Here is a 278,435-nt window from a genome sequence, read left to right as displayed (position 1 = left end):
GCGAGAGCGCTGGGTAAAGGTCAACATAAAATTGATTTCCCTGATGCGCCAACAACACTCAGCAGAGCGCGTCACCCAGACGGCCGCGGGCACGTGACAAAATGCTCCGCATCCCAGGGCATCAGGGAAAACACATCAAAACCGCGACGAGACGCCCCATGATGCCTGTCAAAACGGCCGAGTGAGTCGGGAAACGCCAGGTGTTGGCGAGGACACGGACGAAGGCGAGCCTTGACAACAAAGGGTAGGCAGATAAGCAACTTGCAAATACAGCATTGGGCCAGGATTTCTCCACAGGGAAGGGACGGCGGCCACGGGCAAGCATGGGGCTGGTGGGCCGCTCCGCACTTGCCCGGCCCGAGAAGGAGACAGGACACCCAGCACCGGGCCCAGGTCTGTGCCCGGTCGCTCCGGGGCGGGTGCCCCAGAGGGAGTACAACTCCCGCAGAACGATGGTAAGAATGAGCAGTGGACACAGGACAGAGAAACGGGAGGAGACCAGAGCACGCACTGTTCGGACAAGGACCCCCCGTCCGGTCCCCTGCCTCATGAGAAATGCCAAGTAAAACCCAACCATGCTGTTCACGCACACCGGGCGGGAGCCGGCGAGCGAAAGCCCGGCCAGAGCGCGCACAGGCAGGGACATGAGCGGCTAGAGCCCCGGACGCGGCGGACAGCCGTGGGAGCTGCCACGGGCCCGGCCGCACTGGGTCCCACCCGCCAACGTGGGACGCTGTCCCGCGAGGTAGCGACTCCGCCCTGGGGTGCCCCCACAGTGGAACCGAGCCCCACGCCTCATGGGTCCCGTGCAGGGATGTCCCCAGGACACCGTGCACAGTGGCCCAAAGCAGACCCACGTGTGCGCCCACAGCAGATGGGACACCCGAGCGGAGGCGACCATCCCTTCGAGGGGGTGCTGCTGAGTGGTTAGAAGAAAAGGGCTCGGGGACACCATAAACACACGCAGAGTGGGGTCGGCGAACACGTGGCCTAGAACTCCACAGACATCAGCGTTCATCAGTGGGGGCACAGGTCAGGACAGCGGGTCTTTGAGGGGAGGGGATGCCGTTTGCAGAGGGGGTGTGGGCTCCGGGTTCGGTGTGGGGGCCGCTCGGCACCAGGCGCAAGCAGTGGGGGCTGTGCGGGGCTCCCTTTGCGGAGCGTCCTGGTCTGTGGGCTCGCGGGTTTCCCGTGGGGCTGGCACGCTCCACGGAAGCACAGTGGATTCAAAAGCAGATGCCGGGCGTGCGCTCCTCTGCTTCTGTCCTGAATCCCCGGGAAAACCCACGAGTCCATTCAGCAAGTTTGTGGGGCACCAGTTACGTCTCAGGGGCTCTTCAAGGTATGGGGAAGACAGGAGGATAGAAGGTTCGTGCTTTTACTGAGCTTCCCTGCGGGGCGGGGGGCGCGGGGAGGCCAAACGGCGAGAAAGGTGGGGGGGGGGTGAGCCAGGAAGGAAGGAAAGGGGCAGGCCGAGCGGGGTGAGCTGAGGAATGGCGACATTTCTGGAGTTAAGACCCTGCTGAAACCGTGTCACTTGAGCAAGGGTTGGAAGGAGGTGAGGACATCAAGGGACAGAGAGGGCAGAAGCCAAGGGCACGAGCTGGGCTGCGGGCGGGACGTCAGGAGGGAGCTGGAGACTTGGGAGCCAGAGGGGCAGTGAGAGAACCCAAGGTCCCAGAGGGGATCAGACGGGTCTGGTCTCACAGCCCCTGAGGACACGGGGTCTGTCGTGAGTGGGACGGGCTGCCCGGGAAACATGTAGGGCAGAAGACCGACAGACCAGCAAGCACACGAGGGTCCCGTGGTGACAACGGGCTGGGGAGGGACGAGGGAGGAGCTCCCGGACCCAGGCCTCACCGGGCGGGTGGAGCGCCCAGGGTGGAAGCCGGCAGACGCTGGGTGGAGCAGAGCACCGGGGGCCGCCCCAGGCTGGCAGACCCCGCTTCCAGGCACCCCACCCCGCCAGACTGCAGGAGCCCCGACGACCTTAGGGTAGTGCAGACAGCCCTGTAGGGACGGAGGGCCGGGCGGGAACACCAAGTCCTTAAGAGAATAATAAAAATTTTAAAATCATGCATTTGTTGCTTCGATGAAAAAAAATAATTTTAGTATACTAAATAATACAATTAGTCTAAAAATTAATTGGAAATTAGCAGTCTTAATCTGCTGGAAGGAGCCGGATCCTGGGCAGTAAACCAATGAGCCCTGACTGCAGGCCACAGGCCCCTCCCCGAAGTGCCGCTGAGAAGCCAGGCCCATGGGGACGGGGCGATGGGGGCTGCAGGTCTCCTCTCCCCTCGAGGTCCACTCATGGTCAGCATGAAAGAGCGGTGACCAGTTCCTAGGAATGCCAAGAAGCAGAACAGGCCAGAGCTCGGTTTCTAGCTATAGGGGCCACGGAGAGCGGAAGACACCACATTTAGAACGTGGTGCAGCCAGAGCCAGTGAGAGGCACAGGGAGAAAGTCACCAGTCGGCAGGAGTGGCACAACAGGAACCAGGAAGTGACCGTGTGGCCAGCATCTCACCTGACCCTGGGCAGGTGTATAAAGGGCTCCCGGCCCAGGAGGCCCCGCACCTGAGCACTGTCCTCCACACCTGCTCCTCTGACCTGATCCACCCTCAACCCACCAGAACCATGGGCTGCTGTGGCTGTTCCGGGGGCTGCGGCTCCGGCTGTGGGGGCTGTGGCTCCGGCTGTGGGGGCTGCGGCTCCAGCTGTGGGGGCTGCGGCTCCGGCTGTGGGGGCTGCGGCTCCGGCTGTGGGGGCTGCGGCTCCAGCTGTGGGGGCTGTGGCTCCGGCTGTGGGGGCTGTGGCTCCAGCTGCTGTGTGCCCGTCTGCTGCTGCAAGCCCCTGTGCTGCTGTGTGCCAGCCTGTTCCTGCTCCAGCTGTGGCTCCTGTGGGGGCTGCAAGGGGGGCTGTGGCTCCTGTGGGGGCTCCAAGGGGTGCTGTGGCTCATGTGGGGGCTCTAAGGGGGGCTGTGGCTCCTGTGGCTGCTCCCAGTCCAGCTGCTGTGTCCCCTGCTGCTCCCAGTCCAGCTGCTGTAAGCCCTGCTGCTCCCAGTCCAGCTGCTGTGTCCCCTGCTGCTCCCAGTCCAGCTGCTGCAAGCCCTGCTGTGCCCAGTCCAGCTGCTGCAAACCCTGCTGCTCCCAGTCCAGCTGCTGCGTCCCCATCTGCTGTCAGTGCAAAATCTGAGATATGAGCACAGGCTCAGAGGGGCTCCTGGCTTCTGAGCACGCGTGATGACTCAGCCCATAGCCCCAACACACCGTTCTGCGTCCATCCCCTTCAGGAATGACGCAGACTGAATCTTCAGGACCAGATATCCTGTTCCACGTTTCCCTAGGGAGAAGGGGGTCTCCCTCTGATCCATCCATGGACCAGATTTGACCAAAGAGAAATGTCCTCCTTGCCAACTTGACTTTGCTGTCTGCAGGCTCCTTGGTCACTGAGCCTCAGAAAACCCACCTCTCGTGCGCTGACTACGTCCCAGTGCTGTCCCAGCCAGGGCCCCTCCCCACCTCCTCCTGCTCAGCCCTCCTCCCCACCTTGGCTGGTGCTGGTCCCTGGAGCCGGGCTGCCCAGATCCAGCACCCACACTTCCCCCCCTCCCCGGGCATCTCCCCTGACACCAGTTCCTCCTGACACTGGGTCTGGTAAATCTGATCGTGAACTTTGTGACGCTTCCACATAAACCAATCCTCCAAGATCAGGCCTCATTCTTACAGCTGTGGTGCACCCGCTGGTGGAGACCAGGGCGCACTGGCTCGGTGCCTGGGGACACTTGTATTTAGTGCACAAGCTTCTCAGAGTTTATCCGGAGAAAGGACTGGATGCTCACAGATTTTGTGGATAAGGTTGGTTCACACAAAATCATCTAGAAGAGGATGGGATTAGGAACCACCTGAAATTGCAGGACGGATGCTCGTCTGCGTGATGTGGAGGACGCGGGGCGCATCCGGCGAGAAGGACCCCAGGCAGCCGGGGCAAATGCCTGTGCTTCTTTACAGCCTGGGGATGCGGTTTTCTTACTACGCAACGGAAAAAAAGCCGGGACACGAGACGTTACAGAGCTGTGCTCACGGCCGTGTGTGCCACACAGATGGATGATGATCATCTTTAATAATCTCATGTTTAATATTAAAAATTAATAAACTTTAACAAGTGCACGGGGCGGGGCCCACGAGCCTTCCTTGCGGTGAAGCGGCTTACGCAGGGACGAGCTCTGGGAGCTGGGAGCTCTGGGACAGGCCCTTCCACACTCAAAGCCACAGCAAAGCACAGAACAGCCACACAGCGCCCAGGTGCTGTTCTCCGACCCACATGGGGAAACAGCTGCGCCCGGCCGGTGCTGGGAACCACAGCGGACAGCAGGAGCCTGCGGTCCTCCGGTCCTCGGCAGAGGCCACACCCCGACATTCAGTTTCGGGTGGACCCTGCCCTTCTGAGCCCCTGTTGGCCTTGGCAACACCCAAGAAGAGTGAGGCTGCTTTTCAAGAGGGCCCTGAAAGCTCCTGTGAGACCCAATGCACTTTCCGCTCAAAGTTAGGAAACCATTAGAGGGGCTACAGCGGGTCAGGCCTAGTGCCCCGGGGCAGGTGACACAGAGATGGCAGAGCCAGTGCCCAGGAAGCCAGGGGGTGTCGGGGAGGCTCGCGAGGGGGACCGGTGTGCTCCCAGCAAGGCTGGACGCCCCTCTGGGCCGGGGCACGAGCTGGCATCACTCCCGGGCGACCACCGTCAGCCAAGTGAGTGTGTGAGGACGCGTGGCCGGCAGCGTGGCCTTTCCCGTGGCCGCGAGCCAGCAGCGCGGCTGTCCCCGCGGCCCCACACGGCGCCAGGATGGGAAGCGGGTCGCGTCTTCCCGCTGGCTCCGGGTCCTCCGCGCAGAGGGCCGGGGAGTCAACAGTAATTAGGACCCGCACGCGGGGGAGCCCCCGTAAGACATCCGAGAGGGACAAAGCTCATGGGTCACCAGGAGAGTCGGCCTCGCAGCCGCACTGCGTACCCGGGGGAGCCCTGGAGGCGCCGAGTCAGCGGCCGCCCCAGAGACACGCGGCGGGGCTGAGCCTGCGGGACCCGCGAGAGCGCGGCGGATCCCAGCGCCCCGGCGCCGTCCACCGCGTGTCCGCACACCTGCGGGGACCGCAGCACCGCTTCCTCCGGCCGCTCGGACGCTCCGCGTCTCTCTTCGCACCCGGATCTGGGCCGCACGCTGTTTCAGGGTCGGGTCAGCCTCGGGGCTCCAAGCTCTGCGGGGACCTGGCGAGGACTCCCGGCGCCTGGAGCCCCTCCCCCGCCATCCCCTTGCCCTGGACCGCAGCCCGCCACCTGCCTGCCGGGGTCCCGGCTACTCAGTCGCCTTCAGCGCGTCTCTAAAAACCACAGCGGCTGAGGACGCTTCTGAATCCTGTGCCCGTGACCTCTGGGGACGCTCGTCTCAGCCACACCTGGGGAGGTGCGGTCCTACCCAAGGCCCTAAGACCAGGGTAGCCATACTCCCACTACCTCTGGCAAATAAGTCAACTCCTCGTAACAAAATAAATGTGTTTCATTTAAAACAAACAAAAAAACAAAAAACAAAACAAAACAAAAAAACTTTTTTGCCAAATAAAAAAATCCATCTTAATACATATAAGGAATTTCCAGAGACCCCCTACCATCGCCCAATAGCCCAGCTATCTTGAAAAAGAACAAAGTTCAAGGACTCATACTTCTTGATTTTAAAACTTACTATGAAGTACAGTAATCAAAACAGTGTGACGCTGGCTTATACACCAGGGTCAGAGAACACGCGGCCCAGAAGTCGCCCTCCCTCACATGGCCCCGCCCCTGGTCTTCAACGGGAGTGCCAAGACCAGTCAGTCACGCAAATGGTTCTGGGATGACTGGGTGTCCACAGGTGGAGGACAGGAGAGAAGCTGGACCCCCACCCTCATACCATATATGAGAATTAACTCAAAATGGATCAAAGATTTAAATGTAAGAGCTAACACTATAAAATGCAGAGGAAAACATCTATGTAGTCAAAGCACACCACCAAGAGAGTGAAACGATAACCCACAAAAAGGAAGAAAATATTTGCGTATCATATATCAGATAAGGGCTTAATATCCAGAATATTTAAAGAACTCCTACAACCGAACAACAAAGAAACAACCTAATTAACAAATAGGTAAAAGATTGAACAGGCATGGTTCCAGAGAAGACACCGCTGACCCGTCAATGTCATTAAGTGTTTGAAAACCCTTAGCCATCACAGACATACAAATCAAAACCACAATGAGATGCCACCTACAGCTGCAATGCAGTGACAATTAAAAAAAAGAAAGAATTAGGACAAGCGTTAGGGAGGGATTCGGAGCCCTCGTGCACACTGGTAGGAGTAAAACGGGGCTGTCGCTGTGCAAACAGCAGGCAGTTCCTCTGGCTCTTACACGCAGAATTGCCGTCCGACTCAGCAATTCTGCTCCCCAGTGTTTCCCCAAAGGAAGCAAGGGCAGAGCACAGACACTTGACACCCAGAGTCATAGGGGCAGTGTGCGCAGCAGCCAAATGTGGAAACCACCAAAGAGCCCATCGACAGAAAACAGGTAACAAATGTGGTCTACCCACATGTGGAATGTTATTCATCCACAAACAAGAACAGGACCCTGAGCCCTGCTACAATGTGAGTGAGCCGGGAACATGACCCGCCGAGTGCGAGAAGTCGGTCACTAAAGGATGAACGCTGTCTGACTTAGTGCGTATGAAATAGCTAGAATGGGCAAATTCCTGGAGGTAGAAAGTAGATTAAAAGCTATCAAGGCTAGGGAGGGGGGAAATGGGGAGTTACTGCTTAATGGGGACAGAATTTTTCTCCGAAGTCATGAAAGAAATCCAGAAATGGGGGAGAGGTGATGATTCCAGAACATCGTTAACATACATAAAGCCACAGAATTGTAGGGGTAAAATGATTTTAAAATATTACTTTAAAACAACAATAAGTCAACCAGATATCTTATTTAGGTATTATGATTCCCCTGGTACTTTGGTGGGGACTGCATTAAAGGTAGATTGCTGTGGGTAGTATAGGCATTTAAACAAGCCCTATTAATATACCAGTGGCATTTCTCACAGAGCTGGAACAAGCAATCCTAAAATTTGTATGGAACCAGAAAAGCCCAAAATAGCCAAAGGAATGTTGAAAAAGAAAACCAAAGCTGGGGAGGAGTCAAGATGGCAGAGGAGTAGCAGGCTGGACGACGTCAGGTAGCTAGAGAGTTGTCAGACCATGGCGAACACCTACAGATCCACCAGGAGATCAAAGAGAAGAAGAGCAGCAACAGAAAATCCACCACTTTCTGAAAGGTAGCACCTGCGGAGAAGTGAATCCAAAGCGATGGGAAGACAGACCGAGGGGGGAGGGGCCGGCTCCTGGCAAGTGGCAGAGCAATGGAGCACAAAATCAGGACTTTTAAAAGTCTGCTCCACGGAGGGACATTGCTCCAGAGGCTAAGCCAGGGTGAAGCCCACGTGGGGTCAGCGTGGCCCCAGGTTCCATGAGGTCACAGAAGGATCGGGGGTGTCTGAGTGTCACAGAGCTCACAGGTATTAGAGCAGGGAAGCCAGCTACAGAGACGGAGCCAAGGAGTGAGCTCTCAGCTCAGGGTTACCTTGAACTATAATCCATGGCACAGGCCACTGCTCTGTGAGCGGAGACCCCACAAGATCCGGCGAGACCCCTGGAAGAGTGCAGGGGTCTGCGGGGTTTGGAAACTCCAGGCGGGTCTGTGTGCCAGAGACAGAGACGCTTGGTCACAGGCTGGGTGAACTCAGAGCGCAGCCGGAGGCCAGGGAGACGGGAGTGATTGAGCCTTTCTCTCCGAGGGCGCACTGAGTAGGGGGGCCCAGGCTCTTGGCTCCTCCAGGCTGGGGATTGGGCGGTTGCCATCTTCATTCCTGTCGTCTGGAGCTCTATGGAACGCATTCAGGGAACAAAAGCTCCCGAAAGCAAACCCGAGAAGATTAGTTAGCCCAACCCCTGGCAAGGGCCGTGCATTTCCGCTGCGGGCAAAGACACTTGAGCCACAGGCCCCTCCCCCAGAGGATCAGCAAGAAATCCAGCCATGACCAAGTTCACTGACCAAGGAGAACAGTGGAATTCCAGAGGAGGAGAAACCAAAGCATGGAATTCATGGCTTTCTCCCCATGATTCTTTAGTCTTGCAATTAATTAATTTCTTTATTTTTTTTTTCTTCTGCTACATTTTTTTAAACTTTTACCGTTTTCTCTTTTAACATTTTTTAACTGGTTTATCTTAACAATAGCTTTCATTTAAAAAATAATAATAATAATAATCTTTTTTGAACCTTCATTCTTATAGTTATATTTTATCTTTCATTGTATCTAACTTTACTTTTTGTATAAACATAGGGTTTTTTCTTCTAAAAAATTTGGGGTACAACTTCTTCTAATAGATCAGAAGAATTTAGATACCCTAAATCTAGCTCCAGGCTTGTTCTATCTCCAGCCCCAGCAAATTCTCTCCACTTTCTTTTCCTTTATTCTCCCAACCAACTCCTTATCAACTCATTTTTTAGAAAGTTTAAAAAAAATTTTTTTTCATCTTTATAGGCATATTCCATCCCTTCATTGTGTTTACCCTTATATATGTTTTTCATTCTTTAAAATTTTGGGAGTAGTTTCTTCTAAGAGACCAAAATACTCCCAAAATTAAGTGGGTGACCCTGTTCTAGTCACCAATATAATATATATATTTTTTCTTTTTTATATTTTTTCTTTATTTGTTTTCTTTTTAAATTTTTTTCTCTGAACTTCTTTTTATCCCCTTTCTCCCCTCCACAATTTGCGGTCTCTTCTGATTTGGTTAAAGCACATTTTCCTGGGGTCTTTGCCACCCTTTTAGTATTTCATTTGCTCCTTCACATATTCTTATCTGGACAAAATGACAAGACAGAAAAACTCACCACAAAAAAAAAAGGCAGTACCGAAGGCTAAGGACCTAATCAATACAGGCATTGGTAATATTTCAGATCTAGAGTTCAGAATGACGATTCTCAAGGTTCTAGATGGGCTCGGAAAAGGCATGGAAGATATTAGAGAAATCCTCTCCAGAGAGATAAAAGCCCTTTCTGGAGAAATAAAAGAACTAAACCCTAACCAAGTTGAAATCAAAAAAGCTATTAATGAGGTACAATCAAAAATGGAGGCTCTTACTGCTAGGATAAATGAGGCAGAAGAAAGGATTAGTGATATAGAAGACCAAATGACAGAGAATAAAGAAGCTGAGCAAAAGAGGGACAAACTACTGGACCACAAGGGAAGAATTTGAGAGGTAAGTGACAACATAAGACAAAACAACTTTAGAATAATTGGGATTCCAGAAGAAGAAGAAAGAGAGGGGAGCAGAAGGTATAGTGGAGAGAATTATTGTAGAGAATTTCCCTAATATGGCAAGGGGAACAAGCATCAAAATCTAGGAGGTGCAGAGAACCCCCCTCAAAATCAATAAGATTAGGTCCACACCCGGTCACCTCATAGTAAAATTTACAAGTCTTAACAACAAAGAGAAAATCCTGAAAGCAGCCCGGGAAAAGAAGTATGTAACATACAATGGTAAAAATATTAGATTGGCAGCAGACTTATCCACAGAGACTTGGCAGGCCAGAAAGAGCTGGCATGATATATTCGGAGCACTAAACGAGAAAAACATGCAGCCAAGAATACTATATCCAGCTAGGCTATCACTGAAAATAGAAGGAGAGATTTAAAAAAAAGTTTCCAGAGAAAACAAAAACTGAAAGAATTTGCAAACACCAAACCATCTGTACAGGAAATATTGAAAGGGGTCCTCTAAGCAAAGAGAGACCCTAAAAGTAGTAGATCAGAAAGGAAAGACAGGAGACAATATATAGTAACAGTCACCTTACAGGCAATACAATGGCACTAAATTCATATCTCTCAATAGTTACCCTGAATGTAAATGGGCTAAATGCCCCAATCAAAAGACACAGGGTATCCGAATGGATAAAAAAGCAAAACCTATTAATATGCTTCCTACAAGAAACTCATTTTAGACCCGAAGACACCTCTAGATTTGAAGTGAGGAAGTGGAAAACTATTTACCATGCTAATGGACAACAGAAGAAAGCTGGGGTGGCAATCCTTATATCAGATCAATTAGATTTTAAGCCAAACACTATAATAAGAGATGAGGAAGGACACTATATCATACTCAAGTGGTCTGTCCAATAAGAAGATCTAACAATTTTAAATATCTATACCCCTAACATGGGAGCAGGCAACTATACAAACCAATTAATAACAAAATCAAAGAAACACATTGGCAATGATACAATAATAGTAGGGGACTTTAACACTCCCCTCACTGAAATGGACAGATCATCCAAGCAAAAGATCAACAAGGAAATAAAGGCTTAAATGACACACTGGACCAGATGGACGTCACAGATATATTCAGAACATTCCATCCCAAAGCAACAGAATACACATTCTTCTTTAGGGCACATGGAGCATTCTCCAGAATAGATCACATCCTGGGTCATAAATCAGGTATCAACCAGTATCAAAAGATTGGGATCATTCCCTACATATTTTCAGACCACAATGCTCTGAAGCTAGAACTCAATCACAGGAGGAAATTTGGAAAGAGCCCAGATACATGGAGATTAAGCAGCATCCTTCTAAAGAATGAATGGGTCAACCAGGAAATTAAAGAAGAATTTTTAAAAATTTATGAAAACAAATGAAAATGAAAACATAACTGTTCAAAATCTTTGGGACACAGCAAAAGCAGTCCTGCAAGGAATGTGTATAGCAATAAAAGCCTTTCTCAAGAAACAAAAAAGGTCTCAAATACACAACCTAACCCTACACCTAAAGGAGCTGGAGAAAGAACAACAAAGAAAGCCTAAACCCAGCAGGAGAAGAGAAATAATAAAGATCAGAGCAGAAACCAGTGAAATTGAAACCAAAAGAACAGTAGAACAAATCAACAAAACTAGGAGTTGGTTCTTTGAAATAATTAATAAGATTGATAAACCCCTGGCCAGACTTACCAAAAAGAAGAGGGAAAGGACCCAAATAAGCAAAATCATGAATGAAAGAGAAGAGATCACAACCAACACCAAAGAAATACAAACAATTCTAATAACATACTATGAGCAACTCTACACCAACAAATTTGACAATCTGATAGAAATGGATGCATTCCTAGAAACCTATAAACTACCACAAGTGAACCAGGAAGAAATAGGAAACCTGAACAGATCTATAACCTGTAAGGAGATTGAAACAGTCATCAAAAATCTCCAAACAAACAAAAGCCCAGGGCAGATGGCTTCCCAGGGGAATTCTACCAAACATTTAAAGAAGAATTAATTCCTATTCTCCTGAAATGGTTCCAAAATATAGAAATGAAGGAAAACTTCCAAACTCATTCCATGAGGCCAGCATCACCTTGATCACAAAACCAGACAAGGATCCCATCAAAAAAGAGAATTACAGACCAATATCCTTGATGAACACAGATGCAAAAATTCTCACCAAAATACTAGCCAATAGGATCCAACAGTACATTAAAAGGATTATTCACCACAGCCAAGTGGGATTTATTCCAGGCATGCAAGGTTGGTTCAACATCTGCAAATCAATCAATGTGATACAACACATTAATAAAAGAAAGGACAAAACTCTTCACAGTGTAGGGATAAAGGGTACATACTTCAATACTCATCAAAACCATCTATGAAAAACCCACAGTGACTATCATTCTCAATGGGGAAAAACTGAAAGCTTTTCCCCTAAGGTCAGGAACACAGTGAGACTGTCCACTATCACCACTGCTATTCATCACAGTACTAGAAGTCCTAGCCTCAGCAATCAGACAACAAAAGGAAATTAAAGGCATCCAAATCGGCAAAGAAGAAGTCAAACTATCACTCTTTGCAGATGATATGATAGTATATGTGGAAAACCCAAAAGACTACACTCCAAAACTTCTAGAACTTGTACCTGAATTCAGTAAAGTGTCAGGATATAAAATCAATGCACAGAAATCAGTTGCATTTCTTTACATCAACAGCAAGACAGAGGAAAGAGAAATTAAGGAGTCAATCCCATTTTCAATTGCATCCAAAACCATAAGATACGTAGGGATAAAACTGACCACAGAGGTAAAGAATCTATACTCAGAAAACTATAAAGTACTCATGAAAGAAATTGAGGAAGACCCAAAGAAATGGAAAAATGTTCCATGCTCCTGGATTGGAAGAACAACTATTGTGAAAATGTCTATGCTACCTAAAGCAATCTACACATTTAATGCAATCCCTATCAAAATCCCATCCATATTTTTCAAAGAAATGGAACAAATAATCCTAAAATGTATATGGAACCAGAAAAGACCTCGAATAGCCAAAGAAATATTGAAAAAGAAAGCCAAAGTTGGTGGCATCACAGTTCCGGACTTCAAGCTCTATTACAAAGTTGTCATCATCAAGACAATATGGTACTGGCACAGAAACAGACACATAGGTCAATGGAACAGAATAGAGAGCTCAGGAATAGACTCTCAACTCTATGGTCAACTAATCTTCAACAAAGCAGGAAAGAATGTCCAATGGAAAAAAGACAGTCTCTTCAACAAATGGTGTAGAGGAAATTGGACAGCCAAATGCAGAAAAATGAAACTGGGCCATTTCCTTACACCACACACGAAAATAGACTCAAAATAGATGAAGGACTGCAATGTGAGAAAGGAATCCATCAAAATCCTTGAGGAGAACACAGGCAGCAACCTCTTTGACCTCAGCCACAACAACTTCCTAGGAACATTGCCAAAGGCAAGGAAGCAAGGGGAAAAGTGAACTATTGGGACTTTATCAAGATCAAAAGCTTTTGCACAGCAAAGGAAATGGTTAACAAAACCAAACGACAACTGACAGAATGGGAGAAGATATTTGCAAACAACATATCAGATAAAGGGCTAGTATCTAAAATCTATAAAGCGCTTATCAAACTCAACACCCAAAGAACAAATAATCCAATCATAAATGGGCAGAGGACATGAACAGACATTTCTGCAAAGAAGACATCCAGATGGCCAACAGACACACGAAAAAGTGCTCCACATCACTCAGCATCAGGGAAATACAAATCATAACTGCAGTGAGATGCCACCTCAAACCAGTCAGAATGGCTAAAATTAACAAGTCAGGAAATGACAGATGCTGGCAAGGATGCGGAGAAAGGGGAACCCTCCTACACTGTTGGTGGGAATGCAAGCTGGTGCAACCACTCTGAAAAACAGCATGGAGGTTCCTCAGAAAGTGGAAAATAGAGCTACCCTATGACCCAGCAATTGCACTATTAGTATTTACCCTAAAGATACAAATGTAGTGATCCAAAGGGCCATGTGCACCCAAATGTTTATAGCAGCAATGTCCACAATAGCCAAACTATGGAAAGAACCTAGATGCCCATCAACAGATGAATGGATAAAGAAGATGTGGTATATATATACAACAGAATACTATGCAGCCATCAAAAGAAATGAAATCTTGCCATTTGCAATGACGTGGATGGAACTAGAGGGTATTATGCCTAACAAAATAAGTCAACCGGAGAAAGACAACTATCATATGATCTCCCTAATATGAGGAAGTGGAGATGCAACATTGGGGGTTTGAGGGGTAGGAAAAGAATAAATGAAACAAGATGGGATCAGAAGGGAGACAAGCCATAAGAGACTCTTAATCTCACACACAAAAAAACTGATGGTTGCCAGGGGGAGGGATGTAAGGAGAGGGTCATGGGGTTATGGACATTGGGGAGGGTATGTGCTATGGTGTGTGCTGTGAAATGTGTAAACCTGGTGATTTACAGACCTGTATCCCTGGGGTTAATAATACATTATATGTTTATTTTTTTAAAAATCTTCAAAAAAAAGAAAAAGAAAACCAAAGCTGGTGGCATCACAATTCCAGACTTCAAGCTGTATTACAAAATTGTGATCACCAAGACAGTATGGTACGGCTCAAGAACAGACACATAGATCAATGGAACAGAGCAGAGAGCCCAGGAATGGACCCTCAACTCTATGGTCAACTAATCTTTGACAAAGCAGGAAAAATATCCTGTGAAAAAAAAGGCAGTATCTTTAACAAATGGTACTGGGAAAATTGGACAGCCACATGCAGAAGAATGAAACTGGACCACTTTCTTAGACCACACACAAAGATGAACTCAAAATGGATGAAAGACCTAAATGTGAGACAGGAATCCATCAAAATCCTAGAGGAGAACTCAGGCAGTAAACTCTTTGATATTGGCTGTAGCAAGTTCTTGCTAGACACATCTCTGAAGGCAAGAGAAACAAAAGCAAAAGTGAACTATTTGAACTTCAAGATAAAAAGCTTCTGTACAGGGTCTTCTGGGTGGCTCAATGGGTTAAGCCTCTGCCTTCAGCTCAGGTCATGATCCCAGGGTCCTGGGATCAAGCGAAACATTGGGGTCTCTTCTCGGTGGGGAGCCTGCTTGCCCTCTCTCTCTGCCTGCTTCTCTGCCTACTTGTGATGTCTCGCTCTGTGTGTGTGTCAAATAAATAAACAAAATCTTTTTTAAAAAGCTTTTGCACAACAAAGGAAACAGTCAACAAAACCAAAAGCCGTCTACAGAATGGGAGAAGATATTTGCAAATGACTTATCAGATAAAGGATTAGTATCAAAAATCTATAAAGAACTGATACAACTCAACACCCAAAGAACAAATAATCCAGTTAAGAAATGGGCAGAAGACATGAACAGTCATTTCTCCAAAGAAGACATCCACATGGATATAAACACATGAAAAAATGCTCAACGTCACTTGACCTCAGGAAAGTACAAATCAAACCACAGTGAGTTACCACCTCACACCAGTCAGAAGGCTAAAATTAACCAGGAAAAAAACAAGTGTTGGTGAAGATGCAGAGAAAGGGGAACCCCTTACACTGGGGTGGGAATGTGAACTGGGGTAGCCACTCTGGAAGACAGTATGGAGGTCACTCAGAAAGGACTGCATGGAGCACTAGGTATTATATGCAAACAATGAATCATGGAACGTGACATTGAAAACTAATGACGTACTGTATGGTGACTCACAGAATTTTTTTTAAGTCAAAAATAGAACAACCCTATGGCCCAGCAATTGCACTACTATGTATTTGCACAAAGGATACAAAAATATAGATTCAAAGGGGCAGCTGCACCCTAATGTTTATAGCAGCAATGTCTGCAATAGCAAAACTACAGTAAGAGCTCAGATGTCCATCGACAGACAAATGGGTAAAGAAGATGCAGTATATATACACACTATGGAATATTATGCAGCTGTGAAAAGGAATGATCTCATTCATATGTGGAATATAAGAAACAAAACAGATGAGCATAGGGGAAGGAAAAAAGGAGAGAGAGGCAGAGAAGGAAGACGACCATAAGATACTCTTAGAGAACAGACGTAGGGTGGAGGGAGGGAGGTGGGGGATGGGCTGGCTGGGGTTTGGGGATTAAGGAGGGCACCTGTTGTGATGAGGATTGGGTGCTGTGTGTAAGGTGAATCACTGAACTCTATTCCAGAAACCAGTGCTGCGCTATATGCTAACGAACTAGAATTTAAAAGAAAAAGAATTACAATTCTTCTAAGTCATCTCTATAGGAGGTGGTGGTGGGAATTGGGACAGCACCACCGGCACCTGCAAATAAGCCTGGCCTTCGTGAGCAGCCTGCCAGAGAGAAGCACAGACACCTAAGAACTGCAGATACTCCAGTCTCTGACAATTCAAGAAAAGCTAAGAATCCTAGAAATTAGTTTCTATTAATAACAGTGAAACGAAATGGGAAGAAGTTAAATTTAGAAACATGAAGAAGGATGTCAAAGCCAGTGGGAGGTCAGGGATGGCAGCCCTGGAGAAAAGGCACAAACAGGAAGTAGGAAGTCAGTATGTGATCAGCCTCATCTCTGGGCAGGTGTATAAAGGGCTCCCGGCCCAGATGTCTCCACACCTGAGCACTGTCCTCCGCACCTGCTCCTCTGACCTGATCCACCTTCAACCCACCAGAACCATGGGCTGCTGTGGCTGTTCCGGGGGCTGTGGCTCCGGCTGTGGGGGCTGTGGCTCCGGCTGTGGGGGCTGTGGCTCCGGCTGTGGGGGCTGTGGCTCCGGCTGCTGTGTGCCCGTCTGCTGCTGCAAGCCTGTGTGCTGCTGTGTGCCAGCCTGTTCCTGCTCCAGCTGTGGCTCCTGCGGGGGCTCCAAGGGGGGCTGTGGCTCCTGCGGGGGCTCCAAGGGGGGCTGTGGCTCCTGCGGGGGCTCCAAGGGGGGCTGTGGCTCCTGTGGGGGCTGCAAGGGGGGCTGTGGCTCCTGTGGGGGCTGCAAGGGGGGCTGTGGCTCCTGTGGGGGCTCCAAGGGGGGCTGTGGCTCCTGTGGGGGCTGCAACGGGGGCTGTGGCTCCTGTGGGGGCTGCAAGGGGGGCTGTGGCTCCTGTGGGGGCTCCAAGGGGGGCTGTGGCTCCTGTGGGGGTTGCAAGGGGGGCTGTGGCTCCTGTGGGGGCTCCAAGGGGGGCTGTGGCTCCTGTGGGGGCTCCAAGGGGGGCTGTGGCTCCTGTGGGGGCTGTGGTTCCTGTGGCTCCTGTAGCTGCTCCCAGTCCAGCTGCTGCAAACCTTGCTGCTGCCCTTCAGGCTGTGGGTCATCCTGCTGCCAGTCCTGCTGCTGTGTACCTGTTTGCTGCTCCCAGTCCAGCTGCTGTAAGCCCTGCTGCTCCCAGTCCAGCTGCTGTGTCCCCTGCTGCTCCCAGTCCAGCTGCTGCAAACCCTGCTGTTCCCAGTCCAGCTGCTGCAAACCCTGCTGCTCCCAGTCCAGCTGCTGCAAACCCTGCTGCTCCCAGTCCAGCTGCTGTGTCCCCATTTGCTGCCAGTGCAAGATCTGAGGCTCTGACCACAGACCCCAGGTACCTGCAATCTCAGTTCCCCTGGCCATGACCAGTGAGACATTCCATATTCCTGGAGCCCAAATCCCTGTCCATCTTCATCTGAAAAGGAGTGGCTGAGACTTTGGGCAAGAGTCCCAGCTCACCAGATGCTGTTCTCTTATCCATCCTGGAATCCCTCCCCACTCACCTTCCAGAAGACCCTTCCTCCTTGTCCACTGCATTTGTATCTCAGCTCCTTGGGATCTGAACCTCTAAACACCCACCACTCACCCCAGTGAATTTGGTTAAGAATAGGCTTGCGCTATGACCATCAGAGACCTACATCCCCTTCCAACCACCTGTCCTTTCCACCTGTAACACCTGAGCTGAGGCTGGTGTGGGACTCCTGGGAGGCAGTCTACCCCCCAGCTCTGGGGCTGCCTGGGACCCAAACCATCACTCCTCTTCCCTGAGCCTTCCTCCCCAGCCCTGTTCTGTGTCTACCAAGGTCTGCTCCAGACCCTGAAAAGCCCCTAAATAAATACATTGTCAAACCACAAGCCTTGGGCTCCCTGTGATTCCTTTCTTCCTTCTCCTGCAGTTGAAGAAAGTGCCCAAAACACTGGCATGAAAACCAGTGAAGTATATGATGTTACAAGTGTTTAGCTGGTAATGCCTATTCAAGATGCACATATTCCCAGAATATGTCCTTGGGTGCAGAGACTGAGCTCTCGGACCTGGACCACATCCACCGGCAGGTACTCTGGCCAAGGCACTCCCCCTACCCCATACCCCAGGCATCAGTTTCCTGGTGGCTCACACAGTTCAGCTACCTGTGGTCAACCTCCATCTGGAAGTAGATGGTCCCTTGAGGTGGTGTCAGAAGTCGAGAGCAGAGGTTATGCTGTGGCCCCATACCCACATCATCCACCTCACTTCATCTCAACACACAAGTATTTTATCATCTCACATCATCACAAGAAGGGTTAAAAACTTGAACTTGGAGCTTTAGGGGGGAGGACAAGATGGCAGCCGAGTAGGGGGTCTCGTTTCATCTGGTCCCTTGAATTTAGCTAGATATCTATCAAACCGTTCTGAACACACATGAATTCAACCTGAGATGTAAGATTTATCTGGATCTCCACAAGCAGAAAAATAACTTCAATAGATGAATGGATAAAGAAGATATGGTCCATATATACAATGGACTATTACTCAGCCATCACAAAGGATGAATACCCAACTTTTGCATCAACATGTGGGACTGGAGGGGATTATGCTGAGTGAAATAAGTCAGCAGAGAAAGACAATTATCATATGGTTTCAATTATTTGTGGAACATAAGGAATAGCACAGAGGACATTAGGAGAAGGAAGGAAAAAAATGAAGGGGGAGAATCAGAGGGGGAGATGAACCTTAAGAGACTAGGGACTCTGGGAATCAAACTGAGGGTTTCAAAGGGGAGGGGGATGAGGAGATGTGTTAGCCCAGTGATGGGTATTGAGAAGGGCATGGACTGCATGGAGCACTGGGTGTTATACGCAAACAATGAATCATGGAACACATCAAAAACTAATGATGTGCTATATGGTGAGTCATATAACTGAAACTTTGGGGGAAATAGAGGAAGATAAACCAAGGGGGGGGAGTGAGCTTCCATAAGCTGGCCATTAGAAAGTGATGTAACACTGGAGCAAATTTTCAGGACCCTTGGAAATCTTCTCTAGTGAGAGGCACCCCCAAGGGCACAAAGGATGAATAGGGCGGAATTCTAGGTGGATCATTGTGGTCTCGGGATTCCAGGAGACTCAGAAAGAATGGGCAAGCCTGAACCGACAGAGTTCTCAAGCAGTGGAGTGGGGAGACTGGTTATGGTCAGCAAGTCCAGAAGGAACTTTCAGCTCTGGACACCATAAACCATGTGCCAAGCCAGAAGGGAGACCACCCTCTGCCTGACCACCCTGAAAAGGACTAGGTGCGGGCTAACATCCTAGGGGAGATGTAGAACAGCTTGTGCCGATGACAGGGACAGCTGTCAGTGTGCTGTGGGGGCAGCACCCAGCATGATTAGGGAGCTGTGGAAGAGGGTGCACCATGAGCCCACTTCCACTAACAGTTGCAAAGTCACAAAGCACAGAGATGCTCATGGGTCTTCATGACTCCCTCAGGAGAGGTGTAGCAGACAAGAGCTACATGAGTCTGTGGAGTTTGGTACACACAGAGGTGGAGATGGTTTGACCTGGAGGATTTGTTGGTGGGGGAGGGAGACAGGGTGTACCATGAACTTGCGACTCTGGGCCAGAGATTCCTGCAAGGCCAGATGTGCTCTGACCCTCTAAAGAGATGTAGAATGATGCCAGGGAACAAAAGCCACACAGCTGACCAGCTCACATTAAGCCCGTCCCCCTGACAAGGGGAGGGGCAATGCCCCCAGGCAAAGATGCCTAGGAATCCGAGCAGCAGGCCCGGCCCCCAGAAGACAGACTAGAAGAAGAGGTGAACGATAAGCTTATTTCCCACAGGATTGTAAAACTCCAGCACCAGGGGAAAATAATATAGGGAGCTCCAAGTGTTCCCTTATGACTTGTCTATACCTTAGGCTAAAATGTTACATCCTTCTTTAGTTTCTTTTCTTATTTTTTCTTTCTTTTTCTTTGTTTTTACCCTGTTCCCATTTCAAATAGATTCTTACTTCCCAACCGATTTTATTTATTTTATTTATTTATTTGTGAGAGACAGAAAGAGCAAGAGTAAGGAGGAGAGCAGAGGGAAAGGGAGAAGCAGACTCCCCACTAAGCAGAGAGCCTGACACGGGGCTCAATCCCAGGACCTTGAGATCATGACATGAGCTGAAGGCAGCTGCTTAACTGATTGAGCCACCTGGGCACACCCCCAACCTATGTTTTTAAGTTGCTTCTTAACTTTTGGTTTTTTTCACATCTATGTTTTAAAGATTTATGCCCCATACTAGCCTGCTTTTCACTCTACTCAATTTATCTTAATAGATATAAGTTCTGATTTCTTTGCTGTTTGGGGATATAGTGCCTTCTACCACACAGACCAAAAATCAAACAAGAACAGGCAGATCGCCCTGTTTTGTCCACCCTGAGAAGTTATAATCTCTCTCCCCACCATCCCCATTTTTTCTTTTTATTGTTTTAGATCATCTTGGCTTTGCTTGTATACCTGTGGTAGCTTTTGACCACTTCATATTTTTTCTAAGGTGCATTTTGCTTGGGTCATGGTTGATATTTTGGATTCTGTCCATTCGCTCAACCATCCCTTGATAGAATGACTAGGAAGAAGAACTCCCAACAAAAAAAAAGAACCAGAGACAATGTACTCTGCCACAGAACTAATGGATATGGATATAAGCAAGATGTCATAGATGGAATTCAGGATAGTAATCATAAAGTCAATAGCTAGGCTTGAAAAAAAAGCATTAGTGACAATATAGAATCTCTAAGAGCAGAAATGAGATCCAATCAAACTGAACTTAAAAATGAGATACAGTCTAAACTGGATACTCCAACAGCCAGGGTATATGAGGTAGAATAACCAATCAGTGACCTAGAAGAAGAGCTGATAGAAAGGAAGTCGAGGAATATAGGAATAGGCAGCTAGTAGTCCATGAAAACAGACAGATCAATGATGCCATGAAACATTCCAATGTCAGAATTATTGGGATCTGAGGGAGCGGAGGGAGAGAGAGGACTAAAAGGCATATTTGAGCAAATCACAGCTGAGAACTTCCCCAGTCTGGGGAAGGAAACAAGCACTCATCCAAGAGGAAGAGAGGACCCCACCCAAAATCAATAAAAATAGATGAACACTCTGACATATAATAGTGAAGCTTGCAAATCTTAAAGCCAAGGAAGCTATCCTGAGAGAAGCTAGGTGAGAGAGATTCCTTATGTGTGGAGGGAGGAACATCAGAATAACATCAGACCTATCCACAGAGTCCTGGCAAGCCAGAAAGGGCTGGCAAGACATATTCAGGGTACTAAATGAGAAGAACATGCAAGAGGGATGGGACAGCTGGGTGATGGATATTGGGGAGGGTATGTGCTATGGTGAGTGCTGTGAATTGTGTGAGACTGATGAATCACAGACCTGTACCCTGAAATAATACATTATATGTTAATTAATTAATTAGTTAATTAATCTTTGAAATGCAGCTAAGAATACTTTATCCAGCAAGGCTGTCATTCAGAATGGATGGAGAGATAAAGAGCTTTCTGGACCAGCAGAAACTGAAAGAATATGTGACCACCAAGCCAGCCCTGCAAGAAATATTAAGGGGGATTCTGTAAAAGAAGAAAACCCCAAGAGTAATATGGACGAGAAATTGATAGAGACTACCTATAGGATCAGGGACTTTACAGGTAGTATGATGGCACTAAAATTGTATCTTTCAATAGTTACTCTCAATGCAAATGTATTAAATACTCCAATCAAAAGATACAGGGTTTCATATTGGATTTAAAAAGCAGGACCCATCCACATACTGTCTACAAGAGACTCATCTTGAACCTAAAGACATCTCCAGATTGAAAGTAAGGGCACAGAGAACAATTTACCATGCCAATAGACCTCAAAGGAAAGCTGAGGTAGCAATTCTCATATCATACAAATTAGATTTTAAACCAAAGACTGTAGTAAGAGATGTAGAGGGACACTATATCATTCTGAAAGGGTCTATCCAAAAAGAGATCTAATAATTGTAATTATCTATGCCCCCAACCTGGGCGCAGCTAACTACCTAAACCAACTAATAACCAAAATAAGGAATCATATTGATAATAGCACATTGATAATAGGAGACTTCAACACTCCCCTCACAGCAATGGACAGATCCCCTAAGCAGAAGATCAACAAACAAGAGCTTTGAAGGACACACTGGACCAAATGGACTTCATAGATACATACAGAACATTCCATCCTAAAACAACAGTCTTCTAATTCTTCTTGAGTGCCCACGGAAATTTCGCCAGAACAGATCACATACTGAATCATACATCTGGTCTCAACTGATACCAAAAGACTAAGATTATTCCCTGCATATTTTCAGACCACAATGCTTTGAAACTGGAACTCAACCACAAGAAAAATTTTGAAAGGAACACAAACACTTAGAGGTTAAAAAGCATCCTGCTAAAGAGTGAATGGGTCAACCAGGAAATTAGAGACGAACTTAAACAATTCATGCAAACCAATGAAAATGAAAACAAATCAGTTCAAAATCTATGGGATACTGCCAAGGCAGTCCTCAGAGGGAAGTATACAACCATCCAAGTCTCACTCAAAAAATTAGAAAAATCCCTAATGGCTAGTGATGATGAACATTTTTTCATGTGTCTGATAGCCAATTGTATGTCTTCATTGAAGAAGTGTCTGTTCATATCTTCTGCCCATTTTTTGATATGATTATCTGTTTTGTGTGTGTTGAGTTTGAGGAGTTCTTTATAGATCCTGGATATCAACCTTTTGTCTGTACTGTCATTTGCAAATATCTTCTCCCATTCCATGGGTTGCCTCTTTGTTTTTGACTGTTTCCTTTGCTGTGCAGAAGCTTTTGATTTTGATGAAGTCCCAAAAGTTTATTTTCGCTTTTGTTTCCTTTGTCTTTGGAGACATATCTTGAAAGAAGTTGCTGTGGCTTATATTGAAGAGATTACTGCCTATGTTCTCCTCTAGGATTCTGATGGATTCCTGTCTCACATTGAGGTCTTTTATCCATTTTGAGTTTATCTTTGTGTACAGTGTGAGAGAATGGTCAAGTTTCATTCTTCTACATATAGCTGTCCAGTTTTCCCAGCACCATTTATTGAAGAGACTGTCTTTTACCATGCTGTCTTGGTGATCACAGCTTTGTAGTAAAGCTTGAAATCAGGTAATGTGATGCCCCCAGTTTTATTTTTGTTTTTCAACATTTCCTTAGTGATTCGGTGTCTCTTCTGATTCCATACAAATTTTAGGATTATTTGCTCCAGCTCTTTGAAAAATACTGGTGGAATTTTGATCAGAATGGCATTAAAAGTATAGATTGCTCTAGGCAGTATAGACATTTTAACAATGTTTATTCTTCTGATCCAAGAGCATGGAATGGTCTTCCATCTATTTGTGTCTTCTTCAATTTCTTTCATGAGTGTTCTGTAGTTCCTCGAGTACTAGCCATCAGGGAGATTCAAATTAAAACCACCTTGAGATATCACCTTACACCAGTTAGAATGGCCAAAATTAGCAAGACAGGAAACAACATGTGTTGGAGGGGATGTGGAGAAAGGGGAACCCTCTTACACTGTTGATGGGAATGCAAGTTGGTGCAGCCACTTTGGAGAACAGTGTGGAGATTCCTCAAGAAATTAAAAATAGAGCTTCCCTATGACCCTGCAATTGCACTACTGGGTATTTACCCCCAAAGATACAGATGTAGTGAAAAGAAGGGCCATCTGTACCCCAATGTTTAGAGCAGCAATGGCCATGGTCGCCAAACTGTGGAAGGAACCAAGATGCTCTTCAACGGACAAATGGATAAAGAAGATGTGGTCCATATACACTATGGAGTATGATGCCTCCATCAGAAAGGATGAATACCCAACTTTTGTAGCAACATGGATGGGATTGGAAGAGATTATGCTGAGTGAAATAAGTCAAGCAGAGAGAGTCAATTATCATATGGTTTCACTTATTTGTGGAACATAACAAATAGCATGGAGGACAAGGGGAATTAGAGAAGAGAAGGGAGTTGGGGGAAATTGGAAGGGGAGGGGAACCATGAGAGACTATGGACTCTGAAAAACAATCTGAGGGGTTTGAAGTGGCGGGGGGTGGGAGGTTGGGGGAATCAGGTGGTGGGTATTAGAGAGGGCACGGATTGCATGGAGCACTGGGTGTGGTGCAAAAACAATGAATACTGTTATGCTGAAAATAAATTTTAAAAAATTAGAAAAATCCCATGCACAAGCTACCTCACATCTGAAGGACCTGGAGAAAGAACAGCAAATAAAGCCTTTAAAAAGCAGCAGAAAAGAAATTATAAAGATTAGAGCAGAAATCAATGAAATAGAATTAGAAGAATAGTAGAATAGATCAATGAAACTAGAAGCTGGTTCTTTGAAAAAATAAACCTCTGGCCAGAATTATCCAAAATAAAAGATAATTGACCCAAATTAATAAAATCTTGAATGAAAGTGGAGAAATCACAACTAATACCAAGGAAATAGAGACAATTATTATAACTTACTACCACATACCAAAGCTACATGCCAACAAACTAGGTAATCTGGATGGGACTGGAGGGGATTATGCTGACTGAAGTAAGTCAAGCAGAGAAAGACAATTATCATATGTTCTCACTCGTATGTGGAACGTAAGGAACATAAGGAACAGCACAGTGGACCATAGGGGAAGGGAGGGAAAACTGAATGGAAAGAAATTGGAGAGGGAGACAAACCATGAGAGATTCTGGACTCCAGGAACCAAACTGAGGGTTACAGAGAGGAGGGGGATGGGGTAACCGGGTGATGGGTACTAAGGAGGACATGTGTTGGGATGAGCCTGGGGGTTATATGCAACTAATGAATCGCTGAACACTACACTGAAAACTAATGATATACTATATGTTGGCTAATCAAACATAATAAAAAATAAATTAAAACATCAAAAAAATAAAGACTATGTCCTACGGAACAAATGCTGGCTATCCCAAGAAAACCACGGGTGAGGCTATTAGTGAAAACATTCTTTATAAGAGGAAGTATGCAAGAGCTTCCTAACAGTCCGGCAGGTGACTTGGTGATGTAAGAAAGCTTTGCATCCACAGGTGGACACCAGGCAGTGGCCCAGACTGCAATCGTCACGTCTGAGAAGGTAATTTTGTCACCAGGAAGGATCACGAGGGGCTCAGTCTCTCAGGCTTCTGAGAGCCTGGACCTGAGTGACACGCATGGAAGTGCAGCCCACTGCTCTGCGGCTCAGTGCTAGTGACCCAGCTCGGGAGCAGCGTGTTGCAGTAGTCTAGGCGCCCCTCTCCTGGGGCTCAGTGCATGTGCCCTTGTTTGCTTGCCAAGACGTTTTGTCTAGAACTACAGAGGAAGGCTTTGTCCCTGTGAGATGGTGACATATAACGCACCCAGAACTGATGAGCCAGGAAGGGACAGTGTATGGCTTTAAAGTATGGGGACAAAGATGAGAGAAAACATCCACGTGTAGAGGGCAATTCGGGCGGCAGAGACGGAGGGTGAACACGAGATTTTTGTACATCTTCCAGTACTATTTGCCTTTTTAAACTACATATTTATAATACTGATTTTAAATGTAGCTTAAGGTAACATATAAGGGGCACTGGGGGGGCTCCGTTGGTTAAGCATCCAACTCTTGGTTTTGGCTCGGGTCCTGATCCCAGGGTTGTGAGATCAAGCCCTGTATTGGCTTCTGGCTCCACTCAGAGTCTGCTTGGGATCCTTTCTCCCCTTCTGTCTCTGCCCTTCCCTGACTCATGCTCTCTCTCTCAAGTAAGTGAATATATCTTCCTTTTTTTTCTTTTTTCTTTTTGTTGTGTTATGTTAGTCACCACACAGTACATCATTAGTTTTTGGTGTTGTGTTCCATGATTCATTGTTTGCGTGTAGCACCCAGAGTGCCATGCAATCTGTGCCCTCCTTAATACCCACCGCTGGGCCAACCCATCCCCCACCCCCTCCCCTCTGACACCCTCATTTTATTTCCCAGAGTCCATAGTCTCTCATGGTTCACCTCCCCCTCCAATTTCCCCCCTTCATTTTTCCCTTTATTCTCCTAATGTTCTCCATGCTATTCCGTATGTTCCACATGTAAGTGGAACCTTATGATAATTGACTTTCTCTGCTTGACTTACTTCACTCAGCATAATCCCCTCCAGTCCCATCCATGTCGATGCAAATGGTGGGGATGCATCCTTTCTGATGGCTGAGGAATAGTCCATTGTATATATGGACTTAACTGACTGAGCCACCCAGGTTACCTTGAGCATCAACTCTTAATCTCAGCTCAGGTCCTGATCTCAGGGCTGTGAGCTCAAGCCCCACACTGGGCTCCACACTAAGAAACCCATCACCATATATCATGGATATCCCTCCTAGGAAGAAGACAGGTGTAAGTTTGGGTTTCACCATGCACGGGCATGCATGTAAATAACTTTTACACAAGTAGGATCATTCATCTTTTTGTATTCTCAACTGCCTCTTCGCCTGCCTGTTACGGCCAGCCTCCTCTGTCCCCAACAACGATTCCACTCCTCCCTGATGCACATACACAAAATACGTGTGAGCGATATTTCATACTGTTTCGGGAACCCGCCCTCCTGCCGTGTGGCAGGAGGAACAATTGGTCCAGGCTCTCAGGAAAACAGCATGGTGGTTCCTCAAAAAATTAAAAATAGAACTTCCATGTGATCCAGTCATTCCAGCCCTGGGTATTTATCCAAAGAAAACAAAAACACAAATTCAAACAGATACCTGCAGCCTCACATTCATGGAGGCATTACTGACCACAGCCAAGGTACGGAAGCGGCCCAAGTATCCATCCATGGATGAATGGATAAAGAAGACGTGGGGTGTGTACAGTGGACTATCTCTCGGCCATAAAAACAGAATGAAATCTTGCCACTTGCAACGACATGGGCAGAGCTAGAGGGTGTGCTACTGAGTGGAAACCTAACCCTAAGCCACATACTCAACTAAGCCACACAGCCCCTGAATCCAAGCCCTGAGCCTGACCCTCGCCCTACCCTTGCCCTCAATTTATCCCTCTAGGGAGGTCTCTGTACAGCCACTAACTGACACATCCCCTCCCTCAGGCCCTAACCCTAACCCTTGTTCTGGCCCTGACCTGACCCTCAATCCTAGGTCTGAGAGAGACAATGATTTGGTGTATATAGAGGACAGAATATTACTGAGCCACCAAAAAGAATGAAATCTTGCCATTTGCAATGATGTGGATGGAGCTAGAGAGTGTGATGCTGAGTGAAATTAGTCAGAGAAAAGCAAATACCATATGACTTCACTCATATGTGGAATTTAAGAAACAAAACAAATGAGCAGCAGGGAAACAAAAGAGACAAACCAGGAAACAGAGTCTTAAGTCTAAAAAACACACTGATGAGACCAGAGGTGGGTGGGAACGTGGGGGACAGGGGAAGCGGGTGATGGGGATGAGGGAGTGCCCTGTTGTCCTGTTGTGGTGAGCACCAGGTCATGGACAGAAGGGACATCACACACCTGAAACTAACATCGCACTGTGTGTCAACTATCCCTCAGCAGATGGGAAGAAATAAATAAAAATAAATACTTCGTACTGTTTTGTTACCAAAATGAGATCCCATTATGCTTGTTTCTCTATATCCACTTTTCTTACCAACAAATTCCTTGGGGAAATTTCTCCAATTCAACTGGTACAGCTAATCTAATGTTTCTAAAAGTATTATTATTGGTTTCAAATTTGGTTGGGGGGGGGTTGCCAATGTGTGTGTGTGTGTGTGTACCTATATATATATGCATATATATATATATATGGTCTGTTTCTTTTTTTTTCTTTTTTTTTCAATTTATTTATTTTCAGAAAAACATTATTCATTATTTTTTCACCACACCCAGTGCTCCATGCAAGCCGTGCCCTCTATAATACCCACTACCTGATTCCCCCAACCTCCCACCCCCCGCCACTTTAAACCCCTCAGATTGTTTTTCAGAGTCCATAGTCTCTCATGGTTCACCTCCCCTTCCAATTTACCCAAATTCCCTACTCCTCTCTAACGCCCCTTGTCCTCCATGCTATTTGTTATGCTCCACAAATAAGTGAAACCATATGATAATTGACTCTCTCTGCTTGACTTATTTCACTCAGCATAATCTCTTCCAGTCCCGTCCATGTTGCTACAAAAGTTGGGTATTCATCCTTTCTGATGGAGGCATAATACTCCATAGTGTATATGGACCACATCTTCCTTATCCATTCATCCGTTGAAGGGCATCTTGGTTCTTTCCATAGTTTGGCGACTGTGGCCATTGCTGCTCTACACATTGGGGTACAGATGGCCCTTCTTTTCACGACATCTGTGTCTTTGGGGTAAACACCCAGGAGTGCAATTGCAGGGTCATAGGGAAGCTCTATTTTTAATTTCTTGAGGAATCTCCACACTGTTCTCCAAAGAGGCTGCATCAACTTGCATTCCCACCAACAGTGTAAGAGGGTTCCCCTTTCTCCACATCCTCTCCAACACATGTTGTTTCCTGTTTTGTTAATTTTGGCCATTCTAACTGGTGTAAGGTGATATCTCAATGTGGTTTTAATTTGAATCTCCCTGAGGGCTAATGATGATGAGCATTTTACATGTGTCTGATAGCCATTTGTATGTCTTCATTGAAGAAGTGTCTGTTCATATCTTCTGCCCATTTTTTGATGTGTTTGTCTGTTTCGTGTAGGTTGAGTTTGAGGAGTTCATTATAGATCCTGGATATCAACCTTTTGTCTGTACTGTCATTTGCAAATATCTTCTCCCATTCCGTGGGTTGCCTCTTTGTTTTTTTGACTGTTTCCTTTGCTGTGCAGAAGCTTTTGATTTTGATGAAGTCCCAGAAGTTTATTTTCACTTTTGTTTCCTTTGCCTTTGGAGACGTATCTTGAAAGAAGTTGCTGTGGCTGATATCAAAGAGATTACTGCCTATGTTCTCCTCTAAGATTCTGATGGATTCCTGTCTCACGTTGAGGTCTTTTATCCATTTTGAGTTGATCTTTGTGTACGGTGTAAGAGAATGGTCGAGTTTCATTCTTCTACATATAGCTGTCCAGTTTTCCCAGCACCATTTATTGAAGAGACTGTCTTTTTTCCACTGTATATTTTTTCCTGTTTTGTCAAAGATTAATTGACCATAGAGTTGAGGGTCCATATCTGGGCTCTCTACTCTGTTCCACTGGTCTATGTGTCTGTTTTTATGCCAGTACCATGCTGTCTTGGTGATCACAGCTTTGTAATAAAGCTTGAAATCAGGTAAGGTGATGCCGTCAGCTTTATTTTTGTTTTTCAACATTTCCTTAGTGATTCGGGGTCTCTTCTGATTCCATACAAATTTTAGGATTATTTGCTCCAGCTCTTTGAAGAATTCCGGTGGAATTTTGATCAGAATGGCATTAAAAGTATAGATTGCTCTAGGCAGTATAGACATTTTAACAATGTTTATTCTTCCAATCCAAGAGCATGGAATGGTCTTCCATCTATTTGTGTCTTCTTCAATTTCTTTCATGAGTGTTCTGTAGTTCCTCAAGTACAGATCCTTTACCTCTTTAGTTGGGTTTATTCCCAGGTATCTTATGGTTCTTGGTGCTATAGTAAATGGAATCGATTCTCTAATTTCCCTTTCTGTATTCTCATTGTTAGTGTATAAGAAAGCCACTGATTTCTGCACATTGACTTTGTATCCTGCCACATTGCTGAATTGCTGTATGAGTTCTAGTAGTTTGGGGGTGGAGTCTTTTGGGTTTTCCATATAAAGAATCATGCCATCTGCGAAGAGAGAGAGTTTGACTTATTCATTACCAATTTGGATACCTTTTATTTCTCTCTGTTGTCTGATTGCTGTTGCTAGGACTTCTAATACTATGTTGAACAAGAGTGGTGAAAGTGGGCATCCTTGTCTTGTTCCTGATCTCAATGGGAATAAATAAATAAAATCTTTTAAATTAAAAAAAAAAGAGAGAACAGAGGGGAGGAGCAAGATGGTAGAGCAGAAAAAGATTTTTCTCTTTTTTTTCTTTCTTTTTTAAAGATTTTATTTATTTATTTGACAGACAGAGATCACAAGCAGGCAGAGAGGCAGGCAGAGAGAGAGGAGGAAGCAGGCTCCCCGCTGAGCAGACAGCCCGATGTGGGGCTCGATCCCAGGACCCTGAGATCATGACCTGAGCCGAAGGCAGAGGCTTTAACCCACTGAGCCACCCAGGTGCCCTGAGCAGAAGGAGATTTAATATCCTTGGGTCCCAGGAATTGAGCTAGGTAGTTATCAAACCATTCTGAACACCTACAAACACAACAGGAGATGGGAGAGAAGAAGAGCAGCAATTCTAGGAACAGAAAAGTGACCACTATCTGGAAGGTAAGATGGAGAAGTGAATCCAAGGCGACGGGAAGATAGACCCCAGAGGGGTGGGCCGGCTCCTAGCAAGTGGTGGAGTAGCAGAGCACAAAACCGGGACTTTTAGGAGTCTGCTCCACTGAGGGACGTCACTCCAGAGGCTAAGCGGGGGTGGAGCCCTGGCGAGGACAGTGTGGTCTCAGGACCCTAGAGTCACAAAAAGACCAGGGGTGTCTGAGTGTGGCGGAGCTCCCAGGAATCACAGCAGGGAAGCCAGCTGCAGAGACAGAGCCGAGGAGGGGGCTTTCAGCTCGGAGGTACCCTAAACCGAGATCCAAGGCACAGTCAGGTCACTGCTCTTTGAGCAGGGGCCCCAGAAGTGGCAGATCCAGGGAGACCCCCTCCTTTCTCCTCCGAGAGGAGCAGCGCAGGAGAGTGTGACAGGAATCCGCTGGGTTTGGAGACTCCAAACGGGGCGTGCACCAGAGACAGAAACGCTCGGTCACAGGCCAGCTGAGCTCCGAGCGAGCCCGGCCAGACACCAAGGAGATGGGAGCGATTGACTGCTTTTCTCCGAGGGCGCACTGAGGAGTGGGGCCTCAAGCTCTTGGCTCCTCCAGACCGGGGATTGGGCAGCCGCCATCCTCATTCCTGTCCTCCGGAACTCTAGGGAAAGTGCTCAGGGGACAAAAGCTCCTGAGAGCAAACCCGAGCAGATGACTTAGCCCAGCCCCTGGCAAGGGCGGTGCAATTCCGCCGTGGGCAATGACATCTGAGAATCACTGCAAGAGGCCCCTCCCCCAGAAGATCAGCAAGAACATCCCACCAAGGCCAACTTCACTATCAATGAGAACTGCAGAACTCCAGAGCTAGGGGAGCGCAACACATAGAATTCATGGCTTTTTCCTCATGATCCTTTAGTCTTTCAAAGTTAATTTTTTTATTTAATTTTTTTCTTATTCTACTTTTTAAATTTTTCCTCTTTCCTATTTTAACATTTTTTAACTTTTATCTTATCAATACTTTTTTTAAAAAATCCTTTTTAATTTTGATTGTTATAGTCATATTCTATCCTTCATTGTATTTAACCTTATTTTTTGTATACATACATGTTTTGCTTTCTTTAAAATTTTGGGATACAGTTTCTTCAACAGATCAAAATATACCCTAAATCCAGTGTATGACATTGTTCTAGTCTCCAGCCTGATCACATTCTTTCCTTTTTTTTCAACCAACTTCTTATCTTATCAATTTCTTTTTTAGAATCTTTTTTAAGTTTCATCTTTACAGTCATATTCTATCCCTTTGTCGTGTTTACCCTTATTTTTGTATATATGTCTTTATTTCTTTAAAATTTTGGGAGACAGTTTCTTCTAACAGACTGAAACACACCCAAAATCAAGTGTGTGGTCCTGTTCTATTCACCAGTCAAGAATAAAAAATATAGATATATAGATACATACATACATATCTATTTATATATATATATACACACCAATCCTGAAGAGACCCAAAACTGGGGGGGGAGAAAAAAGGAGGGAAAAAAGGAGAAAAAGTATATATATATATTTTCTTTCTTTCTTTCTTTCTTTCTTCTCCCCCAAGTCACAGGTCTCTTCCGATTTGGTTAGTGTATATTTTTCTGGGGTCGTTGCTACCCTTTTAGTATTTTGTACTCTCATTCATCTATTCTTATCTGGATAAAATGACAAGGTGGAAAAACTAACCTCCAAAACAAACAAACAAAGAACAAGAGGCAACACCAAAGGCTAGGGACCTAATCAATATGGACATTAGTAAAATGCCAGAACTACAGTTCAGAATGATGATTCTCAAGGTGCTACTGGGCTCAAAAAAAAGCATGGGAGATACTAGAGAACCCCTTCCTGGAGAAATAAAATTCCTTTCTGGAAAAATAAAAGAACTAAAATCTAACCAAGTTGAAATTAAAAAAGCTATTAATGAGGTGCAATAAAAAATGGAGGCTCTTACTGTTAGGATAAATGAGGCAGAAGAGAGAATTAGTGATATAGAAGACCAACTGATGGAGAATAAAGAAGCTGAGAAAAAGAGAGACAAACAACCACTGGACCACAAGGGGAGAATTTGAGAGATAAGTGATACCATAAGATGAAACAATATTAGAATAACTGAGATCCCAGAAGAAGAAGAAAGAGAGAGGGGGCAAAAAATGTATTGGAGCAAATTATAGCAGGGAATTTCCCTGATTTGGTGACAGGAACAAGCATCAAAATCCAGGAGGTGGCGCAACTGTGTAGCTCAGTTGGTTAAGCGGCTGCCTTTGGCTCAGATCATGATCCAGGGTCCTAGGATTGAGCCCCACATCAGGCTCCCTGTTTGGCAGAGAGCCAGCTTCTTCCTCTCCCTCTGCCTGCTGCTCTACCTACTTGTGCTCTCTCTATCCATCAAATAAATAAATAAAATCTTTTTTTTTTAATCCAGAAGGCATAAAGAACCCCCCTCAAAATTAAAAATAAAATATATATATATATAGGCCAATATCCCATCATCTAATAGTAAAACTTATGAGTTTCAGTGACAGAAAATCCTAAAAGCAGCTCGGGACAAGAAGTCTGTAACATACAATGGTAGAAATATTAGACTGACAGCCGACCTATCCACAGAGACCTGGCAGGCCAGAAAGGGCTGACATGATATATTCAGAGCACTAAATGCATCTAAGAATACTATATCCAGCTAGTCTGTCACTGAAAATAGAAGAGAGATAAAAAGCTTCCAGGACAAACAAAAACTAAAAGAATTTGCAAACACCAAACTAGCCCTACAGGAAACATTGAAAGGGGTTCTCTAAGCAAAGACAGAGCCTAAAAGTAATAGACCAGAAAGGAACAGAGACAATAAACAGTAACAATCACCTTACAGACAATACAATGGCACTAAATTCATATCTCTCGATAGTTACCCTGAATGTAAATGGGCTAAATGCCCCAATAAAAAGACACAGGGCATCAGAATGGATTAAAAAAACAAGACCCATTGATATGTTGTCTGTAAGAAACTGATTTTAGATCCAAAGACACTTCCAGATTTAAAATGAGGGGATGGAAAACAATTCACCATGCTAATGGACAGCACAAGAAAGCTGGGGTAGCCAACCTTATATCAGATAAATTAGATTTTAAGCCAAAGTCTATAATATCATACTTAAGGGATCTCTCCAACAAGAAATCTAACAATTTTACAGACTGAGGGTTTGGGGGAGGGGAGTTAGGTGAGCCTGGTGGTGGGTATGAAGTAGAGCATATATTTCATGGAGCACTGGGTGTGCTGCATAAACAATGAATCTTGGAACACTGAAAAAATTAAATTAAATTAAAAAGAAAAAAGAGAAATATCTATGCCCCTAACATGGGAGCAGCCAATTGTATAAACCAATTAATAACAAACACATCAAAAATAATACCTTAATAGTAGGGGACTTAAACACCCCTCCTCACTGAAATGGACAGATCATCTAAGCAAAAGATCAAGAAGGAAATACAGACCTCAAATGACACACTGGACTGGACGGACATCACAGATATATTCAGAACATTCCATATCAAAACAACAGATAGACTTTCTTCTCTAGTGCACATGGAGCATTCTCCAGAATAGATCATATCCTGGGTCACAAATCAGGTCTCAACTGGTACCAAAAGATTGGGATCATTCCCTACATATTTTCAGACAACACTGCTTTGAAACTAGAACTCAACCACAAGAGGAAAGCTGGAAAGAACTCGAATACATGGAGGCTAAAAAGCATCCTACTAAAGAATGAATGGGTCAACCAGGAAATTAAAGAAGAATTTTTAAAAATTTATGGAAACAAATGAAAATGAAAACATAACTGTTCAAAATCTTTGGGACACAGCAAAAGTAGTCCTGCAAGGAATGTATATAACAATACAAGCCTTTCTCAAGAAACAAGAAAGGTCTCAAATACATAACCTAACCCTACACCTAAAGGAGCTACAGAAAGAACAACAAAGAAAGCCTAAACCCAGCAGGAGAAGAGCAATAATAAAGATGAGACCAGAAATCAATGAAATTAAAACCAAAAGATCAGTAGAACAAATCAACAAAACTAGAAGCTGGTTCTTTGAAAGAATTAATAAGATTGATAAACCCCTGGCCCGACTTATCAAAAAGAAGAGAGAAAGGACCCAAATAAGTAAAATCATGAATGAAAGAGGAGAGATCACAACCAACACCAAAGAAATACAAACAATTGTAAGAACATACTATGAGGAACTCTACGCCAACAAATTTGACAATCTAGAAGAAATGGATGCATTCCTAGAAACATATAAACTACCACAACTGAACCAGGAAGAAATAGGAAACCTGAACAGATCTATAACCTGTAAGGAGATTGAAACAGTCATCAAAAATCTCCCAGCAAACAGGACCAGTTTCCCAGGGGAATTCTAGCAAACATTTAAAGAATTGATACCTATTCTCCTGAAATTGTTCCAAAATATAGAAATGAAGGAAAAACTTCCAAACCCATTTTATGAGGCCAGCATCACCTTGATCACAAAACTAGACAAGGATCCCATCAAAAAAGAGAATTACAGACCAATATCCTTGATGAACACAGATGCAAAAATTATCACCAAAATACTAGCCAATAGGATCCAACAGTACATTAAAAGGATTATTCACCACAACCAAGTGGGATTTATTCCAGGCATGCAAGGTTGGTTCAACATCTGCAAATCAATCAATGTGATACAACACATTAATAAAAGAAAGGACAAGAACCATATGATACTCTCAATAGATGCTGAAAAAGCATTTGACAAAGTATAGCATCCTTTCTTGATCAAAACTCTTCAGTGTAGGGATAAAGGGTACATACTTCAATATCATCAAAGCCATCTATGAAAAAGCCACAGTGACTATCATTCTCAATGGGGAAAAACTGAAAGCTTTTCCCCAAAGGTCAGGAACACAGTGGGACTGTCCACTATCACCACTGCTATTCATCACAGTACTAGAAGTCCTAGCCTCAGCAATCAGACAACAAAAGGAAATTAAAGGCATCCAAATCGGCAAAGAAGTCAAACTATCACTCTTTGCATATTATATGATAGTATATGTGGAAAACCCAAAAGACTACACTCCAAAACTTCTAGAACTTGTACCTGAATTCAGTAAAGTGTCAGGATATAAAATCAATGCACAGAAATCAGTTGCATTTCTTTACATCAACAACAAGACAGAAGAAAGAGAAATTAAGGAGTCAATCCCATTTACAATTGCACCCAAAACCATAAGATACCTAGGAATAAACCTATCCAAAGAGGTAAAGAATCTGTACTCAGAAAACTATAAAGTACTCATGAAAGAAATTGGAGAAGACCCAAAGAAATAGAAAAACCTTCATGGATTAGAAGAACAAGTATTGTGAAAATGTCTGTGATACCCAAAGCAATCTGCACATTTAATGCAATCCCTATCAAAATACCATCAATTTCTTTCAAAGAAAAGGAACAAATAATCCTAAAATTTATGTGGAACCAGAAAAGACCCCAAATAGACAGAGGAATGTTGAAAAAGAAAACCAAAGTTGGTGGCATCACAATTCCAGACTTAAGCTCTATTACAAAGCTGTCATCATCAAGACAGCATGGTACTGGCACAAAAACAGACACATAGATCAACGGAACAGAATAGAGAGCCCAGGAATGGACCCTCAACTCTATGGTCAACTAATCTTCAACAAAGCAGGAAAGAATGTCCAGTGGAAAAAAGACAGTCTCTTCAACAAAAGGTGTTGGGAAAATTGGACAGCCAAATGCAGAAAAATGAAACTGGACCATTTCCTTACACCACACACGAAAATAGACTCAAAATGGGTGAAAGACCTCAATGTGAGACAGGAATCCATCAAAACTCTTGAGGAGAACACAGGCAGCAACCTCTTTGACCTCAGCCACAGCAAGTGGGGAAGGCAAGGAAGCAAGGGGAAAAGTGAACTATTGGGACTTTATCAAGATCAAAAGCTTTTGCACAGCAAAGGAAACGGTTAACAAAACCAAAAGACAACTGACAGAATGGGAGAAGATATTTGCAAACAACATATCAGATAAAGGGCTAGTGTCCAAAATCTATAAAGTGCTTATCAAACTCAACACCCAAAGAACAAATCATCCAATCAAGAAATGGGCAGAAGACATGAACAGACATTTCTGCAAAGAAGACATCCAGATGGCCAACAGACACATGAAAAAGTGCTCCACATCACCCAGCATCAGGGAAATACAAATCATAACTGCAGTGAGATGCCACCTCACACCAGTCAGAATGGCTAAAATTAACAAGTCAGGAAATGACAGATGCTGGCGAGGATGCGGAGAAAGGGGAACCCTCCGACACTGTTGGTGGGAATGCAAGCTGGTGCAACCAGTCTGGAAAACAGCATGGAGGTTCCTCAAAAAGTCGAAAATAGAGCCACCCTATGACCCAGCAATTGCACTACTGGGTATTTACCCTAAAGATACAAATGTAGTGATCTGAAGGGGCACGTGCACCCGAATGTTTATAGCAACAATGCCCACAATAGCCAAACTATGGAAAGAACCTAGATGTCCATCAACAGATGAATGGATAAAGGAGATGTGGGGTGTGTGTGTGTGTGTGTGTGTGTGTATATATATATATATATATAATAGAATATTATGCAACCATCAGAAAATGAAATTTTGCCATTTGCAATGATGTGGATGGAACTAGAGGGTTTTATGCTGAGCGAAATAAGTCAATCAGAGAAAGACAATTATCATATGATCTCTCTGATATGAGGATTTGAGAGGCAGCGTGGGGCATTGTGGGGGGTAGGGAGGGAAAAAAATTGAAACAAGATGGGATTGGGAGGGAGACAAACCATAAGAGACTCTTAATCTCAGGAAACAAACTGAGTGTTGCTGGGGAGGAGGGGAGGGATGGGTAACGGGTGATGAACTCTGGGGAGGTCAGTGCAATGGTGCGTGCTGTGAAGTGTGTGAGACTGATGATTCACAGACCTGTACCTTGAAGCAACTAATACATTATATGCTAATTTAAAAAATATATATATATAAATAAAATGGAAAAAAAAAGGGAGAACAAAGTTGGGGGTTCACATTTCCTGATTTCAAAACCTGCCAGAAAGCCACGGTGGTGAAGACAGTGTGGCACTGGCTTAAGGACACACACACAGACCAATGGAATACAGTAGGGAGCCTCACGCACATGGCCAGGTTTTGACGAGGGAGTCAAGATCCCTGGGTAAAGAAGCGTCTCTTCAACGAATGGTGCTGGGCTGACTGCACAGTCACATATGAGGGGACGAGTCAGAGCTGTACATGACACCATACACAGAAGCTAATTCAAAATGGATCAACAAGCCCAAATTTAAGAGTCAAACTGTAACACCCTTGGAAGGCGACCTGGGTTAGATCTTCATGAACTTGGGTCTGGCAGTGGTATCTTGGGTCTGATGTCACAAGACAGGAACAAAAGGAAAAAACAGATAAATTGGACATCATCAAAATTTTAAGAGTTTATGCCTCAAAGGACATGGTCAAGACAGTGAAGATGGACCCTAAGGTGGGAGAAAATATCTACAGATCCCAGGACTGATAAGGCGCTAGTGTCCAAAATATATAAAGAACTCTTGCAAATCAAAAATACAAAGATAGGGGAGACTGGGTGGCTCAATGGGTTAAAGCCTCTGCCTTCAGCTCAGGTCATGATCTCAGGGTCCTGGGATCGAGTTCTGCATCGGGCTCTCTGCTCGGCAGGGAGCCTTCTTCCCCCTCTCTCTCTTTGCCTGCCTCTCTGCCTACTTGTGATCTCTGTCTGTCAAATAGTTGAATAAAACCTTAAAAAACAAAACAAAACAAAGCAACAGAACTAAAAAGCGGATAGCCAACAAGCACACGAAAATATTCTCAACATCATTAGCATCAGGCAAGTACAAATCCTCTCCAGAGAGAGTACCACTTTATGCCCACCAGGATGGCTCGATAGAAAATATGAGACACTAGCAAGCGTTGGAGAGGACGTGGGAAACATGGGACCCTCGTAACTGTTGCTGGGAGCATGAGTTGCTCAGCCACTGTGGAAGGCAGCCCAGCAGCTCCTCCAAGCTAAACGCAGAGTCCCACCGTCTGACCCAGAAGTCCACCCAAGAGAATGAAAACATATGTCCATGGGATGCCTGCACTCAAAAGCTCATGGCAGCATCTTCACAACAGCCAAATGTCCATCAGATGATGGTTGGATAAAAAATGTAGCTGACCCATAAAATGGATTATTATTAACAAATAGTATCTGATAAACAAATAGTATCTGATAAAAAGGAATGAAGTATGGCATAGGCTACAGCAAGAATAAAACTCCAGGGGTGCCTGAGTGGCTCAGTCGTTGAGCATCTGCCTTCAGTTCAGGTCATGATCTCAGGATCCTGAGATCGAGCCCCGCATCGGGCTTCTCACTCCTCAGGAAGCCTGCTTCTCCCTCTACCACTCCCCCTGCTTGGTGTTCCCTCTCTTGCTATGTCTCTCTCTTGTCAAATGAATAAATAAAATCTTTTTAAAAAAAAAGAATAAAACTCCACACGTTATGCTAAGTGGAAGAAGCCATTCGCAGAAGACTGCCTATTATAGCATTTTATTTTTATGTAATTTCCAAAATAGGCAAATACATAGAGACAGAAGGCAAATGAGTAGTTGTGTAAAGCTGGGGCCAGGGAGGATGAATTGGGGGGTTTTCTCATGAGGTGATGAACATTCTGTATGCTCCATGGTGGGTGTAGTTGTGGAAACACTGACCACCACCCAGTTGTGCACCTTCAGTGGGTCAGTGCTATGCTATGTCAGTTTTATGCCAACCAGCCATTACAAAAGAAGTCATCGGAGAGGTTGAAGGTCAGTGGAGAGGGTCCAGTGCCCCTGGATGGAGGGTCCTTGTGAGGTCAGGGCACAGAAGAGTTTAAGCTAGAAAGGGGGCAGAGTATTCGGGGGAGAGGTGCACTAGCTGAGCACAATATGGGGTTGGGCTCATTACGAGAAAAGTCAAGGAGACCACCAACCGAGGGGAGAGGAGGTCAAGAAACTGAGAAGACCCAGAAACTATTGGAGAGCATGGCCTGGAGCCAGTAGCCAAACTCACTGAGCAGTGGGGTCCTGGCGTCCTGTTAGCATGACCAACCAACCACGGCAAAGCTGCAGGGTTCTGGGTGGCATGAGGAGCACCCTAGGTCCAGAGCCAGTTCCCAAAGTTGGCAGTGGGGATTGTCATTTGCACTATTCAGTTCCTGTATAACCTTTTATATTTTTTGTCCAAAGATAAGTTCAATTCCAAAAGTGAGATATCAAAATCTCCTTCCATAATTCCATTTTTATTTGTCTCCCCCATACACTTGTAATCATTTGTGTTTAACAGTGTAGCAGCTCTGCTGTTCGGGACACACAGGTCCACCATTGCTTCAGCTTTTCCGTAGAGCTCACCTTCTAGCCTCAGCCTCTTTACCCTGTTCAGTGCTTTTAACCTTCAATGTCACCTTGCACACCTGCTGCCATGGGCTTGTCCGTTCTTCTCCTCTGTATCACTCACCTGATTTTCAGCAATTCTCCATCGCTCTGTTACATGGTTCTTGGAAACTTCATGTCACCGAGTTTTGACTTTCTCCACAAGTACCTGTCTTCATCAGAAGAAGGCAGCCCCCTCCTGAGGAGGCTGTCCTGCTACTCGGTGTCTGGACAGAGCATCCCTCAAGGATTTCTGCAGATGGGTGGGCTCCTGGGTGGTAGAACTGCTGTGTCCTCATCCTTTCTGTGTGGGAGTTTTCTACAATATTCCTCGGGGCCGTTTCTCCCAGCAATCCTCCCTGAGACTCAATGAGTCTTTTCAACTGCTGACTCGACTGCTAACGAGCTCTGGGGATTGTCTTTTATTGGACGCATCACTCCTGCCTCTGCCCTGGCCATCTGCCTGCCCCCTGACGACATTCCTATTGTTCTTGCATGCCATGTCCTGGGGGGGGTCTCACCCCTGCCTCTTGTCGCTTTGCTTTGTGCTCCTGTTTTGTGATGTGAGATTTTCCTTTCACGTAGTCTTCCAGAGCAATGATCTCAGCCCATGACTGTCCTTCAAGTCACCCACATCTGCATCTACATCTACAGCTTTTTGCTAAATTGTACTTCTTTTAGGCAGTTTTAAGTTCACAACAAAACTTAGAATAAGATGCAGCGGTCTCCCACAGACCCCTTGCCTCCCCACATGCATAGCCTCAGCCACCGTCGACGTCTCCACCAGACACAGCTTTGTTGAAGCTGATGAATCTGCACTGACATCATTGGGTGCAAAGTCCTTCATCTCCACCTTCACTCATGATGACTGAGTCCTTCATCTACAGTTCACTCATGATGTCATATGTTCTATGGGTTTTAACACCATATCATGGCATGTATCCACCAGCACAGTGTCACATGGAGGGGTGTCCCTGCCATAAAGCCCTCCCCACCCCACCTGTTAATCCCTCCCCCCACTCCAAACTGCACAACGGCTGATCCCTGTACCATCTCCCTAGTTCTGCCTTTTCCAGAATGTCGTAGAGCTGGGACCACACAGTCTGTGGCTGTCTCCTTTCACTTAGTAAGAGGGACTTAAGGTGTCTCCATGACTTTTCATGGCTTGATAGCTCATTGTTTAGCATTTTTAGCATATTTAATTTTAAAGAATATTCTAGTGTCTGGATGGACCACAGTTTATTTATCCATCACCTGCCGAAGGGCATCTTGGTTGCTTCCAAGTTTTGCCAATTATAAGTAAAGCTTCTATAAACATCTATATGCAGGGTTTTGAGTGCACATGAGCTTTTAGCTCCTTTGAGTTAATGTTAAGGAGCACAATTGCTAGATCGTCTGGGAAGTGTTTAGTTTTGCAAGAAACCACCGAACTGTCTTCCAGAGGGGCTGCACCATTCTGAACGCCCACCGTGGTTGGAGAGCGCTCCTGCTGCTCCCTGTCCTTGCCAACACTTGGTGTTACTTGTTTAGTTTTTCTAAATCGTGGTTTTTTTGGTTTAGTGACATGACATGGTTGCTTATGTAGAAAATCTCACATAATCAACAAGAAAATACAGAACTACTAAGTGATGGTAGCAAAGTTGCACGATACAAAGTTAACATAAAACATCAATTGCTCTTTCATATCCCAGCAAGGAGCATTTAGAATTTGACAGTAAAAACTCAATATCATTTACATTAGCATGAAAAAATGAAGTATTTAGGTAAAAACCTAATAATATATATACAATATATCCAAGGAATCTAAAAAACTCTAATGAAAGAGATCATCCCAACTTGATGTGCAGATTCAGCGTGAGCCCAATAAAGATCCCAGCCTGTGTCGGCAAACTGGTGCTGGAGACTCTAGCAAAAAGCAAAGGACCCAGAACAGCCAACACTAATAGAGGAAAACAGAGCCCGAAGACTGAGAGTGCTCAACTCAAGACCCACCACAGGCCACAGTAGTCGGGGTGACATGGCACTGTTGATAAAACAGACAGACACACGGAGCCATGAACAGAGAACCCGGAAACAGACGCACACAAAGGCAGTCAGTTGATGTGACAAAGGAGCAAAGGAAATTCAGGGGAGAAAGGACAGTCTTTCCAGAAAATGGTGCTGGGCCTCTTGGACATCTACATGCAAGAAAAGAAAAAAGAGAGGCTCCTGGTGGCTTAGTTGGCTAAGCACCTGCCTTTGACTCAGGTCATGATCCCAGAGTCCTGGGATCACATCCCAGGATCGGCTCCCAGCTCAGTGGGGGCCTGCTTCTCCCTGTACCCCTCCCCCTGCTTGTACTGTCTTTCAAGTAAATAAATAAAATCTTTAAAAGAAAAGAAAAAAGAAAGACTCTATATCCAGACCTTACACCCTTCACAAAAATAAACTCAAAATGGACCACAGACCTCAGCATAAGACACAAAACTATTAAAGTCCTAGAAGATAACAGAAAAGAAAATCTAGGTGATCTTGGGTTTGGTGACAACTTAGACACAACACCAAAAGGACAGCCTTCCAAAAAAATTTTAACAAAAAAATTTGTTAAGTTGTACTTCACAAACATTAAAGACATCTGCTCTATGAAAGACACTGAGAAAATGAAAACACAAGACACAGCCTGGCAGGGGGGAACACAAAACACATGTCAGGTACAGGACTTGCATCCAAAATATACAAAGAAATTTTGAAACTCAACAATAAGAAAACAAACAACTCAATCTAAAAATGGGCAAAAGAGCTGAACATACACTTCACCAAAGAAGACACAGAGACGGCACATAATCATATGAAAAGATGCTCTATGTTCTAGGTCATTCTGGAAATGCAAATTAAAACAACATTGAGATATCATCACACACCCCTGGGAATACAATAATGGTGCCACCTCTTTGGGCAATTTCTTACAAAACTAAATATACTCTTACCTTGTGATTCAGCAGTCACATTCCACGGTGAATTCCTTGGAGGTGAGAATATACATCCATACAAAAACCTCCATGTGGATATTTCTAGCAGCTTTATTTATAATTGTCAAAACTTGGAAACAGCCAAGATGGCCATCAGTAGGCGAATGGATAAATAAACTGTGGAAAGTCCAGACAAAGAAATATCATTCAACAGTAAAAAGAAATGAGCTATCAAGCCATGAAAAGTCATGGAGGCACTTTAAATGCATCTTACTAAGTGGGGGGAAAAGTCTGAAATGGCCACATACTACCTGATCCAAATGCTATGATGTTCTGGAAAAGGCAAAACAAAGGAACTGATAACAAGATCAGTGGTTGCCAAGGGTTGGTGGAGGGAGGGAAAGAGATGAACAGGCAGAGCATAGAGGATTTTAAGGCAGTGAAACTATTATTCTGTATGGTACCATCACAAAGAATATATGTCATTATGATTTTTCAAATCCATGGAATATGCAACAAGAGTGACCCTAAACTATGGACTTCAATTAACACTAGTGAATCCATATTGGTTCATAAGTTGCAACAAATGTACCACATGAGATGTACGAAATATGGAAAATTCAGGGGGTGGTGGGAAAGGAGGGTATATGGGAATCCCCTGTACTTTTCACTCATTTTTTCCTGTAAACCTGAAACTGCTAAAACTAAATTGTCTATTTATTTTTAACCTTCATGGGCATATCCTTGACTTGTCTGGACTAGTCTTCCTCTCTTGTTCACCTGACATTCATCCCACCAGAAACTGCATTTTACTGAGATCTGGTGCCCAGACTCCATGTCCCTCCAACTTGCTCACCCCCTTGTGTGATGCTTGTGTCCTGCTGCCCTGTGGGGCCCACTTCACCTGCTACAGCATCTGTAATGGCTGCATTCCCACAAGATGTGGAAGTTCAGACCTCCAGTGAGGCAACAGGTGGGATCCACTCTGTTCCCCAGTGCTCCCATGTCCTTCCAGAAGTAGAGGACTCATTTCATCTTTTTCTTAACTGTGCAGGAGCAGAGGCAGAGAACCCTCAGGAGGCAGACAGACACTAACTTGCACTGTGCTCCATGGCTTAATGTGGTCAGTCCTTGCCTAGGCCAGGGTCTCTGACTGTTCCCAACTTCTCATCAAGCTCAGCGGTTCAAGGAAAGCTGAGCCTCCTCTACCACCTCACCTGTGACCTCCCTGTCTGCTGCCCTTGAAAGACACGTGGCTGAGAATCAAGGTTGGCAACAGGGAAAAGATGCTACATAGGCAAGCTGCCATCACCCAAGAATGCCCTCTAAATTTTGCTCCTGGATGTAGATGCAAAAGTTATCAACAGAACACAACAATGTATCAAAATAAAAACACACTATGACCAAGCTGGGTTGCATCCCCACGCACACAAGGGTAGTTCAATACCAGGAACTCCAGTCAAAGCAGCAGATAGACGAAGAGCCACCTTCCCACTGACTAGGAAGACCTGAGATGAGAGCACAAGCCAGGCACAGATACAGCACACGGATGTGTCAAATCCACTATTCACTCAAGTAAAAGGCTAGCCTCATGAGGAATAAGGTGCATCACTTCAGAAATCATCACATAACTTGCTGATTTGGACGATCCCTTGTTAGTATCAGAATCAGAGGTAAAGGCTATAAAGAAAAGAGGACCATTGGAAGAGATCAGCACAGCACAGGTAATGGCACCTGGGCAGGAGGAGCCATAGGTCACTTGAGGCCAACAGAGAGTGCAGGTGACCAGTGCCTGGGCTCCTGGGGAAACAAAGACATCCTGGAGCTGAGGTTCTAATTATAGGGCTCAAAACAAAAGTGGAAGAAGACAAATTTAGGAAACAGAAAGTGGATGCTCACCTGAGCCAGTAGGAAGGCACTGACAAAGAGGAAAAATAGAGTTTGAAAACAGTATAAACAGTCACAAGGAAGTGACCTTGTGGCCTGTGAAGCCACTATACAGGTATATAAAGGGTCCTGGCCCAGAAGTCTCCACACCTGAGCACTGTCCTCTGCACCTGCTCCTCTGACCTGATCCACCCTCAACCCACCAGAACCATGGGCTGCTGTGGCTGTTCCGGGGGCTGTGGCTCCGGCTGTGGGGGCTGTGGCTCCGGCTGTGGGGGCTGCGGCTCCGGCTGTGGGGGCTGTGGCTCTGGCTGTGGGGGCTGTGGCTCCGGCTGCTGTGTGCCCGTCTGCTGCTGCAAGCCCGTGTGCTGCTGTGTGCCAGCCTGTTCCTGCTCCAGCTGTGGCTCCTGTGGGGGCTGCAAGGGGGGCTGTGGCTCCTGTGGGGGCTCCAAGGGGGGCTGTGGCTCCTGTGGGGGCTGCAAGGGGGGCTGTGGCTCCTGTGGGGGCTCCAAGGGGGGCTGTGGCTCCTGTGGGGGCTGCAAGGGGGGTTGTGGCTCCTGTGGGGGCTCCAAGGGGGGCTGTGGCTCCTGTGGGGGCTGCAAGGGGGGCTGTGGCTCCTGTGGCTGTTCCCAGTCCAGCTGCTGCAAACCCTGCTGCTCCCAGTCCAGCTGCTGCAAACCCTGCTGCTCCCAGTCCAGCTGCTGTGTCCCCTGCTGCTCCCAGTCCAGCTGCTGCAAACCCTGCTGCTCCCAGTCCAGCTGCTGCAAACCTTGCTGCTGCTCTTCAGGCTGTGGGTCATCCTGCTGCCAGTCCTGCTGCTGTGTCCCTGTTTGCTGCTCCCAGTCCAGCTGCTGTAAGCCCTGCTGCTCCCAGTCCAGCTGCTGTGTCCCCGTCTGTTGTCAGTGCAAGATCTAAAGCTCTGAACCCAAACCTTGGGTTTCTTTCTCAATATCTGGTGAAACCTATATTCTTGTGGTTTCCCTAAATCAGCTCCTTTCACGTGTCCTCTCCTGATGTATCCACAACCTTCTCCTATTTTTCATTCCTACACATACCTCCTTCCTTGACTCATCTCTACCTCTGAGATCTGTCTTCAACCTCATCACTCAGAAATATTTTCTGTAGATGCCTCTGCTTAGAAGCAGGTGCCAGCTGACGCTACAATCAGCCCTTCCGACTTGGGTGGGAGCTGGCTGAGATGCAAAGTCAGGTCCAGGTTTCTGAGTGACAATGGAGACTGCTTTAATCTGGCTTCTTAGCTGTAAGGATGCTGGATCCTACTGGGCCACTTTCTGCTCACCTGTAACTCTCCTCTCCCTACAAGAACTTCCTTCTTTCCTGTTACCTCTAACTCCACTTGTTTAAAACAATAACAATTGTATTTCCCTTTAATAAAATTTATCTTGTCTCTGTAAGCCAACTGTACACTTGGTGCAATTTTTTTCTTTTCAAACTTTTCCCCATATGGTGACAAGTTAGCAACATCCTTGTAAATGGGCTTTTGGATCCACCAACTCTGTTGGCACATTCACAAAGAACCGTCCATTGACTCCTATGTTCCCAATGGACACCAAACATCTTCACCCTCTCCGCTCCAAGGATAAGAGGGCTCAGCCCCAGCAAAGTGGGCGAGGGAGTCGGCCATGGGAGGTAGAGATGGGCAGCAGGTGCCGGGTGCTGACAACCATCTGAGCAGGGACTAGGCGTGTGCATCCATGTAAGTAAGAGATGGATGACCTTCCCTATCCCCTCACCACCCAGGTCCTATAGAGAATGCTGGTCCTTGGGAAGACCCCAGAACAGGCCAAGTTCAGGGAGAGGAAACATAAGCGTCAGGATGCACCTTCCACGTGAGCTACAGTCCACCTTCGATTCAAATACAAAATTAGGACTCTAGACTTCAAACTGGAGTTACCAGAAAGCTACGGCCCTGCTCACAGCACCATAAGACAACAATCTCCCCCAGGAGAGGCAAGATCAGCTTGGCACATGGGGGAACACAAGGTTGTTTCACACTGACATGCGTGTTGAGACTATCCTCGGAACAGGGAACACAGGCACTGTTTTAGAAACTATAACATTTCCAGGGAGGAGGGGACAAACGTTACATGAGGATGTTCCTCAGCCAAATAAACACTGCGTGAAAACACAGAGACACTGTGAGCAGCGAATCCCAATACAAAGTCCAGAAAAACCTAAATGGCTGCAGGTGATGGGCTGAAGAAATCCAGCATGCCCCTGAAGAAAGGATCCTTGAGATAAAAGAGATAAGATGTAAGAGAAAAAGACAAACTAATCCAGAAATAAAATATCAGACTTTTTCCAAGCATATTTGGGAGGCAAGGAGAGGGCAGAAAGCTGTGCCAGACATCTCGTCTCACCAGGGAAAGGGGTTATTGTTTGTTTTGTGACGTCAAAAGAAAATATGGCTTAAGGAATTGGGGTCAAAATCTTAGTAGGGGAATTTTAGAAAGGTGGACGCCCTGGGGGCTCATCTGTCTATTCCTACATCCCCACATAAAAACAGACCAGGCAGCTAGACAGGAAAACCAAAATTCCGTGGCTGAAATTTATAACAAGATCAGGTGAACTCCAAGGTACAAATTCTCAAGAGCCACAAGTTCCCTGTGGTATCAGCATCTCTGCAGGAGAAAGCAAAAGGAAGCAAAGGGACATGTGAGAGAGCTGAAGGCAGGACAGCCTCAGAAGAACCACAGGTCCTTGTCAGAAAGCATGGTGTGTGCCTGGAGTTTAGCATCTGAACATGGAGGGCTTTCCCCACTGTGAAGTGGAGTGGCTTTAGGGACCTTTAGTGAGTCCTTAGGGCAAGAGATGGACAACAGAAAGAAACACTACCCGACAGACCAACAAGTAGCCTGCCATTTCAAAACAAGCTAATAAACAATCAGAGGAACATAAACAAGACAAAGGAACAACATAAGACAGAACACAAAGTTTGGATGAGGGGAAACCCCTCATGGGAAAATGAGAGATAGAAGGAAAATCACTCCAGAAATCAAGACTAAAATGAAGGAAACACAGCAAACAAACAAAAAAAAAAAAACACATTTTAAGGTCAAAATGAATGAGATAAAAAGGATTCGAGAGAAAGTGATGACTATTGAACACAGGCAAAGAAGATCCCAAGTGTTAAGCGTGGTCCTTGGGGAGAAAGGAATCTGTGTGGGACAGTCACACGATGAAATCAACCTGAAAAGGCATGAGGAAGGAGAGGAGAGAAAGACTGGCAGGCTGAATCTATATTAAATACAAAATAAGAGGCAGGTTTAAAACCAAATGTGTCAGAAATTACACTAAGTAGAAATGGACAAAAATATGCTACCTTAAATACAAAGATTGCTGGACTAGATTTGCTTTTAATCTAATTTCATACCAATTCAAAAGCCACTTTTAACCAAAGTATAGAGAAAGTTTAAAAATTTAAAAATGGGGAAAGATATGCATGCAAACAAAGCTCTGTCAATAGCAGGCCAAACAGAAACAAAAGCCCCAAAGAGTTACTGGAGAAAACGAGTATCACTTCCATAAACTAAGAGTTCTCACCACTTAAAATTTGTGTGTACAGAACGAAACAGCCTAAAAAAAAGGAAGCAAAGCAGAATGGGACAAACTATGGAAAGAAGTGGACAAAACCATAATCAGAGCGGAAGACTCTGAGGTTCCTTCTCCGTATTTTATACACAAGCGACAAGAAACATGGGGCAGATGTGGGGGATCTGAGCCCCCAAGTTAACAAACTGACCCAATAGGATTCATGGCAAGTGTTGTGCCACCAACTATACAATTCCACTCTTCTAAGTGCACGTAGAGCAGTCACAAAAATGAACAAAGCCTTGCCATGAAGCCTCAGCATGCACGGTGAATTTTATAAGTCACAGTCACCAGCTAATGGGTCCTCCCTGTTTATTACTTACCTTTTCTCCTTCATCCTCAGCCCAACCCCACCACCCTCCACAGACACCTGTCCCCACACCCTTCTCTATCACCTTCTATAAATGTGTTTCCACATGTGGGCATACAGTCATGACAAGTCATATTTTCCCAGAATGTGTGTTTATTTTTATTCATGGGGGGTTTAAAGCCTGTTCTATTTCTCAGTATTTTTTTAAGCAAATCTGAGATTGATTTGTTTTACTACATAAAAATACAATAAATTATTTCTGGCCACTAAATGGTATTCCATTGTATACATAGACCATGTTGTGGGAGTTCAGTGCTCTTTTGGGAGCTCTTTGCTGAGACAATACACCGTAATTAATATCCTTCTTCCTTAGCATCTGTATGAGTGTTTCTCTGGATAGAATCTGCATGTCAAAGGTACGCATGTACTCCACTCACTAAATCCCACCAGGCTGTATGAGCATTCTTCTGGGGTACATACAGGGGGACAATCTACTTGTCATAAGGAAGAGATAATACCCCATATCAAAAATGCTGACAGAGTTCTCCCTCTCTTCAAAAACACAGTGGTATTTTGTTTTAATTTGGTTTCCTCTGGGGGCACCTGGCTGGCTCCATCAGTTAAGTGTCTGCTTTCAGCTCAGGTCATGAGCCCGCAGTCCTAGGATGGAGTTTGTGTTGGTCTCCCTGCTCAGCAGGGCATCCGCTTCTCCCTCTCCCTCTGCCATTCCCCCCACTTGTGCTCTCTGGCTCCGGTTCTCTGGCTCTCTCTCTCTCTCTCTGTGTCAAATAAATAAGTAAAACCCAAAATAATAATGACAACAAACTTGCTTTCCTCTGATGAAAATCAGGGTGACCGTCTCTTTGTGTTCTTATTGGCCACGTGTGAACGCTCACTTCCCAGTCTCTGTCCATTCCCTGGTGGTTTGTAGTTCCTAGTACAGTCTAGACATTAACCCCTTAGTGATTATAAGCATCAAGTGTCTTCCCCTGAAAGTCCAACCATCTTTTTATGTTGTTCCACAGTGACTGCCACTGAACACAAATGTATATAATTCTGATGCAGTTAAATCCACCATTTTCCTAACTATTACTTGTGCTCTGGGATCATATTTAAGAATTCCTTTCCTACCCTGAGCATAATAACCATAACCTCCAACAGATACTATCTCCTACACTTTGTATTTTCTCCTTCGCTTTTACACATACTTTAAGACCTTAAATCCATCTGTATTTTGGGGGGTGTGGCATTACCATCTAATTTTAATTTTCTTTTTTTTTAAGATTTTATTTATTTATTTGACAGACAGAGATCACAAGTAGGCAGAGAGGCAAGCAGAGAGAGAGAGAGTGGAGGAAACAGGCTTCCCGCTGAGCAGAACTCTGGGATCATGGCCTGAGCCAAAGGCAGAGGCTTTAACCCACTGAGCCAACCAGGTGCCCCTAATTTTAACTATGTGTATAGAGTGAACCACCTTCCCCATTCAATTTCCTCATTCAAAAGTAGAGTTCCCAAATACATGGGCCTTTTATGGGTTCTTGTTCTGTATCTTCATCTATTTATCTGTTCCTATGTTAGCAGCAAGCTTTTATTAGATAAGAATTTATTCTATATTTATTTTATATTTAATAATATCTGGCAGATATTTTGCTTATTATTCACAATTGCCTCACAGTTATTCATGAACTTTGCACATAAATTTTAGATCTGTGGGAGAAATTCCAAAATTAAATCCTGTGGAATTCCAACAAAAATCGCACGGAACACATGGACTAACACGGGAGAAATTAATGTTTTATAATGCTGCCTGTCTATCCATGAACATGGTATACTTTTCCATTTATCCAATTCTTTTTGGCTCAGAAGAAAGAAAAAGAGAGAGAGAGAGAGAGAGAGAAAGAAAGAAAGAAAGAGATAGAAAGAGGGGTGGGAAGGAAGGAAGAAAGAAAAAGATTTTTAGGGGCACCTGGGTGGCTCAGTGGGTTAAAGCCTCTGCCTTCAGCTCAGGACATGATCTCAGGGTCCTGGGATCAAGCCCCGCATTGGGCTCTCTGCTCAGCAGGGAGCCTGCTTCCTCCTCTCTCTCTGCCTGCCTCTCTGCCTACTTATGATCACTCTGTCAAATAAATAAATAAAATATTTAAAAAAAAGAAAAAGAAGAAGAAAAAAAATTTTACATTTTCCCCACAGAAGTCTCAGGCATTCTTTATCAATTAGTTCTTAGATATGTAACATTTTGTTCACACTTTAAATAACTTATTTCCCACTAGATTTTCTCATTACTTGTGGTGAATAAGAATATGAGATTAATTCACAATAGCACACTGTTTCCTCTGGCATGCACTGAAGTGGACAATGGTGAGTGTGGGTGGGGAACAGGGACTCCCACCCATGCTCAGGGTGAAGAGCAGCCCAGCGCAAGCCCCTCCACTCCAAAGTGCAAGAGGGCTTTTAGGCAAGAAAGTTGCATAAGCTGTCAAATTGCAAAAGAAAGGAAATAAAATGTCCAACAATGGGTAAAGAGATGATTCAATGGTTGTAGCTTCAGGAAGAAAATAGGTTAACTAGAGCCATACAAACCACCTAGAGAAATCTCTTTACTACAACCACTGCATTTTGCAAAAGCAGTTTTCAGGAGAAAAGTAGTGCGTTACCACTTACTATACTAAGTTTAAAGCCTGCAAAATAATGTTTAAAGAACACACGTAATATGTTTATTAAGCACATAAAGACCACATGGAACTAATACTTTCAAATTCAGGAACTCGTCTAGGGTGGGAGGGAAACAATACGGGAAGAGGCATGGAGAGGGATTCACCTATTTTCCTAATATTTTCATAACTCGGGCATTTTTACATGTTTTTTGATGTATTATTGCGTATACCCCTTGTACAGCTAAAATAAACCATTGTTGATCAAGTGAGACTCTGCAGTTAAAGGGAATGAGCTGAACCCTTGCAAGGGACGGGGAAGTCCCTCAAGTCTAGACATGGATTCTGTGAGGGGCTAGGTCCCAACGAGTAGCCAATAACAGCTAATGGCACATAGACTTTACACCAGAGGCTGATGTCTAGAGGAAAACAGGAAGGGAGATCCTAAACATAGCACAAACAAGAACCAGGAAGTGACCATGTGGCCAGCATCACACCTCACACTGGGGCAGGTGTATAAAGGGCTCCCGGCCCAGGAGGCCCCACACCTGAGCACTGTCCTCCGCACCTGCTCCTCTGACCTGATCCACCCTCAACCCACCAAAACCATGAGCTGCTGTGGCTGTTCCGGGGGCTGTGGCTCCGGCTGTGGGGGCTGTGGCTCCGGCTGTGGGGGCTGTGGCTCTGGCTGTGGGGGCTGTGGCTCCGGCTGCTGTGTGCCCGTCTGCTGCTGCAAGCCCGTGTGCTGCTGTGTGCCAGCCTGTTCCTGCTCCAGCTGTGGCTCCTGTGGGGGCTGCAAGGGGGGCTGTGGCTCCTGTGGGGGCTGCAAGGGTGGCTGTGGCTCCTGTGGGGGCTGCAAGGGGGGCTGTGGCTCCTGTGGGGGCTCCAAGGGGGGCTGTGGCTCCTGTGGGGGCTGCAAGGGGGGCTGTGGCTCCTGTGGGGGCTGCAAGGGGGGCTGTGGCTCCTGTGGGGGCTCCAAGGGGGGCTGTGGCTCCTGTGGGGGCTGCAAGGGGGGCTGTGGCTCCTGTGGGGCCTCCAAGGGAGGCTGTGGTTCCAGCTGTGGGGGCTGTGGCTCTGGCTGCTGTGTCCCCGTCTGCTGCTGCAAGCCCGTGTGCTGCTGTGTGCCAGCCTGTTCCTGCTCCAGCTGTGGCTCATGTGGGGGCTCCAAGGGGGGCTGTGGCTCCTGTGGCTCCTGTGGCTGCTCCCAGTCCAGCTGCTGTAAACCCTGCTGCTCCCAGTCCAGCTGCTGTGTCCCCTGCTGCTCCCAGTCCAGCTGCTGCAAACCCTGCTGTTCCCAGTCCAGCTGCTGCAAACCCTGCTGCTCCCAGTCCAGCTGTTGCAAACCCTGCTGCTCCCAGTCCAGCTGCTGCAAACCCTGCTGCTCCCAGTCCAGCTGCTGTGTCCCTGTTTGCTGCCAGTGCAAGATCTGATTTTCCATTTTCACAGGGACTCTTACCAAAGGCAGGGCCATCCCGGGTCAGAGTCATGGATTCCAGCACAGCCATATCTGCCTTTTCCCTGAACCCCTGATCCAGACTCTCCTCCAACCCAGTACTCTCTCATCCACCCTCCTCCCTTGCCCACTGTGAGCATTTCTCTTTGATTTCCTCCAAGGAAATACAGTGGACACTTGTATCCAAGAATGACTTCCAAGACTTCCCCTTTCCCAGAACCTGGAGCCCTTCCCCAGGCACCTGCAGAAGTGGCGCACCCCAAGCCCTGCCTGCCCAGCACCTTCTACAGCAAGAACGTCCAAGCAGGGGCAGCCGAGGCTTCCTCAGCTCTGCTCGGTCTGCAGGCTCCAATTTCTCAGCCATCTGTCTTTGAAGCATCTAATAAAGCCATTGTCCCCGAACCCCACCACTGTGTCAATGTGTGTATGTTTCCATCTCTCTGGTGGGAGGGACGTGAACTGGAATAATGTGTCTGCCAATGCTCAGTTCCTGGACCTGCTCACAGGCCCCTGTCCGAGGCTCTGAGTGCCCTTGGCAAATGTTGCTCTGCTCCCCATCTGCAAACACGCGGGGTGTTTCCTACAGCGGACTAGCTGAGAAGCCTTGCATCAATCATTCTTCCCAGAACCTATTCCACACCTGTAAAATAGGTTGCTGACAAAGCGCCTTCCTCATAGTTCAGGCCTGGTAAAGCAGCCATCTGAGATGGACTCCATCCTGATGGACAGCCGGCCTCCCCGGGCTCCATGCTGAGGAGGTAGGCATGGCCCTGTTGTCTTTCCTAAAGCAATCTTACCAAAATGAAATCACCTCCAACTGTCTCCCGTGTGGATCTGGCAGTGTGCTACACACCAAATGCTTGCAGCAGCCCCGGCCTACAGATGTAAAATGAAGCACAAAGAGACTACGTGCAGTAAGGAGCCCAGCACCATCATTGACGTTGGACCACTGACAGTTTTCGGGGGCTCCCTGTGGCCAGGCAGCCAACGAGAAAGCCACTGCCACTGGCAGGGATGTTCAAACCATTCAATCTCTAGCCTGTACGGGAGCCCTAAGCCTACACCCACCCCTAACATGAGAAAAACAAAAGCACATTCCTCTCTTCACTCGTCATTCCAAACCAGCTTCGGTGTCTGCCCTGCTCACCCAGAGTCTATGTAAGTAATAAACCTTTTCCTACCCTCTTGGTGTGTGCGTAGTGTCATGGGTCTCATATCTGCACCACTTTGGGGCAGAGACTTGATCCTTCCCCCATGAGGCAACCACAAGATAGTAACACCTTGTCCATACTTCAAATGTAGAGAGCTACAGAGCCAGGACTGAAAACCAAATAGTTTGTTTCCAAGTCCACCCTCCTAACCCCTCAACTATGAAGGTTTATGATGATGCATAAAAGGTTTCCACTTCCAGAGGGAATGTAGTATTTATGGAAGGTTGACAATCCCATTGCAGCAACTAGGAAAGGCCAAACTAGTTTCAAAACCCATAGAGTAAAAGACGCTAGCAAATTGTATGTTGTGTGTATTTTATCACAATTTGTAAAAAGTGGAACACATATATAATATTAGGGTACTGTAGAATCAGGGAGGACCAGAATAAAATAAGTCTCACAAGGGAAAGCTCTCTGAGATGAACTGAGGATCAACCACCACATGTTCTACCATTGGGGAATTAGCCACTTCCGGGCGTGGGCTGATCTTCAGATGTGATCCAGAAGGAGGGGCTCTACAGGGAGAAAGAAAACCCACAGAACTTGCCATCGCCACCAGGGCTGGTGTAGAAAATTGGGACATTTGCTAAATCCAGGGCTATGAGAGCCACAAAACTTTACCTGAGGCTTCTACAGGTGAAGTGAAATGTCCTGAACCTCACTGTACTTAGCACACAATGTCCTTCTAGAGAAAAACGTTTCTGCCTCAGACACAAGACACATGTCCCATAAGACAATTTCCAAATATTGAAGCTGACTGAGCAGAAAATTAAAGAGCTAAGTTGAAAATATTTGAGGAAAAGAACAGAGGTCCCCACAGCCTTGCAGCCCTGAGGAGATAGAGAGGACGCAGGCTCTTAACCAGACACCGGAAGAGCCACACCTAGCAGGCTCACAAGCACAGTGAGCCCAAACCCAGCCCAGTCTCTACTGGATTGGAGTGTTCGGCTTCTTGCCTTACCAGGATAAGAGAGGAAAGGCCAAGTGCCCCATTAGACGGTATCAACTAGATCCTCCCTAGCCCTCTTATACAAATATCCGGCACACACTCAAAAAGTTCTGGATAGAGGAAGTGGCAGGAAAATGTGACCGATAATGGAGAGGAAAATGAACAACAGAAGCAGGCCCACAGATAAACCATATACTGGAGTAAGCAAACATAAATTTAAAATAGCTATGATAAATATGTCAAACGAAATAAAGGAAAAGGTAAGCAAAATGGATGAAAAGATTATCTTTTTCAGCAAAGAATTAGAATATATTTTAAAACGTTAAATGGAAGAACATCCTTATACTGAAAAATGCAGTATCTGAACTACCTAAAACTAATGACTCATTGGATGGGTTGGACAACAGAAAACATGTTTAGAGAACACAAATATACACCAATGGGAAATATCCTGATTGAAGCAAAGAGAGAATAAACACAGAGAATAAAAAGAGTACAAAACATGAGACATAGGGAACCGCTTAAAACCTTCTTTGGACTCCCAGAAAGAGAGCAAGAAATAACAGAGAGAACATGATATAATATTTTCCCAGAATTGTTGAAACCATGAATCTACAGATCTAAGAAGTTTGGCAAACTCACGGCAGAATGAATAAATAGAAAACCACATGGAGGCATACCATGGGAAATCTTCCAAGCACCAAAGATCAAGAGAAAACTATTAGAGCAACAGGAGAAAAAGAACAGGTTATCTTTGGAGGAACAACCATAAGTGTGATGGCTGATTTTTAAAGATTTTTTTTTATTTATTTGACAGAGAGAGATCACAAGTAGGCAGAGAGGCAGGCAGAGAGAGTGGAAGGGAAGCAGGATCCCTGCTGAGCAGAGAGCCCGATGTGGGACTCGATCCCAGGACCCTGAGATCATGACCTGAGCTGAAGGCAGCGGCTTAACCCACTGAGCCACGCAGGCGCCCATGGCTGATTTTTAAATAGAAGTGATAGGAGCCAGAAGACATGGAATGGCAGAAAGAAAAAAATACTCGCCAACCTAGAATTTGACATCTAACGAAAATAATCTTCAAAATGCAACTGAAATAGAGTTGTTTTCAGATGAGAGACGTTATCACCAAAAGATCTATACCACAGGAAATAAGAGAGAAATTTCTTCAGGCTGGAGGAAAAGAACCCCCTAGTGAAGCATGGGACTTCAGGAATGAGCAGAGAGCGTTGGAAACTGCAAATATGTGGGTAAGTACAAAAGAAAATTACCTGCTTAAAACACCATATTAATGTCCTGTAAGATATTTAACATTTTTGGAAGTAAAATATAGGGGATAAATGGAATTAAACAGATACACGGTTCTTGCCTTGTTCAGAAGCCATAAGACTACGAATTGGTAGTTTATTATAATAAGTCAAGGACACGGGGGCACCTGGGTGGCTCAGTGGGTTAAAGCCTCTGCCTTCGGCTCAGGGCATGATCCCAAGGTCCTTGGATCGAGCCCCACATCAGGCTCTCTGCTCAGCAGGGAGCCTGCTCCCCCCACCCGCCTGCCTCTCTGCCTACTTGTGATCTCCGTCTGTCAAATAAATAAATAAAATCTTTAAAAAACATAAGTCAAGGGCACGAAATGTCATCTCTAGGATAACCACTAAAGACTAGTACAGGAATATAGAACTCAACGGACGGCTAATAGAGAAATTGAATGAATAAAGTCCAAAAGAAAGCAAAAAAGAAGCAAGAAAGGAACAAAGAAGAGGTGGAAGAAATGGATACTTAACCAGCTGCTAATAAACATGAGCAGAGTCCATGGTCAGAGGCTGAGGGACACCCAAGTAGGGCCATGAGTGTCGCTGGCTCTCCTACAGCACAGGACCCGCCAGAGCTCCCCGTCTCCAAGGAGAGAGCATAGCTGCACCCTTTCCTGACAGCCACAACCATCCCTGAGGGCAATGACCCCCACGAAGTCCTGAGGCACAGACCTACAGAGAGCAGGAGAGAGGAGCCAGCCAGCCCTCCGGGTCACAGGCCAGTGAACAGAGATGGTCTGCATGCCCAGGGACTGGCAAGGGTCATGCCCTCCCAGGTGTTGGCCACAAGCAGGCATCACCCACAATCCACTCTGCAGACTTGCGATTCGCATTTCTGCTTATTGCTCACAGTAGGGCCAACCCAGAGAGACAGGCTCAAGACTGATAAAATCCCACAGACGCCACGGGGGGAGCCGTCCCAAGCCTGAGCGCTGAGGCTGCTCGCGACGGGCCATGTCGGCCACAGACGGGCATCCCGAGGGCAAGCTGTTCACCTGACAACGACCAATGAGCCGTTAAGGAGCATTCCACCTTGTCAGCCCCAGAGGCCCTGAGCCCTGGGAGGTTGTGAAGATTTAGGGCCCAAAATGTCCTGGATAAAGATAGGTGTCCCCTGCCCCAAACCACGCAGTCTCCTTAGTGTTACGCAAACTGTGGACAGGAGCACGAATGCACCCCCAAGGGACCTAGCCATACCCTACCCCACGGTAGAGGCGGTGATTCAAAGAGCAGGTCCCCAGAGAGCAAATACATGAGGCACCCAGAAATGTGGGCCACGTGCAGAGCCATGGGAGGCCCCAAGGGGGCATCAGGCACCTTTCAAACCAAAAGGGCTGCCTCAAAGCAAGAGCCTCACGGAGGTCAGGCGCCCTCTGCCCGAGGAACTGAGAGCCAGTGTTTGCCCGAGAACAGATCCCTCTGTGGGCACCCCTACTCCCAGACTCATAGCCCTGTGTCCTCATTCGATGGTCTGCAGGGGAAGGGGATGGGCGTGGGGCTGAGGTCTCTCTGCCGCGGGGAGATGAAGGTCTCGTGGCTGGGCAAGTGTACGGTGGGCCAGGCGCTGCGGAGCTCCGTGTCAAATATGATGGCCAGGGGCCAGTGGTGGTGGAGGGAGCCTCCCGAGGACAGCTTTGTGGCCAGGGCCGGAGAACGGCTCATTCAGATTGGAAAACTAGAATATTCTCCTTAAAGTTGGTTAACAGAATGGTTACAGGACCCCGCTTGTTAACAACCCTCCCCCCAATGTCCGCTGGCCCCTCACCAGCCCCGGTCCCTCGCCTCGCTTCCAGACAGGGCCAGCCCAAGGCCTGACCTTCAGCAACGGGAGCCCCAGGAGACTGTACACGCTGCTCCAGCTTTCCTGGACCCACAAAGCTCCGGGCCCTCCCGTGGCCTCCTAAAAGAGCTGATTTAACACACAGTGCAAGTTCAGGGAAGTCAGTTCCCCGTGAAGTGAGCTCTCGTCTACGAGAAGAGAAAACAGGAGGATAAAGTGTTCTCCCTTCTTCCTCCATGAAGACTGCCCTGAGATGCGGTGTCTCCGCGAGGCCTCGCGGGGGATGGCCTGCGTAGACAAGCAACCCGCAGTAGACAACCCCCACCGCACTCTGGCCTCCTTTGTGTCAATCCTTCAACAGCCACAGCGGCACTAAGCTTTGCCTCTGGCTGCTTTGCAGGCAGCTCAGGCTGAGACTTCCACCGTCACCAGGGACATCTGACATTATGATGGAGGGACACGAGCCAATGCAACGTGACAAGGAAAAGAAAAGGGTGACGTCGGCCTCGGAAAGAAACAAGTGTGGGGCCCACCGATGTGTGACGGCCAACTTGGAAAGTCCACGTGAGTTGACAGGTAATCTGCTGGAACGAAATGAGGGAATTCAGGAAGGCTGGATCAGACCCACCGAGCAAGTGACAACGCATCGGGAATGAGGATTTCACCGACAGCAACAGAAATCACAAGGCAAGTAGGAGTGTATGTCACAGGACATTTAAAAGCCAAACCTGTGTGTGGATGAGAGGAGCCAATGGTGTTCTCCAAATTAAGCTATCAGTTCGATGCAGCTGCGGTCACAACGCCAAATGCTGACGAGGTCATTAACAAACGGAGCTTTCACAGCCCCCTGGCAGGCGATTACTGTATTCCCGCTGTGAGGGCAGTTCAGCAGCGTCCGGAAAGCTAAAGGCAAGCGTAGCCTGTAAGCCGATGACCGCACTTCTGGGCACACACCTCAGGGAGATCCGGCCCCAAAGCCCTGGGACAGAATCTCTCAAAGATTGATCTACGAACGGCAGTTGCTTGTGAGTCAAAGCTGCACCTGCCGTGGGACCCAGCGGCCACACGCCTGCGTGCTTACTCTGGAGACATGAAAACTTCTATCAGCACAAAACCTGCACAGGGATGTTTGTAACAGCTTTATTCATAATCTCCAAAAACTGAAAATACCCCCAGTGCCTGTCAGCATGTCCTGGGTACGCTCTGTTTCTAAATTCGCCACCATTTACTTCCCAGCAGTAAAAAGGACCGAGCGACGGACACACCCCACAACTTGGATGAGACCGAAGCCTCGGGGTGCCCGAAGTTTAGATGCGGCGCGACTCCGTCCCTCTGATGCTTCTCAGAAGGACGGAACAATATCGATGGGGACAGACCAGGGGCTGCCAAGGGGCAGGAGGGGGAGGAGGGTGTCCCCATAAAGAAATAGCATGAGGGATAGTCTTCGGGTGACAGAGCAGTCCTGTACCCTGATTATGAGGATGGGCTTGAATCTACGTAGGTGTCAAAACCCAAGAGTCAAGTTGGCTGACATGGTGAGAAACTGGAACCCTTGGGCCTTGTTGGTGGAAATTTAAAACAGAGCAGCTGCTGTGGGAGACGGTCGGATGGTTTCTGAGATGTTATACATGTACATCGCAGGATCTGGTCATTCCACATCTGGGTATATCCCCCAAAGAGTAGAAAGCAGAGCCTCATACAGATCCTGGTACACTGGGGCGCCTGGGGGCTCAATTGTTAAGCCTCTGCCTACGGCTCGGGTCACGATCTCAGGGTCCTGGGATCGAGCCCCGCGTCTGGCTCCCTGCCCAGTGGAGAGTCTGCTTCTCCCTCTCCCTCTCCCTGCCTCCCGCCCCTCTGCCCCTCTGCCCCCGCCCCCCGCGCCTGCTCTCCTCTCTCTCACTTGCTCTCGCTCTATCTCAAGTAAATAAACACAATCTCTAAAAAAAATACCGGTACACAGATTTTCACGGCGGCGTTATTCACAGTAGACAAAGGTGGACACAACCCAAAAAAGAGTCCGTGGACAGAGAAATGGATGCGCAAAATCTGGAATACTACTCCGCCTTAAAGAGGAAGGAGATTTCATTTTTTTTCTGACACCTGCGACGCCACGGACGAACCTGGAGGACGCGACACTCAGTGAAAGAAACCAGACACGAAGGACCAATCCTGCAGGATTCCACGCATGAATCCTGGAGGAGTCGAATTCATAGACTTAGAAAGTAGAATGGTGGGGGCCAGGGGCTGGGGCAGGGACAACGGGGTTGAGCATTTAACGGGGACAGAGTTTCAGTTTGGCAAGACGACGAAGTCTGGAAAGGGTTGCCGGCGATGCTTCCACCGGGTGTGAGGGCAGCTCGCCCCTGCGCCGTCCAGTTAAAAATGGCTAAAAGGCAACTTTTCTATTATGCGTATCTGATCACAATAAAAAAGTCAATGACTCAAGGTTACTACACAGTAATTTGAAAAATTAAATAAAATGACGCAAAAAAGGAAAAACCAGAAACTGAATGCGCATACAGATCCTCTGAATTTGTTAAAACACAGAGTCTGGCTTAGCAGGCTTGGGTGGGGCCGGGAGTCCAGGTTCCTAACACAGTCACGGGGGGTGCGGACACAAGCTGCTGGGAACGACCGTGACTTACACCGTGCCGGGGACGCTGACCAGAATGTTCGTAGCAACACTGCTGCGTGTCGAAAAACTTGCAAGCAAGCTACGTGTCCATCGGTAGAGGAAGGGCTAAGTGAGGGTCTGCTCATTCAGCGCCCACCCGGCCGGCAGCTCACGTGGATGGCGTAGGCTCGCCCGCATCAACCGGGATAAAGAGGCCGGAACGTGGGCGGAAAAAGTGAATCGAAGGACTGATGTTGTGCTGTGACACTTATCCACGAATATTGAAAATCACACAAGATCCGATCGTGGGCTGTGTGTGAGACCGTTCACTGATACAGACAGAGGCCAGAACACAGCCGGCACCCTGAACGTGGGCTCCGGACGGGCCAGGACAGACCTGGGGAGCCCCCAGGATGCGGACTGTTGTTTTTCTAACCTGAATCAAAACCGGAAAACTGCTGACATGCTCGGGTCCAGGAGCTAGATGTTTGTTACATCATCCTCCGTGTTTCTCAGGGCGTTTGGGCTTTTTTCTAGATCATGATTAAAACCCAGGAAAGAAAATCATCTTTAACATGTTATGAGAAACAGAGAAGGTGCTGCCCATTGTGCTGGTCGTTTAATAGCCAAAATATGGAGATAATCTGCCATATAACTCCAGAAAATTCCTTCAAATACCAATGGACATGCCTAAAATGCAACACCACACGGACACGTGTCACCTGGTGGTGGCAAAGCAGGTCCCTAGATCAACCCGAAAAGCACATCCTGCAGCTGAAGAAACGGGCGACCCTGTCTGCAGAGTTGGAAGTTCGAAGCGGGGACAGGCAGCGCTGACTGCTAGCCGGCTGGGAGGGGGTTAGGGAACTTCCCGGGGTGAGGGGGCCGTTGTAGCCCTCACGAGGGTGGTGGTAACAAGGGGGCACACAGTTGTCCAAGCCCACCTCCTTGGACAACGGCGATGGGCATTTTATTGTTAACAATGACGACTTAAAAAATAAAAAGTCAGGTCATGAGAAGAGCAAGGCCATGGATACGCGCTTAGCGGGAGCCTTCGGTGAGCATGAAAAAGCGGACCCCACTCGTCTTTTGGCGCGGAGAGAATGTGGTAAGGAAAGCACCCCTGGGCACCCTCCCCGAGGCTAGTCGGGCGCGGCCGGGCGGCAGAGGGCGCGCGCGGACCGGCCTTCCAGCTGCGCCCGCACCTGCCAGACTCCCGCACCCGCCGCGGGGGCGGACGCGACCCGCCCAGCTCCGGGTGCTGCTCCACAGCTGGGAGCGCGGACCCCGGGAGCCGCGATCACCCAGCGGGCAGCCGTACTTGGACCTGGCCCCCCATGACACGGGGGCCACTGGCTGGGGAGCTGGAGACCCCGTGAGGGGTTCCCTTCCACACACCACCGGGGACTCTGACCGCAGCCCTCCCCAAGTCGCCCCTGCCCCTCCACGTTGTGCCCCTCGGAGCAGGAGTCTCAGCGCCCTGGAGGAGAGCTAGGGGAAGGAATTTAGCCCTGGGACTGGGAAGAACCTAGGACAGAGCTAGTGGCCTTGGAAAACCACAGTACCTCCCTAACCCTGGCCCCCCCCGTTGGAAAACTCCAGGTTCTAAGTGCTCGTTCGCAGGAGAAGTGACAGGATCATAAAAGAATTATGGCCCAAACATGGCTCCCTGGACAGGCAGAGCCCCAGAAAGCTGCAGGCCACCCCACCCATTCACCTACTGTGGCTTCCAGAAGGAAGAGAGGAAACCATCGCCTGCCCCTCCATTTACTGCCATCTGCTGAGGCTCAGAGAGGAGCTGCCCAGGGCCCCGCCGGCCTTCTTTGGGGCAATGGGCACTCCCAGGCCACCTGCGGGCCCTGGCCCTCTCTGAGCTGAGCAGAAGAGGAACCCACTTGGACACCTTCCTCCTTTCCTGGGCTCATCCTGGGCCTGGACAGGGAGCAAGGCCAGCTCCTTCATCTAAAGACTGACAACCTCCCAACTTCTGTCAGTCCCAGGCCCTCTGGCTCTGTCTCTGCTCCCCAAAGGTCATGTGTGTTCCCTGCAGCCACCTGGCCCCATCTGAGGCGCAGCCTGAATCCTCCTGTCCGTTCCGAGGGCGCACCACTTTTCAGACAGGAGTGGGCCAAACGCAGCGAGGCCCCACTGCATGCCCCCACCCAGCACTGACCTGGACACGCAAATCTCGAGCTCAGGGTCTGCCCCGGCCAGGACCTCTCCTCCGCAGGGCCCTCTTCCTCCAGGCTCCAGCTAGGGACAGAGAAAGAGGAAGGACCTGAACCCAGCCCCAGCCCCAGCCCCCAAATAGCCCCTGGGTTCCCAGCACTTCCTTCCAGGACAGGCCTGTTTGTCTGTGACATTGGCTCTGTGCCAGGAACACCCCCCCACACGCACCCCATATACAAAGATCCTGACATTCTTCCAGCCAGCAAGGAAGGAGGCCCCAGGCATTTCCTAAACACCTCCTCTGCGAAGCTTGGAGGTCACAGGTGACAGTGCCTGCTCTCCAGAAATGAGGACCTTAAAGGGGCCCCCAGAACCCCAGCCAGTGCCCGCCTGCAGCCCAGTGCCCTCCCGCAGGCCCACACAGAGCTCTGGGATCCTGAGTGCTCCTTTTCTCCGACTCCTCATTCAACCAGGGATAGCTAAGAGTTGCCTCCCAGCTCCCTCCTTCCAAGGGAAGGGGCTGCACTCCCTGGGGGCCGAAGCCCTTCTCGGAGCCCCAAGGAGGCCCTGGGAGACCTGCCAAGGCCAGGGGACTCCAGGCTGGAAGAAAGATCACCCTCACTCACCATCAGGGGGCCTTAGAGGAGGGGGTTTAGAAACATCAGAGCTGTCTAGTCACCCCCCCCCAATAGTTACTTTCAAAGGTTCCCATCAGCTCATGGGCTGGGGTCTTTATCCTCTCTCTCAGAGCTAACCCCCTAGTGCCTGGCACAGGGCTGGCCCCAGAAGGCGCTCGGAGTAAGTACCTGGTGAATCAGTAGTAGTGCAGGAGGGCATCTCCTTTCCTGGCTCTGCTGGCTTCTGCTCCCTGGCCTCCTCCAAGTCTTTCCTGCCTGGGGGTTGGGGGGATGGGGGTGTCCCTCCTGCACCTTGGGTGCCTCCACAGCCTCCCCTCACTGCCTGCATGTCACCTCCTGGGGTGGCCTCCAGACCGCTCACCCCCTTGTGTCTGGCCCCTGTTTGTTTCCGGCCCAGCCCTGCTCAAGGTGTAATTACCTATGTTGTGCCGGCTCTGGACTCCCAGCGCCCGGTCCCCAGCGCACCGAGGTCGCCTGGGGGCAGCCCCTCACTGGGGGTGGGGAGAACACACACGGTCAGAGTGGACCCCGATGAGCGCTGGGTAGGGGCGGTTTTTCCCTGCAAGCGCCAGGGGCTGTAGGGGATCCGGCTCGGGGACCAGCTCGGGGACAGCGCTGCACTGGGGACTCCCTCACCAAAGGACAGATGTGTGACCCGACGCAAACCCCCTCGCCTCTGGGCTTCCAGTTTCCTGCCTAGCGACGCGGAAACTCAGCTTCCCACCCCAGGGGTCGTGGAAAGGGTCGGCGTGGGTGCTGCAGGGGAAGTGCCGGCCGGGCCTAGCGCCGCGCGGGCCCCCGAGGCTGGCGAGCGCTCCTCGGGGCCTGCAGGCCCCGCGCGAACAAAGGCTGGGGGCGCGGGAGGCGGCGCCAGCTCGGACCCGGCCGCCGCGGAGAGAAAGCCCTCGCGCCGGGACCCGTGCAGCCGGCCCCTCCTCGGACGTGAGCGCCGCGAGGCCCGGCTTCTCCCGGCGGCGGGGCCGGGCGCGAGGCCGGGAAGGCTTCCCGGAGGCGGGGGCCCCCGGCGGCACGGGAGGGACGCCGTGCGGTCCCTTTAAGAGCTGGTGCAGGGCGAGGGGCGGAGGGCAGAGGGCGGAGGGCGGCGGCCAGCCCGGCCCGCCGCCCCCCCGCGGCCGCCGCCTCTGATCCGCACCCGCGGCCCCGCTCCGGCTGACGTCACCTGCCCTCGAGCCGCGCGCGCTGATTGGCTGCAGGTGACGTCAGGGCCTTTTTCGCTCGGCATGACCTCATCCCCGCCGGCGGCCCCGCCCTCCGCCCCGGGCCTGTCACTCGCGGCCGAGCGCGGCGGCCGAGCCGGCTCCGCGCCCCCCGCCCGGACGCCGGAGCCCGAGCCGCGCCGGAGCCGCACCGGCCGCGCCCGCCGAGCCCGGGGTGGGATGCGCGCCGCGAGCGCGCGTGCCCGCCCGCAGTGCGCGCGCCCCGGCCCGAGCGAGCGCTCCCCGCGGCGGCGGCGGCGACGGCGGCGACGGCGACGCGGCCCGCGCGCTCCCCCGGCCCCTGCCCCGGCTGCGCGGGCCCCCGCCGGGCCCATGGGCGGCGCGGCCGAGCGGGCGCGCTGAGCGGGCGCGGGTCCCCGTGCGCCCCGGACGCGAGCGACGGCGAGGTGAGCGGGGGCGCCGAGCGGGGACGCGCGGGGCGCGGGCAGGGGCTCGGCCCGGGGGGCGCTGCGTCGGGAGCGCTGGGGCGGCTGCACCCGGCGGGCGCCCGGGAGGAGGAGGCGGCCGCGAGGTGAGCGACCCGGCTCCGGGGGGCGCCGCGGACCGGCGGGGGAAGCCCTTCGCGCGCCTCCCGCAGAGCCCGGTGGACCCCGGCCGGGGCCACGCGCCCCCCACCGCGCTTCGTCGCCTTTCTCCTCGAAATTCCTTATTTCGGGGGGGAGGGGCATGCGGTGAGGACCCAGGGCCTTGGCCCCTTGCGATCCAGCGTGGATCTGTATGGAACCCTGCGAGAGCCCCAGACCCAAGGATGTCCCCCACCTCGCCATGTTGGCCCCAAACTGGAGAAGGTCGTCCCTGCCCCCGCGGGTTGGGGATGCAGGCCTTGAGCAAAGGAGCAGAGGGTTTTAGCCTGCGGGTGGCCCAGGATAGGGCCCATTCCGCGTTTGGTGGGGAGGGACTGCAGATCCATATCCCCCGTGTGGCCGGGCCTCCGCGGGGGCCCCCACCTCAGGGTGCTCCGCGGGCCTCTGCAGAATAAAGACCATCCGGCCGCCGGCTGCAGAGGCAGCGGCGGGTGCTGGGGGAGGGGCTGGCACTGCCAGGCTGAGAGCAAGCAGGCTCCCTCAGCCTGTCCGCCCACCTTGGCGGGGAGGGGTACCTTACAGTGTGGCCTGGAGGCGATGAGGCTGCAGTGGGCCCAGCCCCCCCCCCGTCCCCCCCCTCCCCGGTCAGGTCACCCTCCTGGGACAATTTGCCTCCTGACTTCCTGCTGCAGAAATGTACGGGCTTCTGCAGGGTGGGGGTTGGGGGCCTGGGTGCTGCGGGGATTGCGGGGTGCAGGGGGAGCCCGTGCAGTGGAGGACGGAGGTGGTAGGGTCTAGTGTTGTGCTGCAGCTTGGGGCGGATGTCGGGGTGCTGCAGGCTGGGGGGGCAGTGATCTGCCGAGCCCCCTGCCCCTGGGGGTCTGAGTGGGGTCCGAGGGAGGGTCCGTGCACTCCCCACTACCTCCCTCAGACCTTGCTCCAAGGGCAGCTCGGGGAATGAGCCTAGCATCCCGCCCCAACCCTGCTCAGGGAGGACAGCCGTCCCAGGAATTCACTGCTCAGATGTTTAATGAGCCTCTGCCTGGTAGAGCAGCTCCCGTGGCCCTGAGCTGGGGGTTCATCCTGAAGCCTGACTGAATCCCGCGGCAGTAGGCCAAGGGCTCCAGGACAGTTGCTGGGCGGTTCTGGTCCCCTGCTGCCCTCAGCCCTCCCTCTGGAAGGCTCCTGTGCCCCAGAGGCTGCCCCCAGGAATGCTGGCCTCCATGCACACGGGTGCAGAAAGATGCCGGAAGTCACTCACCGCTCCAGAACCCTACTCAGCCTCCTCTCCTCTCCAGCAGAGGCTGACCTTGCGGCCCGGATGTTTCAAGTGGACAGAGGGCCCACAGGGGTGTGGAAGCCAGAGGCCATCCTGGCTGCATCTCCAGAGGGTGCGGCTTAGAGGGAGGGAGAGGAAGGAGCCAAAGCCACAGCCAGAGGGACATGGGTCAGACTCTGACCACCCAGCCTGCATGGGCTGTGTCCTCCTCTGCCTGGCCCACTCCAGGCAGTGACTGCTGGATGTCCCGGGAGAGCCCAGGTGCGTAACATGGGCGGACAGTGACCAGAAGTCCTGCAGATTGGTAGGGCTAGAACCACCCAGTCAGGAGCAGGAGAGACCTAGAAGTGTAGGGTCCTGAGCGTGCCCTCTGTAGGGATCACATGTGGACACCTCCTCCCACAGGCTCTGCCCAGACCCCTGTGAACCGAGGGGGCAGAGCCCCCCACCCTACTGTCTCCCAGGTCTGTGCCCTCCCCAGACCAAGTTGGCTCTGCTTGGCCTTGCCACATCACAGAGGGGATGGAGTAAAGGTCAGCTTGGACCCTTTTCCACTTAGCCCAGAGGAATGAGGGGGCCAGGATTAGAGCATTTGGGGGTCCCTGGTGAGAGCAGATGAGGGAAAAATGAGCTGACTTGGTGTGAGCCACCGATCAGTCTCTCTCCTGGCCTCTCTGTGCAGCTGTTTCTGCACCCACCAGTGCACTGGGTCACAGCGAGCTGGACATCTCAGCATTCTGGGGACCCCCATGGCCAGGTCCTCCCGATGGCCTGCCTGTGTATGCCAGGTACCATTCGGGCTGGAGACACCTCTCTGAGGGAGAGCCACTGTCCCCTATGGCTGACAGTCCTGACAGTAGTCTCCATAGGTAGTGAGCTCCCCGTCACTAGGTGCGGAGCAGGAGCTGTTGAGGAAGGCGCCGTCGGCAGGGAGTTTTCTGGTCACACATGTCCCTTGTTCAGAGATAAGAACGTGCCCCATGGAGGCCCAGGGAGCCCTCGGTGTGATGAGATCTTGGAGCTGCCCCTGGGGTGCGGGTGTCCCGGGGTTTGGGGGAGTTCAGCGTGCAGAAGGTGGGAGTGACTGCGCCCAGTGACCTCACGTGAACACACACGTCTGCGTGTGAGTGCTTGCACGAGGGGCCGGCCTGGAGGATGGGAGAGAGGTGAGCCAACAACGTGTGGACAGTGTGCCGAGGGTCCCGTCCTGGCACGCGGCACAGAAGCCAGGCTGTGCCGTGAATGTGGCCTTCCCGGACAAGGAGTGGCTGCCTGCCGCCTCCCGGCAGGGGGATGGGGGGGCAGGCAGGTGCGGAGGGGCCTCTGGCCTTCGAACCGGGAACTGCCCAGTCTCCTCAGTGACGAGCCCTGTGATGGGGGTGTCTGGGCTTGTGCCTCCCTCCCACCTCCATCCCACTGGCGCCCAGGCTCTGGAATAGCAGGACGTAGGTGCTGTGTCCCCTCAGTTCCCAAGAATGGGGTCTGGGCTGAGCCTGGAGTGGGTCCTTGAAATCAGAGAGGCCCAAGACCTTGCAGGGTCTGTGTCCTCTGTGCCCACCCTGCCTGCTCTAGCCGCATGCTTCAGCCTGAGACTGTGCTAAGCTCCCCCTAGCCCCGCTGGAGCTCTGGGCCCCGGATCCGGGCACCGCAAGTGAGGGTCCACCCCCAGGAGCTTTAGATTCACTCCCAGGAGGCCAGCTCCTTGCCAGATGGCCCCTGCAGGAAGTGCGCCTGGGCCAGACCTGGGCCCTTGGAGAAGGCATCCCCGAAGGCGGAGGTCGGGAGCCTGTGTGCGTGGGCACTCGGGGCAAGCAAGGAGGGGTGGGACCGGGTGGAGCAGAGTGGGGTGGGGCGTGCTGCAGGAATGTCACGCCTGGGCTTCGGGTCTCCTGGTGACGCCAGGCCCCAGCTACCGGGCACCTGCAGGCAGCCAGGAGTGGGCCGCGGGCCGCATCGCCAGCCGGCCGCGAGCCGGTGCCGCAGGAGCCGCGGTTGCCCGGCGCCGCTGGGGTCGCCATGGCAACGACGGAGGCGCTAACTTGCTAATGAGTCCCCCTCGGCTGCGAATAACAATACTAGAGCGGTTCGTGGGGCGCGCTGCAGAGCTCCTTGAGGGAGGTGGGGCTGAGACCAGGTACTGGGGGGGGGGCGTCAGCCCACCGTCCAGCCGGCTCCCGGCCCTCTACCACCGCCCCGCCCCTCCCCCACCGTCCTGCAGCCCCACAGCCCTGCTGGGCTCTTCCCCGCACTCCTCCTAGCCGGCCTCCCTCCTGTCCTGCAGAGGGAGCGGGCGCCTCTCCACACCCCAGCCCCTGTCCCAGCCAGTTCGGGATCCGAAGGCAGTGTTTGTGCCCCGTGACTGCAGGGAGGGCCACGGACCTCCCTTCAGCCCCTTCCTTGTCCCTGCCCTGAACTGCTGTCCGGCCTCTCACTTCAGGTGGGCGCCCCTCTGCGCTCACCTGGCTGATGGGAAACCTGCCCGCCCCTCTGCCCCCACGCATCTGCCCCAGGGACGGGGTGGGCCTCTGCGCTGGGCTCCTGGTCAGACATCCGGGCCGGAGGCTCACGCAGGGGGCCTGGAACGGGCGGCCCGCCTGCCACAGTCTTGAGGTGCAGAGGGCAACTCAGTAGCTTCTCAAAACACCTTGGACAGGAATAGAATTGGGGGCCCTCACCACACAGGCTGGGACCCCCACAGCAGACAAGGCCCCCTCAGCAGGGGAGGTCCCCCAGGCAGCTGCAGACTCCACAGACAGGCCCCCCCAGCTGGTGAAGAGCCCCCTCGGCATGTGGGGTACCCCTTTTGGCAGATGGGCCCTTTTGCTGTTGGCCTTGCTCGGTTTGGCCCTTGGGAGGGATAGCGGCCCCAGCTGCACCCCGGGCCTCACCCCACTGTGGAGGAGCCCGGGCACCTGCCCGGGGAGCCAGGCATCTATGAACGGGATCCCGGGGCCCTGCCTTCTGGCCGGGGCCATCCCGGCCACTTCCCATTGGGCCAGCTCCAGTGGCCCAGCCTAAGGCTGCCCATGGCCAGCAGGCATGGTCTACATCTGCCTGGCACCTAGTTCTCTGTGAAGCCCGCCATCCCCACCCCACCCCACCTGACGAGGGACAAGTGTCCTTGGGAGGCCTCACCTGCTGCAGCTGGAGGCTCGTCCTCTGACATCTGCCCCCAGCCTCTCCTGTGCCAGAGCTGGGTAGGGGTGCGGTGGAGGGAAGACCCCGCGTGAACGGCAGTGGTAGAGGCTGTGGGTCCTGACCAGTCCCCATGGGGTGACCTGAGGGTAACCCCTCCCCTTCCCCAAGTCTCCATCTGCCCATCTTTAAAGTCAAGTCAGCACCTTCACGCTGTGCATCCTGGTGGGCCAGGTGTCGAGGTGGGCCTAGGAAAGGCTGGTCCTAGCAGGTGGCAGGGCAGGTGGGGCGTGGGGTGGGGGTGGGAGGTGTGTGGCAGAGGCCAGAGTACCAAACCCGCAAGAGGGGTCTCAGCCCCAGGATCTGGGGTCCCTCGTACTTCCTCCACACAGCCCTCGGCCCGAGAGCCCTTACAGGCCATGCTGAGAGTCCCCGCACCCCAAGGGTCCTACATCTGGGTCACCTACTTTGCCTTTCATCCATACCACCCCATCCTGGGACCTACCAGCCCCTAGAAGGGTCCCTCTAAACCTCAGACCTTAAGTGTGCCCGACACAGCCCCTGTGCAGCCTGCTCCAGTCAGCGAGCGTGTGATGCGCTCCTGCAGGGAGACAGACTCTGGCCCCAGACCCTTTTTGCGGCAGGCGCTAGGGCTCAGGCTGCGGGACTGGGACAATGGCAGCCCTGGAGGAGCCCCACCTCCATGCCCAAGAACCCCCTGTCCCCCTCAGGAGCCCAGCAGCGTGTGTGGACGCAGCCCGGACCCCCCTCCTCGGGGTCCAGATGGTCCGCTCAGGGAGTGAGAGCGCTACACGCCGCCGGAGGGGCCCATGTGCTGGGGCAGGGAGCGGGTTCTGGACCCTGCCCAGCCCAGAGTTCTGGAGAAGACGTGTGGGCGGGGTAGGGGGGTGGGGGCATCCCAGCAATGGGATGACAGAAGCTTGAGGGCAGAATGAAGGGTTCCGGATCAAGTGAGTATCCGTGAACCCAAGGGCCGGGGGAGGGCTCCTCAGGCCCCTCCTCCCTGTCCAGCCCGTGCTTCCCTCTGGGGTCCCCCATCTGCCCTGCTGTGTCCCACTGGGAGGCTGTCGCCGTGCAGTGCCGGATGGGACCCTTGGGGCCCGCTTTCCCAGTCCGATGGCCTGCCTCACCCACCCGGCATGTTTGGGGCCTCGCCTTTCATGGAGCCAGAGGGGCTGCTGATTCACCGCAGGCGAGGTAGGGCCCCCTGGGTGCCTGTCAGCTGGGCCGTTCTGGTGCCCTTGGGTCCCAGCATAAGCCCTCCGGAGGTCAGCCCTGCCTGGGGTGCTGGCCGGGTGCCCACCATGGGGGCCCGCAGCCCCGCTCACCATCTGCCTCTCCCTGCAGGTCTGGCACCATGCCTGGGCCCTCTGCACTGTAGGCCACATCCCCGGCCTGCGGAGCAGCCCCTGGGCACTTCAGGGCTCACCCCTTCCCCACTGCCCCCTGCCCCACCATGGCAGGGGACCGACTCCCTCGGAAGGTGATGGATGCCAAGAAGCTGGCCAGCCTCCTGCGGGGCGGACCTGGGGGACCGCTGGTCATCGACAGCCGCTCGTTCGTGGAGTACAACAGCTGTCACGTGCTCAGCTCCGTGAACATCTGCTGCTCCAAGCTGGTGAAGCGGCGGCTGCAGCAGGGCAAGGTGACCATCGCCGAGCTCATCCAGCCGGCCGCGCGCGGCCAGGTACCAGCCCATGTGCCCCACGCCCTGTCCCTCCCCCACCCCACCCCCACTCAGGCTCCTGTCACTTCCAGGGGCCAGGCCAGAGCCCCTCAGCTGGGTACACAGGGGCCCTCTGCTGGCCGCACCCCGGGCTCCCGGTCCGAATGCTAGCTTGGGCCCGGCAGGCAGCTCCCACCCCCCGTGGACAAGCTTCCTCCTCCCCTCCCTCCTCCCCTCCCTGGGGAGGCCCTCTGCAGAGCCCATCTCCCCAGAGACGAGCCCCTCCCACCAGAGCCTGCTGACCCTATGTAGGTCCTCACTCAGCCCGGGAGTAGAGGTCTCCCCATGTAAGACTGGATGGTGTCCCTGGGGCCCAGGTCAGGGCTCAGAGGGGCAGTGGACCCAGAGGGCAGCTGGTCAGGCGCACACCGAGTTCTGTGAGAACCCAGAGGCAGATGGGGGAGGCCAGAGGCTTATGCTGAGCATCTCTGTGCCCAGCCCCCCAGTTCTTTCCCTGGAGTTCTGAGTGACCCAGAATTCGCTCTCCGTGCCCCTCCCCCATGAATGTCCCAGGTCACCTGCAGGGGACAATCCTGTCTCCATTAGCCAGGAGCATCAGGTCCAGCACTGGGAGGGACCATTGGCCCCTGACCTGGGAGGGCGAGGACACCTCCAGTCGGGGAGTGATGTGGCCAGCAGCCCCGAGCTGGGGAGGGGTCTGTCACAGGCCCTGCGCCAGCAGGGCTGGATGTGAGGGGACCCAGGTGGCACAGCCGCTTATGGGGAGTTCCCCCCACCCCCACCAAGGCCAGAGCGAGCTCCCTGCAGCCTCAGGGAGGGAACCCGGTGATTACTCACCCCCAGCGAGGACTCCCAGGCAGAGCGCAATCCCATTGGCTGCTGGTGACATCATCGACCCAGGGTTGGCGGCTCAGCTGGCTTAGGGCCTGAGTGTGCTTGGGGGGCAGGGCAGTAGCCACTGGGAGTAAAAGCGACTCAGCAGCTGGTCCCCAGGCTGGGCATTCAGGATGGGAAGAGGGCAGGGGAGCCCCAACGTCCAGCTGCCTCCTGGATGAAGAGGGGCTCTTACAGCAGCCCCCACATTTCCCAACGCTGGCTGGGGAATTGCCCACATCCAAAGACACGCCACCCTCAGAAGCACTGAAATGGCCTCCCAGTGACCCTGGGGATGGTTTTCCCTTGGCCTCAGCCACCCCAACGGCGTGTGTACCCTCATGTCACTATGGCCACCCATGTGTGCCCGAGGACCCGGTTACACCCACAGCATCTTATCCTAGGGGGCCTGGCCCACCGTGGGTGCCTGCAATGTCCGTCCTTAGCGGAGGTGCCTGTGTAAGAGGGCAGGCATGAGGAGGAGCATGCTCCTGTTCCTGCGGGCTCTGAGGGCCTGCCTGTGTCGCTGTGGGCACTCACACCTGTGCAGGTGTGAGCTGTGAGATGGGTGGGTGGCAGAGAGCCTGACCAGTAGCAGCAGGCAGCAGCGGGGGATGGGGGCATCAGGCAGGTGCCCAGCAGTGCCCTGACCTCTGCCCTTACGGCCTCCAGGTGGAGGCCACAGAGCCACAGGACGTGGTCGTCTATGACCAGAGCACACGGGATGCCAGCGTGCTGGCCGCGGACAGCTTCCTCTCCATCCTGCTCAGCAAGCTGGACGGCTGCTTCGACAGCGTGGCCATCCTCACGGGTGAGCTCCAGATAGCCCCGGAGCAGGGGCCTCTGGGCGCCCTCTCCTCACTGGGAGCTTAGCTTTGGGGGGGGGCATTGGGGGAGTCAGTCTCTGGATCCACCTCTGCTCTCTTCTCTGAGCCCAGAAACCAGCAGGTACTGGGGGCAGTGTCGGTGGGGGGGGAGCACTGTCTCAGTAACTAGAGCTCTCCCCGGCTCCGTTGTCCCCTCCCCTGGACCCGCACGCTTTAGCACCCCCCCCAGCGTGAGCCGACCCTGCCCATGTGAAGAGGTAGAAACCGGTAAATGCCATCTGTGGCAGGAGAGGAGGGAAGGGATCTAGGCCGAGATGAGTGTCTGACCCTCCAGCTGTCTGAGATGGGGGCATAGCCCCCGTCCTCTGCAAACCCCAATCTGACCAGAACTGGTCCCAGACAGGGAGTACCTCTGAACGCTGCAGCCAGCCCAGGATGCCCGGCCCCTGCTGGGGACCAGTAGAGGTCCCTGTGGGGCTTCCCAGACCCCAGATGCAGCCCAGGCATCCCGGAGGCTGGGAAGGCCCCCGTGTGCGCCCGTGTGCGCCCGTGTGCGCGCGCGCACACACACACACACACACACACACACACACAGGCTCCACCCTGGTTCTTAATGATTCCTTCCTCCCGTTGGCAGGGCCTGGGGCACTTCTGTAGACCCCACCTCCCAGACCCGACCCAGGTTCCAGGGATGGGTTGAGCTGGCCTGTCTTGGGCGGTGCACTCTCCCTGCCCGGGTCTGGGGCCTTTGGGGGCACTCCTGCCCCTGGCCTCTGCAGCCTGGGGCCGTGACCAGTTGGGGGAGGCTGGAGAGGGCTGAAGGGGGTGTCAGCAACCTCCCCTCGGCGGGACACCTCCGTACAGTCACCACGTCTGCCCTGAGCCGCCCCTTACCTGTGGGCATGCTGCGGGGTGGTCCGTGGGCATAGGGCTGGCCCTTTGGCACTGGTGCCCCGCGGGAGCATGGGACTTCACCACAGTCCACGGGAGGCTTACCGGTGGGTCCGTGTCGTGTGCGGGTGTATGTGCTGCCGTCAACACACGCGTCTGGGTCTACAGTCAGAGGGTGTCTGCATCTATGCGTGGCTCTGAGAGGCTGGTGATCTGTGCTTGCTTGTGCGATGGGACGTGGGGTTTGTGTGTGTGTGTGTGTGTGTGTGTGTGTGTGGACTCTCAGGACCAGAGGCCACAGAATTACAGACTGATTCCACCACTGAACCCTGGGCTCCATTTGAGGGCTGAGCATGGAGGGAGCACCGAGGCTCTGGGCTTCCTCAGGCGGTGTCCTGAGCAGAAAAGGAGCCCAGCTGGGCCCCCAGTGTGTGTGTGTGTGTGTGTGTGTGTGTGTGCGCGCGCACACGCCCGTGCTCTCTAGTCCGGAGTGGGAGCCACCAGGCCTTCTGGGAGTCTGAGAAACGGGACCCAGAGCAGCGCCCTCCCTGACCCCCAGGCTTCCCAGGAAAGCCCAGAACCTCGAGTGCTGTGTCCTCTGGAGGCTGTGGCTCCTCACCCCGCAGCCATAGGGCAGGTCTCGGACATGCCAGGAGGGCTCACCTGATACGGGCTGTGCCCCACTTGGTGCGGTCAACTCTCGGGGCTGCCACCTGCTCTTTGTTCCCTGCCGGCCCCTCCCTGCGACGGTAGAGTATTTGACCCCATTTCCCTGAGGGCCAAGCCAGACAGAAGTCCGACCCACCGCAGCAGGAGAAGGGCTCACAGCGCCACCGAGTCAGGAGTGAGACTCGGGGACAGCCTGAGAGCCTGGTCCGCAGCTCCCACCCCTAAGGCCAGCGCAAGGCCGCAGCCGGTGAGAACGGGAAGGCAAGGCTGAGTGGGAACCGGGGTGCTGCCCCGCCAGAAAGGGCGAGTGACTCTCCAGGGTCCGTAGCGCAGGGGGAGGGGGCTCCGCGGAGACCAGACGGGGCGGACCCCACACGCGGTGGGCGGGGCCGGGGCGCGCCTGGAGGACGTCGCGGCCGGGGACAGAGGGAGGCCTCTCGGGGACCGGGGAGGCTGGCGGCCGCGGAGGAGGGAGATGGGGCAGGGCGCGGGGTCCGGAACCGGCCGGGACCGCCGCCGCCCTCCCCAGGCCGCTCGGCGGTGACGTCCGGGAGGCGGGGACCGAAGGCGAACCTGGCCCTTTAAGCGGCGGGCGGCCGGGTGCGCGCTGCTGCGGAATGCGGGCTGCTGCGGTCGCGGCGCCGGCTCGGTGCGCCCCCGCGGTCCGACCCCGCGCGCGCCGCCCTCGGACCCTGGCCGGAGACCGCGGCGGGAGCGGCCCCTGCGCGGAGGGTGCGCGGAGCGTGCGCGGGGCCGGGGTGGTGGTGGTGCGGGCAGATGCGGGCCTTCCCGGGGCGCGGGGACCGCGGCGGCGGGGCGGGGGGCTGCGGGGCGTGCCGCCGACCTGTGGGCCGGAGAGCGCCTGGAGGGAGCGCCGCCGGGGCCAGGGCCGGCCCGGGGCCGGAGCGTTCGGTGCGGTCTGTGCGTCCTGGGCGCGAGCTCCTGTGCGAGTCCGCGGCTCCATTGTGCGGCGGCGCGAGCTGGGAAGCTGCGAGGTAGAGGGAGGTGGATGCCCCTCCTGAAGCAAGGTGCCCTTGGGGATGCCTGGGGGATGGGGGCGCCTCTCCCCCCGCCCCCGGCGAAGAGTGCCAGCACCTGAGGGTCCGGGCCTGCTGCCACTGATAACAGGGTGGACCTCTCCAGCAACCCGGAGCCCCGCGGGGGTGTCCTGACATCACTGGAGGGGCGGGGCCAAGGCTCTGCTGCCCTTGGCCCAGGTGGGGGGCTTGTCGGGGTCACCTCCCGTCTGCTAGGGTGGGGTGCTAGGGTGGGGGGCGTTGTCCTCCAGCAGGAACACCCAGGGGACCCCAGGCTCTGGCCGGTGAGCAAGAGCCCAGCCCCCACACCAGGGCAGCTTTCGCCTGTGCGTGGCCTGTCCGCTGTGCTCACAGTCAGCCACGTCTCCCTGTCCAGCCAGCGTGTTGCCGAGGTAGGGAGAGCTTCTCCTCCAAGGCAGCTGCCTCCACTCCCTCAGCCTGCAGGGCCCCCGCATCACCCTGCCCCCCACCAAAGGCAAGCCGTCATTGAGGGCACAAGGAACGCTCCTGGCACTCTGGTTGGGGGTTTGTACAAACTGGCTGTGGAGCTGGGCCAGGGGCGAAGGCTGAGGGCACCAGGCATCTCTGTCCCGGGAAATCAGCCAGGTGTCAGGCACCAGCTGTGTCTGCAAACGGGGAAAGAGCACTGGGGCTCACGTGGCCTGGGCCCCCGCCACACCCCAGTGCACTACAGTGGGCGTCTGTCCGCTTGAACTCTGTAGTGGATCAGTCCACGGAGGGCAGGGAATGTCCATAGGCCTCGTGTCCCCAAAAGTGTGGTTTGCCCCAGAGCGGCCGCCCAGGACTATCATCTCACCGTCCAGGAGCTGGCAGCCACCAGCTGCCTGGGTGCAGGCCGCTTAGCTCTCCATGTGTCTTCACAGCCACCGCCTCTGTCGAGACTCACAACTGTGCTATGTGGCAGGCTGGCTGTGGAAACCGGCCAGAGGTGTAGTGAGTCCCGCCCGTGGTCACTCACGGAGTCAGAGATATACCAGGGATTCCCGCTGGGGTCTTTGAGGCTGACAGATGGGCTCCTTCCACTGACCTGTGGCCCAGGACATGGTGGTGGCAGGGAAGGCAGGGGCACCTGCCAGCCACGTGTAGCACGCATGCCTGCTGCAGGTCCTGCTTGCTCCCTGTCCTCTGGTGCTGTCCTCTGGGCAGAAGAGAGCCCAAACTGGAGCACAGGTGCCCTGCAGGCTGTGCCAATTCCAGGAGGTGACGACATGCCCAGGGGCAGGAGGGCCCCCCTCCAAAGCCCTTGCCTCCTGGTCCTGGCACCTAGGCTTGGCCAGGGGCTCCCAGCCAACTAGCGTCAGGGAGGGATTGCATCAGCCCTGGGGGAGAGGCAGGAAGGCCCAGGCTGGCCCGTGGCCACCACAGGCACAGAAGAGCCACGCCCTCGATGGGGACCTTCCATGGAGTTGGAGCCGCCCCCCTCCCCAGTCCTGCACGTGCTGGGCCAGCCCGCAGCCTGGAGCCCGTGTTTATGGGCATCACAGCGGCGTCCTGGCAGGCGCAGCTCCTAATTAGTCCGGGGAGGAATGCGGGCATAGGGACAGGCTGTATATGCGCCCAGCATGCGCCTCAACTCTGTGAGCGCAGCCCTCCGGCACCCTGTGCTGACTCCTGGTGCTCAGGCCAGAGTCTCACCACCTGGCACTGCGTGGAGCAGGGGGTCCAGGCTGAGGCCAAGATGGAGGGACGGTCGGTGCCCGGGGCTCGCTCTCGCGCCCAGCCTGCCCGCCGCGTGACCCACATGTCCACTCCTCCTGCAGGGGGCTTCGCCACCTTCTCCTCCTGCTTCCCTGGCCTCTGTGAGGGCAAGCCAGCCGCCCTGCTGCCCATGAGCCTCTCCCAGCCCTGCCTGCCTGTGCCCAGCGTGGGCCTGACCCGCATCCTGCCTCACCTCTACTTGGGCTCGCAGAAAGATGTCCTGAACAAGGTGTGTACAAAGCTGGGCTTTGGCTGTCTGGAAGGGGGGAGGAGCCAGAGCGCATAAGCAGTTCCAGGGCTGGTTTGGGGAGGGGTGTGAGAAGGGAGCTGAAAGCCAGCGAGGGGTGGATGAGTGTCTCGTGGGGGAAGCCTGGGCTGGGACGCAAGAGGACTGGGGCCTGACCAGAGCCACGCCAGAGCCAGCCGGTGGAGGTGGAGAGGCAGCTCCCAGCCCCTTAGGCGGTGGAGCCCACATGCCAAACAGCTGATGTCACTGGCCCCCGGCAGCCCTGAAAGAATCCCGTGTTGTAAAATTGTGATGCGGGAAGAGGGAAAGGCGCCGCCCAGCAGCCATAACATTCCTGGGAGCCTACCTCAGGCGGCGGGTGGCGCTTGCGGGGACCAGCCTCCGGGCTCCCCCACCCCTCCCTCCAGCGCTGCTGGAGGCTCGGAACTCCAGGTGGAAGGGGGGAGGGGCTCCCACCTGCAGCGCACCCCCTCCTCCAGCCCGTCCTCCCGCCCCTCCAGGATCTGATGACCCAGAACGGAATAAGCTACGTCCTCAATGCCAGCAACTCCTGCCCCAAGCCGGACTTCATCTGCGAGAGCCGGTTCATGCGCATCCCTGTCAACGACAGCTACTGCGAGAAGCTGCTGCCCTGGCTGGACAAGTCCATCGAGTTCATCGGTGAGTGGGCTGGGGGAGGGGCGGGGCGCGGCGGCGGGGGGGGGGGCTCTGTGGAAGGGGGCAGCGCCAGGCATCTCCTGGAGGGGTGGGGGCTCAGTGACCGTCGGGGGGCCTGGGCCTGAGATGTGGGGCTGGGGTTGTGGGCGCTGGGGCCAGTAAGGTCCCCTGCTGGGGTTAGGGAAGGGCCCTGCACGCTGAGCTTTCACCTGCCCCCCCCCCCCGCCGGCCCTGCCTCCAGATAAAGCTAAGCTGTCCAGCTGCCAGGTCATCGTCCACTGTCTGGCTGGCATCTCCCGTTCCGCCACCATTGCCATCGCTTACATCATGAAGACCATGGGCATGTCCTCAGATGATGCCTACAGGTAGCCTCTCCTTTCTTTCTGGGCCCAGAAGTTTAAGGCTAGAGATGGCCCTTCCCGTGCCCCTCTCCACCCACTAGCAGCTGCAGGAGGCCCGAGCCCAGCTCCAGCAGTCCCGCATGGGTCTGCACATCAGCTGCGTGCCCAAGTGTGGGCAGGGGGCAGGGGGTGCGGGGAGCAGGGTGGCGGGGAGCAGGAGGGGCAGAAGGAGGGGAAGAGAGGAAGTAGGAGGAGGGGGTGGGGGGCAGGGAGAGCAAGGGGAGAGCTGGAGGAGGAGCAGGGAGCGGGGCAGAGGAGGGATGAGGGGCAGGCGGTGGAGCAGGGGGGGACAGGAAGGGTGGGGGCAGGGCAGGGGGACAAGGGGAGGGGACATGGGGAGCAGGAGAAAGGGGGAGGGGCAGGGAGTGCAGGAGGGGTGGGGGCAGGGCAGCGGGACGGGGGTGGGGGGGACATGGGGGGCAGGAGGAAAGGGGAGCAGGGGGCAGGGGGAGGCGGAGGGAGCCCCGTCTCAAAACAGCCCCCTTCCCCCAGGTTCGTGAAAGACCGGCGCCCATCCATTTCGCCCAACTTCAACTTCCTGGGCCAGCTGCTGGAGTACGAGCGCAGCCTGAAGCTGCTGGCCGCCCTGCAGGGAGACGGGGCGTCCCACCCCGGGACGCCCGAGCCCCTCCCGGGCCCCGCGGCCCCACTGCCTCCGCTGCCACCACCTACCTCAGAGAGCGCCGCCACCGGGAGCGCAGCGGCAGGTGCGGCCAGGGAGGGCGCACCGGGCGCCGGTGGGGAGCTGCCCGCGCCCGCCGCCGCCGCCACCACTGCTGCCGCCCCGGCCACCAGCGCGCTGCAGCAGGGCCTGCGCGGCCTGCACCTCTCCTCCGACCGCCTGCAGGACACCAACCGCCTGAAGCGCTCCTTCTCGCTGGACATCAAGTCGGCCTACGCCCCCAGCCGGCGGCCCGACGACCCCGGGCCCCCCGACCCCGGGGAGGCCCCCAAGGTGTGCAAGCTGGACAGCCCGTCGGGGGGCGCGCTGGGCCTGCCCTCCCCGGGCCCCGACAGCCCAGACGCGGCGTCGGAGACGCGCCCGCGCCTCCGCCGGCGGCCCCGGCCTCCCGCCGGCTCCCCAGCCCGCTCCCCGGCGCACGGCCTCGGCCTGAACTTCGGCGACGCCTCGCGGCAGACTCCGCGGCTCGGCCTCTCGGCGCTGTCGGCCCCGGGGCTGCCGGGCCCCAGCCAGCCGGTGGGCCCCGGGAGCTGGGCGCCGCCGCTCGACTCCCCCGGCACGCCGTCGCCCGACGGGCCCTGGTGCTTCAGCCCCGAGGGCGCGCAGGGCGCGGGCGGCCCACGGTTCGGCGCTTTCGGCCGTGCGGGCGCGCAGGGCTCAGGGGGCGGCGACCTGCGGCGGCGGGAGGCGGCAAGGGCCGAGGCCCGGGACGCGCGGACCGGCTGGCCGGATGAGCCGGCCCCGGAGACGCAGTTCAAGCGCCGAAGCTGTCAGATGGAGTTCGAGGAGGGCATGGTGGAGGGGCGCGCGCGCGGCGAGGAGCTGGCTGCCCTGGGCAAGCAGGCCAGCTTCTCGGGCAGCGTGGAGGTCATCGAGGTGTCCTGACGGTTCCCGGGGGACCCAGCGCTCGCCGCTCCGCTGCCCTCGGCTCCCTGGCCTGGGCCGCCGGCAGCCGGGCCCACTATAAATATATATTATATATAATGCAAAGAAAGGTAAATGGTTTTACTGCGATTTTTATCGAGAAGTAAATATTTCGATTTTTTATTTATTTAAGCTGTTCATTCTGGCAACGATTTGGAAACAGTGCGGGCGGCCCCCGGACCTCTATTTTTACTGTCTGGTATTTAAACTGAAACCCACGTTTCTAAGCAATATGAGGCCACCTTCAGTCCCAAGCTGGGGTGCCAGGCCTGGGGTCCCCTCCCCACCCTCCCTCCCCCAGGAAACACTGCTGACCGTTGCAAAGAGGCTGCCCAGCTTTCGTGCACTTTTTACATAAGAAAAAGGGGAAAAAGGAGAAAAAAAAAAACTTTGCCACAAACTGAGCCGCAGAACCTCCCTGTCCCTCCCTGCCCCCCCCTCCTCTCCTCCTCCTCTGCTCCTTTCTGGGCTCTGCACCAAAGTCTAGGTGGGGGAAGTGTCCCCGGGGCTGGGGTGTGGCTGAGGTGGCTCTGCCCACTGGGGGCTCCCCCAACCACCTGCCTCCCCCACCCCCTACCCTGCCCCTCGCCTGGCTGTTGCCGGTGTCGACTGGCATCCGGCCTGGAGAGGTGAGGGTGTTTGGAGGGGCTGGGGCTAGAACAGGATAGGGGCTCGGTGGGTGTCGGATTATGTGGGTCCCTGGGCAGGGATGGAAGTGGAATGGCCCCCACTCCCGCCTGAGCCCGCGTCCTTCCACGGGTTCAGCAGGACTGTTCCGTCCAGGCTGCTCTCCTCTCTCTGCTTTGCAGAGCTGCCTAGTGCCACCCGCCAGCTAGGGGACAACAGGAGAAGCTCAGCCCGGGGTGTCAGGCCGGACACCCCCCCCCCCCGGAGAGCTGGGCTAGCGAGCACTGGCTCCCCGGGTCACAGGGCAGATGGATTTTGAGTTCTGGACTCTTGCCCACCCAGGCCCCAAGCCCCAGGCCAGACCTGAATTCGGGTATGTTCCTGCAGGTGGGGGGGTCTCCATGAGGAGCTGCCTTGCAGGGGGGTGGGGTTAAGCACCTGGCAGACACTTCTGCTTCCCGGAGATGGGGTCCTTAGCTCTGGAAGAGCTGTCTCCAGGCAGATCAAGGCCCCTGATGTGGCCAGATGGCCCCATGCCTGCCCCCCGCCCCATGGAGTCCTTGGAGAAGAGCCCTCCCACACTCCCCTTTCCTGGGGAGCTCTCGCCTCTGCAGCCTCCCTGGTATCCTCAAGGTGAAGGCCGGATGGCTCTTTGACCCCGGAGGGGCCCTCCTGGCCCTTTACCTCCTGGTAGTAAAGGCAAGGAAAATGCCTCCGCTGCCCCCTGCCCCACACCCTCTTGGGTCTTTGGGACCTGTGGCTTTTGGAGGCAGGAGTCGATATCCTGGGACATCCCTCAGATGTCCTACTAGAGTTCCGGGTGGGGGGGCTGTTCACCTTGGGAAGAGGCCAGGGGCTTGGCAGGAGGGCAGCTGGGTGGCACCGAGTCCTGGGGGCAGCTGCCCGTGTAGTTGTTTCTTCCGTTTGTTCTGTTGACCTGCGGCCCTGTGCCCCTGTCACCCTCCTTTAAGCAAAAGTCCTCTTCCTGTTCCCCTTGTCCCCACCCCTCTCCCCAAGAAAATAAGCTATCATCGTTGTGTTTGCAATCTATGGATTAGAGGTTTAAGTATTTATTATTGGTTAATTATTATTATTATGATTGATTATGTAAACTTGCCTTCTGTCTGTCTATCGCGTTGGGTTTCTGAGGTGACCCTGGGTGTGGAGGATGCACTGGTCCCCACCTCCGCACCCCACCCCTGTGCTGTCCAGGAGACAGTGGTCTGGGGCCACTGGTTGGGCCCCAAACTCTGGAGGCAGGTCCCACAGCCCCTGTCCTTTCCTCTCTCTGCCCTCTGCCCTTTTTCTAGGGCCGCCAGCATCTCTTGTGATTCGGTCATGGAGTGTGGGGGGCTCTTGCTCTTGAGGCACTGGTCACCCCAAAGTAGCAGCTGCAATGTGAGGGGAGGTCCTGTCCCGGCCACCCCCTCTCCTGTCCTGGGGGGGGGGGACCGGGCCCTGGCACGAGCCCCTCCCCAGTCACTTCCACACACTGCCTGAGGCAGGGCGGGGCCGGGCCCCAGCCCTCCCACCCTCTCACCCGGCCCCTGGCCCTGGCATTGGGGGTCACCCCAGAATGGACCCCGCCCCCTCCTAACACTTGCTGAAGGTCCAGTGGAGGGGAGGTGGTAGGGCCCGCACCCCCCACTCCACCCACCCTGCACAGCTCCCAGTCTCTCTGGACTGGGTGACGCTCCTGCCCCAGAACCCCTCCCCCAGCGCAGCCACACTCTGCTCCCTGTCCTGTCCCCTTCTTTTGTATTTGGAAACAACGTGTTGTAATAAATCCTGACATGGATGTTTTCTCCGTGCCTCTGGCTGCCTCTTTCTTCAGGCTGGGGGGTGGGTGGAGTGGAGAGCGTGGGGCAGCGGCCCTGCAGGCTTCCTGAGGCCAGGACCCTGGGCCGTCGGACCCACAACACGAGCCAGCTTCCGCAGGACTCAGGGCTTGGGACCCCGAGGGCAGGTTAGGCAGGGTGGGGGAGGCCTGTGTGGGGAAGGGGCCCTGGCCGCATCCTCCAACGTGGAACACCCTTGTTTGTTGTCACATGCTGGTGAAAATTTTACAAACTTACAACTCTGCCCAATCAAAACGCGGCTTTGCCCCCAGCCACCTCCCCAGTGTAAGCACGGACACGGCGCATCCCCGCACACCTCCACGCGCACCAAGCACGCCGCCCGACTTCTGCTGGCAGACGGTTTGCTCATGTTTGCGACCGGCTTTCTCATTCTTCCAGCCAACTGCCGGAAGAACACATGGGCTACATGTGGCCACAAGGACCGAAGACTCAGAAGGGCATCTGGTGGAATACCAGGGGACTCGGCCACTATTGTCCCCGGTCCCTGGGTTCCTCGCCATGGAGTCACCCTGTCCTGCCCACCAACCTTCCCGACGGGGCCGCGCACCTGTACCGGCCCCTGTGCCTGCACCGCACTTGCACCTGCGCCTGCGCCTGCGCCTGCACCTGCACCTGAGCTGGCACCAGCGCCTGCACCGGCACCTGCACCTGTACCGGCACCTGCGCCTGCACCGCACCTGCGCCTGCGCCTGCACCTGCACCTGCACCTGCGCCTGCGCCTGCACCGGCACCAGCACCTGCGGGCACCAGCACCTGTACCGGCACCTGCGCCTGCACCACACCTGCGCCTGCGCCTGCACCAGCACCAGCGCCTGCGCCTGCACTTGTGCGGACTCCAGCCAGAGCACGTAGCCCTCAGGCCGCAGCAGCCTGGAGGGCGGGACCAGCTTTAGTGTTCCCCCACCCCCACCCCCACTGGTGTGGTGACAGCCACAGCTCAGAGCATTCAGCGCTACTCTACTGGGACAGACTTTCAGACCGGACTCCTCCAGGTCACTCTGATGCTGGCTGTTACTATAGCGACGGCTCCTGCGCACTAAGCTCACGGTGTGCCAGGCCCGACCCCAGCATCCAGTCATTTCCCGGGACGGCTCTCCTCCGCTGCCAGATGCGGCCCAGCCCTACGGCCCTCTAGCCAATGCCTCGGACCCTCCTTGGGGCTCTGGCCTGCTTCTTCCTAGGGACACTTCCCTAGGTCCATGCGGCAGGTAGGCCAAACCCGGGACAGGGGCCAGACCTCTGCTTGTGCATGCGTGCACGGGAGCTCACATGCACGAGAATGCCCGCACACACATGTGGGGCGTGCGTGTTCCAGGAGCCTGGGAGAGGAGCGGAAGCAGGAGACAGGCTCAGCGGGCCCCTCTCCGGGGCTGTGGCAGGAGGCAGGGTCCTTGAATCCAGCATCCCTAGGAGCCCTCAAGAGGCCGAACATTAGAAGCACTGGGCTGTCGCTAAAGCGGGGCTATTTTTAGCTCAAGAACATCTATTTATAACTCTGGCAGCCCGGTGGAGTCCCTAAAGCCGGGGAGTGGAAGAAAGCCGATGGCTGTCTCCGGCCCCGTGGTGGTGCCTCCCGCTCCCCCAGGCCCAGGAGCCCCTGCCCCTGTAGGAGGCAGGCTGGTGGCGGCTCTCCCAGGAAGACCACAGGGGCACAGAAGGCCAAAGGACCCTGGGAGCGGTGGAAGGATGCACGTGGGGTGGGGGGAAGCCGTCTCCCAAGTTGCCCAGGCCCCGGGAGGACACCTGGCCCAAGGGCAGAAGGAAGACGGTGGTGAGGCCAGGGCCGCACGCCCGTGGGCTGACCTCCACCTGCTCTTGACAACGAAGCCAGGCACCGTCCCAGGGGCTCTTCCGTGAACGCTGGGCATCCTGCCTGCTTCTGCCTCTCACTCTCCGGACCCCTTGATCAAGAGCTTTAGGCTCTCCGTGGGTTTCAAATGGGTGAGTACATGGTCAGTAAAGGGTTGTTCTGGTAGGTCTCGGCCTGGGTAGTGATGCTGGGGATGTCTGGACCCTCCCCTGCGCCCGCACTACTGGTGGGGGGCCACCAGACGCCTTTCCCACGGGGGCCAGTGTCGTGGCTGGACGGGCCCCGGTGGTCCTTCTCACGATGACAGGACACACTTGAGCAAGAGCCATCGGGGGCTCTGCGGAAGCTTCCTGACTCACAAGCCCTGGAAGGCGTAGGCACATCTGGGGCCACAGGTCAAGGTAGCGGGGAGAGGAGAGGGAGGCTGCATGGGCCTCGGTCTCTAACTCTTCGGGTTTGGGGTGGGGGCTGAGGTTTCCAGAGTGGCCGCCCAGGACCTTCTGGGGCGGAACTTCTCGGTGGGGCAGCTGGGCTCTCTCCGTCTAGCTCTGGCAATGTGTCTATTTGAGATGCGTGTGTCTGAAGTGACCGCCTGGGCACTCCGAAGCTCAATGCCAGGCATTTCCATTAGCAATCAGAAACGCTCATCTGCCAGGCACTTGGGCTCCAGGGCTGGCGGGGGGCGGGGGTACGTGGTTGAGCCCATGGGTGATTAGGGAGCCAATGGGCTGATGGCGGTGCGTGGAGAGGAGGATGAGGTGGCCGGCTGGTGGACAGGTTGTCGAGAGTGTAGACGTGTGGCTAGGTGAGGAGCTGGGGGCCGGCCCGGCGGGTCGGTTAGTGGGGTGGGGGGAGGCGGGCTGGCGGGAAGCGCACGGATGGGTGCTGGGGAGAAGGCATGGAGGGAGGGAAGGAAGGCGGGTAAGTACTCGCACGGTCTGCAGTGCTGTGCGTGTCTGCTCCTCTACCTGACATTACAGGCCTGTGCTTACCTCCGTCCCAGCACCGGACCGTGTGGGGCACCCAGTCCTGCTGAGAGAAAGTGATCAGTACGTGTTCACTCTATAAACCGCAGGCTCAGAGCTGGCACCACTGCAGAGACCCGGTTAACCCTCTCCGAGGCCCAGGGAGGGGCTAAAAGACAGACAACGCGCTCAGAATGGAGTCACCTGTGCTAAGCCCCCCCACCCCCAGCAAAGCAAGAGTTCACACCTCCTCTAACTGCAGATTCAGCCCCTCCCAGGAGCGGAGTCCGTTTGAAATTTCCTGGCCAGCACCCGTGAGGTCGTCCACAGGATAATAGCCCAGCTTTCCCCAAGGGAAGGTGACCTTCCTGAAACAGTCCCGTCTTCCAGCTTGCTTGTCCCCTCCACCCCTGCTGCCTGTAAAACATTCCACTCTGCATGACTCCCCGGAGCCCCCTCCTACCTGCTAGGTGCGCTGCTGTCCAATTGATGAGTCTTGGAATAAAGCCAGTTAGGTCTTCAAATGTACTTCGTTTTGTTTTGTTTTGAAACAGGGGAATTGACTTTGCAAGCTCCCTCGAAGCGGGGCAGAGTTGGGGCGGGCTCGGTTTCTGATCTCTGGGCTCTGATCACCCCAGCTGAGCAGTCCCTGGAGGTGTCTTGCAAAGGACCAGCCTCAGGGGCCCCTCAGGCCCCTTCCAGCTCAGAGGGAGACTCAAGGCTCAGACATGAGGGGGCGTAGAGCCGGGAAAGCACGAAGCCACTGGCTCCCAGGAAGGCTTGGGGTGAGGGGCTGGCTTCTGAAGGCCAGGTTGGATCTGGGGGTCCAGGACATGGGTTGCAACGAGACACTGCAGCCAGTGCCACAGAGAAATGTGGAGGCGGGGCCGCACACGACGGGGTCCAGGCGGAAGCTGACCACCTCGGGCCAAGGTGAGGTCCAATGGGAGGGGGGTGCCTGGCTCTGGATGACAGGGGGCTGAAAGGGATCATCTGTTCTGCCAAAAACCTGTCCTTCCTGAGAAGTCACAGAGCCTCCAAGGGTCTGAAGAGAAAATGCAGACTGGCAGTTGAGTGTCCCGCTCTGCAGAAAGGGGCACAGCGGCTGGTGGGTCCAGCACAAACAGGGGCACTGCCAGCAGAGCTTCCCGGGGCGGGGGGGTGGAAGCCAAGGTCCCCCTCCCAGGGGACAGGGCTCCTCCAGCCGACCCCCCAGAGTGATCTCATGCTTTTGTCAGGGGGCTGGGGTCTAGGCGGGCGAGGCAGTCCCAGGATCTATCCCTGGCCCTGGGAGTGGGGGTCTCCAAGCACAAGGTCATCTCTGAAGGAGAGGCCAGGCCCTGGCGATGGTGCTTGCAGCTTCATGGAGGTGAGGGGAAGGACAGAGGACACCACCCCAAGGACAGAACCAGAGCTAGGCTTGGTCAGGGAGAGGGCACGAGGCTGAGATGGGGGTGCTGTGCCCAGAGCCCTGAGGAGGTCTCAGGGAGCAGATCTCAAAGCGGAGCAGATCTTCCCACGACCCCCGCCCTGTTCCCGGGGAATGCCAGGAATGGGGTGATCTCAGGAAGGAAAGGGGTGGACAGAGGGGGGCTCCCTGAAGTCGGATAGGACCAGAGCACACTGGGTTCCATAAGGGACCTTCATTCCAGAGGCCAGAGGCGGAGGCCACGGTGGGCAGCCCTGGGCAGCCCTCGGCAGCCCTCTGGAAGCCTTCTCCCTGGCTCTTTGCAAATACCAAAGATGAAATCAGAGTGGCAAAGGCCCTTCTTCAGGACAAGCCAGCCAGTTGTTCTGGGAACAGAAAGGAAAGATGCTTCCCCTCCCTGACCCTGGTCTTGAATTAGGGGGCTACCTCCCCTAACCCAGCTCCCGGCCTCCCTGGTCTCCTCTCCCGCTTCTGAGCCCCAGCCAGTGAGCGATCTGCCCGGCCCAGTGGGCGCACGTACGCACGTGTGTGTGTATGCACACACACACACCTGGCACCAGGGACCCTACAGGACAGATAGATGGCTGCACGCAGGGGTGGTGGCAGCCTTGGCATGGGGCTGGGCTAAGCCAGACTCAGTCTGACGCAACTGGCGGCCATTGCTATAAATAGCCAAGGAGAGCTTGAAATAGAAGTGGGTGAGGAGGAGGGAAGAGGGCTGGCCTCCTGCAGCCCATGGAGAGGAGAAAAGGCCGGAGCACCGAAAACAAAGCCAGGACCTGGAGTGCCCCCACCCCCACCCAGCCCGTCCAATGGGGTGTTTGCTCACAGAAACAGCTGGGGGAAGGGTGTAGTCAAGAACCCTGCTGGCCCAGTGCAGGGGCAGTGACTGAGGGCTGGAGGGCTGGCCCTTGACTAAGAAGGGTGGGGACACGGGCCCCCTACAGTGTGTGCCCCCCTCCCCAGTCTCAGGTAGTGGGATGGCCCCTCCTCGGATGCCTAGTAGGGATGAGATTCTTGGCCCTCCAGCAGACCCCACACACCTCCCAGGGACTGAGACTAGCCGGCCCAGGCTGCACAGGAAGGGGGCTCACTAGGCAACCCAGTAGCTGCAAGGTGCGGCAGGAGCATCCCCTAGGCCCAGTGGCACCATCCCACGGGGCCCAGGACACGCTGGCGCTGATGGGCCGGCTCTGGGGTGAGGGGAGGGATATCTCTTCTCTCCTCCACCTGTTTATCTGGGAGTTCCGAGACTTGGTTCAAGGGCCCCACAGTGCGGCCCAGAGGTGGAAGGGAGAAACCCAGGGCTTCCTCCCTGCACCCCCACGGTCCCCATGATTTCTGCCCAGGTTCCTACTGGGGACACTCCCCCAGGGGCGCACCCCCTCTGTTGCTGATCACTGTTGGAGGGTCAGGCCTTGGGGACAGAGTGGGCAGGCTGGTGGCTGGACGGCAGGCATTAGGGCTGATGAAGAACGAGGGGGGCCCGGGGGCCGCTGATAAGGCCTGTCCCCCCGGAGTCAGCCCTTACAGGAAGGGCAGGAAGGGCAGGACTGGGGGCATTAGGGCAGGGTGGGGGAGGGGACGTTGGGGCCCTCGCCTCCCCCTGCGGGTGGCTGGCCCCGCCCTCCCCAAAGCCCCGGGACCCCGCTGGACGAGGAGGCAGCCGCTCCGCCAGAGGCGGGACAACCCGGGCGGGGCGCGGGCGGGGGCGGGGCCGCCGGACGGGCGGTGACGTCAGCCCAGGTGCGCGCGCCCCGAGCCCCGCGGGCCTCCAGGCTCCCTGAGCTGCGCCCCTGCCGCGCTCTGACCGCCCCCGCGCCCGCACTGCCTGTCCAGCCCGGGCTCCGAGGGTCGGGACGTTGGGTGCGGGGGGTGCGCCGCTCGCCAGGAGCCCGCCCGGCCCGCCGCGGCGCCCCTCACCCGCCCTGCGCCGCGCCCGCGCGCTCCCCGGGCTCCCCGGGCTCCTCGGGCTCCCTCGCGGGCCGGCCGGGACCGGAGGGCGCGCGGCGAGCACCTGCTCCGCGTGGAGCGCGAGGCCATCGCGCACCCCTCCCAGCCCCCTGCCTGACCCCAGGCGGCCGGACGTCTGCTGGGCAGGGCGGGCCGAACGTCCCGCCCCGACCTGCCGTCCAGTCCCAGCCAGGGTCGCGGTGAGCGTCCTCCGCCCCCGGCTCGGGGCTGGCCGGGCCGACCCGCCGCGCCCCGAGCCGCGAGCGCAGACGCGGCCCGGCAGCGCCCCCTGCTGCCCGCGCCCGCGATCTTGGGGGGGGCCGGGTCGCGGGCCGAGCCCCCAGCCCCGCGCGGCCCACCTGCCGCGGGTTCGGGTCTCCCGCGGTCTTGGGCGCCCGCGGCCCCCGCTTGCCCCTCCTGAAGCCCTCCCTTGGCCCACCCGCGGCCTCAGTTGCCCGAGACGGGCTGTGGGTCTTCACGCCCCGCGGGCAGGTCAGCCCCACCCGCGGCTTCAGCGGAACCCTTGCGCGGCCGGCCCGGCTGGGCTGCCCCCGCCGTCGGATTTCCTCCCCGACCTTCAGACCAGGGTACGAGCTGCTGGTCCCCATCCGCAGTCCCGGCTCTCAGCACCTCCCGCTGTGCCCTCTGCCCCGCACCTTGGCCCCCGCCCGCCCCCATCTGCACCTCTCACCGCACGGTTCTGTCCGCCCAACTCTCGCGCACCCGTCCTCCTCCCAGGAGCTGTCTACAAAGCACCTTTTCTCCTCCCGCAAGTGCCCCCTCCCTTGGCCTGCCCGTGCGCCGCAGGCCCTCACTGGCCTCCCCAGCCCTGGGTGCAGGGCTCCCGTGAGTCCCCTCATCGCTGAGGCGACAGGACATGCACGCCTGTCCCCCTCTGTTTGGGGTCTGCGCCTTGCTGTCCGGCAGGACCTGAAACGGGGAGTCCCCTTCTCTGCCTCCATCCCCGCATGGGATGCTCCTGCGTGTGGCTGGGACCAGATGTCCCTCTTTATTTCTAAGTTGAGCTCACATGCTGAGGTCTTAGGGCTCAAACTCACACACAGCATTTGTGGGAGGGACACCATTCAGCATGTGACAAGGGTCAGTGGAGGGAGGGAGGAAGGGACCCACGCACACTTCATGCCTGTCAGGGAGGCCCCTCAGCCCTCTGTCACAGGCCTGCTCAGCCGCCTGCCCTGGACACAAGCTTTGTGGCTCTGGGTCTGCAGAGCCCCTCCAGGGCTGACTGAGAACTTTGCAGACCCAAGGTCAGTCAGGGAAAGCCGTTAGGGGCCATCTGGCTTATCACCTGGCCACCTTTCCAGATCACCTGGGAGCATCTTTCTGTGCAGATCCCTAGCCCCCACCCCCAGGCCTACAAAGTCCGACTCTAAGGAGGGACAGGGCCCAGGAATCCCTCCAGAGGGTCTGCCGTGCCAACTGATGGGGAGATCTGGAATTTGGGACCCCAGTCTCGTGGCTCCCACCCATGGGGTGGAGGGGTCAAGGGGCCCAAGCTGGCTAGGGGGAGGGACTCCCTCCCAAGCCCGCTCCTTCCACTACCACTTGCCCAGGGCCCTGCTTCAGACAGCTCTTGGACTGGAGCTGGGAGGGCTGTGTGGAGGATGAGGGGAGAGAGTGTTGGCGACCCAGTGGCCGCTATCCCTGACCCCAGACACCTTCAGGCTCTGCTGGCTGGCTGGAACCCAAAGCCACCCAGGAAGGGAGGTTTTGGGGAGGGGTCCCCTGAAAACCCCTGGAAGAGGTAGGTGGAAGGGTGTGAGACTTCTGTGGTCCCTAACACCTTGCCTACCCTCTTCTTCCCCCTCAGACACTTCTTGGGACCCCACCCTACCCAGGGGAGAGGGGCCAAGGGTGGCCTTTCAAGGCCCCACTGAGGTGTCCGCACAGGAGGCCACCCCCCCCATGGCCAAACCAGGGCTGGAATTGGGGTTAGAGCCGGGCCCTGCTGTTCCAACCCCTCCAAGCCCCCACACCCCCCAAGTCACCATCAGCTCATCTCCATAGCGCCCTTCCCGGGGCCCAAGGCTCCCACCAAGATAGCCTCTGCCACACATTATCTGGCCAGTCTGGCTCCCAGCTCTGGGCTGCTGGGGGTGGACTCAGCATCCGCTCCCCCAGGCCTCCTGAAGAGCACAGCAGGCCTGCCAGCTCTGCACCAGCCCCGGGGGAAGCGCCCCCCCTTCTGGGGCCTCCGTGTGGGTCTGTGGGAGGCGGCAGGGAGAGAACCATCACTGCCTTACTTTCCTGCTCCCACCTTTTGTGATTTTTTTTTTTTCAACTTACTAGCATGTATTACAGCCCCCCCGGGGTGCTGAGGATCTGCATAAGATAGACCCTTCCCCCCCAAAGTGCCCCCAGCCCCCCAATACAATGGAAGATGAGTGGCCGGGGACGTTCGGCATGCCGCCACAGTGACATCAGCAGTTCCCGTGACCGGGCAAGGAATGCCACTAGTTGAAGGAAGTAGTGCCTGGACGAAGGGGCATTTAACAGAGGCTTTGAGGGATGAGCGGGAACTCTCTGGAAGGAAGGGCATTGCAGGTGGAAGGATCAGCACATGCAAAGTCCTGTGATGTGAGAGAGCCGACCAGTTCAGGCAACACAAGTCATTATTGAGCAGACGTCTGCCCTGGGCCCGGTGCTCTCCAGGGTGCAGAGTGGGATTCGTGTGGGGAGAAGGCGGGGGCTGGGTCAGCTGCTAAGGGTTGGGTTCTGTCCTGAAGGCGAAGAGAGCAGCCTGGACCAGCACCTCAGAAAGGGTTGCTAGGAGGCCGGCAGCACAGAGCCGGGGAGGAGTGGGGGGACCCCCACGGGGTGGAGGCAGCGGGGTGGGTGGTGGGCCCCGACAGAAGGGCAACTCCTAACGCAGGAGGAGAGGGACTTTCCTGCTCTGAGGTGTGGCCGGCAGGCGACGCTGTGCAGTTGTTTCCTTAAGACACAAGCTAAGTAAGCGGACTCCACCTGCGGTGGGGGCGGGGGCTGGCGGGGGTCTCATCGGCATCAAGAAGGACCGTTCTGAGGGTCCTCGGGAGAGGCAAGGTGGACACAGTGGAGAAGGCCGCTGGCACTTCCTACTAGGCCTGGGGACTGTGGCTCACAGGTTGGCCTGGGAAATCCCACCGCTCTTGCTTTCTCCTCTTGCCAGGGCTCCCCGGGCCCTGTCCTAGAACCCCACTGCCTCCCAAGCCAGCTCTGGCTGTTGGGGGAGGATCCTGCTGGGGTCAGGGCACCCCCAGCCCCTGGGCGACCCCGCCCCTTGCCTGGAAGTGGAGAATATGGGGCTTCCTCCCAGCAGTATCCGGCATCCAGGCCTCTGGATGGGTCAGAACCCTCCGGCGTGGGTGGAGGTGAGACCCCCGGGGAGGCAAAATTCCCCCAGGAAACGAGGTGGGGTGGGCCCCCTGGGAGGCAGGATTCCCCTGGAGGACAGAGTGGGACCCCCAGGAGATGGGGTGGGGGCAGGAGGGATCCCCGGAGGAGGAGAGGTGGGGTGGGACTCCCCCCAACCCCGGGAAGGCAAGGCCAGCCAGACCCCCTCCCCCGGAAGCGGGACGGAGGTGGGATTCCAGGGAGGTGGGAGGCTGACCCAGGAACGCAGTCTGCAGCCCCTTCCCACCTGCCCACTTTCGATCTCTGAACTCGGGTCTGGAGCGTGGGTCCCAGGGCTGGGGCTGAGGCTACGGTGAGGCAAGAGAGGCACCTAGGCAGCCCCCACGACCCGAGACGAGGGCCTCCGCGCTCTTTGTACCCGCCTGCGGCTCCTCTGCGGATGCCCCGGGTTCCGGTCCCACGCAGGGGGGCAGGGTGTCCTTCAACCCCCAGTGGTCATTGAAGCTGGACACGTTCCTAACGCTCACGTGTTCATCTTTGGAAGAGCGGGAGGCCTGGCAGCGCCGGGCCTGGGGTCCGCAGCAGCACTAATCAGAGGAGAGCATCTTGGTCTCGGGCACCCTTGGCTAACAGGACATGTGGTAACTTAGATGCAGACACTTAGGTTCATGAAGTCACTCCTTGCCGACCCGGGCTGGATGGCGAGCAGTTAAAATGGAACCGTCCCTTCCTGTGGGAGAGAAGCCAGCAGGACAGTCAGGGCCATGGAGCTTGGACAGGCTCCCCATGGTGCGTTCTCTTCTGCTGCGGAGGCCTGGGAAGAGGGAGCTCCTCTCCCGCAGTGAAGGCCGAGAGAGAACGGAGGCGATGCCCGGTGCCGCTGGAGATCCCACCTGGAGGTTCAAGCGAGAGCAAAGCCAAGAGGCTGGGAACGCGTAGGACAGCTCCAAGTTCTGCCTTAGCCGTTCGTTCCTAAGAAGGAAGCTTGACGACCACCCCAGGACCTGGTGTTTCGTGACAAGTCCCACATAGATCCACGACACTTGGCAGACCTGTAGCTCTCTGGGGACTTCCCAAGTCCCACCTAAATCCCAGGGAAAAGCATGTGGTAAGTGCTGTGGGTCATGGGACTACGGAATCACACCCGTTATGGGTTGAATCGTGTGCCCCAAAGACTTGTGGAAGTCCTAATCCCTGGTACCTGTGAATGTGACCTTATCTGCAAATGGGGTCTCTGCAGAAGTCATTGAGGTGAGCTGAGGTCATCAGGGTGGGCCCATCCAGCGACTGGCATCCGAATAAAACGAGGGCAGTTTGGAGGCGGACCCAGACCCCTGTGGGGAGAAGGCGGGGTGCAGAGCGGGCAGAGACCGGAGCGCGTGAGGTGCCTACAAGCCAGCGAGAAAGGTCCTCCCCGAGACCTGCTGACACCCCGCCTGGGACTTGCGACCTCGGGACCGTCAGGGATACACGGCTGTTGTTTTTAGCCACGTGCTTTGTGCTCAGATCCCGCGCTGGTGTTTGGGAAGGTTAAGTCTGCACACACAGGGGTCCCCGGAGCCCCAGCCTGTGTCCGGGGGACGGCGGAGGGCAGGCGCTGGCCCAGCCTCTGAACGGAAGCACACGGTGAGCCTGCGGACGGCGGAGGAAACAGCATCGTCAACGGAAGAGGCCCTCCTCCTGTGCAGGCAGCGGCCGCCCGCGGGTTCAGCAAGGAGGAGTTCTGCAGCACGGTCGCCCTCACCGCTTCTCAGGGGGCCCTGGCTGGCTCGAGCTCTGACCTTGGCTGTTTCCAGTCATCTTCGAGCTCTGGGGAGGGAGGCTTGGAGGAGGAGGAGGGGGAGCACCTGGAACGCCAGGTGTGCGGTGGGAAGGTGAGAAACGCAGGGGCAGGAGCAGCCGGCCTCCGCGGCCCCCGGGGTGCAAGGTGGACGGACCCTCCGTTCCTCTAAGTCGGGGAGCTGAGGGCCCCCACCTGCAGGAACCTGGTGTCCGGGGCTGGTCAGCACCCGGAAGTGATCCCAGGGGATACAGATTCGGAGCGGCCCTCCGGAAGTCTTGGCCCTGAGCCCCACTGCCCGATGGGCACGGCTCCCACCCCCTGGCACCCTCAAAGTGGCCGGCTGCTCTCACTGCGGGGAGGAGCTGGAGTCTGGGCCTCTGGAGGCAGCCGTGGTGAGGCTGCCGCGGAGGGGGCCCTGGGCCGGCTGTTCCCCTGAGGGGTCAACCTCTGCTGTTTCACAGGACCTGGGGCCGAGAGCCCCCCTGGGAAGCAGGACTTAGCGGGAAGCTGGTGGGCTTGAGAGCGGGCGATTCTGGAATCCCACCCCCAACCCCCAGCTTGCGGAAGGACTTTGGACAGTCCCTGCCTCTCTGAGAGCCTCAAATCACTGCCCAAGTGGGGTGCCATGTAGCTAGCACGGACGCGGCAGCAGGGCCACTGCGGGGCTATGGGGAAGGACAGCCCCGGGTCTGCTGGGGGACCGGACAGGTGTGCGGGGGCAACGCCCCGGGTCTGCGGGAACACGCCACGGGGTCTGGGTGTTTGCTGATGCCTTAGGAGAGACAAGGGAGCCATCAACCACCAAAGCTTTCAGGGGACTGGTGTCCCTCACCGCCCTTCCCAGAGCAGATCCCCAGGCTTCTCCGACAATCCCACGCTGGCCCTCAGCTGGCCCTCCCTGACTGGCCCACACCGTCAGCCTTACTTGGGATCGTACCACGGGACCAGCACAGGAGGCGAGAGGGAGCCATTGTTCTCCAGCTGCAGACAGTGTGTGTCACAAGGCCTCCCGCAGGGCAGCGAGCCCAGGGAAGGGATGCTCTGGCCGGACCCACAGGGTGGGGGGCGGGCCCCGCTGGAGGGTGGGGAGACAGGGTCAGTCCAGACAGCGCTGGCAGTGAGGGAGGGGGGAGCACCCAGCAGGGCGGTCAGGCCTGGCACAGACGCTCATCTTTGCCCTGAGTCCTGGCCACGCAGTCACCTTTGTGCCCAAGTGTCATCCTCCCCCCTACAACAGAGGACAGTTTCCTTGGGGGATTCCTGCAGGACCCCCGGAAAGCAAGCCCTGTTTCCCAGGGTGGGAACTCCCGGCTGGCACAGTCCCCTGGAGTCTGGGCAGGAGGCAGGTGCCTGGTGGAGGAGCCCCTGTTGGCGACGAAGTAACACAAACCCGGTGACTTGAAACAACAGAAAAGTCTTGTCTCACCGTTCCGGAAATCAGAACCCCAGATCTTTGCAGCACCAGTTCCTCCGAGGCTGTGGGTGAGGACGGGGCCCAGGCGTCCCCCGGCTCAGAGGTGGCTTCTCCCCCCACCTCCTCTCCCGGCCTTGCCTCCGGGCTCTCGACTCCCGCCTTGTTATATGGACGCCTGTCATCCCGTTTGAGGCGCCCACCCTAATCTCTGGGTCCTCAACCTGCCTGGTTGAATCTGCAGTTACCCTCCCTACAGGTCAGGTCCCCTTCTGAGGTGGTGGGGAGAGGAGGCGGCCAGCAGGCCCCGTCCCTGTCATCGGTGTTCCTGTGTCTGACGTGTTGCGTGTCTTTCTTCCTGTTTCTCCCTCGCTGGTCCGTGAGCGATGGAAGGTTACGGCAGCCTGTGAGCTCCATGGGGAAGTCTCGTCTTCTCCGTCTCCCCACCGTATGCTCTGCGCCGGACCAGTATGTGGCTCCCAGTTGGCGCTGCGCCCTTCCTGCTGAATGAGGGACAGCCCTCACGGAGGGGAGCGCCACCACCCCAGACCTGAGCACACAGAGGACGGGGACCGGCCTGTGCTGGGGAAGGAGGCCCGTTGCCCGTGGACCGTCTGTGACCGCGAGCTTAAAGACGGGACACCTGCGCGCGCGCGCGCGGCTGTTTCTCTGGGCATGATGCCCTTCCTGGGGTGAGTCGTGCACCGACTACTCAGGCCGCAGGTCCTGCAGACCCGGCCCCGCCCCGTCCCAGAAACCGTGATGCGGGGAGCAGCACGCGGTCCTTCCGCGAGGCCGGGGTGCGCCCCCACCCCCGCCCCCGCCAACGTGCCACCGGTCAGGTCGCCGCTGATGGTTTCCACCACGCTTCAGTCCACAGCGGTTCCGATCGTCCGGCCGGCCTCGGGGTTTCACCCCACTCCATCGTGCGGAGGACGTCCTGCCCGTAGACCCCCGTCCGTGGAACCCCGGACTTAGCGATGCTCTGGACATTAATAAAGCACACCTGCTTGCCAGAGGGAAGCACACCTGCCAGTTCGGGACTTGGACCCACCCGCGAGAAATTTCTAGAGTTCAGTGGTCTGGGAATGTCACGACATCCCCCGCAAAGCGCAGGACAAGTCTTAACACCAGGAAGAAGACGTACGTGTGCGCGAGCGTAGCAATCGGGCAGTTACCTTCTGCCTCGGTCACAGAAACGGGGAAGAACGGTGACTTAATCGAGATTTCTTTTTTTTTCTTCTTCAGAGATTTTACTTATTTACTCGACAGAGACAGACACAGAAAGAGGGGACACAAGCTGCGGAGCGGCGGGCGGAGGGGGAAGCAGGCTCCCCGCCAAGCAGGGAGCCCGACGCGGGGCTCGATCCCAGCACCCTGAGATCATGACCTGAGCTGAAGGCAGACGCTCAACAGATGGAGCCCCCCAGGAATCCCGAGATTTTCTTTCAATTAAAAGAAGTCCAGAGGCAAGAAGTTCAGGACGGCCGAGGGGCTTCCGGAGCGGTGGCAGGAACGTGAGTCCCCGCTCTCGGCTCGGCCGGCAGCAGCCTCACAGCCCAGCGTGGCTGCCAGATCTTCGGCCATCGCTGGCCTGTTCTCAGCAGGAACCAGGAGACTGCACCGGGGCTGGGGGTGGACAGGAAGGACTTCCTGGAAGCCGCCCCCACAACCTCCACTCTGCCTGCCCCCCACCCAAAGAGGAAGTGGGGAGGGTGAGGAAGAAACCAGCAGAGGGGAGAGGGGAGGGTCTGGACGCCAGGCGGTTCCTTCCCATCTCTGACTGACGCTCCCCAGCAGACCAGATGGCCCCTTCCTGGGCCCCAGACCGGGAAGGGTCAGCACGCGGACGGCGGCGAGCTGTTCCCGGGGGACCGATGGGAGGGCCCCGGGGCTTGGGAGCAAAGCCGTATCCTCTGGGAACATCAGTCACGATTCTCTGAGATGCACCTTTCCGCTGCCACCAGGGGCCAGGGCAGAGATGTCACAGGCCATGGGGACCCGAACCGCCCACTAGGGACAGGGCAACATGGAGCCAAAAGGTGGCGTGTGCCCAGCCACGCACCATTGTCAGGGAAAGGGCACCAACCCTGAGACCAGGTAAGCGGCCGTGAGCGGGGAGGTCACCCTCCTGACGGCCCGTGCTCCCTCCCTGTCCCCTCACCCGAGACCTCACTGAGGTCCTCACGACCACGCAGCATTGTTCTCCCCACCTCTCCGCGGACACAGAGTCACAGGGTCACTAAACGACGGGTCCCACGTCACCCCGCCGGTGACAAGAAGAGCAGAGATCCGAGCCCCACACCCTGGAGGGGACGGGGTCGCAGGTCCTCCACGGGGGCAGGAGGGAGGCACCGAGCCGCAGCACTCCCCAGCCCCAGGCGGCCCCCGGGTGGGCGCTCACGGACAGTCGCAGCCAGTGGATGCCGGTGGGACCCGCGTGGGACCCGCCCGAGCTCCGTCCCCAGGGACCCTGTCCCAGGGGGAGGAGGGGCTGGGCGGGCCAGGGCGCTGGCCGCCTGGGGGCACAGGCCCAGCCGCAAGGGAGTGGCGACAGGTGCCGCCAGTTCTCTTGGGCCCGTCCTGGGCCAGGGCCGGGACGCAGGTGCTGCTGGTGGTGAAGGTCGTGGCCCCCAGCGTCAGGACCTCGCGGGCACTCAGGGGGACAAGAGAGGTCGGAGGCACGAGCTGAGCGCAGCTGTGAGGACATGGGGGCAGGGGTCTGAGCCCGCGGGACTCCCCCCTCCATTCCGAGGCATCGGGAGGACAGCGGTGCTGGGGTCACGGCAAGTGGGGTGCTCCCTGCTGCCATCTGCACCCCTGGAGCCCCTTCCTTGGGGGGCGCCCGGCCTCTCCAGGGCCCTTGCCCGGTCTGGGGGTCGCGGCACCGGGCGGCCGACCCCGCGCAGCCCCCAACGCCCCGCGGCCCAGAGGACACCCCCCCACCAGGACGCAGCCAGCGCTGGGCCAGCAGCTCCGTCTTCGCGGTCGGACCCCCGGGCGGCCACGACGGCCCCCCGCCCCCGGCCCCGCCACACAAGCTCCCAGGGCAGCGGCCCCGCGGGTGCACGAGCTGCTCTCTTCTGCGGGTCGGCAGGGGCTGGGGGCGCGGGGGGGGGGGCAGAGGCCTGGGGGGCCAAGGCCTGCGACAGCCCTCCTGCCTAGCCTCCCGCCCCACCCCTGCCCCAGGTTTGCAGAGAAGGCGAGGTGGGCGCCGGAGCCCTGGAGCAGCTCTGCGGGGGAAGGGGGGGCCCCGCCGGGCACAGGGGTGCGGGGGTCAGGCCAGGCCAGGAAACTGGCCTGGGGGCAGGGGCCAGCGGGATGTGAGGGGACATCTGGGGTGTGAGAGGTCAGCCAGACCGTGAGGGGACATCCGGACGTGAGGGGACATCCGGAACTTGAGGGGACATTGGGGCATGAGGGGACATCCGGGGCGTGAGGGGACATCCGGGGCGTGAGGGGACATCCGGGGCGTGAGGGGACATCCGGGGTGTGAGGGGACATCCGGGGCGTGAGGAGACATCCGGATATGAGGGGACATCCGGGGCGTGAGGGGACATCATGGGTTGTGAGGGGTCAGCCTGAAGTGTGAGGGGTCATCTGGGCATGAGGGGACATCCCGGAGTGTGGGGCTTCGGCCGGGGCGTGAGGGGACATCCGGGGCGTGAGGGGACATCCGGGGCGTGAGGGGACATCCGGGGCGTGAGGGGACATCCGGGGCGTGAGGAGACGTCTGGGGTGTGACAGGTCAGCCAGACCGTGAGGAGACATCCGGACGTGAGGGGACATCCGGAACTTGAGGGGACATTGGGGCATGAGGGGACATCCGGGGCGTGAGGGGACATCATGGGTTGTGAGGGGTCAGCCTGGAGTGTGGGGGCTCATCCGGGCATGAGGGGACATCCCGGAGTGTGGGGCTTCGGCCGGGGTGTGAGAAAACATCCGGGCGCGACGGGACATCCGGGCGCGGGGCGCGGGGGGGGGGGGGGGGGGTGGTGGTGGAAGCGGGGAATGGAGGAGGGGGGCGGAGGAACCAGCTCAAGATCCAGGCAGGGCCGGGAGAGAGGGGGGAGGGGCGCAGGGGCCGCCGGGACTACGCTTCCCGGCAGGCGGCGCGCGGCGCGTCACTTCCGGCGGCGCTCGCGGCGCGCGTGTGGGAGTGTGCGAGCGAGTGTTTACTTCCGGCCGCCGCCGCCGCCGCGGGCTGAGGGCCGAGCGTGTCGGGCGGCGGACCCCGAGCAGCCATGGACTGGCTCATGGGGTGAGTGGGGCGGCCGGGCGGGCGGGCCGGGGCCGCGGTGGGGGCCGCGGGGCGCGCTGCGGGCGGCGCCGGTCGAGGGCGTGGGGCCGGGGCGGAGCGGGCTGGGCGGGCGAGGGGCGTCTCCTCGGGGACGGGGGTCGCGGACCGGAGCCGCTCGGAGCGGGGCGGACGCCGGCCTGGGCAGGACGGGGGCCGCGGGCCGGGGGCCGCCGCTGTCGCCGGCCGCCGCGGGGAGCTGGCTCCGGAAGGAGGAACTTTCGCGCCGGCCGGCACCGTCCTGAGCCGCGAGCGGAGGAGCCGGCGGCCCCGGTTCGCCCGCCCGGCCGCGGGGCTCGGGGCTCGGCTGCGGGGCGGGCGGGGCGCGGCGGGCGGGGCGCGGAGCCCGGAGCCCGGAGGGAGCGCGGCCGGCCGCCGCGGCGGTGTCCCCGGAGCGCGGCGCGGCTCGCTGGAACCCGGCCGCCACGGCGGGAAGTTGCTCGCGGACCCGCTGTCAGAACTTTGCGGCGTCTGCGCCGCGGCGAGGGTCCTCCTCCGTCCCTGCTCGGCGCCCGCGCGGCTCCCCGACCGCGGGGCAGGGCGGGGCGGGGCGGGGCGGCCGTCCGGGGGCCGGGGCCGCGCGTGCGGGGCTGCTGCGGTTGGCCTGGGGCGGGCGGACGTGCTGTCGCACGCCCCGGCCCCGGCAGGGAGGCGCCAGGTCGGACGGACGTCTGGTTTCCGGGTGCGGGGCGGGGGCGGGGGCCGTCGGCGTGACCGCGGAGGCGGGTCGGACCCCTCCCGGCCTGCGGGTCGGCTGGAGGCCAGCGGAAGAGAAGCCAGGGGCGCGGAGCCCACGGGGGTGGATGCGTCGAGAGCCCAGAGAGAAGTGCCCCGCGTGGCCGGGGCGGGCGTGGAGCCGGCGTGCGCGTGGCCCCGGGCCGCCGGCCTCGGGGAGAGTCCCGTTGCTGTCCCGGCCCCGCCGCCGGGAGCCCTGGCCCTGCGGAGGCCGCTGCACCTCTGCAGACCTGCGCTGTCAGAGCCGTCTGCGAGGTGGACGGTGTGGGAGGACTCGGAAGGCGAAGCCGAGGTAGTGGAGGAACGCGCTTCGCCCGCTGCCCGGCACTGGTGAGTCCTGGCCCGGTTAGCAGGAGCTGGGCTTCCTGGAGGCCTCTGTAGCCGCGGGCGCGCAGCCTGGAGGCCAAGCAGCCAGATCCCAGCCGCGCTCTGCCTTTCCCCGGAGGGGCTCCTGCGTCGGAGGGGTGTTGCGGGGGGTCGAACTGGCCGTGCTTTGCGTCCCAAGCCTGGGGCGTGGGGGAGGCGCTGGTGGTCGTCCGGCCGCTGAGCTGCTCGCGGTCCCCGGGAGGAGCAGGTGCTCTGCGCGGGAAACCGAGCAGCACTCAGTGCCCTGACCTGGCTGGGTTCTGGGCTTTGTGCGCTTTGTGCCATCACTGTGCGCGTCCCAGGCTCCCCCCACCACTGGGCTTCCAGGGACTGGCTCCCGAGACCCTCGTCAAGACTTCGGCGGCAGGCGGTCATCTGGGTGAGGTCAGCGCAGGACTCCCCTCCCGGTCCCGAGCTGAGGAGGCAGGTCGGGGTGCTGGAGGAAGACAGTTGGGAAAGGGACATGGCCCGGGCTGCTGCTTGCATGGGCGCTGCAGGGGGAGAGCTCTGGGAGGCTCTGGAATCGTTCCAGAGGACACTGGAGGTCCCCAAAGGGGGTCAGGACAGAGTGTGGTGATCTCTGTGTGTTTCTCACTGTCGTGGGCGGCACAGCACACACGGTGGCCGGTGAGTTCTTTCCCAGCCCCTTACTTGTGAGTCCGCCAGCCTTTTTAAACAAAAGTGAGAGGATTTCAGTGGTCAAGTGGTGACTTTTCTCAAGAGCCCGTTTTCAAGGTGTTAGCACGGGGTGGGGGGGGCCGGCCTGGGAGCCCTGAGCGCCCTGTCGCGCCCACCGGGTGCTGTGTCTGCTGGAGGCAGGGAGGCCCAGCTCCGTCCCGGTCCCCGCAGGTGAGGGAGCTCACCCCGCAGGCCCCTTTTGTGTGACCAGCTGCGGCTTCGGTTGGCATGAACCCTTTCACTGGTTTTCAGCCGGAAGGAGGAGGGAGTGTGCTTCCTGACTCTTTCTTGATTACTTCTGTTAATTCACAGCTCGTTATCAGCCAGGTAGCTGGGAACATGGTTCTCCTCTTGTGTTTTCAACCCTTCTGTTCTTTTTTTGGCGGAAGAGTTTCTCTGCGTTGGCTGCTCTCAGGTGACGGGCCAGACTCTGCTGTAGTGGCGGGCGCCGCTGCCGCCCTCTCCGCCGACCACCGTCGGGAGCAGAGCTGGGACAGGTCCCGTCAGGAGAGCGCTTTGCTGAGGGACACGGGGCCGCCTTGTCTGAGGAAGGGCCGTCTTGCAGGAAAGCCACCCGGGAAGCCAAGGGCAGCGCCGGCATGTTGCGACTTGCTGTCGGAGTTTGCCGGGCCGGGCTTGGAGGAAACTTCGGGGTGTGTAGCTCGGGCTTCCCGACATGCCTCTGCTCCGCTGGAACTGGCCCGCAGGAATTTTTCCTTCTTTTTACAAAGAGTAATTTCTCACTTGAGAGGGGTCAGTCCTAGTGGTGTGGTCGTGTCTTCGGTCCTTGGCTGTCTCCCTTCTGCACAGCGGAGGACAGGATGCTGCCCTTGCCCGTGGGGAGGACGGGAGCCCCAGAAGGGACGCTGCCTGAGCTGCTCCAGATTCCACGTGGCCTGAGGCAGTGTGGCACGGGGACTTCGGCTCGTGCTTACCAGCAGTGACAGGCGTCGGTGAGCCGACGGTAGACGTGCAGCTTAGCTTTTACCCAGCAGAACGCACCGTCCAGAAGCTTCCAAGCATCTGGGAATGTAGACGGGGAAATGCACCTCCTCCCACTTCGGAGTCAGGGGGAGCAGGAAGACCCGCCCGCGGGTCCTGGGCGGGGCCGGCGGGGTGCAGTTTGCCGAGACATGCCCGCCCTGGGCCCGCAGCCGCCGCGGCGGGGCAGGCGCACACGGGCCCCCCTTCCCGGGGCTGCTGCTGCCCTGGAGCAGTGAGGAGCTGGGTGCGCTGCGTGGCCGGGAGCGCCGGGCTCTGCTGGAGACCTGCCTCCGGGCGTGGCCGTGGAGCGGGGCGCTCGTTGCGGGTTGGCGCGCTCCGTCCGCGGGCAGGCGTGTTGGACGGCCGCGGGGCTGTCTGGCCGGCCTGGCTTTGCCCTCGTGCTGGGCGGAGGACGTAGACCCCGTGCGCACGTGCCTGTGGGGGCCGCCGCGGGGCGCTCGGGGCCTTTTCTTTGCACTTCGCCTTCGGGCGGACGCTGCCCGGGACGGATAGACGGACCGTAAGGACACCCTGACTGAACCTGCTGGAGTCCCTGGACTTTTCTTCAACTGTCTCGCTGAGGGTCACGTACATACCACGCAGGTTACTGTTTTAAGTCTGACAATTAGGTGACTTTTAGTAAAATCGTAGCGTGGTGTAGCTGTCAACACAGTTTACTTCTAACGTGGCCATCCGCCCAGAGGAGCCTTGCGGCCGTCAACAGTCACTCCCTGTCCCACCCCTGGGTCGTCCCTGATGGACCTTCTCTCTCTCTCTCTCTCTCTCTCTCTCTCTCGGTGTTTCTCGCTTTGCCGATTCTGGGCATTTCCCACAGATGGGGTCACAGCGCAGGGTCTTCTGTAGCCGGTTCACTTAGCGCCCGTTTTAAAAGTTGGTTCGTGTTGTGCACGTATCTGCCGTCGGTCCTTTCCATTGCCAAGTGACAGTCCGGAGTCTGGAGCTCTGCACGCCGCTCTGTCGATAGCGGCGTTGTGACCACTTCCTGCCCATCGTGAGGCATGCCGCTGTGACCCAGCGGTGCCCACAGTGAGCTGGACCCCTTCTCCGCTGGGGAGACCCCGCGTCCTGACTGCACATTCCCTTTGTGGTGGGCCCGGCCCCGCACCTCCAAGGACGCATAGCGTCTGCTTCCTGAGGCTGGCCCGAGGGCCACGGACACGGGGGGCAGAGTGTGGAGGAGTGAATGAGGTCGAGCTGGAGGTGGGGAGGCCAGGCCGGCAGGGTGACTCCGAGCAGGGGTGCTCGTTGGCTCCTCTGGGAAGAAGTGTAGGAATTTTCCAGATAGGAACTAGGAAGGGTTCTGGCCCAAGCCGGTGCAAAGGCGTGGAGGCCTGAGCGGCAGAAGCGTCCTCCAGCTGTCCACCCCCTTGGAAGCTGTGATGGTGGCACACGTCCAGGGACAGCCGCTGTGCCAGTGGCCCCACTCAGGCAGTCCTTAGGACCTGGGCCTGATTTGCATCCAGATTCCATTTGAGGAGAGCGGCGGTCCCATGAACCCCTTCATGGGCCGAACTCTGTGCCCCCGGGAGCCCCCATCTCTCATCTGTCCCTGTGCTTGGAGCGTCCCCGGGGAGCCTTGTGCAGAGTGTCCTCAGAGTCCTGCCTCTGGATGGGAACTCACTGGAGGAGCCGCGGAAATGCTTTGCCGGGAAACGGGTTGGGCGGGAAGCGTTGCCAGCTTGGGCAGGGTAGCCTGTCTTCATCGCAAGTGCGTCTGAGACGTCTGCAGCCCGCGAGGGCCTGGGTCCCCCCTCATCGGGGTCCCGCCTCTGGCCTTCGTTCTGCTGTTCTTACCACCGCCCAGGGCCCCGGAAGAGCCAGACGGCACGGGGACGCTGGCTGCCAGGCCCTGTCGGCAGCTGGTCGCGGCTTGGGAGGGGTTCCCCGGGGACTGCGGGGCCATCGTCAGCTCTGAGGTCTCCTGTGGGAGGGAGCCGTGGCCTCCGCCGTGGCCGTGTGTGTTGGGAAGGTGGGTGTCGGTGGTCTCGGTGGGGGCGTCTGTGCTGGTGCTCCCGCTGTCCCAGCACTTCCTGCATCGCCCTTGCGGTGGTCCTGGAAACTCAGACACAGCCAGACCCCCCACTCTTGGTTTTGTTGTGAACGTGCTGGTGTGGCGACAGAGGTGCTCGGTGAGGCTCTCTCTGCTCTTTTTCCGGGCACCTGGACCCTGGGAGCTAGTCAGGGAGCTGCTCTTGGTCCCCGCTGGTGACTCACGTGTGCCTGTGCTCCCGCTGGTGTCGGCCTGTCCGGAAGAGGAGGAGGTGCGCGTGTTCCTGTCTGACGTGGTGGGAGCGCCTCCTGCTCTTTGTCTCCCCGTGTTTGTTTTTCTCTCCGTACAGGATCTCTCCTGGCTGGGGCACACCCGTCCGCGTTGAGCGCGGCTCTGTAGCACCCCCTGGGAACGTGGAAGGAGCAACGGCCGGGGCAAGGAGTGAACCTGGAAGCTTGGAGGAGGAGGAGGCGGTGGTGGGTGGGGTGTCCAGGCCACGTGGGGGCTGTGGGCTGTTCCGTGGAACCGTGCGGCTGTGGCCACATTCACGATGTCCCCTTCTGGCTCCTTTCTCTTTGAAGGGCTTTCCCGTGCTAGCTCGAGAGAGCTGACGAGGCACAGTTGCTGGGGCGGGACGCCCGTTCTTTTCCTTCCTGTCACCGTTCCCGGCTCGTCCGGGGAGAGTGCGGCCTGTGGGCGCGACCTACCAGACCTACCACGGACGGCACCTTTCTGTTGGAATGTTGCCGGTATGTCGAGGAGTGGTGGCAGTTTTCAGTGTTAATTGAGCATTTTTGTGTAGGGTGAGGCCAGAGCCCCCACCTGGGCCTGCAGCTTCCCCCCAGAAGGCCGGCGGACGAGGGGAAGCAGGGGTGGGGACCGTCTTTCCCTTCTCCCCTCCAGCCTTTCCGCCAGGCCGGCCCTGGGCTCGCGGACTGTTCTCTCCGAGGGTGCGGCACCCCTGGAGCTGTCGGGGCGGGGTCTGCCCTGCCCACACCCAGTGGAGCGCTCAGCCCCTTGGTCATGGGCCGTGTCCTCCAGGGGCCGCAGCTGGAGCCCCCCGCGTATCTTGCCGGTTTCACGTGCAGGAATAGTGTGGGGGGCTTCGGCGGATGGTAGGTGTGTGCCCCACCTTCGGTCCTGGGGTCCTCCGTACTTGGCCCCACTGTGCCAGATAAACATGGCTCTCTTCTGGGGCCCGTCTGAGCAGATCCTCAGCTCGGGCTTTGAATCGTGTCTGTTGCTGTGAAATGAACCCCAGGACCTCTGGCTCCGGAGGAGGACTGCTGCCTCTGACAGCTTTGCAGGTTGCTGGCTGGGCCTCAGTTTCCCCATATAGCCCCTTTGCGTGTGGCGCTGGTGCAGAGTTCTCATCCTTTTTGGTCTCAACACGCCCCCCCCCACGTTTTTAAAAATTATTGAGCTTGTATGGTTATAGCTGTCAGTGTTTACCGTAATAGAAGTGGAAGAAAAGAGATTTGAAAACTATTCTTTAACTCATTTGAAAAGAACAATAAACCCAGCATGTGTTAGCATGAATTTGTTTTTAGTTTTGTTTATTTGTCAGAAAGCACAAGCAGGCAGAGTAGCAGGTAGTGGGAGAGGGAGGAGCAGAGTCCCCGCGAAGCAGGGAGCCCGATGCGGGGCTCCATCCCAGGACCCTGGGACCATGGTCTGAGCCGAAGGCAGTCGCTAACCCACTGAGCCACTCTGATGTCCCTAAACTTTTTTTTTTTTTTTTAATAAATAACCGTATTTTGTAGCATAAAACACAAGATCAGAGTGCCCTGACTTTTTTGTAAGCTTCATGAGCTGGACCATTATGTCTGCTTCTGGGTTTGTTTTGTTATCTTACCACGACTCATCGCTTCTGGAAAGCTCTGCCGTGCGCAGGTGCGAGAACGGGAGAGGCGAGTGCCGTCTTCACGTGGGTAGAAGAGCCACACTTGAGGCGCCGTGGCGAGGGCTCTTTGCCTGGCCTTGCTCCAGAGGGAGCCGTGGTGGAAGCTGTCGAAGACAAGTGTCCCCTCTGCTGTGTGGGTCAGACAAGTCACAGAGCCACCCTGATACAGTGCGAGGGGACAGACTCTGCCCCTCGAAGGAGGGGTCTCCCGTGGGGGGGGGCGGTGGCTGCCGGCCCCACCTGCAGAGCCCGGCGGGCGGCCGGGACGCTGGGTCGGTTCTCCCCGGGCGGCCCGGAGGTCGGTCAGGAGACCAGGTGGGCTTTTCCGCGCAGAGGCGTTTAGGGCGCTGTGGCTCAGGGACCACGTGCCTCAGGGTGGAGTCCTGACTCTGCGGCTCCGTTAGGGCTTCCTGAGCCTCGGTTTGCTCATCTGCAACACGGCGCCAGGGGACCCCTTCCTAGCCGTGGCTGGGGGACTCTGTGAGGTGCCCCCGTACGGTGCGGGCGCGGCTCTGGGGCTTGCCGCGGAGGGTCCCGCCTCCCCCAGCCGCCGGGGGGCTTGGCACCAGCCTGGCCTCTGATCCCTCTGTGCGGCCCCCGGGGTGGGCGTGGGGTGGGGGTCCTCGCTCTCCCGCACCGGGGCTTGTGTGCACAGCACCCACGGTGGCTCGGCGCCCGTGGCCACGTCCACACGGGGCCTGGTGTGTGTGAGGTACATCCCTCTCGCCATCACACGCCGTCCCTCTCAGCTGGGAATCATGGCGCTGCAGCCTTAGAGTGGGGCTGTCGCCCAGCATGTCACTTGGTCACTGTCACGTCTGCTTGCTCTCGGACAGCTGCTGTTGGTGTGCAGCTAGCCCTGGTGTCCTGGTCCCTAAGGAGAGCCCCGTCTGATGGCCACACCGGCCTGTGGGCACAGCTGCTCCCGGGATCACAAGGTTGGCACCCGGAGCGTAGCCCAGGGCTTTTGTGGCAGGTCTGACTTTCAAGGTGCCTGTGGGCGGAGGGCGGGGGTCTTGGGGCTTGGCTGTCTCTGGAGGCCGCCTGACACCATCCCCAAGCGGACAGCACCCTCCTTCAGTGGCCTGCCCGCTCCCCGAGCTGGGAGAACGTGCTCATTCCAGGCTTGCCTTCCCCTGCCGGATGCCGGCACCTCAGCCGGGACGACCCCACTGCTGTTGGAAAGGCACCGGGGGAGGCCCGTTTGCTCTCCCGGCTCCGCCTCGTGCTGTAGGGCTTGCTGGGCCGTCCCTTGGCTTCCCTGCCCCAGGCCTGTCCTGATGCCGTGGGACTCGGGGCCGGGAAGGCGCGGCAGCCTGTGCCGTCAGAGGCGTGTGGCGTAGCTGCTCATTCCCTGGGGTCTGCGCCTTCTCAGCGGCGAGTATGTTCCTGGTGCCGAAGGCGGGAGGCCGAGAGGGTGCTGGCCTGGGAGGTGCAGTTGGCCCTGGCCTGGCCTCACCGAGACTGGCCCTTGCTCAGCGCCCCTTACTTTCTCCCAGAGTGTGTGAGGCCTGTCCTCGCTCCTGCCCGCCGCACCGTGTTCACTGCACCCGGGCCTCCCGCACAGCCGTCCGGCCGGAGCGCTTTCCCACGGCAGAGCTCCTGGTTTCCCGCTCCTGTTGCCTCCCTGCTGGGGGCGGCCACATGCAGACCCTCTTTCTTACCACGCTGCCCCTCGTGGCCCAGGCACCTGGCCTGTGCCAGCTCCCATCCCCACCCCACCTCCTCCTGGGCGGTCCCAGCACCAAGATCTCAGCGCAGAGACCCCACAGCCTTCCGCCCTCCTCCCGTTTTCCTTCCCTCCCTCCCTTTCTTTTCCTGTCTCTGGGCCTGCAGGGGGGCGGGGGGGGGCAGTCACACCCGTGGTGGCAGAGCCGGGGTGGAAGGCAGGAAGTCAGGGAGCAGAGGTTCTGCCCAGTGCCCCCGCCTCTTGCGGGTGGCCCCTAAAAGGAGGCGTCTGCTTAGCAGGAGCCATGTGCCCCCGTGGAGGTGCCGATCCTGAGCGAGCAGTGCTCCGTGCCCGTCCTCCGCCGGCTCAGCCCTCTGCTGGGGGGAGCCGTTGCCCTGCGCCTGTTCCTGGGTGCACAGCGTTGCCTTTCCCCGGCCCCATTTCTCAGCAGCTTGTGGAGGCAGCAGCGAGGGGTCCGGACAAGTCGCGGGTCGGCTTGCCTCTGAACCTGGGTGACTGTTTCCCTGGGGCGCTTTGCCACAGGGAAAGTGAAGAAGCGGGCCCAGCCCTGCGAGGGCCCGTGACACGGATGTGGCCGTGCGTCCCGGGCAGCCTGGGGCTTCCGCGGCACCTGTTCCGGAGAGAGCTGCCCCTCCGTCCCGTCGACCGCGCCCCCCGCCCCAGGCAGGCCTTGAGCCGGCCGTGGGGACATGGCCTCAGCTTAGCACTGTAGTTGCTGTCAAGCAGGTGGTTTGGTGAGAACCAGGGCCATGCCAGCGGCACTCCACGGAGTGGAGACTGTGCTCCCTTGTGGATCACGCGTGGCCCGTCAGCACAGTCCACGGAGCCAACAGCAGGTTCCAATCTTGTAGGCCCCCAGGTCCCGCGCTCAGGGCCTGTTGGCTCTGTCCAGCCTCCGCGGTGGGCTCGGGCTTCTGCACACAGCCGCGGCCCCTCTGGCCCATCCTGCAGGTTCCCTGGGAACTGTGGGGTCACGGAGAGGAGCACGAAGACGGCCCCTCCAGGAGGGAGCACTGGGGGATGCTAGCACCCGGCCCCAGCTGCTCGTTAAGCAGGCGCTTCCAGAACACGTGCCCTGCCAGGCTGTGGCTGTTTTCATTTCAGGGCTGCGCCCTACCTGCTGGGCTGTCTCCCCCTTGTTGTTGGCTCGGGGCATGGAGGAGGGGCACTGACTGGGAGCTGCTTCTGTGGTGCAGGTGGCTGCCCGTGGCCACATGTCCTTGAGGGCACACGGCCCGATGTCCCTCTGGAGGCAGAGCTGGACTCTGGAACGTGAGTAGCACCTGCCTGCCCGACCATTGGCCCATTGTGTTCCCGCTCGTAGGCCGCTTCAGCCCGGGATGCCTTTGGGAAGGGGTCGCTCCCAGCCCATTCAGCCATTCAGCACGTGAATGCCTGGGCCTCCCAGCCTGGCCTGCAAGTAATAGGAAGGGGAGACAACTCCACGGGGTACATACTGCCCTTCGGTGGGGAGGGGAGCCGGTGCTGGGTTTAGGGAGTGCTTGTGCGGTGTGCACAGGAGTGTGTGGTGGTGTGCCGTGGTCCCTGGATCGCACGCCTCCTGAAGCCAGCTTTACATGGACGGCTGACTAACCGGGATGTCAGTACAGACTACAAAACCCCACCTGGCAGCAGGTGTCGGAGCACACAGCCTTCCCCCCGGTAGTTGCGCAGTGGGTTAGAAGCCCCCGCCAGCAGCCCCTGGGGCAGGCCTCCCCTTCCAGGAGGTTCACCCCTTCAGCCATCCTTCCTGTCTCTGCTTAACCCTGGCTCACCGAAGCAGACCCCCTTGATAGGTCGCGACGACTGTCTCCCATTCAAAGAGCTGGGGGCTCCAGCAGAGTGTTCCCAGCAGGAGCGGTGGCGGGGGTGCCCTGGAGGTGATGTTTACCGAGTGGGCCCCCCAGGTCCAGCAGCATGGGCACTGCAGGCCAGTGGGAGACAGCTGGGTGCTCCTGTCGCCGCAGCTTGCTCTTGGTGGTGCTGGTGCCTTCCTCACTGCTGCTGGGGGCTGGATGTGAAGGTGTGGGCAGCAGGGGCGGTCCTGGTGCTGGCCTAGCATGTGGCCTTCCTAGGGTCCTTATCCTCCTGGGCCTGGTCCGTTGCTGAGGCAGTGGGAGGGAGCTGTTTTCCCTCCCTTACTGTGTGGCGGCCGTGGTTCTAGATGGTTGGGGTTGCCCACATGGAGGTGCCTGGCACCGGGGTGGCCGGGGAGGGTGGGAGAGGGTGGGTCATTGGTTGGTTGGGAGGAGAGGGTGGGGAGCCCTGCACGGGGAGCTCCTGGGACCTCTTCGGTCCCTTCTGGCTGCTCGGAAGGATGGGCGTGTGCTGGGGGGTCTCTGGGGCTTGCAGTCTGTCTTCTCAGACGCACCCAGTGTGGTGGCCCCCTCTGACACCGCTGGCGCGAGCTGGCAACACCAGCTTGGTTTCCGCGCCCCCCAGGCTGTACCTCTGAAGGGTGGGGCGGACTCGCACCTGCTCCGGGTTCCCCAGGGCCCGGTGCACTGGCACGGCCAGGACCTGGTCCCTGCATGAAGTGACGGATGCTCCCGCTGCCCTCAGCGGCGTTCCACGGAGCGGCTGCCAGGCGGTGGGTCTCTCCCTGGACTGGCCTCACCTGCTGTGGAGGTTCTGGTTGGACACATTGCAGGGTTGGGTGGGGCTTCTGGCTCCTGGTGGGTGGAGGCCAGGAAGTAGTGCCAGGATGACCCTGCCGTGGGAATGACCCAGCCCTGGGAGTCAGCCTTGTGCCAGGGAGCCGGCCTGGGCCAGGCCGAGACCGCACGGCCATGAGTCACGGGAGGTGACCCTGGCCTTGACTGCTGTCCGCAGACGCGGGTGATTGCTGGTCCCGTGTGTGGCTCCGCAGGCGGAGACCTGCAGAACCAGGCCTGTCACGGCAGTGTGGGTGCATTTCTGCCACTCACCGGGTTGGGCTGCGCTGGGGAGACGTGGGATGGGTAGAAGGCTTCCTTGTGCTGCGCGACCGTCTCGGTGGGCCGTGCCAGGGGCCGCCAGACTGGACGCACGTGCACTTGTCATTTGCAGGGACTGCACCCTTTGGAGTCCTTACTGTCCCCTCCACGCAGAGTGCTCTTCGAGGCCCACGGAGAAGAGGGGGGAGCAGCTGCAGGGGGGCACTGGACCACCAAAGTGCAGGAGTGGGTGCAGGTCTGCTGGGATGTCCGGGGAGTCTGAAGAACCCCAGAACCTGAGTTAAACGCTCTGAAGTTCCCCGAGTATAGCGGCGCTGACGCTCGTGTTCTCCGGCGCTGCCTTAGAGCGCCAGCAGGCCTTCCTTCGTGGCTCTGCTGGCGTGGCGCAAGGGAGCACTCAAGGGTCCCTGGGCCCGCGGAACTTGGTTTCACAGGTCTGTTGTAGAAACAGGAAAACACGGGACGTGCAGACACCGAAAAGCGAGTGATCCCAGCACCCAGAGAGCGTGACTCCACGCTGAGAGCAGGTGTCGCACGGGGTGCACTTTGCCCAGCGGTCAGCGTCCGTGGCCGCCCGCGGATGTGCGTGACCCCCTCGCCCTCCGTGGTGGTGTGTTCGGGGTCTCCTCCCGGCGGACGGAGGTTCTGAGCATCCTTGCACGTCAGTCGCTGCCCAGCGTCGGCATTTCCTCAGGAGTTCTGGGAGGGGACTGGAGGGCTCCCGGAGGGGGTCTTCCTGGAGGCGGTCCAGCCCGCACGCTCCTCAGGCACTGGCCTGCGCTCGCCCCCGTTTGTGACCAGCTGCCGCGTTACTCTCCTGCGACGAAGATCTTTGCCACTTGGTAAGTAAGGAGGGGTGTTGGGTCAGTGCGCGCTCCCTTGCAGACGGCTGGGGCTGGTGTTCAGGGACGCGGGGCCCTGTGTCCTTGGTGAACCACCCGTCTGCTCGCTGTGCATGAGCGGCCCAGCTTGCTTAGGACCGGCCCGAGTCCCCTGTACTCCAGGGGTAGTGATCCCAAGTACTGAGCTTTCGGGTTTGTTCTTAAAGGAACAAGAGTAAGGGAGACACTCGAACTGGCCCGGTGGGACTACCCCCGCGACCCTGCTTCTTGCTGTGTTTCCTGAGGGCGTGCGTTCGCGAGCTGGGCCGAGTGCGCGTGTGGCCCTACCGGGCCGGCCAGGCTGTGCCGGGAGACCAGAGCGCTGGCCGGGGACCAGTGACGCCGCAGGGTGTGAGCGCGTTTGGGCCGAGTGAGCCCCAGGCCCTCGGCGTGGCAGCTCCGGGACGTAGCCTGGGGAGGGCTGCGGGCACAGCGGAGCTTGGCCCTGCACCCTGCCCTTTTCCTCCTGGCTGGCGTCGGCGGTGATCTTCCCAGCATTTCGTGTTTTCTCGTACGGTCTTTCCATCACCGCCCCGCACACGCACACACTCGCACACGCACATGCACACGTGTTGCTGGAAGCGTGTGCGCCACTTGGTGTGCTCTCTGGGAAGAAATTCCGTTCACGTCGGTGCCGGGAGCTGGCCAGGAGCGCCGTGCTTGCCCAGGGCCTCCTCGGGCCGCGTTGGGTCGCTGAGGCCGCAGAGAGTACGGAGAAGGCAGCGCGGCATGGGGCGATGTGGGGACCCCAGAGCAGGGTTTCTCAAAGTGCCCCTCGAGGACTTCTCATGCTCTGAGGTGCTGGGCGAGTTGGGGGTCCACTTGGAAGCTCGGTGGATAGCCGTTCTGGCTCGGAACAGTCCCCAGGAAGATCACTGTGAACGGCTCACACAGTGGCCGAGAGCCCCCCACCCCCCAGCCCTCTTCCCAGTCCCTCGGCACCCTGTCCCCTTGGCTGTTGGGGTGAGTGAACAAAGAAGGGGTGGGAAGGAATCTAGGCCACCAACGCTGCCCTCCCCCTGCCAGCCCTGCCCTCCGGCTGATGATGGGCGGCAGAGAGGCGTCCCCCCCCGGGGGCCTGGTGTCCTCTCGGCCGTGCTCCTGAAGTGTGTTTACTTCTTGCTCTGGATGGTGTGACGTTCCCCTGGCTGGGTGAGCTGGGGAGTGGCCCAGGGCAGAGAGTGCAGGGCCCGAGGCTGCCCGAGCTTTCCTGAGCGCGCCTGACACGGCCGTGCCGCGGAGCACTGTGGCTTCCGCGGGAGATCGGGGCCAGTACCTGTTTGCCGGACTGTGGCCCTCCCGCCCGGAGGCGGGGCGTTTATGCCACACCGGCTTTCCCGCGCCCGGAATAAAGTCTGTCCCGAGTGCTGCCCCTTCAGCGCGGGCTTCATCTTCTGCCACAGACCCCTGGTAGCCTCTGTCGTCCTTGGTGTGGTCAGGGAGAAGGCCGCCCCGGGAAGCCCTGTGCCTGCTGGTGGGCAGCTGGCCCGGTGAGTGTCGGCAGCCCGCGTGTGTCCTGTGGGCACTGCCCTCGGGCGGGGGTGCCGGCAAGGAGGCGAGGGCACTGGTTCTGCCCTCTGCAGGCCACGTGGTCTCAGGCATCACGACTGCCCCCTGTGCCTCAGGCCCCCGGGTCCCAGCCCCTGCCCTGCGGGGTGGTCGTGGCTGGGGCGAACTTTGTAGCGGGCGCCTGGTGGGTGGCGGGCACGGGCCTTGTTGTAATCCAGTTTCCTGGTTTCAGAGAGACGGACGTGCTTCGCCAAGGGCACACGGGGGTCACTCTGTCCGCAGACGGGCTGTCCCTGCTGCCACCCTGCCTCCTCGGAGCGGCCCCCCGGCCTGAGCTCTGTGTTGGTGGTGGGCAGAGGGCGCTCGCTTCGATCCTGTGCTTTGGTCTCTGGGTTTGCTCGTGGCTGTCAGGGTGGAGACCCGTGTCCCTTCTCCGGCTGCTAGGGTTTTGAAATGCTTTGTAATTAAAATCCTTGTTTTGAAGTACATTCTATTGTTCCTGCTGGGAAGGCCTCCTACCTTTTTGGCTGAAGAAGTGCTGGGCTCAGCGGACTTGTGTCAGGAGTTCCTGGCATTTATAATTCACGTGAAAACAAACGTGTTGTCTTGTTGTGACCTCGCTGGCTTTGGTGTGCTTCCTCCAAGGCCGACGGAGAGCAGCTGCTGTTCAGTGATGCGGACGGTCAGCCCCAAGGTGTCCCCTCTGTCTTCAGGGCTCTGCGAGGAGCAGGGCGGTGGCCTGCGGGCTCTCTGCTTGCTGGCACGGGGGTGGGGGCCTGGGGACAGGGCTTGCGCTCTGTATGGGTTTCCCTCCCCTCTGGCCTCCTCACGGAACTCATGGTTTTAAGGAGTAGTGTTTGTGGTTTGCTGGCCCCTGAGGTCTGAGCTGTCACCAGGATTGTGGCCGGGGCCCTTGCTTTGCCCAAAGGGTGTCCTCTCTCCTGAGGCTCTGGGAGGGCACAGCCCACTGCCCTGCTGCTGGCGCCAGAGGAGGCCTTTGTGGGTGGGGCTCACATTGTTCTCAGGGGGCGCCAGGGCCCTGCCCAGCCCTGTCTCAGACTTCCGCCCTGGACCACTGGGGCCTGAGATGGACAAGGGGGTGCAGGGGGCCTCCGAAGATGGGTCTGTGCCATCCAGCACCAGGGCCCAGACCGCCTCCTGCCCAACAGGTCCTCCCCCGCTCTGCGCCAGCGCCCTGGGTCATTCAGGTTCTCAGATGGAGACCCGGGGAGCTGCTGTGCCTTCCTGGGATGGAGCACCTCAGCCGTGTGCTCGCGGTCCTTGTACCTGGCATCTGGCCGAGGCTGGGGGCACTGTCGTCGGAGCAGCACAAGCCACGGGACCCGAGGGTCCTGCTGGCCATGTCCCCTGCTGGCCCGCGTCTGCCTCCCGTTGCGTGGCGCACACTGCCTGCTCCTCTCAGCACAGCAGGGACCTGTGGGTCAGGGCCGGCCAGGGGCTTGCGCTGGTGGCAGGCTCAGTGTGGTCGGATGCGCTGTCGCCGCCGTCCCCTGGACTGGGTGCCGCCCCTTCCTCCTGCCGGCAGCGTGCCTGTGGGCCTTTGGTGTCCGGCCGCAAGTTGCAGCTACACCCGTGTGTGAGGACCGCGGGTCCATGCCAGCTGGGGCCACGTTCCGGCATCTGGCTCCCGTGGGACCTGTTCCTACTGCACCTGGTGGTGACCGCACGGTAGGAGCAGGTGCTGCTCTGCGGGACTCGGGGGGCTGGGGTCTCCTCCGTGGCCGGCCCCGTGCACGCCTGGCCAGGTGCTTTTCTCGGCCTCCAGCAGTTGGTAGCTGCAGTGCCATAGGTGACAAAGGTGCCAGGCTCGGGCGGGCTTGTCCCCTGGGAGAGTGAGGTTGGGACCAGGCAGTGGGGGTGGGCTGTAGTGTAGGGGCCAGAGTCAGGGCCCATGGGGCTCTGGACTTTGAGTCTGTTCTGATGGTGTGTTTTTGGACCAGGGACTCAGATGTAGGGTCAAGATGCGGTACCTGTAGATGTCCCCCGTTGTCCTGTCGGTGTTCTGTGACGGTTCTGCAGTAGCTGCGGCTCAGGGTGCGCCTGGTAACACAGCCGCTGGGAGCACAGTCTGCCCTCCAGAGCCAGGTGGCCCTGCCAGGAGCCGTCCGTAGGAGCACCGCTGTTTTCCGTGTCTTTTCTGTCCCAGAAGTCTGAGTCCTTTGAATTCTAATGAAAATAATAAAATGTCCCCCGAAATGACATTTGCAGGGGTCTAGGGCGAAGACTGTGCTCTTTGACCTGTGTGCCTGGGCCAAGAGCCTGTGCCCGTGCAGGCCGTGTCCCGGCTGCTCACACACCTCGTGGCTCCGGCCGCGGGCCTGTCCAGGGGCTGGCCTAGACTGCATAACCTGGCGGGGGCCATGGCTTTGCTGCACTCCCTTCAGGCAGGCCCTGGGGCTCTGGGCTCTCCCAGATGTGGGCTTAGGGACCGCCTGTTCTTATCTTTGACTCTGATCTTCCACAGGCCAGCAGAAAGCTGATCATATCATACTTCTGCTTAAAAGACCCTTTGTCCAAATTTCCCATCTTCCTCCAGCCCGGGGTTACCTGCAGCCTGGTCAGCCCTCTGCTGTGCCCTTTCCAGGTGAGATCCCCGACCTGCACTCACGCGGTGTTCGTGGTCTGGAGGGTCTCCCATCAGCGTGTCCGTCAAAGAAGGCCTACAGATGGCCAACAGGTACCTACAAAGATGCTTGTCATCACTCATCATCAGGGAAATGGACATCACAACCACACCGTGCTGTCCCCTCACACCCGTCGGAATGGCGGCCATAAAGAAGCCAGGCGACAGCCAGTGTTGGTGAGGGTGGGGAACAGTGTCCTGCCCACAAAGGTGTCCGTGGTGCAGCCGCTGGGGAAGACGGTGTGGAGTTTCCTCAAGAAGTTAAAGCCAGAGTTCCCGTATGATCGAGCATTTTCTCTTCTGGGTCTTTATCCAAACAAAATCGATCTTGAAGACATGCCTGTGTTCCCATCATCGTTCCCGGAGTTATTCTCAACAGGCAAGGTCCGGAAGCAACCTGTGTAGGTCGACAGGGAAATGTGGTGTCTCTTCACAGTGGAATGCCATTCAGCCTTACCAGAGACGGAAATCCCGTCATTTGCAACGACGTGCGTGACCCTGGGGGGCGTGGTGCTAAGTGAAATAAGCCAGACGGAGAAAGACAGACAGCGCATGGCATCGCTTGTAAGTGGAGTCTAAGAAAAGGAAAAGTCAAACTCAGGAGCAGAGTGACAGAGAAGTGCCAGGGGCTGGGGGAAATAAGGAGGGTTTGGTAAAAGGACACAGAATTTTAGGAAAAAACACTGCTTGTCCTGACTTTGCCTCCCCTCTTGTTCCTACCTTCCGGGTCCCTGGACAGCCCCTGGGGAGGATGTGGAGCTGCTCTGCTGGCCTGGGGCCTTAGGAAGGTGTTGGGAGGCTGAGTCCACCCCTGCCTGCAGTAACGCATGGGAAGGGCGGGTCCTTGTCGGGCAGCTCAGCTTAGCCGCACCCTAACCATACGTGCTAGCCGGCCGAGGTCCACGGGAGCCACGATTCCCACCTTCCAGCCGATCGGGCAGGGAGCCCAGCAGCGCAGGCTGCACGTCCTCTTGAAGTGCCAGGGGAGAGCACAGACTGATGGAAACCCCAGCAGGTCTCCGCCCTCTGCGGCCGTCCCCAGCGTGTTCTTGGTCCAAGTGGACCCAACCAGAAATCAACAACCAAGAGGCCGACTCCCTGTGTTTGGGCAGGAGGGGGATACACACTTTTACGGATCTGGGGGGAACAAAGAATGATGCGTAATGGAAAGTGGAAAATATTTTTAGCTGAAAGATAACAAAGACACTACCTGTTGAGACTTGGGCTGCACGTAGACCAGAGAGCAGTACAGAGCCTTGGACGCACAGATCGGAAAGGAGGGCGTCGCCCGCAGGGCAGTCTTGGCCAGAGGACGTGGAGACGGGAGGTGCGAGCGTGGGAGCAGCCGCTGTGGCGCCGGAAACGGGGTCTTCGGCAGAGTCGTCAAGGCCGGAGTGTGACGCGCTGAACATAGGGCTAAAGGGAAGGTCTCCGGCAAGCCTGTTCTACAGAGGAAAAGGGAAGGTGCAGAGTCTTTGCAATGAAGCGTGCGGGGTCGGCTGCACAGCCGTCTGTTAGAAACGTCTCTGTCCGTAGGTCGTACCGTACCGAGAACACTGGGGCCGGGAGGAGAGTAGGTGTCAGGCTCTGGAGCCCCACGTGCGCATCGAGCGCTTCGGATGCGTGGAAGCGCTCGACACCTAGACTCCGAAGAGAAGAGCGTGGATGTTTTTGTGTCCTCTGTCACATTTTCAAAGGATGATAATTTGGGCCAAACAGAATTATTAAAATTAATTTCGCCTCTTTCCTTTTACTCTTTAATGTGGCTGCTAGAAAATGGGAGATTACAGACGTGGCTGGCATTTGTGGCTTGTGGTGTGTTTCTCTTGGACAGCGCTGTTCGGGAAGATAGCACAGAAGACTCTGTTTTTGGCCTTTGGGTTAAGAACGGTTTTCCTAAATAGGGCCAGGAAGTGCTGATCATAGAGGAAAAGAGAATTTGGTTTACATTAAGACCGAGAAGCTCTGTTCATCAGAAGATGGCCCCGGAAGAGCAAAAAGGCCAGCGCCCTGGGGAAATGTGTGGCATGTGGCATGGACTAAAGGGGGTGCGGCCAGACCTTGTGGAAGGGCAGGAAACAGGCGGGAGCCTCTGGGGGGTGCCGCAACGTTCGGCACTGCACGTGGTCGACCTCGTAGGTCTGTAATGGTCCCCCAAGTGGGCGGCACACAGATCGCCCTTCCTTTCAGCCCGTTTCCCGTTAACGGGTATGGCGGTAGCCAGGTGTGCGGGCAGACCTTCCCCTGCCGGCCTGCCTGCAGCGCTGCTCGTCTGCCTTTTGTTTGAATTTGTATATTATTAGTCTTTAATCTTTAATTTTTGGGGGGAGCGGCAGAAGGAGAGAGAATCCCACGCAGGCTCCACGCCCAGCATGGGGTCTGACGTGGGCCTCATCTCAGGGCCCTGAGATTGTGAGCTGAGCTGAAATCAGGAGTAGGACACTTGACCGGCTACATCCCCCGGGCGCCTCTTGTTCTTGTGAGTCCTGCGTCCTGACCCTCACCCCCATTCTGGAAGCTGTGCAGGCGACATTCCTTTCTGTTAGAGGTTGCTTACTGCGCAGACCCTAAACTCAATGTCTGATGCTAATGAGCCCCTTTGTCTCCCCCCCCCCCCCCCGTGGCTTCTAGACCTCGGACCCGGACCCTTGTGTGGTCTCGGGACTTGTGTGCACTCACAGACGCGCTCGCTCGCGCAGTGTGTTGTACCCGTGCACGCGTTAGCTGTGGTTCGCACGCTGGGTTTCTCTCGGGGTGGGTATTTTCTTGTTACCAGATTTCTGTGGGTTTCTGTGTGTCCGGTCTTCTCCCTCCTGAAGGACATCCTTTCCATTTTCTTTCTTCAGTTTTGCGCCGCGGGTGAGGAGCTCCCCATCCCCGTCGGCCTGAAACGGCCTCTGGTCCGCCTTCATCGTTGACACACGTTTTCGCTGCACAGTGCAGTTTCGCGTGCTTTCTTCCAGCCCGTTTTCGATGTCCATCCACTGGCTTCCGGTTCTGGTTCTGGTGTTGCTTTGAGAACCTGGCTGTCCGGTAGACTCTCGTTCCTCTGGGAGCGATCTGCTCCCCCACGTGCAGCTGCTGCTGCTTCCTTCCTGTCTGCCGCAATTTCAGGGTCCGGAGTGGCAGAGGTTGTCTCCGTGTTCCCTGTGTGCTCGTCCACACTCCTGAGCTTTGCACAGGTTTGCTCGCCGGTTCCCTGCCGCCGCCTCACGCCTCCGCCCCCAACACACACGCGTGTGCGTGCACGTATGTGTATATACATATATTTTCTTTTCTTAACGGTTTGAGAGTGACTTGCCCCTTTAACCCAAGATAAGACAGAATGTGTGTTCTCGTGAAGGTGCTTGGTTGCACTGCACTAAGAGTCCGTGCCTCTGGCCACTCACTGTAGCTGGGAGACAGGACCTAAGTCACCGCTGAGAGTCGCAGGGAAGGGAGAAGGCAGAGGTGAGGGTGATGTGGTATCGGGGTAAGAAACAGTCCTGGTGTGGGGCGCCTGGGGGGCTCAGTCGGTTAAGCATCTGCCTTGGCTCAGCTCATGATCCCAGGGTCCAGGGACCGAGCCCTGCATCAGGGTCCCCGCTCAGCGGGACGCCTGCTTCTCCCTCTCCCTCTGCTGCACCTCCTGCTTCTGCTTTCACTCGTGCTCTCCAAGCCCCCGAGGCCCATGGAGCAGAGCCTGGGCAGGGGCGGGCCTGGAGAGCCCGGTCTCCGGGGGTCGCCCAGCCGGCCTGCCCTCTGAAAGCCCCACTGGCGTGCGTGTCCACCCTCCAGCTCCTGAGGCCACAGAGACCAGACCCTTCCTGGGAAACAAGGAAAAGAGAATGGATGGGACTTGGGGGAGAAGTTTGGTGGCTGCTTCTGGGCTCTCAGGCAGCATAACCTACAAAGCAGTGGGTATTCCCAAATAAATATGTGCGTTGTGTGATTGTCACCGCCCGGCTGTCCTCTAAGAGACGGGTAAAGCCGCCTTTGTTCATGAGAACCAGTAAGGCCCTTGCTTCTCGTGCCTGCACCGCTCAGTAGGGCTGTTTCCAGCTGCCGAGAAGGCGCACCGAATGTCCTTCGCTGCCCGCCGGCCGCCCCACTGGCTCTGGTGCTGCGCCCTGCAGCGGTGAGGTTGGAGGCGCCCAAGTCTGCGGCGTGTGCGACCGTGGAAGGAGTCGTTGGGACCTGTAGAAATTGTCTCCACTCCAGCGAGCTTCCTTCCCGCTGTGACCTTAGGCGAACCTGGGCTCTGACGTCCCTTCCGGAAACAAATCCCGAGGCTCGCGTGAAGCCCTGTGGTGTTCCCCCAGCAGATCCCGAGACTTGGCGGGCCCCACTGGTGGCCTCCCCTCTCCTGGGGCAGCGTCTCTGTCAGTGCCACGGCCTGTCATCTGTTTCCCCCCCAAGGTGGCCAAGGCTGCCCGGGACAGAAAGGTTCCAGGTCCCAGCCCTGGTCTCTTTCTCGGGTCCCATGGGGTGCTGGGTTCTCTCCAGGCTCTGTTCCTCTCTGCGGGCTCCACTTGCTGGCCGTCTCCTTGGACGCAGGGCAGTGAGTCCCATGGTGCTGTGTCCCAGGGTCTCTAGGGCTGGCCAGGGCAGGTGCCCGGCGGTGTGTGTCCCGTGGGTATCACGCACAGGGCTGTCTCAGCCTCCTCCGCTGCGTCCACCCAGCCTCTTGCCAGGGAGCCCAGGGAGCGCAGTCTGCCTGACCACATCTGTCTTGGAGCGCCCAAGGGCCTGGGCTCTGGGTGGGGCATTCATGAGAAGAGCCCTGAGGCTTTCTCCGCCTGCCCCCGCGTGGAGGGGGCTCAACCCGTCCCCTGCAGAGGTGTCTGAGAGCCTGGGCTCTGGGGCATCAAAGCAGCCATTCGGTGAAAGAAGCTCTGGTTTGCGGCCTCCAGCCTGCTCACCCATCCCAGGTGACTGGGGATAGCGCCCCGAGGTCATGATGCTGGGCAGACGGATACAGACCCTGAACCCCGTCAGAGTGAGTGGACAGATGCACGGATGATGCCCCTGCTGGCCGCAGAGTGCCACCTCCTCCCGCAGTCCAGGAGGGTGCCGCGCCCAGCAGAGGGATGTCCTTCTAGGCTGTCCCCTTGTGGGGTGTGGTCTCTGTTCATAAGAGTGGCCGCGGGCAGGGAGGGAACGTGATTCACAACACCTCGGGCATCCCGAGTCTGTCTGCGCTCCGGCCGGAGGACCTCCCTCTGCGGGGCTCAGCCTTCGCGCGGTCCCCGTGCGCCCCTGAGGTTGGAGCTGGGCACAGGCTGTTGTTTACTTGGTGTCTTGTTTCTCCTCGCTGGGTGAGAAGGAGAGAGCAGGTGGTTTAAACACATCGCCGAAAGTCACATGCCGGTGTCCGGGCAGCCTGGGGTGCAGCGCTCTGAACACAGACTGCCCGTCGGTGGCTTGGTTCGCCCAGGGTCTCCGAGATCGCCTCGGAAGTTCCGGGTGAGCGTTGATTTCTCTGTCGGTTTACCCGCCCTCAGAATTCCGGGGTGATTCCCTCGCACCTGCTCAGAGCGGCCCGGAGGGTCTGCAGTTCCGCGGGCTTCAGGAAGAGTTTCCGGCTGGAGGCCGTCTCGGTGGTGGGGTCCGGGCGCTCCCGCTGCTCGTGGGCCTCCGGAGGGAGCCGCGAGGGCCGGCTCTGCTGTGGAGCCCTCGGCCGGGCGCGGAGTCTCTCTGGTCCTCACGCGTCAGCACAGATCCCTCACGGCTTCTCGGAGTTTCCGGAGAGGACAGTCGTTCTGAAGCTGGGGGTTACATTTCGTCTTGGGGACGGGCTCTTGCGGTGCAGAGGGTCCCTTCTGCCCTAGTCGTTCCCTCGCCCCTCGGTGACCAGGTCGCTCCGTCACCGCCCTTCTCCGTTGACCTCTTTCCGTGAAGTAGAGCAGGTTTTCCTGTCCGGTGGGCTTCTTAAACTTTGTTTTCATGGTGTGGGGGCGTCACCCAAATGCCTTCTTGTGTGTGCGCTAGAGGTCGCCTCTTCTGCTGTCTGCACTAGCCTCCTCGCTGCTTCTGTCTGAGCCGGGGCTTCTGTCCTCCATCCGGGCTCCGACTGGGAAGGGAGCCGTGGTGAGCGTTTGTGAGACGGCTCTGCTCCGTCCGACCTTGCTGCTTTGGGGTTTGTCTGTGCCCCAGGGCCTGGGGGCTGCCGTCTGCCTCCCAGGTTGGCTCCTTTCCCGGTTTGACTCGCCTTGCGTTCCGGGGGCACCTGTCGGCCGTGGCTGGCCCCCTGGCACTCAGAAAGCCTTGGTCTCCCCTTCTACCCCCGTGGCACGGTGCTGCTCTGTTGTGTGACTGTCGTCCAGACGCCGGCCCCGAGGCGGTCCCCAGCGGCGGCCTGCTCTCAGCAGGTCAGCAGTGCCCACCGTAGCTCCTCAGCAAGGTCGAGTGGACGGCTCTGCCCCCCACTCCAGTCCAGAACACTACCTCCCGGGGCCCGGGCTGGCCTCTGGGCCGGGGAGTGAGGCGTGGACTCTGAGTGGCTCTCTGCTGGGTGTGGCGGCATAACCATGGTCAGAACATCCTTGGCCGGTTATTTATTAAACTCAGCAGTGAGATGTGAAGGACAGACCGTGGTGTGTCTGCCCGGCGGTAGTCCCCGTAGGTTTCTGCGTGAGCGCTCTGAGCAGCACAAGGCAGTGTCTTCCTCTGGCCCGCGGGGGCATTGCAGGACAGGGGAGGCGTCCTGGTGGCTGTGGAGCCCTGGGTGACTGTCCCCTGGCTGCCCTGCTCTTGGGTTTTGGCTCGCCCCTCCTGTCTCAGCTTCCTCCTTCCGGTGCGTGTGGACAGTTCCCTCTCTTGCTCTGCTCCGGTGGCCGTTGGCAGCGCTGCTCCCTCACCTGATGAAGGGGCCCCGGTTTGCAGCCCCATGATTTCCGATCGTCTGTGTTGGGGAAAGAGCCCAGCAGGATCACCTGGGTTAGGGGCCAGACTTGGTTATCCGAAGGGACTTGATCCAGGGAGGCCCGGAGCTGGGTGCTGGGCTTAGGGCAGAAAGAGCAACTGTCCCAGGTGCCCACGTCCAGGTGCCAAAGCGCAGAGTGGCAGATCCCAGACTCTTACCGAGCTGAGGCCGCCCGAAGGAAAGGCGAGTGTTGCGCTTCCTGACAACCACTTGGGGGGTCCGGGGACACGGGAGGAAGCGGCCTGGGCCTTGAGTAGCGTTCCTCCCCCGAGCTTGTGGTTCCGGAGCCTCCAGGCTCCCCACTTAACTGCTTCTCTTAACTTCCCTCATAACTGCCAGAGCCTGTTGGGTCGGCAGGGCTCCAGGGTTGGGGGTGCAGTCGGCGTGATGCTGGGGGCCGCCGCAGAAGCAGGCAGGACACCCCCGGGCACCTCGACTGCAGAGCGGGCTGGGAGTTCGGGGGTGTCGGCGTTGCATTCTGTAAGACGCGTTTCGGAAGAACTTCTAGTAAGTGAAGCTTCCGGTAACTGGAGCAAAATTTGAGACGCGGCTTTGAAAGCAGCAACACTCGGTGGAAGCTCAGGGCAGGGCTAGGTTGCGGAGACCCTGGTTCGGTGGACACTCTTCACTGCATTGCGTTCGGAGAGCGTTTTCCGTCGGTTCTGTTTGTACGTGTGTCTGTTGACGCGGCGGCGCCTTCTCGGGACTGTGGCAGAGCCGCGCGTGCTGGCGGCTGCTTCTCCTGGACCAGCCTCTTCCGCAGGGGGTGCCTCGCGGTTCCCAAGGGAGGTGGACCTCCCAGCAGATCAGTCCTGGCCGGCGGGCTCGCCGAGGCCCGGTGTCCCACACAGACTGTCCCACGTGAGGGGCCGGACACAGTGACCATTTGTTCCAGATCAAACTTTTGAAACTTCGTGATCATGAAATTCATTTTATAAAGTGACAGAATATGCAGTCTGTGCACGTCTGTGTGTGTCGGCACGTGTGTGCATGAGTGAGACAGACCAGCCTGGGGCTTGGGCCAGGGATCATTGGTGTTCTGTGCTCTTTTTTTTTTTTTTTTTTCCCCTTAAAGATCTGACCCGCCAAGGCAATTTTACAGCCCGCATTAGTGGGTTCAGCTCGTAGGATGAGAAACACGGTTCCGGAGTCCTTTCCGTTTTGATATAAGAAACTGGAAGAAAAAAATCACACGTGTGAGGACATCCATTTAAAATGTGAGAAAATGCAGGCTCACTCACTCGGGATTGTTTCCTGACACACGGGGATGCCGCGGGACGGCCCTGTCAGCGGGCTGTGCTGGGCACTCGCCGGAGGTCGCCTGCCGACCCGCGTGTCGCACCACGGAGGGTGCGCCCCGCGTGCGTGTGCGCGGCGTGTGGGCTGTGCCCCTGCCGTGCATGGTGCGCTCCCCCTCCTGGGAGGGCTGCCAAGGTCGTGATCTGTGCCATGGGGCTGGTCAGGGGGACCGAGGCTCCCCCGCCACTGTGGGGCTGGGAGTCCTGAAGCCAGTGCTGGAGGGGAGGGTATGCACCAAGCACAGCCTCCCTCCTGGGAGGGGGGGGTCCCTGGCTCTTGAAGTACCGGGACCTGGGCTTTTCACCTCAGTCCCTGGTTGCTGCTGGGCTGCAGAGGGCAGGATGTGGGTTCCCGTGTCCCCTGCTCTCTGTACCCCTTCCCAGGCAGCTCCCTCCACCACCCCCAGGTCACCCTGGACCCTCAGGCCCAGCAGCTTCTGCCTTGCATTTCCTTTGCTTGTGGGGACTGAGTGACGAGGCCGTGGTTAGGAATCAGAGTCGGGACTTCTGTGAGAAGACGAGGCCCTCGGTTGTGTGTGCACGTGTGGTTCTCTGTCACAGACGTCAGCTTTCACTGAATGAGCAAAGGCTTTTCCCAAGCGGGACAGTCTTGCCTGTCACCCCTCCTTGGGCCAGGCCTTCCCCCCCGAATGTATGCGGGTCCTGCCCGGAAGCGGGGGGGGGGCGCTCGATGCCCGGGTGCTCGGCCCTTCAGGCAGGGAAGTCCCCACAGGCAGCAGGTGGCCCCAGCGCCAAGCCATGTCTTGTTCTGCAGCGGGGGCAGCTCTTCCTCCTTTCGGGGGTGCTGAGGATGCAGAGGCCTTGCTGGGAAGGCCTCTGGGGAGCAGGGCACAGCCTCAGGCCTCTGCCAGGGCCAGCATGAGGGGAGACGAGGGCAGCAGGACGTGCGGGGTGGACACGATTCTCCGCCTTGGGCAGGACCTTCCCAGGGAAGGGCTGCTGTTACTCTCCGAGCTGTCGGGGGCCAGAGGAGCCAGAGCCCCCCAGTGCTTCTGCGGGGCATTCAGTGGCGAGGCGCTCGGGGCTGTTTCTAGGAGTGTCGTTTGGGGCTCTTCAGAGTACTGCGGTGGACGTCTGTGGGCGCCCTCTCTTCCTGCCACTGTGAGCCGTGGCCTCTTGGGCTATGCCTGTGCCCTGGCTGGACCAGGCTCGCTCCCTCCCACGTGTCCCGAGTTCCTGTCCGGTGCCTGCGGCCCCCTGTGTCGCCACCCGTGTCTCCATCTGTGTGGCCCGAATTTGGCTCAGACTCCACGTGTCTGGAAGCGAGCTCCTCGTTTCCCCGCCGCAGGTGCCCGGTGGGCCTTCTTTCCGCGGGCACCGCTCGTTGGCCTGCTCAGCCGCTGCCCTGCGCCTCTGGCTTCTTTGTCTCCAAGCCCTGTGAGGTCGGCTCTGCTGCCAAGGCGCACCGCAAGTCCACTGTGTTCTGGCCGTGCACATGGTGCCCTGGCCGGAGCCCTGCTGCTTCTCTGCCTGGGCACCGGAGGGCCTCCTGCGGCAGCACGTCGGCTGTGGCTCTGCCTCCAGGGCCCCCTGGGCTTCCGCTGCACCAGACTCCCGGGGTGGCTTGCGGCTCTGGACTCTCAGGCCCTCACCCCCTGCTCCGCTCTGCCGCCTAGGCCCCGTGGCAGCCTGCTGGCTTCCTGCCTCCCGCGTGGCCGGATCCTTTGTGCCCCGGAGTCTTGGCACTTCGCGATTCCTCCATACCTTTGCGTGGCCTGTCCCTTTATATCGCTCAGGTCTCTGTGCTGATGTCCCCCCACCAGGACACTGTCGCCGACCTCCTGCTTCCAGTGGACTCTCCCTCCAGTGCCCCGATCGCTGCTGCCCGTCCCTTCACCGCTCTCTTCTCCACGGCACGTGTTAACCGGAGAGCACCAGAGTTCTCCGTGTTTGTCTCCGTCGCTGGAAGCCTCAGTTTCCTGGAGGCAGGGATGTGCGCTGGTAACTGTGTAGCTGACCTGGCTGTGTCCCTGACAGCAGAGCAGGCCGGGCAGGCGGAATGGACGTCGGCCGAACTGCCCGTCCCCGACAGCCCCGCCCCGGCCTCACTGCTGCTACGCATCAGCCCGTGGGTGGCCAGGCCGGCGAAGTCCTCCCTTCACTGCCCAGGCTGCTGGTCTGTGTGCCGCGGCCAGGCCTCTGTGGCGAGTCTTGCCGGCCGAGCCGTCCTTGGTGCTCCCCGAGGCAGGGAGTAGACCGTGAGAGGGGCCTTGTCAGGGCTCCTGGGGCCAAGACACCACCGCAGCTCTGGCTGGTACCAGTCGAGACCCCGCTGTGGATGGGAGGGGTGATGGTATCCATCTCGAGGCAGAGGTGCAGGCCGCAGAGGGGCTGCGTGAAGCGTGCTGGACGGGGCCTCCCCACGGCGGGGGCCCCACTGAGGCCCGGGCTGCCAGAGGGTCCTTTGGGCGGGGGTGGTCCTGAGGGAATATGCTTGCTTACACTAGTGAAGTTTCGGCACTGGGGGGAGGGGAGTTCTGAGGGACACAGGAGCGTGAGTCCAGAAGGACAGGTTTCAGGGTGGCCTCTCAGAGGCGAGGCATGTTTTACGCACATCAGAAAGCCTTCAGAGGGGCTTAGTGTGGCCCCTTCGTGTTTTCCCACGACTGCTCGGGTGTCACAGGGAGAGGGTTGTGTTGCTCAGACCTCACGGAGGCGGCCAGTTAGGGTTCCGCTCAGGGCCCCAGCAGATGGCAGGACCCGCCTGGGGGACTGAGGTGGGGATGGGGAGGACCGTGTGGCAGGTGCCCTTGTTTCTGCCCTCAGCGCATGCCTTCAGGGGTTCTCGTGGTCACCCCGTCGGATAGGTGACAGAAGCAGGCATGGAGGGGGTAGGAAGCTGCCTGCGGGCCTGGGAGGGCTAGGTGCTGGAGTTGCACCTGGCACTGCCATGCTGCGGCCTGTCCCAAGGTGCCCCGGTCGGGTTTGAGAACTAATTGAGGGAAGTGACCATGGCCTTCAGGTTGGGGCCAGGGGAGATGGGGCGCAGGCGGTGCAGGGACAAGGGTGTGGCCTCGTTGCTGAGACGCGGGCGGGCCTGTCCTCTTGTTCTTCAGGGCGTGGTGAGTCGGAGGTGCCGTGGTGTGTCCGTGTGCTGGGGCAGAGGAGCGAGCTGGGCCTGGGGAAACCCGGCGGGGGGAGGGGAAGGCAGGGCGGAGGCGAAGAGCAGGTGCCGGGCTGGGCTCCGAGGAGCCGGGCGCTCGGCCTGGAGGAGCTGTGGGGACCCCTTGGTGCGTGGGAGCCCGACTCCAGGGTACGGGGCTGAGCGTGGCCTTAGAAAGAGCCGTGTTGGTGTGTGTCGGGGGCAGGGATGGGCGAGCGGGTGTGCGGACCTCAGGGAAGGTGGAGCCGGGCGTGGAGACGGGGCTTCCCGGAACTCGGCTGTGAAGGGCAGGAGGTGGGAGGGGGGGCTTGTCGGGTTAGGTTCCCAGCCGGGCACGTCTCCATCTCCGTTGTCTTCCTCGCACGGCTTGGCGTTTTTTCCTTGTGTCGTTGAGAAGCGCAGGAGAGAACAGGCCGTGAGAGGCGCTTGCCCCGTGCCTGCCTCAGGCCGTCCGGGCGCGGGAGCTCTGCCCCGTGTGACGCGCTCTTAGAGAAGGAGGCTCCGGGTCCCGCCCCAGCGGTGCAGAGGACCGCCACATCCACCCCTCCTCCCCGTGCCCGCTTCCCTCCACGGGCGCACAGGCCTGGTCTGGACGCATGGAGTGTTCTCCCCTGGTCCTGTGCGTTTGAAACAAAAATGGGGCGACTGTTCTGGACACAGTTTCTGGTGCCACATGCCCCCCCCCCCCGTGTGAATGTGACGTGGCGAGCTCAGGTCGGGGAGCTGCTGCGGTGGGTGCTGGTGAGGTGGGCGGCGGGAGCCGTGTCCCGGGCCGTCTTGGCCCACCGTCTTTGCTGCTGGGTTTTTACCAGGGGCGTCCCTGCTGTCCGCTCCCTTGGCGACACGTTCTCTCCCATTCTGTTACCCGCGTCTCGCGCGGTGGTCGAGGCCCGCTCCGGCCGGGGTTTGCCCGTCCGCTGCAGCGTGATTCCACTGCCGTCCGTGTGTCTCTGTCGGTGCGGCTGAGCCTAGGTTCAGGTCTTCCTCTGACAAAGTTTCTGAGTTTTCCGCCGAGTTGCTCGTTCCGGTCTCCGACTGCCGTGTTGACTGATGTGGTCGCTGCCCAGAAAGAGGATTTTCTTATTTTTTCGTTTAGTCACGGTCACCATGCAGAGGACTTCCCTCCGGGCGGCTGGAGGGAGTGTGCGGAGGTGGCGACCGCGGGAGCAGCTCGTGCTCGGTGCCTTCTGCTTGCCTTGCCCTGGCCACCGTGTGGCAGGAAGACTCCAGTTTCCTCTCCCAGCCGCGCTTGCCAGAGCCGTCCCTCTCCCTTGTCCCGTCAGTTCTGATAGTTTTAGAGACCGACCGTGGCGTGTTCGGAGCCTTGCCCCACCAGCCCCCCGCCAGGCAGCCTTCTTGGGCCCGGGGACGTCTGGGAGCTGCGGTCACCCCGCACAAGTGCCGCATCTGCTCCCTTGGGACGCACTGCAAGGAGGCGCAAAGATGGGAGTCGCTGCTGGGGACCCATGTGCCCACTCGCCAAGGCCTCTGGCAGGCTGACCCCTGCCCCCCACCTGCCCTCCAGACCTCTGGACACAGGCTTGAGCGGCACAGCTGCGTGCTTCTGAGCTGAGGGGCATGTGCGGTGGAGAAAGCGGATCCAGACCCTGCGGCCCGCGGTGGGACCTGGCGGGGACTTACTGGGAGCTGGAGCAGGACCAGGGATTTGAAGGAGCTGCTGAGAGTGGAAGGAGCCGGTGTCCACCAGAGGGCGCAGGTGACCGCGCAGGTGGGTCGGTGGCCAGAGGGTCCCCGTGAAGACGAGCGGGGTCACAGTGCCGGCGAGAGCTGCCGTGTGTGTGCACGTGTACGCGCGTGTGTTACTGGTCCGTGCCCTGCGGCCCCACATATCTGCTGTGGGCTGCCGGGAGCCCGAGGGTCCTGCCCCGTGAGCCTGGCACCAACCAGACGCCTGGTGGGGATGGCACTGCGAAGGCCAGCCTGCCTCCGGGCGCACCCTGTCCCGAGGACGGGAGGCCTCAGGGCGTGCTGCGCCAGCAGGACTGCATGCAAGGCTGGCTTACCGGCTGTCCCACGCCTGTCACGGACTCCCACTGGCCGGTGTCACCCGTGGCCAGAGGCACCCGTGGTTCGGTCTTGGACTCTGCTAATTGAAAAAGATCTTTTGTTGTCCTCACTGTGCACTTTTGACCTGGTTTATTTTAGCCCCTCCTCCCCCAGTTTTGTTCTGGAGATTCTAGGCAGCCCCTGCCCACCTCCTGCCTCGAAGCGCCCGTCGGGGTGGTCTTCAGGGGAACGTGTCCATTTTGTGTCTGCATTGGGCTCCCCGTTGGGCTCTGAGCTCTGCAGAGCAGGTGTGTGGTCGGGACTAGCTGCGTGTGGCCCCGATGGGTGCCAGTACTTGAGTCCCTTTCAAAGGGGGCACCAAGAGGAGGGGTTGTGCCACACGGTTGACCTTGAGTTAAGTATTTGCTTTTCAAGGTTTCTCCTGAAGATGGTAGCCCTATTCGAAGCTTACTGTCCACTTGTGCCCACTCTCTCCTGAGGGCCTGGGGCCAAGGACCAGGTAACTGCCAAGACCAGGAGCTCTGCCTGCGGCTGCAGTGGGAAGGTGGGGCGGGGTCCCCTCTGCGCCACCCAGGCATGCTCCAGGTGGTTTCGGAGCTCCGCGCAGGTATAGGACGTGAGCAGCGGCAGGGGGAGCTAGCCCCCTTCTCTGAGCAGGCGTGTGTGCACGTTCCCCTGCCTGCACCCCCTCGGGGAGACCGGATTAGCAACCTCAGCCAGGCTCCGGGTTGAGTCCCCACAGGCTTGACGGACTTGGGCTTTGCCCTTGGCCTCAGGGCGCACTCACTTGCATGGAGAAGCAGTGTCTAGAGAACTTGGGCCGGAACTGGGGTGTATGGCCCATGGCCGGGGGCAGGGAACAACTCACGGGCCCCTCAAGGTTGAGCCCATGGCTTTCTGACTGTCTGGGGGTACGAGACGGAGGGGTTATCCTGAGGGGCTGGCTGGGAAAGTCGGGCCGGGGCTGGGCTGCCTGGGAGAGGCCGTCAGGGCACGTTGCTTCTGAGGCCGGCTGGCCCGACCGCGGAGTCCAGTTGCATCCTGGTAGGGCAGGGGCTGCCTCTGAATCTCCCTGAGCCAGGTGGGAAGTCCTGCTAACAGATGAGTGGGACTGACAGCGCCCCCGGGCTCCTTTGTGTGCTAGAGACCCCGGGCCCGCACGGACTCAGGGACGGTCATGGGGCCGGTAGCCGCCAGGCTGCCTCCAGGCCCAGCTCAGCCTCACCGCTGCCCTCTCACATGCAGAGAGAAGTGGGCGTTGTCTTCAGGGAGGGGAAGACCTAGTGGATTCTCGAGGGAAGGAGCCAGGAGCCACCTGCCTGCGTCCGGGGTTGCACTTGGCCCTGATGTGCACGTACGATGCGCTGGACTTCTGCCTGGACCCTGTTCCCTCCCCAGCCCCACTGAAGTGAGAGCCAAGGAAACCGGAATGGCAGAAGCCCTCAGAAACAAAGATGGGGCGGGTGGCAGTAGGTGGTTCTGGAACCATCTGGGTTTGGAAGCTGGGACGACGGTGGGCAGATTGGGTGCAGACTCCGTAGAGCGGAGAGCTGGCCGCCGGGAGCCAGCCGTCCTGAGGAAGCTCGGAATGGTTCCTGATGGGTGGAGTCTAGGCACCTCCCAAGAGGTACCTGGAGGTCTGGAGAGGCGTTTCAGAAGTAGCTGGACACCGGCACCCCTACTCAGGGCACGAGTCACAGGACCTGTCCTGGGGCACCACTAGGCACAGAAAGCCTTGCGGACATCCTACTGCCGTGGTGTCAAGATCCCCCTCCTCACTCTTGGTCTGTCTCCGGGATGCTGCCCTCCAGGCAGAAGAAGGGGGCGTCTGAGCGGCCACAGAGAGAACAGCTGCCGACCCTGACGTGGGGGCGTCCCCTCGTGCTCCCAGCAGGGAGTCAGGTGGCCCCGGTGAAGCCCTTGGGACCATCTTTGTGCTCTTCAGTGCCTCCTTTGGAGTGGGAGCGGACAGCTGGGGGTGCGCAGACACGCTGAGTAAGGCGTGAACAGGAGGGAAGGAAGGAGAAGGCACACGCTCTGAGCGCACACAAGGCAGGGCTTCACTCCTCTCGGGTAAAGATCGCACGCCCCAGAAAGAGTAGACGGCACAGAAAAGGGACATCCAAAGAACTAAAAAGAATGTTTTGAAATTAGAAGTGCAGGAGCCAACGAAGAGGCCGTGGGATAAGAGGTAAGATTGGGCGCATTTCCCAGCAAGTAGAGCAGAAAGCCAGGGCTGGACCCCGGGAGTGCAGAGGTAAGGATGTCTGTGTCCACGCCCGCGCAGGGGGCACGCGGCCACAGAGGGCTTCCAGAAGGAGCGGAGGCAGAAGGAGGGTGTCACCAAAGCAGCGCAGCCTGTTTCCGGGCTGTGAGTCCACATCGAATAGGCTGGCCTGGTGCCCCACTCAGGGAGTGTCCCCCATTCCCACAACATTTCAGAACACCGGGATAAAGAAAGGATCCCAAGAACTTGGCCGAGAGAATGAGACAGAACAGAACACCAGGAATCCAAACACAAATTCCAACCCAGAGATGAGAAGAGAGTCTTCAGGATAGCACCGGAAAGGACTTCCAGCGCAGGCTTCGCATCAGACCAGCGGGGTTCCGATACGAGTTTTCTCAAACCTTCTCACGCAGGTTCTGAAGCAAAGGACTACTTCCAGGCGCCCCCCCCCCCTTTTAGGAAGTTTCTGAGAAGACCGGGTTCTGAGAGAGGAGGGGCAGCCCTGTGGCCAGCTGGGGAGCAGGCGTGGTCCGAGTCGGGCACCCCGGGGCGGGACACCTGCCCACAGCTGAAGGACAGGGCCATGACTTCGCCGCCGGGGTGGGCAGCAGGAAACCATGGGGAATGTAGTTCGGGCCCCTTTGGGGGGGTCTTGATTCAGTTCTGCGTCTTGGTGGGCCCCATTCTTCCATCCCTAGCTTCCCTCGTTAATAATACCTGGGTTCAGGTTTTCAAAAAGTGGCATCAGACCTAGATCTGGGAGAGAGGTCACTCCTTCCATCCTGTCCCTCTCCTGCGCTGTGTGTGTCCCTCCTGTCCCTCTCCTGCGCTGTGTGTGCCGCGTGGTTTCCGAAGACGTGATTTAGGGAAGAGGCAGGAACAGCAGACGGAGGCTCACCCACAACCGCAGAGTTCCCTGCAAGGTGCTTATAACAGAAGCCCCCCAGACGCTGGGGGCTGCCGTGTGCTCTGCGCGCGCGTCGGCGGGTCAGGTCAGCCCCCCGGAGGCCCAGCTATGTGTGCACAAGTCCCATGGTGGGCTGGTGGCGCTGTGGGCCGCAGCATCCACACCTGCCCACGTCTCAGGTTCCCAGGGCAGTCGGAGGAGAGCTGACAGAGGCGTGGGTTGATGCCAGCCTTTCTGTCCCTTTGGCTACCACCTCCTTGTGCCCTCCACAGCCGCCCCTGTTGTGTCACACACAGAGCCTGTCCTGGGCGCTGCCGGTCGGGTCTCCTTGGGCCTCAGGGTCCCCTGCGGTGCGTGTGGCAGTGAGTGCGTGGGATGGGTTAGGGTTAGGGGTTCCTCTCGAGTGCTGAGCAGGCTAAGGTGCGGCAGCCTCTCGGCGTTCTGCAGCTGGTGGCCCCGGGGGTCGCCTTCCCACTGTGGCCAGAGCTCCTTTGAGTGCTGTCAAGGTCCTTCTGTGGCCGTCACTTCTGCCCCTTGGGGTTAGTTAGGAAGGGCATTGTCCCGGGGCGCTCAGTGCGGGTTTCACTTTATGGGAACCTGCCAGATGTTCAGCTGCGTCTCATTTTTAAAATTCTTTGTTAGGATGTACGTAGGGACATTTTTTTCATCATAAAAGCAAGATAACTGAATATTTGGAGACATGGGAAAAAAATCACTTTTTGGTTGCTATTTTCATGTATGACTTTTTCCAAAATTACAGTAGCTTTTTTCTTCTTCTGATTATATGGGAAATTCTAATAATTCATTAATTTATAAAGAACTGAAATCCACATCACACCTTGCCCCGAAGGAGCTGTTCTGGGTGGCACCTCTGGCCCCGCCCAGTTGCCCTGTGCCGGGGCCCACCCGTGCCAGTGTGCGCCCCGCACAGACGCGCCGGCCGCCACCGTTGTCACCAGGCTTTACCCGCCGGGCCCCCGCGGGCGGAGGCAGTTTCCAGCATCTTAGTTTCGAGCGGTGCTTCTTTGTGTTTCTTTATTTGTAAGCTGTTCTGAGGTTTTGAGTATCGGTGATAAATTCCTAGAAGTAGACTTTCCGGTCCCAGGGTCTTCACGTTCCGGAACATTTTCTCAGGTGGCCTATGGTGGGGGGCGGGGGGTGAGCCTCCCCGGCACTGGCTGTCCTTGTCCTTGATCAGAAACATCATCTTGTCTTCTGTGGGTTTGCTTCCGAGTTAGAGAACTTGATCTTTTTCTTATGATATTGACCATTCATCGGGTTTTCTTTCCGCTTATGGATGGCTTTTTCCTTGCCCTGGTTGGGGGGAGGGTGGCCGTGCTTTTCTCGATGATTTCCGGTTCTGATTCTCAGGAATCGGGTCATGCAGGAGCACGTGTTGGCACCGTTCCTGGTGATGAACCAAGTGCTGTCCGCCGCGGTGCGTGCAGAAGATGACGGGCCCATTTCCCGCTCTCACCGGGCTCACGTGGACGCAGCGAGGTCCACGGGGTGCCGTGTGAGTTTTGGAGGGCCGAGGGTCTCAGGTGACCTTCAGGCTAGGAGCGAGGAGTCTTTCCCAAGGCTCTTTCTTGCTGAGGACAGAGCAAGGTTTATGAGGTGGCCGTCTGTGTGTGTCCCAGAGCCCGGCTGGCCTGGTGGGCACTGGGCAGGGACACACTTCCCGTGGGGCCTCGAAAACCCTTGAGAGTCCATGAGCCTTCACAGCAGTTGGGGTCCTGGGGGGCTTCACAAGGGAGACAAGCAGGCAAGCCCTCTGAGGACTGGGGCAGGGCCAGCGGGGGGGGGGGGCTGTGGGGGGCTGCAAGGCTGAGGCGGCACCAGGGCAGAAGGCCAGGCTGCTGTCTGGGCTCTCCGTCCCCAAGCCAGCTCGCTGTGCCGAGTGTCTCCCCGACGGCTTCTCTGCGCCTCCCCCTGTGGACTCGGAAGCCTGTGCCTCGGCACGTCCGACTCTGGCTTCCTTCCCGCACCTGACGCTGTGCTCCTCCTCGTCTCAGAGAAGAGAGCAGTGCTTGTGGTTAGAGGGGACCGTGCTGTGGGGGAGCGGGAGGAGGGGAGGGACCCAGTCCCTTTGCCCAGCGCAGCCTCAGTCTTCCTTTCCGCAGCAGTCAGGGCTGGGCCCGGGTCGGGCCCCACGTCCGCGACGGGACGTGGCCGGTACTCGGCTGCAAGGTGCCTGCTGGCAGTGCCCTCGCAGGGGTGGAGTTCCGGGGTCTCCTGACCTCGCGCTCGGAGTTCCGGGGCTTCCTGACCTCGTGCTCGGAGTTCTGGGGCTTCCTGACCTCGTGCTCCTATTAAAAGGGTAAGCCAGGCGCCACTGGCTTCCAGGTGCTGCTGGCTTTGCCGCATGAAGCTGTCGGTGCCTCCCAGTGCCCTGCACCCTCCCCAGACCGGTGGCGTGCGGTGCTCTCGGGCTGCGCTGTGCAGGGCTGCGCTGTGCAGGGCTGCGCTGTGCAGGGCTGTGAGGGGCAGGCTGACCCTCGGCTCACTAACTGGGGCAACCATGGGCCTGGGGTGCCGTGGGGGAGAGCTTGTCCCCACCCCCTTGGGCTCCTTGCCCGAGCCGGTCTCAGGGTGCATCCATCTCCGGAAGCTTCTCTCCGTCCTTCCGTGATATACAGGTGCCCCCCTGTTTCTCTCTGGTATTTTTCTAATGAAAGGCTGTTTCTTGCTCCTGTCTCCGTGTTTTGGGGTTGGGGGCCAGCTTGGCAGCATTTGTCCTGCAGTCCCTGCGGGAGGGAGAGGGGAGGCTAGTGCAATGCAGGGAGTGAGGCGGGGGGAGGGGCACGCAGGGAGTAAGGGCCCTGGGAGAGGGGAGCACAGGCAGCATCTCACTGGGCTCTGCTCCCCTCCCACGTGGCCTCTGAGCCTCCTTCCTGGACTGACCTGGGCTAAATCTCGCAGCCCAGGCTTCTGTACCAGCAGGGAGCGCGGGGCGATGTGGCGGGGCCCACGGCGCCCTGTTCTTAGGCAGCCTGGGCTGCGTGCCTGCTGGGCTTGGGGAGGCTGCGGGGTGGAGAGAGGCGGCCGCCTGCCTGGAGCAGCCTTCCTGATCCCGCGCACTGTCCCGGGGAGTCCGTGCTGGTGCGCCTGCCCCTCCTTTGTAAGCAGCCCATCTGGCACTCACCTGGGCCCCGTGGTGGGCAGGGGCGGGCTGGGGCACACGGCTTCGCTGCCCTAAACAGAGGGCGCTGCCGAGCCAGCAGTCCCAGCAGCCTGCGGCGAGCAGGCCACCTGGCTTATGCCCCGGCCAGCGGGTGCTGGTCTTGGCAGGTGCCAGTGTCGGGGTCAGGAGGGAGGACTTGCCGGAGGCGGCTGCCACGCGGTCTGGACGCCCCTGCGCTTCTGTGGCCAGCGGTGGCCAGGGGCCAGGTGGGATGACTAGGCAGGCTTCAACAGCCACTTTCATTGTTTGCAGTTTGGCTTGACTTGAACTTGGAACAGAGCGGCTTTGGGGGTGCGGCGGAGCGTCTCTCTGCTTTCTGGATGTGCGCTAATATCCTGGCATCCGGCCCCGTGTGGGCCACAGCCTACCCATCCCATCCGGCCGGCTCTTGCGGCCTGACCTCAGACCTGCTTCCCGGTGACCTGGTGATCCGTGGCTGCCCTGGTGCTGGGCTCCAGGAGGGCGCTTGACCTCCAGCCTGACCCCTGCGTGTCTTCCTCATCTACCGCCCAGAGGTCCTTCCCTGGCCACCCCAGCCTGGTTTACAGGGGTGTTGGGCAAGTGTGTGAGGAATGCAGGCTGAGCCCCGCTTGGCCACAGGCGCGGGCCTGGCCCTGGCTCTCATCCACCCCCGTGTCTTCGTTTCTGCCTTGTCGTAGCGGCTTTGGCCCCCACTCGACGCCAGTACCAGGGTGATCCTCAGAAGGGGGCCAGGCTGTCACTGCTCCTGTTTTCCGTGGCCAGAATGCGAAGGCGGTGGGTATCGTGTGTTGGGCCTCGCCCCCTTTGGCGTGCAGCCGTGGTGGGTTTGGGGCTTTCCCCGTCTCGGGTTCCTCCCTCTGCCGCTGGGGCTGGAGGGAAGCAAGGCTGCTGTGGCAAGATCATCCAGGGCCTGCTCTCTGCTCGGGACAACTGAGCTCTGGGCCAGCAGGGAAATAAGCTGCCCTTTCCGGATGTGCCCATCCCCTCTTGGCGGGGTGGGGGGGGCACGTTCAAAGCAACGGCTCTGGAGCAGGCCCCGTGTCAGGTCTCTGCCGCGGGATGTGCAGACAGCTGGAGGGCGAGGGCGGTGTGCTGGGGCCGGGGCCGCTGCTCGGCCGAGGGCTTGCACGCAGGCATCGCTCCCAGCCAGCGCCACCCCCTTGTGGCAGAGGCAGTGGGAATGGGGTGGGGACGCTGAGCCCAGGACTCCAGTGGCCTGTTCTTTTCTGTCCTTCACCTCTTGTGTGCACAGGGCCACTGGCCCAGGGAGGTCTCAGGGCAGCCTACAAACAGTTAGGACCTGGTGGCCTGGTGCATGCTGACCACATCACAGGCCCTGGCCACTTGTGTGCAGGGTCACCTGGCTCAGTGGACCTGGCCCGCTGTGGGCAGGACGGCGACTCCGTCCTCTGTGTCCTGGACAGTGTGGGGTGGGGACCTCTGGCCGCAGGACACTGTGTCAGCCCCTGCTCCAGTAGCTCTGGCCGCAGAAAACCTGCCCCACACCCAGTCACCACCTCCCGACCCAGAGCCCTTCCTCTGCTGTGTCAGTCCTGCGGCTCCCACTGCTGACGAGGCTCCCCGAGTGGGTGCTGCTGGGTGACAGCTTTTACTTGTGCGGCGACGCTAGATCTGTGACCCCACGCGGGTGGTGACCGCCACAACATCCGCTGTCCGGAAGAACAGAAGGAGCGTTCTTCGGGACCCTCCCTAGCTGTTTCCACGAGTGGGGGCAGCAGCCTCCCTGCCACGGAAGGTTCGCGTACGTTCCAGGGCAGGAGCCTGATGCAGCGGGTGGGCCCTGCCTGGCTGTGTGTGCTCACGGGGGCTGCTGGGCCCCTGGGTGCGGCCCCGGGGAGGGGTCTCGCGGGGGTCCGGCTGGCTGGCGGCTTCTCTGCAGGCCTCACTGGCAGCTGGGCGAGTGCGACCTTCCCCTCCATGGGCGGAAGCTCTGGTGCCTGTGCGGGGTCGCACAGAACAGGGCTGAGAAGACGGAGCCGCCGCCCCGTGGGCAGACAGGGTGTCCCAGACGCCCCGTGTGAACGGTTGGTCACAACAGAGCGCGTGGGGCGAGTGTGGTTGCGAGAGGCCTGCAGGTGGCCTTCAGATGAGCAGACCACATGCCGCCCGCGACGTCCTGCGGCCGGAAAGGGGCAGCGTGCAGAGGCCCTCGCAGCCCTTCCCGTCCGCCCCTCCTGACTCGAGGTTGTGCGCCGGCTGTCGGGACCCCACAGCGCTGCCCCCTCTTTGGGGCGTGGCTCCCTGCCGTCTCCCCTCTCTCCGTGGGACCCGCGGTTGGTGTCCCAGGCGGGAGCTCCTGCTTCCTTGGTGGCACGGGATGTTTTCTGCACATCTGCGATGAGCGTGACGGCTACGTGCTTACGCTCCTCGGGGTTCGCCGGTCTCCAGTGTGCGCTTTGGTGGGTTCTAGCAGACGTGCGCAGCTGTCAGCCCCCCCAGAGTGACGGTCCAGAACACTCAGTGTCCCCGGGTCCCACACCCCTGGCCACCACTACCCTTCTCCCCAGCACGGTTGTTTTGTGCTTGCTGGGATTCGTGCCCGCAGAAGCACAGACTCACGTGGGCTCTGCCCTGTCACGGCACGGGTGCTCTGAGGTCCGTCCAGGGTGTGTGTTCTGTACGCAGTTCCTTGTCCTGGCTGAGCCGGCGCCCCTTCCACAGACAAGACCGTTTGCTTAGCTGCCTGCCGCTGGGCGCTCGGGTTGTTTCCCGCAGCGATGCTGTGAACCATCCCGGACTGGTCTTCGTCTGTCCCGCAGAGGCGGGAGACCTTCTGGGGCGCACGGGTGGTGCACGCGTGAGCTGGGAAGACTGTGTTGGTCCGGAAGTGCCCGTCTCGTCCGCTCCACCGGCAGCGCTCAGCCTCTCTTTTGGTGACGTCCTGCTCATCGGTCACTGTCTTCCGTGGACTGCCCTGTCGGCAGCTGGCCTTGGTACGTGGGACACTGAGGTCCTGCTCCTGCTGTTTTCTAGAAGACTTTCCGGGCTGGTGAAGGCGCCTTGCTGTATGTCATGTGAGCTCCTGGGGGGCCGGGGTCAGGCAGGCAGTGATCCAGGCAGCGAGCACTCGTCTGTCCCTGTGTCCTTCTTGAGCTGGCAGCGGTGCACGTGGCGGAGCCGGGAGGCGAGGAGAGGAGGTCTGACACCAGCCGTTTCCCTGCATGTGCTTTTGGGCTTTATGGATCCATTCCCTGAAACTGCTCTTTGCACCCCTTTTTGGACGTGGATCCGTCACCACTGGAAACCCTTGAGCCAACCAGGAGCCTGGTTGCCGGGCCCCTAAGCTTTGCCCAGACGTCAGAGCTCCTCCAGGGTTTTGGAAATTGTGTTGCTTGTGCCAGCTGGACAGAAGTGCCAGGCGCGGCGACAGAGGGTGAGGTTAGCATGCAGTGAGCTTCCCTCCGCCGGAAGGCCGTCAGGAGCGCGTCTGGTGCCAGAGCTGTGTCCGCCGTCGGACTCTGCAGGTTGTGTAAAGAGCTCCCTGGGAAGATGCAGGATGAGTCACAGCCGCCGAAACCGTTCCCAGGAGAAGTGAGGAAGGTCCTCGCCGCGCTCTGGGTGCTGGGACATGGCCGCTCACAAATCGGGACACCCTGCTTTCCCGACATGGGTCCCGGTGTGGCCGCGGGGCGCGTGACCAGTAAGCCAGGTGCCAGGCTGCGTGTGCTAGTGGAGAGCAAGAGCAGTGGGGGCTGAGTGTGCTGGTGCGGGGAGGCGTCTCTCGGGGCTGGCGAGTGCGAACCCGAAAGGGCAGGAGAAAGAGTCGAGGGAGGGCAGGTGGGCAATAGCCCCAAGGTGGCCGTGAGCTCCTGCTCTCACGGTGTGGTCGGGGCTGGCGTGGCCCGGCAGTGCAGGGGGCACGGGCTGTGGAGGTGAGGGGATGAGCCTTGAGAAGAAAGGAGCACGGTGCCGAGTGGTCCGACGCAGGCGCACGCGCGCACACACGCACACTCACCTACACGTGCACACGGTGCCGAGCGGTCCGACGCAGGCGCATGCACACACACACACGCACACTCACCTACACGTGCACACGGTGCCGAGTGGTCCGGCGCAGGCGCATGCACACACACACACGCACACTCACCTACACGTGCACACGGTGCCGAGTGGTCCGGCGCAGGCGCACGCACACACACACACGCACACTCATCTACACGTGCACACGGTGCCGAGTGGTCCGACGCAGGCGCACACGCACACACGCCTACTCACCTACACGTGCACACGGTCGCCGAGTGGTCCGGCGCAGGCGCACGCACACACACACACGCACACTCATCTACACGTGCACACGGTGCCGAGTGGTCCGACGCAGGCGCACACGCACACACGCCTACTCACCTACACGTGCACACGGTCGCCGAGTGGTCCGGCGCAGGCGCATGCACACGCACACACGCACACTCACCTACACGTGCACACGGTGCCGAGTGGTCCGGCGCAGGCGCACGCACACACACACACGCACACTCATCTACACGTGCACACGGTGCCGAGTGGTCCGACGCAGGCGCACGTGCACACACACGCACACTCATCTACACGTGCACACAGTGCCAAGTGGTCCGACGCAGGTGCACACACACGCACACTCACCTACACGTGCACACGGTGCCGAGTGGTTCCGACGCAGGTGCACGTGCGCACACACGCACACTCACCTACACGTGCACACGGTGCCGAGTGGTTCCGATGCAGGCGCACGCACACACACACGCACTCTCATCTACACGTGCACACGGTGCCGAGTGGTCCGACGCAGGCGCGCACACACGCACACTCATCGAAACGTGCACACGCAACTAACAGATGCGCACACACACAAGCACACTCATCTACACGTGCACACGGTCGCCGAGTGGTCCGACGCAGGAGCACGCGCGCACACACGCACACGCTCATCTACACGTGCACACGGTGCCGAGTGGTCGACGCAGGCGCACGCACGCACACGCACACTCATCTACACGTGCACACACAACTAACATAGACGCACACACAGCTACACGCACGCACACTCGGACGACTCACACGCACTCATGCACACTCGGCTGCACACACTCAACGTTCGTACACACTACACGCACCACTCATGCACTCTCGCACGCACACACAGCCCATGCACGTGCACAGTCCCAAGTGCACACACCTGTGCACGCATACCGGGGCCGGTCCTGTACGTGTACACGTGTGTGCCCCACCGCACGGAGCCCTCTCCACAGTCCAGGGAGTGAACGTCCCCATCACCCCCTTCCAGGTGACCCCGGCTGCTGCTCTCTGTATGGATTAGTGACGTTTTCCGGCCACTCACGTAGTGAAATCCCCTCGGCGCGGCTCTGCGGTCGCCCCGTGCTGTGTATGTCGGAGGTCGTTCCCACGTGTCCTCCGGTGGGACTCCGCGCCCCGGGCAGGCCTCTGCTGGCCCATCTGTCCCCCGGCCGGGGGCCGTGAGGACGGCTTCCCCACGTTGGCTGATGCGGACGAAGCTGCGGAACGTGTGTGTGCAGGGGTGCCCAGACACGCTTTCTCCTCAGCGCAGCGCCTGGGCTGGACGACACGTGTGTGTTTCCGTGTGTCGGTCGTGTCGTGCGGCAGTGTGCCCGCCAGTACCGGTGCCGGTCGCAAGCGGGAGCCCTGGAGCCCGCCCCTCGCCAGCCCGGGCGCGCGGGCTCCGCGGTCGCCCTTCTAAGGGAGCGCGGCCGTTGGTTCGAGGGGTCTCACGCCGCCTTTCCTCGGGGCCTGGCAGCCACCAGCGCCTGTTTTGTGCGGACTGCTCTGCGGTGAGGAGGGTCTGCTCGGGCCGTTTGCCTCTTTTCTACGGGATTCGGTCTCGTCCAGTCGTGGGGGCATCACACCTTCCGGATGCAAGTCCCTTGTCAGACACGCTGCCGGAGGGTGTCCCACGAGCAGCAGCCGGCCGGGCGGTGCGGGCTCACGGGGTGGGGGCTGCCGCTCGCTTCAGGTCCCCCTGGCTCCATCTGGGGAGTCCCCGCGTGCCGCGTCTTCGGGTCCCTTCATCCTTGCTCCTGCCGCCTTCGCTGGGCTGTTGCCCCACCCCGAGCGCTTTTCGTCGCAAGCGCTGAGGTCAATGTGGGTCTGAAAGCAAGTCTTCCCTGTGCCTCCCTAACGTGCGCAGTGTCCCCCGCGGGGTCTGGAGCAGGTGGGGGACGCCGCTGTGCTGACCTGCTCCTGTCGTCCGGCCGCGCTGGGGTCCTTTTCAGTTGATCGCTTAGCTCTGGCTCGCGCTCTCCTCCCGTGAAGGCCGGCGTTGCGGCTGGACGCGGCCGCGCGTGAGCTCCGCCTTCGCTGGTGCCGCGAGGTTTTGGACGCTCGTCGCTGCTCTCGGGCGTGTTCCGTGCACCGGCTGTGGAAGGGGCTGCTCCTCGTGGGTTCTCGTCTGTGCTGTTGGTTTCCCGCGGCTGCGGCGCGGTTCCGCGTGGAGCTGGTTCTTCTCGCGGCCGTGCGGACCTTCTCGAGTATCACACGGGACGCCTCGGTTCTAGGTTCTCCACTCTGGCTAGTGGCAGACAGGTTCTTCCCGCACCACATGCGCCTCGAGGACTGTCCCTCTACCCCTTCCAGGTGGTTCGCCCCCCACGCGCATCCCGGCCAGTGCTTGGCCAAGGACCCCCTGAGGCCCAGAGCACAGCCGCGCAGCTCTCTTCTTAGGGTGCCCTGCGCCTCCGCCTCTGGCGGCTCTGGCCTCCCCGGCTTCCTGGCGGAGACTGGTCAGTTCAGGGCCCCGCTGCGCTTCTCCCCGTGGTGCAGACTGACCTCTGTGCTCCCGCCCCAGGCTCGCTGTGCTTTGCTGTCTGGTGTCTTGGGTCCTGAAAGCTGTCCCAGGTGTTATTCGATGTCTTGTTTTCAGCAGGAGGTAAAATCCCGCCCCTGTTACTCCACCTTGACCAGGGTGAAAGCCCCGATTGGAAGTTCTGTTTTGAACTTCTTCTGTGCACGCTTCTCTGACACTTAGCAAAGCCAAGCGAGGTTTGAAATTGCTCTGGTTTCCCCCCCGCTCGCTTTCTGCGGTGTGTGAACGCGGTGGCCCGTTTGTTGGCAGAGAAGGGCAGCCCTAACGTCGGGCAAGCCCTGCTTCTGCTCGCTCCTTCGGTGTGACGCGTGTACGGGTGGGTGCACGCTGCCTGCCCCCGCGGCCCCACGGAGCTTCCATCCACACGCCCCCGGCCAGCCGCTGACACAGTACCAGGCCTGGCGGGACGGTGGGGCCCCACCCTGCCACAGCGCGGGGCCGGCGGCGGAGCACACGCGAGGAGAAGACCTGCGACACACCCGGGGGAGAGGGACAGCTCCCGAGGACGCCTGTCTCCCTCGTGCCTCCTCTGGAGGAGTGGAAGTCCTTCCCCAGGCCAAGCAGAGGCGGACCTGGGTGTGAGGAGACGGGACGCGGTCTCAGCAGCGGGCACTCCCCGCCACCCGGTAGCTCTGGAGAAGTCCCGACACTGCTCTGAAGGTACACGTGTGCCCTGCCAAGCCCTCCTTCCGTGTGTTGTGAAAGCCCGTGGTGCCTGGAGGAGCCTGGGGGCACCCTCACCCTGGGGCGTGCCTGTGTGTCCCAGGTCCCCCGGGAAGGCATGCAGACCCAGAGCCCTTGCCGTCTGTGGAGATGCACGGAGGAGGACATGCTTTCCGTCACTGGGGACGAGAGTGTGCCTCCGGACCTGGCTGAGCCCTGCCTCCGTTGGGTAGCCGGGGTGTCCTGGGGGCCTGACTCTGCTGCGCACAGGTCACACTCACACGGGCTCTGCGACACCGTGTGTGGCACCGTACGTGTCGTCATGCCTTTGCCGCATTAGCCACTCCAGGGCAGCCCCGTGCCCTGAGGAAGGGCGCTGCCAAGGACGCCGCAAGCCCACGTGTCCGAGGTGGGCCTGGGTCTGGGCTGCAGGCAGAATTCGCGTCCAGGCACGGACTGTGTGGTTAAGAGCGAGGTTTCAGTGGACCCAGGGGCGCTGGGCTCTCTTTCCGCGTTCACACCAGTGTGGTCCCTAATCTGCCTGTCCCCTCCCCCGCCCATCACCGGAGCCACGCGGAAGCCGACTCTGGTGCCCTGACAGGATAGGGCCGCTTCTCCCTGAGCAGAGCGCGGCTCGCAGGTCGAAGCAGCAGGCCTTGCCACGACATCACACAGCCGGCCGGCATCCGTGTCTCTCTAGTTCCTTCCGCTGTTTGGATTCAAGGAAGTCCACGTGTTGTAGTTCGCTGACGGGCTTTTTTTTTCTCTTTTTTAAAGATTTATTTTGTTTATTTATTTGACAGACAGAGATCAGAAGTTGGCGAGAGGCAGGCAGAGAGAGAGGAGGAAGCAGGCTTCCCACAGAGCAGAGAGCCCAATGCGGGGCTCGATCCCAGGACCCTGGGACCATGACCCGAGCTGAAGGCAGAGGCTCAATCCACTGAGCCACCCAGGTGCCCCTCGCTGACGGGCTTTATGATTCTCTTTTGTAGCTTTGTATTTTGAAATGATCATAAACTCACAAGAAAGTGCGAAAAAACAGCCCAGAGAAGCCGGTGTCCCATTCGGCCAGCCCTTGGGTGATGACACTGCGGGCAGCTGCGTTGTCAGAGCGTGGCGTTGGCGCAGCACTGTTGCCTCGGTTGCAGACTTGACTCAGCGAGTCCCTCAGCCCGCAAGCCCTGCCCTTCTCTTCTCCCGCTGCGGCCCCCCCCAAGGAGAGCCGGCGGCTTCTGTGCTGTTCCCGCCATGCCGGCGACAAGGTGCAGCACGTTTCCCCGTGTGTCCTGTCAGTCGTCGGCTGTCCCGAGACACTAGCTGGACGGATTTCTAATCCGGGGAGCAAGACTCCTCACTGGGGGCAGCGTCCCTCCAGCGGGAGGCTTGTGCTCTCGGGCAGCCTGTGACCTGCTTGGGGACTCTCGACCACTGCCCAGAATCGCTCCTTTGTCAGGCGTTACAAAGGCCACGCGGCAGCCTCCCGGCCCCGGTGGTCGACGGAGTAGTCGCGGAAGGAAAACCTGCCCCTTTCCAACTAACCAGGCCCCTGGAGGAGCAGGACACGTGCTGCCTCTGTCCTTTCATTGGCCGGCCTTCAGAACACCGATGCGGATTTGCTTCTGCGCCGCCTTGGCGTCCAGGGGTGAACATGAAGTGTTTGTGTGGGAAGTAGCGTTGCATCGGGACTCACACACCGCTGTGTTTCAAGCCATGGGGTCGGTGTCCTTCCCTAGGTCGTAAATTGCCCCGCCCTTGGCCAGGGAATGTCTTCAGGCTAGTTCTGAGTCACGGTGATGATGACCTTCCCGGCCTCACACAGCGTTGCCGTCCTTTCCCCAGAGAGCAGGGTGCACCCCTGGAACCCAAATTCCAGAGCCCGCCTGGCTGCCGCGGGGGCCGCGATGTGTGGAGGCCGCAGCCTGCACGTCAGGCGTGCTCTCCACTTCCGAGCTGGCCGTGTTTCCTTGGCCTTCTCAGTGGACCGAGGTAGAAAAGGTGTGTGTGTGGAGAACCCAGGAGTTCTTCCGGGCGTGTCAGGACCTCTCCCCTTCGTCTGCATCTCCACGCCGTAGAGCTCGTTCTCAGCCATACCCACCCCCGTGCCCATTCCACACCAACCGTACCCACAAGAGGAGCACAGGGAGCGGGAGCCCCGCGGGCGGGAGGGTGTGCAGGCTGGACCCCGCACCCCGCACGGTCGGCGGGCACGGAAGCCGGGCAGCTGCTGTGGAAGACGTCGTGGCGGCTCCTCCGGAAATTGAGAATGGAATGACCGTGCGCTCGGGCAGTTCCTCTTCTAGTTATGCGCCCAGAGAACCGAAAGCAGGGACGCGTGTGGACGCTTGCACGCCCGCGTTCACAGCTGCTGACCCACGGGAGCAAGCCCCACACCCGTCGACGGACGCGCGGGTACACGTGGTCCATCCACACACCATACTGTCCCTCGGTCCCACGGAGGGACACGCTGACACCTGCCACAGCTGGATGGACCTGGGGGACGTGATGCGGAGTGAAATAGGCCAGACGCAGAGGGACAAAGACTGCAGGATCCCACCCAGATGGGGTCCCTGGGGTCTCTGGATTCGCAGGGACAGAGAGTGGACGGTGGTGCCAGGGGCCAGGGGAGGGATGGGGGTCGGTGTCTCACAGGGACAGAGAGTGGATGGTGGGGGCTGGGGAAGGGCTGGGGGGTGGTATTTCATGAGGACAAAGTTTCTGTTTGGGAAGATGGAAAGTTCTGGAGACCCTTGTTAAGGATGGCTTCACAACGTGCTTAATGCATCTGATCTGGTGAAGATGATACATTTATGTGTATTTTTGCCATAATAAAAAAGAAGATTGTTTAGAAATACAAAACGGGATGAAAGACGTAAACGCGGACAGGAAACCGTCACAATCCTAGCGGGACCACCCAGCACCCTCCCTCCGTGACCTCTTGGTCGCGAGCCGCTTCTTGCTGGACGAGTCCCCGGAGGCCAGGGAAACAGAAGCAAAAATGAACTACTGGGACGTCAGGATGCAGAGCTGCTGCGCAGCAGAGGAGAGTGGCCAGGACCACAGGGGTCTACCGAGCGGGAGACGGTGTCTGCAAGTGACGCGCCTGGTAAAGGGTCCGTGTCCACAACCTGTAAAGAACTCCCCGAACTCAGCCCTCAAACAGCAGACAATGCAGTTAAGAAATGGGCAGGAGACACGAACCCTTTCCCAAGAAGACCCCCGACGGCCCAACAGAGACGGAAAAGACGCTCGACCTCACTCAGCGCCGGAAAACGCATCGAAACTGCGACGAGACGCCCCGTGGCGCCTGTCAGAACGGCCGGAGCGAGTCGGGAAACGCCAGGTGTCGGGGAGGACGCGGACGAAGGGGAGCCTCGTCCCTGCGGGCGGGACGCGAGCTGGGGCAGCCGCGCGGGGACACGGCGGGGAGGGTCCTTCGGGAGGGGACAGGGAGCTGCTGCCCCCGCCCCAGCGGTCGCGGGCTGGGGACTCCCCCGAAGGATACAGAGAGAAGCCGTGAGGGGCTCGCGCGCCCCAGCGCTCCCAGCAGCGCTGTCGACAGCAGCCGGACGAGGGGGACGGTCCACGTCCGTCTCCGTGGACGAGTGGGAACAGACGGGGTGTGTCCGTATGTCCGGGGCATCCCTCGCCGTCAGAAAGAACGGCCGCTCGCCGTTCGCGGGGACGTGCGGGGAGCCCGAGAGGCTTTTTAAATAAAGATTTTACTTGTTGATTGATCGATGCGTTGATCGGTCTGAGACGGGAGGCGCACGGCCCTGAGCGGGGGCAGGAGCGGAGGGAGAGGGACGCGCGGACTCCGAGCCGAGCACGGCGCCCGGACCGGGGCTCGATGGAGCCAGAGGGTGTGCGACGTGGAAGGACGTCCGCGGGAGAGACCGCGGGCGTGTGAGCTCACTCGTGTGGAGCGCGGGGAACGGAACAGCCGAGCTTAGGGCACGGGAGAGAGACGGGAGGAGGCCGAGCGTGGGAGACTCTCCGTGAGGCGGGTGGAGGCGGCGGGGCCGGGCTGGCCGCGGTGGGCGTCCAGGAGGGCACCGGCTGCGCCGAGCACCGGCTGTTGTCGGTGCGGAATCCCCGAATTCCGCGCCGGGACCCGGCACTGCGCTGTATGCCTGCGAACGAGAATTTAAATAAAAATTAGGAAGAAAAAATAAATTGTGATTTTTAAGGGTTGATGTTTTTCTGCAGGTAGCTTCGTATAGTCCCCAGTCCCACTGTCTTCACGGGAGAAGTGTTAAGTTAGGCCAGAGCGTCTTCCCGTCCCCTTCCCCGTACACCTGACTCGGAATGCTGCTGTGGTGTCGTCGGCTCCGTGCACGTCCTTAGCGTCGTTGGCTGTGGCAACCGCCTGCAGAGTTTGTTCACCCACGTGCCGGCCTCAGTGCAGAGTGCGCAGGCTGGGGGGACTGGGGGGGCCTGAGAGCCGGCATTTCAGGCAGCTTCCAGATGCTGCTGCTAGTCTGGGGGCGCTTGGGAAGCCTCCACGGGCCCGAGCTCCTTGTGCGCACCACAGCAGGCCTGTTCACCTGCACACGGTCAGCAGGTGCGGCCGGGCGATGGTCGGGGAGGGCGGGGGGCTGCCTGGCCTCGGCCCGTGTCTCCAGATAGTACCCAGTGTTCTCCAGGACAGTATCGCCCCCAGCTGAGAACTTCCACCTGAAAGACACTTTGGGTGGGTCTGGGGTCTTCGGCTCACCTTTTCTCTCCTTTTCTCTTTGAGCAAACTTGGCTGACCTCGCTCAGGCCGCCAGCACGGGACATCATGGATGGGTGGCGTAGGGAGCACCCTTAGTCTCATGGGGTCCTGGTGCTTTAGGTGTTGGGGGCCTGGGGGCAGAGATCCCTTTCTCTCCTTCAAGGTCACCCATCCCATCGTGGGGCCCACCCCATGGCCTCACTGCCCCTCCTCACCTCCCAGAGGCCCCGAGTCCAGACACCAGCCCCCTGGCAGGTAGGAAGGGTTGGCCACACGCTTTCCGTCTGTAACAGTGGCTCCTGATGGAAAGCGTTGTTCGGAGTCTGATGAAGATACAGCCTCCCCAGCAGCTAGCTGTCTTGTGCAAGGAGTTGTCCGTGTCCCAAGTGCACTGGTGGACGGTGAGTCCCCCGTGGGCAGCTGTGCCTTCTTGTGCGCCCGTTCCCTGTGCCGTGTCGTTGTCTTCAGGTCGCCTGTGGCTTTCGCTAAAATGCCTTCTCTTCCCTTCTTCAAAAACTTCGTCTTTTCAAATTGGCGGATAATTTCCAGACAGATGTCAAGTGTGCCGTAGGCTGAGTCTTGACAGATGTGAGCACCCTGTGCTTAAACCCCCAGCCCGGAACATTCTGTCCTCCCGGTGTCCCTGCCGCCCCTGCTCCTGAGAGGGGATTGATTTCGGCGAAGGTCAGCTGCACCTTTTCTAGAACTTCGTGTGAATGGAGCCGTGTGGTCCTGCCGTCTTCTTGCTGGTACTTCCCTCACCTGGTGTCAGGTCGAGCGCGGGGTGCGTCTCGCTGGATACATCCGGTGTCTGGAGGATGAACAGCCCAGAATCCGTTGGCTCCTCCGGCGGTGGACTCCACGCTTGTTCGTGGCATCGGGCTGCCGTGGTGGCGCCGCCGTGAGCGTCCCGGGGCGCCCTCGGGAGCACACTTCGTTGCCGTTGGCTGAGTGCTCAGGCTCGGGCCCGCCGGTCCGGAGCGGATGGCCGGTTCCGCTCTAGGGCCAGCTGCCAGCGGTGCTCTCGGGTGGCTGTGCCGGGTCCTGCTCTCGGCCACAGGGTGGCAGCACGCCGCTGCCCTGCCTTCTCACCCGCGCTCGGGGCTGGGTGTGTCTGATGTCAGCCAGTCTTGTCGGGGGTGGATCACCTGCGCTTCTCCGCCGACCCGCAGTTTCTCGTGTTTGTCTGCTAGTCTGGTAGCTTCCGTGGTGACGTGTGCCGGGCTTTGCCCCTTGGGGCTTGCGCGCACGACCCCGAGATCAAGAACCTGAGCTGAGATCAAGAGTCGGACGCGTAACCCACGGAGCCACCAGGCGCCCCTTAACTTGCGACGTTGTCGTCGCTGCTGTTGGTTGCCCTTTTCCTGTTGAGAAGGTTCCCTTCTAGTCCTTTCTGCTGGGAGTGTAAGCGGATGTTTTGCCACGTACCGTCTAATCATCTCTTCCTCCTTTGCTCTGGAGATGTGGTGGGTTATATTCCCAGGTCCTCAAGTGCCGGCTGAGTTCAGGCTCCAGACACGAAGCTTTCCTGGTTATGATGCTCCTCCTTTATACGTCACTGCATTTGTTCTGCCAGTATTTTCTTTTTTTTAAGTTTTCATTTATTTATTTGACAGATCGCAAGTAGGCAGAGAGGCAGGTGGGGTGGGGGGGAAGCAGGCTCCTGCTGAGCAGGGAGCCCGATGCGGGGCTCGATCCCAGGACCCTGGGACCATGACCTGAGCCGAAGGCAGAGGCTGAGTGCTCGGGCTCGGGCACTGAGCCCTCTAGGCACCTGCTAGTATTTTCTTAGGGAGTTTTACCCGTGTTCATGCGGGACATTCTGACATTTATCTTACCTTGTGATGTTCTTCCTCAGCCGCTCTGATCAGCTGGGCGCTGTTTCCCCATCTGTCTCCTGAGAGAGTGTAAGAATGGGTTTCTCCCTTTCTTTGTCCAGGTGGTGGGTGGGGAGAGGCAGAGGGAGAGGAGATGCTCAAGCAGGCTCCCCACTGAGTGCAGAGCCCGACACGGGACTCGATCCCACGACCCTGAGATCATGACCGAGCCGAAACCAAGAGTCAGACGCTCAGCGGACGGAGCCCCCAGGCGCCCCCAGTATCACTCCTCTGTGTGTTTGGTAGAATTCACTTCCAAAGCCGCCTGCTTCTAGCATTTCCTTGTAGAAAGGTTTTTAATTATAAACTCAGCTTTCCTATTTGTTCTTTTGTCCATTTGGGTAACTTAGGTTTGCACGCGAGTTTGTGTGTGTCATTTCCACCCGCTCTTGGTGGTCACTGCCCGCACGTCCCTGGATCGTCGCGTGGCCTGAAGGCCTTGCCGCGGGCCGCGCTGTTCCTGCGTCCGTTCTGTAGCTCAGGCTCTCATTTCTCCCGGTCATGGCAACGTTCTTTGCTTCTTTGTGTACCTGTGTGCGTGCGTGCGTGTGCGCGCGTGTCGGATGTGTGGCGGCAAGTGTGACCAGAGCTCCGCCTCTGATGCCCTCCGTGTCTGCTCTGGGGGCGGCAGTCCCTGCCGTTGCCCGTAGCTGCTCTTTGCCAGGCCCTGTGGAGGGGCCCTGTGTGCCCTCGTCTGAGTGGTTGGTCAGAGGCTTAACTGGCTCCATCCTCCTTTCTGGAGGCCCTTCTCCGGCCAGGAGCCCAGCTGTCCGGTACGCGGCCCTGCACGTCCCAGCAGCCCCAGCTCGGACCCTGGCCTCTGTCCAAGGCCACGGGGCCTGCATGGGCTCCGCCTTCCCGCACCCCAGCCTCCGGCACACGGTGGCTCGCTGCTGACCCTCGGGTCGCCTGCTCTCGGGCGCCGTCCCGAGCCACCAGCGTGCTGTGCAGCATCTGACGCCCACTGCTTTGTGATTCACCCGGTTTGTAGCTGCTGGTGATGGAGGGGTCCTCCCGGGACCCGCCGCCCTGCCGCCACGCACCCGAATGTCTCCTCGTTCCTTTTTGATCCAAGAACCTCCTTCTTTCTCTCTCGTGTTCCCTGCCACGTTGGCTTTGTGTCCCTTCCGATGGAGCCTGCGTTTCAGGGGCTCGTTTCTGGTTCCGCCTGCGAGTTCTCCGCCCTCTCTTCCCATCTTAAGTTACTGGACTGCTGAGACGGCCTCGTTTGCGCCCGTGTCCTTCCGGGCGTTTCGACGGTCCGTCTTGTCTTCTGTTTCGTTGGACTCAGCCACAAAGCCCTTCCCACGTGCTTCTAAGTGAAGCTTGCGCTTTCCTGCACCACTCGTCAGGGTGCCGGGCCCGCTTGCCTTGCTGCCTGTGCCGTGCGGCGCTCCCTCTGCCGTGACTGGTGTTGGCTCAGCGATTCAGACCCTGTGTCTCCTCAGAGCTGTCTCTGTTGGACAGGGGAGGCCCTAGACAGGCCAGGGGGAGGCGGCGGGAGTGACCCGCGGGTAATGGGTCCGTCGGGGGCGTCGGGATGAGCGTGTGCACACCGTGAGGCTGCGGCAGGTGAACACACACGCGTCTCCCTGCTGTCCGGGGACCAGGGAGGGGACCGCCCGGCAGCCGGCTGTCAGCTTCTCATCTTCTGCAGTACGAGGGGCCGGGGCTCCCTGGGGAAATGGCTGGTTCGGATCGCAGGGCCGGCCGTGGAAGACGGTGAGCCCCGGCGACCTGCTGCTGCTCCGCCGCGGCCCCGCAGGCTAGTCCTCCCCGCCGGGGCTCCGTCTCACCTGGCCAGGGCAGGTGTGGCCATCCCGTGAGTGGGTCTGCTCTGGGCCGGCAGCGAGTGAGGGGGTGCCTGAGGTCAGGCAGACTCCCAGGCTGGCCCTGGGGACAGTGTCCTGTGGGGACAGAAGGACCCTCTCTTGTCCTGGCTCCCCGGTGACCGGGGCTCTGCTGCTGGTGTCCTCGGCTGTGCTGGGCAGAGGCTGCCTTTTGCTGTGACACGTTGATCTGTCCTTTCCGTGGCTTTGGGGGCCCCTGCAGAGTTGGGTTGAACTTGAACAGATGAGAAAGTCAGCAGGGCCCTTTGTGGGATGTGGCCTTTCGGGGTGGGGGGAGGGCAGAGCCAAGCTGGGCGTACGGGCGCAGGGGCCTGGCGGACTCCGGCCGTGCTCTGTGCTGGGTGCGGCTTCGCAGAGGAACCCGTGGGCCGCGCCGTCACTGTCTGTGGTCAGAACTGAAGCCAGGGCTGAGCAGAGCGCCGTCCTCTCCCAGACGCCGGTCCCCCTGTGCTCTGCGGTCTCCCGGGTCGAGAACGGCTGCAGAGGAGGCCTTGGGCACTGGGCTTCTGGCAGCCCCCCGGGAAGGCGCTCTGGGCATTCTGTGGAGACCTGCCCTCCAGAAGTAGCCTCTGCCCAGTGCCCACTCACTGCTTCTCGGGACGCCCCGGGAGCCGGCCAGCCTTGTCTTTCCAGGGCCTGTGAGTGTCGGTGGGCCGCGGGCCCGGGCCTGTGCTCTGCAGGCGTGCGGCCAGCCTGTCTGTCTGCAGCCCGGCGTCCCGGCCCCGCCGCTTTCTTGTCTCAGCTCGGCTGGGGTCAGGTGAGGGGTGTGTCGGCCGCAGGAGCTCCTGGGGCAGAGCTGCTGCCTGCCCTGTCAGAAGGGCCATGTGGTGCCACCCCGGGCCTCGCCGATGGGTCCTTCCGAGCCATCTCCTGGGCAGTGGCCTTCATCCCACATGGTGCCCGCAAGGCGCCACTTTGAAAAGGCCATTGAGACACTCCCTCATTTAAGGGACTTGGCCAGCCCTCGCCTGTAGAAGGAGCAGCTGCTGCCCCCCCCCCGCCGCCGTGTCCTCATTGGCTGGTGTCCTGGAGGGGAGGGGGGAGGGAGGAGCCGAAGGAGGGACGGCTGTCCACCGCCCTGGCTCCCACTTTCCCTGCCGGTCCCTGCGCTGCCCCAGCATGCTTGGAGATCCCAGCGGTCTCCCCACAGACCGCGCTCTGCTCAGCCAGCCCCCCAAAGCCGGACTCAGCTGCAAAATGGTGCTTCAGGCTGTTGGCAAAGTGCTCAGGTGAACGGGGCCGGGGCAGCAGGGGCGGTCGGGTGTCCCTAGTCCCGGCCCGGACTCAGCCTGGGGAACAGTGGCTGTAATTGCTGGCGGCGTGTAGCCGCGGGGCGGGGGGGGGGAGCCCTGGGATTTGGATGGGAACTTTGTTTGGAGCCAGGTTTTCCCTGAGTGCCGCCTCGTCCCGTTGCGCGTGTCCTGTTGGTCGTGGCAGAGCTCGTGCTCCCGGAGGGGGCGCGGCCCTGCAGGCTCTGGGGGGGGACGCGGGGCCCGCCGGTGAGCCGCCCCCCTCCTTGTGGTTAACCATGTCTGTGGCCACGGCAGTCCTGCCTTCCCTCTCCCAGGCCTGCCAGACCAGCGTGCTGTCTGTCCGGTTGGCCCCAGGTGGGATGACCGGAAACTGTCCCTGAGTAGCCTTGTCCAGAGACCTGACCGTGGGACACAGCTGTCCGCTCTAGGGGCCGTTTCTGACAGCTTTTTAAATTGCTTTTTCTGACCTGTGGAGGGGTCTGGAGACACTCTCTCCAGTGCTGGTTCTGCGCCTGGGTGGAAGCTGCTTCGGACGCTGGCAGAGCGAGCGTGGCCTGCTGGTGGAGGGTGTGGGGGGGCGGGCAGCAGCAGGCCGGCCTGGCCCTCGAAGGGGGCGGTGCTCTGCCTGCCGGGGGGCTCGGAGGGGCCGCCGGACACCCGTGCTGACAGGAGCCCGTGCCGGAATGGGTCACGGTGTAGACTCAGACCCAGCTTCCTGCGGTACGAACCTCTTAGGTTGGCCTGAGAACAGCGGGTCATCATTTTTAAAGTGGAAAGTGAATGTCTCTTGCTTTTCCAGTTCTGTCTTTAATTGTAACAAGCTGAGCAGGCCTTGGGGTGACTCTCTGAGTGGGGGAGCCAAGGCCTGCTGGTGGTCGGCATGGGGTGACCGAGGCCTTCTAGAGCCTCCGACGGACTGGGCACCTCTGGTTTTCACTCTTCTGTTCCACGGGATCCGTCCCCACAGCCGGTCACCTGCGTGCCACATGGGAGGACTCACAGTGACTTCCGAGTAGAAGCCAGAGACCCCACCTGTTAGCCCTGAGCTGTCCTTCCGTAACGTTGGCTTGTGAGCGTTGGAACCCTGGGTGCTGCTGTGGGTGCGTGTCCTGCGCGCGTGTGCACGGTGGAGAGCGCGAATGCTAAAGCGGGCTCTGCAGAGGACAGAGGCAAGACTGACCCGGCCAGGCGTCGGCGTGTCGCTGCAGGGGACGAGAGGCCCAGGCCACTCTCACCAGGGTGCCGTGAGGACTTCTCGGGGCGGTGACGCTTCAGCCTGGGGCCAGAGGAAGAACACGTCCTTCGCCAACGGAGAAGTGCAAGTCTGAGGCTGGTGGCCACGCTGCGGCCCTGGCCGGGGGTCAGACGGGGCGCGCAGCACCCGATGTGTGCACGTTGTGTCCACGGTGTCCGTGTACCTTTCTCAGTCTGCCTTGCCGTCCTCCGTCTCCACGGGTCTCGTTGGGTCTCGTTGTGTAGGGACACAAGGGCTTATGAAAGCTTGGTTGTTTGGGGGTGCTGACCGCCAGGCAGTTCACCCAAGACGAGAAAGGACCTGCATGTCCCTCTCCACAGCACCCGCTGGCCGTGGCCTGTGGGGATTTGATGGGGGTCCCATGGGGGGTGTCTTCCCAGCTTTTGGTTTCCGAGGCTGTGCGGCAGGAGGGAGTAGAGGGACACCAGGGCACTGGGAGTGGCAAGGACGTGACGCAGGCGGGCACCTCCACGTGGCCGAAGTGGTTTTCAGGCCCACTGCGTCGGAAACCTGGGGGTCGGGAGTGGTGCCAAGCCCTGGTGTTTTCACTCGGCCCGGGGCTGAGGGTGATGTCTGGTCCTGGTGGGGGCCCCGGGTGTGCCCTGACCGTCTGGGTGACAGGGCCGTCTGACGTCCCTGCAGAGCCTGGACTTCGGGCCCGGCGGCCCCGTGGGAGCAGATGGGCCTGTGCACAGGACCCGGGGGAGCTCCTGCCACCCCAGACGCCGCGCCGGTCGGGCCCGGGCCTAGGCGCTCCCTCCCGTGTTAGCCTGATGTGGGGAGCGGCGGGCTGCGCCCAGGACCGTGGGGACCCTGCTCGTGCTCAGTCCTCAGACGCCCGCCCCAGGGGCCCCTCCTTTCCCAGGCTGCCGCCAGCACGGGCTCTGTTGCCGCGGAGCACTGTCTCTGGGGCCTTGGCGCACCATGGGCCCACCGTCCCTGCGTCCGCGCGCCCCTCGTCATCCTGCTCCCCCACCCCCGGGTCTCTGGTCTCCGTCCAGGGAAGCCGCCTCCAGACCGGCCGCGCGTCTCACTGCCCACCTCCTCCCATGTGGTGTCTCCGTGCTTCCCTTGACCTCCCACGTCTGCCCTGCCTCCTTTACAGCCAGAACCCGGCTGTCCTGGGGTGCCGGCGTCCCGGGGGCACCGCAGGGGCCAGACTGAGACAGAAGGCCGAGCAGGACTCTGAGGAAAGGCAGCGGCGGGGCAGAGGGGGGTTCTCCTGGTTCAGTGTGGCCCGCCCCTCACTGGGCGCAGTTGGCCCTGCTCTGTGCCTGGGGACCACCAGCCCCTTGCCCCACCGTGGCCGAGACCTTGAGGAGGCATCGCATGTTCCAGACCTGGCAGTGACTGATTGCTCCTGGAGGGTGGGTCCGGGGCACCCCACATCTGCCTGTGGGGGCCGGCTCTCGGGGAGCGTCAGCACGGGGCCCTCGAGTGTTCCCGGCCCTCCTGGCAGGTGCTTCTCTCCTGGTGTGTCTGCATCCCTGGGGGGGACCCTGCTGTGGCTGTCGGGCGGCGTCACTCCTGCGCCCTTGTCTCCCCTTGCTCACACGGTGGTTCTGTGGCGGTGCTAGCTCACAGCCCGAGGGGCCTTCCCGGTGGGACCGGTGGTATGTGTCAGGCCAAGCACGTGTGGGCCGTGGGGACTGCTGCGGAGGTGGTAAAGGTGTCGGGAGCAGGGGAGGGTGAGGTGAGAACACAGTAGAAGGATGTTCTCCGTGGAGCCTGGGCCCCTCCCAGATGGCTGGTCTGGCCTTGGAGCCCACCCGTTAGACCAGGAGCGGCGCGCAGGGTTCCGTTGGGAGGTCTCTATGTGTGCCTATGGCCATGTTCTCCCCGCCCCCCAGGGTGCCAGCAGGCCCTGTGGCAGGCCACAGCCATGTGTCCATCATCCGGTCCCTTCGCTGCCACCCTGGGGGTCCCAGTGAGCAGTATAGGGGGAGAGCCAGAGAGGAGGAGCCCGGCCGTGCGGCCCCCAGACAGCCGTCTGGGCCATGGCTGGACAGAGCCTGCTCCAGAGCTCAGTGCCAGTGGGGTGGGGGGCATGGGATCTTGTGGTCTCCCCCCATGTGGTCATAGGGACAGGCATCACATGGCCTGTTGCTGCCGAGGGCAGAGGAACGGGGCCGGGCCAGGGCCACTTCCGGCACTCAGAAGGGCCAAGTGGCTTGCCGCGGCCAGGACAGAACTTGGGTGGGAGGGCCCCGTGTGGCAGGGTTTGCAGGACCGCTCCCACACAGGGGCCCTGGCCTGGACCTTTGCATCAGTGCCCATCATCGCTGCCTGCCTGTGGGACTGAAGGAAAGAAGGCCCCGTGACCAGGCTGTGCGGAAATCTGCACTGGCTGGCCTGGCAGAGGGGCTCGTTCCAGATTGCACAGAGGTCCAGGGCTCCCAGGCCCTCCCTGGATGATGGGGACAGGGGAGCTTGGGGGAAGCAGCTTGGAGAAGTCCAGCTTGGCCGGTCTGGTGTGCACCTGCCTTTTTGCCCCATTTCTTGCAGAACAGGTATGGACAGCAGCAGGGGAGAAGGGTGGGGAGGCGGAGGCCTTCTGATCACAGACGTCGCAGCCCACGTCCTTCCACGGCTCCTAGTCTCCCCTGGAAATGGACTTGCCAGCACAAGGGTGCCACACCCTTTCTGAGGCAGAGTCCCCAAGTGGGCCTCTGTGTGGCCTCAGTGGCATCTTGCCCTGTGCCGGTTCCCGCTGCTGCTCCGGCACCAGCTGCCCATAGGCTGGTTCTGCTGCGTGGTCCTCACGTCCCTTGCTGACGCGGCTCCTGGACAGCAGGACGAAGAGGAGGTCAGGCAGCCGCCTTCAGCCCGGGCCCCCATGTGCCGCATCCCCACACGTGTGATAGTAGAGTCCTCTCGACCCAGAAGTCGAGGCCTAGCATGTGTGGCGAGCTCAGGGGTGGTCCTAGCCAGGTGCGAGTCGAGGGGAGGCACAGGCAGGGGTGCGCCTAGAGCACAGGTGGGGAGGCGGGGGTCAGATGGGGCCTGGACGCAGCAGGGGGTGAGCAGGGCAGACCCGGCGCAGGCTGCAGGTGCGTCCCGTGGGCTGGTCCCTCGTGCCCAGCGCTGTGGGCACAGATCATCTTTCCAGGCCACTTCAGGCTTTCTGGCAGGGCGGCATGCGACTCAGTAGCAGAGACCAGGGTCAGGAGAAGGGCAGGGGGCAGGCAGTGAAATGGCCCGCCCAGCCTCCTGGTGGAGCATCTGAGGGCATGGCAGAGCCCCTGGGCTTCCTGAGCCCTCTCAGGGCCCAGGCTCCCTCTGCATGCTCTGGGGAAGGTCGGAGCCTTGCTGTCTTGTCCAAGGGGCCACAGGGCCCTGAGAGGCATGTGTCCACTCTTGTCCCCAGTGACAAGTCCCGCCCAGCCAGAGGGACCCCTGATGTACTCATTGCAGGTGTGTGTGTAACGGAGAGAGGAAGAGACATTCACGCCCTTGCTCCAGCCGCCCAGGCTGCATGCGGCCCCTCCCTGTCCCCAGGACACTGTGGCCCTGCATGGCATTGGCCACTCCCGGTGGTGCACCAGGAGGCTGAGAACACGTCGCCTTTTAAGGAGAAGATTTGCTGAGAAGCTGATGGAAAACATTTCCCTGGCATTCGGGGAGCATTCTCCTTCCTGTTTCTCTTAAATAAACCACTAGCAACATTTCAAAACAGACGAAAAGGACAGGGTCAGGGAGCTGCAGAGACCTTTTGCCTCACTGGAGCGAGGGCGGGGAAGGAGCACAAGGAGCTGGGTGCCCAGAGTCCTTAGGACGGCCGTGTCCGGCTCGGCCACAGTGGGCTGCGCCCCAGCTGAGACCTGTGGAGCATTCACATTTGGGCCACCGGGCCGGAGACGGAGGCCAGGGGTGAGCCGGTTTGTTTCTCCTTGTGTGGGCGCTGCAGACCCCGAGGGTGTGAGTGTGAGGGGCCTGGCCAAGTATGGCAGCCCCGAGGCCAGGTCCTCAGCCTGCCTGCCCCCAGCCCCCAGCCCCCCAGCCCAGCCAGCCCCCCAACCATAGCCCGCCAGGTGTGTGGGCGGCCTCACGGCCATCCCGACGGTCGTGTGCGTGGCTGGGCTGTGGCACGGGCGTGCTCACTCCTGCCCCTCGGCGCCGTGGAGCAGGACGGGGGCTCTGAAGGACGTGTCTGCTGGAACTCCGAGGCCTCCATCTGTCTCGTCCTGTCCCCGGGGGAAGACGGACACGCTTCCCCAGAGCTTCTGCTCCTGGGGCGGGGATGACACCTCCTGGAGAATTTATAGCCAAAGGTGGCTTTTCTGGGCAGTAGGATGTCCTGACAGTATTGACTTGCGGTTTGTATCTGTGAGTCGCGCTGGGTCCCCTTGTACCGTTGCAAGCGGAGTCGTCCCACGGAGAACCAAGAGACCCGTGCTGCTAGGCATTGTGCTTCGGTTTCTCGAACTTCCCCCAGGACCCGAATTCTAACCCTTCGACGGCAGGGGGAGTCCCTGCAGGTACAGGAGGGTTACAGCATTGCTCTGAGCTGCTCCCCAGGTGGCAGGACTCCCCCTGCTCCTTCACGCTGGGCGGTTGCTGCTGGGAAGGGCCACGTCCGCACACGGCCCTCCACGGGATCCAGTGTCCGGGCCCATTTGCCCAGTGTGAGCTCCATTGTGACGTTTGGTGACTTATGACAGACCCAGCCTGGGCCATGTTCCCAGCCGTGGGCTCTGGGCCACTGTCCTGGCCACTTTTCCCTCTTTGGACACGTTCTACTTTGTTTGGGCAACTAGGCTGCGCACACCGCGGCCCTGGCTCCAGCCTCTGGGCGGCTGGCACGAGGCGAGTCAGGGGCCCAAGGCTCCCCGCCGGGGAGGCCCTTCAGCCCCGAGAACTCTGGTTGATGGGGCATAGGTACTGATGTTTGCAGGATTTGAAGGAAAACAGACGTTTCAAAAATATGTATTTAGTCCTATAAAAATAGCTGTAACGAGCCCATTCTGTTTCTGTATGACAGTGTATTTTTGTGGAAAACAACTATTTTTGTAAGCAGAAAAAACCTCTGGTGCAAAGAGGTCATTTGCGATCTCTCTAATGCCTGGTTCATGCCCACCTCCCCGCCCCCACCCGGATCCTGCGCCGTGGGCTTGGGGCAGAGCCCCGGTGAGCAGGACGGGGCCATACAGGGGAGTCCCAGGCGCATGGGCACACAGCGAGGCCCCTCTGAGGCCGGGCGGGGGGGTCGGCTGCACAGAAGGATGCAGGGGCCTGGACCAGGGGAGCTCGTCCCTGTGTCCCACCTGGCAGCCCTGGCGGGCCAAGGTGTCTGCAGTGTCACGTGTGGGGGCTAGAGCCTGACTAGTGCGGCTGCCAGCCCCCCCTTCGGTGGGCTCCGAACCACCTGCCTGTCCTGGCGTCCGTGTGTGGCCCTGTGGCATCAGGCCTCTGGCATGTGTGTCTGCATCCCACTTTGCGTCGTGGCGGCGGGGGGCTTGGCCAGTCGGGCCGTGGGCCCCTGACAATGGCGGGGAGAGCAGAGCAGCTTCCTTTCCATTCCTGGTGCCCGCTGGGAACAGAGTCTCCTGGGCTGTCTCAGAAAGAGCCCCTGGTTGTCGCACTGGTGGGGATGGCCCAGGTCACGTCCTGAGACCCAGCTCGTGGCCTCCATGCCTGTCTTTGTCACGCAGTGACCCCCGCTGCCTTGTCTCCGGCAGGAAGTCTAAAGCAAAGCCCAACGGAAAGAAGCCCGCTGCGGAGGAGAAGAAGATGTACCTGGAGCCGGAGTACGCCAGGTCCAGGATCACCGACGTCGGCTTCAAGGAGCTGGTGGTGCTGCCCCGCGAGATCGACCTCAACGAGTGGCTGGCCAGCAACAGTGCGTGGGGCGCAGGGTCAGGGAGGGCGTCCCCAGTGGCCGCAGGCCGTCACCCGACCGAGGACTCCCCGGAGCCGGTGGCTGGCCCTGCGGTGTGCTTAGGGTCCCCAACACCAGGACCCGTTGCAGTTCCCGGCCGGGCCAGGGCCGGGCCACCGGTGCCAGGGAGTGTCTGGAGCGGGTGTGTGGCTGCAGGGCTGGCAGTGCCGAGTTCGTGGGAAGGCTGCGGCCTGTGGGAGGGGAGAGTGGACCTGAACTCCGGCCACCGGGCAGGCCTGGGGCTCAGGGCTCACAGCACGGCTGCCTGCCGCAGCCCTCGTGGAGGGGACTCCGTCCGGTTGGCCGCTGGCTCTCTGCCCGGCTTGGTGCTACGCAGACACATGCCTAGCGCGCACGACAGCGGCCAGTGGCCGGCGTCCAGGGCCACTGCTCTGCACCGGGACGTGCGTCTCTGGTCTGCGGTGCGCGCCAGCTTCGCGTGGGTCCGCAGGGCACTGGGACGCAGGACAGTGCCGCAGTGGTGGCTTCTCATGCCTGGGCCTTCTCTTCTCTTGCAGCCACCACGTTTTTCCACCACGTCAACCTGCAGTACAGTACCATCTCCGAGTTCTGCACAGGAGAGGCGTGCCAGACGATGGCCGTGTGCAACACGTGAGTCACTCGCGGCACCCCCGCAGGGTCTCCTCAGCAGGGTCCTGGCTGCGGCGGCCCCTCCTGTCCCTGGGGGGACAGAGCCCAGACAGGGGAGGCGCTCTGTGGTATAGGGTCTGTTGGGGTGTGGGGTGCCAGCCGGCCAGAGGCAGGTGGCTGAGCTCCTTGGGCGGGGGTGTTCCCACAGTACATGCCTCGGGGGATTTCCTAAGACCGCGGCCCGTCAGGAAGCTGCAGGCGCTTCCCTGCTTCAGCTAGCTGTCCGGTTCAGGATGGCTTTTCCCGCGAGCTCCTGCTCAGTGCCAGGGGAGTGAGGAGGGGCACAGCGAGGGACTGGGTGCAGAGGCCACTCGTTGCTTTCTCCGTTGGCTGGGTTTTTGGAGCTGGGATGCCTTCTCAGTGAGTTTTCCGTGGGCCCAGATGCGTTCGTTTTCTTCTGGAAGCTTGTGCACACTTGTGTCCTCAGTAGGCAGGAACCCAGGGGCTTGAGGCACCCTGGTGGATTGGCGGCGGCTGCTGCTCGGGGCGGGGGCGGGAGAGCCACTGCACGGCATGGGCTTGCCACTGGCCTCTGATCGCAGAAGGGGTGGACGGCGGCTGCAGACAGCAGGCCAGCTGCTGGGGCTCAGCCTGGGGCTGTTGGGCCTGAGGCGACGGCATGGGAGCCCTTTTCTCATACCTTCTCTTATCGTTAGGGCTGATGCTAGCACACCGGAGCCACTAGCCCCTGCTGCGTGCACAGTCTGCTGCCGGCCAGGCTCCCAGGCACAGACCTGGCTCCAGCTCAGGCACGCGGAGGTCTCAGCCCCGCTAGGCCCCACTCTTGGGGCCCCAGCAGGCCGCAGCTCAGGGCCAGGTCCTGTGGGAGCAAATGTAGACGTGGTTGGAGAGCCAAGTCCACTCTCACCCAGAAAGGGCCACTGATGGGAGCCCAGACATTACATGTGTCCCCACTGGCCGCAGCCAGGGATGCCCCGGGAGGGCGGGGCAGGTGAGCCTGGGAGAGGGAAGTGCCCTCAGCAGAGCAGAGCAGAGCAGAGCGTCCCCTGCAGATGTTGGAGGCCAACGGCGACTGTGTCCTAGAGCTGCTCTTTGTGTGGCACACGCGGAAGGACGCTTGCTGGCTGTGCCGACCCAGCGGAGTCCGAGGTGGCCCGTAGGGCAGGCAGTGGGGAAGCTTGTCTCTGCTCCCAGGTGTCCTTCAGTATCTCCAGGCTTGAGAAGAGACTCCTTGAAAGTGCGTAGAGCTTGGTGTGACGTGGAATCTGGGGAGCTTGAGCCCCCACTTCTCCTTCTTGGCTGCAGCTGCCTTCGCAGGGTCTTCGAGGCTTACGGGGCCTGGCACGCTCTACTGCCTTCCTAGCCACTGTTTGATGTCAAATCAGGTGACGAGAAAAAGTCAGGTTTGCCTGAGGTCCCCGAGCTGCCCCAGGACCAACATGTGTGCCTGGGGCCTGGAGTGGGGCTGAGACCTGGGTCCACCCTGCTGGGCCCTAGACTTGGAAACCAGAGGGTTGTCTTGGAGGCCCAGAAGGTGACAAGAAAGGGCTACATGGAGAATGTGTTTGAAGAAATCATGGCTGGAAGCTTTCCAAGCTTGGCAGACGCTAACATACAATTCAAGAAGCTGAGTGAACTCCAAGTAGGACGGACTGTTGAGTTCCACGCACAGGCGGGTCATAACAAAACTGGGCAAAGAGAAGGCCTTCCCGAAGCAGAGCCAGTCCTCGAGGACATGGGTGAGTGACTGCTGTGCTCATCGGAACCCTTGGGCCACAAGGAAGCTCTGCCACATTTCTAACGTGTTGCAAGTAAAGAGCAGTCAGGCCTAGTCCTCCTTCCAGCAAACATGTCCTTCAGGGCTTTGCTGAAATACCGACATTTCTCCGATGGCGGAAGAATTAAAGCATCCACAGTGGCAGACCTGCTCCTGCAAGGGGTCCCCAAGCAAGGGGACCGGGACCGTCCGTCCAGGGATGGAAGTAGGGACTGTCCCTTTCGAGTGCTTTGAGCCACACCCATCTGATGAGTGACCGCTGAGGAGATGGCGGCGGGCTGGGCCGTAGTGGCGGGAAAGCAGGTGGAGCGTGCATTCCCACTCCGGCGAGTGGCCTCTGGCAAGTTGTGTAGAAGGGGTCGTCAGAGTCGCAGTCGGAAAACTGAAAGGGAAGATGAACACATAACCCAAAAGAAGGTGGGAAAGAGGAGTTTCAAGGGACGAGAAGCAAAGGGGCCAAACGGTAAATGAAAGATGGTAAAAAATTCAAGCACACCAGAAATTCCCGTAAACGTCAGCAGTACAGAAGTGCTGAGTGCAAGGCAGAGATCGCCGAGTCGGCTGCCGGTCGCGGGGGCCGTGCGCCCAGGGCCCCCACTGGGAGCCAGATTCTGCGGACCACGCCAAAGCCTGTGGCCTGCAGTAAAGTTTCATCGGTAAATCAGGTCAAGAGGTTAACACTCGCGGCTGGTAACAGAGCGGGACAGTTACAGCAGCGTGATGTCCTCAGTCACGCGAGTGCCGTCTCTCTCAAGGTCTCCTGCTCCTGTACCCGCTTTCTCCCGCTGACCGTGTGCCACTGTGAAACGTGGGTGGGGATGGCGTGGCGCGCCCGCACATCACGCAGAGCCTCCGCCGCTGTGCCCGGAGGCGGGGCCGGTCTGCCTCTGGACGGCGCCCGTCACCAGGAACTGGGACCAGGAACGTGAAACCGCCGACAGAGGGGCCCCGCTCTGCAGGAGTGAACGTCTGCCCAGAGCCGCTGCAGAGCGCTCACAAGCCTGCAAGGATGCAGGACGGAGCCGCACCGTCGGCCGGCCGGGCTGGGTGCGTTTCACTGCCGACCACCAAGGCCGTGTCCTTCTCACGCGCACGTGGTGCGAGTCGTCCGCAAAGGAGATGGCGTCCCGGCTCACAGGACAGCCCTGTGCAGACCCGCAAGGGTCAGGGTGCTACCGCGTCCCTCACCTGACCGTCGTGGGGGTGAACTAGAATCAGCCACACAAAGGTAACCGGAAGATTCCAAATACTTGGGAATGACGCACGGGTCGGAGAGGAGGTCCCAGAGGGAATTAGAAATGTTTTAAACTGGGCACAAATGAGGACGCAGCGCACCCGAATTTGTGAGACACGGCAGAGCTTTGAGGGGATCTGTAGGGTTACGTGTTCGTTACAGGAGAAGGATCTCAAATCAGGAACCTCAGCTTCCGTTAAGAAACTAGAAGAACAATAGACCCAAAGTGAGTGGAAGAAAGGAATAATAGAGTAGGAATCACTGAAATTGATGTCTGGAAACAGGAAAGTCCATGAAACCAGTAGCCGATTTCTTGAAAAGTTCAGGGAATTTGATGGGTCTTTCGCAAGACGGATGGGTAGAAACGGAGCAGGATGTCAGGATGAGAATGAAGGGGACGTCACTGTAGACTCCGCAGATACTAAACGGATATTAAGGAAACATACCAAAAATCCCTGCGTGCGTAATTTGGGCAGTTTAAATGGACTGATTCCTTGGTAAGAACAAAATAGCAAAATTCACTCAAACGGGCAGGGCTGTCCAGCAAGAAACCAGGAGGAGAAGGCATGCACAGGGGAGAACTAGAAGTGCCCCCGTTACCGTCTACGGCACGGTTGTCTGTGTAGAAAACCCCCAGCAGTGCACACTTGGAGCCCCAAACTAAGAGAACTGCACCATTTACAACAGCCCCACAGAGGACGAAGTGCTCAGGGATAAACCCGGCCAGCACGCACGCGCCCGCCGTGGGCGAGGGGCCAAGGAGCAGCCGCGGGGATGCCCGCAGAGCCGGGGGCGCGTGGCCCTTGTGAGCACCGAGTGTGAGCCCCCTGGGATCCGTCTTCTCATTTCCTTCTCCTCGGTCCGAATCCCGGCAGAGTGTTTGCAGGCGGGGCCCAGTCGACTCGGACAGTGCGCGGACGGGCGCGGCCGCTGGTACGGCCGCAGCAGTGCTGAGGAGAGAACCGTGAGGCTGCAGGCCTCCCGGCCCCCGTCGTGGGCACGCCGCGGCGATCGGGGATGCAGGGGGAACGGACACACGGAGCGGGGCGCCGTGAGGCTCCGCAGACAGACCCGCGCAGAGGCGGCCGTCCGGTTTTGACGGAGATGCCGAAGAGCCACGGCGCAGGAAGGCTGGTCGTCAGCCCAGTGCGGTGGGGACGGGCCTCCGGACGCCAGGGAGGGGAGAGTGAGTCTTGACCCAAACCGCACACTTTATGCCAAAATTAGCTTCAGATGGATTCTAAATTGTGAAACCAGAAGACTTTCGGAAGAAAAGAAGGGGAGATCTTCATGGCCTGCGGCTGGGTGAGGAGCTCTCGGCCGTCGAGGAGGAAGAAGCAGGGGGCTGGGCGCAGTCCGCGGAACTTCAGCCCTGAGGAGGGCGCGTTCGGAGGAGGAAGACGGACCGCAGGCCAGTCACACGCCTGGGAGGGCCCCGGCGCCCAGCGCGGGTGAGGAGCCCTCACAGCAGCCGTGGTCGCCGGCGGGCCCGGGCTAGACGCACGGGTCCGCAGAGAGGGCCGGGGAGGACCGCGTGCCCCGTGCTGGCGGAGGGACCTGCGAGCCTGGCCGACGGCGGCGGGCGGCCTCTTGGGGGCCCAGCATTGCGATCTGGAGTGTTCGCCTGAGAGAGGACAGAGCTTGTGCTCACACAGAGCCCCGCCCGGGAGCACTGAGAGTCGCCGGAGCCAGGGCTGCCCCCGACTGGCCGTGAGCCCAGTGTCTTCCGGCAGGCGGACGGCTGGGCACGCCGGCCCCTCCGCGCTGGAGGAGGAAGGGCCGCGGGGCGCACACCGAGACGCGGCTGGAGCCGGAGCCCGGCTCAGGATGTCCCGTGGTGTTCCCCAGGGGCCTTCCCTGCTGTGTCGGGGTGGGCCGGGGTACCTGGGTCTGGGTGGGTGACACGGAAGGACAGCCTGCCCGAGCGCCCCTGTACTGCGCCGTCGCAAAGCACGAAAACGAGAGGAACGTTGGCGGCAGAGGGTCTCGTCCTTCAGACAGAAGGGGCGGTCCTTGTTGTCCCTCAGGAGCTAGTCTCTCTGGGCTGCACGTGCTGGGGACACGCGTCCCAGTTTCTGGCCGCGGTTGTGTTTTCTGGCCCTCTGGCCCCTGTGGCCTGGCGTGTCGGCACCTGTCCTCGGTGCGGGGGGATCGGTGGGGCAGGCGCCTCCGCAGACATGGACCTCACAGCAGACGTGGGCCTCAGCCCGGCCCCCAAACACCGGGCTCCGCCTCCGGCACGGGGACCCCTCGGGCTGTCCAGAGAAACACAGAAAGGGGCTTTGTCTTCGTGTCCTCAGGTGATCTGACCCGGCCTGGGCCGGCAGGAGGAGGGTCCGGCAGAGCCTCCTTGTGGTGGTGGGGTGGGGGGTGCTGGGGCAGGTGTCCCAGCAGATGGGTGCGCTGCTGGATTTTCACCTCCTGCGGGAGTCAGGCTTGTCGGGGCTTTTGTCTTTTCAGCTCCATTGCCCACTTACATTCCTGGGCCTTGTGCGGCACCTGGCTCTGGGCTCTTGGGCAGCCCGGCCTCCCTGCAGGTGCGCCGCAGTGCCCAGAAGCAGCCCGAGAGCAAGTCCAGCGGGAAGGTCTGCCTTCTGCAAAGTCACACCCCAGACCGTCCATCTCCGAGTGGCAGTTGGGCCGCTTATCCCCTTACCCACGAAGGGCTGGCCTCCTCCCCGAGCCTGTGCATTAGTGTGGAGGTCGTGCTTTCCCGGTCTCGTCAGCTGGCCCTGCACCCCGCCCGGGGCCAGGCAGAGCGCCTGCTCCTGCTAGACGGAGGCGGGCTTCTGGAGCAGAGGCAGCGGTGGTGGTGGACTGTCCCGAGGGCCTTGGCTAGGGTCAGGCTGACCGTGGGAAATGGGAACCCCCACTGGCCTGAAGACAGGTCCGACAGTGCTGGGCGTGGGCCGGCCCTCATGCCAGGCAGGGGTACTTGGTACACTCAAGAAATCAGGCCGGTACTCTGAGCCAGCGCGGGGTCCCTGAGCGGGGTGGGGTGCGGAGGTTTGGGGGAACCTAGTCCAAGCTGACTCTGGGGCCAAGTAAAGCCAGGAAGGGAGGGGCTGTGGGGCTGCCAGACAGAGCGAGACATCCGTGTGGATGTCTGCCTGTCGTCTGGCTGGGGCAGGGGCTGAGAGGGTCGGGGTCTAGGCCTCAGTCATTCCCCAGTGCGGCCCCACGCCCACATGCACCATGTCCCTCGGCCTCCCTCACCCCCGGCCCTGGCTCTCCGCCCTCCTGTGGCTCTGGGTCCGGCCCTCGGTGAGCCAGCCTGCAGGAGCAGAGGGGTGGCCAGGTGGGTGCCCACCAGGCGCTTGGGTTTGTTCTGCTGGAGAGAAAAGCGCTGGGCAAGGAGGGCCTTCGGCGCTCACACATGAGAGCTCCCGGGTATCTCTGCCCACGAGTGCCCCAGCTGTCCTCCCTGAAGACTGGCCATTGGAGGGCATGGGGTTCCCAAGGGTCGAGGCCCAGCTGACAGGTCAGAGCGGTACCCCCAGAGGAGGAGGGACAGCAGGGAAGAGTGTGCCATCCGTGCCTCTCCACGGCCTACAAACGTGCGTCCCTCTGAAAGAACGAAGCGTGCGGCCACGCGGGGAGAGAACGGACACGCCTGCTGTTGGCGTCTGTACGGCAGGCTCTGTCCTGGACGCTGCTCTGAGTCGGTGCAGGCAGCCCCTTGTGGGGCGCAGCTGGGGGTCTCCAGTGCTGGGGAGCCGTGTGTCTGCCCCTGGGGGCTCTGGGAGGGGGAGCCTGGGCACCTGCTACACTTCCACTGCCGGTGGCCGGGGGAGGGTGGGGCCCGGGTATCTGCAGGGACAGCGTGACAGATCCCTCTGCCCCACAGACAGTACTACTGGTATGATGAGCGGGGGAAGAAGGTCAAGTGCACCGCTCCCCAGTACGTCGACTTTGTCATGAGCTCTGTGCAGAAGCTGGTGACGGACGAGGACGTGTTCCCCACGAAGTACGGTACGTCTCTGCCCGGCTGGGCGGCTGTGGCTGCCGACGCGACAGGGCCAGACCTACGGGACGGGGCGGCTGTGTGGCCTTGGCTCTGAAGCCAGGCAGGTGGCCTTGGCAGGGGTTAGCCCAGGCTGGGTCAAGACCCCACCCATGCCAGGCTCTGGGACCTCTGGCCTCTGCCTCCAGCTCCACCCCCTGTACAGTGGGGCCACTGCAGTCCCCCTCACCGGGGGTCTGACAGGCAGCAAGCAGTAGGCGCCTCGCGTCCCGACCTGGGCAGGTCCTGCCCGGGGCTCCAGGCCAGTACGGAGCTAACGGACGGTGCTCGGCCAGCAGGAGGCACCTGTGCACCTTGGTTCCGTCCTTATCTGTGGCCAGGCCATGTAGAGGCCCAAGAGCGTCTGTCAGGGAAGCACATGTGACCCTTGAGGCCGAGTCCGAGCTTCGGATGGCCCATGGCAGGGTCACAGGCCCCTCGACGCAGAGGTGGCCCGTGCAGATCAGCAGACACTCGGCTCTCGGGGCCCCGGGGGACAGGTCACTCGGGTGCCTGCCAATGGGCTGCTGAGTGGGGAGGGCGTGGCTGCAGGAACCCTCCGGCCGGTCCTGCTGGCCTTCTCCTTCCTGCCGGCGGGAGCCGGGGCCCCGAGAGGGGCTGGACGGAGTGGAAGGCGGGCTGACGCCGCGGGCTCTCCCCCCAGGCAGAGAATTCCCCAGCTCGTTCGAGGCTCTGGTGAAGAAGATCTGCAAGTACCTGTTCCACGTGCTGGCGCACATCTACTGGTCCCACTTCAAGGAGACGCTGGCCCTCGAGCTGCACGGACACTTGAACACGCTCTACGCCCACTTCATCCTCTTCGCCAGGGAGTTCAACTTGCTCGACCCCAAAGAGACCGCCGTCATGGACGACCTCACGGAGGTGCTGTGCAGCGGCGGGGGCCGCGGCGGGGGCGGGGGGGCCGGGGCCAGCGGCGGGGGCGCGGGGGCACAGAACCACGGGAAGGAGAGGTGAGCCCCCGGCCGGACAGGCGCGCACGTGTGCAGAGAGACGGTGGTGCGTGCTGCGTGTGTGCGTACGCGCTGGGTACGCTCGGCGGGAGGCCTGAGAGGTCGTCACTGCCCCCCCAACCCGGCCTGGGCGCGCCGAGAGCGGGCTCCCCAGACGCTGGCAGGCCGCACGTCGGACTGGCTCCCCGCCGGGGTTTTCCCGTTGGACGGATGAGTGCCGCTTGTCAAGAAGGACCTTTGGATTTCATTCATTCGCTCAACAAACGTTTATGGGACTGCTGGTCTGAGTTTCCTTCTCCTGTGCGGCTTTCCTTTCCTTGGTCTTCCGTGTGGCCCCTGCCCTGCCTCCCCGCCCCGCTCCTGCCCCGGGGACTCTGCTGTTTTGAGAGAAATACGCCAGTGAGAGCTGGGGCCCCTTCCCAGGAGGGACTTGGGGTCCGTCTGGTTGGTTTCCAGGGTGGAGCTGTTTCAGAGGTTCCTCCCCAGCCCCCCTCAGACTTCCCCTCTCCTGGCCTTGCTCGGATCCTGGCTGGCGGCGGCTCTGAGGGGGTGGAGGGAGTGGCCAGGGGTGCCCCTAGGGGCCCTGGCCCTTTGGCTGTGTTCCCTTCTGGCCTGGCCCGCTGCTCACGAGGGCCCCGGACTAGCTGGGCGTAGGACCGAGGTGCCTGGGCGGGTGGCCTGTGCGGAGACGCGGCTGTTGGTGGGAGGCTGGGTGTCCCTGCTCGGCGCACCTGTCCGGGCGTAATAAAAAGAATTCTCTCAGGTTAGTGCCTGCGTGTGTGCTCAGCGTCTCGGTGGTCCGTGCTGAGGGCGCCAGGGCCAGTGTGCGATGAGGGTGGCCTGGTCGAACAGCGGGGACCATGGCCTGCCTCCTGGCCACCCTGGGCTGGGCTCTTCCTGCCAGGGTCAGCCGCAGGCTGCCCTGCTGACCTGTGCCCTCACGTGGCCTGTGGGGCTCGGGAAGCTGAGGGTGAGGGACACCTGTCTTGTTTCCCACGTTCCAGGGAGCCTTGACCACTCTGCGTGTGCTGTGCCCTCCCGTGCAGGTGGCAGGGACCCTAGAGCGTGTGCTGGAGTGGGCTGGGGGGGCCCTGGCCAGCCTGGCCCCGGGGGCTCTGCTGCAAGAGCCAGCCCTGGCCTGGGCCCTGTGGTCTGAGGGGTGAGCAGAGAGGACAGCTTGGGAGCGGGGGGAGTACAGAGGCCGGGTGGGGCGGCCCCTGAACCGAAGCCTGGAGCTTTTCTAGGCGCTGTGCGGGCGGAGGAGACGCGAGAGGAGGCGTCCTGCCCTCCTGCCCTGACGTCTTGCCTGGGGACCGCCGGTGGCTGTCGTGCTCACTGCCCCCCAGCACCCACATAGCCCGAAAAGGTGGGGGCCCTGATCTCTGCCTCCTGACTCTCGCGGCTCCCACACCCTCTGTCCTCGCCGTCACCGCGCCAGGTCGGTCCTGGTCCTGTCCTGCCGCTCATCTGGCCCTGACGTTCGGCTGCTGCCAAACAATGCTTGGGGCCTTCCTCCACGTCCCGGGCCATCACCAGCCCCAGCCCTGGCCGGAGACCAGAGCCCCTCCCCCCACCTCTGCTGCCCATGATGGGGGTCTTCCCAGCCTGTGGTGGCCCCTGACCCGCCTGCCTTCTCGGCACTCCTGGTGACGGTTCCTCCTCCTCCTGCCCTGAGAACCGCCCCTATCTGACAGTCCTGCCGCCAGCCATGAAGTGCAGGCGCCCTGGAGTGCCTTGTCTCCGTGTCCTGGCCCCCACCTGTCCCCCAGGGTCCCACACCATCTCCCCGAGCATCCCTGCCCCAGAGTACCTCCCCCGTTGGCTGCACAGTGGTGTGCTGGGTGACTTTAAAATCCCCTGGTGCTTCAGCCGGTCTCCACCCCACTGACTCAGGCCCTGGACCGGAAGGCAGACATCAGAGTTGTTTCACCGTGACTTTAACGTGCACCATTCTAGAAGCTTCCACCCACATCGTCTGCTGAACTCACTCGTGCTCTGAGCCCTGCAAGAAGGCTCCTGGGCCCTACTGTACCCCTTGGGGCCTGCTGCCGGCTCACTGGAGCTCATGCCTCTGTCCTTGTCTGGTCAGGAGCTCCGGGTCATGGGGAATCCTACCCCCTCTGTCCCCCAATCACTGGACACGTCTGCAGCATCTACACTGCGTCTGTGACCAGGGGTAGGAGACCTCTCCACTGAGGCCAGCAGATGTTAACTCCCACAGGGCTGGGCTCCTCTGACCTGAGCATGGACCCCCTGCCCCGCTGCTTCCCCAGATGCTGCAGCCGGCCCTGTGCCCCTCCCTGAGCAAGGCCTGGGCCCATCGTCCCTGTCATGCTCTCTTCCCCACTGCTGTCTGGGTCTCACTGTGACCTCAGCCTGCTGGGCTGTGTGGGCCCCGGCCCCTCCCCATGCCTCCCCCGCAGGTCTTTCTGCTTCTCTAGGCACGCACACCCAAAGTAGAGGCCTCAGGAACTTGACCACAAGCCTGGCTGTCGGAGTCAAAGGTAGGGGTCCTCCATGACCCCAGGCGCCAGGGAGCACCTCCTGGGGGAAGGCAGAAAGCCAGGGCCTGGCTCCACTGGCCTTTCCGGCCAGAGTCCCAGGCTGGGTGGGGGGCGGGGAGCAGGCCAGGCAGCCCCGTGTCCAGTGTGTCTCCAGGAGTGGGGTCTGGCTGCTGTGTGTAGGCCTGAGAGCGGTCAGGGGCTCTGTGGCTTGCCGGTGCGGTGGGGGGGGGGGTGGGCACTGCTGGTGCCAGGAGGACACGGGCACTTCTGGCTCGAGCTGCTTGGTGGAGTCTGGATGCAGTGTGCGCACGTGTGCACACGTGATCTCTGCGTGTGCAGAAGGCTGTCCCGGATGCCCGTGGTCGGGCTTCTCTGACTCAGGAAGGAGCTGTGGGATCCCCAGGCACATGGGGGTCGTGGGTACAGCGCTGGTCACTGGGCCTCAGAGAGTCTCCTGGGAAGGGCCAGGCAGCCAGGGTGAGCAGCCGCCTGCAGGCCGCCGAGGGGAGGGCGATGCCCTGTGCTCCCCACCAGCCAGCGGCCTCTCTGCTGCAAGAGCCCGGGCATCCCGGCCTCTTGGGCCATGGCGAGGCCTTCTGGGCACACACAGTGCAGTGGCTGCGTGTGGCGCTCCTGGGTCCTGCCGGCAGCCGGGCTCAGTGCTGAGACTCAGCTTCCGGTGGACCCTTGGGCGTCTCCGCTCCGGCCAGACGACCTGCAACCCCCCGCAAGTTGTTAGCTCCGTCCCGGCAGCCAAGACACAGCACAAGGGTCAGCAGAGGAGGGGGGCGGGAGAAAGACCTGGCCACCACAGTCGGGAGAAGGGGCCGTGAGCCGGGGAGCCGCACCTTGAGAAGCTGGAGGAAGGAGGGATGTTTTGTGCCCACGCTTGAGCCTCAGGAGGAGCCCGCCCGGCTGACACTTGGGTGGAGCCCCGTGGGACCCACTGCCCACTTCCGGAGCTGGGGGCTAAGCCGCTGCCTTTGTGACGGGACACGAACGCAGCCTGCGGTCCCGGGAGGGGGCCGGGGCGGTGCCACCACAGCCAGCCTCTGCAAACACGGATGTGGCCTTGGGTGCGAGGCACGCGGAGGCTGGAAGAGTCGTGAGGGGCCCGGTGGGAAAAGCGCAGGTTTCCCGAAGCAGCCGTCGGGAGGAGGAAGCGCGGGTGTTGGTGACGCCGCCAGCGAAGACTCCCAGACGGGGGGGCGGCGCGGAGGGGACCTGGCAGAGGCCCCCGAGGGACGCCTGAAACTGTCGCCGGCGCCTGTCCGCAGAAGCAGGAATGGGACGGGCCCTGCGGGCAGGGCCTAGGGGAGTGACGACCGTGTCCGTGGGCACAGAGGAAAGGGGACTCTTGACGTGCAGGGTCACGTGGTGGACATCTCCGCTGAGCTCTGCTCCCGGTTCTCGGAGGGCAGGACTCGGGAGCGTTGCCGGGGTGCGCAGGCGAGGAGCTCGCCAAGGGCAGCATTGGGAGAGGCAGCCCGCGGGAAGACAGAGCTTGGAACTGAAGGGACCTGACCCTGAGGGACATGGGAGCTTCGTGGCCAACCCAAGTGGCAAAAACGCTAAAATGGAGGTTCAGTGTCAGAAAAAGTGTGCTCTAGAGAACAGGTCGAGGCTGTCAGCGGTGAGGAAGCCGCGCGAGCTCGGTGCGCCGGTCGCGCAGACGCCCCGAGGGGACGGCATGTGTGACTGGGAGACACCCCGTGCGTTTTCGCAAAAGCCAAATTTGCTCTTACAGGGCAAATCCCCATGACACACATAGGAGACCCACACTGTCCCTGGGGGTCTCACGCCAACGGAGACCCTGCCAGCTGGGACACCCGACCCTTGGTGAACTTCCTTAGAAGAAAGCACGGCCCGGAGGGGCGAGCCTGCAGCCACACGGTTCTTCCCAGGCCGTGGCGGCCCTCATGGCGCTTGCCTGGCTGGACTGTGAAGTTGCCCGGGACCGGTGATGCCCACCTCCTTCGCTTGTCTCCCTTTGGGCACCAGAATGTCTGTAACCGTCACATCCCGGAAGCGTGTGGCACTTCTGCTGTCAAAGGAAAGGACTTTGCACTGGGAGGGATCGGACTCAAAGTCTCACCCATACCTGATTGAGGTGACTTAGGTGACCTCTGGGGCTTGACCTGATGCTGCTGTGTGGGGAACCCGGCTTGGCGTGAGTGCTTTTCCATGCAAGATGAATGGGAACTTGCTAGAGGGCAGTCCTCGCGGGCCCGAATCACGCCCCCCTCCAAGTGTCCGCACCCTAATCCCCGGATCTGCGAGCACAGCCCCTGACGCGCGGAGCGGAGTCCAAGCTGCTCATCAGTTTAACTTGGAAGCCAAATGGTCAGGGCGGGTGTCGTCGCCAGGTTCTTAAAGCCGGAGGAGGGGCAGAAGGGGAACCAGAGAACCAGAGGCCACAGGAGGACTCAGCCCAGCGTCCTGGGCTGTGTGGTCAGAGGAAGGCCCCACGCCAAGGAATGTGGGTGCCTCCGGAGACTGGGAAGGGCCAGGATGCGGGTTCTCCCCCAGAGCCTCCAGAGAGAGCCGGTCCTGCCAACAGAGTGACTTTAGCCCCGTGAGACCCAGTCCTTGGCCGCCAGAACTCAAGAGGACAATCTGTGTGTTACGTCGGCTCCGTTAGAGCAGCAACTGGAAGCGAACGCGTCTTGAGGATGAGCCACAGAGCTCTTGTGGGGCGATTCTGGGGGCGCAGGACATGACCCGTCAAGACCCTCAGCCCAGGGGCTGACCCCAGGAGGGGTTGGGCGAGCAGCAGCAGCTCCCGGGCCTGGGACCAGCAGCACAGACTCTGCCGTCCCACCTGAGCCCGGGGCCGACCGCTCCCCGGGCCGGAGGTGCTCCCTCCTTCACGTGCCTTCACCCCAGCTGCTTTCTCCTCCATGTCACTGCCCTGACGCTCTCGGGCCACCGGCCCTCCCCTCTGCTCCCTGCTCACCTCCAGCCTTGATGAATCGCACTGGAAGAAGTTTGGCCTGGTGGTGGGGAGTGGGCCGGAATGAATGGGGAGGAAAAGCCAGGGGACGGGGGGCACTGGACTTGGTGATTCCACCCCCGGTGACCTGGGGTGAGGGCAGAGGGGACTGGGCCCTGAGCCACAGGGAGAGGGGGAGGGCAGGATGGGGAGGCGGAAGCACCACCCAGTGAGGGCCAGGCCACTTCCGGAGCTGAGCTCCCTGGCACGGGACATGTGTCAGCGGCAGGGGCTGCAGCAGCCCTGCCCAAAGCCGGCCTTGTGACACCCGCAGTCACTCCTCAGCTCAGAGCCGGCGGGGCCCTCTGCCTCCACTGCCGGCTGAGAACTTGGGCACAAGTCTCTTCGTGTGTGTCTCCACCCTGCCTCTGCCGCCTGTGGCCCTCGGCCCCCCAGGGTGGGCACGCGTGCCGTCACCTTCCTCCACTGCCTTCCGCCGTGACGCTGGTGGACACGCAGCCACTGGTGTGTTCACCAGTGCCCCAGGCCAGCCGTGGCCGGCACCCGAAACATGCCAGGCCTGAGAACGTGTCAGTCCCAGTGGCCGTCCCTCACCGGGCGGGCCTGCCAGCATGCCGTCTGGGGTTAAGTGCCCGTTTCCGTTTCTGCCTTACAGAAATACCGTGAGGACCGGCTCAGGGCCAAGTGCTCAGGACGGGCTGTGACGGAGTTCCAGGTGGTTTTATACATAACACACGTTAGTGGGTGTTATGAATACCAACAGTTTTTGGCTTCACTTGCCTTGGTTTCTGTTTCTTACAACCAAGAGAGTTCGGTGTCTGAAGTGGGATCGCGGGCGGGGCCTTCCTGCTCAAGGGGCGTGACGGCGACAGGTAGAGGCTGGCAGGTCGTGGGCACACCGAGATGCTCTGAGGATTCCTGCCGTGCGGCCCGTTAAGGCTGACACGTTGCCAGCGTTTGCAGAAGGCCGAGCAGCAGAAGGTGAGGTCTGTGTCAGACGCAGATGCACAGCCACTGGTCAGGAAGACCTCCCCTGCGGCCAGCAGCCAGGACCCCAGCAGCCGTGTGACCCCAGCAGCCCTGTGACCACCAGACCCCCTCCTCCAGCTCACAGGGCACCACACGGTTCAGGGACTACAGTGGATCCCCTCCCCTCTGCCCTCTGCAGTACCTTCTGGGTGCCCACCCCCTCAGAAGCAGAGGGCTGCTCTACAGCCGGCCCTGGAAGAGCCCGCCCAGTTTCACGTCGCCAGACTCTTCCTCCCGTCCTGGGCCTGGAGCAGAGCTGGAGGCCACTGTCTCCACCGAGCTGCCAAGCTTAGCGTGAGTCTGGGCAGCACTGTCCTCCTGCCAGATGGCACAGGAGGTGAGTGTGTGGACTCTAGGGAGGGTTCTGTCCACCAGGGGACGCATGGCAACATGGGGAATAGTTGTCACGTAGGGCTGGGGGTGCTATGGCCATCTAGTTGGGCGGCGCGCAGAGATGCTGCTGATGCCCTACAGGGCGCAGGTCAGCCCCTGCCCCAGAGCCATTCAGCCGCACCAATCAGCGCTGTGGTGGTGGGACCCTGCTCCAGACAGCCGGGTGCGGTCAGGCCCTACTACCAAGCCGTGGCCACGCTGGACCTGGTCGCCTTCACACACGGGAGACAGGGCCTGTGAGGGAGGTGGGTGGCGTGGTTCGCTGCTGCTCGCCCGTCCTCACGGCTGTGTGGGAGGCGGACTCCCAGGTGCTGCTGTGTGACCTGGAGCTGGGGGGCCCTGGGGCTCCTGGGGGTCTGGACTTGCCCTTCGTGCTGCAGCAGCAGAGGAATGGCTGGTCAGTGCACGGTCATGCTGCCTACATGGCTGGCGGGCACGGTGGGCACCGGCTGGGACCTTTTCCCTCTGTGGAAGAGGCCGGCCCAAATTCTCTGGCCCATCACCTCCAGGGCTGCGTCCCAGCACCCCATCCGCCTCTTACCAAGCAAGGGCAGGAGGAAGGCTCATTCTCTAGATGCCAGCTGACCCCACAAGGGCTGTGGGGGACGACAGCAGACCTGCAGGGGCAGGCAGGGCGGTGCCTCCCGGTGCCCCCTCCCCAGGGGCCTTCCCCGCCTCCAGCCCGGCCCACGATGCCTACTCAGTGTGGAGGCAGACCCCTGACCCTGCACGGGGGTGGGATCTGTCCTCTTCACCCAGGGCAGAAGGTGGCATCATCGAGCATCATCCACATCGGCAGAGCCCAGAGGAGTGTGTTGGGGACAGGAGCTGCTCCCGCTCGTCCCACGTCCCCCCCCCCACCCCGGACGGAGACTGGCGTCGGGTGTTTTTACTGAAGGAATTTATTGTTCTTGAACTAAGGGTGCTCACAGTTATTCGACAGGGATACACTGGGTGGGGCTTGTTTCCGTGACGTCTGCGTGTGTCCCGAGTACAAAAGAGGTATTGCTTTCGGTGTCTTCTGTCTCTGGAGAAGCCCCTCCCGCTTGTACCGCGGGGCGTATGCTGCTGTGGGTGTGTGACTGTCTGTGTGCTGGATCCCAGCTGTGGTGGGGGTCGGGTAACAGAAGCGTTAAAAGCGATCCACAAGGGGGGAGGCAGGGCGGGGAGGGAGGCGGAGGAGACACCAAAAGCAAAGTGGACTCGTTACCGCAAAGGCATGCAATCGGAACCTGCCGGCCGGGCCCCTGTCCCCCGGCGCCTCCCGAGGGCAGCCGGGCGCCTGGGCGCTCGCGACACGCGGGGTCGGCGCCGGCCTGGAGGGACCGGGCCCACCAACACAAAGCAGCAGAAGCTGGGGACAGGACGAAGCGAGGCGGCCGCATCCCACCACCTCGCTGTGTACAGAGAACACACACTGCGGAGCGTGCCGCTAACTTTCTTTTACTTTTTCCTTTTTTTTAAAAACTTTTTGTCATTTTAGTAAAAAAACCCCTGCGGTGCCTCTGCTGTCCTGTGTGTGGGAGCCCTTCTGCTACCCGCACTCTCTGCCGCAGAACCCAGATGGTCTCCAGCCTGCGCCGGGCCAAGCGCCCCTGGGCGGTGCCATCCCGCGCCCCCGACGGCGCCCCCGACGGCGCCCCGGGCCCCCGTGGGGCTGGAGTCGTTTCTGCGCAGGGACGGGACAGAACATGGGACAGAGCGAACCGCGCCGTTCCTTAAATATATATATATGTGCATGTATATAGAAAGACCGAACACAAAACCTGGCCCTGCCCCAGCGGCTCCCCCCACCCCCACACCCTTTTCCAAAAACAACCAAGAAAAAAAGTTTATAAAAATATCTTGCAGGAATTCTTTAAAGTTTACAGTAGCTCGCGGGCGCTGCCCCCGCCGGCCTGCCCCCGCCGCCGCCCCCCTTGGGCGCTCTGCCGGCTCCAGCCTCCGGGCGCCGCGGCCCCCACCCCGCCCCAGACACGCAGACAGACCGACGGCCGCTGCCCCTTCCCTGAACGGAGGAGTAAGGGACTCAATAAGTTAACGCAGCAAATAAATAATACTGGTGTCGGCCGGCCCTGGCGCAGGCAGGCGGCTCCGGGGCCTCCAGGGTCCGTGTCCACCCGGGCCGGGAAGGGTCGCCAAGCGCGAGCGCACGCGGCAGCCCCAGGCGAGCGGGGGACGGGGGCGGCGGACGCGAGCGAGCGGCGGGAGGGGCGGCGGGGCGGGGGCGGGGCGGGGTGGGGCGGACGCGGGCGGGCTGGCCGGCCGACTCGGCCCGCCGCGACCCTGCCCCGGCCGCCGGCCTGGGCCTGCCGCGCGGCGGAGGGGCGGGGATGGGGGCGGGGAGGTGTTCCCCGCGGGTCCGGAGCCGAGCCCGGGCGGAGCCGCCACGCCGGCCGGCGCGCGGAGGGGGGCGGGGCCGGCGCACGGAGGGGGCGGGGCCTCGCCGCGGGGGCGGGGCCTCGCCGCGGGGGGCGGGGCGGCGGCGGCAGCAGGAGACGAGGGAGGGCGGGTCCGCGGCAGCTGCCTTCGGTCAGCCGGTGTCCGGCGCGGAGCCCCGAGGACGGCCTCGTGGAGGTGACATGTTAAGTTTTCGGGACAGTTCCTGGTATCAGAGCGGAAACAGTGGCCGCGTCAGAGACAGGCAGAGACAGAGACAGCGGGAGAGAGAAAGCGCGGGCGCGGCGGCGCGGGCGGTGGCCCCCGTGCCCCCTTTCCTCTCCTCCCCGGGCGGCCGGCGGGGGCAGCGGCTACGGGGCTAAGGCTGCTCGCGGCGGGCGGCGGGCGGCGCCGTCCGGGCCGGGTCCGGGGCCGGCGGGCACGCGGCGTCCCCTCCAGGGCCCGGGCCGGCGGCCGCGGCGTCACCGAGGGGGCCGTGGGCACTCCGCTTGGCGGCCGTGCTGGGGGCCGGGGCCGCCTGCCCGTTCTTCTCGTCTGAAAAAAGTTGTTTAATTACGTCAAAGAAGCTACTCAATGGGCTGCCTGGGTGCACAGAACAGAAGGAGAGAAACAGAAGAGGGGGGAGGGGAGAGAGAACACACGCGTGAACCCGCGGTCGCCGCCGGGGCCGGGCCCACCAGCGAGGCGCGGCCGGCCGGGCGGGCGGGCGGCGGGCGGGGCGGGCGCGCGGAGGGACCCCCCCCCCCCGCTCCTCCCTCCCCGGGCCGGGCCCCTCCCCTCCCCCACCCCGGGCAGGCCGGGCCGGCCCGTCCCTCGGCGGACCCCGCGGCGGAGGAACCACCGCGCCCACACGCCGCAGGGCTGAGCAGGAGCCTGGGCCCCCAGGCCGGCTCCGTGCGTGCGGCCGGGGAGCCGTCCCTGGGCCGGGGAGGCTGCAGCCAGCGCGCCCGCCACGCTCCTCCCCGGAGGCTTGGAGCCCCGCCCCTGGCCAGCCCGGGCAGCACCGCATGGACACAGAGGTCAGCAGCAGACAGACAGATGGACGGATGGGTGGACAGGCGTGGAGGGCTTGGGTGTGGGAGGGCCGGGGGCAGGCAGCCAGAGTGGAGCCCTGATCCCAGAGGGACTGTCCTGAGCGCGAGAGGAAGACATGGTCCGACCACCCCCAGCTGGGTGGGCCTGTTCTCGCTGTCCTGCGGCCTCTGCTCTGCTCTGACCGTCAGACCTGACTCCCGCGGCCCCAGCGGCGGTGCGCTGGCACCGCACGCCGTCACCCCCCTCCAGGGCACGGAGAGCTTTACAGCAGCCTCCTGCTCAAGAGCTGCAGTCCACCCAGACCCCAGGCCAGAGCCCACACGCAGGACCCTTGCCAGCTCTGGGACATGAGGACCCTTTACTGCTCTGAGCCTTGGGGTCCCTTCCTGGCCTGCTTGGATCCTAGGGCAGGGCCTGTGGCTGCCCTAGGGCGGTGGGTGACCGAGGCTGCTCCTCGCAGAGGTGGGGGACTGGGTGGGCACGAGTGTGCACGTCTGGACCCCGCGTATACACAGGAACCCCAGGATGGCCCTAAGGGTGGTGGGGGCAGCACCCTGCCAGGAGCAGGCTGCAGGTGGGGGTATAGGCTGGGGGGGTCCCAGGTGAGCGTGGGGGGTTCTTACCACATTTGGAAAGCCTCCCCGTCATCATTTCCATACAGTTAGTGGTGTCTGAAGCACAGAATGGAGAAAGGAGGGAGGGAGACGTGTGAAAAAGTCTTCCCGCTTGGACTCCTGGCCAGGCGCTGCCCTCAGCCTCTGGCCAGGCTCCCAGGGAGGGGCGGGGCCCGGCGTGGGGCGGGGCCATAACCGAGTAGGGGGTTTGTTGGGGCCAGCCCACCAGAGGGAGGGGCAACGCCGGGAGAGGTGGAGCACAGAGCAGGGCGGGGGGGGGGGGGGGCGGGGGCGGGGGCACAAAAAGCGGGCCCGGGGGCGGGGTGGGGCTGGGGGGTGGAGCCTGGGGTGCGGCCTGCCCAGAACGGGGGCACTTAGTAGGGGTCTTCTCAGGGCAGAGGAAAAGTCCCCCTGCCACCAGAGCCAGAACACAGGCCTTGCCCTGCCCCTCGGGTGTCCTGGGCCTGCCTGGTCCTCCATTCCCTCTGTCCTCCCCTGGGCCCCAGACATAGGTTCTGGTGCCGAGAATGCCAGGCTCTGGCCACCTGTGTGTCCTCCCTCTGCCACTGTGCGGCTCCCGCAGCTGCGCAGCTCCCACCTGCCCTCAGCTCGAGTCGGCTCGCCCTTCTCTGACCCTAGCCCCCCAGCGGGGACTAGGCTGGGGGCTTCTCCCTCAAGGCCCTCACAGGGGCCCCCGGTGAGTGGGAGGTGACCTCTCGGCCTCCTGTCTCTGTTGGAGCAGCCACCAGATGTCTTGCCCTGGTAGCTGAGCGGCCCCCACTTCTGCCCCCTGCTCCCAGCGGCTCTAGGACTGAGCTCGCCAGAGGAGGGCACCCAGAGCAGGGAGGGTGGGGGGGGAGGAGGGTGCTGGGAAAGGCCAGAGTCCAAGGAGACCCTCAGAAGGCCTGGGGAGGGGGCCAGGGCATGGGCTGGCGTCCTGGATTAGGTTTCCCAGGTCTAAGGCCCCCGAAGGAGGGCAGGGGACATGGGCTTGAGGCCCAGATTGGGTACCCAGGAGTTTGCAGGGACAGGGCTAACAGAGGCCCCTGCTTTGGCACAGGGTTAGGACCGGGGCAGAGCCCAGGGGAAGGGTGATGTCCAGCTCGTTCACTGCTGCGCCTGGGACTTGGCACGAGGGACGCCTGCTAAGGGGCAGGATGACCCCTCTCAGGTTCCTGTCCATGGCCCAGCCAGGGGCAGAGAGACTGTGACCCCCAGACAGTGGCTGCAGGCCCAGAAATCCGCTGGGCAGCGCAACAGGCACTGGCCTTTGCTCACCTCACTGGACAAGCTCTGTCCTTCCCTGGCCTCAGTTTCCCTCTGTCCCCCCTACTCTGCTCTGAGATGGCCGCCTTCAACGCTCAGGGAGCCACCCCTGCCCCACGGCCTGCCCCCTATGCCAACCCGGCTCCCGGGGCCAGGCTGCTGGGCCAGCCCTGCCCTGACCTGCCCATGGGGCGATGAGGCACATGTCGGGAGAGAAAAGGGTAACACACACAATGAAATGAGGATGGCGGGGGTGAGGGACAGGTGAGGCCAGGCTGGAGGAGGGGCCCACGGAGGCTCCAGCCAGCTGCCGGGGATGCTCAGAGAGACGGGGCTTGGGCTGCATGGGGTGCTCCGGGCCCCAGACCCTGACCCTGACACGGGCCTCCTGGCAAGCCGTGCCTTCCCAACATTCCGACAGCCGCCACGGCCTCGCTAATGGACAGTGACGCATGCACGTGCCCGCCCGGCCCAGGCACAGGCTCACCCGCCCCCACCCACAGTGGGCACGTAGCCCACTCCCCACCAGATGCTGAGCGGTGTGGGCCCTCTCGGGCCCGCCCTCGGAGCCCTAGCACGTCCAGGCCTGGGCCGACCCTTTCCCTGTGTGACCCCCTATAGGCCCGGCTGGGGAACCCCTCCTTTGGGAACTCATGGCCAGACAATCACAGGCCTGTCGCCGGGAAGGCGGGCAGTAGGCAGCCCCACCGTGTGTCAGCCAGCGTGGGCGCTGGGCCCACAGCCTCGCAGGGTACCACTGGGGGAGCCCCGAGGGCGGCCGGCTCCCAGGCAGGACCTTGGCCACTGCTCTCCTGCCCTCACTGGCCCGGGGCCGGGCTGCCCGTGTCTGGCTGCTCAGCCTAGGTGCTGGGCCCTACGCGGCCTCTCCAGGCCCGGGAGTGGCCGCTGGATGTGTGAGCGGGCACGGGGTGCCCTCTGGGGGCCAGTCTGGCTCTCGCCAGAGGACCTGCCCGCAGCCCCCTCCCTGCCCCTGTGGCGGGGCCAGACACCTTACCTGCCAGCGTCAGAGGCTACTCTCGTAGCTGGTGGCTACCTTCTGGCCCTTAAGCCCAGCACCCCAGCTTAGTCCTGGCGCTGGCGGGGGGGGTTCTACAGTGGACAAGAGGCGCCTTTCAGTGTGGTGTGCTGGGCCCTACCTCCCTGGGTGTGCAGAGATGGGCTGGCCCCCTGTGCCGGGGAGGGCCCTGCCCCCTGGGGGGGCCACCTCAGAGGGGCCACACCCCTGCTCACCAGCCCGCAGGGCGGCCCGAGCTGAGCCCCCGCTCACCTGACAAGTGCTGGGCGGAGGGCTGGTCATGTGTGCTCAGTAACTGGGTCTGAATGGTCTCCACGACCCTCTTGAAACGGCGGCTGGGGCCTGGGGGAAACAGGGCGTCACGGCCAGGACAGGGCTGCTGCCCGGAGCCCGTGCCCAGGCCCACGGCTCACCTGACAGGAGCGTGAACGTGACGGAGTAGATGCCGTTCTCCTTGTGCGCCGCCCCGCCCTCGGTGTAGGTGATGTCCACTTGGAATTTGACCGGCTTCTGGAACACGGCCGGGCCCCCGGTCGCCTTATACTCCGCCCGGAAGCTCGTCTGGGAGATGACGCTGTGGCTGAGGCTGGGGATCTGCGGGCGGGAGGGCGGCGTGGGTGTGCGGGGGCGGCGGGGGCGGGAGGGCGGCAGGGGTGTGTGTGTGTGTGCGGGGCACCCGCCCGCACCACCGCACCCCCCGCAGGCCGAGCCGGGACCTCTGCCTCTCGTTGCGTGCGGGTTGGGGACGTGGGAGCAGAGTGGAAGAGGAGCGGGCTGGGGAGACAGGGTCAAGGAGACCCCACGACGCAGCAGCCAGGACCATGGTGAGAGCCTACGAGGCAGGGGCCCCACGGCCATTGCCAAGGTTGGCACCCACTGCTCTGTGGGCTCGGGAAAGAGGCTGCTCCCAGGATGGGCAGAGAGGCCCCTGAGCACTTGGCATAGGAGCAGCCAGGGGAAATGCCCTTGAAACCAAGTCAGGAGGCCGTCTGGCCCTGGAGGGGCCACCCCAGGCCAGGGCTCTGCAGCCCAGGAGTGCTGTACTGGCCTCGCAGTTGGAAGGCCCGGTGCATGCCGGGGGGCCGAACCAGGGAGGGCCTCGCAGGAGCGGATGGAGAGGGAGGCCCAGACCAGGGGCCCTATGGAGAGAGCAGGCCGCCATGGCAGGTGGGCCCCCAGCCCTTGGGGAACCTGAGCTGAGGCCACACCAGGCTGAAGAAACCCATGACAGGTCCCAGCCCTGAAGGGGGGGGGGGTTAATCCCCGGGGGACCCCACGCCCGGCCAGGCCCCCTGCAGGACGCTGGAAGCGGACATTCAGGGCTTTCTGTTCCTCGGGCTCAGGGTCTCACAGACGCAAATGGAGCACCCCCAGGGCCCGAGCACAGCCTGGCCTCCGTGGAGGGGGGGAGCGCATGGGAGCCAGAGGCAGGTCCCGGGGACAGACTTGGCAGAGGTCCCTCTGTGTCCAGGCCCCAGGTCCCCGCCCCCGTGAGCAGCCTGTGCTTCACTCCCTGCCTCAGTGAGCTGTCCCCACCCCACCTGGTGCTCCCACAGCCGGGGCTGCTCACGATGACAGCGGCCTCCCTCCCCAGCCCGGGGCCGTGCAGCACCGTCTGGCTCCAGCCAGTGTCAATGTGGGACGCCTGTCCCCAGCTGGGCGGGAGGCTCACCGACAGGAAGGCGTGAACGATGTCTGCTTTGATGGAGCTCAGGGCTTTGTCCTTGATGACCACAAAGATCTGCTCCTCCTTCTCCAGGTTGATAAAGTTCCCAAACCAGGACTTCTTGGCGAGCCTGGGGGAGGGGGAGGGGGCAGAGGGCAGCTCGCGTCAGGGTGTGCGGTCAGCCAAGCCTCCTGGGCAGGGCCAGCTTACTGCCCCGACTCCTGCCGCCCTGACCCTACAGTCCTAATGCTAATCCCACAGTCTCGGCCTGGCCCCGTACCCCCAGGCCTGCCTGGGCCTGGGCAGTGCCCACCAGAAAGGACAGCCTTTCTGCTGTCCTTTGGGGCAATTTGCAGCAGTCCTGCAGCCACCTAGAAGAAGGTGTCCCCTAGCCCTGGGACTGTATGGGGGGCGGGGGCAATGCGGAAGGCCAGGGTCCGGGGTCGGGGCTGGTGGGGGAGCTCTGCACCCATAAGGACAGGTGGACAGGAGAGACCCTGCATGGACAGTGGGGCCTGAGGGCTCGGGATGCTACGTGCCCCTCCCATATGGTGGGACAGCCTCGGCTCCCCCCAGCCACCCCATCCTGGAGGACCAGGGGCTGCTCAGCTGCCTGCTGCCCAGCCCAGGTCAGTCTGGGACACAAAGGCTGTTCCAAAGCCCAGTGCTGTGCTGGGCAGGTCAGCGGTATATCCTCCTGCACGCAGCCCCTCCCTCACTGGTGCCCAGGGCTTCCCGCCCGTCCGGCCCTGTCTTCCGTCCGGCCTTGTTACTCTGTCCAGCATCTGCATCTGACCTGCGCTGTCTGCAACCCCCCCACTGCCGTGCACACTAGCATGGGTACCCTCAGCTGGCCCCATGATCCTTCACACCCCTCCCTGAGGCGGGGACAGGCCAGGACTTTCTTCTAAGCAGAATGAGTGACAGATGTCACCTCCAAGAACATGGCACTCAAGGCCATGTCTCCTGCTTGCTAGCAGGTCTCCACTGCACGGTGATGGAGCGGCCCTTGGTCCAGAAGCCAACAGGCCCTGAATCCCACCGACGACTACAGGAGCTTGGCCACAGGTCCTGACCCAGCTGAGCCTGGAGGTGACCACAGCCCACGGACTCTGTAAGGTGGAGGGACCTCCTGCGCCGGCCTGCGACCTGACCCACAGAACCCGAGACGTGGAGTGTGTGCTGTCAGAGCTGCTGAGCCTGGAGCCATCTGCCGGGTGGCAGGGCCAACGTGTCCTCACTGCCGTCTTGCGGCTCCGCCGAGGGAACACACCCATTCAGCCCACGAGGAACAGGCAGGGCCGTGGCCCATCATCTTGCCCCGGCATGGGCATCAGAGCTGGCAGGGGGAACTGTAAGGGCAGATTCTCCGGCACCTCTCGGTGGCTTTCCCAAGCACGTGATCTCCCTTTCCGTGCCCGGTTCCACCGCTGGCCTCTTCTCGGGCCAGGGATCCCGGCCCAACCACAGCGCGGAGGGGATGACGGGCAGGCGTGTCCTGCCAGACCTCCTGCCTTCTTCCCCACATCTGCCATCCTGCCCACTGTCCGCTCTACGTCCAGCTGCTCCCCCAGCAAGTACACAGAGGGGCAGTTCTGGGACCCGCATACAGGGTTCCTGCTTCTCCTCCCTTGACAAAGAACAGCACCAAAAACACGACTTGTTTGCAGTGTGGGAGCTGGCAGTTTGGCACCAGGTGTAATAGGCAGGCCCGTGCCCGGAAGAAGCCTGAAGGAGCCAGAGAGGCAGTGCCAACCAACTTCAGTGCGGGCTGGGCCATCCAGGCAGCTGCTGGGCATCTCCGAGTAAAGCAGACCACTCTCCTGGCGTGGTGGGCCTCATCCAAGCAGGTGAAGGCCTCCGGAGCAAAGGCTGCAGCTTCCCCAAGTGCTACTCAACGCCACAGCGTGAATTCCCCACCTGCACATGTCACACTCAGGGCTGTGACGTCACCCAAACCGGAACCTGCACCTGCTGAATCTGCGGTCTCAGACCTGCCAGCCCCCAGACCTGCACACTCATGCACACGCGCTGTCCTGGGAGCTTCCCTGCGGACCCCGACACGCCACGGGCGAGCGCGTCCTCCATAGGAGGCGGTGCCGAGGCACTAGCTGCACAGGCCTCTGGGGCCACCGCGCGCCTGCTCCGTCCCATTGGCTACACCCGCCAGGCGGTGGGCGCTGGCCAGAACCCCGGGAGGTGGGGGCGGCGAGGCCTCCGGAGGGACTGAAGGATGGGAAGCCGGGGAGGCTGTGGGCCACCGCCTCGGCGTCAGGTGCCGTGGGGTCTAACCAGCCTGAATGCCCAACAATCCCGTGACGAGGGTGTCTGCCAGCGCCGTGACAACAGCAGGACGTTTCGGCCGAGGGGCACTAACAGTGGGATGGGGTCCCTAACCCCGACACGCTGCGGCCCAGGAATCAGCCCGCGTCCCCAGGCCTCACGCAGAGCAAGCCACGTGGTGGCACTTCCGCTTGGCGACGAGACTGTGGCCCCTGCGGAGGCTGCCTGTGCCCTCGCCAGCCCTGCCCCGCGTCCGCAGCAGGTTCCTGTGTGCGTCGCCTTCCCGGGGCTGCAGGACCAAGGCCGCTGCCGGGGCGAGGAGAGCAGGCAGGGCTGCTCCAGCCAGTCCTCCCGGTCCAGACTGGCTGTGGGCTGAGCTGTGGCTCTGCTCGCCCACCGCCTCCCACGGGCAGCTCCCTTTTCTTGGCGAAGGTCTGCAGAGGGCCTGGTCTGCTCCTGGCCTTGAACAACGCCACCTTCCCCTGGACGCGAGCTTCCGCCACGCCAGTCCATGGCTCTTCCTCGTCCTCTTCGACTGGCGCCAAGTTTTCACCTTGAGATGCTCCGTCCCCGCGAGCCCCCAAGTTTCTGGCCACATTCCGCCTCTGTTGTGCCCAGCACAGGCCTCCTTGGAGGCTGCCCGGCTGCAAACCCCACAGGCCTGTCCTCCTCGGGCTCCCCGTACCGGGGCTGAGCCCGTGTCCGGAGCAGGGTAAGCACCGGTGCCATGAGGCTCGGGTTCTGGTCCCCACGGCTCCCCCAGCGTGCAGGCCGGAGCCTTCAGCGGGCAAGCCCCAGCCCCGCCGAGGCATGGCTGTGCCGTCCCTTGCCTCCTGCCAGCCCCAGGCTGTGGCTTCTGAGCAGAGCCAGGAGGGGCCAGCCAGCTCCCTCTGCACTGTGAGTCCTGCTCCCTAACCTGGCATTCCGGGTGTCCGAGACAGAGCTGGGGGTGCTGGAGAGGAGGCGTCCCAGGCGGGAGGTAGAGGGGGGAACTGGGCAAGCCCAGGGGCACAGGGAGAGAGGAGAGAAGACCTAGGGGCTGGGGTGCTTCGCCCTGCAGCCCTCGAGGGCCCCCTGGCCTGCCGTGTGGGAGGCTCCAGTGCAGACCCCTGGCCACCTCAGTGTCTGGGCACCGGGATGGCGGCCAGGGGCTCCCCCCAACCTTGGGCAGCCGCCACTTACTCTGGAGACGACTCCGGGGTCAGGTTGGACATCTCCTCGGGTGTCGGAACTGTGCACGTGGAAAGGACAAAAGACATGACCACCGTGCCCTTGTCGCCCCCACCCCAACGCTGTGCCCGCCATCCCACATGCCCACGGGCTCCTGCCCCTGACAGAGCCCAGGGCCATGGGGCTGCCCCAGCCTCTGGTGCTATAATCAGGCCAGGCCTGCTCTGGCCTCCAGCTGTCCCTGCTGTCCCCCGACAGATGGCACTGGTCCCCTGCGCCCACCCATTGGCTGTGCCGCAGGCCCGGATGGCCTGGCAGTGCCCACGGAGCCTTGGCAGCTGGCACTCAGCAACGGGCTGCCCCTGCAACCCCGTCCCACAGGCCTGCGGACGGCCCTCAGCCCACCCGCCTGGACTCTGGCCTCTGGCTGTCCTCCCAGGGCTCCAGGAGCCTGGCCTCAAGTGACCACTGGGCTGAAGAGAAGCCCCGGAGCTGGGAGGGGCCCCGAGGCCACGGCCACCAGGCCCCGATGCGCAGCGGGCAAGCCTGAGAGCGAGCCACCATCTGGAGGCCCCGCCTGGGCCTGTGCTGGCCTAGAGGACACAGACTACTGCCCGGGGCCCAGCACAGAGTGGCAACCCCTCGTCCCTCCACTGACCTTGCAGTTTCCGGCGGTGGAAGCGGGGCGACCCCAGGAAGCTGTTCTTGATGGAGTTGAGCCGCGTCCTCCAGGGCACCCCTCCGACGCTGGGGCTGGACGGGGGCGTGGGGTTCGGCGTGCCGGCCGGGCTCTCCTTGGGCGTATGCACGGGCGTCCCCTTAGGGGTGGGGAGGGGACTACCCCTTGGAGAGGGGTGAGGGGTCACCTGTATGGTGGGGACAGATTTGGTGTTTGGTTCAGTCCCGGCGGCCAGGAGCCGGGTCGAGCCCGGCAGGGTCGGCGGGCCCGGGGGCAGGGCAAGCTGGGGGCCTGGGCCCCCTGGGACAGGGGGTCGGGCCTGGGTGCCGGCTGGGAGTGGGTTGGACTTGGTGCCCTGCAGCGGCTTGTCGGTCAGCTTGGCCTTGCTCGGCAAGGTCTGGGTCTTGGGGTTGGGCCGTGAGGCGGCCTGTGGAGGGAGGACGTGTCCGGGCCGAGAGGCGCTCCGGCAAGCTTCCGGCTCCGCGGAGGTGGCCAGGGGGCAGGCCACGAAGGGGCTCTCGGGGGGTGGGGGGGGCAGGGCAAACTTTCTAACAGGCTACAGGGCGGTGCGGAGGACAGGGGCAGAGCGTGAGGGTCCCCGAGGGTCCGCCATGCGAGCGCCCGCCACCCCCCCCACCGCATGCACACACACAGCACCAGGAGGACCCGAAAGAAATGTTCAAGCAGGACCCCAAGGCAGGACCGGCGGGGACAGGCGGGCGTGGGGGGTGGGAGCATTTGCCGTAAAAGGAAACAAATAACAGACGAGAAAACAAACAAACAAAACAAAAGAACGTGCAGTTAGCCACAGCAGAAGCAACCACGGGGCCGGCAGCAGGTGGGGGGGCACGGGCCCAGCCCAGGCTCTGGGAGCCTCCCTGCCCCCCCCGCCGGTGCACGCTGGGCCTCTGGGAGCTGGGGGTCGGGGCGGGGGCTCACCCGGGGGCTGCTCAGCGGGCTGGTGGACAGGCCCGAGGAAGCGCCACTGATGGACCTGGACCTGTGGACACCGGTGCGGGCAGGTCAGCCGGGGACACCGCAGCTCCCGGCGTCTCTCCCCCGGGCCGACCCTCCGAGAGGCCGGGAGCCCCGGCCGAGAGCCTTGAGGCCGCCCTGGCCTGCGCACACCTGGCCACACGCAGGGCTGTCCTGCTGTCCCCACCCCGCCTCTCCCAGGACCGGGGAGGGCCCCGTCAGAGCCCGGTGGGGTGGCTGGATGCCCGTCTCGGGCTCGTCTCCTCCAGGCGGGAGGCCCAGGCCGGGATGGCACCAGGGAGCCCTCAGCAAGGGTGTTGTCTGGGGCTTGGATGGACGGAGGGACGAGGGGAGACAGGTGCTTCCTGGGAGCTGCGTCCAGCCCCTGTGTCGGTCCACTCTCCAGCTCCTGGTGCTCTGAGCCCGGCCAGAACCCCCAAAGCTGAACTGTCACAGGCCCTGAGTCCTGTGCTCGACAGAGTCTCCCATCCTAGCGTGTGGGCCACCAAGTGGGCACTGGCCCAGTCCTCCATGCCCACGGCCCACCTGCCCGGCCCAGAGCTGCCCACAGCATGCCAGCCCATAGCCCTCTCCTCACTGGCACCCCGAGGGCTGGGGCCAGGCCAGGCTGGGGTGAGCACCGGCGGGGACCACGAGCCTGGTCCACCAGTGGCCCCACTGGGCCCGCAGACCTGGTGGGGCAGGAACCAGGCCCCCTGCGAGGCAGGAGTCTCCCTCTACCACACCTCAGGAAAGGCCCACCATGCTCGCTCAGCCCTGGGTGCTGGCACCTGCCACCCTTCGAGGAAGGAAATGGGGCGGGGGCAGGGGGGGGGCAAGGCAGCCCCAGGAGAGAAGAGGAAAAGAGTGAAGGCCTGCCCGCACCAGGCAGCCCAGCCCCAAGAGGGCCGTCACCCACCCACTCACACCCCGGCCCAGTCCCTGGGCCTCAGGGAGGCGCTGAGCCCACTCTGACCAGGGCCCCGGCATCTGCGGGCCGGGACCCCATGGCAGGGACCCTCCAACTGCACCACCTAACGCAGCCACGGAGCCAGGGTGTGGCGCTGACCTTGGTCCCAGTGCCCCCCGCCCCGCCTGCGCACAGCCAGGACAGTGTCCAGAGCCAGGCCTGGGTCCAAAGCTTTCAGACACTGGAAAGGACTGGGGGCCATCGATCCCGGCTGCTGCCCGCCCCAGTAGCCACAGGCCAGCCGGGCAGCCGCCAAGAGCAAGGCCCCGCGCCTGGGGCCTGCCTGCTCCTGAGCCAGCCATGCACCCGTCGCTTGGCACAAGGAAACCAGAAAAGCAGCAGTGGAAGGGGGGGGCTGGGGAGCCGCCTCCACACAGTCCTGTCTGACCAGGCCGCACCTGCCTGGGACAGAGAGGAGGGGCCCGCGCGCAGAGCAGCCAGGGCAGGGGGGCGGCGAGAGGCCAGCAGGGAGCAGGCAGGGGCACGGAGAGGTACGGGAGCAGGCGGGAAAACAGGTGAGGCCCGGCCACCGTCACCCACGGGCAGCGGGTCCTGCAGGGACAGGGCTGGGGGCTCGGGAACGCCGGGCCCCATGCAGAGACCCAAGAAACCGTCATGCTTCCTGCCGCCTCCTGGGGAGCCTGCCACGCCCTGGCCTGCTGCGCCCGCTCGGCCCCCTGTGGGCAGCACGGCGTGGGGGAGGGGAGGGCAAGCAGGGCCACGCGGAGGAGGCCTCGCAGCCCGCAGACACTCGGGGGTCCCCGGGCAGGGAGAGCGCCGCGGGTCTCCCCACCCGGTCAGGCTGGCCACGGGCCTTGCCCCAGCAGCCCACGCCTCCTCAGGGCCTCAGGCCCGGCCCTGCCACCAGGCCCAGCGTCGTCCTTGGGGCTGGGGGGTGGGGGATGGGCGGGCAGGGTGTATACCTGTCTTCTTTGCTGAATTGGGGGTGGGCTTCAGCGATATCCAGGCTTTTACTGAACACTGCTTTACTACAGCAGGAACAAAGTGAGAAAACAGAGTTACTGACGCAGCCTCACCCGGCGGCCCGGGAGGCTGGGCCTCCGCGCAGCCCCACACGAGCTGGGCATGGCCTACCCGGCCCGAGGCCAGGCACGCGGACACGAGGGCAGGTCGGGCAGGAGAGGGCCGGGGCCACGGCACACCCCACCCTGGTGACCTGCTGGCGGGGGGCCTGGCCAGGCCTTGGAGGTGCCCAGCACCCACCACCAGCCCGAGGACCCCTCCAGCCCCGGCCAGCGGCCCGCTGTGGCCCAGGGCCAAGCGGCCAAGCCAGAAGAAGAAGCCGGGCCTGGGGCGGCAGGGTTGTGCGGGGGGAGCTGGCAGGAAGGGACTCGCCAGGGACCGCCAGGATGGTCCACAGCGGACCCTGTCCCAGCTCCTCCGGCCCCAAGGTGGCCAGGCCTGGAAGGCGGAGCAGACACTGGGCTTGGCGGCCTCCCGTGCCCGGCCCCTGCTCTAGGCGGACGAGGAGGGAGGGACGTGGGGTGGCCGGGATGCGGTGGGCCCCACGTTGGCACGCAGCCGCACTGGGAGGTCGACCGGGAGAGCAGGGACGAGGCTCAGGAAAGGTGGGCTGCGGAGAGGCAGCCTCTCACCCTGGGGGCCTGCTGGGGACAAGGGCGCCCACAACAGGCAGGACACGAGGCACAGTCAGGGCAGCGGCTCAGCTAGCAGAGACCTTTTCCCCCACCACCCTCACCAGCCCCTCCAGTGCCAGATCCCATGGGCAGGGGCCGTGGTGGTCTGGAGCCAGCCTGTTTCCCCAGGGGAGGCTTGGGACCACCAAGGGAGCTGAGAACCACCAGCCCAGTTTTATCCCGATGGTGGCCGTTTCCTGGTAAATACCTTGAGAGGCCCGGCTGTCCCCAGCGCTCAACCCCGAGCTGACCAGGGGCAGCCTCAGAGCTGGGACCCGCACGGCGGGGTCTCCACGTCCCGGGCTATGGCGAAAGCCCCCACCTAGACAGGAACACTGGGTCCCTCCCCGCGCAGGCCCTGCCCAGGGCCAGGATGAGGACTGGCCAAGGGCCCCGCCTGGCCAGCCAGAATGAGCCGAGGCTCTGCAGGACCAGGTCCCCCTTCCTTCCTCCAGGGGGCGCTGCTGGCACAGCCCAGACCTGCTGGTGTCCAGGCTCCTTCCTTGTCCTTGACCCCCACACTGCCACAGGGGACCCAAACACAGGGCCAGCATCACGTGGGGACAGGCCTTCCGGGTGGCTCTGAACACGGCCTGACCCCACTGTAGCCAAGTCCAGTCCACTCCAGTCCAGCCCAACCAGCCCCATACAACCCAGGCCAACAGAGCACAGCCCAGTCCAGCTCAGCCCAGCCCAGCCCAGTTCAGTCCAGCTCAGCCCAGCCCAGTCTAGCCCATACCAGCACAGTCCAGCCCAGCCCCGTCCCGTCCAGCTCAGCCCACCCCAGACCAGATTAGTCCAGCCCAGCCCAGCCCAGTTCAGCTCAGTGCAGTCCAGCCCAGTTCAGCTCAGTGCAGTCCAGCCCAAGCAGCCCGGCACAGCGTCGTCGGGCCCCACCCAGTGGCCTTAGCGCAGCCCCAAAGCGGCGGGGGGGGGGGGGGGCAGAGATGAGCCAGGCGAGGCCCAGCACAGCCCGCGAGGGGTGCCGATGCCGGCCAGGCCAGGCCACCAGGAGGCAGAACACTGGAAGCTTCTGGAAGGCACGCACCTCTGGCCATGCTGGGCCATCTCGATGGCCCTCCGCGCGGGCACCGGGGAGCCGCCGTCCGTCACGCTGAGCACCTCCATGGACTTGCGTTCAGGCCGCCGCTTGCCGTGGCGGTTCAGCATCGGGGAGTCCACACGCTTCCGGGGAGGGTCTGTGTGCAGACAGGGGTCAGGGCCCGGCCTGGGCCTGAGAGGGGCAGCATGGGGCCAGACCACCCGGCCACCGTGTACCTATTTCATTTCGGGGGGGCAGGTCCTCGTCCTCGTGGCTCGGGTACCTTTCTTTCCGGTCCAGGAGAAGGAAATAAATCATCTTCTCCTGGTTCTCCCTGCGGGGTGGGGAGGGGAAGCAGCGAGAGGGCTGGGCAAGTCCGTTCCTGGAGGGGGCCCCGCCCCGCGGCCGCGCAGCCCCAGCGCCCACGTACTCCTCGGACAGCAGGTCCTGCAGAAGCTTGTTGCGGTCCCGGAAGCAGCCCAGCGAGTGCATGCTGTCTAGCACGTCGGGGTCGATGTCCTCCAGGCTGGGCAGCGAGCGGATCTGCACCTTGCGGGGGATGGGCTGCTCTGGCTCCGGCTCGTTCTTGCCCCCTCTGCGGACGACAGGCACCGTGGGGTCACTCCCCACCTCTTCCGCAGCCTGGGCCTCCTCCGCCCCCACCCCAAGGTGCTCGGACGGCGGGGCCCACCCCTTCCTGGGCCCCGAGTCTTACTGCTCTCCCTGTGCCCAGCCCCTGCACGCCTCCTGCGTCCTGCCCGAGCCCAGCGCAGGCCGGCCCGGGACCCTGGGAGCCAGGAGCGGCTGAGGCTAGGGCCGGGCCTGCGCTGGGCTGGGTCACCCCCCGCCTTCCCTAGCAGGCCCTCCAGGCCACAGTGACGGGTGACAGGCAAAGCAGGTGGTGTGGGAGGAGGAGCTACTTACATATACCATATGTGTTTCTGAATGTGCTCTAGCTACAAGGAAAGAGAAACAGGGAGTTAGTATGAGGAGGGACAGAGGAGCCCACGTTAGGAGGCGGGGTGGGGGAGCACAGAGCTCAGGAGTGTGCAAGAGAGGACAGGAGGGGAGGAAGGGGCTGCTGGATGGGGACCGGGCATGGGGGACAATGTGGGTGCAGGGCGGGAAGAGTGTGCGAGGGGCTGTGTTCCCGGAGGCTCCAGGCCAGCACCCCGACCCTGCCTACCCCAGACGGAAGAGAAAATGCTGGCGCAGAGAGAAGGAAGGTGGGCAGGGCCGGAGGGCTGCAGGCATGGGGGGCCTGGGCGGCAGGGGGATTGAGCACAAAAGCAGAGTGGCCTCGGGGGCCTCAGGGCTCTGGGAGGGAGGTCAAGGGAGGAGGGCAGGAGGGCAGGGGAAGCGGCCAGGGCGGCCCTCCTGTGCACAGGAAGGGGCTGGGTGCAGGTGTGAGCAGGAGGCTGGGGGCCGGCCCTGCTCTCTGCCCGGCTCCCCGGGGGACAGCTTGGCTGGGGAGGGAGGGGGAGGGTGGCCTCTTGGGCCCTGGGCCGCCCTTGTCCCGGAGAGAACAGCCAGACGTGTCCTGCGGGCATGCTCTGGGGACCGGCCCGCCTGGCAGTAACTGAGCCCCAGGGAGGCAGGAGGTGGCCAGCTGGGGGCTTCTTTGAGAACCAGCTTCCCTGGACCCTCCCCAGCCCACCTGCCAGGAGCAGGGGTCGTGAGGAACCCTTCACACTGACCAGGCCCCAGAGAGCCCAGGACACAGGGGCCGGCATTAGCCGGCGCTCCCCTGCCAGGCACAGCAGCCCTGTCCACACCCGTGCCCGCGCACACCGTGCCCGCTTACCCAGTGCTCGCGCACACGCGCATGCCCCGCACGGGCACGGGGCAGGGGGAGGCCCGCGGCGTGTGCCCGTCCTGCCCCCGGAAGGAGACGCCCGGGAGGGGACGGGGCCCAGGCAGGGTCCCGCGCGGGGGGCGGGGGCGGCGTCGGAGGGAGCGGGAGGCCGCGGCACGCACCGTGAGGCGCCGGGCGGCGTCCACCTCGATCATGCCGCGCAGCAGGCTCTGGCAGTCGGGCGGGATGAAATGGGGCATGTGGAACACGCCGCGCTTCACCTTCTCCAGCAGCTGCCGCAGGTTGTCGTCGTCGAAGGGCAGAGCCCCCTGCGGGCAGGGGACGGCGGTCACCGCGGGAGGGGCGCACGGGGCGTGCGGCGGGGCGGGGGCGGGGGGCTCACCACCAGCAGGGCGAAGAGGATGACGCCGCAGCTCCACACGTCCGCCTTGCGCCCGTCGTACTTCTCCCCCTGCGGGTGGCAGCGGGGGGCGCGGTGAGCGGCCAGCCTCGCTGAGACGCTGGGCCCCAGGCGCGCAGGGGTGAGGGGCGCGGGGGTCAGACGGGGCCGGGGCGTGGGGGGCTGCGAGGCTCCGGCGACGGACCCCCGGATAGACGGTGACGAGGTGGGGGACGGGGGCGGCGGCTACTCACCCGGATCACCTCGGGGCAGGCGTAGTGGGGGGATCTGCGGGCGAAAGCAGCCGTCAGGCCCGGGGATCGGGACCCGCGGTGGGCCCTGGTCACCCCAGCCCGCCCGCACTCGGGGCTGCCCCCCAGGAGCAGTGGAGACGCCGGAGGCACACTCTGCCTGCAGGAGGTGCCCAACAGGAGGCTCAAGGTAGGGCCGAGCCCCTCACAACCTAATCCCCACTGCGTGCTTCTGGGGGAGACTGAGGCACAGGAGGCTGTGGGCTCCGCCACACTCCAGGCGGTCTGCCTGCCGCCCTGGTCAAAGGAGAGAAGCGTCCCGGGAAGCACCGCAGGGCTGAGCGCACACAGAGCGCGTGGGCAGCCGCTGGGATGGGACCCGCCTCCCAGGGCTGGAGAGCAGAGGGGGGGCTGGCCTGAAGGGTCACCAGGTGGGGTCCCTCCACGGCATCGCACTTGGCAGCGAAATCTGGGAGCACAGCCAGAGGCCCTGGAGCTCCAGGCCGTCCCGGCGGGACAGCCGCGACCACAGGCAGCGTGGACGGGGCGGGCGGGGGCCTCGGGGTCGGACACTCACCCGCAGCTGGTCTCCAGCAGACTGTCGCCAACCTGCAGCGACGCCATCCCGAAGTCAGCAACCCGGATGTTGTTCTTCTCGTCCAGCAGGAGGTTTTCCGGCTTCAGATCCCTGTGGCTGGAAGGCGGCGGGGTGGAGGCTGAGCAGTCCCCCAGCTGCCGCCCCTCCCCAGAAGCCCATCGGCACAGTGTGGGGCCAATGGCAGCCCAGCCTGGTGATGTCACAGGCAGCCAATGGGAAGTCACCATCCTGGTGGCTGTGGTCTCGGGAACGGAGACACAGGGACCCTCCGGGGTCACACCACATGCTCCCCGGCCCAGGGCCGGCTTTGCTTTACTCCCTGGGGCCGCCCCACCATTAGTGCTCTGCACCAGGGCCGACCTGGGACCCCCAATCGAGAGGGGCCTGGCCCCAAGACCCCCGAGAAGCCTGAGGAGGGGCTCCTGGAGCCTGGGGCGGACACCTGGCAGAAGCTTCCAGACGCTCCCGGAGGGGGTGGGTCAACAGAACGTGTGCCGCCGGCTCCAGGCGCAGAGGAGGGACGCAAGGGTGGGGCGGAGGTACCTGGTGGGGGGTTATCTGAGGGGGTGGGGGTACCTGTAGGGAGTGGGGGGGACCTGGGGGTAGGGGGACCAGGTGGGGGATGAGGGTGTCCCTCGTGGGGAACGGAGGCGCACCCTGCCGGGGCTGGGGACACCCGGCGGGGGTCGGGACACGCACCATATAGAGTGGCTGTGACAGAAGTCCAGCGCGGAGATGATCTGCCGGAAGAACTTCCGGGCCTCTTTGGGGGTCAGCCTCCCCTTCTTGACAAGGTAGTCGAAGAGCTCCCCGCCAGACACGTGTTCTAGCACCAGGTATCTGGGGGCACAGGTGGGCGTCGGGGGCTGCACGCGGTCCGACCCACCTGCCCTGGGGCCACTCAGCCACGGCGGCACTGGCCAGAGGCCGCAGGCCGGCACCCCGCCCCAGCGCCGCCCCCACCAGTCACCCTCAGCACTAGCCCCTCCCCCCACCTTCTGGCACCGCCATGCGGGGAGCCCTCTGCTGTGGGGAATTCCAGGCTCAGGGCCACCCCCGGGCCCCTGGCTGAGGGGCACTGTGGCGGCTGACCCCCGCGCCGCGACCGTTCCAGGCCCTCCCAGGCTAACCCAGCTCGGGCTCCCAGAGCGGGGCCGGATTCAGACACTCGGGCCCTCAGGGAGGCCTGGCCAGTAGGACCTCTAAATGGGGTGAGCAAGGGGCTGGAACAGGGCAGGGCCCGGGGTCCCCAGGGGTGGCCCTCACACCCGGCCTCGGAAAACAGACGGGAAAGGTGGGCGTGGCCCAGCGGGCCGGTGGCGGGGGTGTGACTACCCCGGCTCAGCTCCCCAGAGCCTAGTGGCCTGGACTGGTGCAGGGGCTGGGGGCTGGGCCACCAGAAGGGCTGTGACGGGGTACGGTGGGCCAGTGGCCTGGAGGCCCGCCACTCCCCTCGGCCACCCCTGCGTGCCTTCCCCTCTGCCGCATCGTGTCACTGGCAGGGGGGCCCAGGGCCACGGTGGGGGCAGGCATTCCGTGTCCGGCCTGCTGACGCGGGCCGCAGGGTGATGGCGGCTACGGGGAGGGAGGGAGGGATGCCGAGGCAGGGGGCACAGCACGGCCCGAGACGTGCGCATGAGGACACCTGCAGGACCCCGCGGAGGTGCTGGGAAGGGGGCGTCTCCAGAGCAGGGCATGCAGGAAGGGAGGGGTCGGTGGGGGTGCAGGGGGCCTGCGTGCAGAGGGCTGGAAAGGCGGAGAGGGCACCAGGTGGGATTCAGGCAGAAGGGGCCATCGTGGGGGTCCCACCCTGCTCCTGAGTGGGAGGGTCCAACCAAAGCGCAAGCCATGGGCTGGCCTCACTGGCAGGGACCCCCGACTGCCCTCCAGCTGCAGGCTCCCCAGGTGGCCTTGGGCTTAGAGGGTCCTAGGGAGCGTGCAGGGACCCCTAGGTCCCAGCTGGGCCACCCGATACCCCTCGTGCTGGGCGTGGTGTCCCTGTCACCAGCCCTTTGCCTGGGCTGTGCCTCCCCTCCCCGCACTGGGCTGCTGTACTAGGCCCTCCCTTGCTTCCTGACCGCCCCCCCACCAAGGTGGCCTCCTTGGGGCCAAAGGCTCTGCCTGTCACCCCCCGCCCCAGGCCTGTCCTCATGAGGACCCCCGCAGTAGCGAGGCGTGGCGCATCTGCTGCTGTGTGTGGAGGCGGCCAACATCACCTGCCCCCAAACTCATGGGACGCCACTGCACACTGCGAGGGGGACCCCAGGCAGGCCGACGGTGGGGGGTCCTGCAGGAGCGTGTCTCAGGGGGCAGGGTTCCAGAGAGTGAGTCCCTTGTCGGAGCGCCCGCTGTTTGGACCGAAGGCCCATCCTCAGTCCGTGTGCCCGAGCCTCCCTGCTCCCCCGGGGCTGCCCTCTGTGACCAGCTTCATGCCCCAACCCCACTGCCCAGGATGGTACAGGTGGGCTGCGGACGGCCACCTGGGCCAGCGGGCTCCCAGGCCGCTGGGAGCTGGGGTTTGGAGCTGAGCCCTCAAGGGTCCCCTCCCCTGCTCGAGTTTCTTCACTCAGGGCCAACACGCCCGAGGGCCTGGGCATCACAGGCTGGGCCTCCTGCGGTCACACAAGCGGGAGTGACAGGGCTGGGCGCCCCCTTCTTGTGACCCTGGGAGGGACCGCCACCCACAGCCCAGGTGAGCTCAGGAAGGCCACACAGCTGGCGGGGGGGGGGGCCTCCGCTTTCCCACCCAGGTGTGCCTGGCCTCAGGTCAGCCGCGCTCAGCAGCATGGGAGCCGGACATCCTGGAGAGGGTAGGACAGTGGGTCAGGCGAGGGGCCTGGTGAGCCATCGGCCGGCCTGGGGTCTCAGCCGCGTGGATGAGCAGTCAGGGAGCTCAGTGGGAATGGGGAGAGTCCCCAGGAGCCCTGGCAGAGTCTCGGGGCTTGTGCGGTTAGCTCGCTGGGGCCAAGGGCCTCCTGTTGCTTGACCCTGGCTGCCAGCCTCCGCCTCCAGGAAGCCCTACCCCCTGGGTGGTTCAAGCTGATGGCTCGGCCGCGGTCTGGGCCAGGAGCGCTGAGCGTGGAAGCCTCCCGAGAGCTCCCTGCCCACCGGGGCCCCCTCCCCAGGGGGCTGCCTGTGCCCTCCCCGAGGCCCCCCCCCGGCTCTCCAGACCCGGCAATACCTACAAATATTTTTTGTTTTCATAAACATCGTGTAGCTTTAGGACGTGGGGGTGTTCGATGAGCTTCAGGATGGCGATCTCCCGCTCCACCTGCACGGGGAGAAGAGGTCCGGCTGGGCGCAGGCTTGCTGCCCAGCTCCCCGCACCCACCGCCCCATCCCCTCCTACCCGCAGCCCCGGGGCCGGGCTGTGGGGGACACCAGCACCTGCTGCCCTGCCCTCCACGGGTCTCTGGCTGGTGGGGAGACAGGGAGCTCGAGCGGACCATGCCCCCTGGATGCCTCGACGGGGTCACGGGGGCAGCAGGAGGCTTGGAGGAGGGCCGGCCTAGCGATGGGGCCCGCACCTCTGTGGACTGGCCCATCCCACCCAGGGGCATCCCACGAGGGGGCTGCCTCCCGGTGCTTCCACCCAGGCCCTGCCAGGCCTCCGGCAGAGCGCGACCCAGTTGGACCCCTAGGCCCCAGCCATTGAGCTCTCGTCTCTCTGGCTTTCGGGCATCTAGAACACCGTCCCCAGGTGAACACACAAGGCCCGGGAGCTGTCAAGGCAAGGTCAGGGTCGACCTGCTCCCGTCCAAGTAAGCATCAGCTTCCCTTGCAACTGCACCACACGTGGCCCCAGGGTTCCCCAGTGGAGCCCACATGAGTCCCCCCCCGCCCTCCGACGAGGTCCTCTGCCTCCTCTGCAGCCTCCATCCCCCAGGCGGCCCGTCACCGCCCTCCTGGCACGCCGGCCCCACCCGCCCCCTCGGGAGATGTCTGGGAGCGTGTGGGAGTCCGCGAGGCAGGGGCCGGCGTGGGGACAGGGCCCTGCCCCCAGCATGCCCCCTGCCGGCCAGGTCTGACGGCTCCTCCCCCACAGGCAAGCAGGCAGGTGGGGGAACCTGAGGCCCTTCCCGCTGAGCATCCGGAACCAAGGGGGCCTGGACTCCACCGGGGGGGGGCTCGCGGGACCGGGGAGGAGGATGGGAAGCGGGACGGCTGCACCGTCCCTCCCATTCTTTCCCCACTCAGAGGCAGGGGCCCCTCCTGAGTCAAGCTGTGGAAGCCAAGGCCCCAGCGGGTGGGCACAGCGTCGGGGGACCCGACGCCCGCTCACCTTCATCAGCACAGACTCGCTGAGCTTCTCTCTGTTGACGATTTTAATAGCCACCTTCTGGCACGTGACACAGTGGATCCCCAGCTTCACCAGGCCTGCGGGGTAGAGAAGCCCCTGAGACCCCAGCCAGGGCCCCAACCAGCAGGGCCCTCCCTGCTTCCCACCTCCCATCCCCCCACCCCCACCCCCCACCCCCGGCCCCTCACTTGGGCTCTGAGCCCTGCCCCGACCATCGGCCCAGTGCGCCTGCTGCTGGACGCCCCCGGCCCCGTCTGCCAGCCCACGCTCCTTGATCCCTGCCAGGACAACTCCATCCTGCGGTGTCCCTGCCCCACAGCACAGCCCCCGCCTCGGGAACCAGCCCTCTGACCTCCTGGAGTCCCCCTTGCTCTGGAGGTCATGGAACCCAGAGTCCCCCCACTCCAGGCCTTCAGCCACTGCCCAGCCATCTCCAGTGGGGGAGGCAGGGTGACTTTGGGCTCAGGGCCACCCCCGGCCCCCTTAGCGCCCCCTCCCCCCAGGATGCGAGGCCTCTGCCACCCGACCCCCCAGCCTCCTTTCAGCCTGCACGTCTCTGGACAGAGGAGCCCCGAGTCTGGTCACTGCCGTCTCCAGGACAGTAGGATGGGCCCAGGGCTGCTCCCCGGACAGCAGCACCCCAGACATCCACGCCCCACACCCCTGGCCGCCCCCCACGGGGCAGAACACAAATTCACTCTTTCTCGTGGCCCCTCTTCCAGGGCCCGAGCCCAACACCCTGCTACAGTTCTGACCGCCGCCCCAGGCCTCCATCTCTCCACCCTCCCTCGCCGGCCAGGAGAGCCCTCTGGGGCCACCACAGCCCCACCCCTCCTGCAGCCCGGGCCACTGCCAGCACCCTGCAGTCCTCTGGATGGACTGCTCTGTGGCCTGGGGCCTAGGAACACCCATCTCCATCCCCGAGCCTGGGCCCCCGACTCGGACATTCCCCAGGGTGACTTTCATTCCTAGGCAGGCACGTGAAAGCTATCACGATGGCTGGACCCACTTGGGGGCACAAGGGGAGCCAGGGGACCCCATTCACCTTGGCATCGCACCCCAACCTTGAGACGCCCTTCCTGTGGACACTGAGGGGCACCATGCTGTGTTAGCCAGACTCCATCAAAGTCGGGACCCTGACTGCATGCGAACCCCATGGTTCTGGGGTGACCCGCCCCCCCCCCCCGTTGTTGCTGCTTTAACCGTGACCTTGACCTCTTTGTCATGCTCACCGGCTGCTGGGTTTCGCCTGGGTCGGGGGGATTCTTGCCAACCTGCAAGAGCCCCTCGATTTTTATGGGAAATGAATTCCTTGTCACGTGTGCAGAAGACACCTTCCCTTCACAGACCACACGTCCGTAATTTTACGTGGCCTCTGTGTCCCTCCACGGAACATGGTCACAGCTGCCCTTCCCAGCATGGCTTCTTGCCCCTGCCCCGTGCTGGGGTGGGTGGGCCTGCAGGCCAGCCTCTCCGTGTACTTGGGGAGCTTGGCCAAGAGAGGACGCCGTGCTCGCCCAGAGGGCAGGAGTGGGGGCGTGGGCCTTCGTGGGCGATGCCCAGGGGTCGTGTGCACACTCAGCGAACGACAGATGGGCACCGAGCCCCCCCACCCCCGGCTCCCATCCCAGGGCGGCCTGCAGACCCCAGGGCTCGTGCCAGCTGTCTTTGATCTGCTCCGGGCCCTGTGATTCCAGGGCAGCAGGAAGAGCACAGAGGGCCCCGCAGGAGGGCGCTGCTGGCGTCCGTCTGTAATTCAGGGCTGGAGGCCCAGGACTCCCTGCCCCCAGCCTGGCCCCCCAGACCACAGGCACCAGCCAGAGTTAGCAGCAAAACTCGTGCCTGACAGGTCCCCGGGACACGGCTGACGGAACGGGTGCCAGGGAGACAAGCAGCAAACGCGGCCATCCCCTGGAAGACAAGCTCCTCCAAGTCTGGAAGGGCCCGGGACAGACGCCGGACGAGGCAGCCAGACACCCCCCCAGAGGAGATAGCTACAGGCCGGAGACGGCTGGAACCCGAGCCCCAGAGACCCCCCCAGGCCCGAACGCCGTCGCTACATTCCCGACCACAGGTGGGCACGGCCCTGGGCCGGCTCTGCGGGCCGCTCCCGCACCGAACAATGGGAGGGACGGGGTGTCTTTGGACAGGAAGGACTTCGAGAACCATGGCTCGGGCACCAGGGTAGTGGGCACACGGCCAGGAGGACGCGCCCACAGACGCACCTCACACAGCCGTGCACACGGGTCCTCGGGAGGCAGGAATCGCAGACGTGTGGGGAGAAATGTCATCCTGCTTCCAGAAAAGGAAAATAAACGGGCGTCCAGGGGCCAGGATGCTGTCCAGAAGCAGAAAGTCACTCCACTGGTGTCGCCACCGAGCGCCTCGCCAGGCACCGTGGGACGCCAGGGAATGCGGCGGCCGCACCACCCGCCGCTGCCCAGCTCCCAGGGGAAGAGACGCTGAACGAGACCCGCGCAGGGCAGCCCCAGAGCAGTGGGGAGCCAGACGCTACAGGGCCAGTCCCGAGTGGAGGCCTCCTGGGGTTCGTCCTTGACCTTTCCCCCCTCCTTCTTGGCCGTGGCCCTTCAGAAAAAACCCCTGCTGGAGCGCCCTGCGTCCTGGGAAGCCCCAGAGTAGGGCCCAAATTCCCTTTGGTCTGGACAGGGGTCTGGGCGCAGGTGACGGGGTCGCATCAGGGAGAGCCACAGTCTGAGTGTCCACCATGGGCCGGGTCTCGAGGGCCCTCCGCAGAGAGGAGCCCGGAGCCTGCGAGGTGCGCGGGCAGCTGCGCCTGTCCCCTCCGCACTCCAGCTGGCTCTGGACCGGGGCCACATGAATGCCACAGCCTCTGCAGGCACCTGGGACCACCACCGGCCCCAGACAGTCTGCAAAGGGACGCACACAGGGCACCTGCAGCTCCTGCTCGGGGCAGCGGGAAGCAAAGGGAGAAGTGGCTGTTTTTGCCATTTCTCGTCCAAATCACCGAACGCCTGCATAGGTGGAGACCTGGGAAAGTCGCTGCCCACGGTCTCGGTTACTCTCCAGACTCCCGGGCCTTCGAGCGCCCCTGCCCTCTCTGGCCCTCACGGTCCCACCCTCGAGGAGGCCAGGAGTTTCTGCCAGAAGGCCCACCTGCTGCTCCCCCACCCCGCAGTCCCTCCTGACCCCGCCCAGAAGAGGGTGGGAATTCAGGGAGGGGGTGGGAGTTGGTGTCCGAGCACAGGGCCCGTGAGGAAGGCCCCCGAGGGCAGCGGATGTGGGACGCGGGCAGGCTCGCCGGTGGTGAGCTGTGGTTCGGACGCAGCAGAGTCCCCTGGGGAGGAGCCTGGTCAGGAAAAGGACGGCCACTGTCCACGGTGCTGACCGAGCCTGGGGCGCCCTCGCAGGGCCCCGCCTGTGTGCTCACATCGGCCCCCCCACGCTGTGTCAGCAGGTCCTTGGACTTAGGGGACTGGGGAGAGCTCCCACTGCAGGTTCTGGGAAGGGAGACTCATGATGGGGGGAGGGGGGATGCTTCTGCTGAGCCAGGACGGAAGGGCAGGGCAGCGTGACGCTCTGTCCGCATCTCGGGAGAAAACAGTGTCCAGCCGCCGGCCCTCACGGGACCGTGCCGAGGGTCACTAACACCCGGGATGGGAGCTCGTCCCTCCTCCGTCATGAGCTGCCGCACGGCTGGGGCCCTGCAGCCGGCTCCCAATACCACAAGCGTAGCCAAAGGGACCCATTTTCTGCCTCCATGGCCAGTGTCACTGTGGGGCCCCATTTGTAGGCACGTAAGGGGGTGCTCCAGGGCCCGGCACAGCGGACATGCCAGTCTTGCCGGGGTGGACAGGCCCTGTCACCCCTCCTGTCTGGGCTCTCCTGGGAGGGAGGGAGGGAAGGGGCACCGCACCAGTTGTTGGGAAAATGAGTCAGCAGGGCTGGTGGCTCTAAGCCTGCCCCAGCTCCCCGGGCCGGGCTGCCCACAGCAGGGTAGCAGGAGAAGGCGGGAGAGGGCAGGCAGGGGCACATGGGACTGCGGGGGGGAAAGGGACTGGGAACACCCACCCCCAACATCAGCACACAGACTCCTCTTGGGAGCTGCCTGGACCCGTGCTCCGCGCAGCCCCCACCCCGCCACTGCCCTGGACCTTCTCTGGGACCTGAACTTCCCAGGCTCTGCTCCCAAGGGCCAGCCTGGCAGCCGCACTGGGGTAAGCCACAGACATCGCAGATGGTCCTGCCCTGGCCGCCGGCCCCACATGGAGCAGCTCCCCGTGCCACGGCCAGGACCCACATGCCCGGGTGTGGAGGCGGAACCAGAACGGCAAGGCCCAGGCACAGTGTTCCCCCCAGGCCAAAGGCCTTGTCAGCCAGACAAGCCTGGCGTGGGCAGCCAGAGACCGTGGGCCCCAAAGCCAGCTGGCCCAGGGGGCTTCCCAGAGAAGCTGAAGGTCGAACTGAGCCCAGAGGACAGCAGGACTCAGGTGGGGGCTGCAGAGGCCCCGCCCCCAGCTCTTGGGAGCAGCTCGAGGGCAGAGGCGGTGAGCACAGGCCGCATGTGCAGGCCAGTGGCCATCTGCAGGGCCCCCCGCGGCCTCTTCCTGCCACGCTGTCACTGGCCTCTCCGGACTGCAACAGCCTCCCAGAGGACCCCTAGGGACCCCACCTCCTGGAAGCCTCCCAGCCACGTGGCCCCACCCGTACCGCACCACGCTGGCCTGTGTGGCCCATGAGATGTGGCGGAACAACCAGCCATCCTTCAGGCTGGGTGGTAACCAGAGCTTCTGGGGTCCGCTCCCTGGGATCCCTGCTCTGAGGAGCCTGCTGCCTCGTCCTGTGGCCAAGAACCAGGCCTGCAGCCAGTGCAGCCTGACCCACCCTGGGAGCCTGGGAGGAGCCCAGGCATGGCCGCCCAGCTTGGCTGCCCCACGATTCCTCACCCTTGGGAGCCACGAGACAATGTTCGCGGTCTCAGGCCCCCAAGTTTTGGGGAGACGTTGTTAGGTCACAGGACATGAAGACGCTGCCTTCCCACCCCCTGGGTCCAGGTGGATGCCTGGCCCGGCATTCGCTAGGAGCTGAACCAACTGGCAGGGTGGCCTCCCGGAGGCAGGGACAGCCGGGCAGCCCGGGCGGGTGCGCCCAGACACAGTCTCAGGGTCCTCACCTCACCTGTGCAAGTGGGGAGAACAGCCTGTCCCACCCAGGCCCTTCTGGACACCCTGGAGCTCTCTCCCTCAGACTCTGGGACTGGGGAGGGGGCAGGGGGCACACGGGGGCAGGTCCGGTCTGCCTCTTTCTCCCCATCCCTGTCTGCTGTGGGCAGCCCCAGAGACCTGCTGGTGGCCTCCCAGGGCGAGAGGCACCCCGCTAGCCTGTCTCAACCCCCAGCCTGCTGGGCAGCTCCTGACCCTGGGTCTGAGAACAAATGCCCTCGGGCCCTGGGCAGGAGGTGGTGCGTGGGGGGGGGGGGGTGCATGGACGCTGGTGGGGGAGAAGCAGATGGTACCTGGCCGTCCTGCTCCTGCTGGGACACAGTGCCGCCTGGTCCCTGGGGGTGTCTGTCCCCGGGATGTTCCTGCCACTGGGCATCCCCCGAGGAAAGGGAACTCCTCACACCCTGTCCCATTTCCCACACCGGCCCTATCTCTTACCCTGACCCAGAGCCCCCTCCACGGTGTGCCTGGGCAGGCAGGGAATCCCGAGGCTGGGCAGGAGGCCGCCGACAGGGGCAAGGTGAAGGTGCCCTTCATGCCCTCCTGGTTCTCCCCCATGCCCTCTTCACCCCCACACTCAGCCTCATTCAGGGCCGGGGGCACCCGCGGAGGCAGTGGGGGGCCCTGGGGGTGCCACAGTGAGACTTTCAAGAACATCACAGGGGACTTTCCAGGTGACCACCAAGGGCTCCTGGCACCAGCTGAACCACTCCTGAGCCCGCGGGCAGGAAACTGCGGTGCAAACGGGGACAACGTGGGGAACCCCTGGGGTCCCAAACCACACATAGATTGTGCAAGCATGGGTGGTGGCCTCGAGGAGACACATCCATGTCATAATACCTGGACCCCATGAATGTGACCTTAATTCGGTGGGGGGGGAGCCTTTGCAGAATGAATTTGTAGATCTCAATACGAGCATTCTCGGGGTTTTGGGCAGCCCCTAAATGCAGTGACAGGACTCTTACAAGAGGCACAGAGAAGTGTCGCGTGAACATGAAGGCAATCGTGGGACGGGGCTCCGCGGGGTGGCCAGCACACCTGGGAGCCTGGAATGTGCCCCTACGACCAAGGTATGGGGCAGCTCCTCATAGCGGCCCCAGGAGCCCAGCGTAGGACCTGCTGCACTCATGGGAGTGTTTACCTCCAGTTTTCTTTCCTCTCAAACGAGATGCGACTCAGAAGGGCTTTCTGCACCTGCTGCCACAACCCCAGCTAAGCACACGTCTCCAGAGCCCCTCCCCCCGCAGGCACACACTCAGCCAACTGCCCTGCTGCATGCCCCACCCCCCCACCAGTCTCTCAACCCAGCAGGGCTCCAGGGATTTAAGGACAGGATTTGCTGCGGGGGTGGGGGGTGGGGGATTCTGCTTCCTCCCTAAGCGGCTCTGCCTGCACCAGGCACAGCCCTATGGGGAGGCACCCTATGAGTTGCATCTAGTCACCTAAGGCCGTGCTAAGGCCCTGGGGTAGGGTGTGCTCTGGGGGATGGTGAGGCCTGGATGTGGCCGCCCGCTCCAGCCAGGCCACTGCCCAGAAAGGAAGCTTCCAAGGATCCTCCTCTTAAGCCTTGATCCTTACAATGGTCCACTTCCATTCTCAGAAGAGGAGACAGGCCGGGTCTGCCTGACCCCAGGGCCCATTCTCCTGCCACTGCCCAAGGGGTCAGGGTGAAGCCTACCCACGCCTAGGCCTGGGGACAGCGCCTCCCCAGCAGGTGCAGCCACAAGCCCCACCCCCAGCACCACCTCACAACGGGCTTAGTTAGTAGGCCGGTGCTGGGCAAAGACAGGATGAACCACGGAGACACTAATGGGAATGAGCCCAGGTTCCCAGCCCCCCCCCCCCAGCCACCGCCCTATCCCTTCAGCACCATGGACGGGGCTCAACGCAGCCCTCACCTTGGGTCCAAGCAGCTGACTGCTCAGGGCTACCTGGCGAGGGGGGGGGCGCGGCGGGACACGGGACACCAGAGCCAGGGTGCCTTGGGGTGTCAGCACTCCCTGGGCAGCTCCTCCAGCCACACCCCTGCTCTTTTCTGAACCTGGAGCCAAGGCCTGCCTGCACGGCATTCTGGGGGTGGCAGCCCTGTCGTAACCTCTAAACCCAGGACACCAGGGAACACAGAGCTCTCGGGACAACCCGGGTGGCGCCAGCAGCGATCTTAGGAGATCCTGCCCCAGGTCCCGGGCACCGGGCGCAGGGTGTGGGTGAGCCCTCGGCGGCTACAACGCCTCCTTCCAAAGGGTGGGGAGGAGCAAGCCCCCATCCCTCTGGGAAGAGCACCCGGCTTGTGGCAACCTGCAGCCGGGGAGAGGCGAGGAGGCCAGGACCCGGCAGGGGCGCAGGGTTGGCTCACAAAATCCCCCAGGAGTGGGCTGGGATGAGGATGGAGCCGGGGGCGGAGCGGCTGCCTGCTCTCCAGTCTCCAGAGGCTCCGAGCCCCATGCTCAGGGAGAACGCAAGGTCCCTCTGGCCTCCAGTGGGATGACATCAGTGTGCAGGCCCCACGAGCAGTCCCACCAGGTCTGGGTTGACCCCTCTTCAGGGCAGGCAGGGGGAGGGGTTACTCGTGCTCCCAGGGAAGCTGTGCTGGGAGAGAGTTCACACAGGCACGCGTGAAAGTTACGGGCAGGGCCATGCTGAGCCACGGCCCCTCCACCCCACCCCAGCTGCCTCCCACCACAGGACGGGTCCCTCACCAGCCGCTTGACCGCCATTCCCACGAGCCTCCCCCTCCTCCCGGACTGAGGTGCTTGTGGGCAGACTGGGGAAGGTCAGGGACTGAAGATCCAACCTTAGACCCCTCACCCTGTGCTTACCCCCTTGGATAAAGGGCCACACGTGCACCCTCCTGCTGGCAGCACCCCCTGCCTCTGCACCCTGAAAGGACATCCAGACGTCAGACCTGAGCCCAGGAAGAGGGTTGGGGGCCACCCACCCCAAGCCCTCAGCACCCCCCTGTCCCCTGTCCAGGGGCTGGTCCAGGGCCGCCCATGCTCACATCTGGCGTCCAGGGCCGCTCCTGGGCAGGCAGAGGGCAGAAGCTGCGCCTGCGGGGCCGGGTTTGGTCAGAAGACCCTCTGCCCGCCCAGTTGCCTCAGGTCCCAGCCCGGGGCACCTGGACCCAGCCCACTGGCTTCAAACGCACCGCCTTGGCAGACGTTGGGCCGCCGGCCCGCCCTCCCCAGCCCTGCACCGCCAGGGGCTCCAGGGACTCGCAGACCGGGAGGGCGGCCCCTTTGAAGTTGTCCAGACATCAAAGAGCACTCGTGGCCTCCCGCCCCGCAGCAGCGTCATCCCGGCCTGTGGGCCTCCCGTGCGCCCACCCAACTCCTTTCCCGCCTGCGCGCCCCCTGCCCCAGCTCTAGGGAGGGGGGTGCGGGGCTGGCGTCTTGGTTCTCTCAGCCTCGTCTGGGGGCTCAGAGCTTCCCAACCCCCTGCTCTATTTGGGGCGGCGGGGAGGCCCGGATCGCATGCCCCACCCCCAACCTGCGCGGCGCCCGTCCGCCCGCATCCGCCCGCGTCCATCCGCCCGCATCGGCCCGCGCGCCCCACTTCTGGGCCGGCCGCCGCTCCCCGCGACACCCCCGCACCCCGCCGTCACGCGGCCGGTCCCGGTCCGCCCCCACGCACGCTCTTCCAGGTTGGAAAGGAGGCCGGATGGGGGACCCGGAGGGGGCAGGGCGGGAGCGCGGGCCCCAGCCGGTTCCTCTCAATATAGACTCCGCCGTGTCCTTCGCCCACAGGCGCGGGGGGCGGCGCGCGTCTCTTGGGAGACAACTGTTCGCGCTCTGAAAAGGAACCTCTCAAATTAAATTAATTAAGGCCTGGAATATTTCACACCCGCCGAAGCCGCTGCTGCCTCTGCCGAGCTCCCCGCCCTCCCACCCACAGCACCCAAACACGACGCGGGGGCCTGCCACCCCCTGGGCTCCGTGGACCGGAGCCCCTCCCGCTGCTGCCCTTGACCCAGGGGAGGAGAGGCCGGCCCTCGGCCCACGCCCGCGCCCGCTTTCCCGCCTCCCCCGTTCCGGGTCCAGTCCCCTCGCGACAGCCGACAGCGGGGCTCTTCTGCCCCAAAGCCCTGGCAGGTGGAGCAGGAGGGAACTGCCCGGGCGGCGGGCAAGGGCCACGGAGCCAGGGCACCGGCTTTGAAACCTGGCTCCCACGCCCCTCGTGGGGTGGGTGCTTCGGTGGCCCCTTCAGCCTTGAGGGTGTCCTCACACCCTCTCCTGCTTGTGCTCAGTAAAGACGGCATGAGCACCCCCCAGGTGGCTGCGGTCCTGAGCCTCCTGTCCATAATCCCTGCCCCTCCCCGAAGCAGTCTGGGCCTGGACCGGGGACAGCCCAGCCATGCAGGCAGCCAGGGGTTCTCGGTGCTGGAGAGCAGCCCGTCGAGCCCGGCACACTCTTGCCAAAGCCCAAAGTCAGCCTTCAGAGGCGTGGCACGGTTGGGCACGGTTGGGGCACAGAGCCAGCTGAAGATCCGAAGAGGACTGCATGTGCCCCTCCTCCAAAAAAGCTCCCTCTTGGTTCTTCGCCCACCTGGAGGGGGTGGCCAGGGACCACCCACTGGGACCCCAGGATTAGGAACTGGTTTGCCAGGACCCAGCTGGAGGGCTGAGGGTGGGCTCACCGCCCTCCTGGGACCACAGACCCTCCCGCCCCATGTGACCGCCCAAGTTCAGAGCTGAGAAGGGCGGAGATGCTGGGCTTCTGCTGGACAGCACAGACATGTCAAGCCCCCAGACCCAGGCTCAGTGACAAAGGCACTCCCCACCCCACCCAGAGGCAGACATGTGTTCAGGAAGCACCAGAGGCATTTCCTCAGCAAGCCACAATAAGGTGCCATTCAAAAGGTGTTGCCACTGGGGACACATGACAAATGAGACAAGGAAACTGGAAGGAGGAAGATGGGCCCCATGAGGACTTTGCTGACCCAGGCGCTGGAAGAGGAGGCAGAGCTGGGTGCAGTTCTGGAGAAACGAGGGAGCCCGGCAGATGCTGGGGGTGGGGGGACGTTGGGAAGAGGCTCCGCTGCGGGCAGGTATCTGGCGAGGCTGCCAGAGCCCTGCGGTCCAAGAGACCGGCGTCCGTTGTGTTTGTCTGCTGTCAGTGCCACCTTCTGGGTTAAAAAATGGTGGTGGAAAGGAGATCTCGAAACACTCCACAAACAGAAGGCAGGGGGCGGGTGGTGGGGGACAGGGCAAGGGTGGGGCCTCCAGTTGCCAGGGGACCCAAGAGAAGTGCCAGGTGTCAGGTTTAGCCAGGGACCACAGGGTAGGCCTGAGGGTAGGGCTGCGGAGACAGATGTGCCACTTACTGAGGATGCAGATGTGGGAGCAACCCAGGCTGGCACCCCCTTCTCCATGCCCAGAACGGGACACAGACTGGGACAAACTGGGACAAAATCCTGTACTTTAGGGGCCACAAGCCTGCCCTGAGCAAGTCTTCCTTCTCCCAGCAGTCTCACTGCCCAGCCCCCGCCCCGCGGCGCACCCCCATCAGACTGACCACACTCTGTGAGCAGGAGTCCCTCCCAGAGAGACCTGGTTAAGAAAACATCCCTCCTTCTCACACAAGGAGCCCCACCACCCACCCAGGCCCCCTCCATGTAGGTAAGAGCCAACTGGATGTTACCAGAGGGAGTCCAAGACAGAGAAACAGAACTGACCTGGGAGAAACAGGCAGTTAGAAAGGCTTTTATGGATTACTGCACTGACTCCGATTTAATAAGTTGCTACATCTATAAAACAAGAAGGATTAGAAAACAAGAAAGAGCTCTAGGAAAGCAATGACAGTAATTGCTGGAAAAAACAGCAGCTGAAAGAAGGACCACACCATGGAAAATGCCAATGAGTCTGCACAGAGACGAAAAGGAAGGTGGACCAGAAGGTGCTAATAACCCAGGAAGTTGGCAGCTGACCAAAGGGAGAAGCTGAGAGTGGACAGCAGAAGTCCCCAAGACCCCATGCCCAGTGGGCATAGACCGTCCCAGGGAAAGGCCCCACAGTCCTGCCCGGCCACAGAACGCAAGCAGAGCCACATGTGGGCACAGCCTTGCCAGTGAGATCCCAGGAGCTTGTTCCACTGCCTCAGTCACTCACTGACTCAGGAGCCCCAGGGAAAGAGGAGAGAAAGAAAACAGAGCAGAAGACATATTTTAAGAGATAACAGCCATGATCTTCCCCTACGGTATTACATAGATCAGCCCACAGATCCAGGAGGCTCACCGAAGTGAAAGTGGAACAGAAACACAGAGAGCCACGCCAAGGCGCACCCCTGCTACCATGATACCATGGAAAGAGAGAGAGAAAAATCTGAAAACTAGCCAGTGAAAAGGAGGCACAGCACGCCGGGGGAGTGCTGGCCATGCTGGTCCGCTCACGGCCAGGAGTCAGTGGCTTGGTCACTACCTCAGTGCGAACTGCAGATCCAGCAAAAATAGCCCTCAAAAATAAGGTGATCTAAAGACATTTGTAAGGACCTCCCCATGGGCTCTCTGGCCCAAGATTCTGAGAATCACATCCACAGAGTAACCCCTCATGAGATTCTAAGTGGAAAGACGTATAGCAAAGATATGAATGAAAAAGAGATTAAAGTAACTTTAAAAAATACATGTTTGACATAAAATAAGACAGGGAAAGAGGAACACGTGTAGCAAGACGGGACAAACGGAAGGAGAGCACACTCAAATCGAACCGTACCCGCCGCTACATAAAACATCTACGCAAAACGTAAATGGCCAAACGCTACGGTAATAACAGACTGTTGCGGGGTGGGGAGGAAGGAAGCCCAGGGGCTGACCGCATGTTGTTTACGAGAGACACACTTTAAATCAAAGGACACACTAGGTTGTAAGCAAAAGGGTGAGGAAGATGGGCCTGGCCAACCCTCAGCACACGGGAAAGGACGGGATCCCCCAGGACGAGCATGGACGGAGAACAGGACGAGGAGGAGCCCGCTAGGCAGACGGGGGGGAGCGCGGCGGGGACAGGACAGAGTGGAATTTCGTCAGTGACGTGGAGAGAGGAGTACAGGATGTTCACCTGCACCACGTGCTCGCTGGGCAAGGGCTGAGAAGGGACCCCCGGTGCGGCACCGCACGGGTCACTTCAGCAGGGTGGCAGGGTCAGGAGCTCAAAAGATGTGGCTTCAAGAAGGACGACACTTTTCAGAGCTTTAACGTAAACGGGGCTGATGAAAGAGGCAGGCGAGCCGGACGGGCAGCTTCCCTCCGTCCACCTGAGGGCAGCAGTTAATGGAGCCACAGTCGCTCAAAGTGCCCGGGGCGAAGGGCGGCCCGAGAGGGCCCGGGTGCACAGAGAGGGTCGTCTCGGCTGGGCGACAGAACCCTGCTCTCCCGCGTACCTTCTCCGAGGAGGTCACCGGACAAAGTGCGCCGCAGAGGAGGAGGAAGTGATGGGTCCCACCCAGAGGGGGCTCCTGGGAAACCCCCTGAAGGTGGCTTCTCGAGGGAGAGAGAGAGAGTCCTGAGCAGACTCCACAGCCAGAGCCTGACGCGGGCCCAGTCTCCCAAGGCCGCGCTCACGACCCGAGCCGGAACCAAGAGCTGGACAGGACGGAGCCGCCCACACAGCCCTGAAGGCAGCTGTTGCCGAGAAACACGGCGGTTTGAAGGACGTCAGGGGACTCTCAGGAGGCCGCCAGGGAGACAGGGAACTGGATAAAATGCATGGTCTGCGCGTCCTTCCCTGCCCCATCCCCCATCCTCCTGTTTTTCTTTCTCTTACTCTCACACACACACATACACACACACACTTAAATGAGTTTGTGATAAATAGTGCAATTTTTTAAAAAAAGGCGACTAGTAACTCTAGAAAAATCAAAGGACTCCAAGCAAGTTGTGTTGCACAGGGAACGCGTCACAAATGTAAACATTCATGGGTATCCGAAAAGAGAATCCACTCAAAGGACTTTGAAAACTCTGATTTTCCCAAATCCTAACAGCCGGGCCTCAGAGCGGAGCCGTCGGGCAGGTGCACAGACGCGGCCTCCTCCCGTGGCCCCACCCTCCGGCCCGACAAGCAAGGTAATTCCGGCCTGCGACCCCGCCCAGCACGGAAAGACATCCCCACGACGACAATCACGGAGACCCTCCTTGTGACGTCCGTTCTGAGGGTCAAGCGACAGCTGCCAGACAATGCCGAGCGGCTAAAGCACAGGCGGGGTGTGATCTGGGGCACGGGGGTCGGCACAGGATCTGGGGCACGGGGGTCGGCACAGGATCTGGGGCACGGGGGTCGGCACAGGATCTGGGGCACGGGGGTCGGGAGGAAGAGACGCTGCTGCCGCTCGGAGCCGGGCCAATGTGTTGGTCACAACCCAAACCCCGCCGGGGCGCCGGGGACGCGCCGCGCCCCCGAGCACGGCCGACACGGGGGTGCAGGGGCCGCTGGGCTTTGCCTCGAGTGCCAGTCAGGATGCGGGGATGAGCCCCCCTCCGGGAGCACCAAGACTGGGACCGGCTCAGGGGAGTGGCCGTGGGGGCTGCACGCGGGGTGTCGCACAGCCGGACCACTCGGAGCGGAGCCCGCAGCCCGCGACTGGCCCCTGCGCGCGCTTGTGTCCCCCAGGGGAGGACAAGGTCGGGAGGAGGCGGTAAGGTGTGTGGCGCGTGTGCAGACTTCGGAGACCCTCCCCCCACCCCCAACCGCTTCCCTCCGACGCGTCACACTCCCGTCCGGAGCTGAGAATCACACAAGTCGGCGCTCCGCGGAGGGGCCGCAGCGCCCGTGCGGACCACGTGTCCTTCATAAGTACAAATCTCAGTTCCTACGTGGTGTACTTTACTGTTGGAAAATGGAAGTAAATTCTTTTCAAATTGACGATCGTTAGTTGTTTTAAAACTAAAGCCCAGGGGGCACCGGGGTGGCTCAGTGGGTTGAGCCTCTGCCTTCGGCTCGGGTCGTGATCTCAGGGTCCTGGGATCGAGCCCCGCATCGGGCTCGGCAGTGGCTCAACAGCGCTGCAGGGCACGGGACTGGGGCCACCCCTGGGGTCGAGGCTTATCTGCAGAGCTTGGCACGGGAGTGGGTTTGAGCCACCCCAAGGGCCACATCCTTCTCACTGCAGGCCACCCAGGCCGGGGCCGGCAGCCAGTACGCCCAGCAGAGCATCCCTGCCCTTTCCCAGGAGGGCCAGAGCCACCGCCGGGTTCACCGGCCCCTGAACCACCAGTGTCACCAAAGACAGCATGCGTCACTGGTACAGTGAGGGTGGGTGGCAGCTCATCCCTCCAGCTGTGGAGCTGAGCTCAGGACCCCTTCTCCAGGCTCCCATAAGCTCTGGGATACACGGGGTCAGGGCACGGCAACCAAGTGGGAAGCCAAGCCAGGGCTCAGCCCCAGCTCCACAAGCCCAGGTCCGCTCCCCTCCTGCCCTGGGCGGCCTTTGGGGGACCCCGAGGGTGGGTGCGGCCAACCCACAGCCCTGCACGGGCCCCTGGGCCCCAGCCCAGCCTGGCCGGCGCCCATGTCACCTCACTCAGTGGGCTCACCCCAACTTCGTCTGCTCGGGCTGCCCCTCCCCCGCCTCCCAGGAATACTTTTCTTAGACTGGAAACAGTCAAATTAAGTCCAACCAAAAAAAAGCAAGCATTTTACCAAACCGGCTCCGAAATCTGCCTGCTCGTCCAGCGCCAGGAGCAGCCGACACCCCTTTGCCGCCAAACGGCTTCTCAGGCGAGCAAGCACAGCAGGTCTAACCCTAACTCTGAAAACGACCCCTCAGAAAAGGGACAGGAAGCTGCTCCCAGTGCTGACCCAAGGCCTTCTTCCTGCTTCCCACCTGCTCTCAGAGGCCTGTGTGCTCCTACCCCAGGCCCTCAGCCAGAGGGGAGGGAGGCTGCATCCGCCCGGGGCCAGGACCCCAGCCTTGGGAGCAGACAGAGACCCCACGGGGTCATGGGGGCAGGGGAATAGGGGAGCTCCCCCAGAGCCAGCAGCCGGAAGGCCCCCACCAGTGGCTTTCCTGGGACCCTCCCTGCCCCCGGGAATAGGTCAGCTTGTCTGCTCTGAGGCCGTGTCCCCAGAGGGACCCTCATCACCCCAAAGGGGAGGGCAGCTGCAGGGGCCGGGCATGGGGAGGCAAGCCCACCACACACGCCAGCTCTGCCCCTCCAACCACCCACTGCACTCCCTCTGGTTAGTGCTGGGCAGGGAGCGCGGGAGGGGCCGGAGAAGCACACTCACACCCACATACACACGCATGCACTCCGCGGTCCAAGTGTGACGTGCTTCCCATCACCGAACGCCTCCTTCCTACGGAAGGATCGAGAAGCCAGCCCGCAGCCTGGGCCTTCTGAACCCTCTGCCAACAGGGGACTGACTGCCCAGGCCCCAGGCCCCCCACAGCGGCCAGTCTCCCACAGCCGCCTGCTCAGGGCCCCTGATGGAGAAATCCAATCCTGGGGAAGCGCCCTTGGAGCGCCCCAAGGGTCAGCACTGGGCCTGCAGGGCCGGTAACAGACGGTGGGGCAGGGGCGGGGTCCCCTGGGCAGACGAGAGGGCAGCCAGGCTGAGGCACAGACCCAGGGCATGGGTCCGTCCTGGGGGTCCCAAGGGAGCCTTCGGAGGCATCAGGCTGAAGGCTGCGGTGGGGGTGGGGGAGACATTGCAGAGCACAGCTGATAGGTCATATGCCCCCATGGGCTCATGGGCTGCTGGGGTCAGCACAGCAGCTCCAGGACAGGTCCTGGGATGCCACCGGCCCCCTCTGACCCTGGCTTCTCTCCCAGCCCTGAGGTCTGCAACGTGCCCCGGGTCCTTCCCAACAAGGCCCACAGGGCAGAAGGCATAGAAGCTCCTCCCACTAGCCCAAGAGCCATGGGGGGGACCTCTGGGTGGGGGCAGGGGAGGAGCCAAGGGATAAACCCCAGGGAAGAGAGAGCTCCTGCCCGCAAGCCCCACCCACAGCTTGTTTTGGGGAGGAGCTAGTGGGCTGTGGGGGTGTGCAGGACAGGGCCTCTGACACCGAACCGCGTGGGAGAGCCCACCCCTGAAGTGGCCCGGCCAGGGAACCCCAGCCTCGGCGGGCGGCCAGCAGCCTCCTCAGCCACGGGGTGGGCAGTGGCAGGCCCAAGGACTCGGCTCAGGTGCACGCCTCCCCACCTGGGAACCTGACAGCTGGGCCCCGCGTGGCCCAGGGGAGACACGGAGCCCTTCCCATGGGTGGCTCTGTCCCACTCGGACCCACGCACGGACTCACCCTCGTGTGGGGAATAAGGCGGTCTGGGCTGAGCCCGTGGGTGGAAGGTGCCTCTGGGGTCAGGGCCAGCCTGGCTTTGAGGAGCTGGGGGTGCAGGCTCCAGGGGGCCCAGGAGGTTTCCCGGGGGGGCCTGGGCCCCGCCTCTCAGCAGCAGAGGAGCACAGGCAGGGGAAAGGGTGTGTCCCCAGAGCTGGCTGGGGTCCTGGGGTCAGAAGCCTGTCTAGGGCCGGGGGTAGAGCCCTGCCCACGGGGCAGCTGCAGGCCCCCTCCCCGCCCCGACTCTGCCTGCTGACTCGGGCTGGGATGTCCAGGTGGGGGCTCTGGCCCGGGAGCGAGGACAAGAGAGGGAGAAGCAGGCGAGAGGGCCCCACGGTGAGCAGGGGTGAGGCTGGATGCGAGGCTGGAGGCTGCCAGCGGGGTTTCCTCTGCCCCCGGGGCAGTCGGGCCACTCTGGAGGCCAGGTTGGGGAGCCTGCTCAGCCTGGCGGCGGGCGCTCCCACCGCAGCCCTGAAGGACCCCGGCTGGTCTCCAAACCGGAGCAGCTTCATACAAAGCCCTCCCCCTCCTCTCTCCTGCCAAACCGCCATCTGTTGCCACGGCAACGAGAGCGGAAAAGGCAGGCGGCACTAAGGCTCGCCCCCCACCCTGCCCCCTGCTCTCCGGGCTCCTCGGGCTGGGCAGCACCCAGCGGACACCAGGCCTCCCCGCCCCCAGCAAGGGGGCCTGGCTTCAGCTCGCAAACACCAGCTCCACCACCCACTCGGCGCCCCCAAGCCCCGCCCCAGAACACCCTGCCCCAGGCAGCGCCCGTCTTGCACTGGGGAATGGCTGGTGGCCTGTCTGGTCCCTGCCCCACCTGCCCCCCAGTGCTCAAGCCCAGAAGCACCCAGGGGAGGCCAGGCCCTCCCCGACGGCCCACCCTGAGGGATGCGGAGACTCTGCTGGGGAGGCTCAGGGGGGTCCCGGCTAGCGCGTGGGTGCGCCCGGCAGGTGAGCCAGCCGCAGCCGAACCCGGGCCGGCCAAGGACACGGCCCAGAATCACGGCGGCCCCCAGGCTCTGCCGTCCAGGGCAGCTACAGGGGCCCGAGGGCGCGGGGCGGGTGCAGGGTGCAGGGTGGAGGCCTGCGGGCGCCCTGGTGCGTTCTCACACCCCTGGCAGGCCGACGGCACGCGGGCGCCTTTGTCCACAAGGCCCCGCTCAGGCTCCTCGACCCGCCCGAAGGCCCGCGAGCAGCAGACTCAGGCGAGCACCGGGCGTGCGGGATGGAGGCTGCCCTCAGGCTCGATCCGTCGTCCCTTGAAGCCGGGTTAGCCCCAAAGCCCGTCTTAGCCCCGAAGCCCGTCTCTCCCCCGGGCTGCCCTCGGCAGCAGCTCGCAGCGGCTCCAGGGCCAGGAACCATGCAGCCTCTCTCGAGGGGCACACCGAGACCCATCTGCACGGTCAGCCAGCCATGGGGACCCCCCCGGGTCCACACGCCCCCGTAAGAGCCCTCGGCCCCCGCAGCGGCCGCCTGGTGTGTGCCGGGGAGCACCGCGGGCACGGGCGTCCCTGCTCGCCCGACCACGGGGGAAAGGCCCGCTGCGCTGGGGAAGCGGCCCCCGACCGGCTCCTTCAGAAGCCGCCCAGGCCACGTCGTTCGAGCGCGCCAAGGGGGAGAAGAGCGAGCGGCTCGCCACACGCCCAGCCAGACAGCGGCTGCGGGCCGCGCCGGAGCCCGTCCTGGAGGACCGCTCCTAGCCTGGCCACAGCTCTCCACACTCAGGCACAGGGCCCGGGAGCGGGGGAGGCAGCCGGGCTCCATGCTGCTCCGGGGACTGCGGGAGCAAGAGGACGCCAGCACTCCCAGGTCGGTCTGGCCCTTTCTGCCCGGTGACCCCCTGCACCGGCCACCTCCCTGGTGGTGGACAGGGCAGACATAGAGCGCCCCCCCCCACCGTGATACTGCATCCGCCCTCCGAGGGCTGCTGCCCAGGGACCCGTTCCCCAGGTCTGTCTGGACTCCGTCCCACTGCAAGCGGGGACGTGCTCAGGGCCACAGAAGGAGCGGGGACAAGGGGGCCAGGGGGCCTGTCCCTTCTCCCAGGAGTACGGCTGCGGAGGAAACCAGAGGCTGGGGGCTGCCACAGGTCCCCAGACTGGCGGGAAGGGCAGGAGCCCCCTCCGGAGGACGCCTGGCTGGGAGGAAGCAGGGGATTCCCTCTCCCCCAGAGTCACAAGCTTGGCGCTGGGTGGTTGCCATGGCAACCACAGAGGCATCAAGATTCACAGGGCTGTGTGATGCAACGGGGCACCGCCTCCCCCCGACCCCCTTGACCATTCCTCCAGGACGAGGAGCCCCAGATGGCCTCCTCACCGGGAGCCAGGCAGGGGGCAGCCGTTCCTCCCTCAGCCGCGTGCCCCTGGCTGACAGCCAGAGCAGGGGCTCCCGCAGACCCAGCAGGGCCCACGCGCCCAGCTAGCATCCCCGAGGGATGACCACCGACGGTGTGCCCAGCTCTGCGCCCTATGGGCACGAGCCCCAGGTGCTCGGCAACCTGAAGACCCAACCTGAGAACCACAGCGGCCCCTCTGCCTGGGGGAGTCGGGGGACAGTGAGGAGGTGCCCCCCAACCTGGGTCCCAATGCCCCCTGGCCACATGCAGGCTGGGGCAGGATGCCCAAGGGGACCCCGCAGCCTTGCCTGGGGCACAGAAGGCTGTGAAGCCATTAGTCCTGGGGCTAGCCTGGGAAACTGCACGGCAGACGGCTGGCCCCACCCCTGCAGGTCCCCCCTGCCCCTCCCGGAGCCTCCGCCCATTCTGCACCAGGAATCCGGTTCCCACAGGGGCAGCTGAGGGCAAGAGACTTTGGCTAACTAGTTTTTCAATTCAATACTGTAAAATTAGCCCATTGAAATATTTTGATGAAGCCCAGTAGCTATTCAGAAATTCAACCTTGGCAAGTTCTGTTTTTTGTTTTTTTGTTGTTGTTCAAGCTGGTGTCCTAGTTTAGAAGCCTCAGGACTGGGGCTAATGACGGGGTCACCTGCCAATGCCCACATGCCGGAAGGAAAGGTGGGGTGCTGAGGAGCCTCGGGAAGGGGGTGGGATTGCGGGGAGCATCCGGCAGAGGGCGAGGGCCTGGGGGCTGCCGTGGAGGGAAGAGGGCTGGAGAGCCCCACGTGCAACGAGGCAAGACCCCAGGGGGCCAGGGTCACACCTGCAGAGTGGACGCCATGGCGTGGCCAGCAGCTGTCCAGTGTCCCAGGGAGGTGTGGAGGGACAACCGGCAGACTGCCTGAGTCTGTGCCCAAGTGCCCGGCAGGGGAAAGACCGGGGTTGCCCAGAGAGAGGAGCAGCCGGCAATCCGGGTCCCCGGGGTCCCAGCAGCAGACACAGACCTCAACCTACCTGCCCAGCAGAGCACAAAGGCCTTCCCTCCGTACCATCTCCACACCTGCCAGCACCCGTCCCGCCAGGCCCCCGGCACAGCAATGGGCTTGCCCGCCCTGGGAAGCCTGAGGGAGCCACCACCTGCCACTGCACACACAGACAGACACCCACGGCCTCTGGGGGCCAGGCCCAACCCTGTCCAACTCCACACACACCTGCTAGGCATGAGGGACCCTCCGGCACAGAGCCAGGCCCAGGGCCACCCAGAAGCCAATGCAGGGGTGCAAACACTTCCTAGAAGCCACAGGGCCTTCTCAATGGGGCAGGAGCTGCGAGAGAGCAGACGCCAGAGGCCGGATACCCTCCATCCCTGCCTGCTTCCCAGCTCCCAGGAGCACCCATGGCCCAGCCGCCAGCCCGCTGACACAGGACACAGGGAAGCCACATGCTGCTGAGGGCCTCTGCATCTGCTAGCCAGCCTGGGGTCAGGCAGATGAAGGCGTAGTCCCCTGCCTGGGGCCACCAGGCACCCCCAGATTCCCCTTAGCCCACCATGCCCGGGAGGGCTGCCTGGGTCAGCCTCAGAGATGCACAGGCTCCCACAGCTGAGCAGGCTGGAGGGGAAGAAGCGGCAGGGCAGACGGACCCCCGTGGGGCAGCAAGGCCTGCCGTCCCCCAGGTAGGAAAAGTCTGTGGGGCTTTCACAGGAAACCAAGGCCATCTCTGCAGGGGAGCAGACAACACGGGGCTGCTCAGAACTCCTTCGGTGTGGGGTTTAGCGCTGAAAACAAACAAACCAATGAAACAACCAACCTGGTCAGCACTTAAAACACTCGGACTTGGTTTCCCCAATCACTAGGATGGTTTTGTGTCCGCCCTCCCAGGGGCCAGCAAGCTTGTGCCCTCTCCCCGCTGGGGGGGCGGGGGTCACTGAGTTAGGCCCTCTGCCCAGACTCTTCCCGGGAAGAGCAGTGCTGGCTCTGTGGCCCGGCAGGACAGGGAGGCTCTTCCTAGAAAAGGAGGCCAGGGTAGGGAGCCCAGTGCCCAGAGCCCGCTGGGTATGGCAGGGCGGGCCCAGGCCCCAGTCCATACCAAGGCACAGACACCCTGACTGTAGCGACCACCTAAGCCAGGGGAGTTGGGGGCTGAGGCGGGTGCTGGGGCAGGGTGCCTGGGCTCAGGGACCCTGGCCGGTGTCGTACATGACCCAGATGTGAAGGCACCGGGGCTGGAGGCAGGGGGGCAACAAGTGGGTCATTCCTGGTCTGGCCAAGGCTGCCCAGGCAGTCTGGTACTGGGCTTGGGTGAGGCAGAGCGGTCAGGGGTACTTCTCAGCCCCTCTGCCAGGGAATGACCTCCATGGGGGCAAAGCCAGACACCTTCGGGTCCCTTGGAGGGTCATGCTCCCAGACACACAGACGGCGGGCCACACACCCTGCGCCCGATCCCCGCAGCAGGGGAGAACAGCGCCCTGGCCCCGTGCCCCCCCCCCCCGCCGCCACCCAGCTGGGGTGGGAGCCAGGAGCGCCAGGAGGATGGGGTACTAATGGAATCTGCTTACCAGGCGGGGGCAGGGCGGGGCGGGGAGAGGCAAAGACCCACCTGCCCACAGGTAACCCTCTCATCCTCCCAAACCCCTGCCCGGGTCCCCTGCCTGGAGCTGTCCGCAGTCACCTCTGTCACCTCCTCTCCCCTCAGCACTGGCCCTCGGAGGATGGAGATGGGTACAAGGCCCCAGAAAAAGAGCAGCCCCCCCTGACGGGCCCACTGCCTGCCGGCACCCACCCTCAGACCTGCTGCTCCCGGGCCCAAGGCCCCTGCTTGGTGGCCCTGGACCACTGCCCTGACCTGCTAACACCCAGTGGCCTGAACCCCGAGCCAGGCCCTGCCCCACCAGCCTCCCCCACCCCCAGGAGCCCCCACTGCCCGGGGCCTGGGCCGGGGAAGGTACTGGTACTCACACACGTGCCCTCTGCCCTCGGGAACCTGCAAACCAGTCTCAGAACAGGTCCCCTGGACACGGGCCAGGGTGAGGAAGGCCCGTACCCAAGTGGAGGCCACCCGTCCTAAGGCCACACACACCAGACCTGCCATCACCCTGCTGGCCTGGGGCTCCCAGGCTCTGTCTCTGCTGACCTGTGGATGGGCCCCCGACAAGCCGAGGACAGGCGCAGGGCCCCTTGCTCCCCAAACACCCAGTCAGCACCTGGCCTGAGCCTGCCTAGAGCTGATGCCCCGCCACCACATGCCCATCCTGCTTCTGGGGGCTACAGGGCTCCCAAGGCAGAGGCCACTAGTCAGCTAAAAGAAGTGCCCCTAAAAAAATAATTAAATTAAAATAAGTAAATTAAAAAAAATAAAACAAGTGCCCCTGCGAGTGGGCCGGCAGCGGGAGGTGCTGGACAGCAGGAAGCCCCACAGCAGTGAGCTGCTGAGACCAGCATGGAAGGGCAGAGCCGGCCAGACGGGGCCTGGATTGCGTGCCCACAGCCGCCGGCGCCTCTCGGGGGCCTGGCTTCCCCGGGGGCCTCTTCCAGGCTCCGGAAGGGCCAGTCACGCAGACACTAAGGTTAAGGGTGTCCCTCGATAGAGTGACCTACTGCCCCTTCTTGAAGTCCTGCTGCAGAGGCAGATGGGGGGATCCTGCCAGGGGCCACCAGGGCTGTGCCTGTCCCCTGGGACTGTCACCTATGGGCCCCCCAGCCAGGTGGACTCGGGATGCAGCAGATGCCTGGACAGAAGGAGCAGTGAAGGAGACTGCAGGGCTAACAGGCTCAGGCTTGGTCCCCCAGCCCTCCCCTGGACTTGGCCTTCTGTCCGATCCCCTGCTGGTCATCTGCACCCCCCAGCCTGGCTCCCAAAGGGGGCGGCAGCAGCCCGACAAGGAGGTAATCCCCACACTGATCCATGGACCAAGGATGGCATGGCCTGGGGTGAGGAGCGGCCACCCTTCTGGGTCTCTGAACATGGGGATAACCATGACTGGCCCCCCACGTGACCCAACCGGGCTCCCCAGCCCTCTCCAGCAGATGCGAGGGCAGTGCGGTGCAGAGGGGCTGCTAGGACACAGAGCCCCAAGGTCAGAGGCCCCAGGGCCAGCTGACCAAAGGCAAGCTGTGGAATAGGGTCTGAGCACCCCACAGGCAGAGGAACCGGGTGGGCCATGGATGTGGACTGTCCCTACCTCCCTGGGCAGCGCCCAGGACAGCAGCTCTCTGGGGACGCAGAGGACAATGCACACCACAGCCCCTCCCCTAGCCAGACTCCGACAGGTGCTCCCCTGAAGACCCCAGGCCCCCTGGGGGTTCCCCTCCAGCCTCTGCCAAGCCTCATGCGTCTGTTGTGCCAGCCGGGACCACACCGCCCGTGTGTGCAGATGCCCTCCATGGCGTCTGCTGGAGGGTGTTCTATCTGTGCCAGTTTATGATTAGTTATAAATCCCCTGGGATTTGGGGTTTAGAGTCAGCAAACCTCCAATCTGAGACAAGCCCTCCACCTCTTTAGAGATAAGCCAGCATCAGCCCCTCGCTCCCCACCAAGCCCAGCAGCCCTCCGGCAACAGGAAACACTCCCTCCTGTGTCATTCTCAGCTCTCGTGGGAGATACCCATGCCCACCCCCAGCTAGCCCAGGATCGTGGTCCTGGGGCTGAGGGTCTGGCTTCCTGAATTCTATCCCCCGCCCCAGTGCCCAGCCCCAGGGAGAGGGGTGGCAAGAGCAGACTGCGCACGGAGTGCCATGGGCCGGGGAGACAGGGGCACAGCGTGATACTTGACGCCTCCACCACCCACATCTCTGTCCCCCCAGGGTGAGGGCTCGAGCAGGCATACCTCTAACCCACAGCCCAGCCCCTTCGGCCACCCTAAGGCCGTCCACTGAGGGCTCAATGTCCTGCATAAACCCCTGCACGTCAACCACACTCAGGCCACAGGACCCCTGAAACAAGGGGCCCCAAAGGGTTGCCACAGGGGACTGGCCAGTGGGGACCAGCCTTCCTCCCCAAGGAGTCCCAACGGTGTCGGCCACCTGCAGTCTCCAGGGCACTGGGCCAGGCAACGGGTCAAGTCCCCCAGGTTGCTCTGTGCCCTCGCCACTCCCCCCCAAACACATCTCCAAGGGGACCCGAGGGGAAGTTTCCTGCCTCTGGAGATACAAGGCAAATATCACAGGGGGACCAGGGGCTGCCCAGGGAAGTCACCTCGAATCAACCCCAGGACCAGGGAAGTCTCCCCCATGGCCCCAGCCTTGGAGGACAGGCAGCAATGACGGTCGTGACTCTGCGGCCTCAGCCTCCCCTTGCCCCCAGAGTCAGTGGCAGCCCCAGGAGATCTGGGCCCAGCTCCTTCTGCAGGGAGAGCGGCGACAGGGGGCTGGGGTCTCCCCTGGGAGCTGCCACTAAGCACATCTAGCCCCCCAGCACCTTCCTCCTCCTGCCCCTTGTCGGCACAGAAGTGGCCCCACAGCCGGGCTAAAACGCAGGCGCTGGCCAGACACCTTCCCGCAGCGGCAGAGGTCTGAGGACGCGCCAGCCGCAGCCTCCCTCCCTGGAGCGGAAGCTGCACACTTCAGCACGGCGCTGCTGGACAGCTCCCCACCCGCAGGCCGGCACCGGGGACAGAGAGCAGCCCCTTGGCCCCGTCCACAACCAGGACTCCGCCCAGGGCAGTTTTCTCTCGGCCCTGAAGACCCCAGAGTCAGGGTGCAGCCAGCAAGGCCCCCCACCCAGGAGGGTGCAGGAGAAATGGGGGCATGACCTGAGGCCTTGTGGCTGCGCCCCCTGGAGACTCAGGAAGCAGGGGGCAGGGTAAGGGGGGCTGCCGGCTGCTGGCAGGAAGCAGTGAGGGGCACTCCGGGGCAGAGTGCAGGGGTCCCAGGTTGTCCCATGCACCCCCCCATCCCCGTGACGGTTCCTGATGGCCCTGCTGGCCGGCAGGCCATGCTCCAGGGACAGGGCCCACAGGGAGCTAGCGCCGGAGCACAAGGCTCCCGGGGGCCTTTACAGAGGGGCAGAGGGCGTAGGCGTAAAGAGGGAGGCTTTCAGGTGACTGTGATCCTGGTCAGATGGCTCAGCAAGACAGACACGCCCATCTGGGGAACGCACCTGCATAGGCAGCCTGAGCCCTGACCACGGCGGGAGCGGGCATGGCCTCCTCAAGCAGGCCTAGCCCCAGGCAGGAAGCCCAAGAACACACACAGTGTAGGGGGTGCCAGGTGTCCACTGGTTCTGCATGAGGTCACATGCGGAAGGCCCAGGCCCGGTGTGCTGGCTGAGCCGCTCGGCGAGGACGGAGCCGGCCCGTGGGCCCAGGGTGGGCAGTGCTGCGGCCCCCCGGCCCAAGCTCTGGCCACCACACCCGCTGCTGTCTGCCTGCCGTTCCAGGCCACAGTGAGCCGGCTCTCAGGGAGACGACCACCGTAGCCAGGGCCTGAGGCTGGCCCCACACCTGGCTCCCAGCCCGGAGGGTCCGTGGTCTAGACGGTGCAGACCACAGGCCGCGACACCGTCCTCACTGCACCGGGACAGGACACAGCCTCACACCGTGCGCCCCCCTACCAGCAGCTGCATCCCGGGGGAGCTCAGGAACTCAGAACCTCACGGTCCCAGGCCTCGGGGTGATGCCCAGCTTGAGGACCCCTGGCAGCAGCGTCTGGCCCCGGGACCCGCTGGCCTCCAGGCACCCCGGGCAGAGACCCAGCCAGTGGTGCAGACTCAGCCTCCAGGAAACGGCCACTTCTTATGAAGGATCTAGCATCTGGCTGACTTCTGCCAGTTTAGGGACCTGGTGCTGGCTGCACAGGGTGACCTGGCACTGTGCTTTTCTAGACTCTCTGTCAGACTCTAGAAATATCTAAACTATGGCTGGGACTCGCTTCCAAATAAGGCAGGCTGGGGGGTGGGGCGAGATCGCTCTCCTGTTGCCGGGGCTGGGGTGGGCTCTCGGGGTCTGGGTGCTCTTCTGTGTCTGAAAATGCCCCTGTGTGGAAGAAGGGGGGAAGCCGGATCCCATGAAGCCCCCAACTGTGGTCCCAGCAGACAGGCAGGGCCCCATCGGGGGGGTGGCGGGGGCAGGACAGAGGAGGCCGCCGGCCGGCCAGCAGCGAAGCATGGAGCCAGAGGCGTCCCAGGGCAGCGGGGGAAGGGACAGGACGAGCTCTTCACCGGCCCAGAGCCTTCGGGGTGAGGCAGCCACCACCCTGAGGCCCCGCGACTGTGCCCCCTGCTCCCCGACCCCGCAGCCCAGCACAGCCGGCCCCGCAGGCCTTGCATCAATGCCACTCGGCCCCCGATGAGAACTCAGAACATCACACCCGCCCAGGACACGAGTCAATGAGACAACTCCTCTGTCCTCGTTTCTCCCCGCAGGCCCCTGCCCAGGCCGGGGGCTCCTTCAGGCACCGTGGCCGGCACATGGCCCGAGGGGGATACTGGGTACAGCAGCCACCCTGGGCCCCTGCCGAGCCCTAGCGTAGCCGTGTCCCTCAGCAGCGTCACAGAAACAGCGTAGGGACGGGACACTCTCCGATGGGTCTCAGAGACCACCCACAACTGAGCCCTTCGCTGACGGCCCAGTGGGGGCCCGGCCCTGGGGGGTCTGGGCTGACCCTGGAGACCCCAGACAGTCACAACACCCCACCCCTTCCAGCTGACTCCGGCGGGGGGCGGCCGGCCCAGCCCCTTCCAGGCTCCCACACACCATATGCCAAGAGAGGACGCAGGAGGTAGGGACAAGGCGGAGGCCTCAGGGTCACGCCTATAGGTCAGCCGACCGCACACATCTCAATGGTCCCAGGGGACCTGGGGCTCCCCAAACACATGGAAACTGCCCCCCTGAAGAGCAAAGAGCCTGAAAGTGCCACCTTGTCCCTCACCACAGGCATCAAGGGCTCACGCCTTGAAGCTGTCCATATCCAGCAGGAAAACTGCCCAGGCTATACCCAGGCCCCGGGCTCCCCACCCCGGCGAGGGGGCTTCATCTGGCCTCTGCAGACCTGGGCTCCCGACAACCCCTGCCCACCTGTGCCCTGGCTCCAGCTTGAGAGCAATAGTACCACCAGGGAAGCCGGACACAGGGGCCCAGTCTGCTGGTGACCTCCATGTCTCAGAGAGAATTAGGGGCCTTAAGCTGCTCTGCCTCAGGGCTGCCTCCCCACCCCAGACCTGCCTCACCCCGTGGCCGTCTCTGTCCACGTCTTGGCCCCCCCTGGGAGGCCCCCTAGTCAGGGAGAGAGCCAGCCAGGGCTCAGGAGGGCTCGCAGCCAGGCCAGGCCAAGCAGGGGCTCCGCAGCTGGTCGCCTCCTCTCGCTGGCCACAGGGAGGGACCTGCCAGGTGCCCAGGCGGCCACCCCCAGCACAGAGGCCCCAGGCCCCTCCCACCCTGACCCTTGGCCCAAGCCAGCAGCTCCCCAGGAGGTACCCGGGCCAAACCACCCCTCACAGATGCCACATGCCTGGCCAGGCAGCCTCCCACCGCCCCCACAGACGGCCCACGGCTCCGAGGCTGACGTATGCCCAGTGCCCGCTGCACCACTCAGCCGCATAATCGCGGTTTAGGCTGCCCTCCCACCTCCGCCCTGGGGCCAGCCCTGCCCTCCAGGGCACACAGTCTCACCCTGCCTGAGCCCAGAGTGGGTGGCAATGGGTGGAAGGTGCCTCCATCACCCATGGGCTGTTGAGCCCCTAGTCCCGGGGACCCTCAGCCCCTCCACCAGTCCCCAAACCAGAACCAGGAGGCCCTGGGAATCTTCTGTGCCCTGTGGTCAGGCTCAAGTGGGGTCGGCCCCAGGCCCCTGCGCGGACAAGGACGTGGCAGGCACCGGGGGGAGTGGCTCTGTCCTCACAAGCTCGCCCCCGGCCAGGGTGTGTGTCCCCAGGATCTCATGCGGTGTTCTATGCTTCCGTGTCCCCTCAAAACGCACCCGGAGGGACCCCGCTGCCCCAGGGCACAGCGAAGAGACTGCCCGGAAGAGAAGCGCTGCTCTTGGACGCCGCGGGGCCTTTGGGAGCACTGGCCGGGGGTGGGGTTGCTGCCTGGGTCCAGAACACTGGCCCCTCAGAGGCTGCAGAGCACGGCCTGGGCCACCTCTCGGGGTGGGGCCCGACACAATCCGGGCTTTGTCCCTGCAACCGCAGGCCCGGCCCAGCCTCCATCTTGTCCAGCGTCCGAGACAGCCGGCCAGGGGCAGCCCTGCTCAGCTAGCCGGCACCCCTGGGGCAAGGCCTCAGCCAGCTTGGACACCCATAGCCAGGCTCAGGGAGGCTCACCTCAGGCCTGGGGCTGACAGGGCCCCGCACCCGGAAGGGCTCCACCAGAGTGGCTGTCAGGAGACACCAGCCCTCGCCACACCAGACAGGGCTTCCTGCAGGGCCCCAGGGAGCCCAGGGGTCCCTCCTGCCCTCTGAGAGCCCAGATGGGACCTGACAGCCGTGGACCCGCTGTGCCGCCAGACCCTGCCCGCCGCAGATGTACCCTCCCACTGACACCACTCCCAGCATGAGCCCCACAGAAGCTGCAGGAACCCGGCTCAGGGGCAGGGGGCTGAGCAGCCGAGTCCGGCCAGCCCCCGGCCTAGGCCTCTAGCACAGACCTCCCCCATTAAGCTCCGAGGTGGCCACAAAGTCCTCTGGGCCCACCCCGCATACCCGGAGGGAAAAGCCGATGTGGGGAACACGTGGGGCCCGAGGCCGGTGGCAAGGCCCCTCGGACGCCGTGAGAACCCCGGGAGGCGTGCGGCCCCCCCAGGCCCCAGGGACACCATCCACCAGAGGCAGGCAAAGCAGAGGGGGGCTCTGGGGCCCAGGGAGCCCCAGGCACAGCCACAGCCCAGTGGGCAGAGGCAAAGTGACCCCGGCGGTCAACCGCCTCCTCCCTCAGCACAGCCCCTGGCCAGGGTGCGGGCAGCGGAGCAGCCTCACCCACCCATGACCCCTGAAAAAGCCAGTTCGGGGTCCCATGGCCTTGAAGGTGTTCTCCAAACCAGAGCAGCAGGCCACCGCGAAGATGCCCTGACTGCCCCGGCCCGCGGCGGTCCCAGACCCTCCCCTCCCATCCGCGCGCACGGGCAGCGTGGCCAGGGCGCAGACCGCGCGCATTCAGGCCCTGAGGTCACCCACCAGCACCTGTGAAAACCAGGACTCGATCAGCCGGAGACCCGCGCCCCTGGGTGGGGCCCAAGCCAGGCTGGTTTTCTGCGCCAACCCCTGTCCTGGCCCCACAGGGTCCTTCTGGAGGCCTCGGTGGGAGTGGGGGGGGCAGTGGAGCCCAAGGAGCCAGCCCCGGGGGCCCCCGTCCCCCACACTTCACCAGGCGTGGCCAAGCCTCTCAGACCCCAGACAGGGTCAGGATGCCCCTGGCCACGCTCAGGCAGGCTGGGTTCGGGGGCAGGACCTGGAGCGCCTCACTGTGTGCCTCCTCTCCCCCAAACAGTCCTGGGTGGCTGCTCCCGCCCCCCGCCAGAGCCTTCCATGATGACCCGCTCTGGCTCCGTGTCTACCCTTGCAGGTGGGAGCACCCCGTTCCCAGACAGCTCTAGAGACAACCAGGCCCCTGGGCACAGGACACGCTCTTCCCACCTCACCCTGGGAGCCCTGGCTGGGGGCGGGGGTACTGGCCTCGGCGCTTGGAGCCCAGCCCGGCAGCACCTGGCTTCCCCTTCGCACCGCTGCCCGGGCGAGCCCTCCAACTGGCACGTCCTTTCGGCTACATGCAGCTCCCCGGCAGGTGGGACCTATGAAAACTCGGGGTGCTCCGAGCTGTGGCCGACCATAGTGGGCAGGGGACACTTTTGAGTCCAGGGTCCTAGGCCTCAGCCCACCCCCGGACCCTCCCATCTTTACCTTCAGAAAAGAGCCCATCCTTTAAGGCGTGACCCCAGAAACCTCCAAGCTGAGCTCCCCTCCACTGGCAGGGACAACCCCCGCAGGGACAGCTCTCAGTCCCAGCCCGGGGCTTCCGGGGGACAGCATGCACTGTGGGAGGGGGCTGCGGAGCGCCTGTGCTGCTCAGTCGCTGGCAGGACACAGGGGCCCGGGCGAGACAGGCGCGGGAGGCTCGGACCACAACTACTGGAGAACAGGGTCCTGCTACTGGAACACTGAAGCCGGGCCTGTGCCGTGAGCAGGCGGGGCTTTCCCTCCACCCCTGGGGAGCTGCTGTCCTTGAGCAGAGCCTGCGTCCTGGCTCAGAGACGGGTTAGACAGACAGAGGCCCGCCTGCTGCACCGAGGGCGGAGGCTCACGGGGCCGGGGGAGAGATCCCCAGACACAGGAGGTGGTCCACACACGGCCAGCAGAGGCCCAGCCACTCTCCGCCTCGTCTACCTTCCTTTTGCTCTGGCTGCATCCCCTTCTCTGGGCCTCAGTTCCCAACAGCACCCTGGGGCCGACTCCAGCCAGCCCACCCCCAACCCCCATCTCCAGGGCACCCGCCCCCCGCCCCCCGCAGCCTCTTGCTGACTCTCAAGCTGTCTTCTGCTCAACTTTCTTAAAACCAACACATCCTCGGTGCCCCAGGCACCTCCCCTCCCGTCGGGCCTGCTCCAGCAGCTCCAGCTCGGGGCCACGAGGCACCTGTGGGTCTACCTGTCTCCCCCTCCCTCACCTGTCCCATCGTGGCCAGCTTCCCCCACCCCAGAACTCCTCTCCAGCCTACCTGACACTGGCACCCCATGGGAATTCTCTGAGACTCCCTCGAGGACCTCCAGGAGCCGTCCCAGCCCCTCCGTGAGGCAGTCCCGTCTCCTCCCTCTCGCCCCCCCCAGTCTCCCAGCGCAGCCAGGTGAGCTGCAGGGTGCCCCCCACCCCACGTTTCTTGTGAGCTGGACTGACCCTTCATCTGAACACCAGGCCCCAGCCACCGCCTCCTCGGTTCCCACCCGCAGACAGAGGGTTTCCGAGAGCCCCGCATCTTCCTGGGCACCGCAGCTCCGGAAACAACGCCCAGAGCCCACTGTTCTCCTCCTCCTCCAGCGGGGTCCCCCGGCCTTCTGGTTGCTGAGCCGCAGCCACGTTTGTCAGGCTCGGGTCTGGGCAGGCCCTGCTCTGCTCCCCGGCCTGAACGGCCCAGAGCAATACAGTGCACAACACCCCCCCCCCGCTCTACACGCCTACCAGGACCCACTTGGGACCCGCCAGCACCCTCCACAGGTGCCTCTGCCCCCCAGGTGAAGACGCCTTTCCTGGATCAGGGACCGGATGGACAGCCTTGGCAGTGATACCTGCCTCCCCGAAGGCCCTGAAAACCCAACCCCCCAGTGGAAAACACGACACTGGCTGGGACAGAGACCTCCCAGGGGCTGCCAACCCAGGCGCCCCCAGAACGTTAAGGACAGCTGTGCGGAGATGCCCAGGCAGAAGGAAGATGCGCTGGAAACCACAGCCACAGCAGCCTGGAGAGGTGGCCTAACACCCACGCGAAGGACAGAGCCCGCCTGCAGAGCCCAGCACGAACCAAGAGCTGCGCCGCAGCTCCGCCCTGGGCCGCACTCCCCACCCCACCGGAGCCCCAAAGGCCGCAGCGTGGGGCAGAACGGCAGGCGCCCCTTCCCAGGGGCCCTGGCTTGGGACGTGCAGGGCTGAGAGGACCAGCAGCCGCCCGGCTGACGCCCTCCCCAGCCGCGGCTTCCCCTTCGCCGGACTCGGGCAGAGTGCGCGTGAAGAGCAGGGAGAGCCCGGGCACGCTGTCGTCCGCAGCGGGCTGGCGGGGCGGGGGGGGGGGGCACTTGGAACTACAGGCCTTCATTCTTCCGCTGAGGTCTCCTGGCAGAAAGCCTAGCCCCAGATAAGGTCACACGTTTATCTCCGGAGCAAAAGGACAGGCCTAGGAAACTGCAACTCTCTTGGCATTTGATGCTGAAGACCAGCCAGCAAGCCCCGGGGCCAGGCCCAGAGCACCCACACCCCAAGGACTCCCGTCCGACCCCCAAACTCCAGGTGACCCTTCCACAGAAGAGACAGTGAGACAGCACCAAGAGGACAGTCCCCCCCAGCCCTCCTGGGCTGCCGGCACTTGAGGAAGCCAGAAGGAACGCGGGATAAACAGCCCCCCCGGGGGGGCTCCACTAGGCCAGCAGCGACTCCCCTCGAAGGGGAGAGGGACCCGGGGAGGAAGGCCGCTCACTTTGTGCGCCCCTGGGAGCTGCTTCTAAACATCACAGGGCAACGTGTTGTTGACACACACTCACAGCACATCCTTTTGTATTCATTACTGTTAATTACAGTGGAAACCTCCCGTAATTACCTGTACAACAGACAGCGCGACGGAGAGTCCGAGACCAGCCCCCGCCACGGAGACGGGCGCGCACGGCCCACGTATAAATCACTGCTGTCCCCACTCACACGACGACGACGCTTCCTTATAATCGCATTTTATTGGTACAATAATTAGATTATTTCACTGCTTCCCACATTCTGCTGCCCCAGGTCCCTCCCCCACTGAGGACTTCACCAACCACAGCTGTCCCTTGCAGGAAACATGCATGTTTTGAACTCAGATGAACACTGGCTATTTGCCACCACCTCCTTGAACCCCGGGCCACACCATCCCCTCTCCCAACAGTGCTGCCCCACTGCCAGAGGCCCCTTGGGGTCTCCAAGGTGGGCACAGAGGCTGTCCCCCCAGAGTGGGAGAGGGGCAGCTCCCACTGCCCCTGCCAGGTCCCTTCCTAGGCACTTTGCCTTAGTTCCATCACAGACGCTGCCCTCCCTGGAGAGCCCAGGGCCTGGCCCACTTTCCTCCCGCACACCACCTCCTAGCTGCAACTCCGTGCCACCCAAGGGCCTTGGGAAGGGCCTGCAGCCTCCTGGCCAGAGCAGCTCCCTCCTGGACCCCCACCCTGCACTGGCAGGGAGGCACCAGCACGGCTGCACCCCCCTCCGCCCTTCCTCCTCTCCTCTGCCAGCCCTGGGTCTAAGGAACTTCCAGAGAGACAGGGAGAAGCAGTCAGTGCCAATCGGACCTCTGGACTGCCAGCAGAGGCCCATCCTGGGAGAAGAAAGAAGATGGCTGAGCCCAGCTTCCCACAAAGCCACTCTGTGGACGCCTGGCCGGCTGGGTGAGGGGATGCTGCTAGGCTGGGAGCTAGCCTGATCACCAGAAAGACAACCAGGACCAGCGAGGGCCCTGCCTCCTCCCACAGGCTGGGATTTGGAGATGTATGGTCCGGGATCCCGAATAGGGCCCGGTACCAGCCTTCCTGTCCCTCCCCTGGGGGAGTGCAGTGTCGCAGACATGCCAAACAGCGGCTAGAGGAGTGCAAGGCGCTGTCCAGCCCTCCCGGGCGCCTGGGTACTCTCCCACTCCCACCGGGGAGGAAGGTCCGAGCCTGGCCAAGGTGGCCTGGTTGGCCCGCAAGACGCGTAAGGCCGCCTCCCTGCCCGCCTGCCTGCTTGCTTGCCCACCGCCGCCACCACTACCGCCGCCGCCGCCGCCGCCGCCGCCGGGAGTTGGGGGTCGCGGCCGGGGGCGCGCGGCCCGGGGCGCAGCTGCTCGGGCAGCACGCCTATTAGCGCGGCCGCGGCAGACGGCAGATGGGCGCCCGCTCGGCCCCCTCCTCCCGCGGCACAATGGGCCGGGTCGCTCCGGCGCACAATGCGGCCGGGGCCGCGCACCTGCAGCCGGAGCCGAGGGGCGCTGGCCCGGTCCGGCCCGGCCCGTGCGCCCCGGTCCGCGCCGCGTGTCCTTGGGCCGCGCCCGGCCGACCGCAGCCGCGCGGCCTGCGGGATCCGCGGCGGGACCCGGCGCCCAGCCGCCCATTGTTCGCGGCCGCCGGCCGGAGCCGCGGGCCGGGCCTACAGCTCCCCGCTCGGGACGACCTCCTTCCGGGCGCCCCCCCTCCCCCGCTAGGCGCGCAGTCAGCACGGCCTCCCCGGGCGCGGGCCTGTGCGCCCCTGCTCCCCGGCGCCCCCCGGCCCTTCCCGGCGCCCGGTCCCCATCCATGCCCCCAGTCCCCTTCGATGTCCCCGGTCTCCTGGTCCCCCCCCACACACACGTGTCCCCGGGCCCCCTCGGTGTCCCCGGTCCCCACGGACCCCTGGTCTCCCCGAAGCCCCCGTCGCCCGGCGCCCCGGTCCCTCCGGCCCCCGTTCTCCATCGGTGTCCGCGGTCCCCTGCGACCCCCCCCCCGTGCCGCGGTCCCCTGGTTCCCTACGCCGGGTCCCGGGTCCCCCTCGGTGCTCCCGCTCCCCCCGGGCCCCCGTCTCCCCGAAAGCCCCGGCACGGCCCCCCCGGCGCCCCGGCCCCGCACGCACCTGTCTGCCCCTTGCCCAGCGTCTTCTCCAGCCGGTAGGGCCCCACATACTGCGCGTGCTGCGCCCCGCCGCCGTCCTTCCCCGTCGATGTCATCGCTCCCGGGCCCGGCGCCGGCGAGGTGGGAGCCCCGGGCGGGCGGGCGGCGGCGGCAGGGAGGGGCCGCGTCCGTCCGCGTCCGTCCGTCCGTCCGTCCGCGCGTCCGTGCGCTGGGCCGGGTCCGCGGCGCCCCGGCGGGCCGCGCTCGCTCCGCGCCCCGCGCGCCTCCCCGCGCCGCCGCCCCCCGCGCCCGGCTCCGCTGCGGCCCGGCCCGCGGCGCTGCCTCCGCTCTCGGAGAGGACCGGGCGGGCGGGGGCACCAGGCTTCCGCCGCCGCCGCCGCCGCCGAGGCCCGCGCCCCGCGTCCCGCGCCCCCCGCGCACGCCCGTCCGTCAGTCCGCGGCCGCGCAGCCCAGCCGAGCCGAGGCGCCGGGCCGAGCCGAGCCGCCGAGCCGAGCCGAGCCGAGCCGAGCGGCCGAGCCGAGCCGAGCCGAGCCGAGCCGAGCCGAGCGGCCGGGCCGAGCCGAGCCGAGCTTAGCGGCCGAGCCGAGCCGAGCCGAGCCCGAACGAGCACAGCCGCCTGAGGCGGTGGCGGCGAGTGGCTCCTGCGCCCGCCAATCAGCACCATCAACCAGTCAGCGGCGCCCTGGCTCTTCACTCCGCCTTTCGGCCCGCCCCGCCGCTTGACGCTCTTGTCAGAGCTGGACTCTGTGAGGCGAGGCCGGGAGGGGCCGGGCGAGGCAGCCGCGACAGGGGCGGGGCCGGGGCGGGGCCGGGGCGGGGGCGAGGGCGGGGCGGGGCCGGGCCCGGATGTCTCCAGCTCCGCCGTCCTCCCCCCCCCCCCGCCCTCGCCCCGCCCGCGCCCGGACCCCGCCCCGCCTGCCGCGCTCCCGCAGCGGAGCCGAGGACCCGGAGGCTCCTCCCGGGTTAGTGCTGCGGCGGGGCCCCCGGTGCCCCCCGGTGCCCCCCGGTCCCCCTGGCCCCTCCCGGCCCCGCCGCGCCGTCCCTGCTGGCCCCGATCACCGCGGTCGGAAGGAGTCTCTCGCCCCGTCCCCTGTCCCGGGAGGGGCGGCGCCGCGGGCGGGGAGCGGCCGAGCCGTGACCTTGCGCCTCCCGCGGCCGCGCCCGGGGCGCTGGCCCCCGCTCCATTCGCCGGGGTGTCCACGGCGACCAGCACAGCGCGGTCAAGGAACTCACCCAGAGTCACACAGCAGCGCCCCACCCCCGGACCCCGGCGGCTCCCGGACCTCTGCGCGGGCGGCCTTCCGCGGCTCCGCGGCGGGGCCGGGGCGCACTGGCCCCGACGGCTCCGCAGAGGCGTCCGCAGAGGCCGCCGGACGTGGAGGCCCCGATTCTCTCGCAAAGACGCTGGCGCGGCAGAGGGTGGGGGCGGGGGAGCGGGAGCCGGGAGCCCAGGACCCTGCGGGCGCCGGGGCCGCAACCTCGGGGCCGCCGCCGGGCCCCCGGGCCGAGGCGCTGGGCACGCCTGTGGCCCGTGTGCTGCGCGCTCCCCGCCGGGCACCACCAGCGGCCCCCAGTCCATCGGGACCAGCCCCCGCTCCTGCCCACCTTGCGGGGAGGGCTCTGGGGACGCTGCGAACTCCCGGACCTTTCCAGCGCCCGCCCGGACTGGGGGGCGGGCGGAGCTGTTCCCACGCTCCCTCCACTTTCCCAGCTGGTCCAGGGGACACCGTGCTCCGCGCTCTGCCCCGCTAGGCTGCGCACGAACCAGGTTCTGTGCTAAGTGCCAGGGCCTCGAGAGGTGTGCAGCCCTAGTCGGGGGCCCTGGCCGGGGGGAGGGGGCTCCTGGCCGGGGGGGGGGGGGGGGTGTCTCTCAGCCTGAAACACAGCGTCAAAGGCTCAGCTCCAGGCGTGGAGCTGTGTGCCAACTGGATTTAAGGAGCATTTGGGACCTTGGACTAAAATGGCCCCGTGGCCAGCTCTCCCTGGACACAGACCAGTGTGCCGGATGCAGAGGGTCCTCTGTAGGCAGAGGTGGGGGGCTAGCCCAGGAGTGTCCCCAAGGGGCACCTGCCCATTGCGGAACAGAGTCACTACAGTCTCGTGAGCCCCCAACCTGCAGTCCTTGTCAGGACTCACCTTGTGGCCCTGTTACCACTCACATCTGACACTCCCGGCTGTCAAGACTCCCACTTCCCTTCCCCACCCCACCCTGCACCTGGCTCCTGGGGTCTGCCCTCTGGGGCCATTTCTCAGGCTTCTCTGTGGAGCCCCACCCCAACCACCCACCAAGGTCTTGTAGGGCTCTGTGTGGGACCCCTGCACGTGCCACTCTGTGTCCTCCAGGCCACCACCTCAACCCATCACCAGCCCCGCCCCAGCTCCATGGCCCTGGGGCCACCTCCCTTCTGCACCTCTCCTTGTGGCTGTTGCACAAATTCTCAAACTCAACACGTTCCCAGCAGAACCCCTCATCTTCCCATCTTTGTGGGGGTCAAGAACACGACTCCTCTGGCCAGGCTTCCGTTTGCCCAGTCCAGTGCTGGTCTTGGGGCAGGTGAGGGATCTGGGGGGAGGACCGCCCCCAACACTTGAAGAAGAAACAGCACAGACACTGCCGAGTGCTTTCAGAGCACGGAGGAGCGGGCCGCTTCCGACGCCTCTCGTGAGACCATCCCAGTACCAGATCCGGATGCGGAGAAGGTAGGAAACGCAGGTCCAAGGCCAGTGTGGCTCCGCAGCGCAGACACGGGACTCCCTCACAGAGTCTTAGCCGATCTCAGCCAGCGCAAAGAAGAGGGACGTGCACGGCCAGGCGGGGCTATTCCGGGACGTAAGGTTGGTCTAACGTCTTAGGCTGATGGATAGAGCTGGCCGTGTTATTCAGCACCCGTTCACGAGTCAACACACAACAAATCTGGGGCAACCAGGACCAGCGTCCTCCAATCTGATGAAGAAAGGGAAACAGGAGTCACCCCAGTGGTGAGGGACCAGGTCGGGGTGAGGCGAGAACGTGCCCCAGCATCACTTTATTCCATGTAATAAGTCAAGGAGAGCAAACCCCCAAGCCCTTCTGTTTATACTTTGACTTGCTTGGAAAGGAACAATTAAGACCATCTCAATTCACAGGTGACATTATTGTCCATAGAAAACCCTGAGCTGTAAAACACGAACAGAGCTGCCAAGTGGTTGGCAAAGTCACACGGGCTACAAGGCCAGGGTATAAAAGCCCTGCTTCCGGGGCACCTGGGTGGCTCAGTGGGTTAAAGCCTCTGCCTTCGGCTCAGGTCATGATCCCAGAGTCCTGGGATGGAGCCCCGCCATCGGGCTCCCTGCTCAGTGGGGAGCCTGCTTCTCCTTCTGCCTGCCCCTCCCCCTGCTTGCGCTCGCTCTTTCTCTCTCTCTCTCTCTCTCTCTCTCTCTCAAATGAATAAAATCTTTAAAAACAAAACAAAACAAAACAAAAAAAACAGTGCTGCTTCTGTATCTTAACAATGGACAATGAGAACCTGAAGTCCTAAATACAATACCATGTACAAATAGAATCAAAACCCTTGAGATAGTTGGAGGTAAATTTAACAAAATATGTGTGAAATCTGTTCACAGAACTACGAGATACCACTGAGATCAGACCAAAAAAATGACCTAAGTAAATGGAGCTGTGTGTGCCCCGTTCACGGATTCCAACACTCAGTAATGTTAAGATATCGATTCTCCCCAAATCGATCTGCATTTTCAATGCAATTTCCAGCAAAAGCACAGGTAGCTCCTCATTTTCTTTTTTTAAAGGAAATTAACAAGCTGATCCTAAAATTCAAAAGGAAGTACAAAGGACCGAGGAAACCCTTGCCGTGCTGAGGAGCGGTCACATCAGGCGCTCATCCTCCCTGACTTCGAGTCTCCCTCCGAAGTTGCGTCCGTCGGGACAGAATGCTGCTGGCTTAAAGAAAGACCTAGAAACCACCGCACGACAGCAGAGCCCAGAAACCAAGAATTACGTTTGCGGCAATGGGTTTTCAGCAGAGGAGCCAGGTAACCCCTGGAGAAACGTACTCATTTCAACGGAAGGTGTTGGACCGGACATCTGTACGCAGATCAGGAGCCTGGAGACTCACGTGGCACTCCCTGCCCAAATCGACCAGATTAACCAGTCGATGTTCACAAGTATTAACGAGAAACAGTCACGCAGCGAAACGTAAGAGTGATGCCTGTAAAAGTTCTGGGAGAAAACTTCTGCATCCTTGGGTTAAGCAAGGATCTCTTAGAAAAGATTCCAAAAGTACAAAGCAGAAATTTTTAAAAATAATAATTGGACCTCAATAAAATTAAAAACGCTGGTGCTTCAGAGGGCACCGTGAAGAGAGAGAAAAGCCACAGGTTGGAGGAAATGCTTTCAAAGCTTACCCCTGGTGAAAGGTGTGCGTCAAGAATATGTAAAGAGCTCTTACCAGTCAAAGAGAGGAGACCGCACTGGGAAGATTGGGCAGACGCTTCATCCACAGAGAGGCGTGGACGGCCGACCAGCTGGGGAAAACCTGCTTCAGCATCTGATACAGGAAAGGTGACCCCACAGCAAGACCCGCTGTACGCCCGGGGCATTGGCTGAACCTCGGAACAGCGGCGAAAACTCTGGAAGGCTTCCATGTGCTGAGGGGAAGGCAAAAGGGTCTGGCCCCTCTGGAAACCGGCTTGACAGGTTCTCATAACGTGCCTCACGCTTAGCGCGCCATCCACCAATCCCACCCGGAGGCGTTTGCCCAAGAGAAAACCAAAACTTCAGTGCACACCAGAGCTGGGTGCCAACGTGCAGAGCAGCTTTATTTGTAACGGCCAGAAAGTGGAAGTGACCCAGATGTCCTTCAGTGGGCGACCGGCTGGATGGGCTGTGCTCTGGTCCCACCGTGGGATCCTATGATACAAGGGGCGCCCTACACAGACGGAGCTCAGAGACACATTGCAGGGGGCGGGGGGAGACTCGGCTGACACACGCTGGGGTTCCAGGTATATGACATCCCAGCAAAAGCAGACTGTGGCCGCAGGGTCAGAAGCCGCTGGCAGAAGGGCAGGGAGGGGCCTTTTGGGGTGCCGGGAATGCTCCCTAGCCTGACGGTGGCAGTCGGACAGCTGTGCAGTTGTCACCGCCCCCAGCTGTGCCTGCAGGATGGCCCGGTGTTTCTGCCCAAGGGTGTCCCCTCTATGAAACCGGCAGGAGAGAGCGAGTTCCGTCCACGCTGAGGAGCGAGGGGGCAGGTGGGGAGAGAACGCCCGCAGCCCTGTGGGCTTCCTACATCCGATGGCTGTGGGCAGGTGAGCAGGAGAAGGCTTCCTGGAGGACACGGGCTCGGGCTGCAGGACGTGACGCAGAGCGTAGTGGGCCACGCCCCCGCTCAGAGATCGGGGGGGACACGGTATCTCCACTGCAGCCTAAGGGTTCCCATGGGCTGGGCCAGGGCTGGGCGTCCTGGTGTCCACCACCCCGAGCGCAGGCCAGCAGGAGGACGGGCCAGAAAGAGCCAGTCTGCACGTGGCCTCTGTGAGAGACACGAGGCCCCAGAGCAGCCGTGGCCAGAGGCTGGCGTGGGGGCGCAGACAGCTACGGCTCAGGCTGGAGGGGCTCAGGGTATGCCTCGGTGCATCCCATACCCCCTGTCGAGTGTGGCCAGTGTCAGGCTGTCTGTGGTCGCCCTGGGTCTGGGGACGCATCAACAGCCTCCTCTCTGCCTGTCAACCCGCAGTGCACCTCCCCAGCCCCCAGGATGAGATCTCCTGGGTCCACACTGGTTTCCTGAGGCCTAGGGCTCATGGATTCACGCCGCCGCCTGAGGGTCTTGGACACCCGACATTAAAGACGGTAGGACGCCGCCACCCCCACTGCTGACCCTCAGCCACACAGAAGATGACAAGTCCTGGGTGGAGGGCGTAAGTGAGCTGGGTTACTGCTCACGGCCAAGGAGGCTGGGCGCCCGGAGCCAACTCCTGGGGAGAATGTACCTGTGGACAGCTGACCAGACGGGTGGGCAGGCCCTGGCTGGTATTTGGCTTCCTGGGCCAGGAGAGAACCAAGGGGCCTCCTAGCCCTCTCCCCACCCCTTCGCTCACAGGGAAACAGGCTTCCCACACACCTTTGCAAGAGCAATGTGCCCAGAAGGGAAGGATGACAACCTTCTTGCTTCCCAGCATCATGTAAGGACTCGGGGACCCTCTTGGACCCCAGCCGCCTTGGGCACTTGTCCATCCTGCCTCCAGGCTTCCTTCCCTGCTCACGCACCACCCCAGCTGTCCCGGGCTTCCCTGTGTCCCCCACACTGTGCACAGACCCCTGATTGCCTCAGGGGTGCCCTGAGCCACCTGACCTACATCTCGCCAGGGCCCACTCAGTCCCTCGACCTCACCCTGGGGTCAGCTGTGACCTGAGAGCTGGACCAGGGTGGCTCTGGTCAAGGTCTCTGTTGCCAATCCCCTAGCCTGACCCTGCTCTGCTTCTGGGTCTCGGGGGTCCCCGGGAGGGAGCCCTAGCCTCCCACCTTCCTCTGCCCCACACCTCTGTCATTGCATCTCAGAGGAGGATGGCCGTGGGTCCTCCTGCCACTCCCCGGGTCCGTCCACTGTCCTCCCTTCCTCTTCCTGCCCCCACACCAGCCCACAATCACTTAGCTTAGATGATGGCCAGCCCCGACCCACTCTGGAATGGAGCGGAGCCGTCCTAGACACAACAGCCTTTGCCCACCTGCGGGGAATCCAATACACGCCCTTTGTTGTCCATCAGGGGCTGATTGCTGTGTGGCTGGGGGGACCTCTTGTACCATCCTGGCCCTGAGGGCCACCCTGGCCCCCCTCCCCCAGTCATCTGGAACTGGGCAGGGCTGTCCATCCCTGAGCTCTGCTAGGAAGGGGACTGCGGCCAGGACCTCCCTGTGCCCGACCCCTTGCCTCTACCTTGCTTGATGACTTCCGAACGGGCCCACCAAGAGCCTCCTTCCTGACGGTGACCCTCGGTGCCCACACCCCCAACCCCAGGACCCACCCGTCTTCACCAGCAGGCTAGGCCACCGCTACCCATGTGCCCTCTCCCCCACGAGGAGTCGCCGCTGTCCAGTGCCCCCCACACCTGGTGCCCCCAAGCCTGGACCCCTGAAGCTCTGCTGGGTCACTCTGGGAGGGGAGCACGGGGCGCAGCCCTATCTGCTAGGTGCTTCCCGCTCGTGCTGGGTGGCTCGAAACTCTTTGTCTGCGGCAAGTGGGTGGTAATCATGGTAATAAGAGGAGACGGGAAGGCACAGTGTGGTAGGAGGTCAGCCAGCACCCCGGGGGCAGGCTCTGGACAAGCCCCCAGCTGGGCCCCGGCTGGCACAGATCCCAGGAAGGCACCTGTAGGAGGAGCCTGGCTTCCTCGTGTGCAGAATGAGGGTGACATTTCCCAGGTGGGCAGAAAAGCAGTGAATATGAGTTATGGGGGCAGGGGGGACCGGGCAGAGTGAGGCCTGGGAGCTCACCTTGTGCCGAGAGGGAGCAGAGGTGGAGCCCGACATCGGGACTCTGGGCCTGGGGGTACAGAGAGAGGGCACCCGTGTCGGGACGCTTGTTCTGGGGGAGCGGGGGGGGAGCCCGGCATCAGGACCCCAGTTCTGGGCCGCGGTTCTTAGGGCAGTGGGAGCTGCGGCCGGACAGCAGCGCAGGGCCGCAGTGGGGCTGTGACGGGGCTGCTGGTACAGGACGGGCTGGGGCGGAGCTGGGGGCAGGCGCCTGAGGGCTGCTCCGGGGGGTAGCGAGGCCCAGGCTATGGGGAGCCAGGAAAGGGGCAGTTGGGAATCCTGAAGGATCCTTTCCGGGTGAATGTTTGGTGTGCCAGTGAGTGGGCAGGGGCCAGAGAAGGAAGGGCGCTGTGAGTCCCCACTGGGCTCTGGCGTGGGAGGCGCCAGCCCCCTGGGCAGGGATGTGGTGGAGAAGCCCCGGAAGGACATGTCAGGCCTCAGATACTCAGAAAGACCAACACGGATGAACTACCTGCCCCACGACAGGCCACAAGCTCCTCCCACGTGGCCGCACGGATGCCTTTCCGCCCGGGATCGTGCCCAGGGGGTGTGCGAGGGAGCAAGGCCCCTCGCCCCACGTCCCAGAGCAGCGTCTCCCCAGCCTCAGGGCCAGGCCCTGCCGGGTGTCTGGCTCTTCGTGTCCTTAAGCCACCCACAGGGAGGGAAGTGGTGCCTGGGGTGAGGGGCCCCAAGGGTGCCGCATGCGCGAGAGCAAGACGGGCCACGGGGCGGGGCTGGGGGACTGGGCTGGGGGACTCGGCCGGACCGCGCGGGATGGCCTGCGGAGGAGACGGAGGAGCCGGGACGGGGGCGGCAGGAGAGGCCAACAGCCAAGGGTTAGAAGGAGGCTGGACGCAGGGGTCTGAGAAGTCTCTGTTGAGAAAAGGACACTTGCGCATCTCTTAATTACCAGAGGACATTTTGAAAAATATAAACAAATAGAAGCAAAAAAAAAAAATCACTTTTGGTCAAACCACGCGGGGAAGGCCTCCGTGGTGGTGTGCTTAGCCGTGGGCACAGGCGGCTGCCAGGCCCTACACGGTCTGTCTCCACATGACATGGTCTGCAGCACTTCCCAGCTTCTGGATACAGACTGGACGCTTCTTTGGTTAAATTTATTCCTAAGTATTTATTCTCCTCGATGCTGTAATACATATAATTACTTCCTTAAATCCCTCTTCAGGTTCCCCTTGCTGGCACAGACAAACAAAACGACGCCGGCCGGACCCACTCGTTCTGTTTCCGTAATGAAGCTCGTGCCATCAGCAAGTGCGGTTTTACCTCTTTTTCCCCCAATCTGCATGTCTTTATTTCCTTTTCTTGCCTAATCATCCTGCCCAGAACCTCCAGTACTGGATCAAGCCAGCAAGGAGACACATCCTTTCCTTGTTTCCAAACCGTGTTCTTGTTCACAAAGAATGCGTCCGATCCCCATTATGAAGGTTGGCGTTAGCTGCAGGATTGTTTGTAAATGTCCTTTATCAGGTTGAAGGAGTTCACTTCTATTCCCAGTTTATTACATTTTTTTTAGTCATGAAAGGGTGTTGGATTTTGTCAAATGCTTTTTCCACATCTACTGAGATGACACTATGCTGCTTTTTTTTTTTTTAAGCTATTGATATGGTGTCTTACATTAGCTGATTTTGATTTTTTTAAAGATGTATTTATTTGAGAGAGAAAGTGCATGCATGAGTGGGGGAGGGCAGAGGGAGAGGGAGAAGCAGACTCCCCACTGAGCAGGGAGGCAAATGCTGGGCTCCATCCCAGGACCCTGGGATCATGACCCAAGCTGAAATCAAGAGTCAGATGTTGGGGCGCCTGGGTGACTCAGTGGGTTAAAGCCTCTGCCTTCGGCTCAGGTCATGATCCCAGGGTCCTGGGATCGAGCCCCACATCAGGCTCTCTGCTTGGCGGGGAGCCTGCTTTTCTTCTCTCTCTGCTGCCTCTCTGCCTACTTGTGATCTCTGTCAAAAAAATAAATAAAATCTTAAAAAAAATAAGAGAGAGTCAGATGTCTAACCGCGCCACTTAAGCACCCCAACCTTAGCTGATTTTCAAACCCTAAACCAGCCTCACATTGCTGGGCTGCACCCTGCTTGGTCATGGTCTACGATCCTTTTTTATAGGACTATAAGCCTTGCTGGATTCCGTCTGCGAATACTTTGTTGAGGATTTTTGTGTCTATATTCATAGGCTATGTCAGTCTGTAGTTTTCTTGTAATGTCTTTGTCTGGTTTGGAATCAGGGTTGTTTAGCCACACAGAACGTGTGGGGAAGGGCTACCTCTTCTTCTTGGGGCAGTTTGTGAAGGGCTGGTGTGAATTCTTCATTAGCTTTGAGTAGAATTCATCAGCGAACCCATGTGGGCAAGGGTTTGTCCTTGTGGGAAGATTGTAAACCACTGACTCACTCACTGTACTTGTTACAGGTCTATCCAGGCTTTCTGTTTCTTCTCGAGTCAGCTTTGGCGCTTTGGGTCTCTCTAGGACTTCGCTGCCCCGCCCCCCCCAACCCCAGGTTATCTGATGTGTCGGTGTACAGGCACATTCATATTTCTGAGTCCCTGGTGGTCTTTGGCTTTTACTCTCCACTCTTACGGGGTAACTACAGCGCACAAGGGACCCTCTGAGAATGCAGGTACAATCTCATCCCTTGTCTGCACATACCTTCCATGAGTCCTGTGTCCCCAGGTGCCCTCTCTCATGCATGTTCATGTCCACATCTCTTCTTGTAAGGCCACCTCGTGTAGTGGTTTAGTTCCCACACTCATGACAGGCGGTGCTGCCCACTCGACCTGAGGACACAGAAGTCTGGGAGCTGTGAGGGTGGGGTGGCCCCCAGGAGAACTGAGAGGCCGGCAAATTCAGGTGACAAAGGAGAGGGAGGGACACCTGGCTGGCTTAGTCAGTAGAGCACATGACTGTTGATCTCAGGGTCGTGTGAATTCAAGCTCCATGTTGGGTGTGGAGCCTACTTAAAAATAAAACAAAATAAAAGTTTAAAAAAAGAGAGGGAGGAGGAGAGGGCGGGGCTGGGAGTGGCTTGAGGGGATGGGGACGGGGACAGGGACAGAGACAGCACCCTCGGCCTTCCCTCTGGCCCAGGAGCCCCCTGTCCTGTGTCCTTGAGGTCATTTTCCACTTATTCTTGGCTTAGTTATGTAGGCTACTTACCAAGAGAGATCCTTGACCAAGCTCATCCAGAGACACAAGGGGGGGGAGGGGTGTCTGGCAGCCTGACTGGTCATTGTCAACATGGACATGAAACCCTTGGAGAGCTACCAAGCCCTGCCCACCTGTGTCACTCCTCTCCCGCCTTGCCCTGGAGGCAAACCTAAGGGCTCTATTTGCTTCCTGGGCTGCTGGTGTGGTACCCCACTCGGGGTCCCCACTTCCCCCGCTCAGCTCAGAATGGGGGAGGGAGTGGTGACAAAAGCAGGGCCTGGAGCAGGTGCTGGGACACAGCTCACTGCTCAGGCCCTCAGGGCCAGCCCCAGGTGCCCTCCCTGCTCTGCCGTGCTAGGATACGCCAGTTCCCAGTGGCTCTGCAGAGGGTCCCAGTGGCGATGCCTCCGTTCCTTCTGCCTGATGGGGGAGAGACCTAGCCCCTGCAGCCGAGGACGGCAGCTCCTCTGGCAGCCCCGTTCCGGCCCCCTGCCACAGCCGCTGAGGCTGTGCCTCCTTCCCCATCTTTGGGTGCAAGAGAAAGAGCTAGAGAGGGAGACAGTAAAGGGAGGAGAGTTCAGGAGCCTGTGCCTGCCTCTGATGAGCGAGGCTGTCCTGGGGAAAGACAGGTGAGCTCCTGAGAGCCAGAGGCACAGGGTCCAGAGCAGAGGCACAGGGTCCAGAGCAGAGGCACAGGGTCCAGAGCAGAGGCACAGGGTCCAGAGCCGAGGCACAGGGTCCAGAGCAGAGGCACAGGGTCCAGACCAGAGGCACAGGGTCCAGAGCCGAGGATCTGGCCTCAGGGCACAGAAAGACGCCCAGTAAATCAAGGGTGGGATGGGCTGCCCTGGGGCCCCAGGAGGCTGTGAGCTCCCTCCCAGGGAGGTGGGGAGTCTGCCCATCAGCAGGTGGCCCTGGAGGAGCCTTGAGAGTGTAGGGACCTCTGACCTGCAAGGTCAAGGGGAAGGGCACACGGCCTTGCAACAGGGCCCATTAGAGGTCATGGGTGGGAAGGGAAGGCAGCTGCGTGATGCACACCCCCACGTGTGTATTTCCGCAGGCGACCGAATAGGAAATAGAGTTCGGAAGGCCCAGGCTGCTGGAGACAAGCGGCAGGACCTCGGGAAGGCACAGCGCACTACCCAGCAGCCCACCGTGCACTTAACAATGCTTAAGATGGGAAATCTTACCTATATTTTTAGCCGCAATTAAATGTTTAAAAAAATAGGCTGGAAAGAAGATGGGGGTCATATTCTTTAAAAGCGAGGGGCTTTCATTCCGTCCCCCTCGGCCAGGGATGGGGAGCGGGGGCGACAGCGCGGGGAAGGCAGCCGAAGGGCGCTGGGGGCAGGGTTGGAAGCAGGGCATTGTTTCCCAGCGGCTTGCCCTGCGCAGGCCGGATATTTTTGGAGCATTAATCCGGTTCCTCCGGGGACAGCCCAGCCCCACGCCCCCTCCTCCCGCCGCCGTGGAGCAGGAGGAAGGAGGAAGCAGGCCGAGCTTGCAGGTGCCCTCGCTGGGTGAAGGGCTCCGAGCGGGAAGCTCCGGCGGGGGAGTGCGTGTTTTTTCCGCCCCGCGCCCGGAGCGCAGGAGCACGGAGTGCGGGGTCCCCGGGGGCGGCTGGCGGTCTCTCGGGAGGTGAGGACGGCTGAGCGCCGCGGGACTGTGGCTCGACCTCCATGCACCGCGGAACCGCTGTCGGTGCAAACCACGCTCCGGTCCCCGGAGAGGTCCTGGCAACCCCACCGCACCCCGGGAGCCAGGAGCCGCGGCTCTGTGCCCGCTGACCAGGCCGGTTATTTATGTTTTCATTTTGTTTTTCTTATGATTATCATTACTGTTATTTGTTTTTCAGAATTAGAATCCATCAGATCTTCTCCTGCCCCAGAAGCGGGTCACATGTCTCCAAAGGGCGGGCAGATAGCTTTCCTCGGATGGGAGCGGAAGAAAAATATGTCGTAATTACGATGAATGTTAATAATTAAACTTCCTGTAAGTCAGCGGAGAGTCTGTTCCTGGAAGGTGTCTGCTCCATCCGGCATCCGGCGCACATCAGTGTTTCCGCCGAAACTCAGGTTGAAGAAGGGATTTGTGTCCACAGTTTTCTCCGGACCCAGAGCGCCTTGAGCTGACCCACCTCCCGAGTCACATGCGTGTGGGTGTGAGGCTGCGTGCTGGTGTTTGCGTCTCTGATGCGAGCGGTGCCCCGCCGCCGCGAGCTCTGACGCACGCTCACTCCTGTCCACACACTCACATGTGCCTGGGCTCACCGTCCTGTCCCACCATCCCGTAGAGCCCTGATCTCTGGGTCCCCAGACCTCCCTCACCGGCTGGGTCCTCCGGTGCACTGCCCAGGGCCCAGGAGGAGGCTTAAGCTCCAGGCGGGGGCTGGGGGAGCCCTGGCAAGGCAGGTGCTCTGGGGAAGCAGCTCCTGGAGTACGATCCCCACCCCCGTTTCTCAGACTGTGGGTTGGAATTTGGAGTTCTTTTTGGTCACCTAAAGGGGACCCATTGTGGTTGGGTGTGGCTGTTGGAGGCCCGTGTAAAGTCCCAGAGACCACGTTCTTGGGTCAGTGCCTCTGTGCCACGTGTCAGGAATTCGGTGACTGGGGTACCACCGGTCAGGGCAGCGGAGAGTGGCCAGCGGCTCACTCCGGGAGGACCCATCCCAGAGGGGAGGGGAGCACTGGAGCTGCACTGGTCGGGGAAGACAGCCTGGCCGGATCTGCTCTCTTCCCAAGGATTCCCTGCCCCTCGGCTCTGGTGCGCGCGTGCGGCGGCCTCAACGGGGCAGCGGAAAACCTGCCTCCAGGAGCCTTCGGCCCTCCAGCCTGACCTTCACGGCGACTCACCGAGCTGCTCTTTGCCGCGGGCATCGGCTCCTTCTGCACTCCCCCTGCACCTGCTGCCCCTCTGAGCAGGCTGGGTCCTACCCAGCACTCTCTGTGCTTGGGGCTTCCGTGGCTCCCGTGGCCCGCTAGACCTGCTCCGGAGGCTCCTGGGCCTCTTTGCCCCCCTGCTCCGGGGCTCCCCTTCTGCCACTTGCCCTCGCGTGCAGGTGTCGGGTCACTGTCTTCCAGTCTCCTGGCCTCTCCGGTACTGGTCCTCGGTCCACAGGTCCTCTCAGGGAAGAGCCCAGCTGGACCCAGCCCGGACACCCCACCCCCCCAGTAGCCCCATCAGCATGTGGTGTCCATGTCCCCCTACTCATTGGTCTCCTCCTCCAGCCACTGGTCCTAAAGGCAACCCGGGCTTCTCTCTCCCTGCCTGCCCCTCTCTGAATGAATGAATGAAGGAAGGAAGGAAGGGTTTAGGTGGGAGGGAGGGAAATACCCGCGGTCCAGGGTAGCAGAGTGGCCTGGAGGCCAGCCTTCTCCCCCAGGAGGACTGGCCAGAGTGGGGCCAGGTGCCCACTCCAGACGGGGCTGCTGCCTTTGCTGAGATACTGGTTTCAGGGTGGTCCCCTCGGTCTGGTCACGTCCAGGTCATGAGATGGTCATGCCCGGAGGAGACAGAGCCCTGTTGTATCGCTGACCCCCTTCTTGCTATGGCCTAGATCATGTGCCCCAAATTTATACGTTGAAGGCAAACCCCAGTGCCCCAGGATGGGGCCACATCTGGAGCTGGGGCCTCTACAGAGGTGCTGGAGGGAACACGGGGTCCCCGGGGTGGCCGTGATCCCGTGTGACCGGGGTCCTTACAGGAATTCGGAATCAGGACAGACACGCACAGAGGGACGACCTGTGAGGACCCAGGGGGCGCGCGGCCATCTGCGTATGAGGGGACAGGCCTCGGGAGGACCCCGCCCTGCCTGCTCCGGCATCCTGGGCATGGGCCACCGGGGACACAGGGGCATAAGCCCCTGGGCCGTGGTGTTTCACTGTTTCCGCATTGCCTCGTCTCACACAGGCCTCACTCTGAGTCTGTTGAGGCTACGGGGGTCAGAGAGCACCTCCCGAGACAGGCCACGGCCCGTCCATCATAGAGTTCCTGACCCAGGCCGTCCCTCCACCCCGTCACAGAGCAGGACGCCCTCTCCCTGGACAGGTACCTTCTGATGGCACTGGTGTCCCTGCCACATGGCCACACGACTCGCTTCTGCCAGTGGAGTGTGGGCACAAATGGGGACATGTGGGTCCCCTCCTGTCTCTGGGGGCCTCACCAGAGGGGACCCAGGGAGCAGGCTGATACCAGGCCACAGCTCGTGGCCATAGCCACTGACCCCAGAGCCGGGCATGGCTCGGCTGGGCCACACACGTTCATTTTGCAGACTGGGATCTGGTTTCTTTGTTATGTGACACTTCACAGCAGGGACTGACTGGCACAGGAATGCAGGCTCCCACTGCTCTGCGCCCCCCCCCCCGTAGGGCCAGGGAGCTCACTCCCCTGCACGTGCCTCTTGCCCCAGCGCTGGGCTTCCGGTCCCTGTTGCCTGTGTCGGTCGCAGCACGAGGCTCCACCGGGGCCCCAGGCCGAGCGCCTACAAGGAGCCGAGAGGGCCTGACCCACGACAAGGACACGAGATCCCACGACGATGCTCAGAGGCCACGCCGCTGAGGTCACTCTGCGGACGGAGCGCCCTGCCCAGGCAGTCCTACAGACGGCCGAGCTGCTGGTGGGGGAGGGGGAGGCTGGTGACCCCCATCCGGAACGTGAGACCAAGGACACGGGGAGATCTCCGGGGAGGGGAGGGGTGGTCAGTCTGTTTGGTCTCAGTGGCCGCTGTGTGAGCCCAGGCCAGATGGGCCTCTGGGGCCCACGGGCCACTGCCAGCCAGAGCTGCTGGGAGCTGGTGTCGTCAGCGAGCCTATGCGCGGGGACCGGGCTGCGGGCGTGTGGGCCAGCGCGGGACCCACACTCTCGCCACCCCCACCACAGTCGCCCAGAGAGGCCTTCTGCCCACAAAGGGGCTGGTCCCTTCTTTTTAAGTCTGGTTGGGGCTTTCTGCTTGTTTCCAGAAGGTCGTCTGTTCTCTCCACCTGGGCCACGGGAGGACATAGGGATGACCTGTCCGGCGGGCCGGGAACGGAGTGGGGCCGCAGTCTGAGCACTGACCGTGGCGTGCTCTGGAGGGACGGTTACACTGTGAAGACACATCCCGGGCTGGGACACGGGCACTGGCCTCTGCGTGGCCCAGATGAGCGCCGGCGTCCGTCCAGACCCGAGTCGGAATGGCACCCAGGGCCCTGCAGCAGGGGAGGCAGAAGCTGGCCGGGGCAGCCGCCCGAGGAGAGGGGAGAACCCAGCCTGTGTGCTCACTCGGTTTTGGATGAGGTGGACACAGCCGCGGGTGAGGAGGAACGGAAGCGGCTGGGGTCATCGGTCATCGGGTCTGAGCTTCCAAGTCCTCTGAGAGGCTGAGGACGAGAAGACAGCCAGGCGGGACCGGCTGCTCGTGGCATCCAGTCCAGCCGCGGGGGACAGCTGCCGGCCGGGGGGCTCCTCTTGGGCGCAGGCCCTGAGCTCTGAGGGACTCCGGACGCTGCCGGGCGCACCCACAGCTCCCCGGCGTTACTGAGGACAGGCGACTCCGGGTGCCAGTCTACCAGGACGGCCCAGTGGTTACACGTCCCAGGTCAGGTGTCGGCCCCGCCTCGGCTTCAATCTGCCCCCCCGCCAACCAGCAATGGCGGGGCCCCTCCCCTGTCCTGGCCTCCCCAGTGCATGAGGGAGGGTGGTGGCAGTGGTTCCCGGGGGGCAGGCACCCAGGCAGGAGTGCGTTGGAGTCCTGGCAGCGCCCTCTTCTTGGGCCTGTCCCGTGGACAGTGCCCGGTGGTCTGGCCACACGGGAGAGACCAGCACAGCTAGTCCAGGACCCCTGGCTGGTCCCCAGGCAGCAGCCTCCAGAGAGGGCTCTGGGCCCCATGTAGGCACAAGCTTTGCTGGGCGGGAGTCACGGCCTTTCTCTGTGCCAGGGAGGGGTCTGGGTCTGCCGCAGCATCTGCCCTCACTGCTGCCCCCACAAGAACGGACCGGGCGGCTTCGGGTGTGCAGGTGGTGAGGCAAGGCGGGGGCCCGGGGCCCGAGCCACAAGCCCTGACGTCGGTCCAGCCCAGGCGGGGCACCTCTGCCCGGGCTCACGGCCACCATCCCTCGTGGGAGTAGCAGCAGGCACAGCAGTGTTTCTGGGGCAGCTGACGAGGGGCAGGAGGGAGGCCAGGAGCGGGGAAGCGTCCCCAGGACGAGGGACTCACGGGCGGTGGCAGGTAACAAAACACCACAGACAGGGCACGGACAGCAGCCAGGCTCGGGCCGGGGTACAGGGTCTGGGGCAGGCGTAGCAGGACCTGGGGCCCTTCCCCCACAGGACAGGGGTCCCATGGGACCAGGGCCCCACCTTCGTGACCTTATTTAACCTGAATCATCTCCAAAGGCCCAGTCTCCAAATACATCACACTGTAGACCCAGGGCTTGTCCTGTGATTTTTGGGGGGAAACAACCCACAGCAGGAGAACATTAGGACCCCTGCGTATCGGCTTTTGGGGTCCTCACACCTGCTCAAGTCTTGGGGATTCTGCTTTGTCTTCTTTCTGGGGGGTGGGCCTCTCTTCCTGGATATGGGTCTCCCTCTGGGTTCCCGGTGCCCTTGTCCTCGGGGCAAGTGTACAAGGCAGCCCTGCCTGTCCCCTATCACTGTGGTCACTCCGGAGCCCAACTTGGTCCTGGGGCCGCCGGGCCTGCCCAGTGGGTGCCGTGTGCTCAGGGCACCCAGAGGCACCCCGACCCGGCCGGGCCCCTCCTTCCCCCTCCTCTCCACGCCCTCACGTCCCAGGCTTGTTCTCAAACCTGCTGCTCCACGGCCGTGCACCGAACCTCCCCAGAACTCCGTGGCAACAACCGCCGTTCGGCTCACGAGCCTGCGAGTCAGGAGCCAGGGCACGGCGGGCGTAGCCGGTGGCCATGCCTGATGCCTTGGAGCCACAGCTGGAGCCTGCAGGGCTAGGGCTAGGCTCTGGAATCATCCAGAACCTTCCGAAGCTCCTCACCCTCCTCTGACTGTGCTCTCTCTGCCCATTTCCAGCTCGGAGCTTCTCGGGGGCCCTCAGCTGTCACTGGCCTCTCCACGCTCTGACGGTCCTCAGCACTTGGCGTCTGGCTTCCAAGATCGAGGAATGTCCTGGCCTCAGAGGTCACTCAGAAGTCCATGCAGACCTAAGGGCAGGCGGGCAGCCCCCCCCCACCTCGATGCAGCCTGCAGGGCTCAAGGGAGCACGAGGGTCTGCTACACGAAGAGTGGCCGGCCTCGGTCTCCAGCCGGCCTTGATCTGCTACCCCCGTCCCCTCGCGGCTGCCCCAGCTGCCAGCCCCCAACATGACCTGCTTTTCCCTGCCGGACTGCTCACAGGCCCCAGGCACGCAGCACCCAAAGCCTTGGCCCAGCCTCGCCCTCCCCCTTCCCTCGAGGTCCAGAGGGACCTCCTGCTGCCGCGGCCCTGTCGCTGTTCCCCTGCCCACTGTCCGCCCAGGGCCCCTCTCTCTGCTGGCCAGGAAGTCACTCATGGAGACTTTTCACTGGGCTGGTAAGGAGGTGTCAGCTCCTCCTGGAAGCCCTCCCAGATACTCCTGCTGGACCACGGGTCCCCCCCAGGTGCTTCCTGGGGCCTCGCGTGTTCCCAGCGGGGTCCTGAGATCGGCAGGAAACGTGACGTGAGGCCAGGACACCGTGTCTGGGACCCCTAGCTGCCAGTCCCCACCTGTCCCCAGGGGCCCTGGGGCCGGGGCACTGCTGAGCCTGAGTGCGCGTGAGGGTCCCCGCCGGTGAGACCAGAGGCTGTGGGTGCGGGAAGGCGAGCGCGTGACGTGAGCCTCCTCGGCCACTGCCGTACGTCAGCCCACACGTTCTTGCTCACCAAAAGCCCCTCCCACGCCTCTGGGATTTATTTTGGGTTGGTTCCTGCTGCTCTCCTGACTCGGGTGCAAGCCCCGAGACACTGGGGACACATCACCTCCTTCCTTTGCCCTTTGTGGGGGCCGAGACCAATGACTGTACATGAGCCGAGCTCTGAGTCTCACAAAACACACTTGCCCCGTCCTCTCCCTCTCCCAGCGGCTGTGCGGGGGACAGACTCGTCCCCAAGGAGAGGGAGCCCACCGCCGCTCGGGGAGAGACCCGAGGAGGTGAGCGGCGGCAAGGGGACGTGGGGGACGCCGAGAACCCCTGCAGGGAAGGAGGGGGTCCCTTCGTAGTCAGTGTCCTGCGGTTACCCTGGACGGCTGGGTGCGCCAGGACTGCGTGAGGATGGGGTGGGGCAGAATCCGGAGTCTGTCAGGCGGGTGGGCAGGGACCCCACGCCCCCCACGGCGAGGCGGAGCCCCACGGAGCGTCCCCGGTGCGGAGCACATGTCCCGATTCCCGGACGCAGCGTTCCCTGGTGAAGTCTTGGGCACACGCTGCGTGGTGTGCGCCTTTGCTCCGTGGCCCCGGACACGGCGTGTTACTCTGGACATTGAATTCACGCTGGAAGGAGGGATGTCGCCACAGCGCCATCTCAGGACACTAGCGTGTTTCTCGTGGGACTCAAACCTCCCGTAGAGTGACTGATTTTCCTGTTTTATTATTTACCAAGGGAATGGGCCAGAATAGCCAATAACGAACACGGATTTGCCTACTTGTCATTTAGATCACCCGTTTTTCTCGAACTGGGAGAAACGGGAAGATGTTCAGCGAGCTCGATTTCAGGAGTTTGGGTGCGCACATGCGTGTGTGGTCGACACTCTCCCTGGGGGCAGGCGGGCTGCGGCCGGCCCCGGACGCTCCCGCGGGCCCTCGAAGGGCCCCTCGTTCCGTGGGCGAGCCCGGCTCCGCCCTCCAGCGCCCCACACCCGCCGCGCCCGTTCTGGAATTTCACATAAATGAAATCAAGTTGGACACATTCTTTTGCGTCTGGCTTCTTTCACGCACAATCGTGCTTTAAATTTCCTTATTTTTGAAAGGATTTCACAGCTTGATGGAGGCACAACCAAAATACCAGTGATGGAAACAGAGCCAGCGAGTGAATGCGCTCCAGAGAAACTGATATTTTAAAATTGTGGTAAAATATACACAGTATAAAATTTAATGCTGTCCCCACCTGTTAAGCCCGTGGCTCAGGGCACTTCGCACATTCATGCTGTGTGATCCTCCCCACCGTTCTTCTCTGGAACTTTCCATCTTCCCAAACTGAGACTGTGTCCCTATTAAACAGTGATCCCTACCAACCCACTGAGCCCTGAACCCAACGTCCACTCTCCGTCCCCCTGAGACACCAAACCCCTTCCCTATGCCAGCCCCGGAGTCCAATGTCCACTCTCTGTCTGTCCCCCTGAGACCTGGATCCCCGACCCTCCCCCGGCCCCGGCGCCCACCGTCCACACTCTGTCCTTGCGAATCCAGAGACGCCAGGGACCCCATCTGGGTGGGATCCTGCAGTGTTTGTCCCTCTGCATCTGGCCTATTTCACTCCGCATCATGTCTCCCAGCTCCAACCAGCTGTGGCCAGTGTCAGCGTGTCCCTCCATGGGACTGAGGGACAGTCGGGTGTGTGGATAGACCGAGTGTGTCCCTGTGTCCGTCGATGGACGTGGGGGCTGCTCCCGTGTGTCAGTGGCTGTGAACATGGGTGTGCGAGCATCCGCTCACGTCCCTGTCCGCTCACGTCCCTGCCTTCATTCTTGGGCAGAAGTCCCCAGGGCTGGGAGTCAGATCACACAGTGGTTCTGAAACCGCCCCTGTTTCTCCACGGCAGGCACACCAGCTTACACGCCCGCTGACGGTGCATGGCATCCCAATTTTTCCACGAACTCACCATCACTTGTTAGCGTGTGGGTCTTTCTGACAGCAGTCATCAGATGAGTGTCATAATTGGTGTGAGTGATGTCTCATTTGCATTTCCCTGGTCATCAGTGAAGTTGGGCGGCTCCACGTGCTTGTTAACCATTCATGTATCTTTGGAGAAATGTCTACTCGAGTCCTCTGCCCATGTAAAAGTAGTACAGTCTGTTTGTTGTTGAAATGTAAGAGCTATTTATATGTTCAGGATATTAATTATTTATCAGTTACGTGATCATATAAAATTAACTTTGTAGAGTAGTCTGACAAAGGGCACTTAGGACACTCAAAAATGTAAATGAAAGATTGAAGTCTGTGTTGATCAGGGTTCTTAATTACAGACAACAAAACCCACTCTTGGTAACTGAAACAGAGAAGCATTTGTCAAAAAAACGCACAAAAATTCCTCAGGAATCATTGTTCTAGAAACAACCCCCAACCCCAGAAGAGTCCTGGCTACCAAAGGGGCTTCTGGCTCTGCTCCAGCTAAGAAGCTGCCAGCGCCAGGAAGGGCACCGTGTACCAGTGCTGGGCAGGTGGCCCTCCGGGAGAGCACCCAGCCTTGCAAGTGTTTCCCTCCCTCCAGTCTGGGACAGTGACTGGTTCTTGGATGAGCCAGTGCAACATTCTATATACGTTACCGACTAACAGAAGGAAAGCCGTGAAATAACAGGAAAGATTCAATCAGTTCAAAAGAAATCAATATTGGGTAGAAAAAGAAACATGGGGCAGTCAGGATCAGTAGAAGTCATGTAACAGGTGGGGATTTAGCCCTTCAGTATGTCTGTGACTATACTAGATGTCAGTGGACTAAATGTTCTCCCTGAAAGACAAAGAATGTCAGATTGGATAAAAATAAACAAAACTCAACTCCATCATGTGTACAGGAAACATGTCTAAATCATAAAGACTGAAAATAAATGCTGGAAAAGCAAATAGCATGTAACTTTAACCGAAAGAAAGAAGTGGACCACGACACCAATACCAGGAAGAAGTAAATTCCAAGGCGAAAAAGCATTACTAGAGATCAGGACGTCACTTCACAATGAAAACAGGACCATTTCACCAGGGAGGTGTGAGTTCTTAATTTTATGCACCTAATAATGACCTCAAAATACATAAAACAAAAATCCATCGTACTTCTAAGAGAGGAGAATAACCCCCAATCGCAGTGGGACTTTTAACGTAAAACTGGCAATACTTGATCCGACGTTAGAGACACCAACAAGCACAGAGCTTGTGCGAACAAGACAAACCACGATCCTGATCCGACGGGTGTGCAGGGCACGCTCGCCCTAATGACGGCTTTGCTCCTTTTTTTTTTTTTTCCTCAAGCGCGTGGATCATTTGCAAAAGCCAATCCTATGTCAGCCCATAAAGCAAGTCTTTAAAAACTGGAAAGGATTGGAAGTGTCTAGGGCCTGTCCTCGGCCACAGTGGAATTATTCTAGAATCCAACAGAGGAAAGATACGCAGAAAAATACTCATATATTCAGAAACGAAGACAAACGTTCGGGACCAGACTGTCGCTGACTCAGCGTCGTCCTTCCCTCTGCATCCCCTTCTGCGTCCCGGTAGAGAAAGCTAGTAGCAGGGCTCCCAGAGTCCCTTGAGTGGACTCTGACAGCGAGGGACACTTGGCAGGATTTGGAAGGCAGAGGGAAGGAGTGGCCATTCCTTGCCGTGGCATCTACAGGGCCCTTGCCGTCGGTGGCGGTAGCTTCCCTCGGCTTCCAGGTCAGTGCGAGACCCTCCCTGAGTGCTGCAGGTGGCTGAGGTCACTGGGCAGCCTCTAGCTTCTCCAGGGCCGCCAGTCACCTGAGGTCCCAGATACAGGCCCCCTGCCCTTTCAGAAAGTGACCTTCCTCTCCTGCATTTCCAAGTTTCCCACTGTTTATGTAAGCCTGGAATTTCCTACAGTCAATCTCTTTCTACCGTGACTTCAGTTTTTCTGCCCAACGACCCTCTTCTGACCTTCCCACGTACCAGCGGTGCTTCCGGTACTACAGAACCTTAAAAATAGGAATCTGAGGGGCACCTGGGGAGCTCAGCTGGTTAAGCCACTGCCTTTGGTTCAGGTCGTGATCCTGGAGTCCAGGTCCGTGTCCCACCTGGGGCTCCCTGCTCAGTGGGGAGTCTGCTTCTCCCTCTGACCCGCTCCCCTCTCATGCTCTCTCTCTCCCTCCCTCTCTCCCAAGTACATAAATAAAATCTTAAAAAAAAATTAGGAATCTGGGATTAGTTATCAGATCAGGTTAAGTTTGCTGTCAGTAATGAATTTAAGACCAGTATAAAGCAGGATACAGGGGCGCCTGGATGGCTTAGAAGGTGAGGCGTCCGACTCTTGGTTTTGACTCAGGTCCTGATCTCAGGGTCGAGGTCAACGTCTTCACCAGGCCCCGTACTCGGTAGGGGTCCTGCCTGAGCTTCTCCCTCTCCGTCAGCCTCTGCTTCTTCCCCCTCAAATAAATAAATCTTTTTTAAAAAATCGGGATACAGATAGTCTATGAATATCGTTACCAACAAAACTGTCCCCTCTAATTGTTTGCGATGGAGGGGCTGTCGCGGCAGGACGTGACAGTGGAAGGTGGTGAGAAGGTGGGCGGACAGCGAGGAGGAGACAAGCCTCGTTCTCAGCCCAAGGCACGGCCAGGGAACCAGCTTCCACGGCTCCTTCGCAAAAAGAAAAAAATAAAGACCTCTGGTAGGTTTCCGGGCAATTTTCTGAAAAGAGGACGCAAACGGATCAAGAAGACGGGGTGTGTCCGTATGTCCGGGGCATCCCTCGCCGTCAGAAAGAACGGCCGCTCGCCGTTCGCGGGGACGTGCGGGGAGCCCGAGAGGCTTTTTAAATAAAGATTTTACTTGTTGATTGATCGATGCGTTGATCGGTCTGAGACGGGAGGCGCACGGCCCTGAGCGGGGGCAGGAGCGGAGGGAGAGGGACGCGCGGACTCCGAGCCGAGCACGGCGCCCGGACCGGGGCTCGATGGAGCCAGAGGGTGTGCGACGTGGAAGGACGTCCGCGGGAGAGACCGCGGGCGTGTGAGCTCACTCGTGTGGAGCGCGGGGAACGGAACAGCCGAGCTTAGGGCACGGGAGAGAGACGGGAGGAGGCCGAGCGTGGGAGACTCTCCGTGAGGCGGGTGGAGGCGGCGGGGCCGGGCTGGCCGCGGTGGGCGTCCAGGAGGGCACCGGCTGCGCCGAGCACCGGCTGTTGTCGGTGCGGAATCCCCGAATTCCGCGCCGGGACCCGGCACTGCGCTGTATGCCTGCGAACGAGAATTACATACAAGAAAGTCGTCTTCTTCTTCTTCTTTTTAGATTTTTTTATTCACTTGACAGAGATCACAAGCAGGCGGGGGGGCAGGCTCCCCGCGGAGCCGAGAGCCCGATGCGGGGCTCGATCCCAGGACTCCGGGATCATGACCTGAGCCGAGGGCAGAGGCTTAACCCACTGAGCCACCCACGCGCCCCAAGAAAGTCCTTCTTGAACTTGAGCGAGTGTAAGAAAAACCCACGCGTACAAGGCGGACGTCGCGGCTGCCCTCGGCGTCCATTCGGGCGGACGCGAGAACGGGAGCCGACCGCGCTGGCTCCCAGCGAACCGCCCTCGCCGGCGGACGCCGCGCTTTCTGCCCACCCGAGGAGGCATGTCTGCGCCCCAGGACCCTGGGAGGGCCTCGCGGTTCGTGTCACCCCGCCTCGCGCCTCTGCCACCGCCTGTCACCGTCCCCAGATCCACACACCTGTGCACCCGTTCGCGCCCCGATCTCCGTCAAGTGAAGACGCAGCGGAGGACAACCTGGACGCAGGTCCTCCCAGATGCCCCATCTGCGGGCACCTGGATCTCAGCTGTCCGGACTCCAGAGGTGCCCGGGGTGACGCGGGTCTTGAAGGGCCCCTCTGTGCCCTTCCGGGGCAGCCGTCCAAACTAACCCGTCTCCCCTCGGTGTGCATCCCATGTCCAGGGTACGGAGGAGTAAACTCAGGCCGTTCTGCGTCCGGTGCCGAGAGCGACGGCGGGGGAAGGGCCACAAAGCCACCATGTGCCCCAGAGGACACGCCTTCCAGTGGGCAGAGCCCGGAAAGGAAGTGGTTAAGGTCGCCCTGCTCCTCGGGGGTGACTGGCGGTGTGTTCTGATGGCGCCAGGCTTGGAAGCGGCTGCTCCGGAGGGCGGCTGGCGACAAGGAGGTCGGGACGGGCGGGGCATTTCCAGCGGGCAGGGCGGGTGGGAGCTGGCCCTTCACAACCAGGAGGGTGACGGCACCTGTGGGGGGATGTCACACAGGCCCACAAGCAGGGCGTCCCCTCGGCAGGCAGAAGGCTACCGTGGCCTCAAACGTGGCTTTCCCTCCACAAGGCTGTGTGGTCACCGCCACGGAGGGCCCGGCTCACCAACACCAGAGCTGAAGCTGAGCCCCAGAATAGACCCTCCCCCAGAGGGACAGGCCAGTCACCAGGGGGACAGGTTGACATTGTCAGCCCCCTGCTCTGGGGTGGACCTGGGCCTGGAGCCTTCGGGGTCATCTGGGTACAACGTGCCTTCTCTGGCCTGGACCTCAGAGGAGACGCTGGCATGGGGGTGGGCACAGGACCTCCTTTACTCCATTTGCCTCTGTCTGGGGAGCACAGAGGGGACTGTGCAGGAGGGTCCCATAGTCTTTAAAAGCCATGTCCCAGCTCTCCAAGTAGGGTGAGGGCAGGATCCCTGCCTCTCAGCCCCCCTCCCCCGACCCTCCCACCTGGGAGCAGGCGCGTACCTGCCACCGTCCACCCACACACCTTGGGAAGGACGAGGGCACCAAACCGGCCACTCCAACCCACCTCCCAGCTCTCCGATGCTCTGCACAGCCCCATTCACCCCGAGCCCCCCTGCACCCCGCCGCAGGACACCCTCCATGCTGGCTCCTGTGGTCAAACCCAAGGTCATGTCCAGCCATCCTCCTTCTCCGTGGGCACCAGATAACCCTGTGTGACACTGCCCTGGCTTCCTCCATGGCGTCTGTCTCCCTCCATGCCGGGTCCCGGGCAGCTCCTGCCCATTCTGGCCTTCCTGCCTCATCCGCGTCTCTCGCTCGTGATCACCTCCGCGTCCCCGACGGTCCCCGACGTCCAGGCCATCCACCAGTGGGCACCGTGACACGCCTCCCTCGGCATCCAGCAGGCATATCAAAGCTGCCTTGTCCAGGACTGCACTCCTGATTGGTCCCTGCCCAAGGCGGCCTCCTGCGGAATTTCCTCACCCAGTTCCATGGGTGGCAGCTCCACCCGGGGGCGCTCCGACCCAAGCCACCAGCTCCGGCCTCCGCACACATCCTGACATCAGCTCTCCTCCCCTGGCTGGCCAAGGAGCTTTCTCCTCGCTCACTTGTCTGCTGTGACCCAACCCTGGGTAGATGTTCCAGCAGCCAGAGCCGAAGCACCCAGTACCATCACCCTCTGTTCAGACCCTCCAGTGAGCAAATGACTCTCCATCAACTGAGCCCCTGCCACCTTCCTGACCTTACCTCTGCCTACCTCCTGGCCACCCCTAAGTCTGGCCCCATTGGCCTACTTGCAGGCTGCACATGCATGTTGGGCCTACTGTGCCCCAGGACCATGGCACATGCTGTTCTCACTCCCTGCAATCCTCCTCTCTTGAACATGTACATGAGTGTCCCGGTCCCAGGTCCCAGGGCCCCTCCTAGGGTGGGGGAGGCTTCACTTCCCCCCGTTTATAGCTCCACTCTCCCCACACACACCAGTACCGCCAGCCCCTCCCTCCCTGACTCCCCCTGCACTGTCCATCCCCAGCAGGATAATGTACAACCTGACATGTATTTCTGCATCTCCATGTCGTCTCCTCAAGGCTGAGGTCTCATCTGCCTTGTGCACAGAGGTGTCAGCAATACTTCCTAGACGCACACAATTTTATTTGCTATTTATTTCTTCAAAATTTGTAAATTCTGGTGAAATATATATAGCACAAAATGTACCATTTTAATCAATCTCAAGTGTGCGATTTGGTGGCATTTAGTGCATTCTCGTACGCTGGGAAATTATCTGCTGTCCTCTACTGACTCCTAACTGGTCACTTTCGGACGTTCCCCGCTAACTTCCGTTACGCTAGAGGACGGCTAGCTCTGCCCACACCCACCTGTCCTCTCCCACACCCTCAGGATCAAGGAAACTTATCTGAACGAACAGTCAGTATCTATGCCACCGTGACCAAGTGCGACCCAGCCCCGCGCGCAGACAACGCAGGGCTCCTTCCTCGGACAGCTCACTGGTTTTCCTGGACTTTATTATTGCCACACGCTCTGTTGCTACCCTTTTCTCTTTAATTCTTTCCAATTGCTCTGCCCGCCGTCGCGGCTTTTGATTGTTGCTATACCAATGGGACAGCCGAGTGCTGAACAGCTCGAGAGCCGCGGGAACCCACGGGAAGCGCTGGAAGCTTCTCGCCGTGTCCGGCTGGAGCAGGTTGCAGGAGGAAGAGTGTGAAGGGGCTTCTGCCCCAGTGTGGAAGGCGGCGCCCGCCCGGGAGGAGCTGTGACGGGAGCAGCTGGCACCGGCCGCGGCATGACAGGAAGGACAGAGGCTTCCGTGCGACCAGAACCCGTTCCGCGGGCCATGCGCCTCCTTGGCCGCTCCCTCCCACAGCGCAGCACCTTCTGGCTCTGCCCCAGCTACGACAGCCCTCAGAGAAGACTCTGAGAGCGATTAAGTTCTGCAGCGAATGTTGCTGACTCGGGAGCGGACGGCCAGAGGTGCTTCCGCAGGAGGCCAGCCTCCAGCTGAACCTGGAAACAGAGGAGAGCAGACATTCCTGGGAGAAAAGAGGGGGACCCGGGAAGTGGGGGCATACAAGCAAGGGCTGGCTGGCGGGACAGCAGGGGCAGCCTGTGCAGCGAGGGCGGGCTGAGGGGGACACCTGGGGACTGTGACGGAGTGACCCTCGCTCCAACTGCCTCGGGTAGGACCATGGAGCCCTCGAGTCATGCGCAGCCCCGGGGCAGGAAGCAGGTCGGATGCGACGGGCACTTCAGATGGCTTGTGGGTAGGAGGGGCTGCGTGTCGGGACAGGCAGGGTAGTCAGCCCAGACAGCCCAGGGTGAAGCACCAAGATGGCAGGAAGTGAGGCCCATGGAAGGTTCTGGAAGGCCAGCGGGACACGGGCAGACTTGCTCCAGCGACAGCAGCCTGTGTTTGGATCTGAGCCTGGGCCGCTCGCAGCCCCAAACCCCACACCCAAGGGACTCTGTGGTTTCTCGACAGCAGGCCATGGGCACTCCGGACAGGTGTTTCTCTACCTGAAAAGCCATCCAGCCGAGCACCTGGCCGGCCCCCACAGTCACCGGCAGGCCGGCGGGGCGAGCGCTCACAGCCTGGGTCTTGGAGGAGGACAAAGGCAACAAAGACAGCAGCTGAAGCTCAGGGCCCGTCCCCACACGGCCAGCCTTGCCTCCCCCAGAGTCAGGCCAGATGGAGCAGCCGGGCCCCTGGGGACTCAGGGCCTTTGTGCTCTTGGTCCAGTGACAGCCACAAACCATCCATCAAACTGAAGGACCCTTATTTAAATTCTAATAGGGAAGGGGCCAGGAGGCAGGGGACTTTTCTGGGGCTGCCTTCCCTGTCTGCTCCACTGACCGTCCGCCGAGGGCTGTCCACACTGGGGTCGCATGGCCCCACGAGAGGCACACAGAAGGGGCGGCTTTCCTCTGGAAAACTCAGGACGCGTGCTCTTGGTGGCATTCCCAGGGACCCCCTGAATCACGCCACCTGCCGCAGGAAGAACGGAAGCTGCCCCGCCGGCTTGCAGAGCCGCTCCTCCCGATGCTGGTGGCGGGGCCCAGGCTGAGCGCTCCGGCGTGGACAGACATGTGTCCCACGAGTGGCTGGATTTTCGGAGAAGGTGTTAGTCTGGCTGGCATCTCGTCTGCCGGAGTTACAAACGCCTGTTCCCTTGGTGCTAGGACGCAGCTCGCCCCTCGGAGCCACGTAGGCACGCACGCCACAGGCACCGGCCCAGGCCCAGCCACCCAGCCGTCCAGCTCAGCCTCGTGCCTGTGCGTTCCTTTGGTGCGGGCGGGGGCAGTGGAGGGGGCGCCAGCTAACCCCACAGCATGTGCGACAAGCCGGGGGCGGGGGTGGCCAGAGGCTGCCGCAGCGGAAGGCGGCACGGACAGAGGCGGAAGGGGTCAGAGGCCGAGCGGGTTCCAGTGGGCACAGCCAGGACTTGGCATTTCATTCCGAGGGAGTATCCGACGGATCGCTAGGAAGACCCTCTCGCCGGACCCCGCCGTGGACTGGAAATGGGGGTGAGGCTGGTGGGAAAGTCGCGGGGACTGTCAGCTTTCCTTCCGCCTGCGCCGCTGCTGGTGGCCCTTCCGCTTACAGGGATGGTGTGGAGGGGAGCGCGGGGCCCTGGGGAGAAGGCAGAGCTGCAGACGCCCGCTCGGGGGTTCCTGACAACACGAGCCACTGCAGTGAAAGCCATAAAGGCCAACCTGTGGGACACGGCCACGCACGAGGTTTTCTTCTCCGTGTTTAAATGCATTCGTCATCAATCCCGATAGTGATTCTATGATGGAGATAGTGATTCTATTCCCGTCCACATTCTGGAGATCAAGGGATAGAAACTCAGAGATCAAGGGCCCCAGAGGGCAGGCAAGGTGAGCCCCCCCCCCGGTCTCGACACAAAGGCTTGGTTGACTCGGACAGATAACCTTCAGGGACGTGCTGGAGCAGACAGACGTCCTAGCACGACCTTTGACGGTCGGCTCCCACGCCGTCTCACTGGGCGACACGCCCACCTAGAAAAGCTCCTTTCTCTCCGTGATGCCATCGCGGGGGAGCGGCTCGCCCGACAGCACACGTGTCTTTGTTGCACAGACTCGGTGCCCAGTCATGCCGCGGGTCCGGGAGGCAGTGCCTTGATATTACGCCGCGGGGAAGCTGCCCCCGGGGTCTTGCCCAAGGGGGTGACATCCCCCTCCGCAGTGGGCACCGTGTGCTTTGCAAGGGCCGTGATCTCCAGGGCCTCCGGCGCACACAGTCGTGAGGACGCCGGCAGAGGCCAGTCTCCTAGGAGCTCCCTCCCCTGCCGCCAGCCTGTCCCCCACCAGCATCCGGGGCTCACTGGAGCCCCGAGCAGGGGGGCCTCACTGTCCAAATCAGAGTCATTGGAAACAACCCATTTGACGGCAGCCTGTGTTCAGCCCAATCAGAAAACCCCAAGCTAGGGAAACGCGTCTTCCGGCAGACGTGTAAGGAAAAGTGTGCGGACCCTCGGGCCGGGCTGTCCCCACACAGCATCTCTGCCTTTCACACCCCGCTGTCGGTCAGCCACCAGGGGCCACTGGCAGCAAGCCTCGAGTCCTATCTCCCAGATAGGCGTCCCGGCGGCAGCTGGGTGTCCCGGGAAGGACCGACGTGGACAGACAAGGGGAGGCAGGAGGCTGGGCGGTGGCAGCCCCGGGGCAGGGCCGTGGGGCGCAGGCACCCATGGCTGGCGCGCAGGGCGAGGACGGCGGGCTCTCTCGCGGGTCAGAGGCTCTGAAGGCCCCGCCCCCACCCCCTGTGCCCAGTGACCCCGGCCAGGCTCGTCAGCGGGCCTCCAACCAGCCGGTGCTCCGTCCTGGAGTGGCCCGGAGCGGCCTCCCAAGGTGGGATGGGGCGAAGCGGGTGCGAGCCCCGTGGGCCCGTCTGCGTTTGGGGAGGGTCGGTGTCCCACGGTCCCTCCAATCCACTTCGGTAAAGAATTGCTTTTTTAAAAAATGTTCTTTTCCGGGGCGCCTGGGTGGCTCAGTCGGTGAAGCGTCTGCCCTTGGCTCAGGTCATCATCTCGGGGTCCTGGGATCGAGCCCCGAGTGCAGTCAGGGTCTGTGCTCTGCAGGGAGTCGGCTCCCCCCTCCCTGTGCCCCTCCCCCGACCCGGGTGCCTGCCGGCTCTCGCTCCCTCAGATAGGTAAACAAAATCTTAGAAAGCTGGTTTCCAGAGTTCGGCACAAGGGCTCACCCAGGAGCCCCTGCAGAGCCGCGAGGGCCTGTCTCCGGCAGCATCGGGCTGGTCCTTGCTGGCCACATGGGTAGGGATGGCCGTTCCCTGGACGGTTCTAGGCTTGTGCTGCCGCCTCTTCTCCGGGCTGATTCGGGCTGAGGGAGGGGCTGGGAGAGGCAGCGGACCCCCCCCCCCCGCCCCCAACCAGGAAGTTCCTTCCCTCAGCCTAGACCTGGGGACCTGGGGGCACCACCCTGCAACCTGGGCAAACACAGCGCCGCCCGCCCCCCAGCAGCGGCCAGAAGACCCTGCCCCCTGAGCTGGAGGCTTCCCACGGCTGCCACCGCCTACCCCGTGACTGCCAGCCTGTTGGGGGAGGAGGGGGCTCTGACCTCCTTCAGTCCGCACTTCTCCCAGCACGGGAGACTCGGGATTCTTTCTGTGACTGACCAGGGGCCACTTTTTTTTTTTCTTTTCAGCGTAACAGAATTCATTGTTTATGCACCACACCCAGTGCTCCATGCAATCCGTGCCCTCTCCAATACCCACCACCTGGCTCCCCCAACTTCCCCCCTCTCCAATACCCACCACCTGGCTCCCCCAACTTCCCCCCACCGCCCCTTCAAACCCCTCAGATTGTTTTTCAGAGTCCATAGTCTCTCATGGTTCATCTCCTCTTCCAATTTCCCCCAAGTCCCTTCTCCTCTCTAACACCCCTTGTCCTCCATGCTATTTGTTATGCTCCACAAATAAGTGAAACCATATGATAATTGACTCTCTCTGCTTGACTTATTTCACTCAGCATAATCTCTTCCAGTCCCGTCCATGTTGCTACAAAAGTTGGATATTCATCCTTTCTGATGGAGGCATCATACTCCATAGTGTATATGGACCACATCTTCCTTATCCATTCGTCCGTTGAAGGGCATCTTGGTTCTTTCCACAGTTTGGCGACCGTGGCCATTGCTGCTATGAACATTGGGGTACAGATGGCCCTTCTTTTCACGACATCTGTATCTTTGGGGTAAATACCCAGGAGTGCAATGGCAGGGTCATAGGGAAGCTCTATTTTTAATTTCTTGAGGAATCTCCACACTGTTCTCCAAAGAGGCTCCACCAACTTGCATTCCCACCAACAGTGGAAGAGGGTTCCCCTTTCTCCACATCCTCTCCAACACATGTTGTTTCCTGTCTTGTTGATTTTGGCCATTCTAACTGGTGTAAGGTGATATCTCAGTGTGGTTTTAATTTGAATCTCCCTGAGGGCTAGTGATGATGAACATTTTTTCATGTGTCTTTTAGCCATTTGTATGTCTTCATTGGAGAAGTGTCTGTTCATATCTTCTGCCCATTTTTTGATATGATTGTCTGTTTTGTGTGTGTTGAGTTTGAGGAGTTCATTACAGATCCTGGGTATCAGCCTTTTGTCTGTACTGTCATTTGCAAATATCTTCTCCCATTCCGTGGGTTGCCTCTTTGTTTTGTTGACTGTTTCCTTTGCTGTGCAGAAGCTTTTGATCTTGATGAAGTCCCAAAAGTTCATTTTCACTTTTGTTTCCTTTGCCTTTGGAGACAAAACCTTTTACACCGTGTGTGTGAGCTGCTCGTGTTGTCCCCACCCCCCGCCTGGTCTTCACGTGTTTGAGCTCATTTCCCTCAACTCAGAAGGGACATTTTGTGTACAGGACGCTGGCCCACATTCTGGCAGCTCCGCCGGTGGGAACCCTGCCCCAGTTGAGCCACAGCGGCTGCTTTGTCGGTGGGTTTGCCAGCAGCGAAAGCCTTTGCTGATATGGTTAGACGTTAGACGTCTGTGCCATCTCCCCCCGCACTCTCCGGTTCTGCCTCAGGCTGGAATACCCGTCCCCACCCAGTGCGCAAAGAGACCCCATCATGTTTCATCGGTTCCTGTGGCTTCCTTTCTGGTTCCCTGTCTAATCTGCTTGGAGCGGATCCAAGGTCATCTCTGTCCACAGGGCCACTGGGGTCCCCTAGTGCTGCTTACTGAGAAAAAAACCCATGGTTCCCGAGGCCACCCCTGTCCCAGATGGGCCTCCCATGGCGACCAGCGCCCCCAGGTTGGCACCAGCCGCCAAGCCACACCAGCTCTGCTGCTCACGGAGGGCTTGGGAGGCTGTCAAGACGTCCCCGCGATGGCTGCTCCCGTCCCTGCTCCGTATTTCTCTCCTGAGAGAACTTCGTCGCCAGCTCGTTGGTCGGCATGGAATGGCGTCTTGGGGTCTTTGCAGGGGACCCTCCGAACCTGTGGGCTCGTTTAGGAAGAACGAAGCTCTGTGCAAGGCCAGGCATCACCCCCATGTGCGAGCCCTGGGCCTCCTGGGAGGCGCGGACTCCCTCGCCCAGGCTTCGCTGTGGCGTTCCCGCTGTGGTCCCCAGGGTCCTTCTAAGGGTCGACGCCAGTTTAGCAACTTGGGATGCCAGCACTTAAGATCTCCTGCAAGACGCGAAGCGGGTCCTCAGACAACCGTCCAGACTCATCTTCTTTCCTGAGGGTCCTTCGGTGGCTTTCCGTGGGGCAGGCGCAGACCTGATGCACTTGCCCAGCCGGCTCCCGAGGTCGTCCCACGTGTGGGTGGTACCGCACGTGGTGTCACTGTCTTCCCCTGGGAACAGCCGTGACGAGATGGCAGGCCCCTGAGCCGTGGGCAGGGAAGGCCTAGGAGGACCGGCCTGTTGGGACTCAGGGCCACCAGCTTCCCCTGTGCCTGCGCGCCTGAGGAGATGGGGTTCTGCCTGCTTCTCCCCTTCTCGCGGTCACGCACACGGTCGAACTTGGCAGTGAGGGAAGCCGGCCCTGGGCACCTGCTCTCTGCTTCCCTCCTCCTTCCTCACTTCCGGAGAGTCCCAGAGGGCTCGCTGGGACAGCGCATCTGGTCCACAGCCCGGTCTGCGCTCTGTGCCGGGGGCGGGGGGCACAGAGCGGCGGCTTCGAGAGCCGGTCCTCTTGGAGGGTTCCCCTTCGGTCAAGATGGACGCCCCTCCTTTTCCGTCCCAAGCCCCTGACATGGACACCTGTGCCGCAGATAGTGTCTGTATCGTCCACGTGGGGCCGTGATCCGTCCTTTCCCTCCTGTCGGGAGCCCGCTCTCCACACGGGTCCTGATGCCGTCTGTCGCCTGCGCGGCCACTGCAGAGCTGGAGGCCTCCTGGGAACTGAGGCCCGGCACACTTCTCTGGGACCGCCGAGGGCTGTGCGTTTTCTCTTATGTCTCTCACTGCATTCCCTGGCTCTGTCTGGTCCCCGAGGCTGCTGGGTGGTTTGCATCCTGCCTGAATTCTAAATTCCTGCTGGGGCGTCCGGAGGAACCGTGAGCAGGGGAGCACCGCTGTGCCATGGTCACCGCGGAGCAGGGTCAGAGCACACCGAGGGACGCGGGGACATCTGCCCTGCTGGTCAGCATGGAGTTTGGAGCCCCGTGCCCCTGGGCCGTGGCCTTCACCCTCACAGTGTGGGGGCTCTCTGCCGTCTCCAGAAACAGAGAAGCCTCTTACACTGGATTTGAAAGGCTCCCGTCAAGCCCCCCCTCCACGTGTGTGTGCACACACGCATGTGCAGACACGCCCGGGCGCCCTATGCGCACGCACCGTCACACATGTCGTGCACTGTCACGTGGGCCCCACGGCGCGGGGCTGGGAGGCCAGGAGTGGGGCCTGCCGAGACACCTGGAACGGTGGGCCGAGAGGCAGACCGCGCGGGAGCACGCACGGGTGTGGCGTGGCCCTTGCGGGAGCTGGGAGTCTGCAGACACTCAGCCACGCAGGCAGGACGTGGCTTCCCGTTGGTGGCCACACAGCTGGTGGCGGGCCAGCAGCCAGCGGACACCGAGGCGCGTAAGTGCAGGGATGGCTCCCGGCTGCCAGCCCTGGGGCACACTCTGGAAATGGGGCCACAGGGGACAGGGACAGATGGAGGGCGAGGACAGGTGCAGGGGAGGCGGGAGCCTCGGCCGTGGGTGGGCTCAGGAGCGCAGGGACCCGCGGCTCAGAAGGCAGATCCGGAGGAAGGTGCAACAGCCAGTGGGGAACGAGCGTCTGCGCAGGAAGGAGAACCTTGGCCGGGGGTGGGGGGGGGAGACGGACAGAGACTGAGACACTGAGAGACAGAGAGACAGACAGGGACCGGGACAGGCTGCCCCAGGGGACGTCCTGGAGCTGGATCATGGGGTCCGTCGGGGACAGTGGAGTCTGCGGACAAGGTCATGGAATCCAGGGACACCTCATTCACCCAAAGAACGGACCAACAGTGGTGTGGGCGCCGCCGGGTCCGCGAGTCCAGCCCACGGCGCCTCCCTGCACGGACGCCGCGTGTACCCTCACGTCTGTCGCACCAGAGCCGCGTGTCCCCGCAGGTCACCCTTGGCACCGCTCAGACAGTGCATGTGCCCATGGGTCGCCACCAGAGGGCGCCGCCGACCTCCGGGGACGGGGTGGTGGGGCAGGTGCACAGGCAGGTGGTGAGACTGGGGAGTCCCCCCCTCACTATCTTCCCAACCGCAGGTCCCCCAAGGCTGGGTGGGGAGAAGCCGCTGCGGGGGGCGGGGAGCAGCGTGGCAGGCGGGGCCCCGAGAGCCGTGGAGCCGGGGGTGCCCAGCCCAGCCTCCAGGGAGCCGCAGAGAGGGAGCCAGAGGTCCTAGTGGGCCCCATGCCGCTGGGCCCCCCGCCTGCAGCAGGTCCCTTGCTCCCGCCATGCCTGCTCCCATGGACGCTCCTCGGCTGGAGGAAGGTGCTTTCCGGAAGAGCGTCTGCTCCATGTTTTACTCCGCATCACTAACCCTTCTCCGGCTCTTTCTCCGGCTCTTTCTGCGGCCCTTGGCTGCCTGAGGAGGCGGGGGGACACTCGGGCTGCATCTGGGGCGTCCCCGCGCACCCCGCGCATGCAGGCTGCCCTGGCGTGGGGACACTGCCCGGTGACCTGGAGGTACTGAGTTTTGAGTATTTGCTGCCTTTGTCTCTGGTCCAGCTTGTTTCCCTGGAAGCTTAGGGACACTCCTTCCTAGCAGGGCTGTTTCTCGGGGCTGGCTTGCCCCCGGGCAGTCAGCCGTCCGCCCTGCAATCGTGCGGGAGCTCGGGCCAGCCGGGCGGCCCCGCAGCCGGACAAAGCGGCCAGAGGGTCAGCTCCCCTGGGCCACGCGTGAGGCCGTGACTCAGGAACAACGGGGTGCCCGGCGGGCTCCGTCCAAGGGCACGTGACTCCTCATCTCGGGGCCTCCGCTGGGCCCGCGTGGAAGTCGTGGGTGGAGATCGCTGAGATAAGTGAACAAAAACACCAAACCACGAAGACCTGGGCTTCGTTCCCGCAGCCCTCTCCGTTCTGTCCCCCAGGGTCCTGTTGGTTCAGACTCGCGCCTCCAAACATCTCTGACTTGGTTAGCGCTTTGGAAACTGATGCCCAGGGCTCTGGGAGGAGTTCGGGATTTGACAGGTTCTCTGGAAAGGCCATTCCTGACCCGCTGACGCCGCCCCCCTCCTGGGCAGCCGACTTCCTGCATCTGCCTGGACGCACCTGCCGTGCAGTCTCGTCCTGCGAGTCTCCCCTGAGCTCGGTTCCCCCGTCTGCCTGAGCCCAGGTCCCGGGGAGCCGTTAAAGCTGCCCAGAGTGTGAGCGGGAGGGACGTGGAGCCGGTCTTGATGGCGGAAGAGGAGTTCTCTACGCAGCCGGTGGTGGAGAGGGACTTGTCGGCGGAGAAGCAGGAGGACGAACGCGGGAGAACCCGCCGCGTGGAGGGCCTCGCCCGCGGATCTTCCGTACCGGCTCATGTCCTTTGTCACCAAGCCATCTCCTAGTACGCTGGCTGGTTTCCCGAGTCCGTGAGCCGCTCCAGCAAGTTACCTGAATCCAAGGGGAGCTGTGGGAACCTCCGATTCGTAGCCAGTGGGTCAGAAGCACAGGGGCAGCCTAGACCAGCGTCTGCAGTGGGGCCATCTGGGGGGACCCGGCCGTACCCGTGGGGCCCACGTTATTTCCAGAGACTCTGGTCAGAGTCGAATTAACCCTGTAGGACACCCCGCCGGTGCCCGGGAAGTGTGTGGGGCCGTGGGGAAAACCAAGAAGCATGGAGACACGTCCAGGCCAAAGTGGAGACACTTGCCATGTCCACGGCGACGTCATGCCTACGACAGCACATGGCAACAATGGGCAAGTGAGATGCCGTCTCCAGCCGTGGAAGCTGTGGGGCCAGTGGAAAGAAATGAGGCGGGGGTGGAAGCGGCAGCTCGGAGCCCCTGGCTCACCCCCGCTCATGGCAGGGGAGAGGTAGAAACAGTCTGGTGTCGGTGTCCGTGGCCATGGTCGCAGACCACGTGGTCTGTCTGCACAGGGGACGATCCCTCAGCCTGAACAAGGGGGGACACGCTGACTCGGGCCGCAGCAGGGACGGCCCAGGAGGCTGTGGTATTACCAAGAAGAAAATGTCCGAATGAGGCAAATCTAGAGAGACAGAAAGGATTCGTGGTTGTGGGGGCCGGGCGGGGGGTTGGTGAGGGCGAAGGGGCTGCGGGCTCTTTGGGGGGTTAGGAGTGTCCTAAAGTTGGAGGGGGGATGGGCGCACGATGCTGACGCCCTGACCGCCATGGAGTTGCCCGGAGTGAAAGGCTTGTAGGGTGTGCGACCCGGGGAGGGGGAGGGGCAGGGAAGCAGCCCAGGCTGTGTGCGGCGGCCGGGGGACAAGCAGGACTGGGGTGACCCAGAGCAGGACAGGTGGGGGTGGTGGACGTGGAGGACGCGGAACAGAGGGGACTGCAAAGAGGGGACCCCCAGAATCTGTCCTCGTCTCCTTCCAACACCAGACCCACGGCCCACTGGCCAGGACCACGTTTCCCAGCCACCGAGTTCTGCAGCATGCGTGGGTCACGTCCTGCGCCCTCGGAAAGCAGCCCAGTCCCCTCTCTGGGGCAGAAGCAGAGCAGGCCCCAGGCACGGAGGCCGGGCAGGCGGTGCACCGCGGGGCATGCGGCCTGGTGCAGGCGGTCCTGGAGCACTAAGGCCGGGTGGACCTCGCCGGCTGCGGGGGGCGGGGGGCAGTGGCCCGGCCTCACCTGTGCCCAGGCCGCACCGATGCGGGGACACAAGCCAGCACGTTCCAGCCGCCCAGAGAGTACGGGGTGTGCGGCCGCTTCCTTCTGCCTCCCGCACCGGGCACACTGCCACCCAGAGATGGTGGGCCACACCCTACCGTGCTCGGGGACCCCAAAGCAGGGAGGGCCCTCCAGGCCCACTCCGGCTCAGACGTGCTTCTCTGGGCCTGGCAGCTTTCACCGCAGAAAATTGTAACTGCGCTCGCTTTAGAGGTCACATTTGTCATTCCTCACCAGGTGGCCTTTGCTGATCCATGATGTGGCCAGCGTGTGTCCAGCCTCCTGTGACCGCCGGGTCCCGGGGGGCCGGCTCACTGGAGACTGACCTCCCCTCGCTGTCCTGAGAACAGGGCCCCCGACCCCGACCCCGGCCACCGCAGCCTCCACCTCATCCCCAGCCCAGGCACAGCCGCTCCTGGAAGACACAGGGCAGCTGAAGAACCAGACGTGGCGCGGATCCCAGGCTCTCAGCCCCGGGGCCGGAAACCACCAGGACGAACACGCTCGGGTTCCAGGGCACCAGGCCGCCTGTGTGCAAGAACGAGGGCACGGCGAGCGGCCAGAAGGCAGTCCTGAGAAAACGGGAAGGAGACACCAGAGAGCGGCCCCACCGGGACAGAAACGAAGACCATCTTCGGTTGGATCATCCGCAGATCGGACGCGGCGACGGAGGAGTCTCGGAGCTGGGGGACCCCCGAAGAGTAACCCCCCAATGGCACAGCAGACAGGGTGCCTTCGCAGAGACAGAGCGGAACCCAGCAGAATGGCCAGGGACCGCGGGACCACCAACTCGTGGGTCAAGGGGGACACCATCTTGTCTATGAGCAAATACTGGTTCTTTCACTTGGGGATGCCCCTTGTTGCTTTTCCTTGACCGACGGGCCTGGACTCAGCCCTGCACGAGGTTGGATAGACGCGGCGAGAGCAGGCACCCTCGCCTGGCTCCTGGGCCGGCCCGATGCCCACCGTGTGCACCTCACAGACGTCCTTGCCAAAAGTTGACATCCGGGAGGGATCTGGGGGGCCGTCCATGCCTTTCCCGACTCCAGGTGCTCGTCTGGCTCTTCTCCTGTCACTGTGGGGATGATTTCCAGCCTTCACTCGCCCTTGCGTGCCGGAGAAGGCTGCCCTGTCGTCACGACGGACGGTCCCGCATGCGGTCGAGCTCGGCTGGCTAAGAGCCGTGTGCGATCATGGTCGCGAGGAAAGCTGGCTCGGAGTTTCCCTGCAACGTCCGCGTCTGGCTTTGCGGCGAGTGTGGTGCCGGCCTCACAGACTGGGCTGGGGAGAGCCTCCTGTCTCTTCTGCGGAGAGTCTGGGCAGAAGCGAGGTTGCTTCCTTCTCACGCTGCAGAACTCACCAGCGAAGCCACCGGAAAGGCTTTTAACTTCTTTAATAAAGAACCACTTGGGGGCTGCCTGGGTGGCTGGATCCGTCGAGCGCCTGACTCGTGATTTCCGCTCAGCTCGCGGTTTCGTGGCCGTGGGTCGAGCCCCGCGTCGGGCTCTGCGCTCGGCTTGGAGTCGGCTGGAGACGCTCTCTCCCTCTCACGCTCTCTTTCCTGAGTAAAGCAATAAAATCGTTTTTCTTTTTTTAAGGAACAGTTTGGGTTCTCTATTTCTTTTCGAGGGCGCTCTGGTGATTTTTGTCTTGTAGGGATTGTTCCTACTACATTCTCTTCCACTGAAATTCAGCGCGGTCACCTACAGCGCCCGCTCACTGTCCCTCCTCTAAGTCGCCGCGGAATCGACAGCCGAGGTCGTGTTGTCTCCGGCGTACGACACAGTGGCCCGGCATTCGCAGACTTACCACGTGGTCACCACCGTCGGTCCCGCGGCCACCCATCACCTCGTGGGTTAGCGTGTCACCGCTTCCTGTGCCCTGCGTGACGCCCCCGCCCCCGGCGCCCACCAGATTGATCTCTGCGTCAGGGAGCCCGTTTCTGTTTTGTTCTGTTTGTTCTTTGTTCCGCCCCTGAAGTCGCACATGAGAGAGACCATACGCTATTTCTCTTTCTCTGACTGACTTCACTCAGCGCTATAAGCTCTAGGTCCACCCCGGTCGTCGCAGACGGCAGGATCGCACTCGTTTTCTGTGGCGGAATAATGTTCCATTGCGCGGGTACCACATCTTCTTCACACACTCATCTACTGGTCGGCACGGGAGGCGCTTCCGCATCTCGGCTACAGTCCACGATGCCGCGGCGAGCACGGGGCAGGGATCTCTCTGAGTTAGCGTTTCATGTCTTGCCTACGAACCCAGTCGTGGAATTGCTGGGCACAGGCTTCCCCTGTTTCTCATTTTTCGAGGACCCGCCGTACCGCTTTCCAGAGAGGCTGCACCAGTCTGCGTCCCTACCCACCGGGCACGAAGGTTCCCTCCTCCCCGCCGACACGTGTCATCTCTTTTTGATTTTCGCGGTTCTGACCGGACTGCGGCAGCGTCTCATTGGGTGGATCTGGATTTCCCTGATGACGCGGGGTGCGGGGCGTCTCTCCATGTCGACACATCTTCTTCGGAAACGTGTCCGCTTGGGTCTTCTGCCCATTTTTCAGTTGGGTTGTTTGCTTTGGTGTTGAGTTGTATGAATTCTTTCAACGTTTTAAACAGTGGCCCTTGTCAGAGCTGTCATTCGCAAACATCCTCTCCCAAACCGTGGGCGGCCCTCTCGCTCTGCCGATGGCTTCTCTGGCGTCAGGTAGCCTCACCTGAGGAGACGTGTCCAGACGCGCGTTGCTAGGACGGAGGTCCCAGCGTTTACTTCCTCCATTGTGGATTGCTGTGTGTGTGGTGTGAGGAAGGGGTCCAGTCTCATCCTTCCTCACGGCGCTGTCAGTGCCCCCAGCACCATTCGTGGGAGGGACTGTCCTCTCCCCATCCTGTGTGCTCGCCTCCCGGTCGCGGACAAATGGGCCCTGTATGTGCGGGTGTATTCCTGGCTCTCTGTTCTGCACTGTGGGCCTCTGCGTCTGGGTTTGTGCCGGCACCACAGTGCGGGGAGGACTATAGATTTCTGGTGAACTTTGCTCCTTCTCAGCCTGCACTGGCCCCACGTCACTCCTTCACCATCTGTAGAATTTGAAGCGACGCCAACTTTCTCATTCCTGGTATTGGCAATGTGTGTTTTCTCTCTCTTTTTCCTGATCAGCCAGACCAGAGGCTTATCAATTCTATTGTCTTCAAAAAAAAAAAAAAGAACCTTTTTTTTTTCTGATTTTTTTTTCTGATTTTCTGATTTTCTCTGTGGTCTATTTTCTATGTCATTGAGTTATTCAATGACCCTTATTTTCTCTTTTTTTTTTTTCTGTTCACTTAGGAGGTACTTACTTTGCTCTTCTTTTTCTTGTGTCTCAAGGTAAATGTTGAGGTCAGTGACTTCAGACCTTCCTTACTTTCTAATGTAGAGATGGATTTCCCCTATATGCCGTGTTAGCTGCCCCCGCAAAACACCCTGGGCTGAGTTTTTAATCTTCGCCCAGATCAAAACACTAATTTTCTTCTTAATTTCTTCTTTGACACGTGGGCTAGTTATTTGGTTTTCAAATAATAGGGGGATTCTCTATATATATCTTTATCGATGTCTAATGTAATTCTGTTTTGGCCAGGCAATGTAATTTGTATGGTTTGAATCTTTTAGACTGTTTTCTGGCCCCCGATACAGTCTGTATTGGTAAATGTTCAGTGTGTGCTTAAGAATGCATATTTAACTGTTATGTGAGTTTTCTGTGTCGATCAGATTAGTTGTTTGGCAGTGTTGTTCGGGTTGTGTATGCCCTTACTGTGTCCCCATCTGTCCTGCCGCACATGGAGGGGAGGGTTATAACTGGACATGTAAACTTGTAGAACTTTTACATCCCCTTGATTTCTTTATCCCTTTAGCATTTTAAAGCGACCAGTACTATCCTTGGTGGTGCTAAGGCAGACCCTGCCCGGTGGTCCACTCAGGGTCCCGTCGGTCATGTGAATTTCTGCTCTGACTGGTGGGAAGAGGAACTGGTCCTGACCCTGGGTGGGCTGCTGGCATCACTCTGTAATTCTTACAAGCCGTTCTTTCCCCAGCCATGGGCAGTTTATCCCATGTGTTTGCTGATGTGTCCTCAGTGGGAGAGCACAGGGGACACGTTGCAGACACCATCGCTCTTTCTCTGGGCGGTTCCCCTCCCTGTATCCCGCACTGCCGGGGCTGAGTCTCCTAGCTCAGGGAGACCACCGGTCCTCCCTGCCCAGCGGCCCTGAAACCCTCTGCAGGTGGCAAGCAGGGGCGGTCCTCGGGCTCACCTCTGGTCTCCGGTGTCACAGGAATGCTGCCTCGGCCGCCTGACGGGAGGGTCCTGAAAGCTGCCGCCTAAAGCACTCGCACGGACTTAAAAGCGTGTGGGATGGTCCTGTGGACACCCGCCCGTCGCCCAGCATTCTCAGTGCATACCCATCACGTCTGGTTTTTGCGCGCTTCTGGAGGTGGGCGATGAGGCCGGCCACTTCCACCACACAAACAACCTGCAGCAAACAGCCTGAACGCGTTCCCTTGTGCATCCGTGGGCGTGCTTCCAGAACGGGCCCCCGGGGACAGCTCGGCAGCACGGCTTACCCTGTGTGGCGGCGCCGCTTTTCCAGAGCACATCCTGCCGTCTCTCTTCCCACCAGCGCCCCAGAGCTTCCCGGCACAGTCCTCCGCGGGGCCTCTGGCCCTTCCTCCCGAATTTTTACTCTTCTGGTGAATGTCAAGTCTCACGGTCGTATTATCTCCCTTATTATTAGTGAGCTTGGGTGCATCTCCGTACGCCGGTCAAAGCTTGGACTCGCAACACCCATTCCTTTACCTGCCTGGTCTCTGCCTCGTGTTACGGGACTTTTGTGACTCATGGGAAGTGTTTGTACGCTGTCGGCACTAGTCACTTGTTGGAGGTGGACAGCACAGACATATGTGTCCTTCAGTCGTAACCTCATCTGTGACACGGGGGAGGAAGGCACGCCATCCGTGGACCAACGGGCAAACTCACAAGATAACAGGTGTCAAGCGTGTGGTCGATGCCTGACACAGACTGAGCACTCCAAATGTTCTTTTAACATTATTATTTCTCAACACCCCCAGAAAGCCTGTCTGGGGCTCCTGGACACATTAGGGGACCCCACAAATGTTGAGACCCATGTGTGCCATTGACACCCGGACACAGAAAGGCCAGGGAAGGTGGGACTCCCGTGACAACGTGGAAATAGCCTGGGAGCAGTGACCCCACAGGCAATGACACCACTCAGGGGACACACAGGGCCGAAGCTCCGAATGTCAGCATTGGGTCTGTGAGACAGCGTGAGCCGTCAGTAAGGGGAACCAGTTTGTGCTCCCTTCACAGCCTGTGCTCCCTATGGAAATACAGTTGGCCTCTAATTTGGCCAAAGGCGTGTTCTCGGCCCCACTCTGTGGCCTCCCCACTCTGCTCATGAAAGGCCCGTGATGACGGCTCATTATTCCAGCTAACATCCCACTCTGAGTTTGAAAACCCCCTCTCTGGCCCACCTCCCTCTCCTGCCAGATCCCTGCACCCTTCCTTCTCAGGGACATCTGGTTCCTGCCCCGATCCAGCCTGTTTGGCCTGCTGAACACCTTGCTGTCACGTGACGTTTGCTACGAGCTCCCCACCCATTGTAAGGGCCACCGAAGGATCAGCGCAGAGTGACAGCTCATTCCCTTGTTACTCTTCCCAAACGTCACTCAGACGTGGGCTCCACCAAGTATGTATTGGATCAATTCCACCCAGCCAGGAAGGGCTCTCTCGTCTGGCACGAAGCAGGGGTCCCCACGTACAGCCGACCATGTCAGCACACTCACTCAACGACATTCTCCTTTCCCACCTGCTCAGCCAGGCAAGCATCTTGTTAATCATTCCCATACTCCGCCCCACTGGTGAATGTCTACCCCCACAGCGCACCAGAACCTTGACCGCTGGTTTTACAGTGTTTTCACATCTCCCAGGACAGTTCCTCTCCATCCCCGCCTCCTTCTCTTCCCTCTTCTAGAATGTTCCAGCTGTTACTCAGCCTTTGTTCTTCCATACACATTTATAATCAGTTTGTTGAATTTCTTTTAAAAAGCCCATCTGGGGTTTCAAATCTTTTTTTTTTTTTAAAGATTATTTATTTATTTGACAAAGAGAGACATCGAGACAGGGAACCCAAGCAGGGGCAGAGGGAGAGGGAGAAGTGGGCCTCCTGGTGAGCAGGGAGCTGGACGCAGTCCCAGGACCCTGAGATCATGACCAAGCTGAAGGCAGAAGCTTACCTGACTGAGCCCTCCAGGTGTCCCCCCATCTGAGGTTTTAATGAAAATTTCTTTTGAGGGGCAATTTGGGGAACAATTGTGTTTCTGAGGCTGAGTGTTCCTATCCATGAACATGGTACACCGTTCTCTATGGACTCCAGGACTCTTTAGCGTCTGTCAATAAAGTTTCACAATTTTTCCTTAACTACCTCCAGAAAGTTTCCTTCTGAACTTTCCTACAGAACTGCGTCCGCGGTGAGCGTGTTCGGATGCGCGTCGGCCGGTCTGCACCTGCTCCAGGCGCACCGTCCCCTTCCCCCGGCGTTGTCCGTGCTCCGGGAAGGAGACCTCCGCAAACCGGGGGCCTGGCTGGGTTAGGGGGAGACACCTGCAGATGAGCGTGTTGGGGGTGGTGGGAGTATTTACTTCCCCAGGCCTGGGGCTCGGGGCTCGGGGCTCATTCCTCTGGCTAGGCCGCGCCTTCTGCTGACGGAGCCTCTTCCCGGCTCCCTCGCTTAACCGTGCCCCGCGTAACCGTCGGTTCCCTAAACTCCTCCGTCTCCGTGCGCTGCCGTCTGCTTCCTGCCGGGGCCCTGACCATACGGTCACCGCCACCAGGAGTGGCCCCAGGAAGCGGGCCCTCGAAGCGGGGCTCCGGGACCGAGCTGCTCGTCTGTGCGGCGCGCCGGAGGACACACTCCTGGCCGGGCGTGGGGGATCTCAGAGCTCCGGATGCATCCTGCACCGGCGCCCCGAGCCTCGGCCTCGCGCCAGGGCGCCGCGGCCCGCAGGCAAGCGAAGGGCAAACAGACGGGTCGTCGGGCGGCGGGGACTCCCGGCTGCTCCGGCGAGCACGGGGACCGCCGACACGCGACGGGCTGGCCACTCGCGACAGCCCGGGGGGCGGGCCCGGGGGGCGGACGCAGGGGCGGCGCGCGGGCCCCCAGCCTCCGCAGGCAGGACGACGAACGGGCAGGGCCGCGGAGGGCTGCGCTTCAGCGGGTTCTGCTCTGACCGGCCGCTGCCGGCGGCCCACACGGTCCTGAGACCCGGAGGCCGGAGCTGCAGCCTCTGAGCCCGGCAGCGGGCGCGGGCTCGGGCGCGGGGCGGGAGCGGAGTGTCGGGGGCCCCGGAGGGTCGGGGGGCGCCGCCCGTCATG

The 278,435-nt window shown here is 60.5% G+C and overlaps 3 protein-coding genes and 3 pseudogenes across 13 annotated transcripts; 2 read left to right on the top strand and 4 right to left on the bottom strand.

Moving 5' to 3' along the window:
* Window positions 1–1,856: 1,856 nt before the first annotated feature.
* On the bottom strand, window positions 1,857–5,500 carry LOC122913710 (annotated as a pseudogene).
* Window positions 5,501–16,001: 10,501 nt separating this feature from the next.
* LOC122913709 lies at window positions 16,002–26,540 on the bottom strand (annotated as a pseudogene).
* Window positions 26,541–44,468: 17,928 nt separating this feature from the next.
* LOC122913708 lies at window positions 44,469–48,409 on the bottom strand (annotated as a pseudogene).
* Window positions 48,410–64,727: 16,318 nt separating this feature from the next.
* Window positions 64,728–80,101, top strand: DUSP8 (dual specificity phosphatase 8). The gene is made up of 7 exons (XM_044259957.1): window positions 64,728–64,787; window positions 70,708–71,047; window positions 72,593–72,731; window positions 77,126–77,292; window positions 77,811–77,970; window positions 78,209–78,332; window positions 78,861–80,101. The coding sequence occupies exons 2-7, from the start codon at window positions 70,817–70,819 to the stop codon at window positions 79,933–79,935; spliced, it is 1,896 nt and encodes a 631-aa protein (XP_044115892.1). The 5' UTR covers window positions 64,728–64,787; window positions 70,708–70,816; the 3' UTR covers window positions 79,936–80,101.
* Window positions 80,102–99,359: 19,258 nt separating this feature from the next.
* On the top strand, window positions 99,360–168,454 carry MOB2 (MOB kinase activator 2). Of its 3 annotated transcripts, none has more exons than XM_044259954.1 (5): window positions 99,360–99,426; window positions 159,579–159,739; window positions 160,297–160,390; window positions 167,249–167,373; window positions 168,069–168,454. In XM_044259954.1, exons 1-5 carry the CDS (start codon window positions 99,410–99,412, stop codon window positions 168,377–168,379), a joined length of 708 nt encoding a protein of 235 aa, XP_044115889.1. In that variant the 5' UTR covers window positions 99,360–99,409; the 3' UTR covers window positions 168,380–168,454. The 3 variants fall into 3 exon arrangements, with proteins under 3 accessions (XP_044115889.1, XP_044115891.1, XP_044115888.1); XM_044259956.1 differs by lacking the exon at window positions 99,360–99,426 and adding an exon at window positions 138,439–138,479; XM_044259953.1 differs by lacking the exon at window positions 99,360–99,426 and adding an exon at window positions 152,474–152,621.
* Window positions 168,455–177,741: 9,287 nt separating this feature from the next.
* BRSK2 (BR serine/threonine kinase 2) lies at window positions 177,742–233,557 on the bottom strand. Of its 9 annotated transcripts, XR_006385709.1 has the most exons (22): window positions 233,440–233,557; window positions 199,375–199,469; window positions 198,278–198,363; window positions 195,792–195,932; window positions 195,072–195,188; window positions 194,498–194,531; window positions 194,247–194,315; window positions 194,026–194,172; window positions 192,973–193,004; window positions 192,479–192,643; window positions 192,285–192,382; window positions 192,055–192,205; window positions 190,272–190,337; window positions 188,343–188,403; window positions 187,383–187,590; window positions 186,737–186,785; window positions 183,278–183,401; window positions 182,019–182,199; window positions 181,858–181,947; window positions 181,585–181,679; window positions 179,313–179,360; window positions 177,819–177,859 (listed from the first exon to the last, which is right to left on the bottom strand). XR_006385709.1 is itself a non-coding variant. In XM_044259949.1 (21 exons), exons 1-21 carry the CDS (start codon window positions 233,531–233,533, stop codon window positions 177,840–177,842), a joined length of 2,076 nt encoding a protein of 691 aa, XP_044115884.1. In that variant the 5' UTR covers window positions 233,534–233,557; the 3' UTR covers window positions 177,742–177,839. The 9 variants fall into 9 exon arrangements, 7 of the variants coding, with proteins under 7 accessions (XP_044115884.1, XP_044115885.1, XP_044115883.1 ...); XM_044259949.1 differs by lacking the exon at window positions 181,585–181,679 and having other exon boundaries at window positions 177,742–177,859; XM_044259948.1 differs by lacking the exon at window positions 179,313–179,360 and having other exon boundaries at window positions 177,782–177,859.
* Window positions 233,558–278,435: the final 44,878 nt, after the last annotated feature.

This window comes from Neovison vison, chromosome 7 (assembly GCF_020171115.1).
Source record: "Neovison vison isolate M4711 chromosome 7, ASM_NN_V1, whole genome shotgun sequence".
Lineage (NCBI taxonomy): Eukaryota > Metazoa > Chordata > Mammalia > Carnivora > Mustelidae > Neogale > Neogale vison.
The sequence above is the reverse complement of the archived record's forward strand: the minus strand, read 5'-3'. Positions and strand labels throughout refer to the sequence as shown.

Excerpts from the sequence above, each read along its gene's own strand:
- MOB2 (XM_044259953.1), top strand. The coding sequence starts at position 152,512 with ATGCTTGGAGATCCCAGCGGTCTCCCCACAGACCGCGCTCTGCTCAGC. Across the intron at positions 160,391-167,248 it reads ACGATGGCCGTGTGCAACAC|ACAGTACTACTGGTATGATG; the intron begins GTGAGTCACTCG and ends TCTGCCCCACAG. Across the intron at positions 167,374-168,068 it reads CGTGTTCCCCACGAAGTACG|GCAGAGAATTCCCCAGCTCG; the intron begins GTACGTCTCTGC and ends CTCTCCCCCCAG.
- DUSP8 (XM_044259957.1), top strand. The coding sequence starts at position 70,817 with ATGGCAGGGGACCGACTCCCTCGGAAGGTGATGGATGCCAAGAAGCTG. Across the intron at positions 77,971-78,208 it reads CAAGTCCATCGAGTTCATCG|ATAAAGCTAAGCTGTCCAGC; the intron begins GTGAGTGGGCTG and ends CCCTGCCTCCAG. Across the intron at positions 78,333-78,860 it reads TCCTCAGATGATGCCTACAG|GTTCGTGAAAGACCGGCGCC; the intron begins GTAGCCTCTCCT and ends CCCTTCCCCCAG.
- BRSK2 (XM_044259945.1), bottom strand. The coding sequence starts at position 233,533 with ATGACATCGACGGGGAAGGACGGCGGCGGGGCGCAGCACGCGCAGTAT. Across the intron at positions 192,644-192,972 it reads CAGAAACACATATGGTATAT|AGGGGGCAAGAACGAGCCGG; the intron begins GTAAGTAGCTCC and ends TGTCGTCCGCAG. Across the intron at positions 182,200-183,277 it reads TCGTTCACGCCTTCCTGTCG|ATCCCCAGCCTCAGCCACAG; the intron begins GTGAGCCTCCCG and ends TCCCGCCCGCAG.